The sequence below is a fragment of the Vulpes vulpes genome, chromosome 14 (genome assembly GCF_048418805.1).
Source record: "Vulpes vulpes isolate BD-2025 chromosome 14, VulVul3, whole genome shotgun sequence".
Classification (NCBI taxonomy): Eukaryota; Metazoa; Chordata; class Mammalia; order Carnivora; family Canidae; genus Vulpes; species Vulpes vulpes.
Window position 1 is genome coordinate 95,156,989 of NC_132793.1, and position 288,358 is coordinate 95,445,346.

A 288,358-nucleotide genomic window follows, 5' to 3' on the forward strand; every position below is an offset into this window, starting at 1 on the left:
AGGCAAAGATCTGGGGTGAAAACATCATGGGGACCTCTGGGCAGAGATGCCATCAAGCCAGGCATGACCGGGTCTCAGAGTGATGCCTGGGAGCCGCACAGAGCAGGGTGGTGGCACTTGGTCTCAGGCTGCAGGCCCACTTGGCGTCCAACCTGGCACTGCCTGTCACTAGTTGTGTGGTCTCCCTTGGATATTTGGAGGCTTAGATTTCTTATTTGTAAAACAGAATTATGAGTACCTACCTCCCGAGGTCATTACAGAACTCCAACGAGCTAATGCTCATAAGTGGCCTCGCACAGGGGCCCCCAAGCAGCACAGGGAGGCCGCCAACAAGGATGAGTCCCCTCCCCTTGCAGTGGCGTGTCCTCACGTGTTCATTCGATAATTCTTTCATGATCACTTGCGCTGAAGGCAGACAGCAGAGTCCTCAGACTGACCAGTCCATAGGCAGTGACACAATCAGATATCCCCTGGTGACAAGCGCCACAGAGGAAAGGGAAGCAGGTTCATCTGAGAGAGACCCACCTGGATGGGAGGCGGGTGGGGAGGAGCTTTCACAGGGGGCGGGGAGCAAGGGAGACCTCTGACCAGATCACCTGCATGGATTTGGGGGATGAGCTAGGCAAAGAGCTGGGGAGAGCCTTCTGTGCAGAGAGGGCAATGAGGGCAAAGAGCCTGGCCCAACGGTGGCCCAGTTGGCAAGGCAGCAGAAAATCATGGGACAGGCCACACTGGGTGAATGGCCCAGGGTCCAGGTGAGGCTGCAGAGTGGCCGGAGGGAGCACTGCAGACCCTCAACTAGGTGTGTAAGGCGAGACTTGCTGCTTTATTCTAGCTACCAGAGGGAGCCATTTGCAGCTTTTGACCAGGTACAAAAAGTGTCCAGCTTGGGTTTTAAAGGCATAGTTCCAGGGCACCTGGGGGGCTCAGTGGTTGAGCATCTGCCTTCGGCTCAGGGTGTGATCCCAGGGTCCTGGGATCCAGTCCCACATCGGGCTCCCTGCAGGGAGCCTGCTTCTCCCTCTGCCTGTGTCTCTGCCCCTTTCTGTGTGTCTCTCAAGAATAAATAGATAAAATATTTTTAGAAAGAAAGAAAGAAAGAAAGAAAGAAAGAAAGAAAGAAAGAAAGAAAGAAAGAAAGAAGAAAGAAAGAGAAGGAAGGAAGGAAGGAAGGAAGAGAGAGAGAAAGAGAAAGAAAAAGAAAGAAAGAAAAGAAAGAAAGAAAGAAAGAAAGAAAGAAAGAAAGAAAGAAAGAGAAGGAAGGAAGGAAGGAAGAGAGAGAGAGAGAGAGAAAGAAAGAAAAAGAAAGAAAGAAAGAAAGAAAGAAAGAGAAGGAAGGAAGGAAGGAAGGGAGAGAAAGAGAGAAAGAAAGAAGAAAGAAAGAAAGAAAGAAAGAAAGAAAGAAAGAAAGAAAGAAAAGGAAGGAAGGAAGAGAGAGAGAGAAAGAGAGAAAGAAAGAAAAAGAAAGAAAGAAAGAAAGAAAGAAAGAAAGAAAGAAAGAAAGAAAGAAAGAGAAGGAAGGAAGGAAGAGAGAGAGAGAAAGAGAGAAAGAAAGAAAGAAAGAAAGAAAGAAAGAAAGAAAGAAAGAAAGAAAGAAAAAGAAAGAGAAAGAAAGAAAGGCATTGTTCCAGGCTTCGTGAGGTGAGGGAGAAAGGGAGTTGGGGGCTCCGCACGAAGCTAGTCAGGCGTGGGGTGGTGGGGGCAGTGCTGGAGGTGCCATGAATGTCCCCCTTGGGGGTACAACACGAGGGGGCTGCAGGCAGGGGTTGGCAAGCAGGAGACCTGGGTGTGAGTGCTCTGAGTGCTTTAGTGTATGTAAACAGTTTTTGATATGTATTGTCTAAATGCATTTAAATCTCTTTTACTCAAAAGCTACAGCAAAAATATTGGTATGTGACCACATAAGACTGTCAATGCCAACAAAGACAACACTAATCAGCATATCCTACAGTGGATTGCAGTGCTCTCCAAATTATTTGAAAAATGCATTACAGACAACTTGCCTGACTTTTAAATGAGCATGAAAGGCCCTCTAATCTATGCAGGTTTCCTCATAATGCAATTAGAAAATGCCAGTGTGTTTTTGCTCACTTCATATGTAACAGGTGCCCTTATGTTGTGCTGTATCCTGTGCTTTTTCTGTGGGACCATTCCCTTCAGGAAGAGCACCATGATTCCAATATGTGTGTATTTACTAACCCTTACTGTGGCACCACTTAGCCACTGTGGGGGGGCAGGTTTGGGACACTAAAATGAACATTTTACTTTGGGCCCCACTAGAAAACACATGCAGCCGAACTGTCTTTCATTTTTCTCTTAGGATTTTATTTATGTATTTCGAGGGTAGGGAGAGGCAGAGGCTGAGGCAGAGATGGAATCTCAGGCAGGCTGCCTGCAAAGAGCTAAGCGAGGAGCCTGATGCAGGGCTTGAGCCCATGGCCCTGAGGTCACGACCTGAACCTAAACCAAAAGCTGCGTGCCCTTCAGACTGAGGCACCCAGGAGTCCCTGGATTGTCTTTAATTTTTAAATTAAATGATGTACACTTTCAAGGAGTGAATGTTTACAGAGCACAGTGCTCATAAAAGGAACTTCCAGAACAAAGAGGTGTTCCCATTGAACAAACTGGTCGCAATGCCGTGGTTGGTAAGATTGGCAGAAAGTCTAGGGGCCATCTCTTGGTGGCTAGTCCCAAGGCCACGCTCCAGCACGGAATCTCAGGAGCCCCACAGGTCAGGGGCGGGGCAGGCCACAGGCTTAGGAAAAGACAGCTGGGCTTCCAGGATAGGACTTTACCACAAATACCAAAGTTCTGATCCTGATGATGAAAAGGGTGTTAAAACTGTAAAACAGAAAATTCAAAGAATAGCAAGGAACCCCGGGAGGGGCGTTTGTTACCAACTCGGCACAGCTACTAGTTGCAAGGAGGCCCAGCTCACTCACGGACCTGCCACTTGCTGGCTGTGTGACTGGGAACTTCAGAATCCTTGTCCGCACAGTGAAGGCGGCGGCCCTCCTGCAGGGATGCCTGGGAAGACCAGGGCAAGAAATAGGGAGCATGCCCCGAGCAGGCCTGCACCCCAGCAAGCGTCCACTCCCTGTCCCTTCTCATCCCCCCCAAGTCACACCACCTTTGTGGGCTCACCGCCTGATCCAGCATCCGGAGGGAACCCCAGCACACCAGGCAGGCCGCTGCCCCTGCTTGCTCCCAGGCGGACTGAGATCTGGGGAGTCCCACCCTCTAGTCTCCCACGCCTGTGTCTCCCATGACACCAAGGGTGGAGACCTGATTTTGTTCCATGTGTTCATCTCTTAGGTGTGCTCCAGAAATCATGTCTCTTGGGTCTGATGGGCCTTACTTGTCGAAATCTTGAAATAATTGAAGAGCTTGGGCTAGAGAAGCTTGGTGTCCTGGCCAGGGGTCAGTGGGAACCCCGCACACCCCCACCAGCCATCTAAGGACCTCTAATGCCATGGAAGCACCAGCTGTCCCCAAGGAACTGCCACCCCCTGAATCTGTGGGGCCACAATCCCAGACAGCCTAGATCCCAAGGCCAGGATCACCTGCCCGGAAGATCACTGGGATGGCTCACAGATTTTTCCACATTCGAACACATTCCTGCTCAGTTCATTCCTCCCTCCCCTGGGAACCAGAGCCCATGGCAGGCCTCATGTGTCTGCTTTGTCTAAAGCGGTGCTCAGACCTCCTGACCGCATGGCAGGGGTGAGATGCGACCTCATTCTCAGCCCCAGCCACCTCAACCAGGAGGCAACAATGACACCACCTCCCCCACACTATCCTCCTGCAGAGCACCCACCTACACCAAACCTGACTTTGAGTCTCACAGATGCTTTGACAATTTTTGTGACACTTCTGAAAGTAGATGCTGTTGCTCATTTCAAGATGAACATCCACACCCATGTCACCTGCCTGTGCAGGTGGGGCTCTGTGGAGGCCATCAGGAGTTCTGGTCCTGGGTGAGCAGGGAGTGGGGCCAGACCCCTGCTGGGATGCTAGGTGGGCAGATGGACTTCACACCTGGACCCCAAAGAGAAGAAGGATGGGAGAGATCTGAAGTCGGAGAGGCTTAGGGTTTCAGAGAGAGATGACACCAGGGTGCCGGTGGGTTCTTGGAAGGCTCACCATAGTCTGGAGGTGGTCATCAGCTTCCCCAGGTGAGAGACAAGCCTTCTCAGCAATCCCAGACATGACCCAGCTGCTGCTACAGACTCCACTCCCATTTACATGGAGGCTGGAGTCACCCTAGCATGACAGCTACATTTTTTGGCCACCTGCCATGTGTCCGGCACCCTGCCAAGTATTTGATCCCCGTGCTGATTTATCATGGTGGTGCCCCCTTCCAATTCCTCCCTCCTGGAGTTCAGGTTGCTTAAAGCCCAGGCCCCATCCACAAAAGAGCTCCTGGGTGGCCTTCAGGTCAAGGCTGCAGACCTGGACCACCAGAAACCAAATGCCAAAGTAAGGGCCAGGACCCCTGTCGCCTGGGCATCACAGGACAACCACGGCATCCACCACGTTGACTTAACACACCTTTTTGTTCCTGCTAATGACGGGGGATGAATCCTTAAGGCCAGTGCCCACGGCCTCCTCCTTCTGGGTGTCCATTCTGATGGTCTAACACAGCAGCGAAGTCTTTCCTCCTTTCCTTTCTCTCTCCCCTCCCTTCCTTGCACAAACATTTTTAGGAGCATCCTCTATGTGTCCCACCACAGCCTGGGTTTGGGGAATCCGTTTATTTATTCTAGAGACCCTGGGAGGAGTCAGGCCCTGACTCATTGTTGGGGAGAAAGCGGTGACGCCAGGAGATGACCGTGCCTGCCTCCCTGGGACCAACTTCTTGGAGTGAGAGGCAGGTAGCACACAGGTTAGTTCGCTGTGAGCAGAGCAGGGGAAGGGAGGCAGAAGGACCTGGGGGACGGCATGCTGGCCGTCCCCACTTGCTGGTTCTCGGTCCTTGAGCCAGTCACACGCGGCTTCTGAGCCTGTTCATCCACAACGAGGGGAAGGATGAGAGTTTGTGGGAATAAGATGATTCTACTTGGGTGACAGCAGAGGAGCCATGGAAGGAGGCAGTGACAAGCTGGCCTTGAGAGGTGGGAGGAGCTGGGGTGGAGTGTGAGTTGCTCCACTCCCTAGATACGTGATCTCGGCTCGTTACCTAAAGTCTCGGGGCCTCACGATCCTCAACCGAGAAAGGGGATATATCCTACCTCCTAGCATTTTCATGAGGAGGAGATTATTACAATACAGTAAAAGGCCGGGCCCGGAGCCTGACACCCAGTAGCCGTCTGCAGATGGTGGCCTCTGCTCACAGGCGCATCCCATGGGCGGCTTCATTTACTCTCAGGTCTCGGCCACAAATAGCTCAGAGTAGGGGATCCCTGGGTGGCGCAGCAGTTTAGTGCCTGCCTTTGGCCCAGGGCGCGATCCTGGAGACCCAGGATCGAATCCCACATCGGGCTCCCAGTGCATGGAGCCTGCTTCTCCCTCTGCCTCTCTCTCTCTCTCTCTCTCTCTCTCTCTCTCTCTGTGTGTGTGTGTGATTATCATAAATAAATAAAAATTAAAAAAAAAAAAACAAATAGCTCAGAGTATCCAAACATACCTGACATACAGACCCCTCCCAGGGGCCAATATTTCTCCAGGCCCTCCCTCCATGGCTGGAGTTCTTATAATTCATGAGTCTAGGTATAAATTCTCAATTGTAATAAGTTGTAATTATAGCTCCTTTCAACTATGAAACCCAGACACGGTTACTAATTAAGCCCAAACAAAAACCACAAAACTGAGGGCACCTGGGTTGCTCAGTGGTTAAACATCTGCCTTCGGTTCAGGGCATGATCCTGGGGTCCTGGGATCGAATCCTGCATCAGGCTCCCCAAAGGGAGCCTGCTTCCCCCTCTGCCTGTGTCTCTGTGTCTCTCATAAATATTTTTTTTAATTAAAAAAAAAAAAACACAAAACTGTGTGATGAAAGTGGGGTTGTCCAGGCTCCTGTCACTGGTGCCAGGGAGTGATCCCGGTCCCCTTTACTTTTCACTCTGGACTCTGTGAAACCTGTCACCATGTGCCCCCCTGTCCACCTGGGTAAGAAGCACTGACCCCTTGGCACCTAGTAGACGACCTGAGAGCCCTGGGTTCTTTTCACCTTCTCACCATTCCAAATGATCCAGGATTTGCATAGGTTACTTCTTTAAAATGTTCATAAAAATGAAAACAGAAAAATTTTAAATTCTTCCAGATATCTCTAAGACTTCTCCTCCCCATCATACATCTGTCGGCCTCAAGTTTGGGAAACATTGAGTGGTTTCCAGGGCACAGTCGAGTGGGAATTAGCTAATCTGATGACTATGTGCGCCCGCTGTCACAGCAGGCGTCAGAGAGGACGTGAGGGAAGCACCGAGCACTCTAGGGCAGTGAGGACATGGTGACATGTGGGATGGGGTTCAGAGGAGACAAATGGGCCCTGTGGTGGGTGATAGAGCAGCATTCCACAACGCAGGAAGAGGTGGCTCTAGAAGGAGCCAAGGAGGCCCACAGAGGCTACATCTCCAGGTTCTCCAGGGCAGGGAGGGTCAGGGTGGGGGCTTGACCTCAGCACAGGTCACCAGGCTTTGGCCTGGCCACAGCGAGGCCCAGTAGCCTTGAGCGGTCAGCCGCAGTACAGATGGCTCACCTGGCCTCATCGTTAGCATGTGCCTGGCCCTGCTCCCCCATCAGGTATGGGGGGGACTCTTTCGCTTCCGGAGGTTAACAAGTGGCCAGGTCCCAGCAGTCGGGGATGCACCCTGACTTGAAGGCAGATGGTCTCTCCAGACCCCACGCTCTCGGCCCAGCTGCTGTGAGAGCCCTGCGGCTCCTGCTGGGACTGAGGTCCCTCCTGCGTGAGCCCACTCTGCTCTATACCTGCTGCCACTGCCTCCACCCCTTCCTGCCTCCTTACCCTTGGGCCTGGTACAGGGAGTCCTGGGCCAGGGCCTGGGCTGAGGCAGCTGGGGCCGTGAAGCCAGCTGCCGGCCCCGGCTCAGCTCCCCCAGACACCACCACCCCGGATAGTACCACAGGGGCTTGTGAGCTGCCTCTGCAGCCCACCGTTCTTCCAGTCAGCTCCCCGCAGGCCCCTGGAGCTTCCCTGGATCCGGCCAACAAAGGGTTATCGTCTGGCATGCCAGGGAGCATTTGGGAAGCTGTTGGAGAGAGAATTGGCTTCTAAGGGCTTGAAACATCCCCCTGGGCAAGAAGCCCTGCCTGTTGTGACGTGAACTCTGGTCTCAGCCCCCAGGGCCCCTTCTCTGGGCATCTCACAGGACAGGGCTCTGAGCCCAGCACCCATATGCCCCAGGCTGTGGCCAGACTCATGGGAGGAGACAGCTGTGACAGCGTGGAGGCACCAGAGCACGCCTGGGCTCTCTCTGATGGCTACTGTGGGCACAGGGAAGGGACAGACGGAAATGGAAATGGGAACAGCAGAGGCCAAGAAGGCTACTCAGAGGAAACCAAGCTTGAATTGAATCTGGAAGATGAATGAGATCCATCGGGCAGCTGTAGGTGATGGAGGGGGTAGAGGGACAGCAGCCCGGAGGCCAGGCTCTGCCTCGACTATCTGCAAGAGGCTGCGAGAGCAGTTTGGCTGGCTGCGGTTACAGAGGTCCATGAGACGGAGACGGTCCGAGCAAGGGCAGGTCGTAGGGTGCTTCGGACCCAAACCAGGGAGGTTAGAGCAAAGGAGGGTGTCAGGGGGAGCAGCAGTGATCCCTGGGCCTTGTGACTCAGGAGAGGCGAGGGAGGACAGGCTGCACCCGGAAGGAGTGGGAGCCTGTGCCTCCCCGAAGGGCTGCTGGACGCGTCTGTGATGCAGGGGCTGCCTGTGTGGAGAGAGAGAGCCACCCAGCTGGCTAAGGCTCCTAAGAGGGCTGGGCCTCCCGGGCCTCGGCCTCCCGCGCCTCCTGCTAGTGGAGCAGGTGAGGCTGGCTTCTTCCTGCGGCCTCTCCTCTTCCCCATCCTGTCACACTTCCTGCAGGGATGAGGTGGCTCCTGATCTCTGGCTCCAGTGTGGACTATGCAGCCAAGGAAGCCAGGGCAGAGGAAGGACTGAGAGCTTCCCTGGGGGGTTCTGTAAATTTAAGTGTTGGCGGCAAGGCAGGCCGTTTGTGGAAATCTGCTGCCCCCTGCAGGAAGATTCTAGAAGCACATTCACTCAGGATCCTCAAGTCAGGGAATGCATGGGATCTTGCTCCTTTTCCAAACACAAGGGTAGGCCCCAGCTCTGGTGACAGGGGTGGTCTCCAATGAGCCTTAGTGGGTCTTGACATGGCCCTTGGAGAGTGATGACAAGTGCCGAGCCCATCTCAGCCACCCTCAGTGACCTTACTCATTCCACCACAGCCGGGCAAACTCTCATTATCCCTCTTCTGCAATTGAGACTCAGAGGAGAGAATAGGCCTGAGGAGGCCAGCTGCTTCAAACCCAGCTCTGTCCACTTCCTAGACCCACACCTTCCCTGAACCCCACCCCCAGGGCTCGCCTACCAGCATCCCTGCTCCCCGCCATCACCTGGCTCTTTCCTCACTGGCACTCAAGTGATATTTGTCCTCTTGTGGTTGGTCCCCATGTGCCTTGCCAACCCTTGGCTCAGAGGGTGGGGGCCTGGTCACCTTGTGTGTTCACCTTGTGTGCAAGCCCAGCTTCTAGAACAGGGCCTGGCTCACAGGAAGTGCTCAAGATCTTGGTCAAGGGAAAAACTCTCCTGTGACTGTCTAGTCCCCATGGGACCGTGAGCTCCCTGCTGGGCCTTCCTACTGGGCTCTCATCTCTCCCTAGAGAGAGACCTCTCCCTGGGCCCCTCCAGTGAGCTGGGCCCCAAAGAGCAGCAACCCTGCTGGTCGCTCGAGGTTCTGGGCTGAAGGCTGCTGTGGCAGAATGTTCAGCCCGCCGTCCCTCTAGCCTGGGCAAATGGTGCTGTCCCCACCCCCACTCCCAGCAAGGACTGGTGAACACTGTCTCCCTCTGGGTAGGCTCTCAGGGTTTACAAACCTTTCCCTCTCACTGGGCTCTCGCTATTTGAAACCTAGAGCTGCCTCCTCCGTGTGCAAATGAAGATGCCCTAGGCCCCCTGACACGCAGGGTGGAGCCAAATGGAGACAAGGCCCCGCCCCCCACGGGAACTATGGGGCACATGGTCAGCAAGGACCGGGCTGTAGCAATGACAATCCCCTTGTGAGTCACGAAACATATTTAAAGAAAAGATACCAAGTGCGAACCGTCCAGGGGCCAGCTGGCCAGAGTAGATAATCTGCCTGTTTTGGAGGTATGGACTCACACGGCCACAGAACTGACCTGGAGGCACGACACCCAGGCCCCAAGCCGAGGATGGGGACCCCCAGCACCACAAGGGGCCAGATTTCTTCAGGGCAGAGAGTTGTCTCCTTCCCAAGGCTGGGAACAGAACGCAGCACAGGCCGCTGGGCCCGGCCTCCAAGCGGGTGTAGGGCCGAGGGGAAGACCGGCCTCTACGGCAAACCGTCCTGCTCCTTTAAGAGCCACAGGTTGGAATCCGGAGCGCAGACGGGTCTGGCAAACCACGGGGCCTTGTTTCAATAAGTGACCTTTCTGTTGGTGCTAATTGAGGAGGACTTGCCTTGATTCCAGACATGCGAGGCCCTGCCAGGGAGCAGGGAGGGGGGCCTGGGGCCTGCTCCTTCCAGTAAAAGGCAGGCTTCTTGGCAGCAGTCGGTTTAGAAGCCGCGTTGCTATTGTAAATCATAAGCTGATTATTGCAGCGCTTTAAAGTTTCCCAAAGAGGTTCCAGCCGAGCTGTGAGTTGCAACATGATTGTGAGTTGTTTATCGGCAGGAAGAACCCTCCACTCGGGAGTCTTTGACTCAAGAGTTCTTCGCGCTAAAAATCCCAGCCTCTCCTTCCGGGGCCCCTCCTGCAGCCAATCCTCCTGGGTTGACAGCCATGGGAGTTAACTGAGCCAACATATGGGTTTATTTGGTATCAAGAATTAAGAGCTTCATGGAGATTGGAGGTGGATTTTGCAGTCCCCTAAGTATTAGCAAAACCCCTTGGGTCTGGCAAACTTCTCTAACTCCTACTCAGACGGATCTCCACCCGCAGGCTGTGCCACCCTTCCTCTGTCTGGGCCTCGCGAGCGCTGGGCCGGCCCCTGTGCCAAATTGCTAGAGTTAACATTTGTGTCAGTGTTTCCATTATAAAATGCCTTTTTCCCCCTTCATGAATATATAACCCAACTGTTAAATTACCCTCAAGGCTGTGGGCTGGCAGACAGTGTGTTTTCGCTTCCTCTGGATGGAGGCGGGGTGTGTGTGTGTGTGTGTGTGTGTGTGTGTGTGTGCAGGATCCCCATCTGGACGACACAGGTCTCTCCACACGCACCTTCCTTGGCACGACCAGTGTGGGGAACTAGGCATAGCTCCGCTCAACCGGTGGTGGCAGCCCCTCCAGGTCACCCTGCCTGGCGCAGGGGCAAGGGCTAAGGACTGCAGTGGCTCGGCCCGGGGCTGTTACCCTCACCAGTGGCTGCTCAAGGACAATCTCAAAACCTGTGGTGGTTAAGGTTCTGGACCCAACACCACAACCGGTGCCGGTAGGAAAAACAGTGCAACTTTAAAAGGCTCCATTTCACAAGCACACAAGCGAGCGATCTGAACAACCCAGCCAGCAAGGGAAGGGAGGGAACCGGAGGTATATCCAGTCAGAGTTCACGCCAACGCAATGTAACTGTGTTCGACCAATTCTAAAAATCCTTAGTGACACTTTTTAATATACAAGAATCAAAAGTACAGCAGTTTTACAATGTAGGAAAATTTAATACATACTATATAAACAACAGTATTTACATCAGAAATCACTAGGACAGTGGCATTTTTCACAAATATAAATTAATTACTGTTTAGTCAACAGGTTTTTAAAAGTCCACAATTTTACAATAAAGAAAAACCATCTGTCCCCAAACGCATGGGGTACGGATGGACTACAGCAGCCTGGACCCTTGGCCTGGCTCTCCTCGCCCCACACGGCAGCCCTCAGACAAGCCAGAAAACCACTGGTGCTCCGCCCAGGGCCACCGCTCCTGCTGACGAGTGGATTTTGGTCTGTAGGATTCCAGTGTCCCTGTGTGAATTTGTAATTGAATTGCATGTGCACCGCACGTCCTGATGCAGCTCTCAGGCATCAGGCTAAAATGTCTGCGGCACGATGTGAGAAGTGTTCTGGTTTCCCGTGGAAGGGCTAAAGGAATGACTAGAAGGAGAGAGAGGGGGCCCAGGGGCCACCAGCTCGGGCTCTGCAGAGGGCCTGGCTTTTTCTCTCCAGTTGTCTCTGGAAAGACCGCAGGGCTGGACCTGGGCTTTTAGGCATCCTTTTCCAGGGCTGTGGTGTACCACGTTAATCCTTGTTTATATCCAGAGCTCAGGTGATGCTAACTCCCCTCTTCCTCAACCCTGCTGTTTCTACCCAATTATGAAATCCTTCAAAGCTAGGCTCCATGGAATACCACCCTTGCAGATTCCCGGGGCAGCTTATCCCATCCCCACGGGGAGAGAATACCTACCTGTGCAAATCCGTTTTTGACAAAAGCATACAGTATTTATACTGATTTAGGTCAATGAGGAAATGCCTCCTTTTCCCAACTCACTCTTCAAACATACTTCAACACTAAAATAGACGCTTTTATGGGGATACTGTAATTTTATAATCAATTTAACACTGATCTGGCTAATATTGCCTTTTGCTACATCATATGGCACTAAAAGTCCTGAATGTAAACAAAAGGAAGCTCCTTTTTCTTCATGATGAGATATCTTTGGGAATAACTCACACCTCCTATCAACTTCAGAGAAAACCACCCTGGCTGGGAACTGAAATTCAGGGCCTCCTGCCATGCCTCCCAGAAGACACGGCCTGACTTCCCACAGGGAGAGACATGCTGGGGGCTCCTGCTTCCCTCCCCTCCCAACCCAAAGGACAAGCAAACCAACCTAGCCTTCCTCTTTGGCCTGGGCAACAGACACACAGGGTAGTCTCAGTACTGTCATAAGAAGCTACTGGTGGTGGCCAAAGCAAATACACTCTTCTCTCACAGAACAGTCCCAATGGGATGACTGTGGCCATGGGATCCTATGCATTTCTTTGGGCTATGCTCCAGGGCATGCTGACCAGGTACGTACAAGCCCACGCTGAACTACCCAGTACCATGAGGAGATAGATCAGGAGGGGGCAGGCCCACTGAACTCCCAACACAAGCTGTGAGGACCCAGTCCCTCCTCTAGAGGGATGCACACCTGGCCGGCCCCAGGATACTGGGGACAGCAAGAACCACCAAAGCCACATCTCTTCACTAGGGTGACAGGACTTGAGAATTCCTTAGTAAAGGCATTAATGGTGCTGCCCAGGGTCCCGGCAAGTAAGTGATGATCATTTTATGAAGTCCTCACGGGTTAGTTCAGAGAGCTGACCCTGGGCGTGCCCAATGGGAAGGTTTTTACCTGCTCTGAGCCTGGACACGTGAAGGCATGCTGTAGGTTCAAGTCCATTATCCCACCTAGAAAGGCCTTTGGATACTCAAACAATACTGGCAAGCTATATTTAAAATGAGTAAAATGGAAGGCCCAGGATCCGCAGAATGAAAGGAGCCTGATTAATTGGTATAACCAATCTGCCTTCCCACCACTGACTCGTTCAACCCCAGGACTCTTACTGTCTGCAGCTCAGTCCCCTGTCCTTGGAGGCATCCTAGTTTGGAAAAACTTTAACTTAGGTTTATACTTTGATCTCATCCTTAAAAAAAAAAAAAATAATAATAATAATAATAAGCAGTTCAATTCTAATGTGTGGGTTCCCCATAAGTAACGGAGTTTCCACCTGTCCACCCGCCACACGGGGTCAGGAGATGTGTGCTGTGCGTCATCTACTTATTCACGCTGTGCAAAGGGAACTAGAATTAACTACAAGGCAGCTGCAAATGCTGACCTGGCACAACACGAAAGCCCCCATTCCCTGGCACTCCTGAAGCCCCACCCCAGGAAACCTGCTTAACACCTGCACCCCCACCTGGGCCCCTGCCAGCAGCAAGCTTCTCCCTCCTTCCCAGGCTCTGAACTTAATACTTCCTATCACAGGATCAGAAATGCACCGAGGGACTCTGAGTCCCTGGCCACACTGCCCCTGCCCCTCTTTCAGCCCATGCCCAACAAAGGCAGACCCACGCCAACTCCAATGCTGCCTAGCTCACAGTACTCAGAAGTCAGCTGGACGGACCCTACTCTCCCTGGCACCAGGGCAAAGGAGGCCCACTCAGAAGACCAAGCCTTTGAAATGTACAGATAGTGTGGGAAAAATTAGTGTTGGTCGGGAAGGGGCCACTGTGGAAGCTGTTTTCCTCTGTCTAGCCCCCCTGCACCACAGGTGTCATGCTGAGGCCCCAGCACGGTTTCTCCCAAGAACACATCCGAGGAGTATACTGCTCCCCTTCAAGTCCCACGGGGCAAGACCCATGCCCCACTCCCTGTCAGCAGCATCTGTTACGTCACAGTGAAGCAAATCGTGTGCCGTCCAGCAGGTCCTGGCTGCCTGCGCGCGCGCGCACGCACACACGCACACACACACACGCTCGCACGCGCACGCGCGCACACACACACACACACACGCTCCTACCCAGCCCACTGCACCCAGGCTCAGGGCAACAAAATACTCATGACTCTAAGATCCCTTCTTCCTTCTCTGGGGACACACAGCTCACAAAGCTGGTACACAGAAGTCACCTCTTCCTCCTAGCACCCATCGCAGTGACAGGCCAGAACCAGGCTGGAATGGGATGGGGTGTCAAAGTGTAGGAGTGGTGACCCAAACCCAAGCTGGACCGAGTGAAAGGCCCTCCACTCCTCGAGGTGCTCCTTCCACCGGCGAGCTGACAACAGCAGCATGTCCAGAAACTCCACTTATTGGTCTAGATAACTGGCTCCTACTGGATCAGACCAAAAATATCCAGGTGCTTAATGACTCTTGCTCTGCCCTTCTTTCCCAGTCGTCCTTTATGTTTTCCGAACATTCCAGTTATAATCTGGATTGTTTTTCTGTTCTAATGATCTCTCCAAAGGAGACCTGTGATCCAGGGGTGACTTGGAATCGTGGGGAGACTTCTGAGAAGGGGGTGAGCGAGGGTCTGAGACTGCAGGGTGCAGAGGGGGCAGGGGCTGTTTATACTCCCCCAATTTGTCTGTGTGGAAAGAGCGGTAATGGTCTGAGGGTCCTTGGCCATGATAGCCCATCGGGGGGCGGTGGTCAGACATTCGTCGGAAATCCTGCTGGTGGTAATTTTGAGGCCGAAACTCATCAGATCTCCTCCGCTTAGAGTCATGATGATGCCTGAAATGGAAATGCAAAGATTAGCCGAGAGAGACCAAACTCATCCCCTTCTTTGTCATGTACTGGCTCTTCCTAATGCATTCACATTCAAGGACACTTCCAAAGGACTCAGAGTTTGCAAATGATTACCAGGAATTGGGGGAAGGTACCCCACAAAAGTAGTAACAAAGGGCTATTTTATACCTATTGGCAAAACACATCCTATGAAATGACATAAGCCTCAAGTCTGCAATGAAACAAGTACACATTTGAATCACTGGTGGCTTTGTAAAGCCTTACTCCCTTCAGGAAAACTGGCAAGATCTACAAACAATTTCATATTCTCTGACCTGGCCCAGGAGAAAAAGAGCCACAAAAATTATTTGAGAAGCTATTAGTAACAGCAAAAGCCACAGTCAACCCAAATAGGCAACAATAAGTGAAGGGTTAATTAAACTTTTAAAAAATTGACTCAATGTGAAGAATATTAAATTTTTTAAATTAGCACCACAGTAAACTGCTTGTTATCCTATTAGAAGAAAATTGGTACAAGTCAACAACAAAAAGAAACAATCCAATTCAAAAATGGGCAAAGGATGCAAACATTTCTCCAAAGAAAATCTACAAATGGCCACTAAGCACATGAGAAGATGTTCAACATCTTTAATAAACATTAATCATCGGGGAAATGCAAATCAAAACCATAATGAGCTACCCCTGATTCACCCCCCACCTAGGATGGTCACGTTTAAACACACACAGAAGGTTAAGTGTTGGCAAAGATGAGAGAAAATAGGAATTCTCACACATTGTAGTAGGAATGTAAAATGTTTCAGCTACTGCGGAAAACAGTTAGGTGGTTTCTAAGAAGTCAAATGGAACTCCCAATTCCCTCCCAGGTATATACGCAAAATAATTGAAAACAGATATTCAAACAATATTCAAACAAATACTTTTACACTCATGTTCATAGCAGCACTATTTACAAGATCCAAAGGTAAAAACAATTCAAATGTCTTCCCAAGAAATAAATGGATAAACAAAATGTGGCACACAGATACAGTGGAATATTAGCCTCGAAAAGAAACAAGTACTGGTACCTGGTACAATGTAGATGAGATTCAAACATTATGCTACATGTTCAAAGAAGCCAGTCACAAAAGGCCAGATCTTGCATGATTCCATTTATACAAAATATCCAACAGATGCAAATCCATAAAAACAAAATACAGATTGGGATTATCAGGAGCAGGGAGCAGAATTCAGTGACTGCTTAATGATGATGGGGTTTTCTACATGGTGATGAAAGGGTTTGGAACTGGAACAGTGATGGTTGCATGACATTGTGAATGTATTAAATTGTCACTGAATTGTTCACTTTTAAAATATTTTAAAATAGTTAATTTGTATTGTGTGAATTTCCCCTCATTAAACGAGAGAGAGAGAGAGAGAGAGAGAGAGAGAGAGAAGGTGACTTCAACTTCTAGTCAAGGTGGAGTCCCGGCAACTGGACTCACCCTGCTACTTGAACAAGCAAAGAAGGGACAAAATACAAAATGTATAGAATCAGGCTTCTCAAGACACCAGATGTCAGAGATGTCAGTAACAAAGAACAGTGACTTCCCGAGGGATGGAAGGAGAATGAGATGAAGTTCATCATAACCCCCCCACCCCACCCCGCCACCTTCAGACAGTTCCCAGACCTCAGCACAGGGAAGGGGAGACGTCTTTCCAGAGTTGAGAGGACGGGGCAGAACCGAGGCAGCTGGAGTTCAAACAATGGGACACAAAATTACTCTGCACACACAAAGAAGTTCAAAGACCTACAAAGGGGGGGATTCAGTGATCCAGGGCGTGCCCGCGAAGAAACCACACAGGACCAGGAAATCACCACCCAGAAGATTAGAGGTGTGAGTGCCCTGCACTCACCAGCCGTACCAAAAAACCTCAGGCTTCAAGGGACAGCAGTCAAGTACCATGCAGCGCTCCTGCCTCCGTGCTGGAACAATCAGCCCTTGCCAGAGCACTGTTCCCGTTCCGCCCAAAGAATTTTAACAGCAACACCTGGAAGAATCCAACTGTTTGCCAGTAACCTGTGTCTCACAGCAGAGCTCTGGAATACTTACAGGAACACAGAACATCCAGCACTCTACGCACCCCGTGAGGCATCTAATCAAAAATTACCAGGCCTGGAGAAAACCAGGAAACTAAGACCGTAGTGAGGAAATAAGCTAATCAACTGAAACAAACCCAAATGGTAGAATTAGCCAACAAGGATGTATACTTACAGGCTGTATTCCAGATTTCAAAAGGTTAGAGAAAGATTTAAATTGGAAAAAAGGGGGGGAGGGGTACAGCTTCTAGAAATAAAACCAATGTATGAAACACAAAATATATTAAATGGGCCTCAAGGCAGGTTAGATATTGAAAAAATAACCTCAGTGAACTTGTAGACACAACAATAGAAAACTATCCAACAAAGAGAGAAAAAACGAAATTAAAGAAAACAGAGCATCAGTGAGCTGGGAGACCAACGCAAACAGCCTAATTACAGGTGTAATTAGAAATGCCAAGAGAGGGAGAACAGAAGAAATACTGGTTAAAAAAAAAATCCTAATTTGATAAATCAGATAAACTCACAGATCCAAGAAGCTCAACAGTTCTAAGCAAAACAAACAGGAGGAAAAATACAGCAAGATGCGCTGTAATTAAACTGCTAAAACCTAGTAATATAGGAAAAAACACACATTATATAAAGAGAAAGAAAAAGATGACACTTTTCATTAGAGACAGTTCAAGTAGAAGAAAAGGAACATCCTTAAAGTACTAAAAGCGTTCACCTAGGATTTAAACCCAGCACAGATATCTTCCATACATGAAGGCAAACTAAAGACTTTCTCAGACACAGATATGCAGAAAGGATTTATCACCAGCAGACCCATCCTATAAAATGAAAAGTCCTTCAGGCAGGGAAAAAAAAAAAAGTCACGTTGAATGGAAATACAGATCGAGACAAAGAAATACTGGGCAAATGCCCACTGAAGCCAGACAAGACGATACAGAAGGGTGGGCAATGAGGCGGACACAGATCCCTCTAAAGGAGACAGATGCTACTTGGCAAGACCCTCTGTCCTAATGTGTTACCAGATCCTCCCCAAAAAAGAAGATATTTATACAAAATTTTCCAGATTTAAATTCAAGTCCAAACAAAGCATGTTGTTAGCCTAAGGAAAACCAAAGCTACCATGAGGTTAAAATACAGTCAAGTCCTAAAATTAGGAAGAATAAATAAAACCTCTTCAGGCATTCCTGTACTTGGTAACTCTCACAGGTTACTATCTTGGCTCATAATGGTACTAAACTGTTTACTTGCAGACAGAGTAGGACTTCAAAAGCCCTTGACCCCTGAACTGTGGGTTGGTGGCAGACAAGGACTATAGGCTGGGACCCCTCTCAGGATCCTGCCACCTAGTGTTCTGAGTGCCTCTCACAAAGCTTAATAATTTGGTTGTAGACTCTAAGATTTTAAGGCTATAACTTCTTTACATTTCCTCAGAGGAAGGAAGAAAATTCTTTTCCTGTACAAGTGGAAAAATGCAACTGCAAATAGCTCCCTCTGACCCAAAGAACACAACTTAAGACCTGTAACTTGGCATTCAACCCCTTTCTAGCCATTGTGTTCATCGGTTGGCTTGGGCCTATGATAGCTACTCCCATTTCTCCACTTAGCAGACTCTACAAGCCCAAAGCAAGAATCAGGAACCTCTCCTCTTCCTCAGCCCCCAGGAAACTCAAAAGCCTCTACTTTCAACCATCCACTCAGTACACAGTGTCAGCTGTCTATACTGGGATTCTTCCCCCACTTCCCAGGATGCCCTGAGGGCAAAAAACATGACCAGGGACCATGCACTCTTCTCCCCCTCGAAGAGTAAAACTCTTGGCAGAGGTCAAACTAGTGCCTCAGGACCTTCGGCCTACCTGTCATAATAATCTCTGTGTCCCCTGTGGTCTCGATCACTGCTGTACTGTTCATAAGGTCTCTTTCTGGACAGGTTGTTGGGTCTATAGCTCCCAGAACGGTGGGCGTCCATGTGTCGCCGGTCCCCATAATGGTGGTCCTTATACCAGTGCTGCTCATACTGATGGTGTCTGTCACTACCCCATGGAGGATTGTTGCCACCACCATAGTTAAACTTTCTTTCCCTCTGCCAGTCTCCTCGATCTGCAGGAAAAGAAAGAACAGTTTCACAACTGCAACAAATGGCTGAGTTTCACATCCACTGAAGTTTTAAACTCAGAGGCTGGCATGTGTTAGAGAAATAGACATTGAATTTCCTCCTTCATAGCCTTTCTGCTGCTGGTAAACATTCCAATAATGAGTCCCCACATTCTCTCCCTCAAATTTTAAGCAAAAAAAAATTCACTGCCTTTCTCTTAGGAAATCCTAATAACTATGGCTTTTTATTTTCTAAGCCTCTCTATCTTCCAATGAGATTTCACTCAAAAAAAAAAAAATCATTAATTCAGAAAACAGCACTTGCTGAGTTTCACAGTCACAAGGTATCTTCTGTTTACACGTTGAAAGTTTATTTACCTGCTGGTACCATAGGCTGTGCCTGGTCTCTGAAAATATTTCCAAACTATACATACTCATTCTATTACTCTTTTCCAGCCCACACCAAAGAGATAAACCTCCCTCCAGTAAAAAGGAATTCCTTTAACTCTAGATTTGGATCAGTGTGCTCTCAAGGACAGGGACAAACTGAAATGGTTTCACTTCTTTAGTCTCTCTTTTCCCCTGCCAGGAGAAAAATCACACTTAACTTGAATTAGAAAAGGTAGCGAGCACACAAAAGTCCAGGAATGGAGGTTACAGTGGGTTCAAGTGTGACCCCAAAATGTATGTCCACTCAGAACCTGTTAAGTGTGACTTTACTGAGAGATAGGGTCTTTGCAGATATACTTAAGGATTTTGAGAGGAGATCATCTTGGATTTAGATTGGGCCCTAGATCCAAAGACAGATATTCTTCTAAGAGAAACGCAGAGGGAGGGATGAGATAAAGAGACACAGGGAGGAAGGCCATACAGAGATGAAGGCAGAGATGGGGATGATGCAGCCTGCAGCCACAAGTCTGGGAACACCAAAGACTGCTGGTAGCCCTATACACCAGGAGAAAGGCTGGGAACAGATTCTCCCTCTCATCTCTCAGAAAGAACGTGAATGCTATCCTAATTTCAGACTTATGGCCTCCATAAGTGTGAGAGAATACACTGCTGTTGTTTTAAGCCACCCGGAATGTGGCACTTTGTTACAGGTAGCTCCAGGAAACTGGGACAGGGGCTTAACCAGAGAGAACTACGTGGCCTCAAGGGAAATCCGTCTTCTTCATCTACAACTACACTAACAGGCCTCCAGGTAAATGTCTCTCTACTCAATTTGCTGGTCGTCGTCTTTTTTTTTTTTTTTTAAGATGTTATTTATTTATTCATGAGACACACACACACAGAGAGGCAAAGACAGAGGCAGAGGAAGAGCAAAGGCAGAGCCTGCTAGAAGCAGGTTCCCTGTGGGGAAGCCCAATGTGGGACTAGATTCTAGGACCCAGGAATCATGACCAAAGGCAGACGCTTAACTATGGAGCCACGCAAGCGCCCCTTAATTTGCTGGTCTTCTAAACATTTTTGTATTAATACCATGATGGAAGCTTCAAATCCCACACCATCGAAGCAAAACACAGTCGACCAGCAACTGAGAGTCATTGCCAATCCAGAGTGGGTCAGGCCAAAGGACCAACAAGTAGAAAACTTTGACTCTTTAAGCCTAATAACTTCATAGACAACAAAAAGAAACACCTTCACAACATGAAAACAAAACACTTGCAGATGGCTTCACACCAAATGGAAAGTAATATTTCAAACAGGGTGTCAGTGTTTGCGGTATAGTGCAGATGCTTACAACTTTAGTCAAGCCATTTACTTCCAGAGAAACCAAACAGTGCTTTTCTTTCTTCTTGAACCCTCCATGAGGTAGGTCGCTGGTGAGGAAGTGCTAAGCTATTAAGGAGATGGATGAAGAATCCAAGATTTAAATAAAAGACTACAGTGAGCTAAGAAGCATTCTTTCAAAAGATCAGAATATAAAATCAGTGACGTCACACAAATAACACAAAACCAGTCTGATCCCAGGAAAAAGTCAGGACAAATAATACAATTAGATCTATGAACATGGAAACTCCACCCAATCATCTTGTATAGTAATTACCTTTCTCCCCCTCAATCAAATGGTGATCAGTGAAATCTGAACTACTTAGATTTTTAAGATTAGAAGACCTGGAACTTCTGCTTCTGGGTAGTATAGAGCAGCTTGCTGCAGAGCTATACTTCACCAAGAACAGTAAGAAAGGCCATGTAAACAAAAATTACCTGTCTGAAGACATCAAAGAGCAGCCAGAGCCACCAAGACTAGAAGGAGTAAGACTCCAAAGAGCAGAAAAGCTCAGAGAGGTAAGAGGTGATTGCCGTATCCACTGGGCGGAGAGGGGGTGCTGTGATTCTGAGCCCAGGTGAGAGAGGCTGAATATCTGAGCTCCTCCCAGCACAGGACCAAAGACACCAGCAGAGCCTTCGGAGGTCCTTTTAGGCTAGAGGGACACAGCAGAGCTGAGGAGCTCAAATGCACAACCAGTCTTCCCTTAGGACATGTGCTGAATCTGCAGGGAGCAAAAAGGCTTAAAAACCTAAACGGGAACCCTCAGAACAGCAGAGCAGTCTGGGGCAGTCTTGCAGTGCTGAGAAAACCCAGATTGGAGTTTAAGGCCTGTGGGAGGGGAGGATCAGAGAATGCTAGTACAGGCCACCAGATGAGCACTTGGAAGAGCTGAGCCCCAGAACAGGGGGACCAGAGGCAGACTAGATTAGAATGATCGCCTCACACTTTGTGTGCCCAGGAAGGGAAAGAATGAATGCTCCCTAGGGAAAGCAACATACCTGGAGCTTCCATAATTTCTAAAACATAGGTTCCCCCATTTATTATTTTTTTTAAAGATTTTATTTATTCATTTGAGAGGGCAAAACACAGTGCACGAGAGCACAAATGGTAGGGGGCAGGGAGGGGCAGAGAGAGAAGCAGACTCTGCTGAGCAAGGAGCCCAACACAGGGTTGGATCCCAGGACCCTGAGATCATGACCTGAGCTGAAGGCAGATGCTTCACTGACTGAGCTACCCAGGTGCCCCACAGGGTCCCCCATTTCATAAAAAATAACTAGGTATGCCAAAAGACAGGACTTTAGACTGAAACCAAGAGATATAAAACAATAGAAAAGGACACACAATAATTCAGATACTGAAGTTAGCAGGTAAAGATTTTTAAATAACTATAATTCATCTGTTCAAAAAAAGAGGATGATGGGGGAAAATCAAGTTTTCTAAAAGTTGAGAATTTTACAAGAAGACTGACATGTATTCTTCAAAAGAATCAAATGGAGGGTGCCTGAGTGGCTCAGTTGGTTGAGCATCTGCCTTCAGCTTGGGTCATGATCCCGGGGGTCCTGGGACTGAGACCCACTTCAGGCTCCCTGCTCAGCAGAGTTGGCTTCTGCTTCTCCCTCTGCCTCTGCCCCTCCCCCTGCTCATGCTTGCTCTGTCTGTTCTCTCAAATAAATGAATAAAATCTAAAAAAAAAAAAAAGAATCAAATGAAAATCCTAAAACTGAAGGTTAGAAAGAAATATATACTTCACTCTGATAATTATGGAATGCCTGATCCTTTGTAAAATCCTTTACCTATAAATAGCATATATTTAGCTTTGATAAATAGATAGTATATAGATAGTATATACTTTTAGCTTTGATTCTATACACTTTTTTCCCTTTCTTCTTACTTGTATCTTTAAAATGCATGCTCACTGTAATCAGTGAAGCAACAGAAGATGGAGAAATTAACTTTCTACCATCACCCTTCCATTCCCAGCATCCTGAGATCACTGGTACTGTGCATGTCTTCACATCTTTCTGGATGCTTATTCAAACATATAATATGGAAAACGGTTTGGTGGTTCCTCAAAATATTAGAGTTACCATATAACCCAGCAATTCCACTGCCAGATATATACATATACCCAAGAGTTGAAAACAGATACTCAAAAACTTACACACAGATTGTTCACAGCAGTACTATTCACAATAGCCAAAACATAGAAACAACCCAAACGTCCATCAATCAAAGAATAAACAGACTGTGCCCTGTGTCCATATAAGTCAGTCACAAAAAGGAAAGAAGTCCTAATACACGTTATAATATAGATAAACCTTGAAAATACTGTGCCAAGTGAAAGAAATCAGACACATATAGTATGATTCCATTAAGAGGCAGGGTCCCAAACACATGAACCCAGATAGACAGAATACACACTGGGGGCTACAGGCAGGGACTGGGGAGAAACTGCCTCACAGGTGTGGGATTTCCATTTGAGTTGATGGAAATGTTCTGTGATTAAGAGAAATGGTTACATCACACTGTGAATGTACTAAATGCCACCAAACTGGGTATTTAAAATGGCAAGGTTTGGGGCACCTAGGTGGCTCTGTTGGTTAAGCCTCTGCCTTCCACCCAGATCATGATCTTGGGGTCCTGGGATCGAGTCACACAGCAGGCTCCCTACTCAGCAGGAAGTCTGCTTTTCTACCTCTCACTCTGACCCTCCCTCTCGCCTGCTCCTGCTTGCTTTGCTCTCTCATGCTTTCTCTCTCACAAATAAATAACATCTTAAAAAAAAAAAATACAATAAAAAAAATAAAATGGTAAAGTTTATGTTATGTGAATGTCACCTCAATAAATCTAAACAGGGATGCCTGGGTGGCTCCAGTGGTTGAGCATCTGCCTTCGGCTCAGGGCATGACCCTGGGGTCCTAGGATCGAGTCGCACATCGAGCTCCCTGGAGGAAGCCTGCTTCTCCCTATGCCTGTCTCTGCCTCTCTCTGTGTGTCTCTCTTGAATAAATAAAATCTTAAAAAAAAAATCTCAATAGACATATACAGGTTTTGTTGTTGGTTTCTCTCTCATTTTTTTAATCTCTAAAGCCAACTCATTCTTTTTAATAACTGATGATAGTACATAGACTAACAATGTCCTACTATTTATCTCATGATTCTCCTGTTAATGGATATCCAAGTTATTTCCAGTTTTTTGCCACTGTAAGACTGGAATGGCATCCTGATACATCCTCATACACACAGAAAAAAAGCTTATGTATTTAGATATTTCAGATTAATTTCTGGAAACTGTAGCAATTCACTCTCTTAGCTATTTTTGTGTATTCCACTCTTTTAATTTTTGTTGATCTTCATGGGCAAAAAAATATTGGTTAGCTTGCTGTGGCCTTAATTTACATTTCCCTAAAAGCAGTGCTGGTCACCTTGTCATGCTGGCCATTTGAGTTTTCTCTTCTGTATGAATTCTCTTTTGCTAACCTCTGCCCATTTTTCTGTTTGGTTATCCTGTTATTGTCAATTTACAAGGGCCCTTTCAGTATTAGCAGTTTTAACCATTTCACTGTGCTATATAATATAAATTGCTCCTCTCTCAGCTTGTTTGTTTATGGTGGCCAAGTTCTTCTTCAAGCTAGAGTAACAGCCTTTTAGATCTTTACTGCATGGTCTGTCTGAGACAGGAAACAATAAAGTCCTAAAGGAGAACAAAGCACAAACATTTAGCTGCTACCTTTGGAAAATAAAATGATTCTTTTGGCATCTCTTTTTAAAACTCCATTTAATGACCTACCTGCATTACTAAAATGTCTCTTGTTGGGGTGATTATAGTTATCTCGTGGGTGTCCATGCATCTGTGGGCCATGGGAGGCAGGCAAGTGAGGCTTCTGAGGGTGAAGGTTGTGTGGAGTGTGGGACTGAGATATCAGGGAGTCCCGGCTGGAGCCCGAGGCCTCTGGTCGAAATGGCTTCTTACCACCAATTACATCATCTTTCTTCTTTTGCTCCTGAGAATAAAAAGAAACCAAAGACTCTTAAGCCCCCAGGCTGACTTCACAAAAACAGTACAGAGATCATCACCTTTAAGTATTCCCCTCCTGCCTGTCTTGGCATCCCACCTGCCACCTACTACATTCTTAACAAAACATGTTTGTAAATTCCCCCAAGCTCCCACAGCATGCCAGCTTCCTAGAGCAGCACCTCTGCTGGCAAGTCCTTGTGAGCATGTGCACATGGACTGCTGGCTGCCCCCACATAGGGCATGCATAAACAGGTGCCCAGGCTGTCCTTGTTCTCACTCAGAGACTTAGCTTGGACCATGTAAACTAGGACCATCACCTTTCCTAGAACCAACAAGCTCTGACTAGCCCAGTGGGAACTAGTTCTTATGCCAAAGTCATCAAGCTAAACATGTAAATGTTTACTTCTTTACCACACAAGTAAAATGTGACATAAAAATAAAACAAAATACAGTAAGAAAAAAATAAACGTAAAGTGACCTAAAATCTCACCACCAAGGGAATTACTGTCTGTAGTTTGGTCCATGTCCTTTTAAGCTTGTATTTTTTCAACAATGAAAATATTATTTGGTATTCTTCCTTCACTTAATGTACTGTGAAATTTTTATCATGTAAACACTTATTTGCACCATTTTATTATGGCTGAATAATACTTTCTAACATGGATATATCATCATCTATTTAATCTATTCCTTATTGTTGGACATTTAAGTCATTTCTACTATAAATGTGCTTATTTTATTTTTAAGATTTTATTTATTTATTTGAGAGAGAGTGAGAGCCAGAGATCAGATAGAGGGAGGGAGTGGGGAGAAGTAGACTCGCCACTGAGCAGGGAGCCTGATGCGGGGCTCAATCCTAGGATCCCAAGGCCATGACCTGAGCCAAAGGCAGATGCTCAACTGACTGAGCCACCCAGGTGCCCCTATAAACATGTTTACATCCTTAATTGACAAATCTGACTGAACTATCCTTCAGAAAGGCTGTGACAGTGTGTAGCCCCCGAATTAGGACCACTACTTTCACTCAATGATGCTAACTTCTGATACTTAAGACTAATGTGGCCCTTTACCATCATGTTTCTAACTTTATCCTGTATAACTTCCACTCCCCACTAGAGGGTCTTTCCCTCCTGGAGTTTTTCCGGACTATTCTCTCAGACTTTTATAACACTTAAAATTTGCATTAACATTCAGTGACATTAAGATGTTATTTCTGTATGTTACTGCTAGATCATACTCTTCCATATAAAATTAAATTATAAAGTAGTTAAAAGTACTTACTACTCTATAGTCCTGGACAATGCTAAGCACAGTGTAAGTTCAAGCAACAAATACTTCTGAGTACTGCCCCATGTCTGACACCATTTCAGGCAAAGCAGAGGGATGAAAGACATAACATCTCCACCTTCACAACAAAGCTGACATGTTAGTGGAGGAGGTGTTAAATGTTCACAGACTGGCCTTAAATGGCTGATTTGGGAAGGGCCTACATGGCAAGTCAGCAGATCTGAAAGTGGGCATGCCAGCATAAGGAACACTGCACTGCCCCTGCAGAATCAGCAAAGTCACTCAAGTACCCATCCTCTCTATGCCAAAGAAGGGCACTTCTGGGCACCTTCTCATATTTGCTCCTTGACATGAGCAGTTGGGGTGCTACATACAATAGCTAGAAGGACACCAAGTATACATGGCTAAGAAAAGAAAGAAAAGAAAAGAAAAGAAAAGAAAAAAGAAAAGAAAAGAAAAGAAAAGAAAAAGTATTTTCTGCCCACAACCCTGTTGTTTACCAGGAGCCACGTTTATAAGCTAAAACAAGACTGTGAATCAATGATTCTGGGACATAAGAACACAGGGTCACAAGTCCTTGTCAGAATGCGAACACGCTTTGGTTTAATACGTTGGCTATTTTACCTGTCAAATCTTACTGTTACTTTCATACTACAGTGGCATTCCAAGAGAGCACAGAGCTAATATCGCTGAAGAGCACACTGTGCCAGCAGGAAGGGCTATGGTGGGCACCTCCCCACTGCTAGACCTATATCTTCTTCTGTAACCAATGACCCTTCTAGCACTAACAATATCATCCCATGATCATCTCCCCAAGAAAAAACAGTAATTAAGGAATTTTTCTATGGAACCAGTTTTTATCTTCATATATTAGGATTAAATTTGTATTTTACCTCCTCTTCTTGAGACCTTTTCTTATGAGCCATCTTGTATAACTTATGCAATTTTCGAGCATCAAATTCTGTAAACTTGGAAACAAAAATCCATAGGTTCCTAAAATAAAAAAATATATAGTTCTAATAAATTACAGAATTTTTTTTTTTTTAAGATTTTATTTACTCATTCATGAGAGACACAGAGAGAGAGGGGCAGAGACACAGGCAGCAGGAGAAGCAGGCTCTAAGCAGGGAGTCCGACATGGGACTCGATCCCGGGTCTCCAGGATCACACCCGGGGCCAAAGGCAGTGCTAAACCACTGAGCCACCCGGGCTGCCCAAAGTACAAAATTTTTTAAATGACTTTTTGTTCTCTCTATTGATGGCAAGCTACTGAATTCTGCTATGGATATTCTCCCAAGTGTAAAAGTTAAATGACAGAAACATTCCTTCAGGTCTGTGCTTCGTTAACATAACACATCTTTAGATGCCAGAGTCAACAGCATCTGACCGAGGAGTCTCCTAGCTAAAATCCCTTGCTTTACACCAGCACCCAGGAAAGTCCTAGAGTCTTCCTGCACATTTCACACCTCCTGGACTCTGCCACAAAAACCATCATTACCACCATCTTCCAGGCTGGGACCTACATACATTCAGGTACCCTCATGTTGCTGACCCTCCTTCCTTCCCAGTTGTCGCCACCAAGGCCTATCACTTCTTAAAACTCCCAGAAGTGCCTCCACTGAGATACCACTGCACTCATCCTAGCAAGGCATTACCGTTAACGGGCATCTTGAACAAGGAGGCAGTAACTCATGGTGAGCTGGAAAAGGAGTCTCATCTCCTTCCACACTTCGTAGAAAACAGTATCGCCACATCATGCCACCCACAGAAACCATACTGGCTCCTGAAGTCGTAAACCTGCTGCATTGTGTGCAAAGCCACTTCCCTTTCTAAGATCTTCTATAACGGACCTGGGTCTTAACAAACCCTACAAACCTATGAAACCCTACAAACCTCTCACAGTTCACTGCCCTACTTTTAAGCCTTTGCCAAAGCCTGAAAACTCATCTGAGCCCTACTCTTCCACACCCAGCTCAAAGACACCTGTCCACCTTTCCTAAGAGTGTCCTCCCTGCCTGTTCTTCTGCAGGAGGAAGTTGTTAACAGTATACGGGGAACAAAAGTAACATTTTGAAGCTTTTTTTTTTTTTTAATGGGTGTGAAGCATGTGGTGGATAGCATCATAAAGAAGCTTTCTTAACTGCCACTTTTCACTCAAAACCAATCCACTGAGATTGGGCCTCTTATACCAAGATAATTACATAAACTACAAAGTTTAGGAGTTCAAAATAACTTTGGATTACAGAAAGAGACTTAATGTTACAGTGATCTTTAAGAAAGAAATTTCAGTTGTATTTTCTTAAAATATCAAAAGTAAATACATAAATGAATATATATGAGCCATGCAAATTAAAGTTCTGGACTAAACTGGATTAACTCAAATTAACTACCAGAGTTCTTCAGTTCTGAATTAACTCAAATTACTACCAGAGTTCTTCAGTTATCTGAGAAAACGGAGAAATGACAGTTCTGGTGACTTTAGTCTTTGTTTCGTGTCATGTGTTAGGAGAGAACTATTTAAATAGTTATCACATTGTATCTATCAACCTGAGGCAGGTAAAGTCATAAAACTAGATCCAGGTTTACAGACCAAGTGTGTGTTCTGACAATAGGCCAGTAAATCTGGTACTCCTGCTGTTGTCTTATGAAATAATGACATCCACCTACTATTCAAAAGACTGGTCTCAGTGGAATGGCCTATTACAGGAAAAATGGAATTGAAGCCTGCATATTACTAATAGATGGGTTTTTATTGGGGGAAAATTTTTTTTTCATTAGGTGACTCTGAACCTTTTATAAAACAAAAACAGAACATACCCCCTCCCTCCCCCAACACACACCCACAGTTTCCTGGCCATCTGAGGCCAAGGTTACTGACCTCCTCCACAGTTTGATATGCTCCTGGTCTGAGTAGGCTTTAAGGCACTCGGCTATCCGGTCTCCAATTTTCAAGAGGCAGTTTCGGGTGTGCTCCAGCTGTTCCTGCACATTGAGCCCCTTGTCAGGTTTGTCCAACTGTTTCAGTGCCTTTTTCACAGGCCTCATCCTCTCTTTGCACTGCAACAGGACAACAGAGAAGAGACATGACACACATGCAGCAGAAACATCTTGTCTTTCTGTGCCCTAAATTCCCAGAGAAAACCCAGCTCACCCTCATGCCATGTTACTGCTAGAGGAGGGATGGGTTAAGGCTCCGGGAACAAGTACAAATGTACGTCAGAAAACCTGAAGTGCAGGTCCAAAAGAAGCCCTTAGAGCAACGACTCCTATACCTTCATTATAGCTCAAAATGGTGTTTCCTATCTGCAGGAGGGGTATGATAATGCCTCAGGAGGTCATTGTGAAGATAAAATGAGAAGATTATGGAACTAACCTAGAAACACCAGATAAACTATCTAAAACTACAGAATAAAATATTCACAAGTCCTTTGGGCTTGTAAGATGCTAACTTCCAGATAAAGATGGTGAGCTGTAAACAAGAGCTGTTTTCTCCCCCTGCCCAACTCTACTGAACAACAGTAAAGGGAGTGTCTTACAGAGATGGGCCCTCAAACCAAGGGAAAATGCAGAGAAAACAAGAGTAACAAAATACTGGCAGCAAAGGAAATGACTTAAGAGACAGGAGATGAGAACCAACCTGGTTTATACTGTAACATCCCCCACAGAGGTGAGTGATGTATCTCTGAAGCAGGAGAGAGTTAAAACTAAGGACTGGTTTTTTCAACAATACTTAAAAGTAACAAATACCCAGATTCACAAGAGAAACCCAAACTTCCAACTCTGCTCAGCAAAAGGTACAGAGGTTATTATCTAAGGAGGATGAAGGAGAGGTCTCTGAACTGCGCAACACAGGCACAGGGGAGAGGCAGGGGTAATTACTCCTGAAACAGGAGTAATGACCATGCATATACCAGAGGAGTCAGCACCTGGCCTTCTGCCTCCCAGACTCCAGAATGAAGAAAGCCAGGCCTTCACCCTTCACTCAGGAGACTGGAGGGTCCTTGTCCACAAAATCTGACCATCTAAGAGGAGGAACTACCCCCTGCCAGCCAGTCTCCCAATGAACCAACCCAGCCACATCACCGAACAGTGATCACACGAAGTCCACCAAGCTCCACTCACATGCTCAGAGCTTTGGTCGGATGGTTAGTCCCCTACTCCCAAATGTGTGTGCAGACAACCAACAATTCTAAATCACCATCACCTGAAAAAGCATCTAACATGAATGATGGAAAACAAGTTAAAGAGAAATATAAAAAAACATTCAGAGAACCACGGACAGGAGAGAAATCTTAGAAATGAAACAAGAGAAATAAAAAGCTTAAAAGAAATAATGTGAGATAAAGTGGAGGGGATCTCCTAGACAGCAGAATTTAAAAAGCACAAATGAAAAAAAGGAAGTAATAATATTGGGAACCACTCCCAGAGTCCAATATCCAAAAACAAAAACTTCTATAAAGCTAAAACTAAGAATCAGGAGGAAATCACCATACAATAATTCAGGAAAACTTCTCAGACCCATAGGGCATGGCTGTCAACCATAAGGCTTCTGGTACAACAAACTAAAGATGACCATGAAGCTTCACAAGAAAATCCTGAAGCTTCTATCTGTGGTAATTCCATTTACTTTCCATAGTTATACTTCAATTTTCAAAAGTGACACAAAATTAAAAGATGTATCATAACCTGGAAGGAGTCTCTAAGGACTATAATGGGTAAGAGATTAGTATCATGAATGTATAAAGGATTTCTATAGAAAAGCTAAGAACAAAAAAAAAATTAAAAAAATAAAAATAAATTTAAAAAAATAAAAAATAAAAGCTAAGAACAAATTACCAAAATAGGCGAAGTATACAAACAGGCAATCTGCTGGAAACATGAATGCCCAACAGATACAAAAACAAATGTTCAACTATGCCACTGATCAATTTCATACCCCTCAGATTAGCAAAAATTAATAAATCAGAAATGACCAAGTGTTTCTGAGACTGGGAAGCAATCAGAACTCAAATTCCCTGCTAGGAATGTATAAATCTCCACAAGTAGCTTAGAAGGGATAATTTAATAGTACCTAGTAAAGTGGTGGACATGCGTGCCCAAGGAAAGACCCAGAGCTCTGTGCAAGCTATACACCTTAGAAAACCACTCATACATGTATAACTAAGAATATTTACAAGAATTTTGCTGCCATCTACTTTTAGTAATAAACATTTGGAAAACCCTAAGGTTATCTATAGGAGAAACCATCAATTGTGGAAGTCACGATACAGAATAATAATATAAACTTTAAAAAAAAAATTTTTTTTAAGTAAGCTCTATGCCCAGGGTGAAGCTTGAGTTCACAACCCTGAGATCAAGAGTGGTATGCTCTCCCAAATAAGCCAGCCAGGAGCCCCTGAAACAGTTTAAATTACCAACATGGGTAAACCTCAAAAATAGAGATGCTGTAGGAGGAAAATCAAGCTACAGGATATGCACAGTGTAGCATTTATATAAAGTTTTTAAACATGAAAAGCAATACTGTGTGCTATGTATGGACACAGGGGAGGCTGTGCACTAGAACAGTTAAGAACCCAGGTGCTCGTGCCACACAATCTAGGTCAAACCTTTGCCCTACATCTTTACTGTGTTAACACATAACTTATGTAACTCTCTTCATTTTTTTTAAGATTTTATTTTCATTTATTTATTTTTTTAGAAAAAGAGTGAGTGAGAACATGAGCAGGGAGCGGGAAGAGAGGCACAGGGAGAAACAGAACTTTATCCGGCTCCCTGCTGAACATGGAGCCCAACTCGGGGCTTGAGACCACAACCCTGAGATCATGATCTGAGCTGAAACCAAAAGTTGGGATGTTTCACCAACTGAGCCAGCCACCCAAGTGACCCTAAAGATTTTACTTTTAAGTAATCTCCACACCCAATGTGAGGCTCAAACTCACAACCTTAAGATCAAAAGTCATGCTCTTGGTAAGCCAGCCAGGTGACCTTCTTCATCTTTATTTTTTTAGTAAGTAAAGTGGAGAGAATTACCTATCTCATAGGATTGTTGTGGAGAAAAAAAAACAAAAATGCACAGTGCCTGGCTATTTATGTGAGTCATTATTGTCTTTACAGACCAACAGAAGTCATAAAATGCTAAAACCAAACACGAACAGTAACTGAATCTGAAACCAGCCTTACTTGTGAGAGGTAAGAAAGTGTGGGTTTAGAGTAAGAAACAGGCCTTCAACTTTACTCTGAGTCTTAAAATTCACATATGACAAGGTTTCGTGGTACCTGTATCACTATTATATTCCTTAAATTTTCTATAGTTTTTAAAGATTTCATAATACTAAAACATAAAAAAAGCCAATAGGTGAAAACATTTTTTAAAATAAATGGTTACTATTAGAAATACTGTGTTAGGATTTTCTCTTATAAATATTGGACTGAGGAAAAATCAGGAAAAGGTCAGCAGATCAGATGCTGGTTGTACAATGAATTTATTCATTCAGTCAGTTTACACATTCATTGATATACCCTTTTCATTAAAAATATTTCTTTAGACATACTTCTAATACCTAAACATACTTTACATAAGAATCACTACTTGCCGTCAGCTCAAAACAGAACAGTACAGAGAATTAAGAATAATTAGGTAAGTACAAAGAAAAAATATATATATACATATGTATATAGATTTTTGAGAGTAAGGAGAAAGGAGCAATGAGAGAGGAGACTACCTTACAGGATGAGATCAATATCCTATCCTTTGCTGCCACACAGCAGGAGTATCTTGATCTGGAAGATCAGGTTCTCTTCTCTTTGAGACTGAAGTAACGGTCAGTTAGCTGTGATTTACACACCTCTGGGCAGAGGAGGTGGGAGGAATCACAGAGCACAGCACATGTGGACCATGGAGCCCTGGTGAAGGGTCAGGGTCCCTGAGGGCATGCTAGCCTATTTCCATTCCCACTTGAAACCTGGTCCATGCACTCCCTTTCCCTATCACATTATCATCTCACAGGAGGAAAGAGACAGTGTCCTAGGCCACAACTTGGCCATGACTTAGCCCCCAGCACTGAGGTGTGGGAGTAGGAAAGATACACCATGCTCGCGCACACCATTGCTCTAGCTCACTCAGCCAGGACTCTGGCCTCGTCTCATGTCGTGCTGTTCCCTGGTTCTCACCACACCAGCCAGAGTGGCCTTCTGTGACCTCCTTGCTACACTACAGGCAGTCCCTGCCACACAGCCTTTGCACATGCCATTGCCTGGCCTTGACATGTTCTTCCCTCCCCTCATCTCTTGTGACCTTTCCCTCTTCCTTCAGAACCCAAGTCCACATCAACTCCTTAAAGCTGCCTTCCCGACAGCCCTTGCCTGGGTCAGATCCCCTTCTCACAGAATCTTCAGAGCATCTGCTATCCCTCTCCCAAAGCCCATCCCAGTAGCACAAGCTCCATCTGTATGGCTATCCGACTATCTCCCCTACTCAAGTGTGAAGTCTGCAGTGACAGCAGTTCTCTTCGCAACATCGTAGGTAACTCTGGGGTCAGCACACAGAGCGTATTCAATAAAAGTTAGCTCAATGAACATGTCTGTTTCCCAAATGCCTCTAAGGGCTCCTGCAGCCTTTCTCTTTTTTAAAAGTTTTTTTTTTTTAATGTATGTATGTATTCATTTATTCATTTATTTGGGAGGGGGCATACACAGGGTGGAGGGAGAGGGAGAGAAAAAAGCAGAGAATCTCAAGCAGACTCTGCACTCAGTATGGAGCCTGACACAGGGCTCAATCCCACAACCGTGAGAGTATGACCTAAGCTGAAACCCAGAGTCTGACACTTAACCAACTGAGCCACCCAGTCTCCCACCTCCCCTGCAGCTTTTCTGACTCGGAGCACAAGACAAGAAGTCAAGTCCCCAGACTTCTTTCTCACTAGAGCATAAGGAAATCTCTTCCTGCCTATCTTTCCTGAGCAAAAGTTCTTTAGCTAGTAGAAGCAATGTATTCCAAAGTAACATACTAATGCTCAATCAAGCCAGCTAAGGCTGTGAGGCTGGGCCCGAGAAAGGCAGAGCCACAGCAAGCACTATGGCCACACACCAGCACCCCTCCAAGACTTACTATGCTGAATGTCTCCTGGTCCAGATCATCATCCTCATCCTCTCCAATGGGGACAGGTTCACTTCCTGCTGTAATATGGACAGGACCCTGAGATCGCTTTGATTTACTTGAAGATTTGGCATCACCACCTTTAGGCTTTTAAAAAAGAGTTACAAGGAATCATTGTCATTTGTGCAATCCTGCCTTGTAAGCTGGACATCTTATCTATGTCACATCACTCCAGAGAGTAAATGTGACAGGCTCAGTTCACACAAATGGTAAAATAAAGTCATCTAAAACATCCACAGGTGAAGACTGTAAATTGGCAGAGCTCTTGAACAGTATCATGTATCGTATTTTATTAAGAGCTTTATAATCAATCATACAGTTTCATCTAGGAGTCTGTATTAACTACAGTGCTGTAAATGATTGATGTGTAATGAAGCCACATGGATAAATCTCATTTATCCATGAAAGGATGGAGATACATATATATATAATAACTTCAGGTATAAACATTTAAAAAAATAATACTATGCTTTGTTTACAATTGTATATAACATATAGTAAAGGTATAAAAAACATGGGCAGGAAGGTTTCAAACCAGGAGAGGAGAAAAGAGGGAGGCAGAATAATGAAATTGGGAAAGAGGAAATGGAGAGGGGCTTCAACAGTATTTGTAATGTGCACGAAACACAAAATATATCAGCTCAACAAAAGGCACTGCAAATAAACGTGAAAAAATGCTGGCCACAGTTCTATCTGGGTGGTGGATGAGTGGATGTATGGGAAATGGCTCCCTGTACTTTTATATTTTGGAAATACTTCACTTAAAAAAAGAATTTGGAGTACAAATGCAAATGTATCTGGCACAGCAAGCTTCCTAACATAAAAAAATTTGAAAGTGATTTCAGCATGGTAAGTGTACACTGCTTCCAAGGTGTTATAAATAGAATCTTCTTTATTTATTCAAAGTGATTTTAATACTTATTCACTTGGAAAAGTTGTTTCTGATATACTGCTTCTGTGGGGAGAAAAGGCTGCCCAAGGAATCTGATTTGATCTTCATTTTGTACTTATATATATATATATAAGAAAAGTTCCAAAGATCAAAAAATCTACTAGAGATTATCAATAGAGGGTGGAATAAAAGCAGGATTAAGGGTTAACTGCAAAATAATTTTTTAAAAAAATATTTTATTTATTTATTCATGAGAGACACAGAGAGAGAGAGAGAGAGAGAGAGAGAGAGAGAGAGAGGCCAAGACACAGGCAGAGGGAGAAGCAGGCCCCATGCAGGGAACCAGACGTGGGACTCGATCCCAGGTGTCCAGGATTAGGCCCTGGGCTGAAGGCGGTGCTAAACCGCTGAGCCACCAGGGCTGCCCCCCCCCTTTTTTAAATATTTTATTTATTTATTCATGAGAGACACAGATGCAAAATAATTTCATCAGAAGCCAGAAAGCATACATGCAACACTCTACCAGAATCCTGTGGTTTGGGATTCACCTCACAGAAGTCCCAAAGGGAAGATTATATAATAGTTGGGCTTTTCATCCATTTCTATTCCAAAAGTTTCTCTTGGTATGTTTGGGCTGACTCCTAAACTTTTCAAATATTCAAATTCATCTATGGATTGTACTCTTGTACCGTGAAAATGAGAAGATTTCAGGTCATTACTTGTAAGTGCACATTTCTCACCTGTCCTATCCATTCAAAATTTCCCCTCTGAAATAAGTAATAAGAGATCAACTAAAGGCCTTCTGTATTATAAATACCCCACAGTTGCACATTTCCTCTCTGTAAGAAGAGGGGCAGGTATCCCTCTGACAGCCCAGGCCTTCCTTCTTGGATGTGCCCACAAAGACGATTACTTCAGGGCGTTCCAGGCCCATTCTGTCTAGGTCCTAGCAGAAATCTCCGAGGCTATGGGAATCTCAGTAAAGCACAAGGACGCTGATACCTTCTCTTTCTTATCTTTTGACTTCTTCCTTTCCTTGTCCCCTTCTTTGTCTTTCCTAGAACTCATTTGTTTCTCCTTGTTCTCCTTGTTCTCTTTCTTCTTCTGTTTCTTTTTCATTGGACTTTTTTCTAAGCCATCATCCTAGAAAACAAACAGGGCTGTGAGCTTTTGCCACAAACTTTATATCTACTGGTCTACTTTCTAGAGACAGGAGCACTGTCCACAGTAGTTCATCACTGCATCCACACTAAGCTTGTTTTCAAGCACACAGCCCTAATGCAGGCGCTCACACAATTCTAAGCTCTCCGGTAATCACCAGGTAAGCCTGTAGCAACAGATGCTCTGCAACTCATATCCTCTCTTAAATTCTCATAGCAACCCTTCAACCATAGGCATTATCATTGCCCTTTCACAGATAGAAAAAAACTGAGGACCAGAGATATACCTGTCACCAAGTAATTGTCACGGTTGCTACAACTTTTTGAGTTCATTTGTGCATGACAATTTCATGCCAGTTTCTGTACCCACTGCTGATCCTCTTGGAGCTAATCTCAAAGTACAATCACACTCAAAGGGCAACAACATAAAATCCCATAAGGCTGTCACTCACTGAAACAACACACTGAATGCTACCACTTTTTCACTTTGCTTAAACCAGAGGTCACAAACTGGCAGGCCCTGGGCCAAACCTGACCCACAGATGTGTCTTATTGGCCCACAATAAACTAAACTGCAGAGCACCTGCCCCCCTGCCTCAAGCATGAGGCTCCTGGTGAGCTGCAGTCCCCACCACTACTCCATCTTCTTCTTCAACCACAAGACTGGGTGTCACAGGCCACTGATCATTACACCTTGCATGGTTCACTTCATTTACTTCCATTACCCATGAATCTGTGATGGCTGGCTTAAATGAACAAATTGCTCTCTCACTGGGTAAGCAGAGACATATATATTCTATTTTCACTTTATTGACTCTGCATATAAACCAAACCAAAATGGTTTTATACCAGTTGGCACAATAAATGTAGCCTAAAAGGCAACCCTCAACTGAAATCCAGCTGCATACCTTTACTTCTCCCTCTTCTGATGGATTGTCTGAGTGTCTAGGAGATGAAAACTCAACCCCATGCTCATCTTTCAGCCTGGGTTCTTTGTTTTCCTTCTTTACTCGAGGCTTCCGCTTCTTTAATTTGGCCTGGAAAGGAGAGAAAATGATGATAAAACCACAAACTTAAAAAAGGAAGACCAAATAACATTAGGACTCTTTAGAGCAGTAGTAGCCACTAACTCAAATGAGAAAATTCAGAGTTATTTCAAAAGGCTGTCATCAATTTTACCTGGGGGTGGGTGGTGGGGTGGGGAGAGGAAAACAGTAATGTAAGCCCTACACATGTCCCTACACCACATAAAAGCACCCATATCCTTGACTGTATTAATTCCAGTGCTCAGAATTTATGCTAAAGATAGAATTCAAAAGAAGGAAAAGCACATTTATGCACAAAGACACAAATAAACACATGAGACTTAGCAGTAACATTAAAAAATCTAGACATACGCTCTATCTAAAAATTAAGGGAAAGGTTAAAATACTGTTGATCCCCTCAAACAGGATACAGACATATAAAACAAGTATAAACAGGACCTAATCTGTCCCTCCAGAACCCAACATATATAGTTCATACTCAACATGTTATCTGGAGAATGGCACTACTTTTAACACTATTACATGAAAAAAAAAAACAAAAAAACAAAAACAAGGTGTGGGATCATGGGGATTTTCTTTCCCTAAAATTCATTTTGTTTATAATATATGGAAATATATGCAAATGGCAGAGCTCTCAGAGCATGGAGAACACACACCTAACAAGGACCACTAGTACCAGATATAACATCTCACTGTGATTGCCAGCTTTCTAGGCCTGAATTTGAAATGAAAAATTGGGAAAATAAAAGGAGATAAGGTTCAAATGAGATCATAAGCAACTTCTTTGGTATTCGGTACAGAGTAAGTAAGGCAGTCAGAACTGAAAACCAGCTTCTGCATTAACTGTGGATTCTATCCATTGTACCTCTGAGACCCACTGTTACAAGTAGCCCAGGGTCAGTTATACAAGTTAAATTTGGTGGTATTCATACAGTAACAAGAACTGTGGTCCAAAATTGAGGAAGCAGCTCCAAAATTGAAAAAACAGCAACATATATGTCTGGATCAGTGGCACTGGGAGAGGTGAGGACTATTCTGAGGCAGAACTGGAGGAGAATGAGCTTGTAAGAAAGTTGTCAAGATGTTCAGGCCAATTACTGAATGAACATTCCTATTATTTATTACCAACCAAACCATCATTATTGGAACTTCAAAAGCAACACCTAACTATGGGATGATTGCATTGTGTGCTGTGCCCAGAGAAGGCAGGCATCCCTTCTCCTACTTAACTGTGCAGGGTGGTAGCCTCAGCCCTCTGAAGGATGCTCTGCTGACAGCTGCACTCACCTCCTCCCCGCCCGTTACAGCCCCCTTCTTCTCCAGACTCTTCCTGAGCAGCTTCAGCAAGTAGTCCGCTCGGGTCTGCAGTTGCTTCCCCTGAGGCTTTTTATCTGTCTCCACAGGCAGAATCTTCAACAGGAAAGGAAAAGAAGCACCCGCCACCACCCATGTCCCGGTTAGTGGATCAGGATACATACAGTCAACAAAGAACTAAGCAGTCCTTTCCCTCCCCAACCACCCAAAATACAGAAAAAGCCTCAGATCCTATCTCATGTCCATGGCTCCCAGTCACTGAAAATCCCTTATGAGCCGTTCTCATTTTACAAAATGGGATGGAGAAATCCAGCTCTCCCACTGGCTCCTACCTGTGCTGTTAACAGGGTAGAACAACTCAGGTAGGAGGGGCTTGTTGGCTTCATCTGCTAGAGCATCCCAGCCGTCGTGGATTTCCTCCTTCCAGGAGCAGGGAATCCCTGGAGCTAGGTTAAAGCTTCGTTTTAGATTGAAAATGCTTCTTAGAGCATTGCCGGAGAGCACTGAGCTATGCCAGGACATGATCCGTCCCTGCTACCACAGCTGGACCTCTCAGGCCAGGCTGGATTTGGTCTCAGTGCTTATGGCAGGGTGCTGTCACCCTCTTAGAGCATCACACATGGGATGAGCATTGTTTGACGTGCCAGGAAAAGCCCTGCCAGGAGCACAACATGGAGCGCATCCTACTAAAATTTGAGCCAGTCAGCTTTCCCTGCTTATAGCTCTGAGTACGGCCTTACTACTTGGTAGCCTGATTTACAACAGATAGGGTGGGAGGCTCGATTTTGTGGGAGAAGTACAGCCAATATTTAATTCCATTACAAAAAATACCAAGGTGTAGCTCATTCTTTGGAGAACTGAAACACAATTGCTTCAAATATTGTTTTAAACAAGAGGGCCAATGATTGAGGCCAAGGAATCCTTGTATTCTTAATAATCTTACCCTGGTATTTGTTGCAATAAGATTTGATGTATAGTAAGAATTAGAATTTTAAGATTTCTCCTGTGATTTCCCCAAAATTTTACCTGGCTATTATCTTCATCTAACAGTACCACAGTCCACTAAAGATGGTAATATTCCCCAAAACAAAAGAAATCCCAGGAATTTATTACTGTACTAATTTCCAATGTGATCCGCCAACCCCAGAGAATAGTTAAAAATAAGTTATCAATATAAAAATATTATGTAACAAATCTTCTGGAAATCTCCAGCATCACAGATTTACTTACTTTGTCAGTTAGCTTAAGCTCTGGATCCGTCTTAATTAACTCCCAGTTTCCATAGCCATGTTCATAAATTCCCAGCAGTAGTCTTGAATCATCCTCCACCCCCCACTCCACATCAAAATGTGCAGCTTTCACTCGACAGGTTAAGCAGTATCTAAAGGGATTTCAAAAACAGGAGGACATGAGGAGGGGCCTTTAGAATTTGGAAAGGAACAAAAATGAACATGGACAAAGCATTGTGATGTGTTAAACACAAGACCATGAAAACCCTACATAACACACAACTCTTAACTTGGAATCGCATTTCTGACAGCACAACCACTCATGCATATGCACAGAATAGACTCACTTTTTTTTTTCTTCAGGGTCCACAGGGATAGATTTATGCAGCATCTCAAACTCTTCCTCATGTTGTATAATGGATTTCACGTTAACCTGAACCCCCGATATTTTGATTGTTGGGCCTCTTTTTTTCCCTGGTCCTTTCCCTAAAGGATACCAATTTCACATCAGTTAAGTGAGAATTTGCTGCAGTTCCACAGAAAACATTATCAGCACACCCTGAATGCTTATTCACACTTGATATGTATCTCTGGTTTATTGTTAGTTTTAAGATAACCTAAAGTCAAAAAAGCTTTCCAATTAACAGGCATAAAATAACCTCTAAACAATTCAGTTTTTTAAGATTGAGGATTTTTTTAATCCACTAGTATTTATTTCTATTTTAATCTTCCTATCTTTTATACTTTGGTTCTAAAATTAAAAGTAAAAAAGATCCTAAAGGATTAATAGTAATACTGAAGTTTTTTCTTTTGTTTTCTAACTACCTTATTAACAGAGTTCAAGAAAACTCAAGTGTCTTAAAGATGATTTTCTCTACTGAAAAAATAGGGGATCAAGTTAATACCATTTGAAATGAACAAAAGGTGTCCTGAAAAGATTTCCTTAGCCCTAGTGCCAAATGAAAATAATCTTAGAATTAAAAATTAAACCCAGGGGTACCTGAGTGGCTCAGTAGTTGAGCATCTGCCTTTGGCTCAGGTTGTGATCCCAGGGTCCTGGGATCGAGTCCCCTATCAGGTTCCCCACAGGGAGCCTACTTCTCCCTCTGCCTGTGTCTCTGCCTTTTTGAGTCTCTCATGAATAAATTTAAAAATAAGTAAATAAATAAATAAAAATGATGATCAAACTCCGTCAACTTAGCCAGATATTGGGAAGATGGCGGCACAAGATAATGACACTTGTCTGTGAGAGGAGAGGGCTCAGAGCCTAAGAAACGGTTTCTTTTTTTAACATTCAAGTTGATGAAATGGTGCTATGATCATATAGTTATTTAGATATTCTTCTGTAATCCTCTAGAATTCATTTGCAAATGCTATTCCCAGCAATTCTGAAGAGAGCTGGAACAGGATGTGAGAAAATGGGAAAGGCACTTCTCAAAATCAGAAATCTGGGATTTATTCCCAAATTTGCACAAAGTATCCTTGTTCCTTTCCCTTTTCCCCTCTCACTTCTAGTTGTTGACCTCTCTGGGTCTCAGTCTCCTCATCTGTAAAATAAAAAGACTGCAACAGAAATATGGGCAAAGGATAAAGAGACAATTCAGAGAAGGAAAAATAAATGATTCCTCAACATCTGAAAAATACTTGACCTCACTCATAATCAGAGAAATGCAAATTAAATATATATACATACCATTTCTAACATTTCTATCATGTTGAAAAATTCAAAAATTTGAAAACATTATGTTGATGAGACCAAGAGGAAACAGCTATGCTTATTCAATGCTTAGTGGGAGAGTATAGTGCAAAGTGGTGTGCATACAAAATTATCTACCACAATACTGTAAAGCAAGATCATATAGCTGAATGTCCTTTAACATATAGTATATCCATAATAGATTATGCAAGTCTTTAAAACAAAAATCAGGCAGCTGGATAAAACTAACCACTTTCAATGGCACTGAAACATATAATAACCATACAGAAAAATAAAACTGGATACACCAGGAGAAACTCCAAGTGGATCAAAGATATAAAAGTAAATGAAATCACACAAGTATAAGAGGAAGAAAAGTCACAGCGAATTCCTGTTTATACTGGGAGTAGAGGAAATGTATTCAACGGACTCAAAATCTAAATACAATAAGGTAAAAGACATACATTTAATTATATAAAATATTTAAGTTTTCTTAAAGTGCCATGAGTAAAAAGACAAGTCACAAACTACAGGTGAAAAACAGCAACTTTCATCAGAAAAACACTCAACAATCTTACTCATTAAAAGAAAAACAAGATACCATTTCTCACCAATCAGTTTGGCAAAAACCCAACCATCTGACAATATCCTTTGTTTGTGAGACCTGTAACCAGTACCAATATCCACTGCGGGTGGCACTATAAGTTATGGTATGACTGCTGGAGAATTTGGCAAAATCCAATCAAGTCATGCTTCTCCAGGATCCAGCAGTCCCACTTCCAGAAACCCATCCAGGAGACATGATTGTAGAGATACAACACAGCATCTCCCTTAGACTATGAATTCATTACAGCTGTCTTTGTAACAGCCAAAGACTAAAAACAACCCAAATATTCATTGCTCAGAAACAGTAAAGTCTGAATCAACATCTACCGAACATAGTAGAACACTGCAATTGCAAAAGGAAAGAGATTTCTACAACATGCGGCATGATCTCCACACGTGAAAATATGTTGATACAGAACACAATACGCACTATGCTATCTTCTGTATAAGAGGGGCACACACACTGAAATTCTTACATAGAAACAGTGGAAAGATAAACACCTGAAATTAATAGAAACAGTGACCTATGAGAGATGGAAAAAGCAAGGTGCAGAATAGTGTGCTTGCTGCATTTGTGGTATTAGGAGAAAAAACATGATTTATTCATTTTCCATAGTACATATTTTCTCATTTCTAGAAAGATACAAGAAAGAGGGATACCAGTTTTTCAATTTGGAACCATGTGAATGTAAAATTTATTCAGAACAATTACAATGAAAAATGAAAACATGGTAAACTTAGAGTTGACTCGGGTGTTTTCTGAGTGCCATACATATAAAAGCATGTACTTGGATCACTGTCCTAACCACATCAATGTCTTTTACAAAATAGGAAAATACAGCTAAATAAATTTTTGACTATACTTAAGATACTTTATTATTATACTACCTTCAATAATATCTTTAAAAAGAAAATCTATAGCACAAATACTTCTTTCCTGGTATCAGCGAATGGGGCAAGCCAGATACCACACTATGCACTTCCCATGAACAGACTGAGCCAGGAGTCACCCTCAGCCTCTGAGGCAGACACTGTTACTCCCCTCTGCAAATGAGACCATTGTGAGGGAAGAACTTGTTGAGCTCAATTAAAAGAAATTCTAGCACCATGAAAATCGCATAGTAACAAAAATGTTTATAATATTCATCCAAAATTTTATATATTCCAATTAATTCTCTAAATTCTTTAAGTTTGCCATATTACAATCCATATTTGTATATCCAAGATGACTAGTGATGCTTGTGGTCTATAATGTCCTCACCTCCAGCCAAAATATAGATGTATCCACTAGGCTTTGCCCACTCAGGTCTTTACATCATTCAAACCAGTCTAAGGTTTCTATAACATCAGAAGAAACCATTCATGGGGCACCTGGGTGCCTCAGTCAGTTAAGTGTCTGCCTTTGGCTCAGGTCATGATCCCAGGGTCCTGGAATCCAGCCCCAGGTAGTCTGTATCCCTGCTCAGTGGGGAGCCTGCTTCTCCCTCTGCCCCTCCCCCACTCATGCATGCACGCTCTTTCAAATAAAATCTTTATTTAAAAAAAAAAAAGATGAAATCATTCATGTTGCTCATTACTCTCCACTTGCTGCAAATCAACTTTGTGGAGTAGATATCTGGGTTCTTACAACACTGAGCTCATATAAAGGCAGGTCAGAATACACACCTCAAAGGATGAGGGATGCCTGGGATAGGAGTCTGTTCCTCAAAAACAAAACCCCCTGGCAGCAGTATTCTCAATCCACAATACTGGGTTTGGGAGAACTTACCCTCGCTGGCATTTTCTTTCAGCTGTTCTTCATACTCCTGCATTGCTGACACACAGCTGTTGTGAATCAGTTCCCCCAGTCGTTTCAGATCTGCTACAGACTTATCCACCAGCTCAGCATCCCGTGCTATGCACTCCAGCCTGAGGAAGGAAAAATACGGAGACTTGTCAATGCCCTATGCCCATTTTTCTAATGTCACATGAGATACTATCTGGTCTCATAGAAACTTGCTCCTGCAAAGACATTTTCCTCAATTTTATTGATCATTCCAAGGCTCCAACAAGAAGCCTCCACAACAGTGACTGAGAGGTAACTCATTTTCCATCATAAAGAACTGCTCTTTGGAATAATCCACAAAGTAATTTCAAAGAACAGAGGGAAAGGAGTAGGCTTTTCTTTTTCTTTTTTTTCCTTATTTTTTTAGGAGTCGGCTTTTCTTACTAGGTTTTTATTACTAACTAGACGGCTGCCTGACAATGGTGGCAGGTGAGGTGCCAACGACTGTCTGCACTCCTCCGATCCTCTGTGTTCACCTCTCTTCCTCCAGCCTACTTTCATTCATCACATTATCCTAGAAGCAAAGTACAGTTACTTCTACAATATGTTTCAGTGATCTCATATGGAGCATGCAAACATACTTAACGTCTAAAAATCAGTGTGCCAGAAGCAGCCAGATGCACTCTTCCTCACCCTGCTGGTTTTTATGGTCACTGGCTCACAGACACACATTTTATCCTGGGTGGCCAGCAACAACCTCCAAAAGGTGCACCTGACTTTCTCGGTTTCACCGTCACTAATGCTACACATCACTGCTTCCTCTCTAAATGGAGAGGACAGAACAAAACATACAGACTATAATTTTCTTCCACTCCAGAAGTTTACTAGGAAGAACAGTAAGGCATCTGCTATTTCTATTAAGTCAGTACTATTATTCATAGGACATACTGCTGATTCTGGACAAAGCAAAATACTGAACTAGTTCAGATTCAGATAGTCTTTTCTTAAAATCCAACTTCTGAGTTCATTTCCTGAATGCCTGTAAAAGAGTAACAACAGCCAACTCTTTGGTAAGTTGCTGCTGGCAAGGTGTTATTTGCGTTTAATCTTCATGATACTCTACTAAAAAAGTAAGAGGCTACAAAAATCACAAATTGTTATTACTAAATAAGAACTAGGATGCAAATAGTAAATAGGTGCATTCTTTCAAATTGAAGTATCTGAACATCTCCTCTGGAAATTCTCTCTGTATTGTAGTTTTGCATGTACTTGCTTCATTTTCCACTCAAGTAAAATCTCTGTACAGATGGTCATCTTTGTCATCCCTCCCCAAAAACATATGTACAATTGCACAATATATAAATATTTGTAAAAGAACGTTTCCAGGACAAAAAAAAATGTTCCCAGCATTAGTACTAAGTGGAAAATAATACAAGGAAAAAAAAGAAAGCATGCTATGTAATAAAAATGAAAAACAGGTGGATAAGAAGCTTACCGTTCAAGAGGGAGACCAAACTTCTTATATGCCTTGATGAACCTGTGAACATGATCATTAAAACACATTAAAAAACAGAGGTTTTGGCTCAGTGGTAAAACATGCCATGCACACTGTCAAAATAGACTGAGCCCAAACCATGGAATTGCCACTAAGTCAAAGAATGCTGAGTCTTCGAAACTGGTCCACTTAAAATAGTGAGTGTTAGAGATGCAGTCAAATTTATTCTCAGATACTAATCAAGAAACCATTAAGGAATGTAACCGCAAAGTGACCTAACTTTAATATTACCCTTTTAGAAGGTGCAAGTTCATAGAGTTCAATACATAATAAATGATTTAACCACCATTTAACTCCTGTGATAAGACCTCAAAATGGTCAGCCGCTCTACTCAGTTACTGTTACTATAGATTCTAAACAGTAATATTTATTATTTTCTGGTCAATTACACAGCTGTAAAATTTTTAAGACTGTCTCAAATACTTCTGGGAATAAGGCAATGTGATTTAAAACTTCTTAGATAAATCTATTTTGGAAACTCTGCTGACTATGCCTACCGGACCCTGTCTTCAAACAAATATCCAACCAATCCTTTCACAAGTCTCTACCCTATACTATTATTCCTTCCTTACAACTAACCACTACCATTGTCACTAAGAAGCAAGATGTTACGATATATCATAGTCATCACTGTCATCGACCACATTACTAAAATCATCTCGTTAGGTAACAGTGTAAGGTGAGACACTACGGAGGGATAAATGGAAACAGAGAACACAGCAATTAAAGAAAAAGGGGGAGGGAATGAGTAGGCCTGTTGCTAAGAAATGATACTACATGAACAGCATGAACACAAGGACTAGGAAAGCATTACGGGGAAAGTGAATGTGAAGCTTATTCTTCGACTCTACCTTTCTCCCATTCATATATACTGAAATAATTTATGTATAAAAGAATATGACGTTTGGGAATTACTTTGAAATAACACTAGGAGAGGGAAGCATTTCTGGAATGGTCAAGAAAAGGACTTCTGAAAATCTGTTGTTCCTCCATAAAAGCAAGAAGAACACCAGCAATATAGTCAAGATCAACTTTGTTAGAACTCTGGAAATTAACCAAATGCTTGCAACTATCACAGGAGCGTTTACTCAAGCAGATGGCTGGATGTCAGTAAAAACTGAAAGTGCGCTCTGGCATTTTAACTTGCTCTATTCCCGTGCTCCTCTCTCTGCATGCTCCATGAGTCTTGAAAAATCAACATCTTTGTAACTACAGTAGTTGTCCAAAGCAGCATCACAGCAGCCACTAAACAGGCAGAATTAAGAGCCTCACAAAGAGTAACTGAATAGGGGCACCTAGGTGGCTCAGTCGGTTAAGTTTCTGCCTTCAGCTCAGGTCAGAATCCCAGGGTCCTGGGATATAGCAAGCCATGCATCGGGCTCCTGCTCAGTGGGGAGTCTGTTTTGGCCCCTCTCTGTCCCTCCCTCCCCCTACTTGTGCTGGCTCTGTCTCTGTCAAATAAATAAATAAAATCTTTATTTTAAAAAAAGGTAAATAAATATAAAGACAGCATAAATGTACTTTTGTAACTCTTTAGATTTTTTAAAAAACAGTAATTACAAAACGGTGTTGACAGGCATATAAAGTGTAAAGATATAACTTCTGCAACAATAAGAACACAGAAAAGGGGAGAGGAATGAAGTTATATTAGAGTACAATTTATTTTACCATTGGAATTAAGTTGATGATAATCTAAATTAAACTGTTCCAAATTAAGGTACTAATTATAACCTCCAAGGCAACTACTAAGAAAATAACTTTGAAATAGTAAAAAACTATATGGGAAAATAATGAGAAACACAAAAAAACAAAAACAAGGGTATTAAAATGCTATATTAAAAAATACCTACATAACACAAATAACAGTAGTAATGGGAGAATAAAGGAACAAAAAAGACACAAGACATAAAACAAATAGCAAAATGCAGATATGAATTCTAACTTATCAGTAATTACATGAAATACAAATGTGATTAAAGACTCCAACCAAAAGAAGAGACTGACAATAAATTTTTTAAAAACTGATAGAACAATATGCTGTCTATAAGAGACACAAGCTAGACTCAAAGACAGGCATACTGAAGTAAAAAAGATAGAAAAAGATAATGTGCATACAGTACCCAAAAGAGAGCTGAAGTGGCTACACTAATAACAGATTTTTAAAAATTAAAGCAGAAGATGAGTAAGGAAATGTAAGACTCAGACAATTCAGAGTCAGAGAGGCCTCACAAACATCTGTACACCACTGTGTTACCTACAGGAGAATACACATTCTTTTCAAAACAATACTGAGGGTAGGAGGTGAGAGGATATAGCATGTACACAGAAGACTGACTACAAATTCAAAATGGTTAAGATGATAACATGATAAGTACTGGAGGGTATATATCAATGTTTATATATATTTATACTTTTCCATAATAAATTAAAGAGAAGAAAAAAAGAAGAGTTATAACATTTAGGGAAAAATAAAGACTTGGTTTAAAATATACTAACCTAAAAGAGTTAGTGTAACTATATGTGACATAATTATTATAATATGGATTAGACCATAAAGCTACTGTAAGTAAATACTATAAATACTATTTTCTTCAGCCTAAAACAAAAAATGCATGCAAAGTGGGGAAATATCACTTAGAAGCAACAATTTTAGATTTCTTTTATTGGAAGGCAGATGTATGAATTAAATACCAACAAATGTACAATAAGTACAGACATAGAAAGATATCTAAAATCAATTACAGGTGAAAAAAAAAAAAGCTACAGAAGACTATGTTGGGTGTATTACTAACAAACCAAACCACCACCACCACCAAACTGGTATCAGTACTAATACTGTCAGGAAGTGAATTGGGGAGACAAGGGATAGGAGGGCAGCGTTATCTGTACCATTTTAACTTTTTATATTTATACTATCTCTTTTATATGCATAGACCTGTGTGTGTGTCTATGTATGTTTGGACATGTATTCCTATTCTTAAAATAAAAAACGCTCAGTCCCAGTTTGCCTCCAACTGTTTTTGTCTTGGCTGGACTTTCTTTGTGAAAATGCTCAGAGTAACCAGAGAACAGGAAGAAAACAAGAGCTGAGCAACCAACAAAAGAGACCTCAAGTGAGGAAAACCCTGGAGGGCAGAATCTTCTGGGGCAGGACTCCATCTGTGGGGTATGACTCTGTCCCCCGCCTTCCTTGCACACTGCAGCCTCTGCCTACCTTGTCTTCAATGTCAGGAATACCATAAGCCCACAGCTCATAGCATGCCCTCCACACAGACTCCGGAGAGAGAGAGCAGAGCCTCCACTAACCTTCGTATCTCTGCATCAGTAAATCCCTCGACAAGGTCCTTCCGCACGCTTCTGGGGCGCCCTCTGCGCTTTGGCTTCTTGTCATCATCAGAGTCATCTGTCTCACTCTCAGAAGCAGAGGATCTCTGGGCCTGCCTCTTGGACTCAGTGTCAGAATCACTGTCATTTGTCTGAGCCTGAAAAGGCAAAGTCTCATTGTAGCAAGTGCCAGGCACAAGAAGTCAAGACTAAAACCAGCCCATCTCAATTCTTTAGTACTCAAACTTTTCATCATATTCAACAAGCCCTTTTTCCTTTAAGAAAATAAGGAGGCAGGCGTCACATAAAGGAAGAAGATCTGCTTGGGAAAAAGTCACATTTCCAGAGACATAATGCAATGTAATGACAAATGAACTAGAATAAAAATACGTGAATTGTAGGTTCTTATTTATTTGCTTAGGTAAGTTTTTTACCCCTCTGTGTCTTGGCTTTCCATTTGTAAAATGATGATAAATACCTATTTATTTGGGTTTTCACGAACACTAAATGAGTTGATAGATATAACAACACAACTATGCCTGGGACACAATTAGCGCTCAATCAATGGTAGCTATTACTATTAGCTAATACTTACTGATTTGCTACAATCTTGGATAAATCTATGTCCAATAAACTGGGTAATAATAAAACTTATTCTACCTATTTCAATGATGTTGCAAAAATCATATTAGATCATGCTTGTAATGGTGCTATAAGATGTGAAGTACGTGTATGTTGTTTACAGTTATATAATCTCTTACTAAGTATTTACACCGGTGCCACAAAAAGCCAATTTACAAAGATCAAATGTCTCACAAGTGAACCCAGGGGTACTCCACAGTTTTCCTCTGCTAGGTTCACTATAAAATAACTACCTCCGCGTCAAGACAATAATGCAAAGCCTCTTCCTTGAATAATTAGCACTTCCTTAGCCTTTACAATAGAAGAAGTCCTTTCTTATCTTTCATCTAACTCAATCACCTTTTTCGTGGAACTCCGAATTCGGGGCAACATGTAAATTTCTTCTAGCTCCTTCTGACGCTCTTCCTCTTCTACTTTTTTCCTTTGCTCCTCTGGAATGATCTCATCCCAGTCCTTGTGAGGACGCTCTTCCAGCTCTTCTTCATCTTCCATTGTTGCAAAGTTGGCAACCTTAAGACACATGAATAACTCATTGTCTGACATTTCCCTCTTTCCCAAACACCATCATTTTTAATCTCACCCAGCATTTTTAATCTAAATATGATGCTATGAGTAATATCAGAACTCCTGTGATCTTATATAATCAGGCCATCAATTTTCTGCTAATCTCTCCCTTATCCGTAAATCACCTTGCCAAACCCTCAAGTTCATCAGAAACATTACTGAGAAACAGGGAAACATAAAGATATAAATTGTCTTATAAGTTTTATGGAAAGATAGAAATTGTCATATAAGTTTTATGAAAAGTCTATCACATTTTCTAATAAATACGATACTAATTAGAAATTTTTTTACTCAGATGATCAAATGCTGAATACAGAAACTAAAGGTATGTAATGATCTCATACACTCAAAAGTGCACTCTACTCTTAGAACATAAATGAAATGAAAATGAGAACATAAAATGCAAAAAATTCAAACAAATCTAGAAGAATATTCCATATCTGGCATTCAAAATATCTATGCAATTCAAAGTCGCAGCCTGTGGCTACACACAGACATATCTATCAGCTCTGGCCAGGCTATGGGCAGTGGTGGGAAGGCCCCAGGCATGGGCTCCACATCCTTTTTATTCCTTCTCACCTAGTCTTTTAAAGCTATAATCAAGTACAGAAGAGCTTTTTGGGTTTTTTGTTTGTTTGTTTTTGTTTTTAAAGATTTTTATTTATTTATTCATGAGAGACACAGGCAGAGGGAGAAGCAGGCTCCATGCAGGGAGCCTAATGTGGGACTTGATCCCGAGTCTCCAGGATCATGCCTTGGGCTAAGGCGGCACTAAACCACTGAGCCACCGGGGCTGCCCTGAGCCACAGGGGGTGCCCCAGAAGAGTTTCTTAGAGGTTCCATTCCTCAAAGCCATGTGGACCTGACAGTGAAGTCAGAAGTTCATGACTTTTGGCCCAATTAATTATCATTTTCACCAAAGATACTGTGATCTTCACAATCAGACTTTTTAAATTCTAAGACAAAAATAACAGGTGTAATTTCTTAGGGTGAAAATTTATCAATGTTTGTTTTATGAAATGAGTCATTTGACCAAACTCTTAAATTAAATACTATTTCTAATTATTTTATTTTATTTTTTAAGACTTATTTATTTGAGAGAGAGAGCACAAGTTGGAGGAGGAGCCGAGGCAGAGGGAGCAGCAGACTCCCACTGAGCAGGGAGCCCAACATGGGGCTCAATTCCAGGACCATGGGATCATGACCTGGGTCAAAGGCAGATGCTCAGCCAATTGAGCCACCCAGATGCCCCTATTTCTAATTATTTTAGGTCTGACTTTTATTATTTTTTAAGATTTTATTTATTTTTTCCTGAGAGACACAGAGAGAGGGAGAAACACAGGCAGAGAGAGAAGCAGGCTCCATGTAGGGAGCCCGATGTGGGACTCGATCCCAGGATTCCAGGATCATGCCCTGGGCTGAAGGCAGACACCCAGTTGCTGAGCCACCCAGGCGTCCCTAGATCTGACTTTTAAAACAGCCAGATGAAAATGACAAATAAATACATTAGTGGTTCACACAGTTGGGAACTGAACTTTTCCCAGGGCACATTATGGCTAAGGGCCACATGCTATATATAGGCCAGACCACCTGCCTAGGACGTAATCACAACTCCACATATCTGTGACCTTAGGAATCTACTTGGCATGCCTGTGCCTCAGTTTCTTTATCTATAAATCAAGAAAATAATATCTGATTCATTCTAAGGTTCTAAAAGGGCTTGACATACACAGTAAGAGTTATACAAGTACCAGTTATGATTACTAAAGAAAAGTATAATCTTAAATTATCTCAAAAAAAGCTTTGCTATGTTTCCAACATGTTAAATTAGGGTTTAATAGAGAAAGGGGGAGAGAGAGAGAGAAAGAGAAGATTAGTGGGAAAAACAAAGTCAATTCAGTTGAAGCATTCCAGAAATAAAAAAGCCTCCAGGTAGACAGACTCCTACTGTTAATTACATCACTTGATCAGGTGCTAGAACATAACAGCCAAAAGAGCTTACTTAAGCAAGGCAAAAGTCACCAGCCAACCACTTTTGATTAACCTGTTAATATGCAGAAATTTTTATATCTAAATCATCATATACTATTCTGACCAAAACATTGTCATGAAGATTGCTTCTCTTTAAAAGAGAGCAGCAGTGCAAGAAGTGCAGTCCAGCTGAAACGGTAATAATTCACCTTCAACTGCAAACACACTTACTCTGATTCTAGAGCTCTTTCGTCTAGTCAGCTCCTTTTGTGTTCTTTCGCTGAGACAACTTCTACCTGTGGCCAACTGTGGACCTCATTACACAATACTACTTCCTTCTAAACACTCTGCCCACATCTCCCTCAATCCCACAAGATGTACTGTACTTAACCATCACTGGAACCTTCGAGTCGCCACTGCTTCTCTAACCTGTAGGGCACAAACCCAAAGCCAATTCCTTTACCCATGTTCTCACCTGGAATTGCGAAACCTTTGCAACTGTGACTTAGTCTCCCAAGCCTACCTCCCACTTTAGGACAACAAAATGATCCAGTCCCTCTGACCTCAAGTACTGCTGGAGAAAATCCTAAGACCCTGTTGACCAGCTCTAATGTGAAGTCTTACCTTCCAAATTCAGTTCACTCACTATCAAGTTCCTCCTTCCTGGCCCCACCTGTGGCTGTCCCAAATCATTTCTATTTTACTAACTTACTGGTAATTACCATCACAAAGAAAGGTATCCCACCTCTTCTCTCCTCCCCATTCCCTGAAGTCTCCTTTTTCTTTTGAAGGCAATTGCACCACCAGTGTTTTTGATTACATCCATTCTAAGTCTCTTCTAAGGCAGTGTGCTAACAAATTTTCCTTCTTTCCTTAGAGCCTTCCATCTCTCCCTACTCTCAAGCTCTTCCTTCAACCAGGAGACATTAGAATATCTTTCAAAACCCTTGCCTTGCTGGACTCTTCTAACCTCATAAATCACCTTCACTGTACTCTTTATAAGCTTTAAAAGTAACTCCACTCAATGCTGCCACCTCCTATTCACCTGGTGCCCAGCTTTTGCACTTAGTCCTGATCTCATTTAATTTTCTGTTCTATCAGATACCACCCATAATCATCACCCTTAAAAAAAAAAAAAAAAAGCCCAGGTGGTCTAATATTTTTACCAAGTCATCAAGGGCTTTCTAACTGTTACCTTCTGCTTTATACCTTTGCCTCTCCTCATTCTCTGATTCTATCAATGTCTCTCCCACAATGCCCTCCACACCTCCTGGAGCTCCACATTATCCCGTTCTCCACCCATCCCACTGACACAGATTCTGCCCTCTTTGCTGGCTTTTCCTCTATCCACGGACTCTGGGCAGGAGAGACCACATCAGTGATTATCTCTATGCAGAAGACTAAACCTACACTCATAATGGACCTGGAACTCAGGAGCAGAAAGGAGTCAAGTTAGGTAAAGGAGAAAGTAAAGCACCTTGCACAACGGAAGTACTCACAGACATTGGTTATTATTAGATAATGTATCAGTGCTGAGGACTCTCTCCCACAATAATTTTCATACCTTAAACTGTGACAGAAGTTCATCTGTTGCACTTGTTGACACTTCATTCTCTCTAGTTTCAGCCAAGCGCAAAATTTCATCTATGTCCATTTCCTTAGGGACACCAACAATATGATAACGGTAAACAGGCAACAGTGATCAGTACAGACTGAAAACACTTGGTGTGAATAAACCAAATCTCTTTCCTCAGATCCCATTTACCTTTACAGTACTTGGGTTTATATCCTTTACCTCTAATGTCTCAAACTATTATTTATACAAACGACAAGGTGAATTTCAAAAATTACACAAAATAAAACCAGAATTAAAAGGACCAAAGATAAAATCCTCAAATATTTTTCTCATTCTTTCCAATTCTATTTAGTAAGAGCTTTGAGCTCTATAATTTAAAAAGCTAGATCTTTCAATTACTATTCTTTATAAAAGCTTCTAACACAGACTAAAAATCTACTTCCAGAAAAATTAGACTCTTACAAATACTCGTCAAAAAAGTTTTTTCCTTATTGTTAATTACCTGAGGCTCTGACTCCTCCCCTTCAAGTTCTTTGAAGAGATCCTCTGCTCCAAATTTCAAAATAGCTGTCAGCTCTTCTTTATTAAAAGGATTTGAGCTGTAGAAGTAAAATGTAGTTGTAATCCCTTAGGAATGTCAAGTAACCGCCATGAAGTTCTACTATAAAATAGCTACCCTTCACAAAGGGGTGAAATTACTTTTGAAAATATAAATTCTGCCCCAGGAAAAATGATCTCTCAAAGATTTCATTTTTTTATCCCTAGAATGAGTCTGTGATGATAAATCTAACTTAGCAAAAGACTAGAAAATGAATTATTTTCCTGATGCCTTATCTATTACATGATTAAGCAAGAAAATTAGCAACAGTGAAGAAGACAGTTCTTTGCTCTTTGTCTTTTGACTCAGGCAGTTATCATTCACCAAGAATTTTCTTTTTTATTTATTTATCCCCCACGCCCCAACAATTTTCAACCTTCTCATCTCCAGTCTAAAATAAAAGAACTAAGCCTTTCCCATTTAGGTTCTTCTTGAATGGAAGATTATCTGAAAATATTCTATTTAGGGAAGGGCTCATTTGATTTCCACCTGTGACACAAACTGCACAATTGCCACAGAAGACACTGAACAATTTGGCCAAAATATAAACTCAGAGAAATAGCTGTGCTTCTAAAAAAGTCAACTGAAACTTGACTGTTTTCCTTCTACATCTTTCTGTTTTCAATAGGAAAAGTAACAATCTCCATACAAATATTTTTACCAATAATAAGAAAAGAGCTGCCAACTCCATCTGGCAGATTCTTACTACTAATATGTTCAAGGCAACTTTATGTTGGGATGAAAGCCTAATTGAGGGACACAGCTGCCACTGCTGCAGTCATATGTCACAAAAAGCCAAAAAAGCAAGAGAGGGAATAAGAAAGAGAGGTAGCACAGGGTTGAGAGGTAAAAAAGAAAACAGGGAAAACAAGATAAAATGAAAATGACACCTTCTCGTGGTTTTGGCTTGGCCTTTTCTAGGTAATTAATAGGTAACGTCAATTATAGAAAATCCTACTAAAAGGATAAATTCTATCAAATGTTGATGTAAAATCAGTTTGGTTCTGATCACCTCCTCCACCTTTCTAGAACTTACTTGGACCTTCCCGAGTTGTTTTCCAGAACTGTCCGACCAGTAGTATCCATGCGCTGAATCACCAGATGGTCCAATACCATCTTCTTTTTGGCCCGTTCAATGATCTCCTCCTCCACAGTCCCCTTTGTAACCAAGCGATAAATATTTACCTATAGAAAAACAAAATGTTATGTTTATACTTGATCAGCAAAAAAAAAGTTACCTGTCTAAAACCAAAAGATAAGTAAAAAAGACTTATTCTCTTCTACTAAAAATGACTATAAGCAATTCATACAAACAGGCAGCTTAAGTAGATGCAATATTTTTACTCTAACATATTGTAATCTTAAATAAAACTTCCTCTAAAAATTATTACAGCCTAGTCTAATGATAAAAATCTTGCTAAAAAATAGTTTTGCTGATGGAAAGTTTCACCAAACTGAACTGTTGGCCGAGTGCGAAACTTAAGAGTTACCCAATGCTAGAGCAGAGTTTGAGATTCTCACATGAAAAAAACAAGCATGTATTTTCCCAATGTAAATTTAACAATTAAAATTTAACAATTTAAAATTTTTACTGTTAAAAGTAAATTTAACAATTTATCCACATTCAAATAGAAAAACATTCCAGTTCTTAATCTATTCATCATATCTCTTTCTTAGGGTAAACCTGAAACTTACAGGTGACATAATTTTCAAACAGCACAAGAAAATAGTTCCCTAAGAAGTTCATCTGAGCCCCAAAGACACCTCTGTACTAGTTAAAAGACAGGCATCTACCCTTGGGGAAAAGAGAGCAAAACAGGAAAAAAGCATTTTACAAATGTCCTGAAAGGGCTAAACAACACCCCTCTCTTTCCCACCTCACCCAAACCACATCCAGATGTCTCACTCCACTGACCTGCTTCTTCTGACCAATTCTATGGGCTCGGGCTTGTGCCTGCAAGTCGTTCTGGGGGTTCCAGTCAGAGTCAAAGATGACGACTGTGTCCGCCGAAGCCAGATTGATTCCCAGGCCACCAGCCCTTGTCGAGAGCAGGAAACAGAAGTCCTGTACACAATGCAATATACTACTTTATGCAGTGGCCTTCTCAGAAACAGTTTCACAGTCCAATAAGCCCTTATACCTGGAAACCCCTGCAGGTGTGAAGAAAAGTGAGATATGATGGACAAACTTTATGGAAGCTACAAGAAGGCCAGGGACTTGATGGTAGAGTGAATTTTCGTTTCATTAAGCAGGAAGAATCAGTGCAGAGAACTAAGGAGTAAAGCTGATTCTGGTAAGTCAACTGGAACAAAAGAAATAGTGTTCTCTCTGCTAAAACTAGCATTATAAGCAATTAACAAAACCCAGAAAAACTTAATTAGCAAGGGGATCATTCCAGCAAGTTGCCCACACACTCATTTTCAGGTAAAGGTGGATTATACCACATAAGGTAGTTGGTATAAGCAAAGGTACTTTATAGTGAAGTGGCTGAATAGAACAACACTGCATCAACAGATCAGGTACCAGCACTGCTCAGAAGCACAGGGTCCTCGATCAGCACAGCGTACACAAAAAGAAAACCAAAGCACATGTCGCTGAAGAGCCACGTGTGGGAAAGATACAGGCTCTGACATATTCTACACAGCAATAATAAGAGATTGAGCAAGCATGGTATACCTGCCTGCATCTGAGAGCACAGAAAATATGGAGCAGGAGGCAAAAATTAAATTATATGAACCAGAAGAAAAGAAAGCCACAGAGATTTCTGTCTTTAGGGCATTTGATCATGTATGTCAAAGGCTGACACCTTTTTGGCACACAAGTGGTGCTCAAAAGCTGATAGTTCTGAGTTATATTTGATCAATGGGTGTATTTACTATACACAGAAACAATGAAAGGCTCTCCACACTCTAACTAAATCCCACTCACCAGCATCCTGCCACAGAAATGAAAATGGAGAATGATCTCAGAACTTTAAACAAATGCTGAGGCACATATGCTCTGTGATCCATAGAAATACCAAGTGACATCACACTCTCTAATTTGCAGAAGCCTGCAAGTAAATGCTGGAGACTTGAGAACAAGATACCTAAACCAAATAAAATCTGGGATCTGAATAATCATAAATAATTTTCACTGTCACTACTTTCTTTTTTTTTTTTTTAATATTTTTTTTCTTTATTTATGATAGTCACACAGAGAGAGAGAGAGAGAGCCAGAGACACAGGCAGAGGGAGAAGCAGGCTCCATGCACCGGGAGCCCGACGTGGGACTCGATCCCGGGTCTCCAGGATCGCGCCCTGGGCCAAAGGCAGGCGCCAAACCACTGCGCCACCCAGGGATCCCCTGTCACTACTTTCTTTTAAAGATCTATTTATTAGGGGGGGCGAGGAGGCAGAGAGAGGTGGAGAGAATCCTTTTTTTTTTTTAATTAATTTTTATTGGTGTTCAATTTACCAACATACAGAAAAACACCCAGTGCTCATCCCGTCAAGTGTCCGCCTCAGTGCCCGTCACCCATTCCCCTCCAACACCCACCCTCCTCCCCTTCCACCACCCCTAGTTCATTTCCCAGAGTTAGGAGTCTTTATGTTCTGTCTCCCTTCCTGATATTTCCCAACATTTCTTTTCCCTTCCTTTCACTATTATTTATATTCCCCAAATGAATGAGAATCCTTAAACAGACTCCCCACTGAGCACAAGAGTCCAACATGGGGTTCAATCCCAGGACCGTGAGATCATGACCTGAGCCAAAACCAAGAGTTGGACACTCAACCAACTGAGCCAACCAAGCACTCTTTACCATAGATAATGTGAATTAGAAGATGTTATTTGTGTCTATTATCAGACTGAAAAAACAAACTTGATGACATGCAATGCTGCTCAGGGTGAGATAGAATATGCATACACAAATAGTAATGATATAAACTGCTTTGGGAAATTTAACAAAGTATGTGAAAAGCCTTTCTTAAAATGCTCGTATGCTTTCAACACCCCAAAACAACAAAATAAGTGATTAAGTTTAATCATTGGGTTAAATAATAATGGTACAACTATGAGAAAACTTTAGAAACTAAATTTTTTTTTAATCCTTAATGACATGGGAAAAATGATCACAGAATTCTAAATGAAAAGTGACAAAACTATATGCAGAATGATCCCAAATTAGGTGAACATACAGATAATCGGTTTTATCTAGTATGAATGGAAATACATCCAAATGATAAGAATAGCAAGTTGTTTGGGGGTAGGTTGTGCGATTTTTCTTCTTTATACTATCTTTTAAATTTTCTAAAGGTGCATATATTTCCACCCAATGATAAAGTATTTAATTTTTCTTAACAAAAAAGGCTCAGATGTGCAGAATAATGATAGAGAACCTGTATTCTATATATAGTCATGAGGTGGAGAATTGAGAATTATAAAGGCAGCTTTAATAGTGTTTCTCTAAGAAAGGGTAATAAGAAACATTCATACCATTTTTTAAACTAAGAATAGGGAACACAAAACTAGTTTCAATAAATACCAAATCATACACTAGCCTAGCATTTACTGAGTGCTCACTATGCCCCAGGCAGTAAATGCAAGCCTACTGCTTGCATTTAATCTCCAAAGCAGGTATTGAAATTATCATGATTTTACTCGAGGAAACAGAAAAAGAAGGAATGGGAATTAATGGGTGAGCAGTATTCAGTAATCCAATTCCTCTTCTCCTGAACCATTCAGAGCCTCAGTTCTATCCAGATTCACGCCCAAAGCTCCTCAAGTACAGCTAACATTTTAGGGTAAAGAAGCCAGAATGCTATAGTCTAACTGGGACCACATCCATTTCTAGAGGCAGAAGGCATACCATTTTGGAGTAACAGACTGTACAGACAGAGTTTTTAAAGCCCCTCAGAAAGCAGAACATGAAGTCTGTTCCATCTATATGAAGTAGTGGCCCAGGCTTCAGAAGCACTAGCGTTCTCTCCAAAACACTAGTTAGTTCTGGCTCTCTCCACTGCTGCCTTCACCCACACAGGGTGCTGCAGTTACCTCTGCTGAACCTCTTCTCCCCCACTTCTCTCAAATCCCACAGCACTTCACAGCTTGATATGCACGAACTACAATCTTACCATGGTTTCTCACTTCTCTTTAAGCACCCCTTCTATATATGTCTTAAAATCACTTTAGAATGCAAATCCAAGCTGGACAATAGACCATAAGTTATACTGATCATACCAGTAATCCAACACATTTGAGATACAGTAAATGTACTTTACATGCCTCAGTCACCAAAAAAGAACAGATCAGAACCTTCTGATGTAACATACATGTCAAAATTAATTCTACTGACCAGCTTTCCTGACTCTTGCCTTACTGTTTGTTCTCCTAGGTCCAGAAATCTGATGTCTGGAAGCCACTATGGAATACGCAGTTGCTATTAGAACTGCTCTGTCACTAATCCAGACCAGGGCAGATAAACAAGCATGCATATGCTTTTCTGGAATAACAAACAAAATTAAGAGGCATCTTTTATATTAGTGATTTCTCATTTCCTTCCCAAAGCAGGAGAACTTTGCTGTGAACTGTTTCTGAAATGAAATACATTAAAGCCAGAAAGGCTTTCTCCTGGATACAGAGCCCACGCTGCCCAAAAAGCAAAGCCATATATGGTGTACCTCAGACCCATCTGCATTGAAGTGGTCCAGGGCCTGTTTTCGGATTTCTCCCTTGATGGAACCATCCAGACGCTGTAAAAATAAACCACAAGAAAATCATAAGGTAGGCAGATCAGCTATTCTCAGAACATCAGACTTGCAACCTTTATCACTCCAACACCCACTTAGTAAAAATAACCGGAATGCACTGGCAACATCCTGGCAAGGGACATTGCTTAAGCAGCATATTCTACTTGCCCAAGCTCTCTGGTTACAAACCCAAGGTCAAAAGCTTCTGACTCAAAGAACTATCTAGGTCTACCCAAGGATCAGAACGACTGCTAGAACCTCTAATGAGAATGATGGCAACCCAAGCTATGCTCAGAAGCTATGTTTGCTTCTACATCTGTAGGTCCTGAAGAGATTAGGTCACCAGACCACTGGTCATTTTAGCTTGTGCAGAAAATGATCCTTTTTAAATAATGTGACCACAAGTCCCACAGTTATTAAGTGCTACACAAACCAAAAATTCATTTGTACAAGTTTGTTTGTAAACATTCTGCCGTAACATTGAAAGTGTTAAAATTAAGTTGGTCATATATTCCAGCTTTTCCAAAAATTACATTCTGAAATCAGAGCAAAGTGTTTAAGTAGCCAAAGTGCATATTTAAGAAAGCCTCTGGAATTTACTAGCTCTTTTGAGTATGTGTCAGTTCTAGGTTCCAAATATCACCAGGGAAAACCACATGTCAAATAGACACTTGAGAATCACTACCTGTATGCTGTACATGTAAAGTGTTTATTTCTTACTCTTTAAAGATATTTTCACATCTTCCCCTTACAGTCACATCTTGAGATGAACAAAATACCTCATTTTACAGAAGGCAAAACTGACCTGAGAGATGAGGTCAGCTGCCCAGTGATGGAGACACAGGCTGTAGAAGAACCTATATCTCCCCAGCTCAGAGCTCTGCTGACCAGACCCAGAGCTACCAAAAAAACAAGTCAATCACACCTGGGAACGCCCTCTCTTCTTTCTGACTACCAACTCTACTCAGAGCCTTAACCCAAAGATATGTTTACATGGCAGATTCATAGCCTATATTTGATATCAGAAAACCCAAATGCCTTCCTTTTAATATCCCCATTAATAGAAGACAGTAGACATGACAGACTCTAGTGGATCCCAGCCAAATATTCCCTACAGAGAAAACCAATGCATTCTTATTTTATGTGGTATCGAATGATTAGCTTGACCTGAAAGCTCACAGAGATCAGATGCATTGAGAGACAATAATCTTTTTGCAGTGTGCTGGGCTTTTGTTAGTCCATTTTTAAATAACCACAGTATCAAACCATATTCTAAGATAGCTGCAGAAAGACCACACAAAGATATTATGATAGAGCACTGTCTTTCAGGGCATTTTTGAAAGACAATATTAGTGAGTTGAAAGCTTGGCCATCTCCCAGTACAATCACTAACCTCACTTTCTTCAATACCAGACAATTACAGAAGTAGGTTCATAAGTCCAGCCACTCAAAGAAAAAATATTAAGCCAATCTTAAAAGTCAAAAGTCACTATAAAAATGTTATGCCAAAAGTCAAGAAAAATAGCAGATACGTCCATAAACAGATCAGAAAAAAAAGTTTCACACACTCTAACACCCAGAAAAATACTGTGTTGAAGAAACTCATTTCCCCCTTATCTTGTAGGAGACAACTGAGTGAAGATGAAAAGCCACAGTAACAATCTCACAGAGATGAGGGGACCATCACCACCCCTTTCAGGGCCCAGCAAGCTCTCACATGCACCACTCTGCTGAGTTCCCAGCCTCACAGCCAGGGTCAGCTTTCTCCAGGGTGACCGCACAGAACTACTGCCTTTCTCTTCCTAGGATTTGGGCTTCTGGAATTAGGCCCACACCTCCTTCCTCTATAGTGTTAACCAAGATTTTGGAGCTGGAAGATACCATCTCACAGCCTTTACTCTTGTCTGCTTTTCCTCTATCACCCACCTCCGTACCACCCCCTGAAAACCTGAAGGACCTCACATGACCACTTTTATTATAGGTTACTGAAAAGTATGGAAGTAAACACAAAGACCCTCGTGGAACCTTCATCTCAATTTGTTTCTAGCTGAAAAACTTGTTTCCTAACATTAGGATGATTCTGCAAGCAAAGCATACAACTGCAGGGAGGGAGCCAGGAGGGATTCCAATCACTGAACATCCTTACCTGGAAAGGGTAGTGCTTGATCGTCAGGTACTCAGCCAGAATGTCCAACATTCTGACCATCTGGGAGAAGATTAGGACTCTGTTGCCCCTTTCTCGAAGCCTTGTCAACAGTTTATCTAAGAGAATCAGCTTCCCACTGCTCCTGATCAGGGACTGCAGATTGAAAAGACATTCTGATCATTACACTCAAACCCATACTTCAATCTGCCCTTAAAACTGCTAAGAGTTCCTACTTTGACAATCATCTTTCAGCTTGGTGAAGCCCCCTGCCATCTGGCTGACAATACCCAAAATGCTCTTTACCTGGCATCTGTGACATCATTCTTTCCATATTTTTCCTAGTGAACTTTCCTCACCTCTTTTCAAAGCTTCTTTTGACACTCCTTGAAGAGTCATCAAAGGAGGAAAGAAAAGAGCATCTATAGAAACCACAGTGTTTGAGAATTTAATTACAAATACAGAGGCCACGCACCAGAAGAACCTCCTGCCCGTTCTCTCGCTCATTCTCCTCGGGGGGCTTGATCAGGTAGCAGTGGTTACAGCACTTTTTCAACTCCATCACAATATTCAGGAAACCAGATGTGCTGCCTCTTGTCCCTTTGGCAAGAGCCTTATAGTTTCTGGTCAGGATCCACCTATAAATCAAAATAATGATGTCATTCAATTTGAAGAAACAGAGAATCAGAGGTATCAGAAGATTGTGAGAGAGAGCTGTGTTACTGGAAACAGAAAAACCAAAGCAGAAAAGACCTAAGACCGTTAAAAAGGCACAGAGGGATATGGTATTTTGCATCTCCCACCACCTAGGAGACCACTCATGTCTTTGGTCTGATTCAAATGTTAGACTCTGGGAAAACACTGCTCTACTGGGCACTGCAATCTGAACACAGGAAACTAACAAGAGTGAAATAAATACACACACACACACACACACACACGTGTCATACAAGGAGTCACTGAAGCATTCTTTATCACAACATACAAATGGAAGTAAGCTAATAAGGGATTAGTTACATTAAGATTACCATCAGATGGAAGCTATGTACCCGTTTACAAACTGCTATAAAAGGACATTTTACACTATAAAATGCTCAGTAACTATGTTTTATCTCCAAAAGGGAAGGAGAAATGTATGTGTATTCACATATATCCACATGTAAGTTTTAACCACTCTAAAATATTAGAAGTGCTTTTTGTCCTGAACAATGGAATTTCTTTACACTGTTAGCAATCCCAATTTTAGGACTCTCTCAAAGTAGAATGTTCAAGGATTTTAAGTGCTATTTCTAAGAGTAAAGTATTTGAAACACTCTAAATGTCCACCACCAGGGGGCTGGTTGAATAAACTATGATACAGATCCACAATGAAATACTATACATATGTAAAAAGGAAACAAGAATATCTTTATAAACAATGAGAGTGTTCTTCAGCCATCATTAAGTGTAAAATGTAAGGTAAAGAAAAACATGTATAGTATGTTGTCTATATAGGAGAAGGAAACAGCAAAAAAGTTAAAATGTACTTGCTTATATTTTAAAAACTAAAAAATAAAGGAAAAGTAAGCATTTAAATTGATAATTATTATTACCTAAGGGAAAGGTGGACTAGAATGAGAGGACAAGGAAAGAATAGCAGGCTTTGTAGCTTTGCCTTTGGAACTCTACAAATATTGCAAAATATTAGGAAGCAAAATTAAGCAAAGCCAACTTTTAAAAAATAAAACTAAAATGAAATAAATAAACCATTGTATCTAGCTGGTAACGTAACCACAAGTAAAGAAAAGAAAAACTATCTCGAGGGCACCTGGGTGGCTCAGTTGGTTAAGTGTATGCCTTCAGCTCAGGTCATGATCCCAGAGTCCTGGGATTGAGTCCCACACCAGGCTCCAGACTCCTCTGAGCAGGGAGTCTATTTCTCCCTCTACTCCTCCCTCACTTGTTCTCTCTCTCTCTCTCTCTCTCAAATAAATAAAATATTGAAAAAAAAAAAAAAAGGAAAACTATCTCAAAGTACTTTAAGATTCTTATCCATTTCTAGTGGAATATACCTTTAAAAACAAACCAAAAAATATCATTTTACCCTTAACCTGTTTTCGTTATTCACACTGCTGATGGTAATCCTGGCACTATTATTCATTACTAAGACCATATGTGCAATGTTAATTTAAGTTGGTGGAGTTGAGATATGGAATTTTTGGTATGGGGATAAGACCATTAAGGTCAAATAAAATATCTATGTTTCACTGTTTCACTGAAAAAAAAAAAAAAAGATGTATTATCTTTAAAAACAGATTTCCTAAAACAAATAAAAATAAAAACAATTTCCAAATTCTGTCCACTGAAAAAGCCTGGTGATATCCAGTGTGGTTGCAAGTCACAGCTCCAGTACCCAGCCTGAGGCCTCCAAATTTCACTTTCCAATAAAACAGTACACAGAGCTTGTTGGATATATGGCTGACTCCTGCTATGGGGCACAAATGTACTACAAGATGAACGTGAACAATTTGTTCCAGAAAGCAAAAAGCTCTGAGCTTCAAGTAGGATTATGTCAAAAGGACTCAGAATGGACTTGAATGAGCTCCTCCAGGTTAAAAAAGGAGCTATCAAGAATAACGGTCACAGAGTATAAAAAGAATAACAATCACAGAATGAAACACGAATATGCTTATCAATGAATTCATAATCATACCAAAACAAATCTTACTGGTCGAAACCTTTGAAGAAGGGTAGATATAACCTATTGTTTCTTTTAAAGATGTCAAAACTCCAACATGAATGGACTTGAGCATATTATGCTAAGTGAGAGAAGTCAGAATGAGAAAGACAAGTACTATATGATGTCACGTATATGTGGAATCTGAAAAAGCTAAACTCAGAAAAAAAGAATGTAAAATAGTGGTTACCTGGAAATGGGGGAATGGGACAGATACTAAGGGTATGAACCTACAATCTGTAAATAATCCCTAGAGATCTAATGCACAGTATAGTGAATACAGACAATATTGTATTATCATCATCAACCTTGCTAAGACACTAGAACTTAAAGATCGCAACCATTAAAAAGAAAGGGTCATTGTGTAATGTGATGTGGATAGAGGTGCTTAATTATCGCTACAATGGCAATCATCTTCTTACATATGAATGTATCATATATGAGCAACATGTTGTACACATTACATTTTCACATTATATGTCAAATACATCTCAATTTAAAAAACAAGTGAGGTGGGGCACCTGAGTGGCTCATTCAGTTAAGCATCTGCCTTCGCTCACATCATGATCCTAGAGTCTGGGATCAGACCCCATATCAGCCTCCCTGCTAAGCAGGGAGGCTGCTTCTCCCGCTCCTTCTCCCTCTCCTCCCTGCTTGTGTTCCCTCTTGCTATTTCTCTCTCTCTCAAAAAATAAATCCAATCTTTAGGAAAAAATTAAAATTAAAAACCACAGAGGCACCTGGCTGGCTTAGTTGGTAAAGCATGCAACTCTTGATCTTGGGGTTGTAGGTTCAAGCACCACGCTGAGTGCAAAAATTACTTAAGAATAAAATCTTAAAAAAAAATAATTTTAAAATAATAGATTTTTGGGATCCCTGGGTGGCGCAGCGGTTTAGTGCCTGCCTTTGGCCCAGGGCGCGATCCTGGAGACCCGGGATCGAGTCCCACGTCGGGCTCCCGGTGAATGGAGCCTGCTTCTCCCTCTGCCTGTGTCTCTGCCTCTCTCTCTCTCACTGTGTGCCTATCATAAATAAATAAAAATTAAAAAAAAAAATAAATAACAGATTTTTAAATGCCAAGAATCAAGAAGAATCATGCATTTATTCTGTCTTTCCTAAATGAACTGCTCCTCACCTGATATGGTAAAGTTTCTTTTTGTAGTATTCCAGCTAATAAACAGAGAGTAATAAAATTTAAATATCACCAGTTTGTAATCCCTAATGAATTAATGACCTAGGCAATGCATACTATTACTTGCTAATATCAAAAAAAGACAATAATCTATTGTGAAAGAATGTACCTTTGCATTCTATGAAATACTCATATTGAATCTGAGTCTAATCAAGCCTCTACATTTATCTGTAAATATGAAGGGTTCAGAGAAAAATGTTAAATAATGCCATGAAGCTGGAATCAGCTAAGTCCAGGCTGTAAAAAATATCCACAGAACACAGACTCGGGGGACACCTGCGTGGCTCAGCAGTTGAGCATACGCCTTTGGCTCAGGGCGTGATCCTGGGGTCCATCAGGCTCCTTGCATGAAACCTACTTCTCCCTCTGCCTATGTCTCTGCCTCTCTCTCTCGGTGTCTCTCATGAATAAATAAATAAAATCTTAAAAAAAAAAAAAAAAAAAGATCTCTCTCAACAACTTACAAATATGCAACGGTATTATCACCACAGCCTCCGTGCTGCATGTTACATCCTAATGACTCATTTATAACTGGAAGTCTATACCTTTTGACCCCCTTCACTCATTTCTCTCACCCCCACCCTCACTTCAGCCTCTGGCAACCATTTTTCTGTTCTCTGTACCTATTAGCTCAGTTTTGTTGTTACCACTGTTAACTCATAAAACAGTGTTCATCTTTTAGAGATATACAGAAATATTTGATTGATAAGTGCCTGAAACAGGCTTTAAATGATCTAAGGGTGGACATGAGGATGCAAAAGAAGACAACGTGAACTGAGACTGGCCATGTCAATAACTGAAGCTGGACTATGGGTATGTAACTACTTCTTATTCCATTTTTGTACATATCTTAGATTTCCCCTAAGAAAAAGATTTTTTAAAGTCAATATAGTGTTAGGCAAAAGGGTCAGACAGTAATTTTTGAAAATTACAATCTTGTTTTTTTTATTCAGTTGCATTTAGAACAAGCAGGGAATATTAGAAAGGCTACCACGTTTTAACTGTAAAAGACCGTAATGTTCACAGCATGTAATTATTTCCAATCATTCCAGATTCAACTTTAAATCATCAAAACTAAAGCACATTATTTACCACTCCCTGTCCTAAACCCAATATTTTGCCCATCATAACCTAAACCAAGTCCACAACCTGCCTGGGCCACTTGGGAGTGCCAGAAAGGAGAGCATCTTCCCCTTCCAGCACATAATGGAGAACTTTTCCTTCTGAACTTTCACAGAGTCCTGCATACGCCTCGGTTATTAAACAACACTGTTTTAAATCCTTGTCTCTATTCTGTCTTTCCTCTTAAGCAACACTTCTGGCAGAAACACATTCCACTCATCTTCATACTCTCAGTATCTAGCAGAATGCCTGACACATTGCAGAATCTTGGTAAATGACTGAAAGAATAGTGGAGAAGAAATGGATTAGTGAGTGAAATACGCCTGCCTGTTGGAGGGGATTAGCACCAAGATTTACCATATACTTCAGACCACATACAGAATGGAAAGTGCTGTGTGCAAATTCTCATCCAAATAAAAAAGCAAAAACAATAAAACTTCTTTCTAACCATGAATATATTGCTATTCACATCTGTTAGGCATCACTGAAAAAAGCAGCTTGTCAACTGTCTATCTCATGGCCCCTTTGTTTTTGTTTTGTTTTGTTTTAAGATTTATTTTTTTATGATAGACGGAGAGAGAGAGAGAGAGACAGAGAGAGGCAGAGAGAGAAGCAGGCTCCATGCCGGGAGCCAGACGTGGGACTCAATCCTGGGTCTCCAGGATCAGGCCCTGGGCTGAAGGCAAGCGCTAAACAGCTGAGTCACCCAGGGATCCCCCCTCAGGGCCCCTTTGTATGGGTATTAATCCTACTGCAGGGTGACCCAGCCCACAGCTTACTTGTAATACTGCTTCTGCAGAGCAGACATCTCCACCCTGAGGATCTGTTCCACTTTGGCAGGAAGGGATTTCTCCACATCCTTTTTGACTCTCCGGAGGAGGAAGGGCTCCAGCACCTTATGGAGACTCTGGTAGCCATTCTCCCTCCCTTTCCCATGGTCCTCTTCAAAATCTTCCCAGAATTCAAACCTGGAAATAAAACAGGACAGCAATTGTTACAGAAGCAACCAGGAAGGGGGAAAAAAAATTTTTTTTTCAAACTATAATTTTAATTAACTAAATGGGAAAAAAAAAATCCGTAAAAAAATTTTTTTAAAAAAGACTCTTTCCTATAAGGAAATATAAATTTTACCAGTCACTAACTCGTGAACACAAGAGACGGGAAAACACAAAGGAAAGGGACCACCTGAATCAATTCCATCTGTCTGTATTGGGTAACATTAAGTTTCCAATTCTCAGACTGGGTCTAGAAGTCACAAGATATTTCAGTGGAACATGCAATGTGGGGATCCCTGGGTGGCGCAGCGGTTTGGCGCCTGCCTTTGGCCCAGGGCGCGATCCTGGAGACCCGGGATCGAATCCCACATCAGGCTCCCGGTGCATGGAGCCTGCTTCTCCCTCTGCCTGTGTCTCTGCCTCTCTCTCTCTCTCTCTGTGACTATCATAAATAAATAAAAAATTTAAAAAAAAAATTAAAAAAAAAAAAAAAGAACATGCAATGTGTATATAAGTATAGACAAGTTATTGTCATGTAACATTCTGCAGAAAAAATTGTAAGCTATCTGTAAAGCTGCAATTTCTTGGGAAAACAAATTCAGAGGTAAGAGAATTAGTGGCAATATTACAGCTGTCACTACTCAAAGGTGAAAGTTTATTACATAATTTTCATCAATAATCTTCACAGTTTATAGATGAAAAAAATTAATGAATTATGATAACAGTAAACAAGACCATGGCCCCCAAACAAGAATAGCAATATGAGTGATGCCACTTTAATAGCATTAGAACTTGGGGACAGAAGTTTTACTAATAAATTTTAAAACCTGTCACCATAGTAATTCTGCCTCAACTCAATAGACAAAGGTTTCTCTTGTTTAAATCTTAATTCAATCATCTCTGATTTACTAAAAGACCTATGGCAGAAGTCCAGAATAGGACACTGTGAACAGATTTCTTTCAAAAACAAAACAAAACAAAACAAAACAAAACAAAACAAAGAAAGAAAGAAAGAAAGAAAAAGAAAGAAAGAAAGAAAGAAAGAAAGAAAGAAAGAAAGAAAGAAAGAAAGAAAGAAAGAAACTTCTTTCATGAGGATTGAAAAAAAAAAATGTGCATTGTTCTGCCACTAGAAAGCCAGGGAAGCACTTGGAAGAACCAGCTGGGTCCTATGTGCATAAGGATGGATGCTCCACAGGGGAGAAGAGGCCATGGAAGAAGGCTAGAACTGAAAGCTCAATCAGTCACTGCTTCCCAGTCTGCCTTCTGACACCAGGTGGCCCTCCTCTGCTGATGTCAATCACACCCCAGAAGACAGAATAGCTCAACATTATCTAGAGCTCTGGAGGACTCAATAAGGATCTGCCCTCTGAGGAGATGGAAAGTCAGAGCACAGATGCCAGTGCCGCCAGAGACTACAATGGCATCAACAGAGTCTGCTGCCATTTCTGAACGGATAAATGGCCTTGCATTATATCAGGTACTGGGAGGTAGGTCTACACCAGCCTCAGTAACGCCTGGTAACACGCAAAATAGCCACCCTTAGGGAAGTGGACAAAAAGAACTTTTAGGGTAGGAATCTAAAAACGTCAAAGCTTACAGCCTGATAAAGTTAACATAAGTTGTATTTTGTCACTGCTATGCAAATACTCCAGGAACAAAACTAAGTGAGGAATTAAAAATAGTAAGAGGATTAAAAGGAACAATGCCAACTGAACTATCTCAATGCTAGGGTTGGCAGGTCACCCACAAAATGTATGAAACGACTGGAAAACAGGGACTATCACTATATCAAGCTATTCTCTGAAAAGCTGGGAGACAGTTTCAAGAAAATGTTTCAATTTACTTAACACTCATTATCATGAATTACTATTATATTAGTCTAAAAACTTAAATACAAACCTTATTTACAAGATTTACTTCCCCTACTGTTTCAGGCAACAAATACTTTCACCTGCCTAGTGTATTCTTACTAAACTTAAAGTTAATATGACACACTATTTCTTTATATACATGCTGAATGGTTTATGAATGGTCTATGGCTGCTTTCTCTCTAAACAGCAGAGATGAGTAGCTGTAACTGAGACCATAATGCCTACAAGCTAGAAATCTTTCTTATCAGGTCCCTTATGAAAAAGTTTGCTGTTCCCTGCAATAGAACTGCAAACTTAAAATACTACATACATAAAAGATATAGGGCTACAGCAGTGAACTTAATAATGGCATCATGCCATGACCTAGAGATTATTTTAGATATATCCCTGTTGTTAACCTGCGTACATAGGTCTCTCACGAAAGTAGGGGCAATTTTGGTTACTTCAATTTTCTAGACTTTGGGGTTTTAGAAAATAGAAGTTCACTCTACTGAGGAATAACAAAGAAGAAAATTAAATCAGAGCAGTGAAAATTGTATGTTAGAAGTCATGTGATAAATATGTGAAGGGAAAGGTACAAAAAAAAAAAAAATCAGACTGGCCTAGACAGCAGAAACAAAAGCAAAGCAAAGCAAAACAAAAACCATTTCTTACATGAAACGGTCACATCTCTAAAATATGCTCTATCAAGTTATTTTGTGGAATGGGTATGCAGTACACTTTGCAAGTGATTATAAACTCAATTTTTCGGGCTTGCCTTATCTTTTTCTACCTTTATTACCAAGCCCTGTGCTTTGCCAAATAGTACATACAAACTAATTGATTGGCATATATTTACAATAAGGGTAGTGATCAAATTTATAAAAATGGTGGTAGTCTGGTCAAAGCCACCATGCAGGAAAGGAAACAGCATTTCAGTTGGCTAAAATGAGAACTAATTTCTGAATTTAAAAAATGATGGCCTGTCATAATCAAGGAGGTGAAGGTTCAAAAGTTATCTGACCAAACTTAATTCCTTTCTATCCACTAATACTTCTTCAATGGATCATTTCTTTGAAAGGACTAAGTGGTGCCACAAAACCATCTGGAACCTAAGAAACTACTGGTAAGGATGGGGAAAATACTGCACAGGATTTGGTCACCCGCCCAGCAAAGCTCAAGCAGAAACAAAGGTTAAATCTTAACTCAACTAATGGAGTTATATGCACATTTGTGGAAAACAATCTTTTAAAAAATGTTTGAAAATGACAGTATTTTAAAAACAAAGTTTTCAAGAGAAAAAGCTCTCTTACACACACACACACACACACACACACACACACACTTGCATTTCTTTTTTTTTTTTTTTTTAAGATTTATTTATTTATTCAGAGAGAGAAAGAGAGGCAGAGACACAGGCATGGGAAGAAGCAGGCTCCATGCAGGAAGCCTGACGCGGAACTCGATCCCAGGTCTCCAGATCACACCCCAGGCTGCAGGCGGTGCTAAACCACTGGTACTTCCATATATATGGTACTTCCGGTGTACCAAAAAGATCTAATATGAAAAATTTAAATACACATGAAAATTCTTCATTTCAGAAAACAAAGATTAATAACAAATAATTGAAAACCAGGTAGCCCAGGTGGCTTAGCAGTTTAGCACTACCTTCAGCCTAGGGTATGATCCTGGCAACTCCGGATCGAGTCCCATGTCGGGCTCCCTGCATGGAGCCTGCTTTCTCCTTCTGCCTGTATCTGTGCCTCTCTCTCTCTGTCTCTCGTGAATAAATAAACTCTTAAAAAAATGTAACCAATAATTGAAAATCTTGACTAGTTCTGAACTTTTATACATTATCTGTTTTACAACACTTGTACCTTTGAAAAGCACACTTTATAAAAACACAGCCTTCTACTAATACATCATGAATAGGTTACTCATTACAGAATGTACAGCAGAATGTTTAAAAAAAAGAAGAGGGCCTGGCGGTGGGGAGGATGGGGTAATTGGATGATGAGCATTAAATTGAGAGCACTTGAAGTAATGAGCACTGCGTGTTGTATGCAACTAATGAATCACTAAGTTCTACCTCTGAAACTAAAAATCAGATTAGAAAAAAAGAAGGCAACTGCCTCCATCCTTAGGCAGTATCCACTCACAGAGCTCTGCAGAAAGGACAGAAGACCCAGGTGAGCAACAGGACAGACAAGACAGCAGCAATGAGACGGGGATGGGTGAAACATCACAGGAAAAGGAATCTCCTATAGAACGGTGTTTCTTGACTGGTGATGAATCTGCCTCCTGGGAAGGCCTCGAGACATTTTTGGTTACTGAAACTGAGAAAGGGGGCAGCTACTGGCATGTGAAGTAGTGGCCAGGGATGCTGCTAAACACCTTCTAATACAAAGGACAGCCCCTGACAAAAAAAGAATTATCCAGCTCAATGTTAATAGTGCTGAGGATGAGAAATGAGAAACGCTGCTCTGAGAGAAGGCAGAGGAAGGAAGGGTGTCCAGGGGGCCCCCCACTCCCAAAAGCACACCCCCATCAACAGGATGCCTGCAAACACAGGAAATAGTTTAAGCCTATTCTACTAACAGCTATAGTGAGGCCAGCACAGTCAAAGTGGTCAAGTTTCTCTACCCATCTTCTGAAGAGTCTTAAATTATCCTTGAAAAATAAAAGTGAAAGAAGGACAGTCACAAACAAATGAAAACACAGAATTTGTTGCTAGTTGGTCTGCCTTACAAGAAATACTAAAGAAGTCATTTAGGCTAAAAAGAAATAATACCTAATGGCAAGCTGAATCCACAAGAAGAAATAAAGATCACTGGAAATAATAAAATAAATGTGCAATATGAAAGACTATGTAAGTACATTTTTCTCTTTTCTTAATTTCTTTAAAAAACAAGCCTGAATAAAGCAATAAATTGATCACTGTATTCTTGAGTTTACACTTCATGAAGCCATACTGGAGAAAAGCTCTATTTTACCAGAAGTAGGTCAGCATTAATCTGAAGACTGTGATGAGATGCACACTAAAAGCCCCAGCAACCAGTAAGAAAATACTTTTAACAAAATCAATTAACAGCATAATTAAAATGACACACTAAAAATAATCGTTGAGACAAAAAAGGCAGTAAAGGAGAAACAGAAACAAAAAAGATACAAGACATATGGGGGGGGAGCAAAATACTAGACATAAATTCAATCACTGCAATAATTACATTAAATGTGAATGAACTAAACCCTTTAATCAAAAGGCAGAGATTATCAAACTATATTAAAAAAGGAAGATCCAACTATATTCTGTCTATAAGAGACATATTCTAGAATCATTAAAAGTAGTTGAAAGTAAAGTGATGGAAAACAGTATACCATGCAAACAGTTACCAAAAGAGAACTAAAGAGCTGTCATATCACACAAAATAGATCTAAGGAACAAGAAATATTACTAGAGATAAAGAGACATTTCCTGAAAAAAGATTAATACATCAAAAACATAGAACAATTCCAAATGTGCACAAACCTAACACACAAACCCCTCAAAATACATGAAAGAAAATCTCACAGAACCGAAAGAAGTAGATCACTCAACAACTATAATTATATATCTAAATGTTTAACTGTCAATATTAGAGAGAACGAGACATGAAGTCAGCAAAGGCATGTAAAAAATAAATTTTAAAAAAGGTATGTAAGACTTGAGTAAAACTATTTATTAACGAAGTTAATATAACAAATTCTACCCTAGGAAAGCAAAATATTCTTCTTTTCAAGTGCACAAAGAACATTCTCCAAAATAGGAAACATACCAGACAATATAACAAGTAACAGTAAATTCATTTAAAACACGTTCAAAAAATAAATAAATAAAAATAAAAAATAAAACACATTCAATAAGACAAAATTAAATTATGAATCATTTGGGATCCCTGGGTGGCGCAGCGGTTTGGCGCCTGCCTTTCGCCCAGGGCGCGATCCTGGAGACCCGGGATCGAATCCCACGTCAGGCTCCCGGTGCATGGAGCCTGCTTCTCCCTCTGCCTGTGTCTCTGCCTCTCTCTCTCTCACTGTGTGCCTATCATAAATAAAATAAAAAAAAAAATAAAAAAAAAAACATTTAAAAAAAAAATTATGAATCATTTGGGAAGTATCTAAATATTTTTAATTAACCAACACACTTAAAACAAACCCATGCACCAAAGAAGTAATCACAAGAGAAAACAGATGAAAACTGAATGAAAGCCAAAAACACATGTATCAACATTCGCTGAATGCTGCTAAAGCAGCACAGAGAAGGTAACCTACACCATTAAACACCTATATTAGGAAAAAGGAAAAAAAGCCTTACATCAATAATCTAAGCTTCCACCTAAAGAAAAAAGAAAATGAGAACATTAAATAAAAGACAATAATAAGGATGAGAACAGAAATTTGTGAAATAGAAAACAAAACAAAATAAAGTCAAAAGTTGGTTTCTTTGAAATATCCTTCTTCAGATTGTTAAACTCTTACCTGAAATGACCAAGAAAAAAAGGCAAGACACAAATTACCACAATCAAAACTTACTGAGATCACAATATATCCTTCAAAAGTAAAAGGATCATGAAGAAACACTATGACATTATGCCAATAAATCAGACAACTTAGACAAAATGGACAAATTCTTAGAGACACAGATTAACAAAACTAAATGAAGAAACAGACAGAAAACCTGAATAGATCTGTAACTAGAAACTGAATTAGTCAGTTTTCCCACAAAGAAAAGATAGGGCCCACAAGGCTACACAGGTGAATCCTATCAAATATTTTAAGAAGTAATACCAATCCTAATGAATTCTTTCAGAAAATAAAGGAAGAATGAACATTTTCCAATTCATTCTATTATCCTGATACCAAAGCCAGGCAGACATCACACAGGCAGGCATAGAACTAGAGACTAATATCCATCAAAAAACACAGATGCTTGTCTTTGATTAAGTGGTCAATAAAGTATTAAACACACACACAGATCCAACAGTCTTTAACAAAACAGTAGCAAAATGAATCTAGAAACACATTAAAAGGATACAACATCATGACTAAGTCAGATATATCACAGGAATGAAAGGTTGTCTTAAAATCCATAAAGTAACTAATATAATATACCATATAGGCAGAAGAAAGAACAAAAACCATAGTCATTTTAATAGACCCAGGAAAAAAAATACCATGTGACAAAATCCAACACTTATTCATTATAAAAACTCTCAAAACCTTGGAAGAAAATGTCCTCAGCCCAAAAAGGTATTTACAAAAATTCTACAGCTAACATCCTGTTCCCAACTGTATTCAACATGGATGTTACAGAGAATAAATACCACAGGCCAGGAAATAAGAAGCATCCATCCACATTGTAAAAGAAGCATAACTTCTTTTACTTGGAGGTGTGATCCTATATCCAAAAAAACGCTAAGAAATAAACAAACAATAACAAATACAGTTGAATTTTTGCAAGTTCATAGGATATAAGATAGCTAATAAACACTCAGGTACTTGGGATGCCTGGGTGGCTCAGCAGTTGAGCGTCTGCCTTGGCTCAGGAGCGCAATCCCAGAGTCCCAGGATTGAATCCCACATTGGGCTCCCTTCATGGAGCCTGCTTCTCCCTCTGCCTATGTCTCTGCCTCTCTCTGTCTCTCATGAATAAAAAAAATAAAATATTTTTTAAAAAAGACAAAACTCAGTTACTCTATTACAATCTGAACATTAGATAAAAAAACAATTCCACTTAAAATCAAAATAAGTAGGAATAAATTTAACAAAAGAAGTATATAAGACTTATACACTGAAAACTATTAGACACTATTGAGAAAAATTACAAAAGATCTACATAAACAGGAAACTTTCTGTGATGATAGCTTAGAAGGCTCAATACTGTTAAGATGATAATTCTCTCTAAATCAGTATCTCTATTCAACACAATGCCTACCAAATTCTAGCAGAACTTTTTTCCTTTCCGAAATTAACAAGCTGATCCTAAAATGCCTTTGGGAATACAAAGGATCTAGAATAGCCAAAATAATTTTGGTAAAGAGGAACAAAATTGAATTTATATTTCACCATTTAAAAAAACAGTATACAGCCATAGTAATCAAGACAGTGAGGCATCAGCATTAAGGGCAGAAATACGTATCAGTAGATCAAAACTGATAAACCACAAATAGAACCTTACATTCATGATCTCAACTGATTTTCAACAACAGTATCAAGGCAATTCAATAAAGAAAGGTTATTTTCAACAAATGGCACTAGGACAACTTCCAAAATCCCACTGCAAAAAAATGACCTTAAGTCCTCATACTTTACCCTATCAACAAAAAATAATGCTAAAACAGAACAGAGACCTAAGCATAAGAATTAAAATTCCTATAAGAAAATAAAGAATAAAGTCTTTGTAACTGTAGGTTGAGCAAATATATTATTTTATATTATATATATTTATATATATAAATATATAAATATATAATATATATAATAATATATATTATAATAATATAATATATAAATATATAATATATATAATATATATTTTTATATTATTTTATAGGACATTAAGCAGAATCCATTAAAAAAACTGGTAAGATTGGTAAGATTATACTTTATCAAATTAACAGACTTTTTGCTCTTCAAAAGACAACATTAAGAAAAGAGACAAGCCAGATTGGAACAAAATACTTGCAAATCATAAAGTACTGAATCTGGAATACAAGGAAGGACCTCTTCAACTCATGAAACAACATAATTTAATTACACAGACATTTCACCAAAGATACACAAATGGCGAATGAATACATGAAAAAATGTTCAACATTATTAGTCATTGTAAAAATGCAATTCTAAGCCACAATGAGGTATCACTACACTCCTACCAGAATTACCAAAATCCAAAAGACTGACAATACACCAAGTTTTGGTGATAATACAGAGAAACTAAAAATTCAGACATTTATGGTGGGAATGGCAACAGGAAAACAGCCTTGCCTGGTAGCTTAAGTTAAACACATACTTTCCAAACAACCGGCAATTTCAAAAGTTCTAATGAAGATAAATAAAAACACATGTCCACACACAGACACAACAGGCCCAAACTAAAGCAACCAAAATGTCCATCAACTGGTGACTGGACAAACATATGAAAGAATAGTACTCAACTTTAAGAGACTAACTCCTGATAAATTCTGTGACACAGGTAAATCTCAAAAATATTATGCTAAATGAAACAAGCCAAAAACAAAAGACTACGTATTAGGACTCCATTTATATGAAATTTCTAGAAAAGTTAAATCTCTAGAGATGAAAGTCAATTAGTGATTGCCTAAGGCTAGAGGTAGAAGCAGAAATTAACTACAGACAAGAGGGAACTTTTCTGGGTGAAGAAAGTATTCTAAAACTAGATAATGATGGGTGCACAACTCCAGAAATTTACTAAAAAATACTGAATTGTATACTCACAGTCATGTATCTTATGGTATGTAAACTATCTCAACAGTGTTTATAAAACGTTAACAACACATGGGGGAAGGGGCCTCCTTTATGGTTTTAATTACACTATCCAAAATGCCTTGCTCAGTTTATGGCACATAGTACGCACTCAAATCTTTTCTGAGTTAAAATAAAAAAATTGTGGAGCATTTCCCTGTCAATTGGACAACCCTTGACCGTTTACTGCATACCAGAAACTACTGCAGGCCACAGAGACCGTCAATGAATTACGTAAACAAGATCCCTGATGCTTCTGATACGTAAAAAAAAATTTTTTTAAGATTTTATTTATTTATTCATGAGAGATACAGAGAGAGAGGCAGAGACACAGGCAGAGGGAGAAGCAGGCTCCATGCAGGAAGCCTGACGTGGGACTCGATCCTGGGACTCCAGGATCACGCCCTGGGCTGAAGGTGGCACTAAACCTCTGAGCCACCAGAGCTGCCCCCTGATATGTAATTTAATGACATGAGGTGAACGAGGAAGAAATGAGGAAAGGGAGGTGCTGTGAAGAAAATAAACAGGGTAGGGTGACATGCCTGTCCCACAGGCAGCTTCAGTTAGGTGGTCTGAGGAGACATCTAAAAGGAGGTGGTCATATAGGCTGAGGCAAAAACGTTAAGACGGCCATGTGAAGATGAGGAGGAGGGAGAACATTGCAGACAGAGAGTGGCAGGGCCATGGCACACTACAGGTACAGAGAGATGACAGACTGGCTGAAGCAGAAGGAGTGGTGAACAAAGCGGGATGGGATGAGTCAGAGTACTATGAAGGACCACATGGGGCAGGGTCTTCCAAGTTAAGGTAACAAATTTAGAATTCATTCCAAGGATCACTGAATACCATTGGGTAAGTTTTAAGAAACGTGCATATCATCTCTCCCATAAAAATCTTCTCAATAAAAGACATTCCATGATTCCTTAATAAGTTAAAGATCTGAATAATACCCAATGCTGATGGCTTCTGTTATCAAAGCTTTGGGTTTAAGATATTAATGCTATCAGACTGTGTATCTTATATACTTCATTTCAATTACTGATTACCTTATAAGAATAGGGAGAAGGTCTGAGGTTACCTATTTACCAATTATTTCCTCAAAGCATTAAGTGATTGATTTACATCTGCTAGGTAACAGGCTTTCCTCCTTGACATGCTCAATTCTGTGCCTCCTACCATTTATTATGGAACATTTTACTAATTTTGTTCCTGCACCAGTTTAATGTTTTGCTGTCCCCAAATCATGCCATCTGTTTTCCCTAAGGTCTATTTTTAAAAAGTTAAGAAGCATTGGCATTTCAGACATTCTGCATCTTTCGAAATACACAGGAAGGAGCTTACTTCTCCGGCATAATAAAGTGCAGCAAGGACCAGAGCTCTTTGAGGGAATTCTGAAGAGGGGTCCCCGTAATCAGGAGCCTATGGTGGGACTTGAAATCAATCAGAGTTTTATACAATAAAGAGTCATCATTCTTCAACCGATGGGCTTCATCCACTCCCAGAAAGGCCCAGTTAATACTGCCCAGCACAGTCTAAAGTAAAAACAAAACAGAACGAGCCACCAGGTCAGAAGGGAACCCAAAAGTACTTTCAACTGTTAATTATCTCTGTACAAATACCATCACAAAGGTATACATAGAAACATTTATTCTTCACATACTTAAATTATATTAGGACTGCTCTGTTTATTCTGTTTTTGGCCAGATTGGTGTCTACTCAGAAGAGCATATCACCACCATCACTTTTGAGTTATTCAGGGGGAAAAGGGAGTCTTTTATGCCAAGTGTTGCTGCATGCCCCACAGCAAGAACACAAAAATTGGTATGCTGGGCAAAAACAATACAAAAAAAAAAAAAAAAAAAAAAACCAAACCATGATTTTGCAGTCTCTCCTTAAATAAGATTCTTCTCTGCCTATTCTCCACCCCAACCCTGAAGCACAGAAACACTTAAGAGCCACCAAATTGAACTCATTTACACTTATTGTCACCAATGGAACCACCTGCCACATACATTTCTTAGTAACTGTAGAAAGGAGATGGTGTAAAAACCTTCATTTTTCTGTCCTCCTCACAGAGACCATTCACATCATCTATTGTGGGAAAATTGCTTGACAATGATATGATGGGAAATGCCCAGGATGGCGCTCAGGTAAATTACTGGCCTCAATACCCTTTCATCCTGTTAGATGTGATCTAAAGTCCCCTTCAACTGTAAGGTTCTGATTTTTATTTACAACCTTAATATTCTTTGCAGATTGCTTGTTCACGGTTTGCTTTTTTAAATAAATAAAAGTAACATGGCAAGCGGGAAGCACAGGCCCCACCATTTCCACAAGTCACACTACAAAATTACACACCTTATCTTTTAAGAGGATCTCATATGTTGTTATAAGTGCATTGAACTTCAGTCTTTTAGTCTGAGAATGAATCCATTCATATTCCCGTATCTAGAAGAGAAACCAGTAATTAAGATACAATTTCTACTTTTACCTTTCTAGATCACCAGCAGTCTTGTGACAGATGCAACAGAAACATGCCAAATAAAAAATAAACCTGAGTAAAATTTAATGAATATTTTATACATTCTAAATTGACCTAGGCAACCAAAATATTAAGCAGTAGAGAATAAAAAGATCACTCACTGAGCAGCAAAAACTTTACTGTGAGAATTCAAATAAACTGTCATCAACCCCTACCCCTGCCCCAACACGTTTGACCAAAAAACCTCACTGCAACTACAACTAAACCCTGGTGACTTGAACTTATCTAGTGATCTCCCTGAATGTTAATTTTCTTAAGGATATTTTATTATTCTTTGCTCTTTGGTAAGGCAATACTTTTATTAACAAGTAGAACAAATCCCAACCTCTGGCTCAGTCAGAAATGTCATTAATCTAGAGCAGAAAGATGTGGCCTCCAAGAAAAAGGGAAAGAAGGGTTTAGGATGAAAATGCAATTTAATGAGTGAAAATAATGTCAATGTAAAGGAACACAAAACTAACACATTCATACTGCAGTGTAATGAGCTCCAGCAAGCACAATGGCCCAAGAAAAAGCTCCCGCAGTTTGTATGGACTGGAGAACAGGACAAGGAGTGTGTGCAGGTGATCACTACCAAGTGGGCAGAAAGAACAAAGAAAAGGAGGTTTGGAGGAGTCCACATAGGAAACTACCCTGACTCTACAAATTTTCAGAGTTCACTTTGTCTTCACCTGTGAATGCAGTGCTTGAAGCCATTTTGCATAATCTGAGGTTTTTTTCCTTTTGTAATGGCTAACAAATGGATTAGCACAGCTAAGAACTGCAATTTTTTTAGAAACTCAAAATTAGAGCAGTGAAATCTGCCAAGGTTTAGGTTAGACAATTTGAATGAAAATATTTAATAAAAAATAAATTTCAACAAGCATAATATATAACATCTCTTTTAAAGGTCTGAGGATTCCTGATTGTTTGCTCTTGTGATAAGCAGTCTACTAGAAACAGTTTACTCTAACTTCACACAGAACAAAAGAGCAAAGGTCTGGGACCAGACACTTCTCTGTCCAGACCCCAGCTCTGCCACATCCTAGATGGTGGGGACAAGTGTTAAACTCTCGGAGTCCTTTTTCTTCATCAATTGGTTAGAAAGCACCATCTACTTGGAGGAAAATCACGAGGGTTACAGCTAATATACACAAAGCACGCAGCACAGGTCCTCGCATATTAACAGGTGCTTTTGAATAAGTCAGTCATTATGAAGAAATGATTTGCTAAACAGAGATCAACTCAACCTTCCATGTTCTAAGTTCCTGAAGCTCATGTTAAGGTTGAAAACAGACAAATAATTCTCATTTTTATAGCCCTAGAATGGCTCATTCTCCTTTCTCTTTATTCTTTCAAGTTCTACAACCTCACTATTTTAAAAGGCTGGGAAATCAACTATAAGAACTTGGTTTTAGTAGTAGGTCTCTGCTCAAACAGCAAAAATATCAACCTTCCACAAATACATTACATTATTCATTTATAAATAAAGTGGTCTTAGAAATACAAAAGACAGAAGAAAAAACTACAGCAATCCAACTAAAAGAGATTCCCATTTATGTACTGCCGTAACTTTCCTTTAAAGCAGTCAGCATGTTTTAAAGAACATCTGAGTTGCACTTTTGTGATACATAAATCTCCCAACATTGGGGACATAGCACAGTGTCAGAATCATAGTGTTACTGAAGACTATAACGATTTCAGGTCAATTTCCAAAATACATTTATAACACAGATTCTATCCCAATTCTTTTTGTTTACACACCGTATTTCTGCTCATCAGGTCACCTATGTAAACCACTACGTTAATCTCTGGTGCCCAGATTTCAAACTCCCTCTGCCATGAGGTGAGGGTGGATAAAGGGACGACTATAAGAAAGGGGCCATACAGCTGGTGTTGGTGGAACAGGTAGGAGAGGAATGATATGGTCTGGATGGTCTTTCCTAGGCCCATTTCATCAGCAAGGATTACACTGTTACTTCTGCAGAAAGAGAAAAAAACAAAACAAAACAAAACAAAATCATTAGTTCACACACACACACAGCAAAGAAGCTGATGCCTCACAATTCACCAATCAAGGCACCGATTCCATCCAAGCCTCAAATTTATTTCCTCTCCTGCATAAGAAGAAAGCAGAAGCTATACAACAGGAAAAGTAACAAGTGATCAGAGTATAATCAAATTTGGATTACTATGAGACCTTATTCAGACTATATTCTTTACCTTGCATTTTGGTCTTTCTTTCCTTGTAACAGAGCAGGCAGGTTTTATTATATTGGGGTGTCCAGGAACAGGACCTTGGGTTTCAGCATTACAGAAAGCAGAAGCAAACTGGCTATTCACCACTGCTGGTGAACCCTACAGCCTGACAGTCCTGTGTCTCTGCCCAAATCATCCACCCATTCCACTACATGCCACTGGACTGTTTAATGCTACACACGCAACTCCCTAGGCACATGTGCTGTAGGGCATGGAGCTTGTTTTAGATACAGGACAGTCTACAGGAAAGGTAGGCAGGCTACAGATCAGATTTCTGAATCCACTTACACCTACCAAATGAAAATATCTGGGAAAGGGCTCAGGGATCTGTACTTTTACAGATACTTCTGGATATTCTGATGCAGATGTATTCCTTGGACTACATTTTGAGAAACACTGCTCTAGGAGACAGTCTAGATTTCAACTGGATACTATCAGGAGAGGATTTTCCAGATAGAAGAAAAACACTCAAGCAATGGCCAGAGTAGGAAGTATGTTCAGGAAACAGAAAACAACCCATTTGGCATGGAATTAGGAATAGATATATGGCAAAAGGCTACAAACATTAAGAGACTATTGAAAATCAGGCTATGAAGGTTTACAAATACTAACAAGTGCTTAATCAATGAACCAGAAAGAACTGAAAGTAATATGCAAGTTAAAGAGAACTGATTAGAAAAACAAGACATTCTATTTACCAAGAAGAGATTAAATTTTTAAAACTACATTGTATGTTCCACAGAATAGCTAATTTTAGAGGGAAAGAACAAAGTCAAAAATATACTGGGGGAAGGGAAAAGGAGGAGCCATACCTTTCTATAATCAGGTTGACCTAATTTTATGCACTATTCAGACATAGTATGTCCCTTTGAGTAATTTCCCTCCTCTTTCTCTCACCCTTCCGGCGGGGAGCAACTAACCTCATTTCCTCCAACATTTCCTCTCCCTAGCAAGCTACCACTGTTTGTATATACATGTTATAAGAGATTTGAAATCATCTGCCCATTTTTCTAAAACTAAGCTAATACAGCATACTATTTAACATAAAGTTCCTATGACCAGGGCCCAACGACTTCTTGGGCCTGTTCAGCTGACTCTGAATTGTTCAGATGGAAGTAGAGAAAGCTAGCCAAGGACTCCACAGAAACAAGTAGAACTATGAATCAGGTACATGACATCTTCGTTCCTAGGAGCCTTCATAAGAGGGTCAGGAGACATAGCTTGAGGTTCCACCTAGCCTTATAACTATCCTAAAGGAAGAGTAGGTCTCACTATTCTCTGAAACCAAACCCATTTTCAAACAATTTAGAATAGTTCTATGAGATACACATTCTTAGTCATGCAAACAGAATCTCAAGAGCTCTCATGTTCCTGTCAGATACTGCATTAGGTTTTATAGGACACAGAGGTGGTTGGATTGGGAAGCAGACACTGTATATTTATCCCTAACTAGAAACCACTTTTCTGGCATCGAGAAAAGCTGCTCACACGTTTTTATTTTCAGGCTGCAGTTTAACTCTCAAACAAGAATTTCTGCTTTACTATAAAACACTGAAGAAATTAAGAGCTGCATGTAGGTGAATGAGTTTGTAGGCAGGCATTCAGGTACTTCTCACATTGTATATACCCTGTGAGAGCAGGGAAATGAAATGAAAACACCTCTGGGACCCCTCAGACACAGTAATCAGAGACTACGAATTGCAACTGAACTGATGAATGAAATTCATGAGTACTGTCTCAAAGTATCTTTAAACTTCTAACACTATCATCACAGCTTTTTCTTTTTTAAGATTAAGATGGTTTTGTTAAAAGAAGAAAGAATAATTTTATAGATTCAACCAGACTTTTCCCTAAAAGGGACAGCATGTACAGCAATATCAGGAAAGCAAATTTCACACTATTCTTCAGCATGGCCACAGGACATTAAGTCAAAGGTTTCCCTGGCCTAGAAGGAAAATGAGTGGAAAACAGACATTTTCTTCATTCTCCTTCTACATTAAAGATCTGGGCAAACTATCTTGCTATCTATACCCATGAATAACATGTTATGATGTAGGTCTCTGGCTATGACAAATTAGCCCCAACTAACTAATTAACCAAGTACTATTTACTTCAGATTAAAATGGTTATTACATACTTCTATAAACTCCTAGAAAAGCTTTCCCTCAATCACATACTTTTTGTTTCTGTAATACACAAAGAAACAAAGAAGTAATTATTTGTACTTAACAATAAAGAAGTCAGAAACTGTAAAGAAAATGTCAAACGTCTTTTTCTACCTACTTGCACCAGGAATGAGCAAGCCAGTTGAGACCTTCTAGCTGATAATCACGGAGCTCCAGATTCTCCCCTCCTAAATATGTCGGCTGTTTCTTTAAAGCCACAAATCGTGGTCTCTGCTTCAAGGCCTGAAAAACAAAAATTAACAAAGTCCAGGTCTGAAGAAGACTTTCTTGCTATTCCTATATAAAATGCTAGCTGTGATTTATGTGTTCTGAACCATAGCACAAATGTTTAAATTTCATATCTGCATCACCAACCACCCAACCCAGCCTACCCCACCTCCTTCCGTTGTGGTCTGTATTCCCAAAGCCAGATGCATCCCAAATAGTTTTTGGTTCTCATGCTCCTGGTCCTGAAATCAGTCCATGAACATAATTACACAGCACTCGTTTTATATCATCTCTATCATACAACAAGGAACGCTATACTATCACTTTTACATTATCTCCTTCTAAACCGTACAAAACACCACCTCTGGGAAAGTCTCTATACACTAAACCCAGCAGAACTGTACCATGATAGCATTTGCAAATCCTGAAAAGCAGCCTCCACCTAGTTGGAACCCCCAGTGTGCAAGTTTGGTTTTTCTAATGAAAAGGACATGAAGAACCATGCAGTCTAGTAAGGCCACGTCTCTATGGTTTGTACAAAATATGGATTCTGTGGCTAAATCCATGTGGGAAACAATGTAATAGGTTACATTGATTTCATTACTTGTGCCTTTCCCATGTCTAAAATGCTTGTGCATATTGTGAATTTACAGGAAAAATTCATTTAGGAATGCTTTCCAAAGTTCTTTGGCCATGAAGTCTTTCTTCAGAGAGTATTTCCCTGAAGAGTAGGGCTCTGTGGAATCCGCATGCTATTACATGGAGTGTCATCCTAGCAGTTTGATAAGGTGATTACTCATCATCACAGCTCTCCTCTGTGACACCAGGCAGCAAATCGAATCTGACTCCTCGTGCTCGATACACTGAACACTGTATCCACTTCTGCCAAGTCTCCCCCATAATGCTTCTCCCATCTGATCCTTTCATCCCATGGCACTTCCCTTATCCTTACACTATTCCTCCCTAATGGAGGACTTCTACGGCATCTTCTTGGCTGGACCTTCTGGCTTTTCTAAGAGCCTCCTCCAGAGTTTCCTGCACACTCCTTTGAGATGGAGCTTTCTAACTCGTTTTTTATGCAGCTGCTCTTCTCACATCAATGCCCACAGGATAAAGTTCAAATTACTTTTCAAGTTATTCAAGACATACACACTCGACTTAAATGCACTCGTCAACATCACCTTCCTCCCTTCCCACCCAAAGTGTATCCTTCTCCTGCATCCTTCATGGGAGGGTAATAACCTGGGCCCCCTTTGGTCTGTCTGTCCAGCACTCACCCATTCCTCAAGGACCAGGAAAGTTCAAGTACCACAACCTCCTCTTTAGCTCTTTAAAACCTCAAGGACTACTGGAGCTCAGTGACTCTGCCTCTCTACTTCTCTGACACCAATTATTTATTACACTCACTGCCCCCTTAATTACACACAGCAGTTCACAGATGGAGGTTTGGTGCCATGAACTGGATGTCAACTTCTCAGAGACAGAGCCCATGTCTTAATAGACTTTTACTATGGAGGGACATTTTTTAATACGTGGAATGGATTCCAATGAAGGGAAAGCATACGTGCGATCAATCTAAATAAATAAATCTAAATAAAGGACCATATCTATTTAGGCTCTGAGAATTTAAATCCTCTCCTCATTCCTGTCCCTTCTATTTAAAGTGCTTAATCTTTTTCAAATATCCTGTACATGATTTCCAATTAGACCTACCTGGATGTGTGGATTTTAAGAATAAAGAGGTCAGCAAAGCCATTATACAACTCATGCTCTCCCTGTTTTTTTTTTACTGTGATGTTGAGGTTAATTCAACTTCTTTCACTTCAAAACGGGAACTATCATTTAGGTTTGTACTATTTTCTCTTCCCAATAAAATATCTATGTGACCAACCCTTTCTATTAACACCTCTTTCCCCTGGAAAATCAAAAGCCAGCAATCACCACACCTTGCATTCTCTTGTTGGGATGGTTTTTGAGTTGTTCCGACTATGGAAGCTGTCAATGCAGCTCTGGAACTTCTTGCCAATCAAGGCTTCATCTTCCCAGCTGCACTCTGAATATGGCAGTCCCATCCATTTGCATAGATACTCAGGTTCATTTGAAGGCGCCGGCTTCCGACTGTGAGCTATTTCATATACAAAAATCGGTAAATTACCAACTGTCATTAAAGGAGGAGGAGGAGTGACATTCTGTTTTACATATAACCATTGAAAAGCCACCTGGCAAAACAGTAAATATTCTGCAAAACATGAACTGCTCTTAAATGCTCAATAACATTTATTAACCAGAACCCTTGCTCACCTGGAAAATCTGTCTGACCCAGTGTAGATTTGCTTGTCTTCACAGCTAAAGAAATGGAAAATAAGATAAAAAAATTATCACTATAACAAAGAGTGACATTTTAGGTCCTATGAGTAAGAACACAAATATACAATATTGCATTAAAAAACAAAACAAAACAAAACAAAAAACCACAGTCCTCCCACAGCTCTGTGTCACAATTACCCCATTCCTCTGTTCCCCTTTACCTCAAAACTCCCCAGGAGACTTATTTCTACTCACTGTACCCCCTCATTCTCTCTTAAAGCCCCCCCCCCCCCCCGCCCCAGTCAGGCCTGCATCATCCCTACCATTCATTCCACAGTTCCACTTCACCAGCATCACACCTGGGGCCAAATTCAAGGATCAACTCTTAGCCCTCCTGGCATTTGGCTAGCAGCATTTCCTCCTTCCCAAACCCATGAATCACTTGGCTTCCAGGATATACTCCCCCAAACCCACTCCAATCTCACTGGCTATTGTCTCCTGGGGCTTCCCCCTGTCTTCCAAAACCTGTAATGTTCTCAGACTTCCTATTCTCACTATGTATACTATTTCTGATATTCTCAGTAAATCTTAGGCTTTACATACTATTTATACACGGATAAATTTCCAAATTTAAATCCCCAGCACAGACTAAGAGATTGAAACTCCAGGCTCACATATGCTACAGCCTTCACAATATTCCCACTTAGACAACTAAGAAGTAAAGCAGACTTACAAATATCAAACCAAGCTCTTGATTTTCACTCCAAAAATCAGCTCTTCTCTTAATCTTTCCATTTCAGTAAATATTTGTTCTCCTATTTGCTTGGGTCAAAAATCTTGATATCACCCTAACATCCATCTCTCATCCCCCAAATCATAATTTACCAGCAAATCTTGTTAACTTCTCCTTCAAAATATCTAGTCTCAAAGAGTAAGCCCGCAAAATGCATTTTGTCATTTACATTACCCAAAACCAAAAGCCATTATTCATGGAGATCAAACACTGCTCAAGTAAGTTTCCGTGTGCTCACCAATTACTCTTTCGACTATCTGATACTGTTTGTTCAACTCTGAGGCCAGCTCTTGTTGGCAGTTAAAATATTCCACATCTTCAGGAGAAACTTTTCCTAACCTACACAGAAGAAAAAAAAATGCATACCAGTTATATTTGGAAAATCTATATACATCTATCAAAGTCAAGGCAAAAAGAGAAAAGGAAATGGAGTCTTTACTTCCATCTGTCCCTTTGGAAATCTTTTACTACTAGTAAGGCCAGATATTTTACAAAAAAATACACTTTCAAAAACTCTTAAGACTCATAGGACACACCATTGTTCTTTCTTTATAGAGAAACCTAAAAATAACTACTTTGTATGATAAATTCATATATCTAAACAGAATAGGACAATAAGTGCAGCCCCAGTGGCGCAGCAGTTTAGCACCGCCTGCAGCCCAGGGTGTGATCCTAAAGACCCAGGATTGAGTCCCGTATCAGGCTCCCTGCATGGAGCCTGCTTCTCCCTCTGCCTGTGTCTCTGCCTCTCTCTCTCTCGCTCTCCCTCTCACTCCTCTCTCTGTGTCACTAATGAATAAATAAAATCTTAAAAAAAAAAAAAAAGAATAGGACAATAAAACAATCTTCTATATTTAAAAGGAAACATGCCTTTTTTCATATAGGTATGAGGTTTAGGAGTGATTCAATGTAGCTTTTATGAAAAACCAGTTATTCCTGGCATCAAAATTCTATAGAAGGATAACAGCAGTAACCAGAAATGAAATGCTACTGTACCTCTTAGGACTTTAAATTTCTAACCACTTTACAACCTACACCATCTTCAGGACACTCAAAGGAAAAATAAAGGACCATACTGTGGGTAATAGTGAAAGGGGACCTAGAACCCATCTGGCCCTACTTCTAACACAAAAAAAAAACCTGATCACATTACACTAACAGGTGTGTCTTCAGGATTGAACTTGATTATTAGTTTAGGTTTGTGGGTACTACAGCCCCCACATATTTCTCATATGCAACTCAATCACATTCAAAGTTATAAGAAAACTAAAAGCACAACAGTCTAACACAGCTTCAGGAGTTCTGTTTTTGTCACACCATTTCTGCAAATGGTGTAAAACTAAGAATAGTGTTAAGTACACCAGAACCCAGATAGTTCTAGAATATTAGCTCCTGACATCTAAGCAACCCCAACATACATGAGAAATAACAAAGTGTTTAGGAGCTCTGGCTGCCAGAGTTCCAAACCTGGGTCCCCCCAGAAAAGCTGCTCTGTGCCTCACTCCTTCACCTACAAAATGTATACAACAAGGAGAATCTCATGGGCTTATTGTGAGGATTAAAAAAAACATCACGTGCACAAAATGCTCCATAAACTACTTATTACTATTCAACTCTACAAACTTGGTGACCATATATGGAAATATATACTGTCTTCAGGTCACAATTTTATAAAACGGAATTTTGGCTGGCTCTGTGCTCAATAATCAAGGCAAAATTTGAGTTCCTAGACAGCTGTGCATTCCCCACATTATTTAAAAACCTTCCCTTCCCTGAAGGCTGCAAATATCCCATGACTTTAAAAATGTACCATTGCTTGATTTCATCCTCTTTCTTCTTGAAGTTCTCTAATTTTTTGAGTCCTTTCACTTTCTGCTGCTGTAAGGATTCTTCACTCTCCCATGTGCTGTGGATATAAGACCAACCCTTCCACTTGATGAGGTACTGGACTTCGCTTTCATCCTTTTCAGTGTCAAAGTCACCACTAGGGTCTCCATTAGCTTCAATCGCATATACAGTAGTAGAAGCTCCGGTGGCTGCAAAACAATTCATATAAACTTTGAAAAGTGTATTAAACCAGACTCTGAAAAAGCTTCTCAAGTATGGATTCATCTGAAGAGTCTCTTTTTGGATGAAGCACAAAATACCCTGACTTAAAAATATGCACAAATTCACAAACAATACAGGATGAACAAGATCTGTAATTTCAAATATTTTCAAAGTGCAAACCCAATTTCTAAACTTTAAAATGTTTTCCAAAATTTGCTGATGAAATCAAAGAAATCCTTGTATCCAAAGTAAAGGTGGAAGAGAAATATCCTTTTGGTTTGGTCCCTATTAACTCAGAAAACAAGTCTGTCTCTCCCAGAAATCTAAGAAAACAAAAATCCCCACCATCACCCTGTCCAATTACCCATCCACCCAAAGTACTCTGTTAACTCTCAACCTCCAATGAGGCTGGATGAAAAAAAAGACAAAGAAAAAAGAATTAGGCAATATTTCATATTTTCTACATGGAAGCTTACTTTAAAGAAACAGAGTTAGGAGACACCTCAAGTTAGATATTTAAAAAAAAATCTTGGGATGCCTGAGTGGCTCAGCAGTTGAGCGCCTGCCTTCATTTATTTTTTTTTAAGAATTCATTTATTTATTCATGAGAGACACACACACACACAGAGAGAGAGAGAGACAGAGACAGAGACAGAGAGGCAGAGACACACAGAGGCAGAGGGAGAAGCAGGCTCCATGTAGGGAGCCCAACGTGGGACTCGATCCTGGGCCTCCAGGACCACACTCTGGGCTGAAGGCAGCACTAAACCGTTGAGCCACCTGAGCTGCCTTTCTTTTTTTTTTTTTTTTAATAAAGATTTCATTTACTTATGAGCGCCTGCCTTCAGGCCAGGGCATAATTCTGGAGTCCCGAGATCGAGTCCCACATCGGGCTCCCTGCATGAAGTCTACTTCCCTCTCTGCCTATGTCTCTGCCTCTCTCTCTTTCCATGTCTCTCATGAATAAATAAACAAAACTTAAAAAATAAATAAAAATAAAAATCTTCACTGTCATCCACATATGTATTTCGCCAGTTTGACACACTTCACAAGGAGATTCAGAAACCCCTAATTAAAGGTAAATTTGTTTAATGTTTGTGAGCAAGAATCTCTGCTACATCACTGCTTTTTAAGAGATTAACATATCTTTACTATCTTAATTTTCAAGTCTCAAAGACATACAGCACATATATCCCTACATCCTCAGCAATGAAACATGAGACTGGGTCAGAAAAACTTCCATTTTCATGCAAACTGGTGCAGCCACTCTGGAAAACAATACAGAAGTTCCTCAGAAAGTTAAAAACAGAGCTACCCTACAATCCAGCAACTGCACTACAAGGTATTCACCCAGAGGATACAAAAATATGGATTTGAAGGCGCACATGTACCTCAATGTTTACAGCAGCATTATCAACAACAGCCAAATTATGGAAGGAGTCCAAATGTCCACTGACAGATGAATGGACAGAGAAGATATGGTACATATACACAATGGAATATTACTCAGCCATAAAAAAGAATGAAATTTTGCCATCTGCAACAACATAGATGGATCCGGAGAGTATTACGCTCAGTGAAATAAGTCAGAGAGGGACAAGTACCATATAACTTCACTTATGTGGAGTTTAAGAAACAAAACAGATGAAAGGGGCGGGGGGGAGATGCAAATAAAAAAACAGACTCCTGACTACAGAGAAAAGCTGATGGTTGGTTGCCAGAATGGAGGCAGGTAGGCGGGGATGGGTCAAACAGTTAATGAGAATGAAGGACTGCACTTCTGATGAGCATGAGATGATCCATGGAAGTGCTGAATCCTCTATGGTATACCTGACACTAATATTACACTGTATGTTAACTAATTAAAATTTAAATTAAGACTTGATAAAAAAAAATCCACATTTCACCACCAATGTAAGCATGGACTGAAATTCATCTCAGAGCTGAAAATACACAAGATTTGGACCTCGCTGAGCAGATATACGAAGTAATTTGCTTCCCAAAGACACATACCTCCTTTCTTTCCCAGCCTTGAATCTAAGACCTTTTCAATAGTTTCACTGTTATCCTGCTGCTCATCGGCTCCTTCTCCAGTCATCTCAATGAGGTCATCAGAGTCGGTCTCAAAGTCATCATCTTCCTTGTAACTGCATGAGGAATAATGCCGAATAAATGAGAAGCTACCGTTTCAGACTTAAACAACATTAAATATATCACCATTAAAGAACTATACCCTTTTGGCTCCATGTTGTCTTAAGATCAGCCACAGTTAAAGTGGGCTTAGAGTTCCTTTTTTCCTACTTAAGTAGTTATGCATGTCCACAAAGAACTGCAGGAAGGCTCACTCATAGTTCAAAATAAAACCAGACTACATTTTGTAGTGATTTGTGTAAGTAAGATACACACAACTCCAAGGACACGGCTATGCTTTCCTTTTGTGATAGGAGATCATGACCACAGAAACGAGGGAACAACTACAAAGAAAATGCATGATAAATGAAAAAAAGTTACTCTTTTATTAAGCACAAAGGAAGCAGTTACTTCTAAGACTGAATGTATGAACCCTGTATTTTATCAGTGAACAGAATATGAAATTTAGGTATTCTCAAAGTGTTGAAAACTACAACTAACATACTTCCTGGTAATAAAATATTAAAATGTAACCTCCTACAATAAATAGGCAACAAATGGTTTGGGAGTTACATGTGAGAAAAACACTCCTGAATGTACAACAAGTGCAGGAGGAAAAAGGGCTAACTATATGTCAGCATACTCCGCACCTAATCCCTAGCTGTGGCATCATACCTGGACACATGGACAGGTTAGGATCTCCAGGACTTAGCTTCACCATCTCTAAGTAGACCAGAAGAAACCTGTGTATCCTCTAGAAGAAAATGAAATGCTCTTCGACTCCTATACTATAAAGTAAAATCTTGATGCCTGCATGTGTCCCTTCCAGTGTTTTATTTCCTACTAATGTTTCATACCCTATTAGAAAACTTAATAAAACTATGGCACCCAAGTATGTAAGGTGACCCTCAGGAGAATCTGATTAAAGGACCAATTTAGAAGTGAGAATACAATCCAAGCATCTTTCCTGAGAAAGGATGATATGAAATGAAGAGAGCATCACTAAGTCATCTCAACAGAACATAACCTGAAGCAGTTTTCTTTCCACAAATGAAGGCCTGAAATAAGTCACTGCTATTTCTTCCATATTCCCACTGGTCCACACCATTCCTTCTGCAAGAACTCTGATCAGATTTCTGAGCACAACCTCCAGATACAGGTCATTACTTTTGCCTTTCAAATGCAACATCCTGGACTTACCAGGACCAAGCTCTAACCAACTACACTATCACCCTCACATGAAGCCATCACCCACCTAACATTTTTAGCTGCTCTGCGCCGAGTCTGCCTCTTAGGAGCTTCATCGTCTTCATCATCATCATCAGAAGAATCCTGTCTTTTTCTCTTGCCACGCTGAGTCTTAGGCTGCTTTTTAACACGAGGTTTGGGCACTGTTCTAAAATCAGAAAAGAAAAATGGCAAAGTTTTCACTCTATCCCTTGGTGTCTGTTTCACATCTTTATAATTTCCCAGAGTAGCAGTACACAAATAAGATTAACCTGTGGAGTGTCAGAAATATGTATTTCTGGGTCCCACTTGCTGAGATTCTAACTGACTAGAAAATCTGCATTTTCAACACAAAAGTGATTCTAATGCTGAGAATCCCCAATCATATACAGAAGATGCAGTGGATTCTCAGGCAATGGTTCTCAACTATTCCTCAGTGCTATTGGATATAAAAATACATAAGCAACATGTTGCTGATGGTATCTCTTTGGTGGGCAATTTGAAAATATCTATCAAACTCACAAATGTTAACAATTTTACTTCTGAGAACTGATCTTACAGTTACAGGCATAATAAGGTATCCACTGTAGTACTGTTTGCAATAACAAAAGATTAGAAAATCTCTAAGTCTTCATCAACTGGGAATCAGTTCACTGAACAGAAATACTAGGTAGCCACAAAAAAAAAAAAAAAAAAAAAAAAAATCCAAGAACTGATATGAAATGATTTCCAAGAGAACGAAAGAAAAATGCAGAACAAGATGCATGAAATTCTATCTATATAAAAGGAGCAAAAGAAATCACTACACATGTATTTGTGTTACATGTGTACAAAATATACCTGAAAGACAACCTGAGAGTGCGTGCCCTTCCACAGACCAGCAGAACAGGCTGAGGAGACGCTCCACAGGTGACTCCCACTTACAATCAGGATTGGGGGCCACAGCCCAGATACTCTCAGAAGGAAATTCCCAAATATTCTACCCATGGTAGAAAGGTGAAAGGAGGTAGAGGGAGATGGAAACTCAAAACCCTGTTTCTCTTGTACCTTCCACAAACAACACTACAGAGACAGATGATCAAGTACTCAATAAATGACAGGTAAACTCTAAAAGAGAAAGCTAAAGTAGCTTCCTAGTCCTGTGAGCTTAAATTTGGACCAAAAGAGACCAAACTCAGATGACAAATTTCCCTGCTGGGGTGGGACTGGTGTACAATATCCTAAGTCAGAAGTAGGCAAATGTTTTGCCACAAATGGCTAGCACATAATAAACATTTTTGGCTTTCCCAGACAAGAGGCAAAACTGAGGCCACTACACAGGTACTTACATAACAAGGGAAAGTAAGTTTTCACACAATGTTTATTAACAAAACTCAATCATCACTCAGTACACATACTGTGATACACAGCTAATAAGAACAGAATTCTTTTTGAATTAATTTCACTTAACTGAGGTTCAAATTTAGTGTTCCCTATCATCAAACTATAAATGTTTATTTACAAAATCTATACTTAACTTGCAAGCCCTACAGAAATAGGTGGTGATAGGATCTGGCTAGTCAACCCCATCCTAAAGCAATACTGAGAGGTAAATTTCCCTATTTTTATCTGCCTCCCACCTTCCTTTTCCCAACAGCAGTACCTCTCTCCGCTACTGATATCTGACCAAAAATTACCAGTCTCTTGCCACCTCGGCCTACTTCTTTCTCTGCACAATCAGATTCTCTGCTTAATGCTAGATTCTAAGAACAAGGTAATAAATAGTGAAGAATGTGTTCAACCAGCCAGTGTTTTAAACTTAGGAATGTCTTCTCCCAAAAAGAACCTGCATGCTACACAAATACACAGGGAGGCTTTTTAAAAGCAGAAGATATATCCACCCCCTAATAACCAGTATGCCATGGGGTAAGAAACAGAAGCTTTGCCCTGCACAACATACGATGCAAATACCCAGTCAAGTGTAACATCCCCATCATCTAATCACTTGCTAACGAGGTAGCCCAGCAAGAAGTGAACCAGACTTCCAAAGCCCAGAATCGTAACATGTATCCCATCCATTAAGGCTGTCGTTCTAAGCACTGCATCATCCTCCATCTAACGCAAATTAAGCGCCACCAGAAGCAGAGATCTTCAAGTAAACACTGCACCTTCTGGGGACAGGTCTTCTGGCTTTCACTTTTTTTTGCTCTGCTTCGCTCTCTGCACTGGTGCCTTGCTCCTGTTCATCTTCTGAGGGCTCCCGTTTCCATTTTTCTCTGTGATCAAAAGCAAAGCAAAATGTTTTTTTCTAAAAGAACTCCTGAAGATAATATAGTTTGAAGAATCTGACAAAATTAATTTCAACTGTACTCTCCAAAAGGCAGAACATGTATGTTTTAGTATTATAGCTAAAGTTTATTCTAGCTCCACTTAAATTCTGGCTGTTATTATCTTTTCCTATTTTTTTCTCTGGTAACAAAAATAAATGAAAATGGAAACTGAAGAAGTATTTTTTAAACTATTCTGGGTGGGGGGGAAGCAGTTAAATTTCTCATATTCTACTTTTATTTACTATTATTTTTATTTACTACTATTCTCGAACAGATTGAAGCTGCAATATAAATTAGACCAATGGTTCTCAAATTAAGATGATCAGAACCACCTAAAGGACTTACTAAACAAATTTCTGGACCACAGCCACAGGTTCTGATTCAGTACGTCATTAATAAGTGGCTTAAAAATTTGAATCTTAACAAATTCAAAGCTGATGCTAATACTGGTTATAGACTCATTCTAGAACTACCATGCTACATATTTTAACATCTTTAAAATATATTTGATTAAACAGTCTCTAAAATTATTTTTCACTAGTAAACCTACTACCTACTAAATAATCTGTTCAGCTAAAAATGCAGTTTTTAGTAATTATTAGATACAGCAGGTGTTCCTTTGCTCCTTGAGATCTCAGAGGGCATTCAAGAGCCATACCTTATAGGTCTTTCCTACCACCCCAGTTTTTGAGGTTTACTTAAAAGACCAAATGTGGGACTTAGCTCATTTCTAGAGAAGGAACATATAATCGCCACTGGGCATGAAATACCCAAAAGAAAAACGACACTGAAACTCAAAGCCAAGTACCTGAGATTTTGTTTTGTTTTTTTTTGTTTCTTTTGTTTATTTGTTTTTTAAAAGATTTTACTTATTTAGTCATGAGAGACACAGAGAGAGAGAGAGAGAGAGGCAGAGACACAGGCAGAGGGAGAAGCAGGCTCCATGCTGGGAGCCCGATGTGAGACTCAATCCCAGGAATCCAGGATCACACCCTGGGCTGAAGGCAGGCGATAAAGTACCTGCCGGGCTTCCTAGTACCTGAGATTTTCCAAAACAATTACCTCTGTGCCTCTGGGTCCGCGACTAGGAAATAAGCTTATACTAAAGACAACTATTAGAGAATCACAAAGTCATTCTTCACAGGAGAATAGGTCAAAGGAATAATGGAAGTTTATTGCCAGAAGGTGGCTTATGTACCAACTCCTGAGCCACCCTACACCTAAGTGAATGGAGACTCTAGGATGAGTGAGAAAGCAGTAGAGCATGTCTATGTACAGCACTAAGTTCAACTGGCATGTTTGTTTAATACCCATTACGCTGGGAGTAGGGGACTGCTTCTGGGCAGGCCCACTTCTGCTCATCTTTGTACCAGAGCTTACCACAAAGGCAAACAAATGGAGGGAGATACTCCTCTGTTAAATAAAGAAATAATTTAAAAATAAACCCTATCAGTCTAACAGACAGGTAGGTACTTTGGAAGCAGACTGCTAAGACACTGAGGCCTATTAATGTTGCCTAATATCCTTCCATCTCTCTTAAAAACAAACACCTCCTTCTGTCTAACTACTCTCTGGGCACCTGTCTTAGTCTCCTTTCTAGAACTTAGTACAATAAATGTTTGCTAAGGAATAGAAGGGGATGGTTAGGAAGGAAGGAGGGAAGATGTCTCCAGGTGCTGGGGGATGGGTACATGCAGCTACAATCTTCCTTAGACCAAGTCCAGAACAGTTAACCTCTTGGAAGGGGCTCACAAAAAAAAAAAAAAAAGGAAGGGGCTCACATAGCCTAAGTAGAGATGTGACTTCACAGGAAAGAACCTGGAGAGAACATAAACAACTAAGATGTAAGGGAGAACAGGTCAGATGGGAAAGATCCACAGTCAAATATTAACTGTAATTTACATAACTCCACAGGAACTGAGAATCTAAATCTGGGCAGCTAAGGAGGTCCACTTCTACAACTTTAAGAGACTAAAATGGCAGTCAACTTGACAGAATCCGTGCTGAGGCTAGAGTTTTCCACTTAAAATTGCAGGTTTATATACTTATGGACAATCAGGAAGACTCAGAATCTTCCAGTATGAGAAATGTACAAAAACTGAGCAAATAAACTGGCCCAAAGGATTCCTCTTAAAGAAGGAAACCAAAGCCCAGTGAAAACAAGGTGTCTGTCATAACATGTCAAACCTCCAGCCATCTTTCTCTCCATCATAACCCACTGAAGACCACAGAAATCAGGAAACACCAGGCTTGCACATTCTGGGAGGATCTGAACTCAAAGGCTTAAAAGGCCTAACTGGGTTAGTTTGCACGTATATTTGAAATTGGCTGGATTGTTTTAAATTTTCTATTAACTTTCAAGAACAGGAGGAAAAGTAAGTTAGGTAAGTCACTTTGTATAAAGAGATGAGGAAAGTGATCAGTTACAAAACGATTTACTTCTCAACCTTGTAGATGTCAAGGGCTCTCCTAGATCACTGGTTTCTTATACCTAATACAAATGTTATGGGGATCCCTGGATGGCTCAGAGGTTTAGCACCTGCCTTCAGCCCAGGGCATGATTCTGGAGTCCCGGGATTGAGTCCTACATCAGGATCCCTGGGTGGAGCCTGCTTCTCCCTCTGCCTGTGTCTCTGCCTCTCTCTCTCTCTCTCTCTCTCTCTCATGAATAAATAAAATCTTAAAAAAAAAATGTATGAGGATGACTCCTTGACTATGCCATACACTACAAGTAAGAGTACAATGAGGAGTTATCCAAAATACAATATTGTAGGGCGCACCTGTGGAAAGCCCACCCCGTCTCTCCATGACGGCTGAGACGTCCAGTCAGGCCCTGACCTGTCTCTGTCAGATGCAGACTCAGCAGCCCCACCCCAAGCTCAGTGCGCTCCCTACAGAAGCCACATTGTGCAAGGACAGGAGCTCAGCAGAGGGAAGCAGGCCCAGGGGGTGGGGCTGCCCCGCCCACCTTGCCACCCTTGGAGGGGCTGGCACACCTGGCTCCTAATGGGGAGACACAGCCCCCAATAAACCAGCCTCTCCCCCTGAAAAAAAAAAAAAAAAACAAAATACAATATTGTAATTAAAAATTTTTTTGTATTTCAAAGGAGACTTGAATTGCCAGACCCAGCTCTAAGAGAGCATCATGAGATTCCCTAAGATTCCCTAAAGGGGAATCACTGTAATTTTTTCTTTACCAAAATTGTCAGAATTGGGGAGAAAAATATTAAGATTTAGCCACTGAGGCCCCAAGACAATGTAAATAGACATAAAAAAGTGAGAATCCAAGCTAACTAGGTATAGTTTTCTTCCTTTATTGGAAAAAGGTGTTCGGCAGAACACAGACCCTAAGACACAAATCAAATCTAAACAGTTGTGCGGGCAGCCCCGGTGGCACAGCGGTTTAGCACCGCCTGCAGCCAGGGACGTGATCCTGGAGACCCGGGATCGTGTCCCACATCGGGCTCCCTGCATGGTGCCTGCTTCTCCCTCTGCCTGTGTCTCTGCCTCTCTCCCTAGCTGTGTCTCTATGAATAAATAAATTTTAAAAAAACAAATAAACAGTTGTGAAGGAGGGAATGAACAAAATTCCTTTGTAAGTAAAACAGGCCTAAACTCTGGCCAAGAATTAATGATGCTTCTTAGTAACTATCTGTAAGAGCCCAAAGAAGGCGATTCCTTTCTCCTCTACATTAGAAGGCAGATCAGGAAAAGAAGAAAAGAACTGCTTAAATTTCCGTTATTTTCAGTACAGTTTCCCAGAGAGAACCCCATTCAGGAGCAAGTTCCAATGAAAAATGATAATCTGGGGTAACAGATTCTCCTCCACTGTGTCATGCGTTTGTCAAAGAGTTCCAATTCAAAGCACTAGAGAGAAAAAAATAACTCTTTTCTCCAGGAGAAAAACTTCAAGTGATTTATAGCTAACACATTTTTTTCTTATTCCAATTGGAGAGAAGATTCTAGAACAATTCTAGAGAGTAGTCTGAAGCACTGAAGGGACCATAATGAGTCAGCAAAAATCCTATACAACACTTCACAAACTTGGACAACATTAAATAAGTACTGCATGGAAGGGGATCCCTGGGTAGCTCAGCGGTTTCGTGCCTGCCTTTGGCCCCGGGCGCGATCCTGGAGTCCCGGGATCGAGTCCCGCATGGGGCTCCCGGCATGGAGCCTACTTCTCCCTCTGCCTGTGTCTCTGCCTCTCTCTCTCTCTCTCTCTATGTCTATAATAAATAAATAAAAATAAATATTTTTTTAAAAAAGTACTGCATGGAAGAGAGTTCAGTGATCAAAACAGGAGTAGGTTAAATAAAATTTAAAAATTTATTGGTTTATGTGACTAGGTCAGGGGTTATAATCTCAAATACCCACTGAGGCCAGGTAAGGACTCTAAATGGGGTCAAATGGAGAACCCCCAAGTCCGTCAGAAGGTTACAAAGACCACTGTTACGGGGGTCATCACTAACAGATTTTCTCAGAAGCAGCTAGAAATCTGGATTCTTAAGCATCATTTCTCAAATTTTTAACATTGCCAACTAATTTTAAAAATGTTCCCAATATTGTACAGAAGCATTATACTGCTTTACTTCTACATTTTTAAAATGATAATTCACATTATGACTCTGGGGAGTTAATCCCTATGACTCTATTCTTCAAAAATGCCAAGGTCATAAAAGCAAAGTGTGAAAGCACTGTGAAAGTACTCTAAGGAAACATGACCAATAATACACAACATCTAACCCCAGACAAGACGCTGCAGTGGCAGCCTGAAATGTTATAAAAAGACATTATTGGTTCAATTAACAAAATGGGAATATGAATTACACAAAGAATTTTAGCAAAGTTAAATCTATATTAAAACTATTCTGTGCTTATGAAAGAGAATATTCTTCTTAGGGAGTCCACACTTCAGTATTTAAAGATAAAAGGCCATAATGTATGTCAATTTTAGTCTTACATGGTTCAGAAAAAAATATTATGGGCATGCATATATGTATATATACGCATATATATATATATATATATACACACACACACACACACACACAAAGAAAGCACCAACAATAAAGCAAATGGGGCAAAAATGCTAACCAGTGTAATTCTACGCAAAGTACACAGGCATTTCTTGTACTATTTTTATTCTTAGAACTTTCATAAAGTTACAATTTCAAAAAAACAAAAATGTTAACAAAAATAGCTCCTTTTAAAAAGCTTCAAAAACTGTGGTACAGTCTGCAGGGTTTCAGAAAAGCATTTCCCTGCGCTAATATTTCAGAATCTCCGCTCCCTTACAGTCTCTCAATTCTGAAATCCGTTGTGCCCACACACTAGGTTCTGTCTGTTAAGCTTGCTCAGGTAACAGAGGGCCCCTTGTAGTGCTATGCCTATAGCACCTCCTCTAATTCTACGAATTAAACGGACTCAGAAGAGCTCCCCATAAGCCCCAGTTCCCAACCTGCCGCCCAGATGATGGCAGGAAGGGAGGCTAGCCCAGTGCCCCAACAAATATGCCTAATAGGAACTCCTCAGCTCCCACTAAGTTCCTAAGGCCTGGGGTGGGGAAGCAGCCTTACAGAACATACACCTCCCTAGGAGGAACTAAGGTTCTACTCAGGGGAAAGAAGGTCTCTGAGGGCCATCAACTTTAGAAAACTCTTAGGATTGACAGAAGGAAAAGAAGTACAGGGGCCAGTCGGCTTTCTGTACACCCAGAGAAGGCCATTAAAGCAGGATGTGGAGATTTTCAAGCACAGCACCATTTAGATCCCAGCCAAGAGACCAGTAGAACATAGCCAGATGGTGGAGGAAAGAGCATATGCATGGACTTCCCAAAAGGCTCCAAAAGGCCATTAGACCAAAATAAGTCCCCCAAACAGGCCATGAGATTGGAGTAGAACAAAAGCTTTCTTCTAAGATGCCAAGAAATACAGGCTTGCCTACAGTTTTTCCTCCAAATCTAACTAAATACTTAAAACACAACTGAAAATTGCAGGTGTTCTGGGGATGGCAAAACTACTTGTCTTTTCTTACCATAGTTTCCAACAACCCTGTTAGGTTGGCAGAAAAAGTATTACTCTATTTTAGAAATGAGAAAAAGAGTTTAAAAAATTCAAACTCCTTTGCCTTAGGCCAAATACTTATTATGCAGAACTAATATTTTAGGACAGAGAATATACATAAATGGGCTCTATTTTAAGATGCCACAATTATTTACCACAAGAGACCCCTGAATTTATCTGCCAGGTGGTGTTTGGTTTTTGTTTTAAGATTTTATTTATTCATAAGAAACACACAGAGGGAGAGAGAGAGGCAGAGACACAGGCAGAGGGAGAAGCAGGCTCCATGTAGGGAGCCTGACGTGGGACTCGATCCCGGGTCTTCAGGATCACACCCTGGGCTGAAGGCGGCATTAAACCGCTGAGTCACCAGGGCTGCCCTATCTGCCAGGTTTTTAATATCTACATTTTCAAGTGCAGTCCCTGAGGAGACAGGCTGTAGAATTCAAACTGTCAGAGATCCATACCCGCTCCAAATAGGACTTTTAAATTCCCCCTCCCCCCCAAAAAAGGCAAAATACTTTTCACCTTAATTTGTAAAATTTAAAAATTATATATAATCTAGGTCCTAAAGGAATTTCACATAAGCCCAAGAATTAGAATTTTCTAGCTTGTGAACTACAGTATTAAAATCATATGGTAACAAGATGAAATTTCACAATACATTGGGTGTCTTTGCCCAATCAATATAAATTTGCCACACCCACAAAAAGAACAAATGAAAAACAGCAAATCTAAATTTGTTCCTTGCTCAACCAGAAGAGAATCTGTGCACATTTAAAGAAAAACAACCAGGTTAACGGGGTACCCAGGTGGCACACACACGAGATAGGGAATCTGAGCTTCAGAGGCTGCCAAGGCAGCAGGTCACAGGGACAAGAGCCCATGACAACAAGAGGAGCAGGGGGCTCTGGGACCCTGGGTGGACTACAACACAGCAATAACAGCCCCAGAGAAGTGGACATTCTCGAAACTCCTGGGTGAAATAAGTGCCCCATGAAAAAACTTACTGTTTCTTCAGCTGCCTCTGGCCTCTTCTTTTTGGGCTCCCACTCTCAGACCCGCTACTTGCCTTCAGTGTGTGAGGGGGGGAAAAACGATCACAGACTTTAATTCACAGTTCTTAGGGACAACACAATCCCCTGGTTCAACAATTTACTCAATAATAACATTATTCAGTATGAGCTTCTCAGACAAAAGAAATCTGTGTTTGGTGGTTCTCACTCTTATTTTCCTTTGAAAATTAATTTGTTACAATGTGGTTACCTCTAACACCAGGAAATATTTCTCTCCGCTTGACTTCTACAAGGCACAGTCTGATAAAATGCTCTGTGATAATGGAAATGTTCTTTCTGTCTCTGCAGGGTTCAATCTAGTGACCAGCAGCCACGTGTGACTGCTGAGCCCCTGAATGTGTCTAGTGCAACTAAGGAAAGGTATCTTTCCTTTTACTGGACTTTAATACAAATTTTAAAAGCCACATGTTAAAAAAAAAAAAAAAAAAGCCACATGTTAGTGGCAACCGTACTGGATTACTGCAGATCTAGAATATCATGTGAAAATGCCACATCTAGTGTACCATTAAAGGTGGTGACCTATTGATCTACTCTATTTCAGACTCACTGAAGAGCATGTTCAATCGTCAGCCAACAGTGCTCTGATGACAGCACTAAGCTAAGGAAAGTTCATTAGTCAGAAACATCTCAAAGCTCTTTTCCCCCCAAATTGGGCAAACTGGCAAATATTCCTATTGCTGTTAGTCTTGTGTCCTAGCGAGAACCTGTTAATTTACACACAAAAAAGGAAAAGACTGACACAACCATGCGACTGGTTGTTAAACATAGGTCAGGAATCTAATCCTAGACACTATGGAAAAAGAAAGCTGAGGCAAACCAGCTCACAGGTCACCAAAAATAAAACACCTTGAATGCAACGTGGATGTTAACAGTCCAGTTGATCTGTAAAGTACATTTACCAAAACCCACCTCCACTCACTAACCTCTGGATATTAATATTTAACTTTCATCAGAAAGATGTTACAAAGTTAAGAATAGCAAAGTCCTAAGAATGCAGGAAGGGGGTATTTCACTGAGACATAAAAGAGCATCTCTTCAGACTGGTCTATAAAATATAGAGGTAAAAACTGATAAAAAATACCACACAAACTGAGAAAGATGAGAAAAGTCTGATGCTATAGAAACCACAGAACCCAGTACATAATACCAATTTTTAAAAAATCATCAATCTATTTAATCTCTCTCAATTATATCCGAGTAAATATGTGTGAAATATAGTACACACTAAAAACAGAAAGTAAACTTAAATAATTAGTTAAAACACATTACTTAAGTTAAACAAACTCTCCTTCCCTTCTCAGAAATAGATCTGAAAGTATGTCCATTATCACATTTACTACGCAAGTGACTCTAACAAAACATAGATTTAGAAACTAGGTATTTTAAAGGTAAACCTGTTGAGATAATCAATTTCACTTGAAATCCATAAACATTAAAAAAAATGAAAATACAAATGTGAAACCAATACTGTAGAATACTCCAACACTCTCCTAAAATATTATATGACAATACAATCTTTCTGGGAAAGTTCTTTCTTTAAAAGCCACCTGTGGTTTTCCTCGCAGTTCTAGGTTGAAAAACCTCACATAAGAGTCACTTAACTGAGGCATAATGTTCAGTCATGTTAATGATAACATACACAACCAGAGTTGAAAATGATAAGTAAGATAAGGAGTTTAAATGTATCCCCTTAAAACATTTATTTTTCTTACCTCCTCCTTAATATTAAATCGTGATGGTTCTTGTCTGCTTCGGTTTGACCGCCTAACCCCATAAACATCAGGATATTCTTCCCACATCTGTAAAATTAATAGACCATGTGTGAATCCTTTTTTCTTGATCTCCATTAACTATTTTCATCACTAGAACATGTATTTCCATCTAAGAAAATTCAAATAACTAAGTATCAAAAGGCTTGTTTCTTACTAGCTGTTTAAAGATAATAAAGTACCATCTGTATTATCCTGGAACACAGTAAAGTTTAACAATGTCTCTTCGTTACTGAATGAAGTTCGTTCGAACTTAAACTACATGGCACACTGCTTACTCGTCATTAAAATATAAACATACAGTTAAACAATACCGAATCTTTACTGATGAATTTTAACTCCCTAATGCCTTCCAGTTTCAGCTCTTGACTGTGTATTGATCCATCTGAGAATTCAAAAAACCACCAGGGCCCCAACATGTCTAATTTTAAGTAAAACTCAGACATTTGTGTATTTCTTTAAAATCCTCAGGATACATAACATGCCAGAAGCATGGATAATAGTCATTTCTGACACTTAGCTACAAGTCCTCAGAATAAGCACCACCACCCCTCATTCTCTGGAACACTCTGTTTTACTCTTCAACAGTAATTACCCTTTGCCTTCAGGATTTGATTTTCAATAACAATCCTCACTAGCAATCAAAAAAAAAAAAAAAAAGTAGGGACCCCTGGTTGACTCAGTCACATGCAACTCTTAATCTCAGGGATCTGAGTTCAAGCCCCTTGTTGCATGCATGCAAAGATTACTTAAATAAAATAAAACCTTAAAATAAAAAAATAAAGTTGAAAGGAGAGATTAGTTGGAGAAAAAGTTTTTTTTTCTTCACAATATACCAAATCATTGTATAAAAAGACTCAACAAATCTATAGAAAAAATGTAAAAAAGACCTCTAACAATGAGAGTCTATAAACCCCAAATCTCACTCTCCTTCCCACAGATAACTACTACCAAGTGTATCATGTATTCTCTTAATGAAATCAGTCACAAGGAGCCAACATGAATTTGGATGGGCTGTGGAACACTGAAATGAAGATGTTAAAAAAATATGGAAGAAATGCCTGATAGCCAAGATTAGAAATGTGAGTTTGTTGTCAAAATACAGGTGACAGCTAATATATTATTAAAATATTTACAAAGTGAGGCCAGAGGAGAAACCACTGGTTGAGACTCATGAAGTATGTGGAAAAATGGACCCCAAAAGAGACAAAACTGATGAAAGACAACCCAGAAAAACAGAATGTCACTCAGGCAAGGGAGGATATTGCCAAAGTACCTTTAAAAAAAAAAAAAATGCCAAGTAAGCTGAAGAAAACATTTCTTTGAACATTTCTTTGAAGAAGGCCTTCAAAGAAAACAAGAAATATGTTCCAGGAAAAGTCATTTTAGAAAAAGAATCCAATTTAATTATGTAATCCAGTGTTCTCAGTTTATAAAAGTGACAAATCCATAATCGCCTTAAGATAATCTGAGAGTGGAGAGGACAAAAGGTCCAACCAGAAAGAGTTAGGAATAATCAAGTGGCAGAAAATGTAGGCGACAGAGGCAGAACACTGAACAAATCTAGAAGAGAAAGGAAGAGGACAAAAAAGTTTACTGTAGCCATGCCAACCCCAACCTCGACCCCTTTTCAGACTTTTGCTAGAGCTATGAAATTACTTAGAACAGATATTTTAAGCTTTTATAAACTGGGACGGCTATATCACTTAAAAAACCCTACATTAACTAGTTTTATCGTTTAAGATATTAGGCATTCAGGCTGGGACTGTATTATAGGAGATACTATAATATACACATACTAAAATCATCCTGAGTTCATCTCTGTCCTTTTGAGGGCTACAATATCTAATCCAACCCTTCAATTAGAGAGCTACCATGTAAAGGGACATGTATATAGGAAACAGAGAGCCTTCCTCAGAAATTCTCATTTTAGAAAAGTATCATTAAAGTCACAATCTAATCCTTCTAACTGGTTAGTACATCCATCCATTTGTTAATCTTACTACTAACTTTTTGGAATTGATCACTTTAATTTTGAAAGTTTATCTGAATGTTTCTGCCTGAAGCCATTTTTCTATTTTGAAATCGATCTTAGCAATGATTTCCCTTCTTTCTTAGTTACCTTTTATTTTTTTATATAAAGTTATATAAGGTCTTAAAACTTAACAGCTGTGAATCCTGGTGGTCAACACAGTTTCAGTGAAGTTTTAAGCACTATGTTAAGTAATGGCGTCTGTTTTCCTTTAATCTCTGCAAGTTAAGAACACTCCACTGCACAGATGAAAGTTATATTCAGATTTTTTCCTTCCTTTACCATTCCTTCAAAAGTGTATTGTGGTGTTCTGAAAAGAACACTTGATCTAGATGCAGAGAAAACCAGGCTCCAGCATGACACATGACACACTGAAGATCACACAAGCAATGCCTTCTGCTACAAGCCTGCGTAATAAGTCTCTGAGGTTAGTGATACTCAGAGCAAAATCTCTAAGTGGTGCTTCTACATGCAGGGTCTTTTTGAATTCTGTGAAAGGTCCACCCACACTGAGCAGACAACACGGTGCAATAACTTTAGTATCTGAAAGTCACTCCTCTGTTGAGTGAAGCAACAAGGAGAGCTCTCATTTCCCTACCCCTCACAGCACATCTGTTGAAGCTATTCTACAGAACCTGCAAGGTAATTTAAAATTGTCTGTACTACTACAAAAATCTGAGACCTCAGAAGACTTCTATCTTAGAAGAATAAAACTGATGTAGCATAATAGCTTTTAATTTCATTAGGCCATTTTATTTTTAAATTCCTAAAAAAATATTCTTTTGTATTTTCAGTGATTCAAATGCAATGGTCTCAACAAAATTTTAAAAGATCAGCTGTATTCTTGTGATTAATTAGGTCAAGTCATTCGTTTTTCACCAAAAGGAATGCACTCCAAAGTTTGTGCATCAATGAGAGCACACTCTGCATTTCAATTTTGTCTCTTTGCATTCTTTGCTAGAAGACTCTTCTGTTGGGATGCCTGGGTGGCTCAGTGGTTGTGCATCTGCCTTCGGCTCAGGGCATGGTCCCAGGGTCCTGGGATCGAGTCCCATCTCGGGCTCCCCTCGAGGAGCCTGCTTCTCCCTCTGCCTCTGTGTCTCTCATGAATAAATAAATAAAATCTTAAAAAAAAAAAAAAAAAGAGAGAGAGAGAACTCTTTTGTTAAGTGAACAATACCTACATTGCCTAAATGCAGATAACTTTTTTCCTATGAGAAATATTTTTCTTCCATCCTTCAGATAAGAAAAACTGCCCTTATTCTTAAATTATCATCCATCACTAAGCTTTACAACTGCATTGCATAATCATCTGTCAGTGATTCTTTCTGGTATTCTTCAGTATTGACTATTACCTTTTTTAAACGTTAAAAACCAAACTATAGGGGCACCTGGGTGGCACAGTCCATTAAGCGTCCAACTCTTGATTTCAGCTCAGGTCATGATCTCAGGGTCATGAGATCAAGCTCCATGTCCAGCTCCGTGCTAGGTATGGAGCCTGCTTAAGATTTTCTTTCTCTTTCTCTCCCTCTCTTTCTGCCCCTCCCCCTACCATTCACTCTAAAAAGACAAAAAACAAAATTATAAAAATTTGTCCTTTTGCCTTGTAATTTGACAGATCATGTAATTTTCCTTATGGCCTTGTGTCTACTATATCAAATAGCAGGAGAGAATGCAATCTCTGTTTATACCCACAGACAGTATATTATTACAAAAGGTGACTATAGTTTTCATTATCCAGATCCACTAATGAGTTTTCCATGGGAAACAAAGGTCTGCTAACTGGTCCTAGCTAGCAGCACATTTTTAATGTACAGCAAAGTAGATACCTTCTTCACATCAGCTATCCGTTCCTTCTTAGAGGCAGGCTTCTCTTTGGCTTCTGGAAGGACTGGCTGGGATTTAGAACCCGCCGACTCACTTTCAGATTCCGATTGGCTCTCTGAAGACTCAGAACTGCTATTTGACTCACTGCCATGTCCGCTTCCTGGATCGCTGCCCTGCTCACTCTCCGACTGGCTGCCTGAGTCTGAACCGGAAGCTTCTTCAGATGCTGAGTGACTTAAATTAAAAAAAAAAAAAAAAAAAAAGACTTAAGATCCACCATATAAATCTGTTTTTAAAAAATTCCACATAAATCTATTTTTAAAAAGCTGTAAAATGACAGCAAAGAATAATTCTGGTAACACAAAATCAAAATCTTCAAATTCAGATTTATATTCTTATATTGCAAATAATGTTACCACCATCATTCCCAACATCCCTAGTAGCTACCATTTCCTGAGTGCTTAGATGATGGTATATACCATTTAATTTATATAGATTAAATCTTTTACAAAACTCAAAATGAAGCTCAGAAATAATTAAGCAAGTTTCCCAAAATGACATAGGCAGGATTTGAAACCAGATCAGTCTGGATCCACTAAGTCTTATTTGTTCTGTATCAGTCTCTTCCTCCTCAAGACAACTCTACCCCCACACACAAAGGAAAAAACCAACATAGAACAAAACCAAGGCAAAGTTACCCAAAGAGTAAGAATGCAATCTGGTTGCAATTATCCAATCACTGGTTCTCAACAACAGGTTCAAATCAGACTCATCTGGGGAGCAGTATGAAAACACACACACATTAACCCCAACCAGAGGTCCTGCCTTGCAATCTCTGGCAACGGAGTTCCAGACCTGGTAGACTTAACAGAAAAAAATAAACACAAAGAGCATTCGGAGTCTGATGTGAATCCAATAAAGACCCACTATGGGCTAGCATACATCCCACCCCTTCCTCATTCCAAATACCCCTCAAGAAAGAGCAACCTAAGGAGGCACATGATAGCAAAAGCCACAAAACAGAAATATCAGAAGGAGATGGAAGATGGGAGTATCAACCCTGGGAGCCAAGTAGGCAATATACCCTCCCCATAAAGTAAAAAAGCAATTCAGGGGCACACTGGTAATAGTGAAGTTACTTTAAAGGGAAAGACCTAAACTGGGTAGACTCCACAAAAAAGACCTGGACAGTTCACAGAACTCTTCTGCTTAGAGTCAGAGCACAGGAAGGGAGGCAAGTAGCAACCCAGAACCCAGGGTTAATAGCCACTTAACAGAAGGGGCCTGGTGTTTAGGAAGCAGGAGAGAAAAGACATGTGGCATGAAACCCAAGGGGGTAAAGAAGGGAAGCTTTGAATTTACCACCACTGTACCTTCCCAACTAGAAATGAGGGCCTATCACTTGACAAACATGTCCACAGAATGGGTAAGACAGTACATTGGGGAATGGGATTGACTCCCCAAATGCCATGTGACCCACAGTACGCACATTAGAGCACAGCAGCCTTTTAGTAAAGATAAGGAAGTAATTAATCAGTGACACTGAAGAGGGGGTAAGGGTGTTGGAGGCAGAGAGGTGCGGGGAAGAAGGGTAAAACCACATATTAATTGCCTAATCATCTAACAGGTACCTAGCAATATTCGAAGGACTTTATATGCATTATTTTGCTTATTACCCAGAACCCTATTAGGAATCAGTATCCCCATGCAAAGGACGAGAGAAATGAGACAGCAGGGCTGGGATTCCCCCCGCCCGCCCCCAGCTTGGCTCTAATGCCCATATCCTTTATTCTATCACAGGAGTTCAAAACTTTAGCGACTCAGAAAGTAAAACTTTTCCCTGTTATACTATGTCCAAAACCAGTCAGGCACCCCAGTAATAAGTGACTCAACACTGCTAAGGTCTCATTAGACTGATTCCCTGGCCCTCCAGACAGTAAAAGCCAACTAATCCAGCTGACTATGGCATCATAAATCACTTATTCTCTGTGACCAAGCATAAGGTGGGTCACCTGGCAAATAATAAAAAGACGAAGGCTGGACAGTATAGCAACAAGTGCAGGCTTCAGCATCGACGGCTCAGGTCTTAGTCCTAGATCTCTCCCCCATGGCACTTTGTAAACCGTGCCATCCTGGCAAGGTTATGAGAGCACCAGAGGGCAGATAGGACACCAGGACCTATAAATGACAAGGCCTTACCAAACATTAGGATTTCCAGATTTTCACTTCCCAGCTCTTCTAACACAAAGTTATCCCCAGCTAGCACTCATTAGTGAATCAGTACCACACAATTTATGGCACTAGTTGGAATTTATTACCTTTGCCTCCATCATTTGCTCAGTTTTAAAGGTACAGAGGCAGCTCCAGCATTTCTGCACCAGAAGAATTTAGAAAGAAATTCCTTTCCACTTAAAAAAGTGTTAGGAATGTACCTGGAGGCTGCATTTACATAGCCAAAGGGGCTGAGTGATTAGAGAGGCCTGGAGGAGGAAGAGCTGGCTGCCCACCTCCCCGGGCCACCCGGGCCTGGTCCCTGGGAACATCCAGTCTCAGCATGCCCCAGAAAACTTGGCCTCCCTCTCCAAGTTCTCAAGATCTAGTATTCACCCTTCCTTCCCTCCTCACCCCCACCAGTCCAGCCTTACTGAACCACTTGTACAGCACACAACACAGTAAGCCTGAGTACTGTTCACCTTCAATCTTTGCTGGTGAGGCACCTCTCCAATTCTTGAAGCCTCAGGCATTACCTTCTCTAGGAAAATTCTCTGTGCCCTCTCCAATCCTAAACTCAGCGCCTATTAAGTACTTCCATGATACTTTGCCACAGCAGTTACTGTCACTGGGAACTGAAACGGGCAGGCTCATTTTGGTCTGAGTTTCAACCACCACGCTCCACTGGCTCTCACTTTTAGCAATGACACATCTCAACCTTGAGGACAGGCTCCAAAGCCCCAGTTGCTAACATCTAGGCTTCCTTTGCCTCTCATATATCCCATCCTATACAAGTAACTTGGTCGTGTGTCCACCTCCTGAGAGCTAAACTGTCTTCTTTGATGTTCCCTGGGCCTGGAATGCTGGAGAAGAGGACAGGGGGAATCACTGACTTTGCTAGAATATGCATTCATTCTGCAACCTTTTTGGAATGAATGGTTTAGTTTTCTAATTACTATACTGCTTCAGTATCTCCAGACAAGAGATTAAGGCAAGAATCCCATTTTGGCAATCATCACCAGCTAAAACTGTCGCAAGATCACAGGATGTTCCATGAAATACAGAACACTCCAGCAACAAGACAGAAAATATTCAACTCTTGGGCAGCTCCGGTGGTGCAGCGGTTTAGCACTGCCTGCAGCCTGGGGTGTGATCCTGGAGACAAAGGATCGAGTCCCACGTTGGGCTCCCTGCATGGAGCCTGCTTCTCCCTCTGTCTGTGTCTCTGCCCCCCCCCCCTCTCTGAATAAATAAATCTTTAAAAAAAAAAATATTCAACTCTCAAACAGAAAATCACAAATAGCATTAATCTGCTGAAGATACCAGGACAGTCCAGTTAGCTGGAAATCCTGGGAGCGTTTTGTGCTGAGACGTGATGGAAACATCCCCTGCCAGCACCCACAATAAGGGTACGTGTATACATAGGATGCCTCACTCCCTTTGACAGCCTCTATAATGATAATATGGATGCTCTATATTTTATTTAATCCGTCCCCTATTCATGAGACATTTAGGCTATTCTTAAACCATTATCTTAACCAATAAGCTACAAATATCCTTGATATACTTCCATATTTATCTGACTAGAATATTTAGTTTTCCAAATTGCTCACTGTAATAGACTATAAATATCCTTGTATAAGGCTTCTTGTGCAGCTGTATATTTGTGTTTGTGTAGGAAAGTGACTCTAGAAATCTAACAGTGCACACAATAGCTTTTAAGAAAAAAAACACAATCATGTTTCTATCAACACCTAATCTATATGCACAGATACATTTTAATCACCAAACTGTTAACAGTGGTTTACTCTGTTTGATGAGTTATTTGTTTTTTTTGTTTTTTTTTTTTTTTTTTTTAATTTTTTATTTATTTATGATAGTCACAGAGAGAGAGAGAGAGGCAGAGACACAGGCGGAGGGAGAAGCAGGCTCCATGCACCGGGAGCCTGATGTGGGATTCGATCCCGGGTCTCCAGGATCGTGCCCTGGGCCAAAGGCAGGCGCCAAACCGCTGCGCCACCCAGGGATCCCTGATGAGTTATTTGAAGTATACTAACGGATACAATGAACTACTTGTGTAATTTCAAAAATATATATAGATAATTTCAAAAATATATATAGATAAATTAGTATGAAAATCAAACCTCTAAAAAAATAAACACCAAATTCACAATTGTACTTACCTCTAGGGTTGAAGGAGGCAGATGTGATCAGAGAATGATATTGGACTGAAGCGGAGTGGCGAGTTCACAGTTGTTCATTATGTAAGTATTAGCCTTTTTAACATTTAAAATGGTTCATAATAAATCCAGACAAAAGAATCAAATGCAAAGCAAGGGATAAATTACCCCCAATCCAACACAAAATGAGCTAAAGATGTGAATGAAAGTAAGACTAGGTGTTTTTTAATTATTTTTGAAACCAGCAAGTCATATTTAATAAAGTAATATTCAGGAGAAAAAAAAAAGGAAAGAAAAAGGCTTCCCACTGCTAATGTCATACTCAGTAGTGAAAAGGCTGAAAGCTTTTCCCATCTGATCAGGCACAAGTATGCCCACTCCCAGCTCTCCGATTCAACACAGTACTGTAAGTCCTAGCTAGAGCACAATCAGGCAAGAAAAGGAAATACAAGTTAACTGAAAAAGAAGTAACTTGTCTCTATTTGCATATGACATGATTTTATAAGGAGAAAATCCTAAAAATTCAACCAAAACACTGTTAGGTCTAATCAATGAATTTAGGAAAGTTGCAAGATACATAATTAACACGCAAAAATCAGTAGTATTTCTATACACTAAAAATAAATTTTCAGAAAAAAAAAAAGAAAGAAATTGATCCCATTTACAATAGCAGTACCAACCATAAAATACTTAGGACCACATTTAACTGAAGAGGTGAAAGATCTCTCACTCTGAAAACTATAAGACATTAATGAAAAAAATAAAAGATGACACAAACGGGGAGATGCCTGGCAGGTTCAGTCAGTGGAACCTGTGACTATCTCAGGGTTTTAAGTTCAAGCCCCACAGTAGATGCAGATTATTATTTTTAAGATTACTTAAAAGTAAAAACTTAAAAAAAAAAAAAAAAAAAAAAACACAAATGGAAAAGTATCCCGTGTTCATAAGTTGGAAGAATAATGTAATAATGTTAAAATATCACTATTACCAAAAGCTAGCTTTAGATTCAATACAATCCATATCAATTATTTCAATGGTATTTTTTAATAGGAGAAAAAGCAATCCTAAAATTTATATGAAACTGCCAAAGACCCCAAGAGCCAAAATCTTGAGAAAAAAAAAGAATAAAAGAGGTATCACAATTCCTAATTTCAAGCTATACTATAAAGCTACAGGCATCAAAACAGGATGGTAGTGGCATTAAAACAGAAAAATAAATCAGGGGAACAGAATCAAGAGCCCAGAAATAAACCCAGCCATACACAGTCAACTAATATATACTTTTTAAAGATTTTATTTATTTATTCATGAGAGACAGAGAGAGAGGCAGAGACAGGCAGAAGAAGCAAAGCAGGCTCCCCATGAACTCTGGGTTCATGACCTGAGCCAAAGGCAGACGCTCAACGACTGAGCCACCCAGGTGTCTCCAATCAACAAATATTTGACAAGAAATCCAAGAAAGGGCAGCCCGGGTGGCTCAGCGGTTTAGAGTCGTCTTCAACCCAGGATGTGATCCTGGAGACCTGGCATCAAGTCCCAGGTCAGGTTCCCTGCATGGAGCCTGCTTCTCCCTCTGCCTGTGTCTCTGCATCTCTCTGTGTCTCTGCATCTCTCTGTGTCTCTCATGAATAAATAAATAAAATCTTTAAAAAAAAAAAAAAAAAAACCAAGAAAATTCAACCGAGAAAAGACTGTCTCTTCAATAAATGGTGCTGTAATAGCTGGAATAAATCCACATGTAAAAGAATCAAAATGGACCCATATCCTACTCACTCACTCACAAAAATTAATGCAAAACGGATTAAAAACTTGAATGTAAGTCCTGACCATGAAACTCCCAAACAAAAACACAGAAATAAAGCTCCTTGAGAGCAGTCTTGGTAATGATTGTTTGGATATGATATCTGAAGAACCAACAACAAAATCAAAAATTGAAAATCAAAAACTCAACTGGTACCACATCAAACTAAAAAGCTTCCGCACAGCAAAAGAAACCACAAACAAAATGAAAAGACAACCTACAGAATGGAAAAACATCTGCAAACTATAGATCTGATTAAGTAGTTAATATCTAAAATATAGAAAGAACTCCTAACAACTCAATAGCAAAAAGCAAATACATTGAAAATTAACAAGTTAATAGGGCACCTGGGTGACTCAGTCTGGCTTCGGCTCAGGTCATAATCCCAGGTTCCTGGGATCAAGCCCTACATCAGGCTCTGCTCAGTGGGAAGCCTGCTTCTCCCTTTCCCTCTGCTCCCTCTTCATGCACATGCACTCTCTTTCTCTCGAATAAATATTTTTTTAAAAATTAATAAATTAAAAAATGAGCAAAGTACCTCAAAAGACATTTCTCCAAAGATATACAAAAAAATCAAGTATATGAGAAGATGCTCAACACATCACTAGTCAGTAGGGAAATGCAAATTAAAGCCACAATGAGATATTACCTCACACCTATTTAGAATGGCCATATCAAACAGACAAGAGATTAAACAAGTTAGCAAGGATGTGGAGAAAAGGAAACTCTTGTCCACTGCGAGTGAATTGGTATAGTCACCACGGAAAACAGTATGGATTAAGAAAAAAAAAAAAAAGGAAAACAGTATGGAGGATACTCAAAAAATTAAAACTAGAACTATCCAGTAATCCCACTTCTGGGAATATACCCAAAACAACAAAAACACTAATTCAAAAAGATACCTAACTCCATGTTCACATGTTCAGGGCAGCATTACTTACATAGCCAAGACATGGAAACAAACTAAGACAAATGGTCCTACTTAGATGTGGAATCTAAAAAAAGAAATAAATAAAAGAATAAATAAATAAAATAAAAGAATTTTATTTTAAGAAGAAATAAATAATTTTATTTTAAAGAAATAAATAAAAGAATTTTAAAAGAATAATAAAAGAAATAAATAAAACAGTAACTTTTTAAAAAACTCATAGAGAAAAAGATCAAACTGAAGAGTTACTGGATACAGATGGTGGTGGGAGAGAAAACTGGAGAAAGGTATTTACAAAAGGTACAAACTTTCAGTTATAAGATAGGTAAGTACTAGGGATGTAACATACAACATGATGACTACAGCCAACACTGCTGTAGGAGATATGGGAAAGTTAAAGTAAATCCCATGCGTTCTCACTACAAGAAAAGAATTTTTCTTCTTTAGGTTACTGTATAGATGGATGGATGCTACTGTAGCAATCATTTTTTAGTATATGTAAATTAAACTCCCACCCTGTATGCCTTGAATTTATACAGTGTTTTATACCAATTATTTCCTCAGTAAAACTGAAAAAATATACTTTCTTTGTAAGAAAAAAAAGTCTTAATAAAGGCATAACAATTAATTTGCATACTTCTCTCTTAGGAGGGCAAGATTCTAAGTGTTAAAATAGAAAAGAAATATCTACAAACCAAAAAACTATATTTCCACACTTAAAGCGCTGACAATCTATTTCAAAAGACAAGATTAACTATTATTGCTGACTTGCTATTAATGCCTAGTTATAATAATACTAAATCATTATCAATATTCAATTGTAGCTTGTAATGCCAATTTAGACCCAGAGATGTGGAAAATCCACAAGACTTGACTAAATGGGTCAAATGGAGTTGGGGCAGAGGGGGGAGTCCTTTAAATAAGCTCTCACCTAAACAAAGTCATAACATTACCTGACTTCCAACATTAATGGTGATAAAGCAATTAAAAATGGAATATTCAGGAATCTGTCACACAGAATCCTTATGGAAAATAAGTGTATCCTAAAATCACTCAAAATCTAATTTGCAAACAAGTCTTGTAATTTGAGTCTGAAAAATCACTACACAGGAAATACAATGCAAAAATAATGAAAGGGACTCATCAAAACCAGATTTCTGGATTCCAATTGAAAATAAATGTTTATGAAAAAGTTTAACATCTCTTTTCACTTGTCGGTAGAAAAGGATTTGGTATCTCTTCAAAATCCTTTGTGAAGTTGGCAAAAATCGGGGATCCCTGGGTGGCTCAGTGGTTTGGCGCCTGCCCTGGGCTCAGGGCGTGATGCTGGGGTCCTGGAATCGAGTCCCACATTGGGCTCCCTGCATGGAGCCTGCTTGTCCCTCTGCCTGCGTCTCTGCCTCTCTCTTCATGTGTGTCTCTCATGAATAAATAAATAAAATATTTTTTAAAACTGAAGTTGGCAAAAATGGAGTGATGAAGTATATTTTACAACTGGGCTTTGAAAGCAAGCAGCCTTGTAAGAGCTATTGTTCCCGTTTCAATTCTTTTTTTTTTTTTTTTTTTTTAATTTATGATAGTCACAGAGAGAGAGAGAGAGAGAGAGAGAGGCAGCGACATAGGCAGAGGGAGAAGCAGGCTCCATGCACCGGGACCCCGACGTGGGATTCGATCCTCGGTCTCCTGGATCGCGCCCTGGGCCAAAGGCAGGCGCCAAACCGCTGCACCACCCAGAGTTCCCGTTTCAATTCTTTATCGCTGTTTCCCAAATGGCCACAAGAGGGCAGCACAGCAACACTTCAAGGAGAAAAAAGTAAGCCTGTGGGTGCTCTGCCCAGGAGCTGCCATTTCAGCACTTGGGTGTTTATTTTTTCTGAAATTTACAAAATGGCTGAACTGTTTGGCAGAGGATGCTTTTTTTTGGTTGGTGAAAGCAAAATCTTTTAACACAAAGCAACCTACACTAAAATTCCTTTTTTAAAACATTTTCAGACTAAATTCTATCGATGATTCAGTAGCTAATATTTATGAAGCGCTTAGGTGTCAAGCATATGCAAAAATTTTCCTCTAAACCTTTACAAAAACCAAGACAAACTACCCTCATTATAGAAGAGGCTTAGCCCAAGTGCATATACATGATGTCACCCCTCCGAGCCCCACAGCATGAACTATGGGACTCACAGTGCTGTCCCCGCCATGCAGACATTCTTCGGTAAAACAGCATTAGGGCAGCCCGGGTGGCTCAGCGGTTTGGTGCCGCCTTCAGCCCAGGGCCTGATCCTGGAGACCTGGGACTGCCTGCCCCTGGTTCAAGTCCTACCATTATGAGGAATACACCACATTATAAACAAGGTTAAAAGACAACCAATTGAGAAGAGAAATTTCAATAACATAAGAAGAATTACAGATCAAAGAAAAATCCACAGATAACCAGGGGAAGGACAGGGATTATCAACCACAGAAAAGAAACTGGCCAAGAAACTTATGAAAAGGAAATTAAACCTCAGGAGTAATTTGAGAAATGTATTATTAAAACAGGTTATTCTACATCCATCTGCGTTGTAGAAATTAAAATGTATGATAATACTAAGTGATGTGGAGACAATAGGCAAGATAGTAATGATACACCATTACTGAAAAAGCAATTGGCAGAGGCATTGCAAAGCAACTTGCCATTTTCCAGTAAACCTCCAAATATGCATATGAATCATGCAATTTGATCTATGGGTATATAAAAGCAGACACATTATTAAATTTGTGCAAGAAGTGGAAGTATAAAAATTCACAGCTCTGCTCATAAATACCATTAATTCCTTAATAAAGGAATTAATCTAATCTAGATTCATACTCTGCAATTAACAAATTAGACTAGGAATGGATTAGATCTATAAACATCAACACAACAACTGCAAAACTATTAGATTTTTAAAACACAAAACCCATTATGCAAACATCAACACAACAACTGCAAAACTATTAGATTTTTAAAACACAAAACCCATTATGCAAACCATTTTTAAAATGCCAAGTTTTTTATATGTCAAGTTCATGACCGTAACTAAAGAGAAGGCATAGTAAACAGGACTTTAGCCATATCTAATTTGTTTAGAACTTTAAACTGTATTCTTTGAATTTTTCTGAGCTTTTCTGAATTTCTCAAAAAAGACTTGCAAAACTAATCACTATTCAGAAGCAGATCTTCCTGGGGTCTGACAGTGCTGGAAGTTACTTTTTTTTTTTTTTTTTTTAAGATTTCATCTATTTATTCATGATAGAGAGAGAGAGCCAGAGGCACAGGCAGAGGAAGAAGCAGGCTCCATGGAAGGAGCGTGATGTGAGACTCGATCCCAGGACTCCAGGATCAGGCCCTGGGCCGAAGGCAGGCGCTAAACCACTGAGCCACCCAGGGTTCCCTGGAAGTTACTTCAAACACTGTTTTAAAACCATGGCTCTTTTTTCCAGAAAAAAGGTGTACATTCAAAAAGGAAAAAAAAAAAAAAAAAGCACACAAAAAGCTACTTCCAGTTTCAGGGGGTAAAAGGCAAAGTCTCTCAGATTCAGAAATTCAGTGCTAACAAGGGAAAAATATCCACCTGTAATAAGCATGCTCCTAACATCTTCAACTGGTGCCAGAAGTCACCTTGTCTTCATCATGCTACCTCTGCTCCCCCATAACCAATTAATACTGAGTAGTCCTAAATAGCTCCAGAAGCATCAAATAAACAGTTCAGGAAGCATCCATGGACATATACCACCAGGAAAAAGTGAATTAGAGCAAGGAGCCCGGATGAGGTAAAAACCAAATAACCACTTTATGAACATCTACCCAATTCAGATCTGCTAATGCACTAAGGATCATATAAGAACAGGACAAGTAGTTAAAGCGGGGAGAAAGAAAGCTCTTCCTATAACCCACCATCTCAAGTGATATATTTTAGAGCCCTGAGGACAGATGAACTAGTTTGACCACAAATTCCTTGCAGCCCTTTGAGTCTCATCTTTCCTTACTTCTAGGCTATAAATCTCTAGACTTCCATAAGGTAGCAACTCAACGTTCAAAGAGGGCTTAAAAAGCCAGAATGCTAACCTCAATAGCAAATTACTTCTACCCAAAGTCATAGGACCTAAGTGGGGTCCCTGAATCAAGCCACAGAAAAAGCAATACTAATGGGGAGGACTCCCTCAACTTTCTTAGTAACAATCAATATTCACTGTGGCAAGCATTTTGCCAAATGTTTTAGACCACAGTTTCTGAAGCATGGCATTACTGACATTTGGGGCCAGATAATTCATTTTCTGTTGTGGGAGGCTGTCCTTACATGTTGTAAGACATTTACGCAGCATCCCTAGCCTCCTCCAAGCAGATACCAGGTGCACCCCAGCCCCAACCAAAAATATCTCCAGACACTGCCAAAAGTCAGGAAGGGGGGATGTCCCAAGTAGGAAACTACTGCTTTATCTCATTCTAAACTTCCCTAAGAGACACACACACAGTCTACCCTTTCTCCTTTTCTAAAGGATAAAGAAACAAGTTCAGAGGTTTCCGCCCAAGATCTTACAGCTAAAAAGCAGGACAGAGACCCAAATTTCTGTCCTAATTAGCCCTTGTTTCCCAAACCAGCCTCAAGCCTCCGCACAAGAAACAACCGTGGTTGGTGTTCAACATACAGGTTCCTGGGTTGGGACCTCCCAGACCTGACTGAATTCAAACTTCCAGGCGAAAGGCTGCGAATATGTTTAACAATCACTCAAGTGACTCTTAACAAGTAAATCTGAGGACTTACATGCTTTTATAAAGCTAACTTCAAAAGGAGCAATTTTTTATTTTTATTGGTAAATCAAGCAAGCGAAATGGAGAATTTGACCTATCACTCACCTTCCTCAAAATTACAGCTTATCAGCCAGACACTATTTGAATGTCTCTATTTGAATGTCAAATAACCTCTACTGAAACTGAAGACACTAGAGCTATTTCCTTTCACGGCATGTCTAGAGAACAATGGTTTCCATTCCTGGCTACCTAATACACCCACCTGGAATGCCATGACAATGCCCATGATCGCCCCTGCCCTACTACATATGGAACTCCTAAAATCCAATCAGGTATGGGGCCTGTTTTATTTTTTAAGACTTTATTTATTCATGAGAGACACGGAGAGAGAGGCAGAGACATAAGCAGAGGGAGAAGCAGGCTCCCTGCAGGGAGCCCGAAAAGGGACTTGAGTTCAGGACCCCAAGATCACTGCCCTGAGCCAAAGGCAGATGCTCAACCACTGAGCCCCGCAGGTGCCCCTGGGGCCTGTTTAAAAAAAAAAAAAAATCTCAAATGATTCTGATGCAAAGGGTATTTGGAAGTTAAGTAGGAGAACTAAGTTTAGAACAAGACAACAAATTAGAAACCCAGCCTTCATAATCCGTTGCCAAATCCAAAGCGTGTGGGGGGCAATGGGAGTCAGGACTGCAAAAAGATCTTCTGAGATTCCCAGTACCTCCCCCTCCCATCCACCCTTCTTTTATCACGAGTCCCCAACCACCCCCATGGGAATCACTTAAAGCAGCCACATTTTAACTAGAAATTCTTTATCCAAAACAATGACTTTTGAGCAGCACTGAGTTTCTGGTGCCCATTAACCCTACAATGCATTGAGATTTTGAGTTTTCGGTTTCTTTAAAACACAGTTTTTATGAGAAAAGAGCATACAGAATAATTCAATTTTTACATTTTCCCTTACTATACAGTTTCCTCTTAGCCATCTAATTTGATGGTAATTTTCGACAAAATGATTAAGTGACCCCTGGAACCAAACTACCAGTGTTTGAATCCAATTCTACCATTTACTCCTTCCCCCTAATGCCTGAGTTTTCTATTGGCAAAATAGGGAGGTTAATCACATCTACCTCATAGGCTTGTGAAGATTACCCAAATTAACACATATAAAGGACTTGTTCTAACGAATTCCAGGCTCATAGTAGGCACTATAAATAACAGTTACTGTGTTTTTCCAAAACAAACAACTTAGTTTTCACTGAAATCTCTCTCTCACAATTACCTCAGTCCACTAGTTTGGTATGTTACTGAAATGCAAAATTACCTGCAAAACCAGCATAATCAAATTTGAGAAAAATCTGTAAATCCTTTTTTATGTATATGACTCAAATGAAGGTACACAATGGGATGGGATGAAAGAGCTCAGCAAGATGCCGGACCACCCACAGGCCTTCAAAGGGAGAGTGCTCTGGGACAGTTAATTTGGGGAACTGGCTAACCAGTGGCAGGTCAGTAGCATTTCTGCTACACTAACCACCACATGAAATAAAAGGCACATCAAAAAAAAAAAAAAAAAAAAAAAAAAAAAAAAAAAAAACACCTTAAAATAGTGCCTGACAGGGGGATCCCTGGGTGGCTCAGTGGTTTAGTGCTTGCCTTCGACCCAGGGCATGATCCTGGAGTCCCGGGATGGAGTCCCATATCGGGCTCCCCTCATGGAGCCTGTTTTTCCCTCTGCCTGTGTCTCTGTGTCTCTCATGAATAAATGAATAAAATCTTAAAAAAAAAAAAAAAATTGTGCCTGACACAAGAGCAAGTAGTCAAAAAAGCATAAATCTACTCCAGTATTTTCCCATAAAATTCTTACTACATACTGCTTTTCCCTATGATAAAATCTAAATGAAAGATTACCAACATTATGGATACTGCTGAACTTAGAAATAAGCCATACACATGCCATTCCATAAGGTTTATTATCATATTCTATCCTATTTTATTTTTTAATGCTGGTGACAATTCACAACCCACCAATGTGTAACAAACCCTATTCCAAACAGCAGAGCCCACATACACTGGATTAGACAGTTACTTGTATCAGCTTGAGGGAAAGGGAATTCTGAATGGAATGTCACTGCATTCAAAGTTAATTCTGGAATCCAAACTTTTAGAAGGATCTAAAAAGGGCATAAGTGGAGAATTATAGTAAGGAAGTGACAGCACTAGGATTTAAAGCAATTAGGACAAGAATTCAAAAATCTTGGGGGTGAAAAATTCTATCACCATACACTACTGCTGGATCTGACATAACATTTAGTGCCGAAAATGTCCCTCTTCCATCAAGACACAACCACCCTTACCAGCACCCCACCCACTTTTCCCTTCCAGACCTCCAAACGCAAGCTACTGGTAAAATTGCCCTAAAGGGACAAGGAGAAAAAAATGAGAGGCAACAGGAACACCACGGGTTAGAAAGGAATCCAACAAGAGGTTCTCTGTCAAAAGAATCAAAACACATGCAAACCTGTGGAAATACATGCACATTTAAAACGCATGGAGGGCTTTGGAAAATTAACTCAATCCTAGAGAACTGGGCTAGACTTGAGTCTTTTTAGATGCCCTCTCCAGGGTCTGCTATAGGAACAAATAATAGAACTCAACCCACAAACCATAAGGAATGGGAAATGAATAACGTTAAGAAGACCAACAATACAGAAATCTTAAACCTAGACTACAGCTAAAGCAGAATAATATTGGACTTTGGGCATTATGTTAAGTCAGATATATGGTGCTATGATGAAGGTGGATTAGGAAGAGCAAGCGACTGCCAACTGGGCATTAGTTTCAAGTATTATTGCAGTTACATCTGTATCCAAACAGCATTGCTCCTTGGTATTCATTATTCACTCCTGCACAGCTTGAGAGGGTAAACCAGGGCAATAACCACTTGCTCCGGAAGTGAGGTAAGGTATCTACTCAGAGTGACTGCCCACAGTTGCACTGTGACTCACAAGCACAGAACAAGAAGCTGTTCTGGTCCAGAAAGCATCAAACACTCCCTTCAAAAGGCTGGCTGTCTCAGAAGAAAATTCTAAGAGAGGATTAACTACAAAATACACCTAAGGTTTCAGCTAACTAAAAGAGGACTTGCCTTCTAAAATCATTTTAGAATGATTTAGACAGATACCTGTATCAGCAGGAGGGGAAAGGGGCCTAGATTAGGCCTAATGGATCTCTTATGGGAGGCCAGGACACCAACCTCTACTCTCAGGAACAGTACGACTCTTAACAAGGGAATAAGTGCAGAGGGAGGGGTAAGAAAGTAAGATAAAGCATTAGAAGTAAAATAGTACTCATTGCTTACATTTAAAGAGCACTTTCAATGTAACAGGTTATTTGCTAACAAACACTTTATAGGCTTTATGTTACTTGACTTCATAACCCCAAGAAGATTATCATTATCGACATTTTTTAAGTGAGAATTCTGCAAGTCCAACAGTAGACATCATGGGCCTAAATTGGGAAAAAAACTTTCAGTACTGAAGTAAACATCACAATGGTGTGTATTAGGTACACAGCTCTTGCCAGGCACAGAAGTTAACAATTAAACCCACCACAAACAACAAAATAACTCATTATATTGAATCCAAAGCATAAAATCAGGACCTTAGCCAAGGCTCCTCGGCAGCATTTCCCCAAACTACGGGAACTCTCCGGTAAAGGGAATTTACAGTTCTTTTCAGTATGGAATATAATCCTGATAAGGTCACGGAATTAACCAAAAAAGGTAACCCTAACCAAGTATCTTAACACTAAAATACTACATAGGAACTGTTTCAAAATGTACCATGAAAGGCTTCCATACACCTAGGTTCTCCATGATTTATTTCACAAAGCAAAAAGCTCGTTCCTCACCTCATAAACTGCACTCGAGCTTTTTAGAAAGTCTGTCCCCAGACTTGCCCTATCAATTAAACTTTAAACACTTAAGTCAAAAGGTCATAGCAGACATATAAACAATGTGTTCTCACACTGTACTAACTGTTACTGATTACAAAATAAACATTGGATAGACCTTAAGTCTATCTGATGGTATTTGGTTTGATGGGTATGATGACTTAGTCAACTTCTATTGTTCTGGCTTTACACTAACACTAAAGTTCCAAAACAGCAGCAATTAGCAATTTTGCTAAGGTATAAATTTGAATTCAATGCCCGGGGGCGGGCTAGAAGGCAGGAGACAACTGAACAGCTAGAATAACAAGCACTCAGCATAAATTGGCCAACATGGGGCGTCTGGGTGGCTCAGTCACTTAAGTGTCTGCCTTTGGCTCAAATCATGATCCCAGGGTCCTGGGATTGAGTCCTGCAAGAGCTCAGTAGAGAGCCTGCTTCTCCCTCTCCTTCTGTTGCTCCTCTGCTTCTGCTGTCAAATAAATAAAAGTTTTTTTTTTTTTTAAAGATTTTATTTATTTGTTCATGACAGAGAGAGAGAGAGACAGAGACAGAGAGAGCACGCACGAGAGAGAGAGGCAGAGACACAGGCGGAGGGAGAAGCAGGCTCCATGCCGGGAGCCTGATGCAGGACTCGATCCGGGGACTCCAGGATCACACCCTGGGCCAAAGGCAGGCGCTGCTGAACCACTGAGCCACCCAGGGATCCCCGAATAAATAAAACTTTTTTTTTAAAAAGTAAACAAATAATATATTTGTGACCCCCCCCACCACCACCCCTCAAGAAAGCCAACTGAGTTCTTGAGTTCTAAGATTTGCAGGAAGAACCTAAAGGGCCTTAAAAACTTTTTTGTTTTTTAAAAGGTCATAACCAGAAAAAATTTACTAGGTATCACACAGAACACTCAATTTTTGTCAGGAACAAGTTTACCCTACCACATTTTATGGGAGAAAGGATAGGAGTTTGGAAATCCCAGAGGCCTCAAAAAGTATCTCACAGTCATTAGGAATTTGCCATATGAGAGAAAGGAGAGGAGTAAACTAATTAGAAAATCTGTGAGAGGTGGGACAACTGGGTGGCTCAGGTTGTAATCCCAGGGTCCTGGGATAGAGTTCCACATCAGGCTCCCTACAGGGAGCCTGCTTCTCCCTCTGCCTATGTCTCTGCCTCTCTGTCAGAATAGATAAAATCTTTTAAAAAATAAAATCTGAGAGGTGCCCAGGTGGCCCAGTCAGTCGGAGTGTCAGACTCATGATCTCAGAGTAATGAGACTGAGTCCCAAGTTGGGATCCTAGCTGAACCTGGAGCCTGCTTAAGATTCTTTCCTCTCCCTCTGCCCCTCCCCCTGTCCACACTGTCTCTGAAAAAAATAAAATGTGTCAGATACTGTCAGAAAAAAATTCAACTTCCAGATTCACCTCTCAAACCAGAACTTGCTAAAACTTTCACAAAATTCATCAAATACTGTTTAACCATGTTCCTGTGAGGACTTAATCTTTACAGATTTTAATTTTCAAGGTGCCATGTAGGTTTTAAAAGAAGCCACAGAGGGACCCCTGCATGGCTCGGTGGCTCAGTGGTTGAGCATGTACCTGCCTTTGCCTCAGGCAATGATCCCGGTCATGGGATCGGGTCCTACATCGGGCTCTCAGTGAGGAGCCTGCTTCTCCCTCTGCCTGTGTGTCAGCCTCTCTCTGCACATCACTCATGAATAAATAAATAAAATCTTTTTTAAAAAATAAATAAGCCACAGAAAAGAGATTAAATCAACATTTTTCTTGCCATTTTTTGCCATTCTCTGCACAGAAGGAAAAACGCTCAGAAGTCTTAATGAACAGACCTTACTCTGGTTCTTTAAAAAGTTCACTGGCTCCAAGTGGCATGCAAACAGTTTGTAAATAAATTGCTGTTATCATAATATAAATTTTAACTCACGTATTAATAATATCATTTTGGGTTAAAACATCTTCAACAAAGTAGTTTATATCTTCAAACATGACTGCAATACTACTTCTCTTCCAGTTTTTAGGAACTTAAAGACATTCAGCAAATAGTAAAAAATTTATACAACTAACCAGAATTCAACCTCAATACACAAGAAGAATGTTCTTTCTTGTTGCTTTAAACGCACTTCTGAGGTGTGAAGCTCCAGTTACATGGTCAAGTTCTACAAGTATTCACCTCTAAAGCTAATTCTTGCATATGTAATTTATACCTGAGAACATAATTTAAGAATCTCTTATTAAACCTGATGGGCAAGTCTATAGAACCAAAATCCCAGTTTCACCTGAAGTTTCTATAAGCTATTCAAAAGATTCTTCCAAAAGCTTCAAAATTGTGTGAACCTACAAAGCCAACTACTATGGCAAATTTTAACTTTTTTAAACTTCATTCGGAAACGTAAGAGATGCCCAGGTAAACCTGTCTACCTACAATGCACCTCTCTCTGGAGGCGGCCTCTCTCTCTCACTCAGCAAGGAACTTCTGAAATTCGGCCCAGGACCCGACGACTCCCTCCCTGACTGCTAACAGCACTCGGACAGCGGAGGGGGAACAACACCGTTTCCTCAGGGTACAGCTGGAAAACGTAGTACAGCCTTCTCTTGGTGCTTAAATTCATTACTTGTGACTCAATCATGAAATAATCGTTGCTAAACTAGGGTTTTGCGGGGGGGGGGGGGGGGTTGTTTTGTTTTTTGTTTTTTTTTTTAGAGCCAGAAATCCTTGCCAAAGCTTTCCCAACCAGCCCGGACACAAGCAAAGCATTTTATTAAGAATTACCAGGACCGAGTTAGAATACCCAAGAACGAACGGGGGGCTTGAGAGGTTTCCAAGGCCTTCCAAGTGCTTCGTTCCATCAACTGAGTTTCGGGGAGTCGCGGCTCCTTGGCAAACTGCGACCAAGACCTGGAAGGAGCGGTTTTCTCCCTGACACTTGTGTGCACACTAACGGGTGCCTCACACGCTGTCTTCTGTCATTTTTGAAGTTAACATCGTCTTGGTAAGTGGAAACTCCTAACACTGGTTTCTACGTATCCCGTAATCTTAAAAATAAATCACTTTGCACATACTGACCTGAGTGTTCCTCCATCAAATGCCAACTGAGAAAATGTGTGGTACCAAGTAAAAATGCACGGGGACAAGTTCACACAACCGCCCCTGTGTTTATGAGCCATGATTAGACACCAGCTGTAACACCCGCTGGGACGTCTCACTTCCAACAAAAATATTTCCTCTGACAGAGAAAAGGTTTTGGTCAGTGATGATAAGATTAAGCTCACTAATCTCTTCACTGAACAGGAAAAGGTAAAAAAAAAAAAAAAAAGAAAGAAAGAAAGAAAGAAAGAAAAAGGAAAAAGAAAAAAAATCCGCTAGGATAGGAGAAAGGAAAGCGGAAAAAAAAAAGTCAAAGCCCACAGGTTTTTCGACCAGCGGCTTGTACTTTGTCCCAAAGTAGAAGCGGCTCCTAAGAAAGGAGCGCCCTTCCGAGGGACGGGCCGAGGAACACACGCCGCAGGCTGCGGACGGCTAGAGGGGAGGGCGCAGAGGACCGGCGAAGCGAACCGGCCGGGAGGCGGCCGCCCCCGGAAAGCCCCGGCCCCGGGCCCGGCCCCTGCCGCAGCTCGCACCCTTCCCCTTCCGACCCTCCGCCCCAAGGCCGCGGGCTCGCTGGACCGACAGGAAGCACCCCGGCGGCGCACGCAGCACGTCACTGCGTTCGCCCCTCCCAGGGGCGAGACGACGCGCCTGACGTCGCGGGGCGGGGCCTGCCGGGGGCCGCCGCTGTTGACCCGCTGTTACCAGGCGTGCGCACAGCCAATCAGCAGCCGGCGCCGGCGCCGGCCGGCCTTTGAACTCGGCACGGCAACTTCCTGCTGTTTGGCGAGTACACAGTGCAATGCAGTATGTCTGTCAGCGCTGCGGCACAAAGGAACAGCCATTTTGTGACTGAGCTGGACCTGCACCAAGATGCCAGGGGCTCACAGAGCTGCTGCCCGCGCTATACCAAGCTGCCCTTTATTTTAGCACCACAGAACCAAAAAAACGGAAGGCTGACGGGGGGGAAGGAGTTTTGGTATTTCAAGTTTACATTCGATTTTGAGTCTTCCCAAAAATCCCGATTCTTAAGAATTATCAGCATCATAAAATGGCTGCCACTTAAAAACTGCCTGTTCAGTCCCGAGCAACTGCATTATGCCATTTCTAATTAGCCCCAGTCTTTCGGCTAACTGCTAAAAGGATTAAAAAGCAGAAGGTTTTTGCCGCACCGCAGGTTGTCAAAATAAATCTGGTTCAAAGGCAGACGATTCAGAGATAAATTTAATAAACTGTCTCAGTTCTTTAGATAAAACTGCAAACGCAGCGTCCTAGAACACACAGAACCTTTGTGTGCACACAGGTCCATTCACATTCCCTGGTCTCCTGCTTCCAAGCTTCAATACTACTCGTTACCCCACTGACAAGTATTTAGGAAAGAAGTGTGTGGTATATGGTTTCTGTATGTCCATCACTAAAACTTTCTTTTAATATTTAGAAACTTTACAGATAGATCAAGTATTTTTGAAATCATATTTTTGAAAGTGAACTTTTTAATCTTCAGAAATCAGGATATACAACATATAACATAGTTAAAAGCATTAACAAAAGAATACAGGAATAACAAACTTTATATAGAAACTATAAAGTCACTGCATTATTTCCAAAAACAGTGAAGTATCAGGTTTACCTAAACTTGCACTCAATCCTTTCAGATCCTAAACTAATTCTCAGAACAGAGTTTACTTGACCTGCAAACTCCTCCCTTCCTCTCTTGTGGCTCAGGATGTAAAAGTGATTTTTGTAGAATTCCCTGAACACTAGACTTTGTGCCATGGAAACTAGGTCCTTGCAAAGAAATTGTGATAGATTAAGGAACCAAGTACTAGTACCTGAACAGTCTCCTTAACTTGAGCTTCCTAAAATTAACATTCATCTACCACAATAAACACCACTAGCATCCCATTAAGCTTTACAATTTTAAAAGGAAGTGATGTCATAATTATGTACATGTATTAAGGTATGCAATTTCAGATAACTATTTTAAAACTCCAAGGAGTCTCTCAGATATTTTTGAACATTCATCAGGTATGTGAATCAAACTACCTGACAAAAATCAATTGAAAGAACAGTACATGCTTCCTTGTTAAGCTGTAATCTCCCACTGCCAACAGGCAGATGCATGACAACTTCCAAATAGTTTTCTAGGTAAATAAATTATTAAAAGAAAGAAGAGCAACACTGCTTAATTTTTTAAATTAGAAGGCAGTCTCATCAATGATGTTAACCACAAACCCTACATAAGAAAGCCAAAACCTATGTGAGACTATGCAAATCAGACATACTCAAGGGAGCAACAATTTTAGGTACTGAATCTTTAATAATTTGTCAAATACACCTGGGGATTCCTAGTTCTTCAAATTACCGTTACTTTTCAGAAAAAAATCAGTTTAGGTTTAGTAGAGAAGTTTTCTGTCCTAAATCAAATCTAGGTAATTACAAGAGCAAATTCACTTCAAAAGACAGCAATCCAAATTGTGTGACAACTTAATTTGCAAAAGAATTTGGAAAAGTATTTTTAAAAGCAAGGGTCAAAATATTTTTAAGTATAATAAAACATAAATAAAATTCAACATCTGTAATAAACCAGTTCAACAAAACTTTCAAATTCACTAACCTAATATTACTTCTATAAAATTATAAAAGTAAAAGCAAAATTGAGGGAAAAAAATCATATAATTAATCACATCCTTAACTGTAGGATTTAAAATTCATAACATGACAATTTATAAGAGCACATGTCAAAGAAATGCATTCATATGTACTTTTAAAAAATTAATATACAGATCGTAACAACAAAACATCTGAGAGGCTTTATTACTTAGTCACTAATAAGATATTCCAACAAATGTGAAACATATCGTGATTTGAACAAACAGTGTATTTGTAAGCTTCAGAAGATAAAGCATTCCAGGCGACTCTGTCAAAATAAATCAATAAATTTAAAGCAGCTACAACTAAAATGCAAAAATAAGACACTACACATCTACCAACCAAAAAGCACTGTCTGAATATAAGTATATAAATGCAAACCTTAAAATATTTTAAATGCAAAATGATACAAGTATAATCAGTAACAAACACAAAAGAGAAGTATATTAAGAGTATTCCAGGATTTCTGTGATCACAGGTTTGATTTCATAAATGCAGGAACTGTAACCATGGAGTAAAGGTTTTGATAAATCTTACCAAAATTTCCTAAAATGTCAAGAGTATCAAAAGAAATACAGAGTCAAATAAAAATATAAACTGAGAGGCATCAGTCAAAGGGTCCTTTTTGCAATTTCATTTTAAAATGTACATTTTTTCATTCATATAACTTTCTCAAACGTCTATTTACTATAATTTACTACCACAAGGCTCCTCTATGGCCTTCAGTTACAAGTTTGGGTATCCTAGATTCTTCAAAGAAAAAATTTGCCTTGTATGTAAAATGGTGCAATGCAGCAATGGCTAAACCGACAAGGTCATTTTTCTACAGCACAAAAACCTAAAACCTGAAATTTATTGACAGAAAAACTGTAGTTTGCAGGAAAGGCCCCCTTGAATAAAGGTACCTTACCTTTTGACTGCTGTAAGAGGCCTTAAGTCACAACTCAACTTTCATAAATTGCTACCAAAAAATTAGGGTGTGGCATATTAGCAATCTCAAGGTCACGCTTTAAAAAACGAATTCAAATTAGTAAAATACTAAAATAAAACAGACAGCTCTCCCTGTCTGTCAAGGTAAACAATGTAAGCTGAGGTTCCCCCCCCCCAAAAAAAAAGAAAAAAGGAAGAAAGTTGATAGCTCATACCTCGATGCATTGCTGTGTAGCGAACTGTCCTCCTCTTGGCTTTTGTCCTTATTTCTCATCATCTTTTAATTCTTAAATATTAAGGGGGAGGGGGAATCTGTGTTTGCTTTGAAGTCCTGTGCCCAGGTATTTACTGTCAAAAGTTGAAAGAAAGGTAAGGTCCCAGCTTCTATCGATGGTTTTTATTATCAGGAACAAAGTCCTGACGATGTAACGATATTGTTATAATACAACAGCGGTAAGCACCAAAAAACAAAACATTTCTATTTTTTCCTTAAAAAAAACCAAAAACGGATAAACCGAAGAGAGGAAATCATCACTATCAATAAGGAAAGTTTCTCAAAGTAACACACTGGATACAAATAACAATCTCTGTATCTTATTGCGTCATCCAGGAATTTCTCATATTTACAGAAAATAAAGCAAACTTATTCATATAAATCTTTAAAATTATCACTAACGATCATGGACTTACCTGATCCATGTAGTAGGTCCAGAGCAAGAGTCCTATCTAGTAGTAGAAAAATAGCAGATCCCAAATAATTAAAAATAAAAACAAAATCCTCCGTTACAAAAACGAAAAATAAATACAATAATCCTCCAATATGTTAACTGGTCAAAAAAATAAAGCAATAATTAATACTAAAACGGGTCCGGAAGAAAAAAAACCTCATTAGGAGAGCGCACAAAAATGGAGGTGCGCCATGGCTTCTAAGCTGGAAAAAACAACGACCTGGGCTCTCAGTACGGCTGCTTCTTTCCAACAAGGCACGAAAAGAAAGCTCCTAAAAGCTGCTTTTCTCCCTTAAAAAGGTTCAAATCGACCCCAGTAAGTCACTAGGAGAGGCAGGGGGCTGCGGGGGCCCCCTGAGGCTGCCCGAAAGTTAGGGAAAGTTGCGTAAAGTGAGGCGAAGGCAGGGAGCAGAGCGCGCTCTCTCTAAGGCACAGCCGCCATCTAGAGCCTCCTTCCCAGCTCTGAGAGCTCTGCCTTTGATTGACACTCTCTACATTTACCCCACAACTCAGGTGATGTACCATAGACCCACCCCTTCATCTCCACCAAAAAAAAAAAAAAAAAAAAAAAAGATCCTCCATCCCAGGGAGCCTGAGGACCCCTACCCCCACACCTCCCTGCCCCTCCAGACCACCCCATCAAGGGGAGGAGGGAGGGTTTCTTAACCCCCTCTGGCTCAAGCACCCTTTTTAAGCCAGAGAGAAATGTAATTTGTTCCTTTTGTCTAAAGATCTGCTAAATATTTCAGTCCTTGAGCTAAAATAACTTCCTCTCTGGACAGGAAGTGGTGTTTTATCAAGCCATTTTGAAAGAGGGATAATTCTTAGAGAATATAAAGCTTAGCTTAAGTATTAATCTTTTAAAAAATTAACCCCCCCAAGGGTAAAATGGTTTCTGAATAAAAGCAAAACCTCTATTTCATAAATTAAATTCAAGTCTTGCCTTCTTTGTGAAGCCAAAAATTATCTAAAGACAAAGTTAAAGGGGGAATCTTCCATCCCAACTGGAAAACGGGGGTACAACTCAACAGCGCCTCCCTAGTGTTCAGTTGCATTAGAGCAAAAATTAAGGCAACTAGCTTTTATCTAAGAATCTCAATTTTCCTTTAATAAAATTCTTTAACCCATTATATATAACCTTGCAAACTTCACCAAAGCTCTCATAATCACCATATATTTACTTCACACAGAGTCAGACAAAACAAAGTTCTTAAATTCAAGAGCGTGAAACTACTATGGGCACCCTTAGGAAACAAACCCAAGAAACTCCATCTCCAAACCAACAGAACACATATATCCCAGCCATTCCCTTGTATTTCAAATCAAATTCTAAGTATATACCCTCATTTCGACAATGGCAAATGAATAACAATTGGTCCTATCTGATAGCAAGTTATCAAAGTATTGTCACAGGGTGAATTCTAAATACCAACACCATTTGATCTACGTAAACAAAATGACGAAGGCCAAAAACAAATTATTTAATACTTTTCTCTCAACAAGCACCCCAAGAAGACATTCATGAATCCAAAAAGAAATAAGCCTTCCTCACATAACATTAGACTATGCCAGAACAATATCCTCCCCTCACTGAAAAAAACTATTTTGGGTTTATACCTAACAAAGGTAACAATGTTGCCTCTAGGTAGTAAAATCCATAACCGAAACCTAGTTTCAATTCTGTAATTTCCACAGAACATAAATTTTCTACCAAAATCAAAATTCAAAATTCCACTTTTGATTTAGACGACCAACCACCTCAAATCAGTCAATGAGAATACTGCACATGTATTGACCAGAGATGTGTGCATTATGGTATTTGACACTGATCGCAAGAAATGATTCTCACCAAAAGAAAAAAAAAAAAAAAAAAAACTCAAGCTCAACTAGTCCTTGTTATCTGTATAATGGGAAAACAGAATCAACAAGTCATTTGGTGTATCAAAATGAAGTCTACCCCATCTTTATAATAGTTGCTAAAACTGGTATTTAGTCAATTATCAATAAATGGAACAGCAGCATTTGCCTAGAACTCAAACAGTAATCCATGACATGTATGATTTATTCCAAATTCCTAAACAGAGTAAGAAAAATACTAGCTAGATTATAGCCCTATTTCATATTTATATAAAATGTACCACTGACATTACTGCCACCAAAATTTTAAGTCCTTTATGAATACCCTAAGGACACTTTCATATAAATCCAACATCTCTTTCCCTAATTAATATTAACTATTAAAACAGAAGGCATATGTTTAAATGTTCAGATGAATATTCTAAGACATTTATAATATTAAAAAGCATAAGTAAAAGAGACCCTTTCCACCAATACAAAATAACTTATAAAAATATTTTATCACTCATTCTGAATTTTGAGGCAAAAGGCATTTTGTTTTATAAGCTAATTACAATCTTCATGGCAAATTAAAGTTCCTATTATTACCCCTTGGTAAGTTATTTTCCAAGATGTTTCATGAAAGCACAAAATAGCTTTTCAACCAAACGACCATTTCTTAATGCTGAAATAAATTTCCACAATTTTGTGAAAAAAAGACCAATCTTAATGAACCCAGTAAAACATCTTCCAGCACACCATTTCCATTTTACCAGCTTTATTCTGTACACGTTACCCCTGGGGAACTGTAAAGGTCAAAGTGTTAAGGCAGTAAGTGAACATTTAACGAAATTTCAGCTTAAAAAAAAAAAAAGCCCAAACTGAGAAATTTTAAAGTGTTAGAAATTTTATTAAAGTTAACATTCCACAAAGTCATACTCATACAAATCAAACTGCAAAAACTTCCAGGCATACAAACTAACATCTGTGTTAACGTGCCATCTTTCTTCTCCAAATGTCAAAAATATACTTGTTTTAATGATACAAAAAGTCTTTGGAAAGTCAAATCCACTGTCCATTTGTGCTGGGTAAGAAACCTATGTCTTCATTCATTTCATGAAATCCATGTTAAAAGAACCCTGTCTTGGTTGTATATTATCACAGCACTCTGGTATTAATCCATTTTCCTCAATTCCCCATAGTGGACTGCCATCTTGTTTTCTCAGTGGTAGGATCCATTTGAGACTCTTCAAGCTGACTGGGTGCTTGATGAAAACATTAAAAGAAAAAAATGCTGTTGGAATACCAATGATCTTATTCCTTCAAACAGAGAACATCCACCCACCTTGAAGATACTCTTACCATACACAAAGGTTTAATGCTGTAACAGCTTTAAACTATGAAACTGTATTAAAGTTTAAAGTTGTATGTACTACACACTTCTCAGAGAATCATGGCAAGACTGCAAACAAGTAACAAAGTTCTACTGTCACAGATACATATGTAACTATAAAAAAGTGGCAGTGAATACTCAAATTTTACATACGTAATGTTGTTACACTGTCAATATGAGAAGTAAAAACAAAAATTCAAATTCAAAATCCTGGAAAGCTAAATTACAGCAACACTATGGATTTTAAATTTCAGTGCAGAAAACTTTCCAAGCTTCTTCAAATAAAACTAATTATGGAAATGAATTTTGAGATTAAAAAAAGAAAAAACCAAAGCAGTGGATAACAGCATAGTTTTCCAGTCCAACAGATGTTAATTAATTTTGCTTAGATAACACAAATGGCCAACAGAGATGGTAGCATCTTCAGCTACTTATTTGAGAATACAGGAAATAAGTAGCAACCAGGGAAAAAAATGATCAAAAATGCAAAATATCTACCTGGCCTATTTAATATTTGCCATGAACTGCTAGCATATTTCAAATTAAATACAAGTAAAATACTCCTATTGCCAAAATATCAAATGTTCCTCATACACAAACATATCCATTATTTAAATAATTTTAACTAAGGGGATTAAGTGGGAAGCCAGGATATTCTACTATTAATGATCCCAATCCATCATTAGCAAACATAATTGCAAAAATAAGTTTTAACTCTCTCTTCTCCATCAATTTTGCAACTCTCAAACTAAATTTGTAGAGACAAAGTCTGGGTGACTAGGAGATTTAAGTATAAGGCAGTTTTGCTCTTTAGGTAGTTAAATCTTAACTCCTAAACTGCTATCTACATACACAATATAAGTATCTACTTGGTAAACTACTTGACAACCAAGAGACACTGCCACTCATATCAAAAAACGACTAAAAAGGAGTGTCACATCATCAGGAATAAACATAAAATACAAGATGTTTCTCCTCAACATACCTTCCTGATTTCCCCCCGCCCTAAAATAAGAACTACATAACTCATTCATTCTTCCTATCAATAAAGTACCTTCCATTTGAACTACTCATTACTTAAAACTAAGGGACAAAAGTATAAAGATAATACCATCATTTTTCTTGCACTGTTAATTATAAAACAATTTCAACCCCAATCTCGATTGTTACAATGTATGATCAAGCTCTAAATGAAGAGGGGGATGTAAACAATATTATGGATCAACAACATTAATGTATTGTTAACACATTATAATTACTTAAATGGCTATAGGTACAATTTATTGAGTTTATTAGAACATTAAATGATAAACTCAATGCTTTATATTATTTTGCCACAGGACAAGAGGTAAAATTTATCCAGGACATCAAATTTTCCCTTTAAAATCATTATTTTAAAATTTTTCAGAAGAAAACCTGATGACATTAAAATCATTATAAAATTACTCAATAAAATGCACTAGTTGGTGTGACAATAGAAATTAGAAAATACTAGCAATCTGATCATTCTATCATATTATATTTAAGATAGCTTTAAGGGGCACCTACGTGGGTCAGTGGTTGAGCATTTATTTGCCTTTGGCTCAGGTCATGACTGCACCTTGGGCTCCCCGCAGGGAGGCTGCTTCTCCCTCTGTCTATGTCTCTGTCTCTCTACATCTCTCATGAATAAATAAAATCTTTAAAAAAAAAAAATTTAAAGATGGCTTTAAAAATAGAAAGCAAGCAAATGCTACCAAGAGCATTAAAAGTGTCATGGTCAGTCTGCACTTCTACAAAGCCAATGAAAGCCAAAAGTGAGAATTTTGTTAACAGGCAAAGCGCTCAAAACTTATCAACAATTCTAAAAACACCAATGAGGCATTCATAAGTAAGCCATTTATTGTCATGGAATTCCTAATTTTTGCAAAAACTAAATTTGCAAATATGCAAATTTGTTACAAAATAAAAAAGAAAGTAGGTATGAGTTCTGTGAGCCTGAGTATTTTCTCAGTAACAAAATCCACAGTTCTTCATGTGTAAAATAGAAATATAGTACCTACCTCATGTGGCAGTACTGAGAATTAAATTAGTACATTTATAGCTTTTACATTATCTGGCACGTAGAAAGACCTCAATAAATGTTATTTAGGTACTATTCCTATATACCACACTGATCAACGTACATGAAGATCTACAAACTAACCTTACTAATCAAAGTAGTTTATATTCCAATAGCAACAAGATCTCTGAAAAATCCACTGGATAAATGAGGTCAATTATTTAAAACATTTTCTGCTCTAAAAAGATAATTTAATCTTGCATTAAAATAAGGTCAGTACAGAAAACTGAGTAGGGTTCAGATATCAAAGCCCTACTACTCTACATCTTTCCAATAACTTGTGAATTACTGCAGACATACTGAAAAGATGGTCTGATCTAGAATTCCATCATCAAATAGACCTAGATCTTTTGTGTTTTTATATACAGGCTTCAAGATCATTCGATGAACAGGTAAAATTTTTCCACTCTGATGTTTATAGTTTAGATCTCCTTTTTAAGGAAAATTGTTTGTTCTAAGAAAATTCTCAAAAGCAAAAGTAAGTTTCTATGGTAAGAATAAGAAGGTACTAACAGCTATCTCTTAAAATCCCTAAATATTGTACATCCAGAAATTTAAGAATAGAAAATTGAGCAAGGAAATCTCTCAAAATTTGAATTCATTAAGTTTGTTCCAAAATCACTGGACATTGTAAAATTAAGTTAGCTGAAAAGTAAGCAATCAGTTGAAATGCAATTCAGCAATCCAATTACTACATTGGGTTTACGAGGGGGTCCCCTAAAGTAAGCATAAGCAATCTCCTTACCTCTACTTCCCAGCAAACTCCCATTTTTTAATAGCAAAAAAAATGTGGGGGACAGGGAGGAAGGATTACAAGGAGTAAGAAATGATTAATGATTCTTTATTTTTTTTATTTTTTTGATTCTTAATTTTAAAGCAGGTGGCTCTAATAATGCCACAAAACATTAACGTTAATTTATATCACTTCAAAACTCAAATACTTACTGCAAAACCAAAAGGACAAATATAATGATAAGGAGTAGAAATTGATTCTTCCCATCATGTAATTAAGATTCTTGGTGCTTATGACTAGATTTTAGTCTTCCTTGTTCTGGTCTTTAAATTTGGAAACATTTAATAGTGAACTTACATAGATGGTCTTACTACCAAAAGTAGCTTGAATCCTCAACAGGATTACAATGTATTATTAAGTTTGGGTCCTAAATAAAAACTAACTACAAAATTATTTGATCCCTAAGAGAGTAAGATCAATTATGGTAACTAAGAAAAAGAATCATCTAAGGCTTTACAATCCAACAAATCTTCCTCACTGTCACTGTATTAGTTTATAGTCTGACAAAATGTACGTGTTGAGACAGAAAGTTGTAGTTTCTTATCCCTTTTAATCTTTACGGAGTCAAAGTTTTAGTTTTCAGACACAGTTAATGCATTAAAATATAAATTTTAATAATAAATTTAACTTTGTTTTCCAATTAGACCTAAACCACTAGTTGATAAATAATGTTTAACAAATGATATACCAAAAATCAAGTTTATTTACTGAGCATCCACTATGTGTCAGGCAATTAATCTCTTTAAAATATGAGGCATGAAAAAATAAAATAAAATAAAATAAAATAAAATAAAATAAAATAAAATAAAATAAAATATGAGGCATGAGATCAGTAATTGTACATTAGGAAAGTTTTCATCTCTGCCCTTACCATTCCCATCAAAATGTAACGAAACCCCAGAACTTCACCCTTATGCAGGATCTAGTAGCCATTTATATAATTTAAGTTGAAGTACTAATTAGAAGCAAAATTATCATTTAGAATTTACATTCTCAAATGTGATTCAAAAGTATTTATGAAACAGCCGGTATGTAATTATCGTACCTCAAAAGTTGTCATAATAAATAAATCCTTTAGAGGATTCAGCCAAATTCATTTCTATAGTTTTTCCTCATGTTGTGGGTTAGAATAACTATTTCACAGTAGTAACCAAGTCTTCTAATACCAAAAGATAACTCCAGTGTGAAAAGAACTTTTTGTTGGGCTTTCAAGTTTAAGCAAAGTTCAGAACTACTTTACTATAATTTTTACATTGAAATTCATGAAAAAAAATGTTCTGTTACCAAAAGAAAACCCAAGAGCTTCTTTTTGAAGTTCTACATAGAAAGGATTAAGTTGACACAAGAAATGGGTCTAGGACATGGACAGGTAAGCTTTCTTTACAGAACAAGATAGCATAAACCTTTCAGGGTTTGTGACCATTAGCTACAATTATTCTCAACTCTGCAGCTATAGTGACAAAGGAAACAATGTATAAATAAAAGAGTGTAGCTGTGTTCTAATAAAACTTTATTTACAAACACAGGAGATAGTTTATCAATACCCAGATCTAGGATGAAATGTTAGAAACATTACTTTGCATTCTATCAGTTTAAGAAAACAAAAAAAAAAAACGGAGTAAACCAATAAGCAAAATTTTAATCAACTTCACACACATCTAACCATAGTTTTTATTTTTTGTAGTACTGCTTTGAGCTTCACTAAATCCCTTTATATTTCTCCAACTGACTCAATTATTCAAATTTCCAAAGTCATTGAAAACTTAAAAAACAGAAACATGAAAATTAAATAAAACTTACTAAATGCTTCCACCAACATCTATTACGTTGTACAGGCCCTTTAGAGAATTCAGTCTCTGGATTCACATTTCTGCAGGAAACAAAAAGAACCTAATTTTATGCATAGAAAAAGATAAAAAGACTACTAAAATGCCATGATTTTTTCCCAAACTTCAACCTAAGGATCATTCATCAGAAAACCAAGACATTTATGTATTGTTGAACAGTATAGTCCAAGCATAAGGTAAATTCTAATCCCGAGGATTTGAAATCTGGATGTACAGGAGGCTCACCTGCAGAGTAAGTTACTCTAAAAACCATGGGTAAGCCTCAGTCCCCAAGAACTCCAACAGAGTAGATAAAATCTGGTCTCCCTAGACTTAATGAGCAATCAGGGTGGAGAACTAGTTGTTTAAAAGAGCCCAACATCACTTCTTAACAGTACAGAACTACCCTATTTCTGGTCGTTCATCTAATCCACTTTTAAGACTTTTTCTTTTTAGATTGTTTGAGAGAGAGAGACAACGAGAAAGAGTACAAACAAGCAGGAAGGGGAGAAAGAAGCAGACTCCCTACTGAGTAGGAAGCCCAACACTGGCCAATCTCAGGATCCCAGAATCATGACCTGAGCCAAAAGCAGCCCCTTTACGAACTGAGCTACCCAGGCACCCCACCCTCCCCACTTTCAAGACTTCTGAAAGAAAACTTCCATTACCCACCTACAGGGTCATGTTTCTCACTCATTATCATCATCCTATTATTTTACATCATCAAATACTTTAATCCAACTATTTTAAGGTAAAGAGAAAGGAAACTTTAGACAAAATTTCAAACAACTTTTATTACCAACTGTATTGACCTACTCAAGCAACACTAACTCTTTTTAAGATATCTAACTGAGGGGGGGGCGGGGGGCACCTGAGTGACTCAGCTGGTTAATGTTGCCTTAAACTCAGGTCATAATCTCAGGGTCCTGGGATGGGATGAGGCTCACCACTCAGCTGGCAGTCTGCTTTTCCCTCTCCTTCTGCCCCTCCCCCAGCCCGTGTGCTCTTTGTCCTCAATAAATAAAATCTGTAATTGATAACAAAAGTCTCATATCCATGCTGTTCACTAGATGGAAATGCCCCATAAACTAAACATGGAAAATAATGTTTGTTTCAAATGCCCTCTGAATTAAGATATGTATTTTTTCAGTCACTCTGCTCTTAAGTATGATTATAAAAATCATAACATGTAATGCTATCAAAAAAGCTCCAAGTTCAATATTAAAGTGTAGTAATTTGGGGCGCCTGGGTAACTCAGTGATTAAGCATCTGCCTTCTGCTCAGGTCATGATCCTGGAGCCCCAGGTCAGGATCCCTGGGCCCAGCTTGGGTTCCCTGATCAATGAGGGAGTCTGCTTCTCCCTCCCTGCCACCCCAGGCTGCTTGTGCATGTGCACTCTAATAAAATCTTTAAAGAAAAAAAAAAAAAAAAGGTAATTTAAGGACTTTTATAATGCACAATAGTTTAGGATTTAAATTAAAACCTACTTAAATGTTGTTACAGGACTAAGATTTCAAATTTTCAAAATATAAGAAAAGTTCCTGATTATACTACCAAATCTAAATCCCTTAAGTCATTTTGACTAATCATAATAAATAAATATAAAGATCTGCTTAAAAATTATCTCTAAGACTTTAGATGCTAAATAAAATATCCTCCCCCACCAAGTTAACAAATCAAGTAATTTACAAGAAACAGCATTATTTACCTTTAAGCTTCCAAATTTAATCTGACTTTAATAAGGAATAGTTTGTGAACAAAGACAAGTATTAAATCAAGTGAACTAAACTGATTTAACTCCTAAGAGAAAAGTGGAATTGACTTTCATTGGTAAAAGAATATCTGAGGGAAATCCTTCACACTGGTCTAAAGATATGATTAAAAAGCTACTATGAGTAAGAGTATGTGCCTCACTCCACCAGAAGCAAAAAAAGGACTTGGATCTCACTTTGCATCACTTCAAAAATTACTGACACCAATGTAATCTACCATACTATCTCCTTCCCTAAAACTAAGAAAGTAGTACTCTGCCTTCCTTTAAAAAGGGCAGGGAGGAGCCAAGCTTGGCTTAAGCAATCTACAAAAGTTGGTAATTTTGCTATTATTCCTCCCTACCTTTAATATCTTGCAATATTATAGATTCTCGTTTAATATAAAATTATAGGTGCAATGTACATTTTGAATCCTGATCCTTTTTAAAGGCAGACTCCTATCTTTATTACCCGACTTGTGCTTTTCTTAAAAAATTTTGTCACCTTTTAATCTTAATCTGAAAGTCCTTAGAACAATTTTTACATTTCAAGTAAGAATACCTGAGTCTCTCTGTCACGAATAAATAAAATCTTTTAAAAAAAAATACCTGAGTACTGTAAAATATATATCTTCCACAAAAATAATGTAGCAATAAAGTCATTAACATTCATAAGTCAACTCAGAAACCATTTAAGCAAACTATCTTGATCATCTAAATCAAAATGACTATGATCATTTTAATTCACTATGTAGTACACATTAAGGGTATAATTCGTTGTTTGGGAAATATCAAATAAATAGCTTAATTTCAAAAAGCAAAGGATTGTTTTCCAAAACACAGATCTAGCTTTGTACAGTGTACAAATCAAAATTTCATCTGATTGTAGGAAAACATGCCACTTGAATGTTATGAAATCAAGTCATATAGTTTCTATTTATAAACTTCAGAACATCCTTGAATTTAAATTGTAAAGGTTAATTACATTCAGAAATAACAGCCAATTTGAAAATTAGAAGTTTGTATTGAGCCGTTCAGCCCGGAAGGTCAAAGTAGTTGGTGAAATGAGGATATTTAGCTTTGAAGCATAAAAATTTCTTAAAGGAAATTAATTATGTCAAACATATAAATGATGAATCCTCATAAAGAACTGTGATAGCCAGCTGTAAATGTTACATAAAATACACTAAATTTCAAGTATATCTAATAATTAGGGGGAAAAAATCCAACAAATTTGTTATTGCAGCATTCTAAATCTCAATCGTTTAAATACAATTCCACACCTTAACTATTTTTTAAAATCAACTTTCTGCATTTATATTGTTAATATTTTAGAATGTCTACCATGAAGAGTCGGGTCACTATATATCACATTATTCACATCATTTCTTCACAGAAACAGCATTTCTAATGCAAAAATTACAAATTATTCCCTGTATATAGGAATAAGATACTCTTTAATATTATTTTTATCACATAATTAAGGGCTAAAAGTATTTTAGGAGATTAGAAACTCCAAATACTTTCTGTAGATTAGGAGACTAAGGTCCAGAGTCAATGTCAAGATTACAGGGCTAATCTACACTTAGAAGCTCCCCTCCAGATTGCTGAATCACAGCTGTATTTTCCACTCTATCACACACACCACTCATTAATGAAGATGGAGAGGTCCTCTTATTATCTTCTCCCCCTTACATCTCTCAACAAAAAATCTTGGAGGAGAGAAAGTAAATTAATTGGTTGTCCAGTCCAAATTTTTAAGCAATCAAAAAACTACAAATAACAGAGAATTCAACTTGGAAGAAAATTTATATTCAAAGTTACCTGTATCACATAATGTAGCCTCTAAGTAGCACACCATAGTTCATGGAAACGTTGTAATTAACTATGAGCATGGCTGCTTTCATTTCTGTGGAATTTCAGGTACTTTTTTAAACAGTACCATAGTGACAAATGCAATGAAACATTGTCACCAATTCAATCAAGTGATTTTTATGATTTAATAGTTCAAAATGCCAAAATAAAAATGTGTCACCTTAGTTCTTAGGCAAAACACAGTTAGTAAAGTAAATGTTACTTTTTAAATGAAATTTGTCCATTACTTTTGTCTATCAAACATACTGCCTATTTTACAAGCATGACTCAAGCAGCAAATATCAGAACACTGAATATAAGCATCATCATGAAGGTCAAAATACATGTTAAGACCTTTTTAGAATGTGATTTGCTATAATCCTTTATCTTGTTGGTGATAAAAGGGAAGCTGTATTCCACTAGATTCGGGGGTTAATTTAGAAGTTACTACACCATTTAGATTTTTTTAATATTTATTGATACTGGAGTAAAAAAAAACAAAAATAAAAATCATCATTTAACATTTCTAACCTTGACCATTCGTTTTTTATTTTAATGGGTCAAACTGTATCTTCGGTAGCCATCAATTTATTGCTGATTTATACTTAAAATTACATTATACTTCACATACACTTGTGTCTAAGAGGACAATTCTCAGTTTTTATAAGAGTGCCCAATTCTCAGTTTTTATAATAGTACCCAACCACAGCTGAATACTAATCTAATATCCTACCATTTGCATACAAGAAACCCTAACCTTGGCATTTGTGTTAAAGGTTAAAATGAAAAGTGTTTGTATGTTATATCTTTAAAAACACTATAGTTAAAAGTCTAATATTTAGTTTTCTTTTGCACACTAAAATATACACAAATTTGATCAAATCGCAAAATGACTGAAAAGCAAAAATTAAGCTAGAACAAATGCAACAAAAATAATTACCTTTATATCACCTATTTCAATGAATACAATAAGCCAACATCAAGATATAAAAGATTTCAAGGGTAAAGATAAATTTGCCCTCGTATTATTTGGCTACTCTTAAAATATCCTAAGATATCTTTTTACTATATATACATATTTCTCTGCTAAATCCCTAACATCAGCTTGACAGTAATTTCCATGTTCAGTGTTAACTCAAAAAGAACATTTCTTGAAAAATATTAGCAGACGTATTTTTTTCATTCACATATCTAGTTTTAAGGTACCAAACTATCCCACACATGTTGAAAATTATTTTCCTTTTATGTTTTAAAAATAATTTTACTAAGCTATAAATTACAAGTCTCTTAGGATGTATTATTCTAATTTCCTATAAGGTAACTCGTTTTAGTACCTGTTTGAAAACAAAATCATAAAGACAGGTAAAATATATTAAATCCATTAATAAGAACTGAAATGTGAAAAGTGTCTTCAATTTTAAAAATATACTTCTTTTAAGAACTGTAAGATCAGCAAAGGGAAAATTCTAGGCCCTTTCAAAAACATGATCTAGATCGTCAAAAAAAAAATGGCTTAAGAATATCAGATTATAAAGCCATATGATTCTGATAATTCAACTACTGATTTAACCATAATCCTGATGCAATATAATACTGAAATGTACTGAATGTCTTATTGCTGATATAAATTACATACATCAACTGTTTTAATAGAATACAAAAGTGTTTTGATGTAAGGTAAAGGAATTTGATGGGCTTTTTTCTCATCTCCTTTTTGAGATAAACAGTCTACATTTTATGTTTCATTGACAAACTTCAGTGATATTTTCCTTCTCAAATGTTGGTAGCTATTAAATTTCAGATGTTGAATAAAACATTTACTTACTTGCTATATAAAATAAAGATTTTAGCAAATATTTCCTTTTATACTCAAGGATAAAACTCCATGGATCTCAGTCTTCAAAATGGCATACCTTTTGGAGGAGAAAAAAAAAAACACACACACACCAATATTCTAAACAATTTATTGATGGAACAACAAATAGCAAGTAGGAGTAAGTGTTTTAAAACTTAATTGAGAAAACTAAAATCCATGCTCACAAAACTTGATTTTTAAAATGTTCTTCCCTAAAATGAACTACTATGAATATTGACTAGCTCAAATTTTCCAATAAATTCATCTTTAAATACTTAAAAAATTAGTTTGCACAGTACACTAGAGAATTAGAAAGAAAAAAAATGTATCTTTGGTTCAGTTTTTCTCAAAATATAATCAGTCTTTTCTTGTTCCCAAAATTAAACAAAGGCTTAAGAGACCTTCAGTATTTTAAACTATTCAAAAGGCACATTAAGTTACAACGGCTAAGCACATATACTTTTCATTCGATAGACAGGTTTAAAGGTTTGGCAAAATTATTTCAGCTATTTAGTATATTCATACTTATCATCACTATTTACTAGAAATATAAATTACCAAAGAGCAAAATAAAAACCAAATAGGCTTATTTTTAAGTGAAAGTAATAAAAATTTATGGTCTTACCTCAAATAAAGGGGCTGTATTTGTTCAGAACCATCATCAACCAATTTAATTTTAATCTTGTTAAGTTACCTTAAAAAAAAAAAAAAAGATGATATCAACGTTTTGATTTTTAAACATTTCCTGGCCAAAGTTTCAGTGTGATAAAACAATGAGAAAATATTCCAAATACACAATCTATGGACAAATTGGGGACAGCTTAAGACACCACCTTTACATTTAATGTTGCAGTTATTTCTTAGTAACACATCAGTCTTTGTTGTCCTCATCTTTTAGTGGCATGGACAAACACTAGATATTAAGGCACTGAGATTAAATAAACTACAGAAAATTCACATCTTCAGACAGATTTAGGATTATAACCTTGTTTTTTATTTTTTCTTTTGATGCCAGGCAATACACAAAAGTTTGCCATTTAAGAACCGAAATCATCTTAAAATTTCCATTACCATCTAGAAAATACCTTTTACAATTATAAGCAATTAAAAATTAACTCCTCCAGGAGAAATTGGTCAAGTTAAAATGGCTACTGGTTACTTTAAATTTTTAAACCACAAGTTATTTGATCTCACCAAGTGGGATATGAGCTTTGTCTTTTAAGCAAGTCTAAAACATGTAGTATCTATGACCTTTATTCAATTTCAAACCAGGGTCTTGAACATTTTTCAGTCTCTCCCTTCCCCCATTTCTCCCGTAAAAAGATCTTATGAGGTTAAAATGCTAACAATTATTTTGCATTTCACCATTTAAAAAAAGGAGCCCGAAAAAAAGATTCCGAATATACATTTAAAACTACTTTCAGTGTTCACAAATTTCAAAAATGTTGTTCTGAAGAACCAACATTGGCACCTAAGATTCTGTAAAATCAAGATATGCGCAACTGATGTAACATGTAGGACTATATGAATGCTATTCAGAACATAAAACAATTTCACTGACAAAATTACCATCAGAAATACAGTGGATTACACCAGTAACTCTGATTTTCTAGGTACTACGTATATCTGCCCGACACTATATTTACGCAGATCTGCACCTTTACAACACAACAGCTACCGCAGAATGAAGACAAATATATTCTAAAATACACAAAGGTTTGTGCATTTGTGGTCTGTTCTTGGAATCATCAGACTTAAATCCCCCCCTCGATTTTCTTTCAGACTCAGAACTACAGAGGACTCTGCAAATTTTTGAGAAAGCAGGATTTATTATTAAACTACTGTTCCGTTTTGAGCATATCTAGATTTTTATGCATGCAACAAATGCAACAAATATGGCTCCTCTTCATCGCCCATTACCGAGAACAGTCCTACTTTAATATTTACACTACGGGAAAGTAACTTCACAAAGAGATTTGGCGTCAGAATATTCCTTTGTAAAAGTTTTGTCGACCATGGCTTGTGCTAACGTACATTATTTCTTAAAAACAATAAAATGGTGCTAACTTCAACTTTTAGAAGTCCAGGAACTGATCCAAGTACGTTCTAACGTTCAGGTGTGATTAAGTTACAGATAACGGCTCCTTACGACCTTTTAAAAAGTACCAAACAGTCTATTTAATCGTTATTCAAACATCAAGAATGTCAGCTCATCTTGGCATAACTAATCGATAACATAAACTATCTTAGTCAAACGTCATCGTCTAGCCCTGAAATTAAAACCGATTTCCACCAAACAGCCTTGACGACACAGTCAACTTGTCTTCGTAATTTCTGAAATACCAGCGGCACTTCTCCCACTTGCGTTTTTAAAAGACAACCTTAACGTCATAAGGGTTTTTAACAAGCAGCAAGTACCCTCCCAGCTCTAACACTGCAGCCGTTTTCAAAATCGGCTTGCAAAGAGTTAAAAGCCAACACCCAAAAGGGGGAAAAAAAAAAAAAAACAAGTTTTATTTTTGTTTAAACGTAGTCAGGCTTCCATTGTTCTTTTTTAAATTCCACCATGAAGAGGAGCTTCCACCTCGCCGGAAAGGGGTTAAAAAGCTCCCCCGTTGGAGAACCTGAAAGGAATTTTTGCCCCTCACCCTCCACAGCAAAATAACTCACCCGGACAGAAAGGGGCCGTGGTGGCGCGGTCCCCGTCGGGCTCCCGCCTGCGCCGCCGCCGCCGCCGCCGCCGCCCCTCTCCCGGCCGGGCTGCGGCGGCCAGGCCGGCGAGGCGCCCCCCGTGGGGTCTGCGGCGGGCCCCGCGCGCCCCCGGCCCGGCCCCCGGCCCGGCCCCGGCCCCCGGCCCCGGCGCCTCCCGCGGGGAGAGCCAGCAGGCGCCGCCGGCGGGGCCGCCCGGGGAGAGCCGGCCGCCGAGGCCCGGCCCGCCGCCCCCTCCTGCTCGCGCGCTCAAGGACATTTTGCTTTTCCTCCCAAGGACAAAGGACAATAAAAGGAGCCGGGGAGCCACTCACCGGGTCCGAGGCGGCTGTCGGCACCTCCCGGGCGCCCGCACCCGCGTCCCGCGCGGGGCCGCCCGCCCGAGCCTCCCGCCCGCGCCGGGTCGAGCCGCCGGGGCCCCGGGGAGCCTCCGCGGCCGCTGCCGCAGCGCCGCTCTCGGCGTCGTGGGCCCGGCCGCCCGGGCGCCTCGGGCGCGGGCTCCGACGCCGGCGCGCGGCCCGCCTCGCCCCAGCCGCGGCCGCTTCGCTCCCGCGGGCCCGCGCACCGCCCGGGCGCCGCTCCCCGCCGGCCGGCGAGCCCTGCGGCCGCGGCGGAGCGCCTGACAGCTCGGGGTGCTGCTGCCTCTCCGGCCATCTTGTGCCGTGTGTGTGTGGTGTCTCTCTCCCGTCTCCTCTCTCGGCTTTACTCCCTCCTCCTCCTTCCCCCCCGCCCCACACACCACACAACATGGCCTCTTCGCTGCGGCGGCGGCTGCGGCGGCAGCAGCAGCTCCGCCGCGCTCCTGCCCGCTCCCCTCCCCCACTCCCCGCCTCCCGCCCGCAGCCCCGGGTCCCAGCGCGCACGCGCGCCGCCGCCCGCCCGCCTCGGCCATTGGCTGCGCGAGCTTCCTGCCACCCCTTCCCGGGAGCGGCCTCACGCACGCTCGCAGGCGTCTTCCTCCCTCCTGACAACAACCACCTCGATTCTATTGGCTGGTTGTGCTCCCACCCCCTCGGCTGCAGGCGCGCGGATAGGCTGACATTACTGCCACTCACCTCCCGTCGGTGTTTCTGCTTTTCTTGAGGGGCACCAGCCCGCGATTGGCTGGTGATGGAACCTCTGGGTTTGGAGCTGGGCTGTTGCCTTGCGCCCCGCAGTGCGGACCCCTCCGGCCTGGCTGGGGAAGGAGGGGAGTCGGGGGCCGGTTCCTGGCGCCGCGTAGGCCAGGGTAGAGCCCTTAGTACGGAGACCTCGAGGGGAGGGCTGCACTTCTGGAAAAAGCTCGGAATCCGGTGTGTCTGAGCTCAGATTTTTTTGGCTTCTTTTTTTTAGAAAAAGGAAAATGACTGACAGGTTGACGAGCAAACAAGCCGCATCTTGAGCTGTAGAACTCAAGATTTTTCTTCCCACCAACCGGTCCTTGCCTAAGGGTCGCCAAGTCAGGACCAGTGGTGTTCCAGCCTAGCGGCTCCCCCTAGCCCGTCACCCACAGGTAGTTGCCCTCTATTTGAGGGCCAGTGACCTTCCTGTTGTTGCCCACTTACATGAGACAGCCTGTTCCCAGGTCCAGTGTCCTTAGAACTTCGTGAATCAGTGTTTTATAATCCCGGTTGGACCCCATACCACTTCTGGGCACTTAAACTTGTTTAAAGGCGTAGTTTTAACCTGAGCAATCACAGTCTACCTGTCCAGCCTTCTCCCAGAGAATTCAGCGAAACAAACTTCATTTTCTTTAGGGAAATCTCACTTTCTTTTTTTTTTTTCCCCCACTAGGTCTTCCTACTTTGATCTGGAAGCAATCTAGGCACTCAACGGAATAACCGAAAAACCTCAACTTTCCTGAAATGGATGAGAAAAGAAAAAGTGGCTCTCTCCGGCTGCCAGCATTTTAGAAGTCTTGCTTCTTTTGGCAAGGGACCTTGGGAAAAGAAAAGGAACACCGGAGGCTCTTAGTTTTAACAGATTTCTTTGAGAGGCTGGTTCTTGGGGGCAACTCTTAAATTCTCTTGAGACTCAGCCCCTGAGTTACGCTCAGTATGCTAAATATTCAGTCAGGCCTAGGAACAATCTCTGGCCATTCTTTTAAAAATGGCACAGTTGTTTATTGACTTGGGCATCAGCTACCTAGGGTGGAGCTTAGAATCTAAGTCTCCTGACATAAAGATCTTAGGGTTCCTTCTATGCAACTTGGCCACCCTTCTTAGCAGTTTAACTTGAGCACTAAGTGGGCACACAGAAAGAGTACTTCTTTAACTGAAATTAAATTTTCTCCATTTAATTTCCAAGAGACATTCCCTTATAGTCTAGCTTTGAGCCCTGTAGGCCTGCAACAAGACTTTTTTTCCTCTGAAATAGTCCCACCCTGAACCCTTTTTCTTCATTCTTCTTGTGTGTGCTTGCTATGCTATCATTCACTACCTTTCCCTTCCTACCACTACCTGAATCCATCTATGATTCTGCTTTTCCATATTCTTCACCAAGTACTCTGTGCCAGCGATGCAGGCCCGAACAGGCCTTGATTAAAAATAGTAAGGGCCAAAAAGCATTGAGTTAGCTATGTGCTAGGCATTGTTCTAAGTCCTCATTGTAGGTTAACTTGGCACCCCTGATGAGAGACTATTGTTACTCCCCTGTATTTTCTTTATTAGGAAGCTGAGACACAAGAAGTTTAACTTGCCCAGGCTCACACTGCTGAGGCACACCAGAAGCAGGCTTGAGCCCAGGTGCTATGGCTCTAGACCCATTCCCTCTGCATCTCCCAGTTTCTTTTTGAATACTGCCCCTCTGCCAGATAGGTTCAGTTGGATCTTCCATCTTTCTGAGTTGTCTGATTTGCCAGCTGCTCCATCTTCTACTTTGTTGAAATGTTTCACCTTCCAGATTGGGCTTCCCTCCAATTTGGGAGATGTCAGGTCCATTCTATCTAAATTTCTACACGTGGGCCCCACCCTAGTACTGTCAATCTCCTGGCCTGCCACCCCGGAACCATCTACCTCTTGTTTTATTCCATCTTTGACTGTAGGCCCCCACAGCTCAACTGTGGGGTGACTCCCCTTTATGAAGATACAGCTTGGGTGGCTTACAAAAAACAGCTTTCTTCTGAGCTTCCATCCCACACAACATATTCAGAGAAGGCCCTCAACTGCCATGTTGAAACTTTATTCCCTGCCACACACATCAGCCATGATTTCTTTTGCCATATCTTTACCATGTCTTTAGCCATCCCTTGTTAAAGCTAGACTAGCTCTGTCCTAAATTAAAAGCACCTGACACCTGGAGGACCTCATCCTGTCCCCTTTCATGCAAAGTGATCTGCCAATGAACAGAGAGGAAATCCCTTCCTCCCTCCCCCAGTCACACTGGCTCCTATTACTGCTGTTTCTTTACAGGTGAAAATGAAGAGCCCTTACCCTGGGCTCACTTAACGGAAAGACCTCTATGTACGCTCTGAGTAGTTCTGGTCCTATGTAACTGTGACCAAATGAAAACATGATGGGCAGAGAATATTTCTGTAAGGATACAAGGATCTGTTTGCACCAGTTGCCTCCAGGGAGACCTCAGAAGCAGAGAATGGGGTGGGAACGTCACTTTTCCCTTTAGATCCTTGGTGACCCTGAAATTTGAACCATGTGAAAGTACTACCTTTTTAAAGAAGAAAGAAAAGGAAAAAAATGAAATTCAAACAATCTGCTGAGCTAAAAACTAACACTGTAAGGAAGATAACTTTTTGTGACATCTGCAGTTATTACAAAAAACACCTTTATTATTTTTTTTAATGGAATAAAGGTCACACCACACTCAGTATCTCCAAGGATGTGAACATCACCTAAAATGTCCCCAGTTGATAATAAGGATTCCTGGTACATAAAAATGGGGGCAGCAACTTTCATTCCCAATATAGCATGACCTCACACACTGCAGAACAGGACTTCCCACCATGCCCCCTACTTCCCGGAAGCTCTCCAGGTCTGTTACCCTGTTTCTACCCTCCTGTCTTCCTGTGGCAATTAAAGAAGTAGAGACACCAGTAAAGTCAACTTCTCTCTGTTTTCCATCCTCTGAGGCCACGTTGGCCTGGGATGTCTCCCTTCAATGACCAGCCCAGCTCATGAAGGAGACTCAACAGAAATTAAGGATGTCCTTGACTCTAGTCAGAGACACAGTTTTCAAATACAGACCTTTCCAGATTCCTGTAGTTCTGTTCCTGCTGTCTGCAGTTTCTCTTGCCACTCATATTCTGCATAATTTACATGCAAACTCTGTCTTGCTTCTGTACACACGCCCCTCCCTCTTCCCATGTGGCAGTCTTTCTTTCTTTTTCCCAGGGTACCTCACACATAGGATTGACATTCCTTTGATAGTCAAAACATCCTTTCCAAACACAATTATAATAACGTGCTCAATAATGAACTTCTTCTGTGTTTGATGTACCGTTTTGCAAGCTAGGGATGCCAGAGTACCTGTTCTCATAGAGCTTATATTCTAATGGGCAGAAGTCCATAAATTAGAAAATACCAGGTAGTGATAAGTGCTATAGGGGACCTAACTACAGTTGAGTGGTCAAGAAAGGCCTCACGGAAGAGGTGATATTTAAATTGAAGCAGGAAGTACACAAAGGAAGCAGTGTTGTGTATAACTGCATGTAAGTTTCAGGCTAAGATGGCAGATGGTATGCATGCAACTAATTTTGCTCCAACCCAAAACTGCTCTAAACAGATTTTCTTCTTTTTTTAATCTTTCTTTCTCTTTTTCTTTCTTTCTTTCTTTTTCTTTCTTTCTTTCTTTCTTCCTTTCCTTTCCTTTCCTTTCCTTTCCTTTCCTTTCCTTTCCTTTTCTTTCCTTTCCTTTTCTTTTCTTTCTTTCTCTTTTTTATATTTAAGTTATAAACTCATAAGGAAAGGAGAACAGAAGAGGAAAGAACAACACATTTCAGAAGCTGAAAAATAGATGAACGAGTGGTTAACTGATTTAGGAGACCTGAGAAAATGGAGCTGCAACCCAACTTAAACTGGAACTACCTCAAAAGGCTCAGAAACTCGCAGAATCAGGGATCTTTGGGCCTGAGGGTAGAGGCGTAGGCTAGAAGAAGGAGAACTGAATGAAAGCAATTTGAAAAGCTGCATTCCTGCAGGGGTGGGATGCCACACCCCATCCCTGATCCTAGCAGAAAATTGGAGGTTTATCCTGCAGGAAGAGTCCCTGGTCTAGAGGATGCCAGACACACTGAAGGTGTAGGAACTACAGTAGAAATGGGGGAATCCAGAGGCCAGATATACACCAAATGCAGACCCATTTGGCTCTCAGAATGCTGACAACGTGATCTTCACCTACTAGATAAAAGACTGGAAAACTCTAATCTATGAGGAAAGCCCCATGGATTGTGACACTGGGGGATCCCCCGACCAGTCCGACCTGGTCACCCTTCCTTCAGGGAAGCTCAGGGTCAGAGTGCCAGACCTCTTATGTGCACCACATCTAATCCTCTTGATCTCACTTCTTACTCAGCCCACAGTGACAGCCACTATCCCATCAAGTTCCATACAGCTTCCCAGAGCAAATGCAATGGCTAATTTTATGTGTCGACCTGGCCAGGCTACAAAATGCCCAGATATTAATCTTTATTTCTAAGTGAGTCTGTGGGGATATTGCTGTTGAGATTATTAGCATTCATATTGGTAGGCTGAGTAAAGCAGATTGCCCTCCCCACTATGGGTGGGCCTCACCCCAAATGTTGAAAGCCTAAATAGAACAAAAAAGGTGAAGGAAGGGAAAATTTGATCACTCTCTCCCTCCCTGCCTCATTGTTTTTGAGCTGGGGCATTGGTCTTCTGCACTCAGACTAGAACTTACGTACGCCATTGGCTATGTTGGGACCCAGGCTTTGGACTTGGAATAGAACTACACCATTGGCTCTTCTGCATCTCCAGTTTGCAGATGGGAAATCATAGGACTTTGCAGCATAATCAGATGAGCCAAATCATTACATCTATATCTATCTCCTATTTTTTCTGTTTTTCTGGAGAACCTTCACTAATACAGCAAGGAAAGTTTCATTTCAGACCTGATCTTGCTCTGTGTCCTAAAGCTTCTTTGTTATCCATGTGGGTCTGCAGAAGCATTCAGCATCTACATTCAGGCAAGTGCAACCCAGAAATTCAGGGAAGATAATATCTGTGGAGCTACCTTCAAGGATAAATATTGCCTTCTTTCATCTCCTGAGTGGACAGTCTTATTCCATAAGACTCAGAATATCCCAGGGAATGGAGCACCAGTTACTACAGCAATGGCCAGCTGGATAACACATTTAAACTTAGATTGGCTTTCTCTCTCTTTTTTCCCCTCCCACTATCCCTTATTCCTGCTTCTTTGGATTGCTTAACAAATGTACTACCTCCATGTAAGTCTTGGGCTCTGCTTTGGGGGAAACCTTGAGTAAGATACACAGCAAGGTCTAATCCCACACTCAGAACTTCCAAACAGTCTTTGAAACTGTACTCTTAATCACGAGCAAACAGCTAATGCCAAACAGCAAAGAAAGCTTCTCACATGAGAGATAAGGACTAAAACCAGCAGGGCAAGAAAAAGTAACTTGTTAAAACAGACCATGCAGGGAAAAGACACCAAAAAATTAATTTAGAAAGTTATCATCAGTATTTTCAAAAGGAAAAGAGATGATGTTGCATCCATGAAAAGAGGAAAGGATGCCATATAAAGAAATAATTCAAAGAACCAAAAAGAATTCTTGGAAATCTAGAACATTATCCCATAAATAGAAAACTCAGTAGAAAGAATGACGAAATTGGAGAAAATTCACAGAAAATAAAACCAAAAGACAGAGATGGACAATAGGGGAGAAAATTACAGGACAAGTCATATAGGTTAAACATGTGAATAATAGGAACTCCAGAAAAAGGGGAAAAAGCACAATGAACCCAAAAGAATCTTTTTTTTTTTTTTAAGATTTATTTATTGGGATCCCTGGGTGGCGCAGCTGTTTAGCGCCTGCCTTTGGCCCAGGGCGCGATCCTGGAGACCCGGGATCGAATCCCATGTCGGGCTCCCGGTGCATGGAGCCTGCTTCTCCCTCTGCCTGTGTCTCTGCCTCTCTCTCTCTTTCTCTCTCTCTGCGTGTGACTATCATAAATAAATTAAAAAATTTAAAAAAAAAAAGATTTATTTATTTATTTATTTATTTATTTATTTATTTATTTATTCAGAGAGAGCAAAAAAGAGGCAGAGACACAGGCAGAGAGAGAAGCAGGCTCCATGCAGGGAGCCCGACATGGGACTCGATCCAGGGTCTCCAGGATCGCACCCCGGGCTACAGGCAGCGCTAAACCACTGCGCCACCGGGGCTGCCCCCAATAGAATCATTAATTAAATAATTCAAGAAAACTCTCCAGATGAACAACTTCCAGATGGAAGAGGTTGATCAAGAAATAAGACCAACAGATGAATATAAACACACACCAAGGGGCACCTGGGAGGCTCAGTAGGTTGAGTGTCTGATGCTTGATTTCGGCTCAGGTCATGATCTCAGGATCCTGAGATAGAGCCCTACATTGGGCTCCGTGCTGGGCATGGAGCCTGCTTGAGATTCTCTTTCTCCCTCTTCCTCTGCCCCTCCCCCTCCCTGTGCACAAGCTCTGCCTCTCTCTCTAAAACACATGCACACACACACACACACACACATCAAAGCTCATCACTGTGAAATTCCAAAACACAGGAGATGAAGAAAAGATTCTACAAGCTTCGAGAGAAAAGAAAAGTCATGTATAAAGGACTGGAAATCAACAGTTTTGGGGTTCTCAACAGTATGGCTGGAATCAAGAAGATAGTAAAGTAACATCTTCAAAATGGTATGGAAAAATGATTTCTGACTTAAAATCCTATACCTAACCAAATCATTTAGTAAATATGAGGAGAGAATGAAGGCAATTTTCATGCAAAATCTCAAAAAATGTTACCTCCCATGCATGCTGTTTCAAAGAGCTGCTAGGGAATGGATTCCACAAGACACTTAACCAAAAAAAAAAAAAAAAAGAGGAAGTCAGAGGACGGAGGAGATCTATTGCAGAAAGCAAGCAAACAGTCCCTAGATGGATGGTGCAGAGAGATTCCAGGATGTCGACTGTGCTCCAGATGGCTACCAGTCAGAAGTAACCCAAGAGACAGACATGTTGAGGATGGCTTTCATCCAAGTGCTGCCACCCATTGCTCCCTCCTTTTTATCTGAGGACCAAATACACAGGTGGACCTGACCCAGATTGTAGTCTATCCATGATCTATCTGATGCAATCTATCCATGTATCTATTTGATACAAGCTTTTCTCTATCCTCCTTGAGCCTGGCCACTCTAGATCAGCTAAGGACTCACATCTTCCCTCATGGAATTGATTTGCTTTTATCTACTGCTTGGCCATGATGAGCATGAAAACAGATTAAAAACAGAGTGGCGAACTCCCCTGCCCACATAACTGCCAGGCATCTAACACCTTCCTCCTACTCTTGCTCTACTACCAATGCCCTGACTATGCTGTACTCTGTTTCCCCCACTCACAACATTGCCTAGGAGACATTCTGGTAAAATCCCAGAGAAGCTAAAGTCAGACTGTAACCTAGGGACCATTCTAGGAGCTTGTGTAGTTGATTTTTTTTTCAACTGTCAATAAAAGCAAGAGAAAATTAATTCTAATTAACTTAAAACTCAGAAATATGGGTAGCCTCTGATGGTGGAGGGGCATGATCATGAAGGGGTACCCAGGAGGTTGCAAATGTACTGTTCACAGTTTATTTCTTAAGCTGAGTTGTGGGTACAGATTATTGGTTATTATTTACCTGTGTGTGTACGCTTTATATACCCTTCAGTATGTAAGAACATTTCATAAGATAATTTGATTAGAATTCAATTACATTAATGATAATTTTAAAAACAATGATCCAGGATATCAAAGCCACTGAAAAGTCCCTAAGGCAAGAACAAACTTGCTTTGTACCGAAATAGTTAATGTCTGAGGAAGGCCCACTGTGTGAGATGGGTGAGCTAGGAATCGTCACAAGTGTAAGCCCAAGGTCACGTTCTGTCCAGTGTCTTCTGTTACCACTGCATTAGCCCAAATCAGTTGGCTGTAGAATGCTAAGGAACAACAGAGAAGTCACAGGAATAGGTCAGAGGACCAAGAAGGAGAGAATATCAAGCGAAATAAAGGACTCAGTCTATTTATAGTAAGCTTTCATGGTAGTTACTATGAAGAGAAAGATCCCAAGTTCTCATCCCATCCCCAGAGACTCCTCATTAAAAAAAACATAAAAACAGGTATTAACCATCAGTTTTTCTGGGCACCTGGGTGGCTCAGTTGGTTAAGTGTCTGCCTTTGGCTCAGGTCCTGATCCCAGGGTCCTGGGCAGGAGCCTTGTGTGTCCAACTCCCTGCTCAGCGGGGAGCCTGCTTCTCCCTCTCCCTCTGCCCCCAACCCCTGCTTGTGCTCTCTCTCTCTCCCTCTCTGTCAAGATAAATAATCTTTTTTTTTAAATCATAATTTTTCCTATTACAAATGATAGAAACTCCACTATTTTCTATATTGTGTTAAAAAATCACCACAAGGGGCAGCCCTGGTGGCTCAGGGGTTTAATGTCGCATTCGGCCCAGGGCCTGATCCTGGAGACCCAGAATCCAGTCCCACATAGGGATCCCTGCATGGGGCCTGCTTCTCCCTCTGCCTGTGTCTCTGTCTCTCTCTCTCTCTGTGTGTGTGTGTGTGTCTCATGAATAAATAAATAAAATATTCTTAAAAATCACCACAAAACTTGGTGGCTTAAAGAATTTGCATTTATTATCTCACACAGTTTCTGTAGTCAATGATTTCAGGAGCAACTGAGCTACATGGTTCTGTCTCTGGGTCTCCTGTGAGGTTGTAGACAAGAGGTCAGCTACAGCAGCAGTCATCTGAAGGCTTGAGTGGGGCTGGAGGATCCAAGATGGTTCACTCACAAGGCTTTTGCATGGATCTCACACAGGGTTGCTTGAGTGTCTCCACAACAAAGTAGCTAGCTTCCCTAAGAGTGACTTATCCATGAAAGAGCAAAGGCAGAAGCAGGCAGCTGTAATGTCTATTATGATTCAGCCCAGGAAGCCACACCTCATCATCTCCTCAGTATTCTGCTGATTACACAGGTCAGCCTGATTCAGTGTGAAAGAGGACCATAAAAGAGCAGGAATGCCAGAGCAGGAGACTATCACTGGGGCCATCTTGAAGACTGGCTACCACACCAGGTGGACTTGATAAAAAATAAAAAGTCTCTTCTTCAAAACTACTAAGAAAATGAAAAAGCAAGCAACAGATTGGGACAAGATATTCACAAGTCATATATGTGATGGGTCTTGTATTCAGAATATATAAAGAGCTATCAATATTCAATAATCATAATATGATTTTTTAAACCAGCAAAGTATTTGAAGAGACAGTTCACCAAGGAAGATCTACAGATGGCTGACAAACATTGTATACACCCTCAGTAACTTTAGTTATTAAGGAAATCCAAATTAAAACCAAAACGAGGGGCATCTGGGTGGCTCAGTCAGTTAAGTGTCTGCCTTTGGCTCAAGTCATGATATCAGGGTCCTGGGATCCAGCCCCACATCAGGCTCCCTGCTAAGCAGGGAGTCTGCTTCTCCCTCTCCCTCTGCCTCTTGCCTTCCTTGTGCTCTCTCTCTCTCAATTAAATAAAATATCTTTAAAAAAATTTTTTAATTAAATGAGATACCACTATGCATGTAATAGAAAGTTGAGAATTTAAAACTCCCTGCCAGGTGGTAAGAATGTGGAGCAACTGGAATGCTCATTCACATTTTGTTGGTGAAAATGCAAAATTGTATAGCCACTTCAAAAGGGTTTCTTTTAAAGTTTAATATACTTAGCATATGATCCTACTCCTAGGTATTTACTCAAATGGCATATCTATGACATGAAATACTACTCAATAACTTTTAATGAATGAGCTATTGATAAATGCAATGTGGATAAATCTCGAAAATAATGTTGCTTGGGGCATCTGGCTGGCTCAGTCGGTAAAGCATGTGACTCTTGATCTTGGGGTTGTGAGTTCAAGCCCCACATTAGGTATGGAGATTACTTAATAATAAAATCTTTTAAAATAATAATTTTGCTTGAGTGAAAGAAGCCCAACAAAAAAAAAGTACATACTATATAATTCCATCTATAGGGATCCCTAGGTGGCGCAGCGGTTTAGCGCCTGCCTTTGGCCCAGGGCGCAATCCTGGAGACCCTGGATCGAATCCCACGTCAGGCTCCCGGTGCATGGAGCCTGATTCTCCCTCTGCCTGTGTCTCTGCCTCTCTCTCTCTCTCTCTCTCTCTCTCTGTGTGACTATCATAAATAAATAAAAAAAATTTAAAAAAAAATAATTCCATCTATATAAACAGTGAGAAAATGCAAACCAATAGAAAGCATGCTTTGGTGGCCTGGGGGTAGGAGACAATGATGGGGAGAGGTGGGAGGTACAGATTTCAATGGACATGAGTAAACTTTCAAAGGTAGTGAATATATTCATTATCTTTATTATACTGATGGTTCACAGATGGAAAGGCATGTTGAAACTTATCAAATTGTGCAATTTAAATACGTGCAGGTTACCATGAGTCAACTATATATCAAGAAGGCTATTCCTTTAAAAACGCAGAATGGTTTGTTTGTTTGCTTATTTTTTTATGGAACATCCTATGAAGATTGTACTCTTAAAACTTTTCTATTTCATTCCTTTTTTTATTTTTTTAATTTATTTTTAAAAGATTTTTATTTATTTATTCATGAGAGACACAGAGAGAGAGAGAGAGAGGAACAGAACCGGCAGAGAGAGAAGCAGGCTCTATGCTCAATCCCGGGGTCTCCAGGATCACACCCTGGGCTGAAGGCAGCACTAAACTGCTGAGCCACCTGGGCTGCCCCATTCCTTTTTTTTTTTTTTTTTTTTAGCATCATGTTCTAGTCTTTGATTTTTTTCACTTATAGTTTTTTTTTTTATTTAAATTCAGTTAGCCAACATATAATATAACACCCAGTGCTTATCTCATCATTTGCCCTGCTTAATGCCCAATTTTTAGTTTTTTAATTAGTTAACATCTGGTTTGAAGTTCAAAGAGTACATAAGGGTATACAATGAAAAGTCCCCCATCTCTGTTCCCATCCACCCAGTACCCCTTGGGGAAAGCAGTTCATGCAACTAGTTTCCTAAGTATCCTTCCAAGGACATTCCAGATTTTATTATAGAGAACAGACTACTAAAATGAATTAGATTGTATTAGATTGTATTTTACCTGTTGGCTCAAAGCCTTTGGCCTTAGGGTCATCTTCTTAGGAACCTCCACACCATGAGAACCAAGTGCAGGAAGAAGCAAATGTGCAGGTGAAGTGAAAAAGAACAGAAGACAAGGCCGAGGTCCAAGTGAATTACGAGCTTACATACCCATGGGAGCCCCGGGAGTAGAAACAAGGAAAGCCAGAGTTGAGGGATGCTAGTGCCAACTGTTGGACACATGCCTCTGTCCAGAATCTAACAGGTCTAGAACATCCATTGCCACCTGATCACAGCCACCATCTTTGAGGGATCCACCTTGCTAAGACCAAAACAGTCCCTTTTGGTCCTTTGCCCTGGACCTGTGACATTCTAGACTAGTTCTATTCTCAGCTGTGGGTGAATGTTACATGTACATAGTAAATCATCTCTTCTGCTGCCTTAGTTGAAGAAACAAAAGAAAAGCTTGCAGGGTCAAGGGCATGTTCAGCATCACATAGACCAGTACAGTCCTTGAGAAGCCATGCCATCATGAAACCCCTTCCTAAAAATATGACCATTGGTCTCAGATGTTTCTCTCCTTGCCCTCTCTGCTGCACCTCACACTGACCATTGGTGTAGTTCTTGGGATTGGAATCTAGCTCTTTCTGACTCTGCATGCTTCTTGCTTCCTTCTCACTACATCAACCATTTCTTTCTCAATCATCTTCCCGGTTGCCATCCTGCTCTTCTTGGAATCTCCTCATGAAGACAGCCCCAGGAGCTGTTCTTGATGGGCTCCCTGGAACATCTCATCTGTTTACGACTCTCTGAACTAAGGCCACTTTGAGGTCGCAGATTGGTGCTTTGCCAGCTTAATATAGCTGCTACCCAGGGGGACCGATGTGTCTCTCTCCCGTGATCCTGGCTGGCACCTGAAGGCCCCCTACCTTAGCACAGCCCTCCCTACAGCCCTCAAATATATGCTGTACACATTTCCACCTATGTGCCCACCCTGTAGAATCAGTTCATGCAAACTGTTCTCTCTCTTCAATATAAATAAATAAATAAAAAGCGATTGCTTTGGCCTCCTTGGAATTTCTATGAGTTAATGGCTATGCTAGTCAGTAGTCAGGTGGCACTTATCATGAGTTAATATTTGTCTACTTGGATATATGGATCGTACCTCTCTAAGTAGACTCTGTGTGGCTTTACTAAAGGTAGAGACCTTGACTTAGACTTTATTTTGTTTACCACCACACAATTGTAGATGCTCAAATAACAGCTGATTGAAGATTTGCCGCATTAAAATTACCCAACAGATTGGCAAAATACCCACCTGTTATAAACCAAATTCCATTTCATAGATTAGGAGCACTTGATATTGAATGGCTTCAGCATGATTTAGCCAAAGTAAATCATAACAACTTAATGTACTTTTAATGTAAATATAGGTTTCCATTTATTAGAGCTCCTTAAAAGTAGGACACACCCTGTATTGTGGGTGGTGAAAAATAGATCTTGCCCCTGGCACTCCGATAGAATCTCTGGAATTGCTGGCATGTTATGCAATAGCCCCTGACCAGCCAACCAGAAGTATCTCCATGCCAAACACTCCTTGGGACTTAACTTGGGCTCTTATGATTTTCAGTGTGCAGTAGAGTGATTCCTTTACAGGTGTTTTCTCCCTGTTAGGTATAAAAGCACTAGGAAGACAGAGGGGGTAGAGACAGCACAGCAGCAAGCAAAGCTCTCTGACACCATGAACACTGGGATCCAACCTGAACTTGACCATTTTCTGGTTATCTGACCCTAGCTGGGTTCTGAACCTCCTCTATAATAAAAATTCATGATTCTATAGACAACCCTGCTTCACCCACTCTGTCTGCACACCATTGGCCACCCTCATAACCCTCACCTGGCAAGGAGGAGATGGCCATGTGAGTCTGGGAACCTGAGACCGATGGGAAACAATTGCTCCTATTGCACAATAATGCAGGGTCGTAAAATAAGCAAACAGCTGGTCTTTGTTTACAAGTTTGATATTTTTGTTCATCGGGGATATTTTATTTATTTGTTTGCTTATAAGATTTTATTTATTTATTCATGAGAGACACACAGAGAGAGGCAGAGACATAGGCAGAGGGAGAAGCAGGCTCCTTGCAGGGAGCCTGATTCAGAACTTGATCTCAGAACCCCAGGATCACGACCTGAGCCAAAGGCAAATGCTCAACCACTGAGCCACCCAGGCACCCCATTGGGCTTCTGGTTTTACTTATATGTGGAGTTTAAAAACCAAAATATCCATTGGGGATATTTTAACATTAATTTTAACTCTAAAATATATTATCGTAAAACATTGTCTTAGGGCAGCCTTGGTGGCTCAGCGGTTTAGCACCACCTTCAGCCCAGGGCATGATCCTGAAGACTCGGGATCCAGTGCCTTGTTGGGATCCCTGCATGGAGCCTGCTTCTCCCTCTGCCTGTGTCTCTGCCTCTGTATGTGTGTGTGTGTCTCATGAATAAATAAATAAAATCTTAAAAAAATATATTTGTCTTGATTTGGTGCCTCTTAAATTTTGTGCCCCAGGCAAGTGCCTCACTTGGCTCATCCTAATCCCAGCCTTCCTGGGATTATCAATTTGGAGAAAAGGGCTCTGGTAACCAATAGGCTCTGTTTCTGACCTCAACTCTGCCATTTATGAGCTTCAAGATCTGGGCTGCCTGGGCCTCGCCCTCACAACTTCATCTGTCATACGATATAGATGATTAGACCTGCTCCGTTTTCTTTGCAGAGCAGTTAACTATGACGATCTGATGAGATAATGCAGGGAAAGAACCCCCTTGTTAAAGAGCATTGGGCTCACACACAGAAAGGGATAATAATTAGCAATAGCTTTATCCTCAGGCTTGTTCTTGGAGCAGGGATTAGCGAATACCGCTTGATCTGTGAGCTCCCCAGGCTCAGCATAGAGAGTCCAGCAAACTAAAAAACATCTTTCCCCAACAGTTACCTAGATGCATGAGGAAGGGGTATCTGTGACACCCTAAAATTCATATATGTTCATATATGCTTTGCATGAAATTACATGTGCTTACTAAAAATTGTGGTAAAGTACATATAAGATTGACCTTAATCATTTTTAAACATACAGTTCAATAACAAACACGTTCATGTTGTTGTATCTGCTTTTTAAGAGGTCCCGAAGCACTTCAGGATTTTGTGGCTCAATTAGTCACTGTTGAGAACATTAATCAAGACTATTCAGGAGACTTAGAAATGCCTATAAAGAGAGGGTTTCAACTAGCAGAGGACAGGTTTTGATTCTCTAGTGCTCCTGTTTTTCCTTGGATGTGGTAGGGCCATGAGGGCCTGATTGTGTGGAACCCAGGGTATGTCATTCTGAGAGGCAGTGTCATACAGGAGCTGAGAGCATGGGTCTGGAGACTGTAGGGCTTTGCATTGAGGCTGTGCCACTTATTAGCTGTAAGACCTTGAGAGGCTGCTTAACCCTGTGCCTCTATTGTCTCTTGGGTAATAACACCCACCTCCTTGTGTTGCTTTGAGGTTTAGTCAAGTAAATACATCAAGTCCTAAGAACAGCACCTGGTGTGTCTGCCATGCTGTGAGATTCAGCTATCGTTCCTGGGGGAGGAGAGAGAGGGTAGACGGGATATGGGCGGTGGAACAGAGGTGATGTTTCTGCAGTTTAGCCTTAAAAGAAATGGAGCCATGTCAATACAAGAGGGTAGAGACAAAATAAAACAAAACAAACTCAAGTAGATGTGATTTCTGTCTATGATACAGGCACTGTTTGTGAAGTGGGGTCTGAGCCAAGTTGAGAGCCTTTCCTCTTTGCTGATTTTGTTTTGTACAATATTTTGATGTAGTAAACCATAGCTGTGAATATAACTATATTCTGGGTTCTGTGAATCCTCCTAGCAAATTTTTTAAGCTGGGGAAGGTCTTGGGGACCCACAATACAAGGAAATCGTAAGATAATGCCATTTTAACCTTGCAGGCTGACTTGTGTTTGGGCACAGTAGTAGGACAGTGGTGAGAAACCTAGTCAGTCATTCCGTGTTGCCTGCTACCATCTTTTATATATTTTTTCCTTTATTTCTTCAGTTTCCTAACTTTCCAGAGCATGTTGGATGCTTTTAAAAACTAACACATGTTTTTCAGTGGCCATCCCTTTTCAGGCATGTAACATACACAAATTTGGTGGCATTTTTCCCATCATCCAAATATTTTCAGGTTAGCAGTCACCTTTAGTGACAACAACCAAGATGATCTTGATTCTATGAAGAAAATATTTGCAACAGAAGTTACTTTTTTAAAAATAATGCCCTAAAACCACATGCAGTTTATCTAACTAGATAATAATTTTAAAAGATATGCATTAGCTTTGAAATATTCTACCAATATTTTTCCTACTGTTCTTTCTGTGAGATTATCAATAATGGTACTCCATTTTTCAGATGAAAAAGTAAATAACCAAACAGACATTCCATCTCTGGTCCCTAAACAGTGCTCAAATCAAAATTCCTTCCTTGGATTTTACAGGACAACAGAAAAAGCTGAAACTTCCAAATAGCCTTGAATGATTCCGATTACCTTTGGTTTACACATTATAACTGTGATTGACTACGTTTGACCTTTTGCTGTTTCAAAAGCAAAAACAAACAAAACAAACAAATCAACCTAAAAAACAAAGAGTTCCAAAACAGGACTCTGATTTGATACTTTAACTTTTCCATCAACATACTTCACCAAGAAACACAGAAGTAAAAGGACTTCTATGTTTGTATCTCTATCAGATTTATATCTTCTATATTATTCTGTGGAGTGAGGGAAAATTTTAAATGTCTCTCTCTCTCCAGAGATCTAGTGGAAACAAGCTCCTCTTGGATAGCTGCTGCTGCTGAATCTATGAAAAGATAATTTATTATTCTTCCAATCTGTTAAAACAAATTCCATCACGTTTAGAAAAAACAAGTAAAATGAACATTCCCACAAGTCAAAACCACAATGAGATAGCACCTTACACAGAGGTGGATAGTCTGAAAAAAGCAGAAAATAACAAATGTTGGTAAGGGTGTGGAGGAAAAGGAACCTTTGTGCACTGTTGGAGGGAATGTAAATCACTGCAGCCACTGTGGAAAACAGTATGGCTCCTCAAAAGCTACAAATAGAACCAGCATATGATCCAGCAATCCCTCTTGTGGGTATTTACCCAAAGAAAATGAAAACACTACTTTGAAAAGATATGGACACCCCCATGTTCCTTGAAACATTATTATTATTATTACATATTATTTGTAAGTCATTTCTACACCCACATGGGGCTTGAACCCACAACCCTGAGATCAAGAGTCACATACTCCACCAACAGAGCTGACCAGGGCAGCATTATTTACAGTAGTCAAGGTGTGGAAACAACTTAAATATCCATCCGTGAATGAATGGATAAAGATGTGGTATATTTACACAATAGAACATTAATCATAAAAAAAGAATGAAAATTTGCCATTTGTGACAATATGGGTAGATCTAGAGTGAAGTAAGTCAGGTGAAGAAAGACAAATACCATCTGGTTTCACTTATATGTAGAGTTTAAAAACCAAAACAGAAATAGTTTGGCCCCATTGGTTAAGTGTCCAACTCTTGATTTCAGCTCAAGATCTCATCATCTCAGGGTCGTGGGTTTGAGCCCCACATCTGGCTCTGCACGCAGTGCTGAGTCTGCTTAAGATTCTGTCCCTCTACCCCTACCCCCTCTTCATTTTCAATCTCTCTCTCTCTCTCTCTTTCAAAAAAAAAAAAAAAAAACAGAAACAGAAATAGACTCGTAAATGCAGAAAACAATATGGTGGTTGCCAGAGGGGAGAGGGATTTCTGGGACTGGTTATACAAAGATAAGTGTATAGGTAAACCGTGTAAAGGTACACGGTTACTATTATAAAATAAATAAGACACAACGATACAATATACAGCATAGAGTGATATAGTCAATAGTATGTATTAAGTTTGTATAATAACAGATGGTAGCTAGATTTATTGTGGTAATCACCTCATAATGTATATAAATGTTGAATCACTATGTTGTATATCTGAAACCAATATATATATATATTATAAATTTATTTTTTTAAGATTTTATTTATTTATTCACGAGAGACAGAGAGAGAGAGAGAGGCAGAGACACAGGCAGAGGGAGAAGCAGGCTCCATGCAGGAAGTCCAACGTGGGACCCCATCCTGGGTCTCCAGGATCACGCTCTGGGCTGAAGGAGGCGCTAAACCGTTGAGCCACCTGGGCTGCCCCCTGAAACCAATATAATATTCCATGTCAACTATGCTTCAATAAAAAATAAAAAATAAAAAAAAACCTCTCAGCTTGCTTCAGTATAAGTTTTTTTTGTTTTTTGTTTTGTTTTTTTATTTATGATAGTCACGGAGAGAGAGAGAGAGGCAGAGACATAGGCAGAGGGAGAAGCAGGCTCCATGCACCGGGAGCCCGGGATTTGATCCCAGGTCTCCAGGATCGCACCCTGGGCCAAAGGCAGGCGCTAAACCTCTATGCCACCCAGGGATCCCCAGTATAAGTTTTAAATTAGCTGTTATTGAAAAAAAATGCTCATGAAAATAAAAATCAAACAAATATAATTTAGTCTGAGGGTGGATTGTGCAAAAAGGTGAATGTTGGGTTACTACTTCCCTTACAGAGAAAGTCTCTGAGACTTCAGAATAATCCTGGATTGTGATTCTGGCTCAGTGATTCTCAAAGTTTCTGCGGGCATTCTAAATGTCTTCACATAGTTAACGGGTTAATGGAAATAATGTACACCTTCAAATTATCTTATTGAGAAATCTTTTGGGTTTTTTTTTTTTTTTTTACAGGATAAACATATACTCAGCATCCAAATTTTCATGCCACCATTTTTGTTAAATTATAAGAACTTCTGTTTATGTGTTTGCTAAGCAAAAACTGTTCTCACTTAAAATAAGAAATTGAGCTCAGTGGTTGAACTCTGCCTTTGGCTCAGGGTGTGATCTCCGGGTCTGAGATCAAGTCCCACATTGGGCTCCTTGCAGGGAACCCGGTTCTCCCTTTGCCTGTGTCCCTGCCTCTCTCGGTGTGTCTTTCATGAATATATAAATAAAATCTTAAAAAAAAAAGAAATTGAATCAATTTCTGAGATTTTTTTTTCATTAAAAACAAACAAAAAGGGTAATGTATGCTTTCATGTTGTATTAGTTTCCTCAGGCTGCTATAACAAACTACCACCAACTGAATGACTTCACAACAGAAATTTATTCTGTCTCAGTTTTGAATTTCATGATCAAGATGTTTGTGGGGTTGGCTCTTTCTAAGGATTGCTAGAAAAATCTGTTCCATGCCTTACCCCGAGATTCTGGCAGTTGCTGGCAATCTTTGCTGTTTCTTGGCTTACGGAAGCATCGTCCCAATTTCTGCATCATCTTCACGTGGTGTTCTCCTTGCATGTAATGTCTGTGTCTAAGTTTTCCCTTGTTATAAGGATACCAGTCATATTGGATTAGTGGCCCACCCTACTCTGTAGGACCTCCTCTTAACTAATGACATCTGTAATGACCCTATTTCCAAAGAAGTCCTCATTCTAAGATACCAGAGGTTAAGATTTTGACACATGAAGTTAGGGGGGGATGGACATAGTTCAACCAAAAACACATATGAATACATTTATCTTAACAGATAACCACATGGCATTGTACAAGAGATCTACCTACTCTGAACCTCAGAGTCTTCATTCCTTAGGAGGGTTATTGTGACTATTCTCATTCCCAAGACTGTGTCTCCAGGAGACCAGGGACTGGCCTGTCCTATTGAATAGCCTGAGAGAGAAGCAGGCCCAGCTTTGCTTCTTCTGCTCACACAAGCACCTGTAACCAGGATCCCCCTACCCCACCACCAGTGCTGGAGGTAGAGTCCTTTGTTTCATTCAAATGCAATCCTTGTACATAAACTACTCTTCATTACCAGCCTGGCAGCAACTATGCACATAGTTCCACTCCCATTACCAGGATGGCATAACTCCCACTTCTCACCCTCTTGGTACCTGAGTGGTCACGATTGCAACCTATCACATCCAGCTCCGTACTATTCCCCTGAATTAGTGGTACACTAGCCAACTAATGCCTCCAGTCTCCTTGCCCCAGGTCTTGCCTTGTTCTCTCAAGACTATCAAGGTGCAGAGCGGGGTGCCTGGGTGGCTCAGTGGTTGAGTGTCTGCCTTTGGCTCAGGTCATAATCCCGGGGTCCTGAGATCAAGTCCTCCATCAGGCTTCCTGTGGGGAGCCTGCTTCTTCCTTTTCCTATGTATCTGCCTCTCTCTTTGTGTCTCTCATAAATAAATAAGTAAAATCTTAAAAAAAAAAAAAAAAAGGTTCAGAGCTGATGTTTTAGCCCAAGCCTCCATACCCACCCTAAACAATACATAACCACACATTCAATGGTTCCTCTTATCACATGTCCTATTAGACCTGAAACTCTCCAATAACTATATTGTCAAAATTATACATAGTGTATTCCTAATTCCTAGAATGGGATTCAATTCAATCCAACTTTTGGAGCAGTACATTTGTATAGCCTGTGAACCAGCTATAAAAACATTCTGGCTATGATTGTATTCACAAGTGAATACTATCAAAATCTTACAATATGCTTAATAAAACCTAGTAGACTACACACTCACAAACAAGCCTATAGGGTCATAAAAGCATGGGCTGAGAAAGAAATCAATGGGAAAATCAGTCTGAAAGTTAATTTCATATGTCAGCTTGGCTAGGTTGTGGTGCCCAATTGTTTGGTCCAACACTAGTCCAAATGTTACTGTGAAGGAGTTTTGTAGATGTAATTAACATAATCAGTAGACTTTAAGTAACAAAGATTACTCTCCAATAATGCCTCCTGAAATCATCTGAAGCTCTTAAGAGCAAAAAACTGAGGTTTTCCAAAGAAGGAATTCTGCTTCAAGACTGTAGTATGGGAATCGTGCCTGGATTTCAGACTTGCTAACTACCCTCAACCAGTCACGGGAGTCAACTCCTTAAGTTGAGCCTCTCTAGATAGATGGTGGTGGTGATGATGGTGATGATGATGATAAAGCATGTGTGTCCTATTGGTTCTATTTCTCTGAAGAAGTGATTGATAAATTCAGACTTATTTTAATGGTGGCCAAGAAAACAGGAAGAATTGTTTGAATAAAGGATGTAAGATGAACTCATTGGCTAGAGACTGGAAACCAAATCATTACCAATTTTCCACTCTGGATCGTAGAGAAAGAGAGAAGGAAGATAATGGCACTTCACAACTCCAAATGATTTGCTTCCCACCTGGAAATTGCACCAATAAGGCAAAATCCTTCCAAAAAGGATGTCTAAGATGTTTTCTTAAATCCGAATACATCAGACCCAAAGAGAGAATGAATGTTCAACCTGCCTCTACAGATGAATGCTTAGAAAACTCCCCTGTTGACAGGCTGTTAGCATAAGGTGGACTCTCCTTCTGTCTCTACACAGTTCTTGAAAGGATGCAATAAGTAGGTTATTCTAGCCTCAAAGGTAATAAAATGAATTATGAATGACTCAGTGGATAGCAATGAACAGATAAAAATGTACATCATATTTAATTAGCCAAAAATAAGCTAATTAAATCAAAACTCAAAAGGCAAACACTAGATGAGGGGAACTATTTATTAATAATGAGGAACAGAATTAATAGTTTTAATATTTAAAGAGCCCATGCCATTCAGGAATAAAAACCCTAAGAGTTAAACATGCAAAGGATTCTACCAGAAAATTCTCAAAAACAGGTTATATCAATGACTGGCCAATATCTGGAAAAATGTCCAACCTCACTGATTCAAAGAAATGCAATCTGAAACAACAGTGAGATTGCATTATCCATATACCAAATTAGCAAAGATGGAAAAAAAAATGAAACGATCTCTGATGGTGCTGACAGGAGTAAATAGCTGTTGGAACACAGTTTGGTAATACCTAAAAGATTTGACCTAGTAATTTACCTTCTGAAAATCTACCTAAAGAAAGGTTGGATCACAAAAATGTTTCACACAGCATTATTTCAAATAGTAAGAAATTGAAATGTTCTACCAAAGAGGAATGTTTTTTCATTTAACCATCCAAATAATTATTGAGTACCTACCATGTGATCATTCCCTAAGATTGCCAAACAATGGCTAGTTGTTCTAGATTAATCTTCTTTTATTTTTTTATTTTTTAAGTTTTTTTAAAGTTTTTTTTAAGATTATTTTATTTTATTTTATTTTATTTTATTTATTAATGAGACACACACACAGAGGCACAGAGACACAGCAGAGGGAGAAGCAGGCCCCATGTAGGGAGCCCGACATGAGTCTTGATCCCAGGTGTCCAGGATCAGGCCCTGGGCTGAAGGCGGTGCTATACCGCTGAGGCCACCCGGGCTGCTTAATCTCCTTTTAAAATGTGGGTAGAGGGAATCCCTGGGTGGCTCAGAGGTTTGGCGCCTGCCTTTGGCCCAGGGTGTGATCCTGGAGTCCCCGGATCGAATCCTGCATCAGGCTCCCTGCATGGAGCCTGCTTCTCCCTCCTCCTGTGTCTCTGCCTCTCTCTCTCTGTGTGTCTATCATAAATAAATAAATCTTTAAAAAAAAATAAAATGTGGGTAGAAATTTGTGTAGATAAATTAGTGATGCATGTGATTATACATATGCTTGTATCTGCTTGTATCGTCACTGGAAGTCTACACAGGGAACTCACAACAGTCTGGGTGAGAGGGGAAAGGGAGAATTGCTTTTCACTGTGCTCTTATACCATCCCGAATTTTTAAAACATGTTCATAGATTTTGTTAACGTTTTGAAAGGGCATGATACATAAATAATCATTTCTCATAAAGAAGTCTTTATTGTTTTCAAGTCATTTCATAGGCGTCTTGTCTTCTTGAATGTAGAATCCTCTTCATGGGAAGAAACTGTTTTCTATTTCTTTGTATTCTCCCATAGTTTGTATGTAATTCTGGCACATAATGGGTGTTCAAAAATATTTATTGAATAGGAAAAAATGTAATTTGGTGCTCAGAAGTTAGTTAAAATAGATGTTAAAATCAATAGCTCTGCATATTGCTTTCATGTTGACTTGTGTATTTAAAAGCATATCACTTACTGTTTAGATCATAGTTTGCTAATCTAGAATAAGGAAAAAACAAGATAGTTGATGGAATTCTTTGATGAAACCATATAGAGAAAAGCAAAATGACCTTTTAGTTCCTCTGCATCTACTTGTAATCTTAATAAATAGATTTAAAGACCCTTCAATATCGAGTAAGGAGGGATCCCTGGGTGGTGCAGCGGTTTAGCGCCTGCCTTTGGCCCAGGGCGCGATCCTGGAGACCCGAGATCAAATCCCACATCGGGCTCCCGGTGCATGGAGCCTGCTTCTCCCTCTGCCTATGTCTCTGTGTGTGTGTGTGTGTGTGTGTGTGTGCGACTATCATAAATAAATAAAAATTAAAAAGAAAATATCGAGTAAGGAGACATACAGATAATCTCAAGATTTTAATTATCACAAAATTTGGAATTTTTAATATAAGGTCTGTTTTGTGCATCTGTAAGAGATTAGATTTGTTTTAATATACCTTATAAGATATTTGTGATCTACAGTAATTCCTCTATCACCAAAGAGGTGTTGTTATTGTTTTTATTCTCCTCTATATGAGAAACAGGGAACAAAGTTGTTAAAAGTAATATTTCTCCTTGTCTTTCTTACTCTTATCAAGGGAAACACTGCAGAGACCACAATAAATAGAGCATTCACCAGTAAATTTATCTCTTTTCTACAGTTTCATGAATGAATGGACAACATCACTTAAAAGTGGCACCTGATTTGGTTTATTGATTCCCTTCACTGACTCCCTCCTTCCCCCCCATAGTCAGTCATTTACTTTCAAAATATCATTGCCTGCTGAAGAAATTAGCTGGCATCCTACCAAAGGGAAGTATATTGAACTAAATGAAGTTCCTGAAATGCAGCTTTTGTTTTTTGTTTCTTTCTGCTCCGCCAGCAACTTCAGATTATGAGAAAGTGCATTCTCTGCATTGTATAGCATAAGACAGTCCAAAACTATTCCAGAAGGTACAGCTGCTATTTGGTACAACGTACAAAGCAGGGGGAAAGCCTGAGGAGGAGAATGAAGGAACTTTTGAACAAAGGATCTGTTTTGTTTCTGAAACGAAGGAAACAGTTTGATGTCAAATGAAGTACTAAGCACTACTGGTGAAAAGCTAACAGGAAAGCCTGGGCCAATGTGAAAACAGCATTGGAGGCGGAGCTGTAAATAAGGCCTCTTAATGCAGGAGCAAAAAAGAGGAAGCTCAATGAAAACCAGAGTGAGGCAAAATTCTCCCAGCTGGGTGAAGGGACTTTGCTGCAAAATTCTCTAATGAAGGAAACACACAGATTTGCTGGGATGCAGTTAGGCTAGATGATAGGAAATTGGAAAATTTTATTAAACTCGCAAAGAAAGATTGAGATGCTGGTGACAATGTATGCAGATCTCAGGGCACCAACAAATGACCAATTGCCAATTACCAGCCTGCAACCAGAAATCAGGAATGGTGGCCCAGAAAAAAGAAATAATAATAATAATAAATAAAACAAATGCGTTGTCATTGAGGGGGAGGGGACAGTGAGTGTGCTCTATTTATTGTGGTCTCTGCAGTGTTTCCCTTGATAAGAGTAAGAAAGACAAGGAGAAAGAGGAAAAAATAAAAGAAACAGAGCGTGGAGAAATTCTGATTTCGAAGAGAATGAAGAAGGACAGAGGGGGAAAGCACCGGAAAGAAGTAGGGGGCCGACATTTAAAGATGTCACCTCATTTCCTCTTCTCTAGAATTCCAGAGCCTGCTTTTATTTCCATCGTACAGGTGAAGGAGCCTGGAGGCTGTGCAGCTATGGACAGATGGAGCCAGGCTAGGACCTGACAACAGTGATTCCCCTCCTCTCCATGTTCTACAGGACCATCGTCCACAGTCAGAGACAAGGACATCTGTGAGCTGGGGTTCCGTCCATCCATCAGCGTAAATGCTTGAAGGAGAAATCAGCATGTGGGACATTACCTGCAGAACTGTTGTTGTAACATTAAGTTACATTTCACCTCTGGGAAAGAGGTAATGAAGGGCATGGGAAAGCTTTTAACTCCTTTACATCAATCTTGAACCCACAGGAATGGAAATTACAACCGGTCATAATGACATGCTGAAAGGCTTGGCCTTTGGGGAAACAAAACAAAACAAAACAAAATGGGATGAGTTTATACTGGGAATGAAAAGCTGAAAAGAGATGTAGTGTTCCGTGATACAAAACGGAGACTGTAGGGGCCTGCTGATATTTTAAATCATAATCACACAGAGAGGAGGAAGAGGAATGGTAACACAGTTGAGTGTTTACACGTACAGAGGCGAATTGTAAACACTTAACTTGGGATTTTCTGCTCTCTCCCAAAACACCACATATCCCTTGAAATTGAGGGATTGGCTTAATATGGTCTTGTCTAAAAGCAAAGGTTTATGGGCTGAGTTATTTCTTTGTTGGTGCTGATGATTCATTGGAGTTAGAAGGAGCCAGGATATAGGCTCCCACATGGTATCAGGCCTTTAGGTTCACAGAGGTAGCACCAGGCCTTTAGGTTCACAGAGGTAGCACTGTGGTCCCAAATCTTCCTGGGTACCCTCTGTTATGTGAACTCCCTTTAGTCCTAAGACTCCTCAGTGGGGCATCATTCACTTAGTCCCCAAAACTACTGTGTCTGCTGACTCCAAGGAAGAGCCATCAGGGAGCCCTTGGAACCATCTTTGGAGCCCAGGTGAGTCTAAAGGCCTAACCTCCAGCTTCACGCCCTGTACTGTGTCCTTGTCATGGTGTGCCTCTGTCCTAGCTCTGGTCTCTGGATCTTATTAAAAGTGAAAAATAGGGTAGCCCGTGTGGCTTAGCGGTTTAGCGCCGTCTTTGGCCTGGGGCGTGATCCTGGAGACCCTGGATCAAGTCCCACATCAGGCTCCCTGCATGGAGCCTGCTTCTCCCTCTGCCTGAGTCTCTGTGTCTCTGCCTCTCTCTTTCTCTGTGTGTCTCTCATGAATAAATAAAATCTTAAAAAAAAAATAAAAGTGAAAAATACAGTGTCCTCTTACCTGGCTAAGGGGAACATGAGACAAAACCACTGTCATAAAGCAAGTCAACCTATTTTTAATTAGTTCATTATTTTTAATGGTAGAAAAATATGCCTCACATAAAGTTCACCATCTTAACCACGTTTAAAGGTACACTGCGGTGCGCCCATCACCATCACCCATCTCCAGAACGTCTTGCAAAACCGAAGCCTGGTACCCATGAAACAGTAAGTCTCTATTCCTCCTTGGCCCCTAGCAACCATCATATTACCCTCTGAATCCACTGACTTGACTACTCTGGTACCTCATGTAAGGGGAGTCATACAGTATTGGTCCTTTGGAAACTTGTTTCACTTAGCATAACATCCTCAGAATTCACCTCCATTGTGGCACACAGCAGAATTTCCTTCCCTTTCAAGGCTGAATAATATTCCATTGTCTGTACATACCCCATTTTGTTTATCCCTTCACCTGCTGATAGACACTTGGGTTGCTTTCAACCTTTTGGCTCTTAAGCCGGTTTTTAAAATCTTGCGTTTATACAGAAACTTTAGAGAAAGTTTGAAAGTACTTTTCTATATGTGGCCTTGCTTTATTCTATGTATCTTCTTTGTTGCATTTAGAGATAAATTCATAGGATTATTAGTTTACAAGTTTTGAAAGGGAAGTATATCACAACAGGTGGAAAACAGCCACAGCAACCAGTCTGTGGAGAGGCCTTAATCAAAGGCAAGGAAAGTGAAGAGGCTCCCAGCCCTGTGCTCCCAGGACAGCTCTGTGTGTTGGATTACTTTTGGCACACTAGAGAAGCCCAGTACCAGCTTGGAACAGGCAGGAGAGGAAGGGCTTGCCCTAGATCCTGACATTTATCATCTGCTTCTCTGTTGTATGATCACAGGCAAAAAATATAATAGGTTTGGGATGCCTGGATGGCTCAGTGGTTGAGCATCTGCATTCACTTCAGGTTGTGATCCTGGGGTTCTGGGATCGAGCCCCATATCAGGCTCCCCATGGGGAGCCTACTTCTCCCTCTACCTATGTCTCTACCTCTCTGTCTCTCTTGAGTCAATGAATAAAAAAATAAAAATAAGTTCAATGTTGCTGTAATATGAGGTCAGAAACAAAGAAAATCAACTGCCTTGTAATTTGTTTGTTAAACCTGACATTTGTATAATACAGGCTGAGGGAGATTGCCCCCTACCTCCGCCATGGTTATCCCTATCAGAGGGAAGCTTCTATGGAATTAACAATTAGAGAAAACAGCTGAAGAACATAACAAGTATTTGGTGAGCTCACCAACATTTGTTAGTCGTTCAGCAAACGCTTTTAAAGACCTGGTAGGTATTAGCACTTTCACATGAGCTGTCCCACCTTGACCTTGCAAGAACCCAACATTGGCAAGCCTGTTTAGTCACACTGTGCAGGGTTGGTAGCAGGCACAGCGCCCAGAGCAGCACAGCAATTGGGGGCCTGGCCTGCCTCCACCATTCCCAGCTGCACCACCTGCAGAAGTGACTTCACCACCCCACATCTCCATTCCCACATTTCTAAAATGAGGCCCATAATAACGTCCAGCTCCTAGAGCCATCACAAGGATGGAGTGAGAGCATGCAAGCCTGTGAGCTTGATGTCGGGCAGGCAGCTGGCACTCCGTGTACTTGGGCCTTCATTACTACAGTGTACCTGCCCACCCACCTACCCCTGGAGGCATCTGTGCCTAATAGGCCCATTTCCCGGAAGAGAATACAGGAGAGAAGAGAGGTTGAATAACTACCTGAGGGCTGGGGTTTTGGTGGTCATGACAGGACTGGGGTTCAAAGCTGGTGTCTGGTTCTCCAAATCTGGGCTCTGCTCTGTTTTATAGCTGTCTGAGGAGCTGGAGACCCTGGGCCAGAAAGTCTGCGAAGAAAGATAACAGTGGTGGGCTCCATGGTCCTGGCACACCTGCCCGTGGTTGCCCCCACTGCAGCAGGGAGAGGCCAGCAGCATCCCTAATAGTAGCAGCTGCCCACTGGGTGCCAAACCTCTGCACCCAAGCTTGCGATGAGCCATGTCATTGACCTAGCCAAGCTCATGGGCGACCCCAGACCTCTCCTGCATCTTCATGCCAGCAGCCCCTGGTCCCCTCTTTTCGTCTCTCTCACTCCTTCTTTGCCTTCCCTTCTCACTTCTTTGCCTTCCCTTCTCACTTTCCTCTCACGTCCTCTCTGTCTTCCTTCCACACAGCCTGTTTTAGGATGGAACTAAATTATCCTGTGTTCTTTAAACAAGGTGTTAAGTTTCCTGTTCTGAAGTTTTAGAAGCAAATGAATGGAATTTTTAGGCCAGGCTTTTAAAAAAAAAAAAAAAAACACCTCAAGCATCGGTGGCTTACAGAGATGGAAGAAGGATATTTTCTTTCTCTTTTTAAAAAATATTTTATTTATTTATTCATGAGAGACACAGAGAGAGAGAGAGGAAGAGACATAGGCAGAGGGAGAAGCAGGCTCTCTGCAGGGAGCCCGATGTGGGACTTGATTCCAGAACCCCAGGATCGCTCCCTCAGCCAGAGGTTACACGCTCAACCACTGAGCCACCCAGGCATCCCTGGAAGAATGATTTCTAAAGGAAAGCAAATCTAGCAAAATGTTCATCGTAGAATCTACAGGGAAAATAGATGGGAGTTCCCTGCAAAATTCTCTAAGTTTTCTTTATGTTTCAGAGTTTTCATGATAAAATGTGGTGATGGCACAGGAGGAATCGATGGCTTTTTGTCACTTTGAACTAATTCTGGTTGTGAGGAGGACTGGGACAGTGGCCTCAGTATAAGAAAAGGTTTCTTGTCTTCCTGGTGGAGTGTATTTGGAAGGGGGCGAGCTCCCCAGTGTTGGTGTCTCTTTCAGAAAGGAAATCACGCAGGGGCTTGCCCAGGACTGACAGTCCCCAGGCATCCTTGAACAAAGCTGAGCAGAGGCAGACATTCAGCTGTTGGCTTTGCAAGGAGCCTCCCCAAAAGCTTTCACCTCAGGCAAGAGAATATGAGAACGGTTGCTCAGGTCCCTTCCTAAGAGAAATAGCCATAGGCTGGATCACCTTCGGAGAACCCCGTCTTGTTCACTCTCTCACTATCTGTTGGCCACATCACCCCAAATTATAGGCAGTGCCTCCAGCCACATGAGTCAGAGAACCAGCCCCATCCCTGGGACTGGAGGTCCTGCTGCAATAGATGACAGTGGCATATTTGGCCAGGCATGTTCGGGAAAGCTTACAGTGTTGTATTTTCTGCTGCTGCTGCTGCTGCTGCTGCTGCTGCTTCTACCAAATTTCAGTGCTCAGTTGAGCTGCCGTCTGGATGCTTTCTCTGAGCTGTACCTCCTCGGACGAATTGTCCTCTGATGACAGTCCTATGGAGCCAACTCCAGCAGTAATCTATGCCTTGGGGGAGGGCAAGCCATAAACTCTGCTCCTTGACACACGTGACATACGAGATCTCAGAGGGGCCTGCGCAGCAATACAACACAGCACACACACTACAGATTCACGAGGCTGACTTGTCAGAGCTTCCGATCACAAACAGCCTCAGCAAGCATTAGAGCAGACGGATAGCCCTACCATGGGAATCTTCACGGCATCTTTTTAAAAAGGGAGAGAGAGTATTTAGGTATTGACAAGCAATAATCTCCAAGCTATATTGATTGCTAAAGAGGAATAAATAGGGAGATGCAGAGGGGTGTGTATCACAGGTGCCCATTTGTGTGGTCAGAAATCTATGCCCACGTGGTCATGTGTGCAGGAATCCCTTTGGCTGGATGTATAAGAAACGTTATCTCCGGAGGTGAGGGCAGAGGCTGGCAAGGGTAGGATGAAGAATCCTATTCACTAGATACTATATGCTTTTTGTGATATTTGATTTTTTTTATTATGTGCATATTTTCTATTTAAAAAGATATACTTGGGGCACCTGGCTGGCTCAGTTGGAGGAGTGTGTGACTCTTGATCTCAGGGTTGTGAGTTCCAGCCCCACATTGGGTATAGAGATTACTCAAAAATAAAATCCTAGGGGCTCCTGGATGGCTCAGGTCATGATCACAGGGTCCTGGGATTGAGCCCCACATGGGGTTCCTGCTCCACAGAGAGTCTGCTTCTCCATCTGCTGCCGCCATCGTGCTTTCTCTCGTGCTCTCAAATAAATAAATAAATAAATAAAATCCTAAAAAAAAAAAAAAAAAAAAAGATATACTTACATCAAATAAGTAAAAACAAAACCAGATTGTCAAAACCACAGCCTCCAGACTGTGGTTTTTGAGCTGCTCAAGCTCACCCATGTACCCGCACAGGAGTCCCAGGTAATTAATCCAACACTGGGCCTGGAGGCATGAACTCCAGTTTATAGCAGTGAGGACCGGCTAAGGAGAGCCCTTCCCCCATAGCCAGCAGCAGGGTCTGTCCCGGAAGCCACACCACCACTGCCACCACCAATGCCCCCAGGGCAGTGTCCCTTAGGCATCTGCAGTTCTAATTTCTAATTTCCAGGCAACTGGTTTTGTAAAATAGGAGGAAAAGAGAGGAGAAAAATGCAGCCAGGTTGGGGTTGAGAGAGGAAGGTGTGGCCCTGTCGGTCAGTAAGGGGGTTTCCAAGTGGGCCTTTGGCAAGATTCCCTGGGGCTTACGAGGCTGCGGTCTCTCACATTCTGACTTGTGGGGACATTTAGACTTTGACTTTGATGACTGGGCTTCCTTCCCATCCTAGTTCTACCCGTGACTGGCTGTGGGACTGGGGACAACAAATTTTCTGAATTTCAGTTTTTCATTCAAAAGGTAGGAGGGGGCACCTGGGTGGCTCAGTCTGTTGAGCACCCGACTCTTGATTTCAGCTCAGGTCCTGGTCTCAGGGTTGTGAGATTGAGCCCAATGTCAGGCTCTGCGCTGGGCATGAAGCCTCTTTGGGATTCTCTCTCTCTCCCTCTGCCTTCCTCCTTGTCCTCACTTCCCACCCCCCCACCAAAAAAAAAAAAAAAAAAAAAAGAAAAGAAAAGAAAAAGAAAGAAAGAGAAAGAGAAAGAAAGAAAAGTAGGAGGGAATGTGGGGTGAGGGGATAATAATGCTGCTAAAGATGTCATAAGGTAGTTGGGGCACCTGGGTGTTGAGCGTCTGCCTTTGACTCAGGTCCTGATCCTGGCGTCCTGGGATGGAGTGCCACATCAGGCTCCTCCCAGGACGCCTGCTTCTCCCTCTGCCTATGTCTCTGCCACTCCCTGTGTCTCTCATGAATGAATAAATAAAATCTTTTAAAAAAAATGTCATAAGGTGGTTGTTGAAAATAAGCTTTCAATGAACGTTACCTAGTTTAGTAAGATCATAGACTCTAAAGCCAGACTGGGTTGAAATCACATGTACTGGTTTTGTGAATTTGGAAAAAGTAGTTTAATGTCTGTGCCTCAGTTCATTCACCTGTAAAATGGGCACAATAATAGTACCAGTGTGATAGGGCTTTTAGGAGATATAAATAAGTTAACACTTGTAAAATGCTTAGCCTAGCGCCTGGTCTGTAGTGATTTTTGAGCTGGATAAGCTCAATCTTTTTAGTTTTCGTAATGAGGAACTGTGGTCCAGAAAGGGACTTATCCAAAAGTAGACTGTTTATTAGTGACAGAGCCAGGAGTAAAACCCAGTCTCTCAACTTCTAGTCTGGAATATTTTCCACTATTTACTTTAGGCCAGAATGTTTTCTTACATCCCAGCATAAAATTAGAAAGAAGTGAGGAAAAAACCTGTTTTGGACCAAATAAAACAACATCAGGTTCAAATTCAGTGTGTGGCCACAGCCAAGTTTCTTGACCTCCCTAAACCTACTCTTCTTTGGGAATAAGATGAGGATAAAAATCATGAACCTTGTTGCGGTAAGTGTAAGATGCCTGGCACAGAGCATTTCTCAATCAATGGTAATAATATCAATAGTGATTAACAACAGGTGATGGTGTAGTAAGGCTCAGGAGTCACACATCTGTGGGTAGACTGTTCTTACTCCTCATTCTTCCAGGGGCTTTCAAACTCACATGAGAAATCCCAATGTGGATAATTATTAATGACACAGCCTCATGTTGGTAGCAATTATTCTTTTTTAATTTTTTATTTATTTATGATAGTCACACAGAGAGAGAGAGAGAGAGGCAGAGACACAGGCAGAGGGAGAAGCAGGCTCCATGCACCGGGAGCCCGATGTGGGATTTGATCCCGGGTCTCCAGGATCGCGCCCTGGGCCAAAGGCAGGCGCTAAACCGCTGCGCCACCCAGGGATCCCGGTAGCAATTATTTTTAAAACAAATTGAAAATGCAAGAATAAGCTAATATTGAGGGTAGGGAGGAGTTGGTTTTATGGCACGTGGCTAGGAAGTATCGTGGCAAACAAGGTTGGTTTCTAAGTTGGGTAATAATATTTGTGATCCAAAGTAAGTATGGTATCATCAGGAACATGCAAATCAACACCACGGTGAGAAACAACTCCACGTCCATTTAAAGGGCTAAAATTTGGAACACTTGCTAATGATCAATTGCTAGTAAGGATGGAGCATCTGGCACCCTCATCCACTGCTGGCAGGATTGCAGAATGATAAAGCCACTTGGGAAAACAGTTTGGTACCTTCTTATAAAGTTGACCATAATCTTACTATATTAGTTATCTATTGCTGTCTAGCAAATTACTTCCAAATTTCATGGCTTAAAAAAAGTGTTAATTTTTTTTTTTAAGAAGTCTCTCAGAGTTTCTCTGAGAAATTGGTCAGAAATTGGAACAGGGCACAATTTGGTCCACCATGTCAGGGTATGGCTGGAAGATAAAGCTGAGGATGAGAGCACTGGAGGGCTGGGCTACCCACGTGTTTATAGATGAGGCTGGTGTTGTCTGGGAGCTGCTGTCTAGAATATCCTCACATGGCTTCACTATGTCTGGGTTGATTCTCCATATAAGCCTCCCAAAAGAGGAGAGAAGGGAGGGAGAGAGGGAGAAGGAGAGAGAGATGTAGAGAGATAGGGATAGGAAGAGAGAGAGAGAGAGAGAGAGAGAATACCTGAAAGTAGTTATCAAAAGAGTTATCAAGAGGCACCTGTGGCTCAGTGGTTGAATGTCTGCCTTAGGCTCAGGTCGTGATCTCAGGGTCCTGGGATCAAGTTCTGCATCGGACTCCCTGCAAGGAGCCTGCTTCTCCCTCTGCCTATATCTCTGCCCCTCTCCCTGTGTCTTTCATGAATAAATAAATAAAATATTTTTTAAAAAGAGTTCTCAAGAGTTATCATATCTTACCCATTTCTAAACCCTCACAGTGGCTTCAACCTGGCAAATAAGCTTGTAATTAAGCAAGTGAATTTTTCAAAATGGGTGTTTTAACCTGTGAGATAGTTGATTTTATCTATCCCCTTGGCTGGGCCACAGTGCCCAGGGATGTGGTCATTATTCTAGATGTTTGTGTGAGGGTATTTTTGGATGAACTTCACATTTAAGTCAAGGAACTTGAATTAAAGCAGCTTGCCCTCCACCGTGTGGGTGGGCCTCATCCAATCAGTTGAAGAACTGAAGAACCAAACCTGACCAGCAAGAGGCAATTCTGGCAGCAGTTTTCAGACTTGAACTACAACACTAACCCTTCCTGGGTCTCTAGCCTGTCCATTCACCCAGCAGATTTTGGACCTGAAATCCTATATCACCATGTGAGCTAAGTTCTTGAAACAAATCTCATTCATTCGTTCTCTCACTCCCTCTCTCCATATGGAGAGAATATATACTCTTGGTTCTGCTTATCTAGAGGTGCCTAAGACTCATACAAGCTGGTTTCCAGGTATCATCAAAACCATGGGCTTCCTGTTTAGGAGTTTTTGCCCTTGGTTCAGAACTGAACTAGGATTTTCATTTAAAATAAAATATTTCCTGTGCACCTTCTTCATGGTAGACAATGCACCCCTATTATACAGCATTTCCACAGTGGCTGTAAAGCCTCATGGCAAGGTGGCAGTTCTCAGTGGTTGGTTTCTCCGAAGAGAACGGGAACAGGAGCCATTACATGGCTCATCAGTAATCTGTTGCAAAGAAGCTGTGCTCATCGGCGCAGAAGTAAATCTTTCATTACTGGAAAATGTGAATCAACTCAAGTGAAACAGGGTTCTGTCAGCTTATAAAACTTAATTATGTTTCTAACTCCATAAATTCACCCAAGTAAAGACGTTTGAGAATACCTAACTGCCAGTTTGAACTGACAGAAAATTAATTGTGAGGATGCAGACGTATACAACATGTGAAGAAATGTCTGAATTTCTTAAGTGTGTCTCTCTTCCAGCAAGAGTGTGTGCTTCCTATTTCTGTGTCAGCTCAGCCTCAGAATGGCTCGGTGCCCTCTGCTACAACAAACCACGGAAAATTCTCAACTTTTGGAATAAGAGCATCCCCTGAAGAGGAGCACATGGAAGGGGAGAAGAAGAAATCAGTAGGTGGTGGCTGAAGTCCCCCCCCCCCCCTTGTGGAGTTACAAAAAAAACTTGAGCATGAGGACAAAAGCTCCCTTGTTTTAAGCGCTTCCCCAGCTGCACTTCAACTAAATATATCCTGGGCAGAGTGTTTTCATTTCTCCACCCTTCTCCTGGAGCCAATCACAGGGTGACAAACAGCTCCGAGGCCCCCTGGGACTGGCACTGCAGAGGTACTGCCTTGGTTACAGGCTTCACCTTCCCTTCCAGCCCTAGGCCTGCTCTGTGGTTCCCCCAGAGGCTGCTGGGAGCCCAAGGCAGGCTGCCTGAGCCCTCTCTCTGCTCTAGGAGGCCTGCATGGGTTAACTCTGCGGCCTCTGTCAGGAATTCATGCACCACCTGGGCTGACAGCATGAATGACTCATTGTTTCCCCTCCTAACAACGTCTGAGGAGTGCTTCTTCTGAGGTGTCAATAACCCAGGCAAAGTAAGATTGTTTTTTTTCCCTTTCGACATAACCAATTTTCTGAAACTGAATATAGAACTGGAAATCTGGAGAGTGTGTTTCTTTTGCAGCCACCGTAGCCAAGGTTACTGCTTTGAGTTGGTCTGCAGGGACAAAGGATTTAAATTTACTGTCTCCAAACAGAAAGAGGCCTAAAGCCAGAGGTCCTTTTATTTATAGCTTGTGTGACAGTCCTATGACACAAAGCAAACTTGGTTTAAACCTCCCATCTGAAATAAATAAATAAATAAATAAATAAATAAACCTCCCATCTGTCTAAACCGGTGGTCGGACTGGATTCAGTACTCGATTTTATATTATTCCCGCTTGGTATAAATGGAAATTTTGACTGATTGTTTCCCATGGCCAAATTGAAGACACAGATGCATCGAAGCCCATACATGAGTCTTCCACACCCCCAATTCTAAAGCAGGGTATTAATGATCATGCCCTACCTCACATTTCCCTGTATGGTGCCCTTCTTCAATGTCAGCAAGTTTTATGCTTCTTGGGAAACTGGACTGGTAGATTTTCCTGGACTGTGGGATATTTTGCCTTCCATAAGTACATCGCAGCCTCAAAGCTTGAGAGCCAGACTGTGCAGACATTGTACTACCTTTCTGCAAGTGTGTCACGTGCAACACATTTTGAACTCTTGTTTCACGGCCTCTTCCATCTACTTACCTACGGTTTAGGGATTTCTAGGAAAATATTCAAAAGGACGATGTAGAAAATGGAATGAATAGAAAGGCAAGGAAAAAAGTCCTGCAGATTCAGATATAGGTTCTCACTGAAATCTGGGAGGTTAGCACTCAGCAGTGTTTTCTTCATCAAGTTAAGTAACAGCCCTGAAGAGAGTCCAAGTCAGTTTGACTTAGAACAAAGACAAGGACAGATGGTATTGAAGAAAAGAAAATATGCATAAGATATGAAGATTACATAGGATGATTAATAAAATGGCAGTAGATGCCCTCACTGTAATTGACATCAATCAGTTCACGTATTCTTCAAATTTCTGCAGTAATAGGAGACCGGTTTGCTTTGGGCTGGTTTCCTGTGATTCACAGGGCTACTCCATGCCATGGATGGAAACTCATGCAGATCCCGAATGACAAAGAATCCAAATAACAAAAATATTTCCCTCTCTTTCAAACGAACACTATAATTTAGCAAATTGAGGGTCTCTTCTTTGATTGTCAGTATCCTTAAAATAAAGTGAGGTATCAATATTTGCAATTACCCTTGTTGAAGCTAACAAAAACCTGCAAAGAGTAAATATTTCTCTGTTTTTGTAGACAGGACACAATTATTGCAGCATGCCTTGAGAAACAGCAATAATCAGAGCTTCAGCTTCTCACATCTAACCACAAGTAAATGTGTAGTTCTCTGAATGAGCCTGTTTTACATCACATACAAGAAATCTATTTGCCAACGAGCTTCCTTAGCTACTAAAGATTTTGTGGTCCTTGTGCCAACCACATAATCGAGCATGGCTGTTAAAATATCTGAAGGACTGTGATGGGATGTGGAGAATAAACAAACCCTACTACGTGCAATATGGTTTGGATTTTCTAACAGAGAAGGGAATTTAAATTTCTGGGCAGCTTCTAGGTGCTGAAAGAGGCAATTTATTTCCGTTTCTCAGCAGTATAGCCACTTTCCACTCATCCTTACAGTCTTTTCAACAAAACACGGGTCTCAGGATGCCAGCTTTGCTTTAGGTCCCTTCTAGTAGGTGGAGGGTTCATTCAGCGTTTCTCAAGTCCAAAAGAAATGCAATTTGCATGGCCCATTGTTGTTTCTCCAAATGCATAGAACTTTCACAAATGTAATAGTCTCTGATGTACCCTTCCCCTGTAGAATCCGTGTTGTATACCCTTCACTTGTTTTTAAATAGGCCTGAAAGGAAAACTGGGAGTTTTAAAGGGCAGGATATCACCAGAATCCACTGGGAAGCTTTTTCTAACTGATCCTACCACCAACTACCGCCCCAGCAGCTCTACACATTTGAAAAGGACAGATATGGCCAGACAAAACACTAATTTAGTGGCTTTTAAATCCCAGGCAAGGAAAAGGAGACAGAGGACTTGAGGTTTTCTTTTTTATGATGTCACAGCATGTTTGGTGGCTCCGTTTTATCACTTCATACTCAGTAATACCATTAAAAGACAGCAAACATCAAGGTGCTCAGAAAGATTCTCTACTCTATTAAGCTGTTCATTTACATTGTCAAACAATGTAAATCTAAGCTATGACAATTTAGGAGGAAATGCTAATTAAAAATCCTTCCTTGAAAACAGAAGCTCTATTAAACAACGTTTGTGACTTCTTTATATGGTTTTGTTATCTTGATCAGTTTTATGTGAGACAGAATATCAATATCCTCCTACTTTGTACGGCACTGGTGACTCTTACCTCACTGGTGTTTAGAGAGAAAAGGTAGTATTTGTTTGGATGCTCGTTGTGATATGTAAACACTGATTGCAACAGGACTGACAATTTTCTCTTATTAATAAGTTTTACAAAATAGCTCTCAGTTCTATCCAAACATTCTCTCTCTTAAAGTGCTGTGAATAATCTTTTGAAAACAAATTACCTGCATGAAGTGAACATTTTTTTGTTGTGTGTGTTCTATGCCCGTGGAGTCATCAAGAACAGAGCATATGCACAAATTTACCTCCCTGGCTTTTGCTAAGGTAATTGCTATAGGAATCTGAGTATTATGCACCCAACCCAACTGCAGCAAACAGCAGAAGAGATGCTCAGGGTGAAACTAGACGACTGGCTAAAGGTGCTAAATTGGAAAGTCTGTTTAAGTAGCTGGGTTAAAAAGTCTGGAATCTTAACCATTTGCTAAACTTTTTCTTCTTTCTTCCCTCGTCTCTTCAAATAGCTTATGAGTATCTACCCTACTGGTCAAAAACCCAAATATCTACAGTGGCCAGGAAGATAACATAAATAAACAAAGGTGTATTTAAGAAAAATAGAGACAGACATGCTTTATATGCCTAATCAACCCAGAGCCAACTCTTCTCTCCCACCACGAAACAGGCTCTCTCCCACTATCCTTGAAAGGTACATTAGTCTTGCTTCCCCTCTTTCGGTATTGAGAAGTATTTTACTCCAATAAAACATCAGTGTGTATTCTCTATAAATGATGCCTCATGCTTAGATTCAGTGGGAAAGCAATAGGGAGTGGCAAAGGCTGGGGCAAAGTGGGAAGCTCCTGTCCCAGCTACAGTGGCTGATCTCTGTACCAGGTACCTGCTCATGTGGAAACAGACCCAGGACGGCCACATGTTATTTTTAAAGAGAAGTCACAGACCCTGATTCGCATGTAAATCCAGATTTTAAATTGTGACCTGGAATTCACAAAAAAAATGTTTAAGAGTCAAACAAAATAGTTTGGTGGGCTGAATGAAGCCTATGACTGAGGTCCCAGATCTGCTCATCTACATACCCTGCTGTGAGGTGTTGGGGATTTAAGGATTTTTTTGTTAACAGATCTTCAATCTCAAGAAGTTTACAAACTAATACGTTAAACAGGTGCGTGCCATACTGGGGGAAGTTACCGAGTCGTCCGGAGCCCAGGGGAGACCAAGTCAGATGCAGGCTAGTGAGCAGGGAGGCTGGTCAGGGAAGGATTCCAGTAGGAAGGTATGGCCGAGCTGCCTTGCTAGTTGAGCAAGGCAAGCAGAAACCTAGAGGAAGGTGGTCCAGGGTCAGGTATCACCACATACTAAGTAAGGCACCAATACCTTGGCTGAGCAACCTGAGCCTTTTTGTTACAGCTGAGGTAGATTAGTGGAGGTTTAAGAAAGGGGGGAGGGGAGGGAGGCCTTCCTGTCAGACGTCTCCAAGACTGCGTGTGTAATGAAGAGGGAAGACAGAAGAGTTAAGTCTGAACTCAAGAGTACAAGAGAGCCAGTTGTCTGTTTGGCAGTTCTTGGACACATTTATTTTCATGGTCTGGTGCTGCACGGAAATTCACTCAGCATCTGCTAGAAATTAGATGTAATTTCAAGGAAACCAGGAAGTAAGAATTCAAACCAAAATAGAAAACCTAGGTCTCGGCATTAGGTAATGCTGCTCCTGCCTTCCTACGATTTGACTCATTATTGTGTCTGTGGAAATAGTGGGCTACTGAGGTGAAAATCTGAACCCAAGCCGACTCTGATTGGAAGAGCTGACCTGAGTTGTCTCTGTAGCTTATGTCAGGGTAAAAATAAGTCTAAATAAATTTCCCTCACAGTAAGGGAAAGCGACCCTCTCCCTCCTTTCTTTCAGCCTTGACTTTAGAAAATTTATGATTGCAAATTGTCTGCCCCTTTGAGAAGTATGTAATCCCTTTTATTTTTTTTTATTTATTTTTTTTTTTTTGTAATCCCTTTTAAAAGCTAAATAAGCCTTTGCCAGCTTTACAATTCAGGAATGTCTTTCTCAAAAACGGAGGCATCTCTTTGAAATGGATCACCAAAAGGAAGATAGAATCCCTATTTCCCAGTTTCTGTGGGAGGGTGGGAGTTTAACTCAGGTTCCTTGTTCTAACTTGCAAATCTACCTCCAGTCATAAAGATGTTTACTTTTACCTTTGGATAATGCTAATTAGCTGATACAGAGTACCAGCTACCCACTGCCAAGGTGAGTTTAAGACGAACTAGGTGTGACAACTGGTGCTGTCAAGTCCTCTTACTTGAAAACTAGTTGTTTATTTTGAAAACAGGTACATAACAGGTCTATCTGCTGAGCTGTGCAAAAAGGTGAAATTTCTTCCTATCCTTCCCATCTCGCAACAGATTGTCGGTGATGCACATCCTATTTTGGCTTAATGCTTTCTTTATTCGATAATAAAACCGTTTTTTTCTCTCCTACTTGTGGAGAGATTTCTTTGGGTTGTCAGATTTTGAATGGTATTTCCCCAACAACCTGCCACCAAGGTTGGTTGGGTTTGTGTCTTCTAGCTCTCAGCTCTGGTAAGCATCTAAACGCCCTGATATAAGAGCCAGAAGTCTATTCACAACAAAGAGGAACGTATTTCAAGAAAAGAGACTTCCATGCGCCTCCCTGGAAGTGCTGCAATGAGGGGGCATCATGCACTCCCTGCAGTCTTTGCAGAGGCATTAAGGTTCCAGGGCAGCCTGGCTGAAATCCCCCTGCCAACACGGACTAGCTGTGCTGCTTCAGGCAACTTTTTTTTCTCTTTTCTAAGATTTTATTTATTTATTCATGAGGGGCACAGAGAGAGAGGCAGAGGGAGCAGCAGACTCCCCGCAGGGAGCCGGATGCGGGACTCGATCCCAGGACCCCGGGGTCACGGCCCCACCGAAGGCAGGTGCTCAACCGCTGAGCTGCCCAGGTGCGCCTGGAGGCAACGACTTAACCCTAGTTTCCCCACCTGTAAAAGGGGAGCGAGGAGCTATCTCGGAAAACCGCCTCCTAGCCCGGTGCGTGCGAGAGTCGCAGCCTCAAGGTAATTAGGATTATTTAGCTACATTATTAGAAGATTTGTTACAGGCAGAGACGCCTCTGGGACATAAAGATGACTAAAACCTAATTCCTATTCCCAGAGGCATTTACCATCTTATGATAATGGTACCAGGAGATTAATCTTGGTTTAGACTAATCTTTCAAGAGAAACAGGAAAATCAACAGGTATTTTATACGGAGAGCGGACACGGTGGGGAAGGGGGTTCCCCCGACCAAGCTCCCCCTAATTTTATGTGGTCTTTAACGCTGAGCGTCAGAGTCCAGTTGAAATCTGAAAAGGCTTCTTCCTGAGCTAGTTTAACAGGACAAAACCACCACCACCACCACCACCACCAGAGTTCTTATCAAAAGACACGACCGTCTCCCAGCCTTGAAGCCCCGAGCCGTGTCACCGACAGGCTGAGCGGCCGTGGCTCACAGCGCCGGGGACTCCCCGACTTCTCTCCCATCCAGACAACCCAACAGAAAGGATTTTTGTAAACCTATAAGAGTAAATAAATATTGACATGGAACACTCTTGAAGCCAGCCATACGACGCTTGCTTTCCGCTAAGCTGAAGGCTGGTCAATGGGCTTTGTTCCGGGCGCATTGACACAGAGCTCGGAGGCCATCTTGGAAACAAAAGGCCTTCGGCGGCCGCGGGCGGAGGAGGCGGTATCCAGGCAACGGGAGGCGCGCGCGGCGCGGCGCGCAGCCGCACTCGGACGCACCCCCGCCGGCTGCCGCGTGGGCGGGGCTGTCCGGGCCGTGGAAAATTACCGCGGCTGCTCTTAAAGGCACCGCCACGTCTCCTACCCGCAGATCCTGCACTGGTGGTCATTGCAAACGGGAGGTCCCCGTTTTATCTTCCTAGAGGAAATAAAACGCAGTGCGAGGTCTCTAGGACTAGTCCATAATTAGGCAAATAATGTCGATACGAATTGGCTTCTTTATAACGAGGAAAGGGGAGAAAAAAAAACCCTCCCAAACACTTGATATAGCTACTCTGGTGCAGGAAGAGCCACCAAACACCCAGGAACGGGACAAAAGGAAAAAAACTTAAGGAATAAAGTTACGCTGTCTATGCAACAGGTTTAAAAATGCCTGGGCTGTGAAGCAAAGTAAATCTATTTTTGACAGGTGCATTGACCAATCAGAACATACTAAAAATTACCAAAAAACCAAGATAAACGTGTCGAAGAGGCCACAAAATGGATTCAGCGTGGATCAGAAAACTTACTCTCTTTATGGATCAGTTTTTACAGTAGAATAAATAATCTATAAAAGATCTTTTCTCCTTCCTAGTCGTCAAAGAACTTTCTTCATGCGCGAGGCTTTTATGATTTACCAGTTAAGCGGTAGCTTATTGCTGCCTTACTTTTTCGAGAGAACCAATAAATGACATAATTCTCCTGGTTTTGGGCAACGTAAACATCGAGACTATATTCTACTGCACTCCGTGGCTCTGAATTTATTTCCCTTACCAAGCAGTATTTACTAGAGGCTGTCCTGGAAACCACGGGATGAAAAAGAAATACTGGTCTTGTAAAGTAAAGCTCTTGACATAATGCATGTCTGTTCAGTCCGTCCGTTTCAAAAATGTGAAAGATGGCTCTTTTCAGGCTGTTACTTCTCTTGGGGTTTGTTGGGTGCTAGTTGTCGTTTCTGCTGTAAAGTATCAGGGGCCTCATGCACTCCTGTGCTCAAGCTCTGACTGCAGACATGGCTGTGTCACAGTGATCTGGAAAGGAGGTGATGTTCCAGTCTCACCATGTCTCTGGCAGATTGATTTTCTACTCCAGGACTGAGCCATTTCTCCCATGCTTCTTTGCCATATTAAGTCACTGCATTTTCACTCCAAGCCCATTTTTAAAATGTCCCCTTTCTCCCCTAATGTAAATTCTCTCACATTCTAATCGCCACTTCTTAGTAATTTTTGACGGTCATTGGTTTGTTTTTCAGAACTCACAGCTGTGATATCTGAGTACTAAGGGATTTTTTTTTTTTTTTTTTTTGGCATGAGTTTAGACACGTAGGACCATGTTTAGCCTGTAATTCTCAAGTTGGGTGTTAAAGAAAGGAATGACACTTGTGACATGATCTTACTTTATAGAACCAGAGGGAAAACTAATGACATGTAACAAAAAGGTGTATCCTGTAGAGCTGCCATTCACTACCAAGCTGCAGGGGAATGTGACTTCGTGTCATGGGAAATGTTCCTTTGAAACAAAAATATGTGCAGTCGCTGTTGGTGTCTGCATTTTTGGCCTGCAAGATAATTTGCCAGTGCTAAGAGACTGAAATCTGAAAATGCCTGTTTCAGATCAGATGGTATTTCTAACTTTTAAAATAGCCTTGTTGTGGAAAGCCTGGTCTGTAATAATACTAAATGGCGGCTGAGCTGGCAAGTGCAGGTGCCAGCACTTGGCAGTGGGGCTCCTATCTTTCCTCCGCAGGAAAGTGGCACTTTACAACCCCAACAGCAATTCAAGGTTTCTAACCACCCAGACCAGCCCTACTGCCCTACCCATGCTGAGACATAATTTCCTGTTACCTAAGACATACTTTGGAGAGACACCAGAGAGAGAAAATATACAGAAAATTCAAATGGAAAGAGTCCTATGATTTTCCCTCACAGATCTAATTCTACTATTAAGTGGCGAACAGTCTAAATTAGTGTAAATTAGAATCTAACTCTGATGGTTAAAATATAATAAAGGAGTTTTGGAAGGAAGCAGGGTTTTGAAATGTGTAAAAAAATTCTAGTAACCTGAGTTAGGAGATTTGGGTAGTTTATTTCATAAAGATGATAAGACTGCATGGTTCTTAATATTCTCTGTGAAGAATTAACTGGGTCTGAACACAGGAAGATAGAGTTTGGGAATTCAGTCTTTGCAGTAGGGTTGCCAGATAAAATATAGAACACCCAGTCAAATTTGAATTTCCGATAAACAATAATTTTTTTTTTTAGTAAAAGCGATATTTGGGGCATAACTACACTAAAAATATGTTTATGGGAAAATCAAATTTTTATTTGTTAAATCTGGCAGTCCTGCTTTGAGGGACTTGAAAGGGACACATTTAATGAGGTTTCTCCACCTGCATTCAAGTGGTAACCACTACCTAAAGCTCCCAGTTCAAGATGCCAGGCTGAGGTGTGAATGGACACACACAGTGTACAACTCTGTTGCCCCAAATAAGTAACAGATGGCTATCACGTGCAGCCCATCAAAATACCGTGAGCACTTACTATTACCTTGTTCTATTCATGCAACAATTATTTATTGAGTGCCTGCTATGAGTCAGGCATAAATTCCAGGACAAGTAAGATGAACAAGGTAAAAATCCCTGCCTTTCAAGAGTTCTTATTTTTGTTAGGTGAACCAACAGGCAAAATGATAATTGCAATAAATGACTAGTGATCATGAGTTTGGTCAGAGATCCATGGGGACATCTTTTCTCTGACAAAGGCAGGCTAAAAACAGGAAGGCTTCAAAGGGGAAGTGCCTTCGGAAGGCAGCTATGCTCACTACCAAAACACCAATGTGAAGAGGAAATGACTCTGAATGATGGAGACAAAGTGACCAAAGAAGGAAAGAACATTAGTGGAAGATACTGCATATCCAAAGGCAAGAAGTTTGCAGAGACTATGGCTTTTTAAAAAATTATATGTAACAGGACAAAACAACAATGATTACAAAAACAGTAACAAGTCAGATGTAATTGGAGCTACAAGAGAGTTTGCTGGGAATGTCTGATAATATAGAGTGGGGCAGGATTAGTAAGAAGTCTGCAAGAGCTCAAACTCTCCTTTGGACAACCAGAATAGGATCAGGGCAGTGGTGGGAGAGACTCATTCCAGACCTTTTCAATTCATTCCTTCAAAAGAAAAAGAAAGGGTGTGTGTATGTATATCATCTTAGGCTGGATCCTTCGAACATAAAAATGAATACCACATCAGGATGCGTGGGTGGCTCAGCTGGTTAAGCATCCCACTCTTGGTTTTGGCTCAGGTCATGATCTTAGGGTCCTGAAATGGAGCCCTGCATCAGGCTCTGTGCTCAACATGGAGTTTGCTTGTCCCTCTACTTCTGCTCCTCCTCTGCTCGCTCTTTCTCTCAGATAAATAAAATATTTTTAAAAATGAATATAATATCAATCCTAGCTTCTCGATGCTCTTGGTTTTCTAGGGAAACCAGTCTCATAGTTCTATTCAATACAATGGGGTGAATTACATTCAAAATTCAGGGGCAACCCAGGAAGTATGAAGGAAGAAGAAACTGGCTGGAAATGGAGGAAGAGGGCCAGTCAAGGCTTCCCAAAAGAATAGATGCTGGAATTAAGGTTTTTCTTTTTCTAATTTAAAGAAATTTAATATTTTATACAGTCATTTTCCCAATTGAACAAAGATATATACGGTGAAAAGGAAATCTTTCCTTGCTCAGACCCTTGACTTCCCATCAGAGGCAACCACCACCACTCCATCAATATAAATATAAATGTACTGTCTCTCTGTGGTGGTTTTCTTTTCTTTTCTTTTCTTTTTTTTTTTTTTTGACAAATGGAGGTATCTTCTACTCAACTTTTTTACATCTCAATTTTTTCATGTAACAATATAGTTTGGAAATCAGTACTTGTAGAGCTACTCACTTGTTTTTAATATCCCCATAGTATTTCCTAGCAGGGATAAATTAAAATTTTGATGCTAGTGCTCCATTGGACATGTCGGGTTTTAATATCTTTTTGTTATTAGAAATAGTATTTTTATGCACATTCCCTTTTTGCCCATGGGTGAGGATCTCTATAGCATACATTCCTGCAAACAGAATTCCTGGATCCACAGGTTGGTGCATTTAAATTCTTATTGTTTTTGTAAGAATTTCCCTTTGAAGGAGTTACAATTTATACTTTCATCATCAGGATATTAAAGCTTGGGTGTTGATGAATGAATAGGAGTTTGCCAGACAGATAAAAGAGCTAAGGGTACATTTAAAGGGAAAACTGGGACAAGGAATAGTAAGCACTTAGAGCACTAGGCGGGATGCTGACTGGTCTGGTCAGGCAGCAACTAGCCAAAGGAGAATGAGGAACTGAGTGCAGGCAGAGGATGGGTTAAGCAAGTAGAGGGGTTAAAAATCAATGCCTTCTATTGAGAGCTTATTTGGGCCAAGCACTGTGCTCAGTACTATGTACTGACCATCATTTAATTCTCAAATTTACAGGGAAGGAAGCTGAGGCCCAGACATGGTACTCTGCCTAAGGTCACATAGTTTGTAAGTCACAGAACTAGAACCCAACTCCAGTCTCTTCTGACTCCTAAGCCCCAGTTGTTAACCACTGCACTATGGAGCCTTGAAAGAATGAGAACTTTAGGCAATTAAATATGAGAACAGAGGAGATTTGGTGGGGGGGGGAGGCGGGGAACTAAAAGGTAATGAATAATGCCTTGGTCAGCAAGGTTCTGTCAACCTTGGCCCTGCTGGAATGTGCCAATACAGTAGTGTAGACTCTAGGGCCTGAAGTCCGGGACACAAGACAACCTGGCTCCCCTCTATTATTTCTGGCAGGGCTGACTCAAGGGGCAAGTTGACAAGACCTCTGCTTTTCATTGCTGGACACTAACTGTACCTGACAGTGGAATCTGGATGTTTTCAAGATTAAAGAATATTAAATACTTTTTCAATGTTAAAAAAATATGTATTTCTTCTGCTTCTCCTGCTTCTCCCCTTGCTTCTTCCTACTCCCACCCCCCTTCTTCATTTATATCAGTAGCAGATTTTAAACTTCAGCTCCAAGAATACAGGTTTCTAAGAGCTATATAGCTCCCAAAAGCTGCTCAAAGTCAATTGTCCCTTAAAAGAAATAAAATGTAAAATATTCATCCATTTGCTGTCTTGGATATCATCTATGAAATCCGAATGATAAAGCAAGAAAAATCTAGAGCTGTTTTTGAAAGGATTATAGTGAATGAATCTCTAATAACAGGTTTTAATTTCAGATACACAGCGCTGATATAACTAAAAAAATCTTTGCGTGTTTATTGCCATTTATATGTAGAATCAGACCATGAAGTAGTTGGTGTCAAAAAATGATAGTCTCGAGATAAACCTCTGCATGGGGTACTGTCACCAAAAGGAAGACTTCTAGAATAATAATGATTGCCATGTATGGTAGCTCTTCAAGTCCCAAATCTATTTGAATAAATATTCTTAACACACTGTGTTCCCTCTTCTAGTAGAATGGATCTTATTCCAAGTTTAGTAATTAGGACGTCATTTAAAGAGAGACTAGGGGGGCGCCTGGGTGGCTCAGATGGTTAAGCACCTGCCTTTGGCTCAGGTCATGATCCCAGGGTCATGGGATGGGACAAGACCTGTGTCATCCAAGTTCCCTGATCAGCGGGGAGTCTGCTTCTCCCTCTCCCTCTGCCCCTCCCCCTGCTCATGTTCTCTCTCTCGGTATCTATCTCAAATGAATAAATAAAATCTTAAAAAAATAGAGAGACTAGGGCAGTTTACAGTATGGGGTGATTAAAATGGATATTGCCCTAGGAAAGAGTGTCCTATTCTCTGAGGTAATCTTGAGATGCTCACGGAATCGCTGCTGATTGATACGTATCCATTATTCATACATTTGTCTTACTCCTTTTTATTTTTGGTATTCTCTAAATGATTTTTAGAGAGAAGGATGTCCGTAGCAAACAATTTAATTTTGATAGAACAGACTACACAGAATGGTTTCCCGGTAAGGAGTATCTGAGTATCATTACACTGATCTAGAGAAACCTTAAAACTACTGTGCTTGTCACCTGGCTTCCAACAGAGCTGTTTTTCCTGTCCCTGTGGATAAAGGTCTAGCAGCTATCCACAACAACTGGAAATAACTAACAAAATGATGATATGTGATGGTTAGAGATTTTACACCAAAAGAGCCTACATTCCCTTAGTTCATTAATTTTACGAGAACTACATAGTTGATATACTTGTCTCGTTCTGGAAAGAAAACTTCAGCAATGAATTTCTTTTGTGTCACGTCTACACACAGGAATGAAGTAGTTACGAGGAAAAGAGGTTTCTGTGTTTTTAACAGGTTGACAGCAAAAGGACTCCTTTTAAATATTTAACTTAAACATCCAAGTCTGGAACTTGTTAGACACACATCCCTATCAAAAATAATACACCAAGAATAAATGACTTATTAATGGAAACAAACAGATTTAGAGGAGAGCAATGAAAGTACAAGAGATGGGATGTAACCTCAAGTGGCATGCTGACGTACAGTAATTAGAACGTTCAAGATGGAACACCATTAACTCACTAGTTTGGGGGGTCAAATATGTACCAACAAACCTGAAACTTTATTTTACAAAATCTTAAAAGCTTTTTTTGCGAAGTATTCGTGTCCACATTACTTACAGGGGCAAAAATTGGCAAACAAATTTAGCGTACAAATTTAGCGTTCAGTAGTAAGAATATAGTTAATGGTTAATTCATCTGATAGAATATTATGCAGGCTCTAAAAATCATTAACATTCTTGTTTGACATAAGAAGATGTTCGGTATATAAGCTAAATATAAACCCTGGATTACAAAGTGAGATACAGTGTTACTTTAAGACAAATACAATTTGCTTAATAGTGGCTTTCCTTGATGATGGCATTCTGGGTGATTTTTTTTTTTCTTTGTATTTTTCTGTACTTGTCATGTTTTCCATTGGGCATAATTTGCTTTAGTAATATAAACTAAAACAATGTATTTTTAAAAGAATTGTTAACACAACATAATGTCCCCCAAACAAACTTAAATCTATGCCTAGAAAGACACGTATCTCTGAATTATTGGAGTACAGATTCTTTTAATTTTCTTACTGCTTTTCCAGATTGAAAAAAAAAATTGCTACAATGATACTTTATTCTAAAATTAAAGTACATTTTCTCCTTTCAACAGGAAGGCAGTGTTAATGAAATTCTTGGCAAACAACTTATGGCCTGGGAATATACCAATTCTTGTGCTCAGTGATATTTGCAGAAAAAGTTTCCCAAGATCTGAATCGTGTGTACCAAAGGGAGACAAAGAAGTGGGTAATCACTGCAGAATATAAAGACTAAACGGAGCAGGCTTCTTTTAACGACATGGTATTAAGTAAGCTGCGATCTTTTCGCAGGCTGAAGGGAGAGAAGAGGGTCCTTATCCCCCTACGTTAAAGGATCCTTTGGAAACAGTCCAGCCCCCACCCCCCCTTTTTTTTTTTTTTGCAAAATGATGGCAGTGAAACCTTGGAAGGCATGGATACAAAAATGAATGGCTGAAGGGAAATGCTCTCGAATCCATGTTAGGGTCAAAAATCTGCATTTAAACCTTAAAATAAAAGCCTCGAGTATTCTTTTCCCCTCTTGACCACATTATGCAGTTTCTAGCCTGTCCCTTAAGAGCGACAGTTTTGATCACAGCGCCAAGTGTCAAAAACCCTGCCAGACAGAGGAAACCCTAAGGGCGCCCCTGTAAACAGCGGTGTCTTTCCTGAGCTTTGTCACTGTAACATGCCCTGGTGGTGGTGGTGGTGGTGGGGGGGGGGTCTCTTATTACATGAAGAAAGTTTTGCTAATTAAACCTCCCAAAGCTTTGGGAGTCAAGTTTTAGTATTTAAAAACGACTCCCACCCTCCATATAAAAACAGTCACATCATTTCAGTCTTGCTAAATGACCTCACAAGTCACCCAGAATGAGGGCATCTGAAATGCAAACGAGACGGCATATTTATGCACAAAACCAAGGACAAACGTCTGTTTTATCCTAAATATACCATCGCAACCAGCATGACTTGCGCTCACTATTTTTACCCACACTGGCTCCTCTGCGCCTCAACCTCCCGTCAAATCACCCGGTGAGTTGGGAAAACCCAGCCCCGGGCAACTGTCGGGGCCGAGGCCGAAGGGCCGGCGGCTGCAGCGCTCGGGGCTCTCGGCGCTCTCGGCCTCCCTCCACCGGGACCCGGCAGGCCACGGGCTCACGCGCGGAGGCGGGCTCCGGGGGGCCGGCGGCGCGGTGAGCACCGGGGGCTCTACTTGTCGGCAAGCCCAATTTAAACAAAAGAATAAAAAACAACAGGGTTGAGGTTCTAAGCGGAACCAGGCGGAAGCGCGCAGCGCGGCGGGGAGGAGGGACCGCACCTGGGCCGGCCAGGCGCCCAGGCTCTACCCGCCGCCCCTCGCCGCCCCTCGCCGCCCCGGGAAACGCCGGACAAAGCCGGCTCTGCTGTCCCAGGCCGCGACAGCTGCAAACACAGGGACAAACCAGCCCCGAGCAACCTCCAAAGCAAAAAAACAAAAACAAAAACAAAAACAAAACCCAAAAAACAGAACCCTAAGACAGCGGGACAATATCTGGGAAGCGGGCCGGCAGCTTCGTGCACAAGCGCAGCGGAGACCCCACGGCCCGACTCGGCCGGACCGCCCCCGCCCCGCCGCGCGGACGCCGCAGCCCTTTAAGGGACCGACGGCCTCAAGGGCACCAGGAGGCCCCGCCCCCGCCGCCGCCGCCGCCATCTTGTTGTTTTCTGCGGTCCCTCCCGGCCGCGCACGTGGCGCGTCGCAGCGGAAGCCGAGGTGCCGCCCCCACTTCCGGCCAGACCGGTTCCAGCCGGCCGCGGCCCGCAGGCGCGCGACTGCCCCCTGGCGGCCGGCCGCTCCCGGCCGCGCCCGCCGCAGCCGCCATTTCCTTCGCCGCCGACCGCACGTCCGCGCGCGCAGCCAGTCCGGGCGCGTGTGGGCGGGGCTCCGGCGTGCGCAGGGTCCCGCGCGCCCACGTGACGCTGGGGTTCAGCCGGGGTCACCTGCGTCTTTGCAGGTTTGAGCCGCCAGCGCCGTGGGGTTGCCTGGGGTCGGGGCGGGGGCGGGGGCGGTACCTGGTGATCCGGGCGCGAGGTCTCTGAAACAGGAGCCTCCCCTGGTCGGTGGCGAGACGTGGCGGCCCTGGACCCCGCGGGCCCCGGGGTGGGGGTGGGTGGGGGCGCCGGCTCGCGGGCCCGGGGCGTCCCCGCCGTCCTAGCTGCCGTCCGTCCGCGTTTCTGGAGCGAGTGGCACGAAGGAGCCCGCGCCCTTGCCGCGCCCTTGCCGCGCCTTCCCCGACCTGCACAGCAGCCCTTGCGATGGGAGTTGCTCGGTTCGTTAAGACACGAAAGCTGGGCCCGGAGAGTGACTCGCCCCAGGGAGAGTCAGCGGGACGCAGAGGCGGGCTCCCCGTGGGGGGCCGCGCAGGACTGCACCCCGCGACCCCGGGGTCGTGCCCGGGGCTAGGCAGGCGCTCCCCGGGCCCCAGCTGCCCGCCCAGGCTTTCCTGGGGGCCCTCGCCGCGCCCAGCACTGTGGCTCTAGGTATTCTTGGGATTGTCTGATGTAACCTTCCCCGCCGCTGTTCTGTGAAGAGGAACATCAGACTCTCCACGAGGGTCGAATGCTAACATCGGTGCAAAATGGTGTAGGGTTATGTGTGCTTTTGCTTGTACCATATATGCGTAAAATTTCCCTGGAAGGAGATCAAAAAGTTTTTTTTTTTTTTTTTTTAAACCTCCAAGGAAAGGAGGTGGGTCCCTGCGGGGCACTGAGTTGGGAACCTTTGTCTATAAATCTTTGTGACTTGTGATTTGCAATCAAATGAGTCTCGCTTATTCCAAATAAACGGTTAAAAATCATACTGAGAACGGCATTAGGAGCAGAAAGCAGAATTCGAATTCAGGCCTGGCTGGCCGCGGGTTATATTCCATGTGCTCCATTGAGACACGTGAAAAACTGAAGCACAGGGACGCCTGGGTGGCTCAGGGCGTGATCCCGGGATCGAGTCCGGTCCGGAGCCCGCTTCTCCCTCTGCCTGTGTCTCTGCCTCTCTCTGTGTATCTCTCATGAATGAATAAAAATATTTTTAAAAAGTGAAGCATAAAATGCTCCATAAATTTGAGGCATTGTTATTAACAATGAAATAGTCATTTCTTAGGGATTTCGTTTCTGTTTTAAACCTTGGAACGGGGATCCCTGGGTGGCGCAGCGGTTTGGCGCCTGCCTTTGGCCCAGGGCGCGATCCTGGAGACCCGGGATCGAATCCCACATCGGGCTCCCGGTGCATGGAGCCTGCTTCTCCCTCTGCCTGTGTCTCTGCCTCTCTCTCTCTCTCTGTGACTATCATAAATAAATAAAAATTAAAAAAAAAAAATAAACCTTGGAACAATGACCGTGTCTAATTCTGGTCTCTACGTGACACACTGTATGGTGCATAACATTGATCTTATTTTCATTACTAATAACAGCAATAAAATGACCATAAAATAGACCCTAAATGTACTGTCTAGCCTCAGAGGAATATTGATGTGTAATTAATTGATAATTGCAAAGAGATTTGAGCCTTTTTAGTGAAGATGAATGTGGAAAGACAAAGTGCTCTTATTCCCAAGACTGATCATTGTGAAAAATTTTATCGGTTGTATTTATGTGTCTATTACGTTCAATTTACAATTAAATATGTATAAATGCTCCTTATTTTTACACAGATCTATACCCTAAAACATACTAGTTCCTGGGTTGGGAGACTGTCATTCATTCTGTCACTCTTCATTGGGAATTCCAAGGGCAATTTAGGGCTCTGTGACTTTAGGCATATTTACTTAACCTCCCAGTGAGGTTATCATCTCCTGAAACAGAGATCATTAAAGTGCTTGCTTCATAGGTTATTTGGGAGGGTATATTGTGTCAAGGTGTGTGCTGTACTTGGAATAGGGTTTGGCACGGAATCAATGGCAGATAAATCCTTAGAGAGATGGAGATAGAGAAATAAAGTTTTAGAGCAGTCAGGAGAAAGATAGTGATGTTTTGTGCCTAGAACTCTCATGTTGGGTAGGGATCATAAAGATTTGTGATTCCTGGGATGCCTGGGAGGCTTAGCCGTTAAGCGTCTGCCTTCAGCCCCGGGCGTGATCCCAGATCCAGGGATGGAGTCCGACATCAGGCTCCCTGCATGGAGCCTGCTTCTCCCTCTGCCTGTGTCTCTGCCTCTCTCTCTTTGTGTCTCTCATGAATAAATAAATAAAATCTTAAAAAAAAAAAAAAAGATTTGTGATTCCTTTAAACCTTGTTCCTAGTAGTAGTATTTGGTCCCTGAAATTAGAAAATTAACTCTTTATAGTGATCCTCCAAAAGCTGCTCTGTCCAGCTCTTGGGCCTGCAAATTCTCACTGAGGGAAAAGTGGTTTTTCCATAGGTCAATGGCTGGGAGCTGCAGTGGCTGCAGCTGGCAGGTAAGACCGTGCTGGTCTCTTGGTGACATCATCCTGGCAGCTTGAAATTGGCCACCATGGGAATATTTATGTCTCAGCAATAGGTAAAGCTATAGATCCAAGGTTTGCCCCTGGGAAACTGGTTGTTAAATATTTATCTGCACAGGTTGTGACCCTATCGCAGAAGCCCTGATGGGAGGAGCCCAGAGAAGGCACATTGCTCCTCCCAGGTTGCCTGGTGTGATGTGCCTGGACTCTGAAGCCCCTTAGTGGCCTTGGGCTAAAATATTTCAACAACCTTCCTCTCTTAAATCTGATTGTAAACAAGGGCCGAGTCACAGGTTTTTCCTGGGTGAGTCTGCTTAGTATTGCACAAGCATTTCTGGAGCAAGGGGGAAACTGAGCAGTTCGGGGAGCTATCTTCCCCCCGTGAAGAAACTTGCATTGAAGAGGAAAGGGAATAGGGTCACCTGGGTGGCTCAGTGGTTGAGCATCTGCCTTTGGCTCCGGTTGTGATCCTGAGGTCCTGGGGTGAGTCCTGCATTGGGTTCCCCACGGGGAGCCTGCTTCTCCCCCTGCCTATGTCTCTGCCTCTCTCATGAATAAGTAAAATCTTTTTTTTTTAAAGGAAGGGGAATTATTATTATTTTAGATTATTTATTCATGAGAGGCACAGAGAGAGGGAAAGGCAGAGACATGGGCCGAGGGAGAAGCAGGCTCCATGCAGGGAGCCCGATGTGGGACTGGATCCCGGGACTCCAGGATCACGCCCTGGGCAGAAGGCAGGCGCTAAACCGCTGAGCCACCCAGGGATCCCAGGAAAGAGAATTAAAGGAGCAGAGGGTGATATTCTTCGCTGATAGGACCTGTCTGTGGCCCACTGTATTTTGGGAGTCAGGAACACCAAAACATTTTTTTTAGACCTTTTTAAAGGGGTAGAATATTATAGAAAGTCTCTCCCTTGAGGGCTAGCTGTAAAGTCAGGCAGTGGAGGAGAGGGGCATTTTTCACCATGGAGTTCATTCATTCAACAAACCTGTAGTAAGTGCCCAGCTCAGTAGTTTTCACAGCTGCAACAGAATCACATGGGAAGCTTACAAATCTACCTCCGTTTACTCTGCTGCGGTTCGGGTGTGTGGTACACTGAATAATGTCACACCCCGTGGAAGGCATCCTAATCTCTGGAACCTGTGAATGTTACTTCATCTGGCAAAAAATATATATATAAGAAAAAAAAAAATCAAACCAAACCCTTGCAGATGGGATTAAGGACCTTGTGTTGGGGAGATTTTGGATTGTCAAGGTGGTCCCTACTTGTCATCGTACATATTCCCATAAACAGGAGACAGAAGAGTATGTGACTACAGAGACAGAGGCATGGAACAGATCTTCCTTTTGAGGCTCCAGAAAGCACAGCCCTACCCACGTGTTATTTTTGCCCTGCTAGCCTCCAGAAGTATGAGGGAACAAATTTCTGTTGTTTTAAGTCATCTAGTTTGTGGGAATTTGTCACTGCAGCTCTAGGAAACTAATACAAAGTAGAACCAAACTTGTTTTGAAGTGTGTGTGTGGCACTTTATATGATTTTAGCAGACACAGTTGTCCATACCAGAGATGAGAAAGATCAGGTGATACCTTTTTTTAAAAAAAAAGATTTTATTTATTTATTGGAGAGAGGGAGAGTGAGCAGGGGCAGGTGCAGAGGGAGAGGAAGCCCGATGTGGGACTCGATCCCAGGACCCTGGGATCATGATCTGAGCTGAAGGCAGACGCTTAACCGCTTAACCGACTGAGTCACCCCCCGCACCTCAGAGGGTAATATCTTGACTCAGTTGCTGCCTCGCAGTCACTGGGTTCCCAGTGAGTCTGGAGCCCCGGAATCTATATTTTGCCACAAGTGAAGGCAACCCCTCGTGTGATTCTGAATCATGGGTATTTGCAAGTCCATCTGTCTGCTGTGTATTATGATAGACACTGAAGATGCAAACAGGGTAAATACCTCCCTGTTCTCAAGGAGCCTACAATCTGGCAAGGAGTAAGATAATTTCAGTAGAGCCTGTTCGCTAAGTATTAAGTAATAATACTGGTTTCCTTATGCTAAGTGCCATATCTATATGCCATCTCTCCTGATCTGCCAAAAACAATTCCAGGAAGAAGGTAATAATATCCCCTCAGAAAAAAATAGCCTTAGCAGCTTAATCAACTAGTTCCGTTTGACCCAGCTGGTAAGTAGAGAGGCAGGATTGCTGGGGAAAATGCTGAGACAGGCTTCCCAGGCATGAGCCACTGGCAAGGGCCAGCTGGGAACTACCTGTTTAGGGTGGTTGGGATGTGGGGTGATGGAGCATCGAGGAAGGACGAGAGGCAGAAAAGTGGGTGCTGTGTCCTCACACTGGGGCAGGTTCGCTTCTCAACCGTGGTGCTGCAGGGTCCCCCTCAACTCCTGGAAGAAGGACCCCGAGAAGTTCAGAGTTTGGTCAGAGCAGTGCTGGGCCACTGGGCTACTAAGGGGGAACCTCTGTCTTCCTACCTTTATCTCCATGGCATTCCTGTGGCTTTCTACGCTTTAGAGTTGATAAACCCACTGGAAGGGAAGGCCTTTCGGCTGTAGGGCTCTCCAACCCAAGTTATTGTGCAAAGCATCCAATTAGTCACCAGCAGTGTTTTAAGTCATTATCAGCTGTTTTACGAAAAAAAAAACAAAAAACAAAAAAACAAAACCCAGCTCCTCAACCCAAACCCTATAGTTTATAGCAAATCTAAGAAAATGGCATTATAGGGCTACTTTTGCCTGGGGCAGAAGAACAAACGATAAATGGGAGGGATTAAGGTCTCTGCTAAACAAACAGCAGAACCGGGTGCTGGCACTTTGCATATCTTTTACCCCACACAGCAACTGTGTGTTATTGATTGATTGATTGATTGATTGATTGTGGGATGCCTGGGTGGCTCAGTGGTTGAGCATCTGCCTTCCAGGCAGGGTGTGATCCTAGGGTCTTAGGATGAATCCCGCATAGGGCTCCCCCGCAAGGAGCCTGCTTCTTCCTCTGCCTACGTCTCTGCCTCTGTGTCTCTCATGAATAAACAAATAAAAAATCTTTAAGAACTCTTCTTCAGAGCCCTCAATCTACCCGGCCATGCTGGCCCCTCCATGTGGTCTGAGCTGGAGGCTGCTTATGTGAGGAGGTGTCTGGAATGCTAACACTCAGGTTTCTGGAGCAGCCTATTTGAACAGCCCCCCTAAGCAATTAGAGGTCATTAAAGGCCACACCTCTTCTCTAAGAGTGAATTTGGGAGAATGACCAATTTGCTGCAAAGGGAATGGAATCACATCCTTCCTATAATCCTATTATTATCTCTCAGTTCTGTTCTTTTTTTTTTTTTTGCTTTGATTCTTTGGAGACCTTCCCTTATCTCTCTCGTGACCTCTGTAGATTTCTAATACCCCCTCAGCATCTCTCTCTGTCCTTGACCTGTGGCTGGTCTTCATCCACGTTGGCTTGGCTGCTCTTCCAGGTTTTACTCCAAGGTGATTTCACCCTTGCCCAGTTGACTCAATGTAGTTCTGTCTTTGAACTCTAGACTCAAATGTTTCTTTCCCTTCTGGATGGTTCTGCCTGGATATCTCAAAAACCCCTCACAGTCAGTGTGTCTAACACTGAACTCATGACTCCCCACTACCCAACCACTATTTGAGATCCTCTTCCCCCTCCTGCCTCAGTTTATCTTCCATCTGCTGTCCTGTCTGAGCTGGATGCTTGGGAGCCATCTCTGCCACCTCCCTTCCTTGTACCACCACCCCTGGAATCCCGCCCCCCCCATCCTGTTCCTTCATCCTCACTGCCCCCACCCTGATCCAAGGTTCCTCCTTCCTTCCCAGAACCAGAGATGGTTCTCCAGCTGGTCTCCCTGTACCCACCTGGCTACCCTTCAGTCGAATCCCTGGAACAGATCCAACCCTGTCAGAATGCAAATCTGACCTTGTCAAAGGCAAATCCAATTTAACCACCCAGCTCTCTCCCCTCCCAGGATGTAGAGAACCCAACAGTCATCTCCTATTGCCATTTGGATCTAGACCCAAATCCCACTGAATGAGCAAGGCTGGTGAAGCCCTGCATGACCTGGCTCCAGCTCATCCTCCAGGATGGGCAGCTCCAATGCTGCTGCCCTGCACTTTGGGCTCCAGCCTCATGGACTTGGTGTTCTCCGGTTTACCTGGGAGCCTCCGACAGCCTCTTCCCTTTGTCTGAGTGCTCCCTTCCCTCCCCCCACCCATGAACTCCTGTTCTTTGGACCTTAGCTCCCCCTTCTTGGCCTCATCTCTCTTTAGGGATGGTTTCCTCCCCAGCAGCATGACTCTCCCCTTGTGCAGTATCACAGCATCTGTGATGGTTTACTGTTCGGATTTTTTGTCCATTTCCTCACCTAGAACTATAAGGTTTGTGGACAGGGACTCTGTCTTCCTTTGCTGATCCTTGTACTGTAACCGTGATGCTAGACACATAACAGGCATTGAATAAGTATTTTCTGAATGCTAATGAATTCTGAATGAATGAATGAGTACTGATTGACAAAGCACTCAGTCCCAAGAACCACTGTTAATAACTAATTACTCAGCGCCATGATCGCCATCTTGTGGTGGCTGATGTTATTATATTGTTGGGCCTATGGTCGCTGACTGCCTTTCACGGTTGGCAAGATCTGTTGCTGTGCTCCTGGCATAGAAGGAACTCAATATATGAATAATAGATACTTGTTCCGTGCTTGCTTTGTTTCAAGCATTGTAGTAGGCACAACACTGCCTGCTTGATACCTGAGCAAAGCTGCCTTTCCAAGGTCAGGAGCTAGAGACAAGACCCTTCATTCAACACCGTGCAACAGAGCCTTTATTTATTTGTTTGTTTGTCTGTTTACTTATTTACTGTGCCCCACTGCTTCTGTGTTTCCAGCGTTTCTGCCACTTATGATATGAAATGTATTCATAAGAAGACTGGAATTGTAGTGCTTGCAGAGGCCTGAACAAAACTCTGTTTAATGGCAGGAAGCATATTTTGTAACTAGGGAGGATACTCTGGGGCTCCTCAGATTTCAGTAAAATGTCTGAACTCTCAGAGAAATATTTACTGGTTATTCAATAAATGAGGACCTGTGAGTGTTCTCATTTCCAAGGCTCCCGGACATTTTTGGCTACCCTGTGTTTCTGGATGGTGCACAGATGGTTTTTCGAGGCAGGTACTTCTTAAGCTTTTTGACTTTATGGCCTAGAAAGCTCTGGTCTTTAAGTCTCTACAAAGTTTCAGATCTTTCATGGGGTACATTTTTTTTTTAACATTCTTCCTAAAGCTCATTTGAAATCTATGGTATACATTAATTATATGTACACCGGCCACCAAATATATTTTTTAAAGATCTTATTTATTTATTCATGAGAGACAGAGAAAGAGAGGCAGAGACACAGGGAGAGGGAGAAGCAGGCTCTATGCAGGGAGCCCGATGTGGGACTCGGTCCCGGGACTCCAGGATCACGCCCTGGGCCAAAGGCAGGCGCTCAACCACTGAGCCACCCAAGCATCCTGCCTCAAATGTTTTTTAAAGCAAGGTAGAAAAAAAAAAAAAAAAAAAAAAAAAAAAAGGCAAGGTAGAAAAAATAAATAAATAAATAAATAAATAAATAAATAAATAAAGGTAGAACATACATAAAATTTATGAGACAGTTGTACTTTGCATTATGTTCATGACAAGTTTATGCAAATAGATTTTAGGTGGGGCAGGTAAATTTGATCATATATTTATTTTTAAGGTGTAATTTATTTATTTGAGAGAGAGAGAACATAAGCGGGGGTGGGGTGGAGTGGGGTGAGGTGAGGGGCAGATGGAGAGGGAGAAGCAGACTCGCTGAGCAGGGAGCCTGACGAGGGGCTTGATCCCAGGACCCTGAGATCATGGCCTGAGCTGAAGGCAGACGCTTAACCAACTGAACCACCCAGGTGCCCCTTGATCGTATTTTCTATGTCAAGTAAACTAAAATAAAAGGAGCCAGAGTGTTAACTTTTATTGGCAAGTTGGGTGGAGGTATAATAAACGTACTATTTAAAAGACACCAGGGCACCTGGGTGGCTCAGTTGGTTAAGCATCCGACTCTTTTTTTTCTTTTTTTAAAGATTTTATTTATTTATTCATGAGAGACACACAGAAAGAGAGAGAGGGGCAGAGAGACACAGGCAGAGGGAAAAGCAGGCTCCAGGCAGGGAGCCTGATGTAGGACTCGATCCCGGGACTCCAGGATCATGCCTTGGGCCAAAGGCAGGCGCTAAACTGCTGAGCCATCCAGGGATCCCCAGCATCCGGTTCTTGATCTCATCTCAGGTTTTGACTTGAGGGTGTTGAGTTCAAGCCCAGCATGAACAAGGGGCAGGGCAGAGGGAGAAGAAGCAGACTCCCCACCAAACAGGGAGCCCAATGTGGGGCTCGATCCTGGGACTCTGGGATTATGACCTGAGCTGAAGGCAGTAACTAACTGAGCCACCCAGGCATCCTATAGAGAATGGTTTTAAACTTGAACTTGCATCGGAATTACCTGTGCTTGTTAAAGCATAGATTTCCAGGGCCCACCCCACAAAGTTTCTGACTCAATGGAGCTAGGAGAGAGTCTGAGAGTTTGCATCTTAACCAGCTCCCAAGTGATGCTGGTGTGGCTAGTCCAGAGACCACACCTTGAAAACTACTAGAGCAGTGAATTATACACCCTGATTTACTGCAGTCTGTTTCCTTTCAGTCTTTTCTGGACAGGTCAAGATTCACCAAGCCTTTGGAGGAAAGCAGCAAGGAGAGAGTCTTTTTCAGCTTTGGTCTCCATCCAGCTTCCACATGGAAGCCAGAGCCCTCCTACCATACAAGTCAGGTGGTTGATGTGCTGTGTAAACCTTTCAGGATAATTATTTATTCTTACAGAACAAAATCTTCCCTTTAGTGAGTTGCCAGAGGTCTTTATATATGGTTCCTCTTTACCTCTCCATCCTTTCTTCTCTAGTGTGGCATTTTGATTTCTCACATCCCGAACTTTCTGCTTAGAATTTCCTTGCATCATTTCTTTGCTTACTTAATTCCTTTTTGTCTTCCAGAACCTGAGGATAAATCTGTACATAATTCTCCGATTCTGGCACACATGGGTTTATTGAATGATTGAACAAATGCATGAATGAATAAGTGAATACAGAAGAATATAGAAAATGGTTTTCTAAAAATTGTGGTAACATACACGTAACATACAATTTACGAGGTACAGTGGAATCATACAGCATTTGTCCCTTTGTGATGGGCTTGTTTCACAAAGCATAATGTCCTCAGGGTTCATTTGTGTTGTTGTATGTGTCCAAATGTCCTTTTTAAAAGGTTGGATAATATTCAATTACTGCCTTTTGTTTATTCTTTCATACGGAGAATAGATTTTTGTACAAGACTTAATTTACACCATTGTTTGAGGTAGCAAAAGATTGGAAGCCATTTCAATGTCTATAGGTGGGGGATTGGTGGTATAAAGTAGGCATGTCCTCACAGTGGAATAAGGAAGAATGGGGCTTCTCCCATACTGGCATAGAACAGTCACTAAAATAGAATATCTCCTTTTGGTATAATACCACCCCCCCAAAAAAAAATCCAAAACAAGGTATGTATACATGCTTTCCATAGGTGCCAGAGACTGTGGGGGAGGGAACGAGATAATATACTTTTTTCTGTACTCTTTTATAGCTTTCACATTTTGTACCAGGCATTATGTATTTCCTATTAAAAATGTTGAAAAGAATGCAAATAACCTGTCTAGAGGGAAAAGTAATTAATTTCCTGCAGATCTTACATAAGGAGGGATGCTTTATGCTTATAAATAATTATTAAATTAAGTCAGTAAGAAAAACTTAAATTAAATTAAACTTGGTTGGTTAATTCTCTTGACTCTCTGTAGAGATTAACAGTGGATCTGATTCTCTGACTACCCCTGAGGATTTTTAATAACCAAATCTTATCAACAGTTTAGGGATCATATGTTGCAGTACTCAGAAGCTGATCTGACTCAGAAGCTCTGTCCAAATGAATTTAAGGACAAAGCCTTGACCTGACTCTTCTGAGCAGCTGTTCTGGTGAAGGCTTCTGAGTGACGACTCCTTCCAAAGCAGTCTAAAGCAGTAAGGAAGACTGCTTTCAGATGAATTTGATAGCCTTGTCTGGATAGATGCTTATGTCTAGGTCCAAAGGGGCTGGTGTCTCCAGATCAGGAGCGAAGAATAGGCTCCCCTAGAATGAATGTTTGTTGATAACAAAAGGATCCGAGCAAATCACCATCCTTTGCATTATGGTCTCCTCAGTGCCAGAACTATGCAAACATACCTGCCTGTCTTTTACCTAAATTTCACCCCATTCAAAACTATGAGATTATACAGTCCTGGCTCTCACATGTCAGATCATGCTGATACCTTAACAAGGTGGCAGATGTGCCCAGGACATTTGTTATCAGTAACAAATAATTTTTTTCAAATATTCCTGTTAATAAAAAAGTATTCGTAAAAAAATAAAAATAAAAAAAATTAAAAAGTATTCGTAATGGTCATGGTTTCTGAAAAAATTGGCTTGGAAATTCTGCTGTATAACCAATGTTACTGTGATGACTCTGGATATCACTAATATTTGACACAGCACAAGCAGGAGGAGTGGCAGGCAGAGGGAGAGAGAAGTAGACTCCCTGCTGAGCAAGGAGTCTGCTGCTGAGCTGCAGGGCTCAACCCAGCGATCATGACCTGAGCCAAAGGCAGATGCCCAACCTCTGAGGCTTTCAAGGCTCCCTTCCTGACTGTTTTAGTGGCTGCCCTTCCCCACTGCATTATCATTGCTGGTTTATGTTGGCTGGACTTTGAACTCCTCTGAGCAGTGGGTCTCAAGCTCCTCCAGCATGTGACAGCATCACTTGGAGGGCTTGTTGAGGCAGAGTGTTGGGCCCCACTCCATAGTTTCTGATTCGTTAGGTAAGGGGTAGACCTGAGAATTCCTCAACAAGCTCCCAGTTGATGCTGATGGTGCTGGCTGGAGGCTGCACCGTGAGGACCCCTGCTCTAGGGGAAAGGACTGGGCTTTCTTTCTCCATTTCTGTATCCATAGCATCTGGGCCATCCTGAGACACAGTCAATAGTCAGCAAGTAGTGGTGTTGAGTGATTGAGTGCATTCAAAGATAGGTGCAGTGGGTTCTGCGCACCATGGCTGTTTCCAGTAATACACCAGGGGGAACCTGAACACCTGGGGGTTTATTGATGATAAAGATTGTTGGGGGAGGAGGCAGTGCCTGGCACACAAGGGAGCTCAGTGAGTATGTGAAATCAGGAATGTACAAATGTCTTTTTATTCAAAAATACAAAATAAATTATCTGTAGGCATGGACAATGACCAGTAAACCATTATATGTTGTCAACTGAAACCGGTAACTGATGGTTATAGCGATCTTCTTAAGCATCAGCCAGTCTTTTCTTTACTCATTTCCTTCAACTGACTTCTCTGAAGTTATGGTTGAGGAACACAGCCTTGAGCTTCCTCTCACAGTTCATTAAGAATGGTAAAGCAGGGATCCCTGGGTGGCGCAGCAATTTGGCGCCTGCCTTTGGCCCAGGGCGCGATCCTGGAGACCTGGGATCAAATCCCACGTCGGGCTCCCGGTGCATGGAGCCTGCTTCTCCGTCTGCCTGTGTCTCTGCCTCTCTCTCTCTCTCTCCCTGTGTGACTATCATAAATAAATAAAAATTAAAAAAAAAAAAAGAATGGTAAAGCACTATTCTAGGAATCAGAACATGCCACCTCCTGTACCACCTCCCATTCCACCCATTCCTGAGTCCTTCTCTTCTTTAGGAATTTCGGTGACTACAACAGAGAGGCCACTCCAGCAGCATCCAATAAAGCAATTCTTACCACCTTAGTTGGATCAATGATTCCTTTTTCCACCATATTCACAAAAGCATAGCATCATAACCAACTTCTGAGGAATTCTGCATAATTTTCTCAACTATCAATGATCCTTCAACACCTGCATTCTTAGCAATGGTCATTGCAGGAATTTTGAGTGTTCTCTTAATAATTTCGATACCAATTCTTTGATCTTCATTAGCTGGAGTTATTGAATCTAAGGCTGGAATGCATCGAAGCAGGGCACAACCCCCTCCCAGAACAATGCCTTCTTCAACAGCAGCTCTTGTGGCATTGAGGGCATCTGTAACTCTTTCTTTTCATTCACTTCAACATCACTTATCCCACCAACCTTCAACACAGCTACTCCATCTGAGAGTTTTGCCAGACATTCATTCAGCTTTTCCTTTTCATATTCACTAGTTGTGATATCTAACTGCTCAATGATTTCTTGAATACGTTTTTCAATTTGAGCCTTGTCACCTTTTCCTCTTAAAAGCATGGCATCATCTTTGGTCACAATGACCTCTCCAACTTTTCCTAAGTCATGAGGCTGAACATCTCTGAGATCTAGAGTCAATCCTTCTTCCCCAAACACTGCACCATGAGTAGCAATAGCCGTATCTTTAAGCAGCTTTGTCACCAAAACGGGGAGCTTTGACTGCCACAACCTGAAGACCAACTTTTACCCTATTTAAAACAAGTGTATTCAGAGCTTCTCCATAAACATCTTCAGCAGGAATTTTGAATGTTCTCTTAATAATTTCGATACCAATTCTTTGATCTTCATTAGCTGGACTTATTGAATCCAAGGCTGGAATGCACCGAAGCAGGGCACAGTGACCTGGGGCTTACGGTGACCTTGGTCAATTATGACCAAGGGCTTATGGTGAGCATTGGCAATTTCAAGAGCAGGTACAATGGACTGGACACTAGAAATCTTCTTCTCACTCAGTAGAACATAGGCATTTTGGAATTCACATTTCTGACCTTTTGATGTATTAATAAAGTATGGAGAAATATAACCTCGATCAAACTTCATGCCTTCAATAATTTCTAATTCATCATTCAGTGTTTTTCCATCCTTTACTGTGATGACACCCTTTCTTCCAACCTTTTTCATTGCATCAGAAATGATGTTGCCAATTTCTTTGTCTCCATTTGCAGAAATCGTAGCAACCTGAGCAATTTCTTCAGGGGTAGTCACGGGTTTAGACTGCTTCTTAAATTCAGCAATTACAGCATCAACAGCTAACATCACACCTCTCCTGATTTCCACAGGATTAGCACCTTTGCTAATCTTCTCGAAGCCTTCCTTGGCAATAGAGTGTGCCAAGACAGTAGCAGTAGTGGTGCCATCCCCAGCCTCTTCGTTTGTGTTATTGGCTTGAACAAGTTTAGCGCCAATATTTTTATATTTGTCTTTGAAGTCAATTGACTTTGCTACGGTCACACCATGCTTTGTTACATTGGGACTTCCCCAACTCTGTTCAATAATCACGGTTCTTCCCCACAGTAACGGCTACTACAGCATCGGCTAAGAGATCTACACCTTGAAGCATTAAGGCTCAGGCATCGGCACCAAATTTTACACCTTTGCATAGGCCCGAGTGAGATGAGGAGCCAGGACTCTGGACACTGGCCTGATCTGGCGGAGGACTGCGGGTAATCGAAGCATTTCTGCTGGACCGTGGCGGAGCGTGTGGGCGGCGAGGCAGGCCGCCGGCCGCGACTGAGGGGCTGTAATTGGCCTTATTAAGTGATTCATGAATTGGGTAGCATCCTATCCAGCAAGTAGGGGGAGATCCAAGGAGTTGTACAAAATGGATTTTTTTTAAAGATTTTATTTATTTATTCATGAGACACACACACACACACACACACACACACACACACACACACACACACACAGAGGCAGAGACACAGGCAGAAGGAGAAGCAGGCTCCTTACAGGGTACCCAACGTAAGACTCGATCTCGGGACTCCAGGATCGCGCCCTGAGCTGAAGGCAGGTGCTTAACCACTGAGCCGCCCAGGCGTCCCAAAATGGAAGGTTTTTTTTTTAAAATAGGAATGAGGGTGAGGCAAGGAAGGTGAAGGAAGAGAAAGGATTATTTCAGGCTGGGTTACTTTGTCTTAAGGGGAATGAGAAGGGGTTTCATCATGCAGATAACTTCATCTTCCTTTTGTGGGGGATCGAGAGGGCCCGTGTGACAGTTGCCTCACTGGTGTTGGCCAGAAAATTCCTGACCGACTGGTTAAGACTACATTTCTGGGGGAGGTTGAAACGGGATTTTGATTATGTATTAAGTGCCAGTTTGGTGACATGGCCTAGCATGAGTGACTTATCTTGGGCTTTTTTTTTTTTTTTTTTTTTTTAACTAGACTCCATACCCAGCATGGGGCTTGAACTCATGATCCAGAGATCAAAAGTCGAAAGCTCTACCAACTGAGCCAGCCAGGCATCCCAAGTGTGAGGTTTTGTTGTTGTTGTTGTTGTTGTTTTTTGTTTTTTAGCAGGTCGATCAATTTCTTATCTTTCTTCAAATGCAAAGATCTTCAAATGTTTTAGATTATTATCTTCTAATTGGAGCACTCATGCATATACATTCTATAAAGTATGGGGATTGTTTTATGGGAATCAGTTTCCAGATCCTGTGTTTTCATATGCACTCTTTTCTAAAATTGATCTTCTTTCAAAATTGATCCTTCCTTCAAAGGAGCTCCTTTGAGATGAAAGCATCATCTTCCTCAATCCCTATTTTCCTGTCTCTTGCCCATCCTGAATCCTACTGTGGCATATTATGCTGAGTGTACAAGTCTTTAAGCTACCTATAAAGAATTGACTAAAAAATATTTGTGTTAGGTTTGAGACAGTGAATGACCCTAATGGTTGAGTACCAAAACTGTGATTGTTTTTATTTTTTATTTTAAATTTAATTTAATATTTTAAAAAGTTGATTTAAATTCAGTTTGCCAACATATAGTATAACACCAGGTGCTCATCTCATCATGTGACCTCAATAATACTTGTCACCCAGTTATCCTATCCAACCCTACCTCCCCAATTTAATTTAATTTTTAAAATTTTTATTTAACTTCAATTTAGTTAACACATAGCACATTATTAGTTTCAGGGGTAGACTTTAGTGATTCATTAGTTGCACATAACAGTGCTCATTACATCGAGTGTCCTCCTTAATGCCCGTCACCTGATTATCCCATCCCCCTACCACCTCCCCTCCAGCAATTTATTTCCTATAGTTAAGACTCTTTTGTGGTTTGCCTTCTTCTCTGTTTTTATCTTATTTTATTTTTCCTTCGCTTTCTCTTTGTTCATCTGTTTTGTTTCTTAATTTCCACATATGAGTGAAATCATATGGTATTTGCCTTTCTCTGACTGAATTAGCTCACTTAGCATAATACCCTCTAGTTCCATCCACATCATTGCAAATGGCAAGATATCATTCTTTTTGATGGCTGAGTAATATTCCATTATATATATTGTTTATCCATTCATCTATCAATGGACATCTGGGTTCTTTCCATATTTTGCCTATTGTAGACATTGTTGCTATAAACATTGGGGTGCATGTGCCCATTCAAGTCACTATTTTTTTATCTTTTGGGTAAATTCCTGAAAGTGCAATTCCTGGATCATAGGGTAGTTCTATTTTTAACTTTCTGAGGAACCTCCATACTGTTTTCCAGAGTGGCTGCACTCTGCACACAGAGTGATTGAATTTCCACAAATAGTCTAAGAGAAAGGGCTCCCCTTTCTCTGCATCCTTTTCAACATCTGGTATTTCCTGAGTTATTAACTTTAGCCATGCTGACAGGTGTGAGGTGGTATCTCATGGTGGTTTTAATTTGTATTTCCCTGATGCCAAATGATGTTGAGCAATTTTTCATGTGTCTATTGGCCATTTGTATGTCTTTTTTGGAGAAATGTCTGTTCATGTCTTCTGCCCATTTCTTGACTAGATTCTTTGTTTTTGGGGTGTTGAGTTTGGTAAGTTCTTTACAGATTTTGGATACTAGTCCTTTATCTGTTATGTCATTTTTACAACTATATATATTTTTTAAGATTTTATTTATTTATTCACAAGAGACACACAGAGAGAGGCAGGGACATAGGCAGAGGGAGAAGCAGGCTCCTCATAGGAAGCCTGATGCAGGACTTGATCGTGAGGCCCCGTGATCACACCCTGAGCCAAAGGCAGACACTTAACCACTGAGCCCCCCAGGTGTCCCTTACAATTGGTTTTAATGTATTTGAGTCATTTTTTTAAAAGTAAGCTCTACATCCACATGAAGCTTGAACTCACAACTTCGAAATCAAGAGTCACAGGCTTAGGGACACCTGAGTGGCTCAGTGGTTGAGTGTCTGCCTTCCGCCCTGGGCATGATCCTGGAGTCCCGGGATCAAGTCCCATGTCAGGTTTCCTGCATGGAGCCTGCTTCTCTCTCTGCTTCTTTCTCTGCCTCTCTCTGTGTCTCTCATGAATAAATAAATAAAATATATATATTTTTAAGAGTCACAGGCTTTCCTGAGTCAGCCAAGTGCTTTTTGTTTGAATAATGTTGGTGCTAGATCATATTGTTGAGAATCTAGCTAAACTACTACAAAATATTACTGCTTCAGCATAATTTAAAAAAAAAGATTTTTATTTATTTATTCATGAGAGACAGAGAGAGAGAGAGAGAGAGAGAGAGAGAGGCAGAGACACAAGCAGAGGGAGAAGCAGGCTTCATGTAGGGAGCCTGATGTGGGACTCAATCCTGGGACTCCAGGATCATACCCTGGGCCGAAGGCAGGCACTAAACCACTGAACCACCCAGGGATCCCCCAGCATAATTTTTAAAAAAGATTTTATTTTTAAGTAATCACTACACCCATTGTGGGGCTTGAACTCACAACCCTAAGATCAAGAGTCACATGCTCCAAGGACTGAGCCAGCCAGGCACCCATCAGCATCATTTTGTGTGACCAAGCAGTCTATATGGGCTAGCCCTTCTTTAGGTATCATTTGCCTCTCCCTAGGTAACAACCACACTCTCTGACTTCCCCTCACCCCGTATGGCATATCAGAATGTGCTGAGTACGTCCTCCAGTGCCTGTGAGTAATAAACTTGTCCATTTCAATTGCCTTGTGGTATTCCATTGAAAGATGTTCACCACTCACACCCCCAGGTACTGCTTCACATAAGTTGATTTAACTAATTCGCAATGGGCATGTAATTCTGAAGTTCAGAGAATTGAATGACATTACCTTAATGATACTCTTCCCATGTCTACCTATGTGTCTACATGGACATGGTTTCTCAGTGCTTGCAGATATACAAGCAGAACCTAGAAATGGAACTGAGGCTGAACCTTTCTTATGCTGGCAGTTATTAACACTTATCTGTGAATGCATGAGTTAATTGGAAATAAAACCAGCCTATTTGTTTCATTAGCAGATACATTTTGGTAGAATTTTACTTTATATGTTTAAAAATTATATGTCAAGATGTATGTCTTTATGTTGCATCTGTCAGTTGTGTACTAATCATCATTGTAATGCTGACTCAAGCTGAAAGGATTTATTTTGAACACTTAGCCATATACAGAAAATATGTATGGCTCAATTTATATTCATATTTTGGTTGCTGGACAGTCTGGTGGAATGGTCTATTAAAGATTTTCAAGAATATAAATGGTTACATCAGAATACGGTTGTTTGGGGGAAGTGGAAGAGAAATAATCATTCAAGGAATAAAGAAAAGATGTAAAAGTGAGAAAGAGGCAGCCTCTGACATCTGGGGGCTGGCCTGACTCCAAGAGCTTGGCCTCAGTGTTGTTAGAAGTTGACGCAGCACTCACAGCCATGATGTTCTCCTGAGCACCTGATGGTCTCACAGTACACCAGCATCAGATAGGGTCAATCTTTGATTGAGGCAATATGAGCCAGAAAAGAAATAGGACCACTGTATTATTTTTTAAATTATTTTTAAAATAATATTTATTTATTTGTGATAAACACACACAGAGAGAGGAGAGAGACAGGCAGAGGGAGAAGCAGGCTCCATGCAGGGAACCTGATGTGGGACCTAATCCCGGGACTCCAGGACTATGCTCTGGGCTGAAGGCAGGTGCTGAACTGCCGAGCCACCCAGGGATCCCCTGTATTATTTTTTTTTAAAGATTTTATTCATTTATTTGAGAGAGAGAGAGAGCATGAGCAAGGGGAGGGGGAGAAGGAGAAGCAGACTCCCTGCTGAGCAGGGAGGCTGACTTGGGGCTCTACCTAGGACCCTGAGATCTTGACCTGAGCCAAAGGTAAACACTTAACTGACTGAGCCAACCAGGCACCCTGAAATAGGACCACATTATAATTTTGTGTAAGCATGGATGAAAACAAGCAAACCAAAGTGATGCTAAACATCTTTATGGCAGATACCCCTTAGGAAGGGCCTCCTGATTCTCACTTCCCAGAGGCCATGCCTTTGTATCATCCCTTCCCCTTGAGTGAGTGGGCCCTGTAACTTGCTTCTAACAAATTGAATCTGATAAAGATGAGGGTTATTTTAAATTATGTGGCAAAGCTGAAGGGATTTTGCAGATGTAATTAAGGTCCCTAATCAGGTGATTTTTTTTAAAATTTATTTATTTATGATAGTCACAGAGAGAGAGAGAGAGAGAGGCAGAGACACAGGCAGAGGGAGAAGCAGGCTCCGTGCACCGGGAGCCTGATGTGGGATTCGATCCCGGGTCTCCAGGATCGCGCCCTGGGCCAAAGGCAGGCGCTAAACCGCTGCGCCACCCAGGGATCCCTAATCAGGTGATTTTTGAATTCATCAAAGGAAGACTTACCTGAGTGGCCCTGACCTAATCAGGGGAGCCCTTTGGAGGAAAGTCTAGGCTTTCCCTAATGGCAGAGTCTCCAGCAGTAAAGACTTTTCTTTGTTGGTTTTGAAGAACACACTGACATGAATTCTATAAGCTTCAAAGAAATGGATTCTACCAACAACTAGAGGGAGCTTGAAGATGGATTATTTCCCGGTCCAGCCTCCAAATGAGAATGCAGCCCCTTGGCACTTGAATTGCAGCCTTGTGAGACTGAGTGGAGGATCTAGTTAAGTCATGCTACAGCCTTACCCACAGACACTCTGAGACAATGGTGCTTAATAAATGGTTGCTAAATTTTGGTAATTTGTCTGAAGCAATAGTAAACTAATATAATTCTGCTCTCTTTGCTACTATAAGTGATTGTTTCTCTACCATTTAAAGCTTTAGCCTTCTCTATTATTTTCTCCTTTTAGCTAAACTTTATTTAACCCAACATAGAATTAATCCTTCTTGACAGCATCCAATTCAGAGCAGAACCCCACTTCCTTGAATTCTCCCAGAAAGCACCTAACGCAAACCTAAATTCTCTGAGTTGTTTCTAATACCTTGCCACTTGGACGTGCCCTATGGTTCCCCATGGTAAATGTTCTTCCTTCTTGCAATGAGTCTGTAAACTCTACTTGTTGCTGGTCATCTTTGGTTGGAGGGAATTGACAAAGTTTTTGCTTTTTGAAGAAGAGCTTGCTCATGTACTTCTTAAAAGGCTAAAGATGGACATCAACTCACTATATTTGGATTCCACTAGTTATATTTAAAAGAGTGGTATAACAGTTTAAAAATACCACTATTTTAGTAGATTAGAAATTATATAATTTGCAACTGTTTAATTGTAGAATGAAAAATTAGCATGCTGACTTTAAAATTTGCAAAGAGACACATTGCTTTACAAAATTCTTTTGGGATTATACTCCCCCTTCAAAAATATTTGAACACCCTGCTTTATATCATCCTTCTTTCACCCTAGATCTCATTGTTGTCCATGATTTCAATTGTAAGTCCTAGTGCTACATCCAAGGAACTGAAGATTTCTACTGTGTCTGGGGATCCCATCCTCAGAGGGGAGGGCAGGTGTGAAATATGCCAGACGGGCTGGCTCAGTGTCCAGATGGGGCACATACACAGAACCATGTGAGCTAGAACAGGAAGCATCTTGTTGACAAACATTGTGGACTGATGACCAAAAAGACTTCCAAATGCCTGATTGTTACCCATGAGCTAAGACCAGCACAGAATGGAGGTGAAGGGTATGTTAAAATAGGGGCATAGTGTGGTAGGAGATCCAGTAATGTCTGAATTTCTGGCCAACCCAAATAGATAGCATTTAGAGACAGACTTAAATCGATTGAACAAAAGTAAAGAATTGCTATATTTCTTACACACTCGAGTTTGTTGTTGCAGATTGACACCTGCTATATGTAGAGCATTTTGCATATACTTTGGTGATGGTATAGGGTTCATTGGTGATGAGAAGCCCACTCAAGAATACATGGATCAACCCCAGGTTAAACCCTAAGGATAAAGAGTGCCTGAATGTAATTTCTGGGCACATTTTTACTTGCCCAGAAGTTCTTTTCTTTTCTTTTCTTTTCTTTTTTTTCTTTCTTTCTTTCTTTTTTTTTTTTTTTGATAGGGAGCTTTTCTGTGCTTTTTGGACAACATCCTGCTTCTTTCCAAAGCCAACAGAACCGGTTGCTGGACTCACACAGACAGCGCCTGTCAAACCCAACAGGAGTGGATGGCTACATCTCTGCCTGCACCTGTTGTCCTCACCCATTTACACCTCTTGCTATTGGAATTGCCGCACATGCCTGAGGTGCAAAGGAAGCCACAAGTCACATACTTGGAGCAGGAATGAGGACAGTTTGGGGAACAGTCAATGCTTCTTCCAAACGCCAGAGAGTTCCTTTCCTCTGCTTCCTTCCTATAACTCTATAAATGATAAATGAATTCACTTCTTTGAGGGTACATGGCATAGGAACGGAATAATATAGCACAGGGGGAGATAGAAATGATTTGAATGTGGGTGGATACGTTGTAACCACTGAAATCAGAGATTAAGGGTGTGTATGAGTCACTGGGAGCTTGTCATGTTGCCCCAGTGTTTGGCTGCCGGGACTGAGCCCCTTCCTTCCGCCCTTTGGCTGATGGATGCAGAGCACCTGTCTTTTCATTGAGGCTCATGGATACCATGAAACTCTGTTTCATTTTCCAAACACAAAGAAAACTTTTATCCTGGCCTCTAGTGAAGGAGCGGAGGTGAAAGAAACTCTGAGAGGTGGTTAGGGATCCTGGCTGCATCACTTTGGAGTAGAGATACTCAGGCAAGCAGAAACTTGAGATTTCTCCAGTGTAGAGTGGGGGCTCATTATAATAGGACGATGGGTTTTACAACGTTCTGGTAAATCAGGAGTTTTTGTTATGTATATTGCCGTTGAAACCAAGATCCTGCTGGGTCTGTTCCTGCTACTCAAGAGGGGAGAGTAAGAAAGGAAGGTGGAGAAGGGACTGCCCATTTTGCATCGAAACATGGCAAGTCTTTGGCCATCCAGCAGCTTTTGATGGCTGCGGTGAAAGTAGCGCCCCATCCTTGAGTTGCATTGGGCATGTAACTCAAAAGATTTGAGGGTCCTGATGGAAGGATATGTAAATCTCACCCAATTCTCAGCTGCTCTTAACAGTTCATTTGAAATTGCATCTAATTTAGGCTCATTCATCCAGCGGACGTGGAAGAGCCTGCCACAAGGCCTGATAATCACTTCACAATGAAAACCTGACTGTAGGAACATCAGTGTTGCTATGACAACCACGAAAGAAGCCCGGTTGCCCACGGTTACCTATGTTAGCAGATGTCACTGGTGCTTGAGTCTTAGCTTGAATGAGCCTGGGGAGCATAATGGGGAGAGGCAATGGGAACTGTGTGAGTGGGTCTGAATGAAAGAACCTTTTTGCCCCCGTGGGCATCTCTGATACCCTTTTTGTTTTCTTATCACTAATGGGTTCATGAAGACTCTTTCTCATTATAGGACCATTGAGTTGTCATCTTGGAGCCAGAGAGTTCTAAAATGACCCCTCCGCTGAAAGCCCTTTCTTTTTTGGTTTCTTTAAAAAATTCTTTGTAAATTTTAAAAATAAGTAATACAATCGTGTGGCTCAGGCCTCAAAAAATGCAAAAGGGGTGTGGGGAGGTTCTCCTTCCCATCCTTGCCTCCCATCTACCCACTCCCTGTTTTTCCCCAGAGGTGGTTCTTATGCTGCTACAGATCAATACAAGATTTATTTCCTTCCTTTTATCTTTATACAAAAGAATTTATAAGACATATTTAAGAATAATGTATACACACCGTTCTGTACCTTGGTTTTTTCTTTAATATATCTTGAAATGGCCTCATATCAATCCATAAAGTGCTTCTTCAATCTTCTTAACAGTGCAAAGTATTCCATTATATGTCTGTGCCAAATGTGGTTAACCGGCCCCTACTGATGGGCATGAAGGTTGCTTCCAGGTCTTTGTTGTCACAAAGAAGGTTGTAATGACAAGGCTTGCCTTAATGCCATTTTGCTTGAGCGAGAAAATTTCTAGCCGTCATGTTGCTGAGTATATGGATTTGTCACTTTAAATTGTCATCCGTGGATCTTCTGATTTGTGCGCCTCCCAGCATGTGAGGCCACTTCCCCACAGCCTCACAAAGAGCGTTTTGTCAAACTTCTGGGTTTTTGCCAATCTGGTAGGTGAGAAATGTTATCTCGTTAGGGTTAGAATCTGCATTTTTCTTGTATGTATTTAATTTTATTGAACTGTCTATTCATAGGTTTTGGGTTTTTCTCTTGGGTTGTTGGCCTTTTTCTTGGGAGGAATCTCTTAACATATTAGGGAGATTAGCCCTTTGTGCTATGAATTTCAATTATTTATTCTCTTTCATTTGTCATTTACCTTTGACCTTGACAGTATAACATAACAGATATGAGCACAGACTCTGGAGCCAGCCTGTCCACATTCACATTCCAGCTCTGCCAATACGCTGTATGTGACTTTGAAAATTTGCTCCCCGGGCTCATTTCCTCATCTATAGAATGAGGATCATAGTGCCAACCTCATACGGCTGTGAAGATTAAATGCTTAATATATTTAAAGTGTTTGTAACAATGCTTTATACAGAACATGGTAAGTTCTATATTTGGTACCCATTATTATTTAAAACATTTTTTTTGGTTCCTAGATTTTGAGTCACAATTAGGGAGGCCTTAGGAAACTTTCCCTATGCCATCCTTTGCACTGCTCGTGATTTTTTTCACATACTTCTACTAGGAAAGTTGTGTAGCCAAGTGGTTATGCACACTAGTTCTTTTGAGTCAGGCAAATCTGAGTTTCAGTGGCTACTCCCGCCCTTACTACTAGCTAAGTGACCTTGACCAAGTCATTTCACCTCCTTAAATGAGGGTTAAAACAACACCTGCTTATAAGGTGGCAGTGATCATTGGGACTGTGGCTGCTCCATGGTGAGCGTGCATGCAAAATAGATGGTGGCCATTGCTTTTATTATCATGGTGCTGGCCACATGGTAATCCATTTAATTTCCACTCCCTACCTTTCTTTCTTTTTACAGATTTTATTTATTTATTCATGAGAGACAGAGACAAGCAGAGACACAGGTAGAGGGAGAAGTAGGCTCTCTGCAAGGATCCTGATGCAGGACTTGATTCCAGGACCCTGGGATCACGACCTGAGCCAAAGGCAGATGCTCAACCACTGAACCACCCAGGCATCCCTCCACTCCCTGCCTTTCCAGGTCCCTAAGTGCAGGGACTGTGTACTGTTTTTTATCCCCAGAGGTCTGCATGGAAGAGCCCTAACAAATGCTGACTGATGAATGAGTAGAGAAACAAGCTCAAAGCACTTTAGAGATTGCTTAGTATAGATTATCTCCGGTGCTTTGCAGAGGAGAGAAAGAAGGCAGAGTGATTTGACCAGGGTCAGAATCGGAATGGAACCTGGAACTTTTGACTCTCGTTTTTGGAGGGGCTCTTTCTACCACTCAAAAAGGCAGCAGCTAGGTAGAGGAGAGAAAACTTGTAGCCCTTGATGCCATGTTGGCCCCAGACTAGGAAGGGCGATGTTCAGTGTCCTTCACAGCGGACAACTCCCTCATTACTGCACAGTGTCTTCCACTCCAGCTTCTGAAATATTATTCATTTTCCTTGCTCTTGGTAGACCCATTAAAAAAGAAAAAAAATGGGGCACCTGGCTGTCTTAGTTGGAAGAGTATGGGATTCTTGATTTTGGGGTTGTGAGTTCAAGCCCCATGTTGGGCATAGAAATTACTTAAATAAATAAATTTAAAAAACCCCTCAGGGTGCCTGGGTGGCTCAGTTGGCCAAATGTCTGGCTTTGGCTCAGGTCATGATCTTGGGGTCCGGGGACCTGTATCAGCCTCCCTGCTCAGCGGGGAGTCTGCTTCTCTCTCTCCTTCTGCTTCTCCTCCTGCTTGTGCTCTTTCTTTTAAATAAATAAATAAAATCTTAGAAATCAATCAATCAATCAATCAACCAACCAACCAAAAACTGTGACATTGAACTGAATTTCTCTGGGCTTGGCTCCTCTGTCTCTAAAATGAGAGCAATCATTCATTTATTCTCTTGTTCATTGAATAAACATTCTTAGAGCTTTTGTAGACTCTATTTCTGCCTTTAATGGACCCTGAGCCTACGAAAATGGACAGAGTGAGAGCTTTGTGCTTAGGGAGCTCAGAGAACCGTAGAGCAACTGCCCCAATAATCCATCAACAATGCCTGACTCTTGGGGTCCCTGGGTGGCTACAAAGTTAGGTGTCTAACTCTTGATTTTGGCTGTGGTCATGATCTCAGGGTGGTGGGATCAAGCCCTGAGTCGGGCTCTGCACTGGGCATGGAGCCTGCTTAAGATTCTCTCTCTCCAAAAAAAAAAAAAAAAAAAAAAAAGATTCTCTCTCTCCCTCTCCCTCTGCCTATCTCCAATCTCTCTCTCAAAAAACAAAACAAAACAAACAAAAACAACAACAACAAAAAAACACACAAAAAACAAAACTCTTCTTTACATTGCTGGGCTGCATAAAGCCTGCATGTGGTGCCTTGGAGAACACAGCTGAAGAACTGTTTATCTGGCATGGGGCGGAGGTAATGAAACTTCAGAGAGCATGTGACATTGGAGCTGCCTTCTGAAGGATAACTAGGTGTACCAAGTTTATTGACCTTGTGCTGTTTTTAGATTTTTCTTGGCTGATAATGCCTTTGTATGACAGGCCTTGTTGGGAGCAGATGCAGAGATTACTCAGGAGCTCAGGGCTTTATACTTCTTTGATGTGATGATGCTTCCTCTAGCCAAGCCCTGGCAACCCTGGTTTCAACTTCCGTCCCCTGTGTGGGGATGCCAGATTTAGCGAATAAAAATCCAACACTCTAGTCAAATTGGAATCGCAGATAAGCTGTATTTGTTTGGGAGGTATTTATACTAAAAATTTATTTGTTGGTTATTTGAAATTCTAGCTTACCTGGGAAATCTGTATTTTATCTAGCAAACGTACCCTGTAGTACGTGCCAGAAAAACTCACTGCTGGGGTTCCTTTTCTCCAGCAGGTTACCTTTTTAGACACAGAAGATTCAGGTTGGCTCAAGCCCTACTGCTTTCCTCAGAACCCATTGTTCCATGATAAAACAGACATCTCTGCCACTCCAAACTTTGAGAGAGAAGGTTACCTCAGTGCTGCCATCTGGGGAAACTCCAACCTGCCCTGTTATTTCCTGCTTGTACAACCCACCTACCACTCTCTGTTCTCTAGATAGGAAGGAGACATCAGTGTCTGTGTTTGCAGACAGACCCCGGGCCTGAAATGCCAGGGGATATGGATATGCATTGCACTTTTCCAAGAAGGCTCAAAGTTTGGCAGTATAAAGTGACCCCCTCTGCTCCATAGGCTGGTTTAATAGCATCAGCTGGTATGCATTCATACATTTCCTAGCTCTGCCTATCTGGAAGAATGATGCTCCAGGAGCAACAAACATACTCGAAGCCCACATCTTAGTTTCTAAACACTATTCTCCAATAAAAGGAACAGAAGCTTGAGGAATGGCTGATTCCAGGATTGGGGGAAGGGAGAGTACAAGATGAGCCTGGAGCATTATGTAACTACTCAAGTAAAGAAGTAGTCAAAAAAACCCAGAACAAAGTGAAACTAAAAACAAACAATGGATGAAGGTGTTTCAAGAGGACTTAGGACCCAGTCTGGAAGAGCTCCCATGGCCAAAAGGGGAACAATTTGAGCAACAAAATAAATAACAATAGTATTAGATTAGAATCCAAGTAAGTGATTATTAATAAATGAATGAATGAATGAATAAATAGATAGGAGAGAAGGAATAAACCTTACTGGATAATTCCAAATAATTTATGTAGATATCCCCTCTTGCCAAGAGATGGGACTTATTTCTTCCCTCCTTGAGTGTGGGCTGGACTTGGTGACTCACTTTCAAACATGGGAATATGGAAAATTAACAACTTTGCAATGAAGAAACCTGGCGGACACCACCTTGGCCAAGCGATCAAGTTCTAACATCACCAGAGATAAATCGTGGTGATCTTATGTGCCCTACATGCAATGCAGTGAGAAGGGTACTTTTACCTGTAAACCCTTAAGCCCAGTCTATTGGGAGAAAACATCAGGCAAAATCAAATGGAGGAACATTCTTAAAAACAGCCGACCAGTATTCTTCAAAAGGTCAAGGTCATGAAAAGGCAGAGGAAAGACCCCTAAGCTCGCTGGTCAGAGGTGACTAAGGAAACATGGTGACTAAGTGCAGTGTGGCATCCTGATAGACTACTGGATTGAAAAACAAACATTCATGGAAAAGCTGGTGACATCCAACTTCACAGTAACATACCAACATTGGTTTCTTAGACTTGACAAATGAAGCACAGTAACAAAGTGTTAACGTTAGGGGAAAGTGGGTGGGGGAATATGGAAACTCGCTGCATTATCTTCTCAGCTTTCCTACAAATGCAAAATAACAAAGTGAAACAAAAACTGTAGGGCAGCTTAAACATATAAGAGTTCAGTTTCTTTCATGTACATTAAGTTCAGAGATAAACAGTCCAGGACTTAGATGGTGGCTCCATGATCCTCAGGGATCTGGGCTGCTTCTATAGATCTTCCGCCATTTTTAAGTCCTTTGCTTCATGACCCAGGATGGCTGCCAGAATGCCAGACTTCCTGGCTGCATTCCACACGTCAGGAAGGAGGAAGGAGGTGGGAACCCTTTTAGTTATTTCCCTTTAAAGAGCTTACCCAGAAACCCTACTTCTACCACATTGGCTGGGGCATATCCAGTTGCAAAGGAGGCCAGGAAAGGCAACCTTTTTCTGGATGCATTGTGCTCTGAATAAAACCAGTGATCCGTTATGAAGGAAGAAATGAATACTGGTTAGGCATCTAGTGATTGTTGAGCTTTCTGTTTATATGTATCAGGTGGTCTGTGACCTTCTTACCTCAGTTGTACCTGGAGGAAGAAAGACCGGCTCCCATGAAGTCACCTTCTGTTTCTGTGTCTATTTTCTTGCCTTGAAGAAGGGAAATGTCCCAATACTTCCTTTTTTTTTTTTTTTAAGGATTTATTTATTTATTTATTCATAATAGAGAGAGAGAGAGAGAGAGAGGAGAGAGAGGCAGACACAGGCAGAGGGATAAGCAGGCTCCATGCCGGGAGCCTGATGTGGGACTCAATCCTGGGACTCCAGGATTGTGCCCTGGGCCAAAGGCAGGCGCTAAACCGCTGAGCCACCCAGGGATCCCCCCAATACTTCCTACCAGTTTGACAACTTACTTCATAGATCTCTGCATTAAAAACTTCAGTTTTCTGGTTCTGTTGGTTGGTTGGAAGTGAGCATTGAAGGACAGTTTACTTCTCTCTGGCAAGCTGTGTGCGTAATCTCAGATTCCTTTGCTCTGGGGCTCTAGGTCTTTGTCAATTTATAATAGGGCTACATCCCAATATACCCATCCTAAATAAAAAATATCATGAGTTGAAAATATGTCTCATACACCTTACCTACTGCACATAACAGCTTACCCTCACCTCTCTTAAATGTGCCCACGACCTTTATATTAGCCTTCAGTTGGGCAAAATCACCTAACACAAAGCCTATTTAATAATAAATTATTGAATAACTCATGTAATTTATTAAGTACTGTACCAACAATGAAAAACAGAATGGTTGCATAAGTACAGAGTAGTGTTAAGTATGTCAGTTGTTTACTCTTGTGATTGTGTGGCTGACCAGAAGCTGGGGCTCTCAGCTCATGGCCAGCATCACGAGAGAGAATTGTACGATGTGTTGTTAGTCCAGGAAAAGATTAAATTCGACATTCAAAGTATGTTTTTTACTGAATGCCTATTGCTTTCGCAACATTATAAAGTCGAAAAATCATAAGTCAAGCCATCTTAAGTCAGGCACCATCTGTATAGGTAAAATTTGGGGCAGGAGGAAAAGTCTGTTTAATATCCTATGAAACAAGGTCACTGAGATAATTGAGAAGCAAGATTGACAGGGTGAGCATTTTACATGATCTGGTGGTAGGACAGATTGGCATCTCTCCCTCCTCCAGAAGGTAATTTGGCAGATATATCCAAAGTCTTCAAAATATTTACACCTTCTAGAAATTGTTTTCAGGAAGTCATCTGAATACAAGAAACAAAGAATTAATCAGAGATATTTATTTCAGGGTTATTCATAATGTGAACAAAATAGGAACCAATGTGAAGTAAAATGATGGACCATTTATGAGGTGGGATTTTATGTAGCGAATAATGATAATGTTCGTTATGATTTAAAAATAGCATGGGGGTGTCAGCATGGCTCAGTTGGTTAAGATATACGGTCTTTGTGAATGTAATTAAGTGAAGGATCTTGACATGAAACCATCGTGGATTTGGGGTGGGCCATGAATCCAGTGACTGGTGACCTTGTCAGTTAAGGACAGGACACGCACAGACAGGTACAGAGAGAAGAAGGCTGTGTGAACATTGAGGCAGAAACCCAGTAGGTGTGCAGCCCCGAACCAAGGACTTTCAAGAGTGGTTGGGAGTCATCAGAAGCTGGAAGAGAAGCATGGAACAGATTCTCACAGCCTCCAGAGGGAAGCAACACTGTCAGCAACTTGACTGCAGACTTGTAGCCTCAAGAGAGGCTACTGTGAGAGAATAAGTTTCTTTTTAAGCCATGGCGTTTGTGGTAATTTGTTACTGGCAGTCCTAGGAAAATAATCCACCCCTCACTTCTTTTCCTCTGCCCCCGCATGTGCATTAGGACTTCTTTTAACCTTTTTTATTTCTAAACTTTGCAGTGATCTTTCCAGTGATGAGCATGCATTTCATTTGGAATGGGAGAAGATAAACTTAAGAGGAAGGAGGGCAAGGATCTGAAAATGCAGTGTTTGGGGACGATCAAGACCATGCAGAGTCTGGCTGAGGTGGGTCAGGGTGACTCTGTGTGTCCAAGACTGAGATGCTGGTGGCTTAACAGGATGGAAGATTGAAACCACCTGTGTCAACATGATTACCATTTACTCCAGAAAACTCTTGCCCGGGGAAGATAAGATTGTAAACCTTTAAATATTTCACCATTTGCTTTGGACACTCCTGAAAACCGATTTATTTAAACAAGAGATTGCCCAGTTGGGCACATAGTCCTGTTCTTAGAAGCACTGGCTGCTCTCCTCAGCAAAAAGTCCATTTACCAAACAACCATTTACTAATAAAGACTCATTCTAAGGTTCCTGCCTTGCCGTGGCTGCCAATCCTAGACTGTATTAAAAGACCTGCCTTAAGCCACTTGAGCTCAGACACCAAAACCCAATAGGTATCTGCCTCTGGTCTGCTCCTGAGAGCCTCCTAGGCTTGATTGAGGTGGAGCTGCTGCCTCTGACAGCACATAGGTAAAAAATACGGCTTTGTTTTGTGCACAGGATGTTCTGGTGGTCTTTTCTGGGTGGTCACAATGTATAAGTCTTTGTGTGTATGTGTGTGTTCACGTGTGTGAGTGCAAAAGGAGGTGAGTGTATTTATGCACATGTGCACATAGTGGTCAGAGGTTGGGTTGCAGAGTCCAGCAATTTGTGATTGGTCCTGAATGCCAAGCTAGGGGATTTGAATTCTCTTCCATAGGCAGTGGGAGCCTTGAAGACTTGAATAGAGAGATGATGACATGCCTAGGTCAGCATTTTGGAAAGATCTGTGATTCCAGGCTCAGGAGAAGTCTCAGGACCATAGCTAAAGGTTTAGAAGATATACGCATATCTACAAGATATGCGTATATCTTCTAAACTTGGGGCATAGAGTGGACAAGATTGCCAGACAACAATGCAGTGGATGACTAGGATGAAAGCTGGCTGCTGGTTCTTTCCACTTGTCTAGCAGGAGGTAGAGCCTATGCCCTTCCCTTTGAATCTGTAGCCTTGGGCCTCGTTTCGTGGGATCAACAGAATGCAATGGAAGTGATGGAGTGTAACTTCTGAGGCTATGCCTTCAGAGATTGGCAGCTCTGACTTCCTCTTTGGAATGTTTCCTTTTGAACCAGACTGTAAGAAGTTTGATACCCTTGAGAACACTGTGTTGGAAGGAAGCCCATACTCACCATGTAAAAAGAGAGAGGCCACGTGGAAGAAAGCATGGAGGTACAACAAAAAGAAGTGAAGCTTTCTTGAAAATTCTATTCCAGTTCAGTCACTAGCTGAATGCAGCTAAGTGAATGACCCAGTTGATGCCACTTGCAACAGAAAAGCCACCAGCTGATGCCTCTCTGGATTCCTGTCTCACAGGAATAGACAACCCAGAGAAACAGCTAATGTTTCTCGAATATTTAGTGCATGTCAAGGATAGTGGTAGGCTGTATTGTTAGGATGTCAGTTATCCATGATTCGTTTTACAAATTCTTGTTATTTTAGCCACTGAGATTTTAATATTCATGATTCTCATTAGCTATTTACCTGAAAATATACCTATTACATATGTAACTTTTCTTTTTATTCATAAGTAATTGCTGAATCAGAAATATTCTCTTGGCGCGGGAGGAGGCTGCAAGGGCTGATGAGATTGCCAAGGCTCAGGCCACCTGGCCTGGAGGTGACATGATCTTCAGAAAGATCATACGCAAGGAAATCCCAGCCAAAATCATTTTTGAGGATGACCAGTGTCTTGCTTTCAATGACATTTCCCCTCAAGCACCAACTCATTTTCTGGTGATACCCAAGAAACATATTTCCCAGATTTCTGTAGCGGAAGATGATGATGAAAGTCTTCTTGGACATTTAATGATTGTTGGCAAGAAATGTGCTGCTGATCTGGGCCTGAAGAATTATTATCGAATGGTGGTGAATGAAGGTTCAGATGGGGGACAGTCTGACTATCATGTTCATCTCCATGTCCTTGGAGGCCGGCAGATGAATTGGCCTCCTGGTTAAGCATGTTTTAGGGATAATTTTCCCTTCTCTAGGCAATGGTCAATATTTTTAAGTTCCAGTATGTTAAACAGTATACTTACTTTTGCCTGTGTATGGATAGATTGAGGAAGTAGTTTTTAAAACCCATACATAATAAAAGACAATGTTGCATGGTTAAAAAAAAAAAGAAATATTTTCTCAATATATATTAAAGTCAAATAAGATGTAAGTCGAGAAGAATCCAACTTTGTGTCCTGAATTAGTCACATATGCTATCTTTCTTTTTCTTTCTTTCTTTTTTTTCCTTAATATTTCATTTATTAGAAGGAGAGAGATCAAGAGCACAAGTGAGAGGGAGGGGCAGGGGGAGAGGGAGCAGCAGACTCCCCACTGATCAGGGAGCCTGATGCAGGGCTTGATCCCAGGACCCTGAGATCATCACCTGAGTTGAAATCAAGAGTTGGACAGCCAAACTACTGAGCCACCCAGGTGTCCCATAGGCTACCTTACACAATAAAACTTTGGTGGAAAAAAAGTACAGTGCTAGGCCTCCCCTCAGTCATCCTAGAGGGTGGGCGTTGTTGTTACCTCTGTTGTACAAAGTGGGGCACAGACATGAGGGATGGAACTAAAGAGAATGCAGATATGGGTGAAGGAGAGTCAGGTCAGGAAACTGAGATGGAACAGCAGAGAGGTCAGACGGTGTGGAGAAACCAGGTGGCCCTGCCCTTGGTCTGGGCCTCCTTGATAGGATTTGGTATTCAGAGAGGGATGCTAACTTGGATTTGGGCTGACTCTTGACTGGAAGTGTGTGTCTTGCCTCTTTCCTCAGACTCCCCAACCAAAGTACATCCAGGTTAACCTACCTCCCATACTCCCCATTAACATTTCCAGGTAAAACCTGGAATTGGGGTGAAGCCTTACTGTTAATTTTCTTTTAAAAGGGAGAAATGGGTAGCAGAGAGAGAGAGGCTGGTCCTAATCCATTAAATTGATTGGTTCAAAATATTTGCCTCCTTGGATTTCAGTAGCTGGAGAAATCTACTCCTTAATGAGGTATTTCACCAACTATAAATTAATATGCAAATCTATGCAAATAATGTGCAACTCTTTCTGAGCCTCTTAGACAGGTTTTTGTTTCCGACAGAATTACTTCACCACGTCAATTCAATTGGGTAGAAAAAACCCTTTGCAAATGGGATTTTCATATTAGCAGGAGCTGCCGTGGATTAAGTATCTGGCATTTGATGCATCTATTTATAACTCTCCAACACAGAACTGGGCAAACTCCAGACGGCATCTTGGAGTGGGATGCCAAGTTTGCCTACAAAGCTCAGGAATATAAAAGCCATCACCTTAAGTAACGCTCTGTCTCTACCATTAGGCTGAAACATTTCACTGTAAGAGCTGGGTTCAAATGCTAAGCTATCAACACCAGATTCTTTAATTTCAATTGTAGGAAATGTATGAGGTATGTGATGTTGTTAACACCATGTTTATTTTTTCTGATGTGGAAATAATTACCGACAGGCAGATAAGAATGGAAGTTAAGTGTGCATGTTCTGGGGCCGGGGCCTGGGTTTGAGCTGAGATCCACCACTTCCCAACCAGCAGAATGGGGCTTTTTACTTCTTGTGTCTCATTTTCCCCATCTGTAACTCTCAGGGCTAAGATGAGAGTTCATGGGCAACAGATGATGCCTGGCACTAAGGAACTACCCAGTAAAGGTTAGCAAGTGCCCAGTAAATAATGGAGATTTTAATGGGAGGGAATTTCTTGATCCGTCTGAACTACTGAAGTAGGAGTATGAGAAGATAATCAAAATCTGGTCATTGTTTTCAGCCTGTTTTATAAGGGTGACACCTGACCCTATGCAGATTCAAAGCATGTTGAAGAATGGAGAATGAGAATAAGGCAAGATGTAAAGGAGAGCATCTCATTTTTGGAAGGCAAGCATTTTTTTTTTTAAATATTTTATTGAGATTTGATTGACATATAACTTTAAGATGTAAAACATGTTGATCTGGTACATTTCTACATTGCCATATGGTTATTGCCTTAGGGTTAGTGACCACCTCTATCACGTGACATAATTATAATTTCTTTTAAAACATTTTTATTTATTTATTCATGAGAGACACAGAGAGAGAGGCAGAGACACAGGCAGAGGGAGAAGCAGGCTCCATGCAGGGAGCCTGATGCGGGACTCGATTCCAGAACTCCAGGATCACGACCTGGGCAGGCACCAAATCACTGAGCCACCCAGGCGTCCCCAGCATTTCTTTTTTGTAGTGGGAACAATTCAGATCTAGTGTCTCATCAGCTTTGAAGTCTATAGCACAGTATTGTGGCTTATGATCACTATGCTCAGAAGGCAAGCACTCTTTTTTTTTTTCTTTAAAGATTTTATTCATCTATTCATGAGAGACAGAGAGAGAGAGACGCAGAGACACAGGCAGAGGGAGCAGCAGGCTCCCTGTAGGGAGCCTGATGTGGGACTTGATCCCGGGTCTCCGGCCCTGGGCTGAAGGTGGTGCTAAACTACTGGGCCACCACGGCTGCCCGGCAGCACTCTTCTTAAAAAAATGTTTACTCCAACTGTTCCCCCCAAATTTTAAACTTCGTTATAAAATTTACTCATATTCACAAAAGTTGAGCATATTATAATGAACCTCACATACTTATCACCAAAATCCAGTTACAGACATTTCACCACACTTCATATTCTACTGTTTTTTCTTTCTTCTCCAATATTTTATGGTTTTAAAGATTTTATTTTTCAGTAATCTCTATGCCCAACGTGGGACTTGAACTCACAATCCCGAGATCAAGAGTTGCCTGCTCCTCTGACTGAACCAGCCAGGCATCCCTCTGCTCTAGTGTTTTCAAGCAAATCTCTGCCATCAAGTCATTTCATTCCTAAGTGTTTACAAATGTATCTCTATAAAATACATTTTCTTATGTAACATAGTATTTTTATTACCCTGCCTGTTTTAGTTTTTTATGACTGCTGTCACGAATGACCACAAACTTACCGGCTTAAGACAACACATATTCATTATCTTGCAGTTTTGAGGGTTAGGAGTCCAAGTCTTCCTGGACTAAAATCAAGATGTTGACAGGCCTGTGTTCCTTTCTGGAGGCTCTAGGGATGAATCCATCTCCTTGCCTTTTTTGGCTTCTAGAGACTTCTGAGTTCCTTGGTTTGTAGCCCTGTTTCCTCTGTCTTCAAAACCAGCTCCAGTGGTTTGCAGCCTTAGCCTTCTATCTTCCTCTTCCTCTTTTTTTTTTTTTAAGATTTTATTTATTTATTCATGAGACACACACACACACACACACACACACACACACACACACACACACAGAGGCAGAGACACAGACAGAGGGAGAAGCAGGCTTCATGCAGGGAGCCTGACGTGGGACTCGATCCCAGGTCTCCAGGATCACGCCCTGGGCTGAAGGCAGCGCTAAACCCCTGAGCCACCGGGGCTGCCCGCTTTTCTTCTTTTCTTTTCTTTTTTCATTTTTATTTATTTATGATAGTCACAGAGAGAGAGAGAGGCAGAGACATAGGCAGAGGGAGAAGCAGGCTCCATGCACCGGGAGCACAATGTGGGATTCGATCCCGGGTCTCCAGGATCGCGCCCTGGGCCAAAGGCAAGCGCCAAACCACTGCGCCACCCAGGGATCCCTCTTTCTTCTTCTTCTTCTTCTTCTTCTTTTTTTTTTTTAAGAGATCTTATTTATTTATTCATGAGAGACACACAGAGAGAGGCAGAGACATAGGCACAGGGAGAAGAAGCAGGCTCCTTGCAGGGAGCCCGAAGCGGGACTCGGTCCCAGGACCCTGGGATCAGGACCTGAGCCAATGGCAGATGCTCAACCACTGAGCCACCCAGGCTCCCCTCCTTCTTCCTCTTTAAGGACTTTTGTGATTACAGTGGATTCACGGATATAATCTGGGATAACCTCCTCGTTTTAAAGTCGGGTGACTAGCATTTGCAATTTTAATTTCCTTTCGCCATGTAACAACATAACATACTCACAGGTTCCTGGGACAAGGTTGCGTACATCTTTGGAGACCATTATTCTGTCTGTCATGATACCTAAAGCAGTTAACAATACTTCCCTAATATCATTTGATAGCAGGCCCATATTAAAATTTCTTCATTTGGGGACGCCTGGGTGGCTCAGCGGTTTAGTGCCTGCCTTCGGTCCAGGGCATGATCCTGGAGGCTCGGGATCGAGTCCCACGTCGGGCTCCCTGCATGGAGCCTGCTTCTCCCTCTGCCTCTCTCTCTCTCTCTCTCTGTGTATCTCTCATGAATAAATAGATAAAATCTTTAAAAAAAAAACAATAAAATTTCCTCATTTGCCTGAAAAATATTTTTTTCTACATTTTTTTTTTCAGATGGGGACTGAAACAAGGCCCACATGTTATATTTGGATGTTGTTTCTTAAATCTTTTTGTCTAGAATAGTCTCTCCTCTTCCCTTCTGCCCTGGTTTTCCCATGCCATTGGCTTGTTAAAGAAACTGAGCCAGGTGCCCTATAAAATGTCCCATGTCTGCTTCATAGTGTCATTTCATTGGTTTCCCTGTCCCACAAACTTCCTGAATACCAGATGTTAGGTCTATAACTTGGCTAGATTCAAGTCCAACTTTTTTACAACAATACTTTATATTGGGAAGCCTGGGTGGCTCAGTGGTTGAACAGCTGCCTTTGGCTCAGGGAGTGATCCTGGAGTCCCAAGATTTTAAAATAAAATCTTAAAAAAAAAAAAGAAGAAAAAACAATACTTCATAGTGCAACACATTGGGGACGCTCATAATATCTGGCAAAGCTAAAATTGTGACTTCCCAGTCTTTCCATTTTTTAAAAAGATTTTATTTATTTATTCCTGAGAGACACAGAGAGAGGGGCAGACACATAGGTGGAGGGAGAAGCAGGCTCCCCATAGTGAGCCTGATGCACCACTCAATCCCAGGACCCCAGGATCATGACCTGAACCAAAGGCAGACAGACACTCAACCACTGAGCCACCCAGGTGCACCCCCACCCCCCCGCCCCCGTTTTTTCATTTGCATAGTTACCTCTCATCTTTCTTTTTCTTAATGATTTTAGTGCTATTGTTTCCCAAATCAGTTATTTCATTAGGCATTGCAAAGGGTGATTTTTTTAATTCTTTCATTCCTTTTACATTCATTAGTTGAAAATCTTCCATAAGGAGAGACTTTTTCTCATCAGCTAGGACTATTTGGTTACCTGAATATATAGTTTTATAAGATAGATATGATCAATTTTCAGAGTAAGGGGTTACCTCTTAAGCTTCTTCTAATTGTGAACAAAGAAATTGTTTATTTTAGTTTTCTTTTCACTGTTTTTTTGATATTGATGTGAAGTCATGGATTTTAAAAAAAAATTTTAAATTTTTTTAGAGAGACAGAGGGAGAGGGGAAGAAAGAATCTAAAGCAGGCTCCATGCCCAGTGCAAAGTCTGATGTGGAGCTCAATTCCATGACCCTGAGATCATGACCTGAGCTGAAATCAAGAGTCGAATGCTTAACCAACTGAGCCATCCAGCACCCTGAACTCATGATATTTTGGTTCCATATGTTTTAATCTGTCCAGTAATTTTTTTTTAAGATTTTGTTTATTTATTCATGATAGACACAGAGAGAGAGCCAGAGACAGAAGCAGGCTCCATGCAGGGAGCCCGATGCGGGACTCCATCCCGGGACTCCAGGATCATGCCTGGACCGAAGGCAGGCGCCAAACCGCTGAGCCACCCAGGGATTCCCGTAATTTTTCTTTTTGATACTGCATTGTACCATCTATAGCTAGTGACAATCCTTTTAAGTTGACTTCTGTTTCCTTTTGAAGTGATTTTATCCTGTCAATTTTATCTTCCTTGCTTTCTACACAGAGTCCTGGACATTTCCTTCCTCTAACCCAGAACTAGCTATTTTTGCATGATCTCTGATTACTTTTGTGGGGAATGGTATCTAGAAGCCAAGTCCAAGTGGCATGAATACTCTGTGCGCTATTCAGACTTTTTCATACTAGACCTCATCAGTGGCCCAAAGAAAAATAAATAATGCATTGCTACTGATACTTAAAATTCAAATTTATGCTTCCAAGCTTTTTACATAACTTCGATTTTATCCTTGTATTGCTTTTTTAATAATAAAAAGTTTGGTTTCCAATCTCACTAACATCTACTTATTTATCTATCCTACAAGTTTCAAAGTAACAATTTAAATATTACTTTTAGTAGTGAGATTACTATATAAAGTTTAAAATTTCTTTATATTCTTTTTCATCTTTAGAATATATCTCACTAAATCTGTACTGTCAAATCTGTGTTATGAAATTGTATCAATAGTTTATTTCTCTGTAAGTTTTTCCTTACAAGTTAATCTTCAGATAGGTTCATTTGTTTTGTTTTCAGGTTTGCTTTAGCTCTTTTTCTCATTTCTACTCTATTTTGTTTAAATATTTTTTTTGAATAAGTAAAATGAATGACTCTACAGTCAAAACTATATAATCCAATGTATAAAAAAAATCTTACATTTATCACTGCCTCTTCTCCTTTTTCCTTCTTTTATTCATAGGGTAATATTGGTTTTTGGTTTATCTTTCTAGTGTTTTGCTTTGATTTACAGATATGCCAAAATATGTGTGTGTGTGTGTGTGTATGTATTTATCTTCCTTCTCTTTTATACATAAAAGGCAGCTTTTATCAGTTAATGGGTATACTGGAAAGTTCCACATTGGCACATAGAGATTTTTTTTTACTTCTTTATTTTGCAAATCACCTCTCAATGGACATTTGAGTTGTTTCTGATGTTTTTCTAATTTTTTATTATTACTAATAATGCTATGAGAAAAAGCCTTGTCCATTTATTATTTTGTATTTTTAGTAGTGTGTCTTTTGCCCCACTTGATATTTTAAAAATAAATCTTATTTTCTGGAATAACATTAGATTTACTAATTTAAATATAGTACAGTTTCCATAAACCTCACATCCAGTTTCTCTTATTATTAACATCTGGCATTAGTATGTTAGTATGATTCATTACAATTAATGAACCAATATCAATGCATTATTTATTTATTTATTTATTTTTTAAAAAATTAAAAATTTATTCATGAGACATGGAGAGAGAGGCAGAGAAATAGGCAGAGGGAGAAGCAGGCTTCCAGCGGGGAGCCTGATGCAGAACTCGATTCCAGGACTCCAGCATCACGCCCTGGGCTGTAGGCGGCGCTAAACCACTGAGCTACCGGGGCTGCCCTATTTTAAACTTTTTAAAAAGTAATCTTTAAGCCCAGTGTGGGACCCAAACTCAGAAGAATCACATGCTCTACCAACTGAGCTAGCCAATTTCCCCTCAATACATTATTATTAACTAAAGTTCATACTTTATTCAGATTTCCCTGGTTTTTACCTAGTGTTCTTTTCCTGTTCCAGAATCCTGGCAAGGATAGCACATTTCATATAGTTGTCATGGCTCTTTGGACACGTCTTGGCTTTGACAGTTTCTCAGAATTTCCTTGTTTTTGATGATCTTAACAGTTTTGAGGAGCACTGGCCAAGTATTTTGTGGAATGTCCCACTACTGGGATTGACCTGATGTTTTTCTCATGATTAGGTTGGAGTTATATGTTTTCGAGAAGACCACAGAGTTAGAGGTACATTTTCGTTCCATTATATAAATGGTACATCCTATCAACATGACTTACTACTGTTGATGGTGATCTTGATCACATGACTGAGAAAGTATTTGTCAGGTTTATCCACTGTAAAATTAACTCTTTTTCTCACTTTCTATGCTGTATTCTTTGGAAAGAAGTCACTAATATACTTGATGGCACTTCTTCACTATGGAATGGGAAGTTATGCCTCACCTCATTTTTTTTTTCTCACCTCATTTAAGATGGAATATCTACAGAATTTATTTGGAATTCTTCTGCACAGGAGATTTGTCATTTATTTATTTATTTATTTATTTATTTATTTAACCATTTATTTGTATGAGTGTGGATATTTATTTTATACTTTGGGCAATAATCCAATATGCATTTGTTACTCAAATTGTTACAGCTTTGGTCACTGGGAAATCTTTCGTTTGGCTCCTTTGACATCCATCATTGCGTTTTTTTTTAAATTTTTTTAAGTTTTTATATATTTATGATAGTCACACAGAGAGAGAGAAAGAGGCAGAGACACAGGCAGAGGGAGAAGCAGGCTCCATGCACCAGGAGCCCGATGTGGGATTTGATCCCGGGTCTCCAGGATTGCGCCCTGGGCCAAAGGCAGGCGCTAAACTGCTGCGCCACCCAGGGATCCCCTCATTGCGGTTTAAAAAAAAAAATTTTGCATAGTGCTTCCTTACTTTCTGGCACTGTAGGATGCTCTAAGCCCATCTTGTATATTTCTTTCACTTGTTGTAGAATCAGCCATTTTTCTTGTTCCTTTTATTGGAGAATGGTGTTAGAAACCAAGATCTGGTAAACCAATGTGTGCTCATTGTTCCTGGGGTGTCATTGCTTATAGGACCCTCTGAGCTAACAGAGCAAGACATGTGTGTACATTAAACTGTGATGTACTCATATTGAGAAATTTTTCTGTGTCTAATCACTGAGTCTGTGTTAAGCAAAATATGAGTTTATACTTGTGTCTCCAACTCTAATCTGTTGCCATCTGTGTCATGCTTATCTCTAATGTCCTACTCCAATAATGAGAAACCTGCTGTCCATTTACTTAATTACATGTATAGTAGTATACATGTATAGTATACATGTATAGTAGTTTCAGAATTGTTAATCCATACACCACTCAACTTGATTTTTGAAAGTTGGTGAATGTCATCACTTTTAATTCTGCTACACATAAGCCTCTAACTTTATGAAATATACCTAAACTCTTATCTCAGATTCCAATGCTACTTGGCAGTGTTCTTGCTCCTTACCTTGCACAAAAGAGGATATCTATGTCTCTCTTCTTCCCTTCTCTCATCTCTTTTCCCTTCTGCCATCTAAATTTTTCAGTTGTAAATTCATTTTTAAGTACCAGGATTAATATTTAAATTATTTTCAGTAGCCACAGTTAAGTCTTTGTGCTGTGTCAGTAGGTTGATAATAAAAGAGTGAAATCAAAGAACAGTGTTTACTGACTATATAAATATTAATCACTGAAGAATCTGCTTGTGTGTAGGATTAATTTCTTTATATATTGTTGGAAGGGCTCAGCAGATTTAATTGGAAGATCTTGAATTTATTTATTTATTTATTTATTTATTTATTTATTTATTTAAGATTTGGAACTTAGATGGTTCTGCATAATTGCCAGATTGAGGCTGAGGACAGCCACTTCATGCAAACATATATGCTTATTCATCAAGCTTTGTTGTGCATCCTAAGTATCTTGTGACACATTGTAGCTGGGTTTGTCTGGATGTCTTGGTACTTGGGTCCATGTTTAATGTCTAGTAGCAAAGATCAACTATTCAATTACAAAGAATCTAGATATTATTTCATGACAAAGTGAAAATCTTTTTAAGATTTTTTCATTGTGTGGCTTTCCTTAATAGATGAAGAGGGACAGATAAATCTATACTATCTGAAGGCAGACTGCTGCTTAGCTGAACCCTGTATTACACTGAAGCAGTTAAGATTCCAGATCCAGGGAGGCCTCGGTGGCTCAGTGGTTGAGTGTCTGCCTTTGGCTCAGGGTGTGATCCCAGAGTCCTGGGATAGAGTCCTGTATTGGGCTCCCAGCATGGAGCCTGTTTCTCCTCCCTCTGCCTGTGTCTCTGCCTCTCTTTCTCTGTTTCTCATGAATAAATAAATAAAATCTTAAAAAAAAAAAAAAAGATTCCAGATCCAGCCTGGTTCCCACTAAAGTTATTGTGACATCTTTCTCAGGAGGCTGTCTTGAGGATTAAATGAACAATTCCTAGAAAAAGCTATGTGCTGCCTAACACATAAATGTGCAATACATGTTAAATATTGTTATTATTAATATTTATATTATTAGACTATTTTTTCTTTGTAGTTTGTACATAATGGAAACGTATTGCAGGCACCTATTTTTTTTTTGCATTTTTTTAATCGGAGTTTGATTTGCCAACATATAGTATAACAACCAGTGTCATCCCATCAAGTGCCCCCCTCAGTGCCCATCACCCAGTCACCCCCAGCCTCCGCCCACCTCCCTTTCCAGCACCCCTAGTTCGTTTCCCAGAGTTAGGAGTCTCTCATGTTCTGTCTCCCTCACTGATACTTCCCACTCATTTTCTCTCCTTTCCCCTTTATTCCCTTTCACTATTTTTATATTTCCCAAATGAATGAGACCATATAATGTTTGTCCTTCGCCGATTCACTTACTTCACTCAGCATAATACCTCCAGTTCCATCCACGTTGAAGCAAATGGTGGGTATTTGTCATTTCTGATGGCTGAGGAATATTCCATTGTATACATAGACCACATCTTCTTTATCCATTGATCTTTCAATGGACACCAAGGCTCCTTCTACAGTTTGGCTATTGTGGACATTGCTGCTATAAACATTGGGGTGCAGGTGTCCTGCCGTTTCACTGCATCTATATCTTTGGGGTAAATCCCCAGTAGTGCAATTGCTGGGTCATAGGGCAGTTCTATTTTTATTTTTTATTTTTTTTTAATTTTTATTTATTTATGATAGTCACACACACACACACAGAGACAGAGAGAGAGAGAGAGAGAGAGAGAATGAGAGAGAGAGAGAGACAGAGACACAGGCAGAGGGAGAAGCAGGCTCCATGCACCGGGAGCCCGACGTGGGATTCGATCCCGGGTCTCCAGGATCGTGCCCTGGGCCAAAGGCAGGCGCCAAACCGCTGCGCCACCCAGGGATCCCGGCAGTTCTATTTTTAACTCTTTTAGGAACCTCCACACACATTTCCAGAGTGGCTGTACCAGTTCACATTTCCACCAATAGTGTAAGAGGGTTCCCCTTTCTCCACATCCTCTCCAACATTTGTTGTTTCATGCCTTGTTAATTTTCCCCATTCTCATTGGGGTGAGGTGGTATCTCATTGTGGTTTTGATTTGTATTTCCCTGATGGCAAGTGATGTGGAGCATTTTCTCATATGCATGTTAGCCATGTCTATGTCTTCTTTGGTGAAATTTCTGTTCATGTCTTTTGTCCATTTCATGATTGGATTGTTTGTTTCTTTGCTGGTGAGTTTGATAAGTTCTTTATAGATCTTGGATAATAGCCCTTTATCTGATAGGTCATTTACAAATATCTTCTCCCATTCTGTAGGTTGTCTTTTAGTTTTGTTGACTGTTTCTTTTGCTGTGCAGAAGCTTTTTATCTTGATTAAGTCCCAATAGTTCATTTTTGCTTTTGTTTCCCTTGCCTTCATAGATGTATCATGCAAGAAGTTGCTGTGGCCAAGTTCAAAAAGGGTGTTGGCAGGCACCTATTTTTAAACAAATTAACATGGGGTGATAAGGTCTTAGAGGAAAGACAATGCAGGCATGCAAGATGACATGAACTTTGCCCATTTAGGATGCCTAACTTAATTGATAAATGTTGTATGTGTTTGACTGCTCTACCAACTGGCTCTTCCCCTGTCTCTCTCTATCTCTTTGGGTCTCCTTATTATTCCTTGAGATGAACAATATTGAAATAAGGCCAATTAATAGCCCTACAATGGCCTCTAAGTGTTCATATAAAAGGAAGAGTTACAGGTCTCTCACTTAAAATCAAAAGCTAGAAATGATTGAGCTTAATAAGGAAGACATATGAAAAGCTGAGATAAGCCAAACGCTAGGCCTCATGCCCCAGTTAGCCAAGTTGTGAATGCAAAGGAAAAATTCTTGAAGGAAATAAAAAGTGCTACTCCAGTGACATGAATGATAAGGAAGTGAAACAACCTTATTGCTGATAGAAGAAAGCCTTAATGGTCTGGACAGAAGACCCAACAGCCATGACATTCCCTTAAGCCAAAGCCTAATCTAGAACAAAGCCCTCACTCTCTTTAGTTCTATGAAGGCTGAGGGGGGGGGGTGATGAAGCTGCAGAAGACAAGTTTGAAGCTAGCAGAAGTTGGTTCATGAGGTTTAAGGCAAAACACTTTCCATAATATAAAACTTCAAGGTGAAGTAGCAAGTACTGATGTAGAAGCTGCAGCAAGCGGGATCCCTGGGTGGCGCAGCGGTTTAGCGCCTGCCTTTGGCCCAGGGCGCGGTCCTGGAGACCCGGGATTGAATCCCACGTCGGGCTCCTGGTGCATAGAGCCTGCTTCCTCTGCCTGTGTCTCTGCCTCTCTCTCTCTCTCTGTGACTATCATAAATAAATTTAAAAAAATTAAAAAAAAAAGGAAGCTGCAGCAAGTTCTCCAGAAGATCTAGAGGAGATCATTCGTGAAGGTGGCTCCACTATACAACAGATTTTCAATGTAGATGAAACAGCCTTCTATCAGAAGAAGATGCCTTCTAGGACTTTCATAGCTAGAGAGAAGTCAAAGTTGAAGCCAGTGCTCATTTACCAGTCTGAAAGTCCTAGGGTCCTTAAGAATTATGCTAAATCTACTCTGCCTGTGCTCTATCAGTGGAACAACAAAGCCTGGATGACAGCACATCTTGGTTTCTTAAATATTGCAAGCCCATTGTTGAGACCTACTGCTCAGAAACAAAGATTCTTCTCAAAATAGTACTGCTCATTGACATGGCAGCTGGTCACCCGAGAGGTCTGATGAAGAATATTCCAAGATTAATGTTGGCCTCTTGTTGCCTGCTAACAAAACATCTATTTTGAATTCCATGGATTAAGGAGTAATTTTGACTTTTAAGTCTTATTATTGAAGAAATACATTTCATAAGGCTATAGCTGCCGGATAGTGATCTCTCTGATGCATCTGGGCAAGTAAATGGAAAAACTTTTGGAAAGGATTTACCATTCTGGATGACAATTAAGAATATTTTTGTGATTTGGGATGCCTGGGTGGCTCAGCTGTTGAGCGTCTGCCTTTAGCCCAGGGTGTGATCCTGGGGTCGAGTCCCACATCAGGTTCCCTGTTTCTCCTCTGCCTGTGTCTCTGCCTCTCTCTCTGTGTGTATGTCTCTGATGAATAGATAAATAAAATCTTTAAAAAAAAAAGAAAATTTTTGTGATTCATGGGATGAGGCCCAAATATCAAAATGAATGGGAGTTTGGAAGAAGTTGATTCCAACCCTCATGGATGACTTCAAGGGGTTCAAGACTCTAGGGAAGGAAGTCACTGCAGATGTGGTGGGAACAGTAAGAGAGCTAGAATTAGAAGTGGGGCCTTGGGGGCACCTGGGTGATTCAAGCAGTTAAGCGTCTGCCTTTAGCAGGTCATGATCCTGGGGTCCTGGGATCGAGCCCTGCATAGGGCTCCCTGCTGACTGAGTAGCCTGCTTGTCCTTCTCCCTCTGCTATTCCCTCCCTACACTTGTGCTCTATGGCTCTATCTCTCTGTTAAATAAATAAATAAAATCTTTTTTAAAAATGTATTTTTCTTTTTTTAAAATTTTATTTATTTATTCATAGAGACAGAGAGAGAGAGAGAGAGAGAGAGAGAGAGAGAGGCAGAGACACAGGCAGAGGGAGAAGCAGGCTCCATGCAGGGAGCCCGACATGGGACTCGATCCCGGGTCTCCAGGATCATGCCCTGGGCTGAAGGCGGCGCTAAACCACTGAGCCACCTGGGCTGCCCAGAGTTCCTTATTATAGATGAGCAAAGAAAGTGGTTTCTTGAGATGGAATCTACTCCTGGTGAAGATGCTGTGAAGATTGTTGAAATGACAACAAAGGATTTAGAATATTATCTACACTTAGTTGATAGAGCAGCAGCAGGATTTCAGAGGATTGACTCCAATTTTGAGAGAAGTGCTACTGTGTAAAATGCTGTCAAACAGCATCCCATGCTACACAGAACTCATTTGTGAAAGGAAGAGTCACTTGATGTGCCAGATTTCATTGTCTTATTTTAAGAAATTGCCACAGCCACCTTACCTTTCAGCACCCACACCTGATCAGTCAGTGCCCACAACATTGAGGCAAGATCCTTCACCAGCAAAAAGATTATTTTTTTTTAGCAATAAAGTATCTTTATTTTTTAAAAAAAGATTTTTTTATTTTTTTAAAAAAGATTTTATGTATTTATTCATAAGGCACAGAGAGAGAGAGAGAGAGAGAGAGAGAGAGAGAGAGAGGCAGAGACACAGGCAGAGGGAGAAGCAGGCTCCATGCAGGGAGCCTGACGTGGGACTCCATCCGGGGTCTCCAGGATTGTGACCTGGGCTGAAGGCGGCGCTAAACCGCTGGGCCACCGGGGCTGCCCATTAAAGTATCTTTAAAAAAGATTTTATTCACTTATTCATGAGACACACACAGAAAGAGGCAGAGACATAGGCAGAGGGAGAAGCAGGCTTCCTTTGGGGAGCCCAATGAGGGACTCGATCCCAGGATCACGCCCTGAGCTGAAGGCAGATGCTCAATCAGCCCCCAGGCATCCCAGCAATAAAGTATCTTTAAATTAAGGTGTAAAAAAAAAATTAAGGTGTATACATTGTTTTTTAAAGAACCATAATGCTGTTGCACACTTAATACACTACAGTATGGTGTAAATATAGCTGTTATATGCACTGGGAAACAAAGAAAATTCATTTGACTTGCTTTGTTGCAATATTATTTTATTGCAGCGGTCTGGAACCAGAGCTGCCATATCTCTGAGGTATGCCTGTGGACAGTGAGACTTGATGATGGGCAATTTCTACTTCTTGTTGATGATTTCTCTTCATCAGTTACAAACACTAGCAATTTAGTTCTTAAAAATAAGGGTTTTAATTTTATTTCAAAATTTATGTATGTATGTATTTATTTATTTATAATATTTTATTTATTTTATTGACACACACAGAGAGAGAGCACAAGCAGGCAGCAGCTGAGGGAGAGAGACAAGTAGACTCTTCATTGAGCAGGGAGCCTGATGTGGGGCTGGATCCCAGGACCCTGAGATCAGGACCTAAACTGAAGGTAGATGCTCAAATGACTGAGCCATCCAGGCGCCCTACTTCAGAATTTGTTTTTTTTTAATTCTTCTTCTTCTTTTTCTTCTTCTTCTTCTTCTTCTTCTTCTTCTTCTTCTTCTTCTTCTTTCTTCTTCTTCTTCTTCTTCTTCTTCTTCTTCTTCTTCTTCTTCTTCTTCTTCTTCTTCTAAAAGTATTTATTTATTCATGACAGACACAGAGAGAAGACAGAGACACAGGCAGAGGGAGAAGGAGGCACCTCGCAGGGAGCCTGATGTGGGACTTGATCCCGGAACTCTGGGATCACACCCTGAGCCAAAGGCAGATGATCAACCGCTGAGCCACCCAGGCGTCCCTATTTCAGAATATAAATTATGAAAATATACAAACATATACAAAGATAGGGAGAATAATTCAATGAACCCCCTATATCCTTTACCCAGATTTAATAATTATCAGATTTTCCCACATAAGTATTATTTCTTTTTTCTTTTCCCTTTTTTGGAAACTATTTCTTTCAAGGTTACTTATTTATTTTTTAGTAATCTCTACACCCAACATGAGGCTTGAACTCATGACTCTGAGATCAAGAGTCTCATGTTCTTCCTACTGAGCCAGCCAGACACCCCTCTTTTTTCTTTTAAAAGCAAATTCCAGGGATGCCTGCTTCTCCCTCTGTCTCTGTCTTTGTCTCTCTCTCTCTGTGTCTTTCATGAATAAACAAATAAAATCTTAACCCCCCCCACCAATTCCAGTAATTTTATCATTGCCACCATATACTTTAGCATGCCTCTCTAATAAAATGGGCCTTATTTATACAGCTACAGGTCCATAATCATGTCTGACAAAATTTGGTATCATCCAGTTCAAATAAAATTTTCCTTATTATCTAAATAAATAATATTTTAGAGGATTTGTTTAAATCAGGATATGAACAAGGTCAGTACATCATATTTACCTGTTTTTCCTTAGTTCTTTTAAAAATCTTGACTAACCTGTACCCCCTTCACTCGCATCATCATGTCACAAAATCAAGATCAATTGTCCTGGAAAATATCCCATATTTTAGATTTGTTGTTTTGCTTCTTTGTGCTGTTATTTAACTAGCTCCTTTTTCCCTTGGATTTCATTTTATTTTCAAATTATTTATTTTAAAGGCTTTTCTAATGAAAGTATATAATGTGATAGTTGTAAAAAATGAGAAAAATCATACAACTATAATTGGTAACATGGGAATACAAATTTGTCATAATCCTACCCTAGAGACAATCACTGTTAATGTCTGGCATATATTCTTTTTTTTTTTTTAAGATTTTATTTATTTATTCATGAGAGACACACACACAGAGAAAGAGAGAGAGAGAGAGAGAGAGAGAGAGAGAGAGAGAGGCAGAGACACAGACAGAAGGAGAAGCAGGCTCCATGCTGGAAACCCAATGTGGGACTCGATCCCGGGACTCCAGGATCAGGCCCTGGGCTGAAGGCGGCGCTTAGCTGCTGAGCCACCAGGGTTGCCCATTGTCTGGCATATATTCTATCAGACTTTTTTTCTTTAGTATTCAGTAAGAAGGTAATTTCTTGCAGTATTTTGCAGTGAAATTGGCCATTGTGTGATTCTCTATGACTACTAGGTTTTGTGGCTATTTTTCAGTGATTCTTTGCACAATGTCCCAATCCTGTAAAAAATCTAGCCATTGTTAGAAAGTGTTGGGGCGGGACGGCATAGTTATTGTTTTAAGTTAATCAGGCGTAGGATATTTTGTGTGTATGGCAGGGTGAAGAATGTAGCACTGAGGAAGGAGCAGATACAGAATGGGAACAGTTGAGTAAAGCATGCAAGACCAAACCCTACCATAAGCTCCACATGCTATTGATAGGACATGATCTAATGGGATCAGTGAGTTTGGTGCCCAATAGTGGAAGGAAAGACCATTTAGTCTGGTTCCTTAGTAACTAGGACAGTTTCTTCAATTGTCTATCGTTCAATTTCTTCAATTGTCTGTCTCAGTGGAGATTCTGAGCCTCCTGGTGGGAACGGACTATTGGTGGAATGCATACCATAATTTCTTTTAGTGCTTTGTCAAATGAAAAAAAACCAAAACAAAACCCAACTCTAATTTGCATGCCTTCCCTTGCCTGAATTGAAGCATTACACAAATTTTTTACTACAAATTCCATTTTCGAGTTCTTAATTTTGACTTTTCTTTCAGTTTCCCTTAGTATGTCTTCACATAATTTTTTATAAAAGCAATGTGCAGGATATGTTTTCCAATTTTTGGGCATCTGAGAATAATTTTCTTTATTTTTACACATGAAAAATGTTTTGATTAAATTCTAAAATATGTGATTACAACAGTTCTGCTCAAAATTTAATAGATAGTATTTCATTATCTTTTGGAACTTATTGCTGCAGGAGCTTTGGGCAAGTGTGAATTTTATTCATTTGTACATGACCTCGGGTCTATGATGGCCCTTTTTTGTTTGCTTTTTTTTGTCTTTTTAATCATTTGCTGGAATGTATTTAGGTGTGCGATCTAGATATTTCCTGTTTATCCCTCCATTCTCCATAATCTCCACCCTGCTGTGGACCATGGGATTTTACCAGAATTAATTGGCTCTGATGCCCCTCTGCTTCTGATTGATTGGGCCAGTGGGAGTCACTAGAAGAAGATTAGTAGCCACAGGAGAGTAGAATCAGATCTTCTTTTATGATTCTCTCTGGTTTCTGATACTTTATGTTCTTCTAGGTTTTCCAGGCTGCTAAATTCTTGACTGATTCTGGAATTGATTATTCCAAGAACTTGGTGAGCAGTATCAAATTTCAGTTGGTATGATTTCTAATAACTTATCTCCAAGGTCACTGACTATTTCTTCCGTCGTGTCTAATCCACTCCTATGCTATGGTTTTTGTTTTGTTTTTTTCAATTTCAGATATTCGACTTTTCAGTTCTAGAATTTCCTTTTGGTCATTTTTTAGATTTTTAATTTCTTTGCTAATATTTTAATCTGTTTACTCCTTATGACTATGTTGTCCTTTAAGTCCCTGAACATATTTAAAATAGATATTTTATTTTTAAAAGATATTTTATTTATTTATTCACGAGAGACACACAGAGAGAGGCAGAGACATAGACAGAGGGAAAAGCAGGTTCCTTGTGGGGAGCCTGGTGCAAGACCTGATCCCAGGACTCCAGGATCATGACCTGAGCTGAAGGCAGACACTAAACAACTGAGCCAGGCACCAGAAAATAGATATTTTAAAGTTTTTGTCTGCGAATTCCAATTTCTGAGTCATGTTTGTTTCTTATATGGGTCTCATTTTCCTTTGTTTTCTCATATCTAGTAATTTCTTATTATATACTAGGCATTGTGGCTTTAAAGGATCTCACCCGCAGGGAGCCTGATGTGTACTCGATCCCAGGATCCCCAGGACCACACCCAGGATCCCCAGGACCACACCCTGAGCCTAAGGCAGCCACTCAACCACTGAGCAACCCAGGCATCCCTGTTTTCTATCTTTAGAAGTTACTGAATTTTGTTCTAGAATGTAGTTAAATTACTTTGTATCACCCAAATCTTGTGGAAGCTTGGTTTTATGCATTCCTAGGGCTGACCTACTTTGGTTTTACTGTTAGTTAAGGTGAATGCATTGGTCCTGGGAAGTAGTCTTTACTCCTGAGTGTGGCTTTTCTGAAGTTTTGCTGGAAAGCCTCTGGTTTTTACCAGGCCCCTTTAACTTGGAAGGATTTGATCTATAAACTGTCTTCCCTGAGGTGGGCATGTGCTAAAATCTCAGTTCAGGTCTTTTGTCCTTCAATTATTTTTCCCGGGGCTTCTTTGTAGTCTTGCCCTATGGAGGTACACTGCAGGGGTCAGCCGATGATGTGAGGGGATTTTCTGTGGAGATTTTGGGTTTACTTCCTCTGTGGTGTCCTCCATTTTGTGGAGGAATTCTGTGATTCCTCCAGTCAGGAACCAGCTGCTTTGGCATGCTTCAGTTCTTTTTTTCTGACCCCACAGACCAAAAAGATTCCAGACTTTGCCTGACTCTATCTGCCATACTCCCCCTTTCCAAATGTCAAATCCTCTTCTGTTTCTGTATGCTTTTAGTGACTCTGTGGTGTTTTCAAACAGCTGTCTTTTATAAAGCTCCAGCAATTATAACCTTGATCATCAGGAAGAATAACCTGATATACATTATTAGGCTATAACCAAGCCATTATTATTTTTTGCTTGTATTTTTGTGATATGCCTGTGTACCCTTGCTGCCCCATACAGCCTATTCTCTCTCTCTTTCTCTCTCTTTTTAAAAAAGATTTTATTTATTTATTCATGAGACACACAGAGACAGAGAGAGAGAAAGAGAGAGAGAGAGAGAGAGAGAGAGAGACAGGAGAGGGAGAAGCAGGCTCCACACAGGGAGCCTGACATGGGACTCCATCCTGGGTCTCCAGGATCACTCCCTGGGCTGAAGGCAGATGCCAAACCATTGAGCCACCCAGGCTGCCCCCGTACAGTCTATTCTCCTGTTAGTAGCCAGAGGAATCCTATTAGAATATTAAGTCTGATGATGCTTTCTTTTCCTTATAAGCCACTGCTGGCAGTCCATCTCCCTCAGAATGAAAGCCCAAATCCTTGCAATCAGCAGTATTGTCTTCCAGTGTACCTGCCACCCTCTACTCTTTTTTGACTTGGCATCCTATTATTTTCCATTTTAATCACTCTGTTCTTGTCAAAGTTACCTTCTTTCTACTCTTTGCACTTGCTTCAAGGCCTGTCTCCTTTCTGTTCTCTTTTCCTAGAACTCCTACACTATTTAAAAATGATAAATCCTTGTTCCCCTACCTACTCCTATAGTCTTTTCCTAGCTTCCCTGGTTTGCTTTATCTCCATAGCACTCACAACCAGTGTGTTCACTGACTGCTTCTCTTTGAAGGATATAAGTTCTGTGAAGGCAGGAATTTTTTTTTTTTTTGGTTTTGTTCTCTTGTAGTTTCTGACCCCAGAACAGATAAATGCTGAATGAATCAGAGTCTTTTTCTCCATGGGGACTCATATTGGCTCAGTTCCTTAATTTTGAAAAATATATGTCCAGGGCATTCCCAGCCACATTATGAAATGGACATATTTTATCTTGGCCTACTTATCTTCACTCCTATGTAGAATCTTCCCTATATAGCTCCTCCTTTGCAGTGTTGAGTCTTCTGGGATACAACAGTGTTGTGCTTGATAAAATGTCAATGAATTAGGTTTCTGTGGAGTTTGGTATTTTTATTAGAAATAACCTCAGGAAAACATGGTATCCTTTAAATTTGTTACTACCACATAAAATGTATCCCAGTATTCTAGTTCTTATAGAGTTAATAGGAGAAGGATAAGAAAAATATGGGGATGTTGGTTTAATCATCATTTATAGAATGCATTTTATGAGCCTACATAAATTATGCATCATTGACCTTTAAATGAATTTAGACTTAATGAGATCATTTCATTATGTTTAAAGATGTAACATAATTATTTTATTATGTTCTTTATTATTTCCTAAGCTTATTTATGCTCCTCCCCTCTCATTAAGGCCCAAGTGTATTGCCTTTTTATCTAATATTTTTAGGCTGTTTTTCTGGTTTGAGTTTTGTAGAAATCTGATCTCTCTGAATTATGGTGTTACTTAATTGTTTAATTTTCCAGGGCACCCTACAATAACTTTTGCTTTAACAGAGCCCTATATTTCTAAAAGAATTAAACTTTGTGATTTGAAAATGGATTCTTTAAGAATGTGGTTTGCAACAGGAATCTTTATCACCCTGGTCACAGATAGAATAATGAATCAAGAGCTCAGTTTAGGCTCAGCATTCCACCCTCTAGTGTTGGATCTTGAAAATGCAGATTAATTTTGAAGAGCTTTGTGTCCCATGGAGTTCTAGGAATCCCAGAGGATCCCAAGAAATCTGAAGGGAGGGAGGAGGAAGCTGAACAAGCTGGACTCTGGCCTCATTCCTTTCAGATGCAAAAGCTCCACTTTTATATATTTTCCTAATTTGGGGACACTACCTAGTTCTTTTTTGATAAAATAGTTATTTTTGTGCTTCAAAAATAAAATTTAAAAACTATAAGGGGTGCTTAGGTGGCTCAGTCTATTACATGCCTGCCTTCTGCTTAGATCAGGATCCCGGGGTCCTGGGATGGAGCCCCGTATCAGACTCCTTGCTCAGTGGGGAGTCTGTTTTTCCCTCTGCCATTGCTGCCCACCTCCCACTCATGCTCTCAGTCTTGCACTCTCTCTCCCTCCTGCTCTCTCACTCTCTCTCTCAAATAATAAAATATTAAAACAACAACAACAACTACAACAACTATAGTACTGTAGGGGCACCTGGGTGATTTAGTTGGGTCAGCATTCGAATCTTGATTTCAGCTCAGGTCATGATCTCAAGGTTGTGAGACTGAGCCCTTCCTCGGGCTCCACACTCAGTATAGGGTCTGCTTGAGCTTCTCTCTCTCCTTTTGTCCCTCCTCCTGCTCACACACTCTCTGTCTTTCTAAATTAAATAAATCTTTTTTTAAAAAATATTTTATTTCTTTAAGAGAGAGAGAGAGAGAGAAAGAGAGAGAGAGAGAATAAATGGGACAGGGCAGAGGGGGAGGGAGAAGCAGACTCCCTGCTCAGCATGGAGCCTGATAGAGGCTTCTAACCCAGGACCCCGGGATCATGACCTGAGTCAAAGGCAGATGTTTAACTGACTAGCCACCCAGGTGCCCCTAAAATAAATAAATCTTTTTTGAAAAAAACCCCAAAACTATAGAATGTAAAGGTATGAAACCTAAGAAGTGATTGTAGGGTACATGTTAATTTGTATCATTGGATTTTAGAATTTGGTCTATATTTCCTTATATAAAACTTATAAATGCTTAAGCTAGCCCCAAATAACTATTTAACACAAGGTAGAATTTAATATCTATATATTTTAAATTAAAAAAAATACACAACATAAGATGTTTAAATGCCCAGGTTTCATGAATTCATAGTCAAACGGCCAGGCTTGGGAATGCATTTGCAATACTGTATTTATTGCTAATAATCAAGAGATCTTTGATTTTACTGCAGGGAGGCTCTGGTAGACGCATCCTGAAAGCAATTCTGATGTTTCTGTTCTATGACTTGTAATGAAATGGTCTTCTTAATCTTTCACTGAAACAATACTGATTTTTTTTTTGTTAGTTTGTTTTTTGGGTGGGAGTCAAAGTATGTGAGGGGGTTGGAAATGGATTTTACTGGGCATTAGAAGGGGCCTGAAGTCCCTCCAGAAGGGAAGGGGAGATGGGGTTGAGGGGATCGAGCCTTTTCCAACCTCCCCAGGAAAGGATTCCCGGTATCTTTGATAGTTTACTTCTAACGCTCTGCTTGTCCTCCTAATTTCTGAGACTCCAACCATTATCTTCTAGTTCAGAATTTAGGTCCTTGGTTTCTTCCCTATTTGGCTGTGTGGAGTTTTGATAACCTCCAGTGATTCTGAGCTCTCGTTTCCTGCCCCTACGCCTACTTTAACAGGTTTGGAGAGAGCAAGAAAAAGAAGGAGTGGGGCAGGGGAACAGCCTATAAGGTTGTGGGAATGACCTGGGGCTCACTATGGAGGAAGGCTATGTGTGTCCTGGGTCTTCTGGAGGAAGGTAAATCTAGAAAATTGGGTTGATTTGCTCAGTCTTGTCATAGTGACCAGGAATATGCTGGGGTACTTCCAAGCTACTTGGGACTGGGTAGGCAGGAGTTTCTAGAGGTGTAGGAGGGCCCAAGAGGATAAGACATCTTCTCAGCTCAACCAAATGTAAAAGGGAGTAATTCCTAGAGATTCTAATGATACTCTTCAATGAGCTGGAGAGACAGGAAAATGTGCCTATGGAAGGCAGCCTCCAAGAAGGCTTCCAATGATTCTTCCACTTCTTTTTTTTTTTTTTTTTAATTTTTATTTATTTATAATAGTCCCAGAGAGAGAGAGAGAGAGAGGCAGAGACATAGAGGGAGAAGCAGGCTCCATGCACCGGGAGCCTGACGTGGGATTAGATCCCGGGTCTCCAGGATCGCGCCCTGGGCCAAAGGCAGGCGCCAAACCGCTGTGCCACCCAGGGATCCCCGATTCTTCCACTTCTTAATATCCATGCTCTTGTGTAATCCCTTGAGTGTGGGTTGGACCTAGTGACTCTAATAAATAGATTGTGGCAGAAGTGAAGAGATGTTGCTTCTGAGATTAGGTTTTTTTATTTTTTTATTTTTTTTTTATTTATGATAGTCACACAGAGAGAGAGAGAGGCAGAGACACAGGCAGAGGGAGAAGCAGGCTCCATGCACCGGGAGCCCGATGCGGGATTCGATCCCGGGTCTCCAGGATCGCGCCCTGGGCCAAAGGCAGGCGCCAAACCGCTGCGCCACCCAGGGATCCCTGAGATTAGGTTCTAAAGAGATCGTGGCTTTCATTTTGCTTGCACTCACTTGCTTTGGCTCTTCTTGCTTACTTGCTCTAATGAAGCCAGCTGTCATTTCGTTAGCTGCTCTGTGAAGAGGCCCATGTAGCAAGGAACTAAGGGTGCCTGTAGCCAATAGCCAGTGAGTGGATATGAAAGCAGATGCTTCCCAAGTTGAGTCTTCAGATGAGATCCCAGCCTTGGTTGATACCTTGATTACAGCCTTGTGAGAGACTGTAGGCTGAAAGACATGGTTAAGCCATTTTCCTTACCCACAGGAACTGAGAGAATAAATATTTGTTGTTTTAAGCTGACACATTTTGGGGTACTTTGCTATGAACCAATGGGTAACAATACAGTGCCCTTGGTGAAGGAGTTTTATGTAGGTGATTGTAATGAGTGGCTTCCTTTTTTTTTTTTTTTTAAAGATTTTATTCATTTATTCATGAGACACACACACACACACACACACACACACACAGAGGCAGGCAGAGGGAGAAGCAGGCTCCATGTAAGGAGCCCGATGTGGGACTCGATCCCAGGACTCCAGGATCACACCCTGGGCCAAAGGCAGGCGCCAAACAGCTGAGCCACCCAGGATCCCCAATGAGTGGCTTCTTATACTCTACTTTTTCTTGTGATTCCTGAGCGAAGGGAAATGAGGGGTGTGTGGAAGAGTTGAGCCAGGATCACAGTCATGTCACTGAACTGTGCAGTCCTCTTTCCCCCAACCAGGAGCTCCTGTATCATTCCATAAGAGAGTCAGAATTACCATTTGAAAACTTGTCAGGCAGAGACCAGGAGACTTTACTCAGGGCTGGTTAGAGAAGCCAAAAAAAAATTTTTTTTTTTGAGAAGCCAAATTTTATACCATTTCTTTAAGAAAGTCTTTTTGTTCTCAGTACTCTTAAAAAATGTATATTCACTGTAGGAGAGTAGAAAGAAAAAAACAAAACCGTGATCCCAGTGCTTAGCAGAATCACCAATGGACATCTTGGTATACATTCTTCCAGTCTCTTTTCTTAGCTGTTTATGTTGTATTTTATACAGTTGACTCATACCATGGAAACACTTTGGCCAACATCTTTTGAAATTTACCATAATAATAACTTGAGCATTTTTTCATGTTTCCAAGTATATAACTATATATATTTAAAAGATTTTATTTTATTTTTTAAAAAGATTTTATTTATTTATCCATGAGAGACACACAGAGGGAGGCAGAGACATAGGCAGAGGGAGAAGCAGGTTCCCCATAGGGAGCCTGATGCGCGACTCAATCCCAGGACCCCAGGATCATGACCTGAGCCAAAGGCACGTTCAACCACTGAGCTACCAGGTGCCCCTAAAGATTTTATTTTTAAGTAATCTCTACACCCAACATGGGACTTGAACTCACAAACCTAAGACCAAGAGTCACATGCACCACCAACTGAGCCAGCTAGGTGCCCTGACCATAACATTATTTTTGAAGGTTCCATAGTCTTCTATTTAAAAGATGCAACATGGGGGATCCCTGGGTGGCTCAGTGGTTTGGCACCTGTCTTTGGCCCAGGGCGTGGTCCTGGAGTCCCGGGATTGAGTCCCACATCAGGCTCCTGGCATGGAGCCTGCTTCTCTCTCTGTCTCTGTCTCTGTCTCTGTCTCTCTCTCTCTCTCTCTGTCTATCATGAATAAATAAATAAAATCTTTAAAAAAAATAAAAGATGCAACATGGGACACCTGGGTGGCTCAGCGGTTGAGCATCTGCCTTTGGCTCAGGAGTTATCCCAGAGTTGTGGGGTCAAGTCCCGCATCGGGCTTCTTGTGTGGAGCCTGCTTCTCCCTCTGCCTGTGCCTCTCTTTCTTTCTGTCTATCATGAATAAATAAATAAAGTCTTAAAAAAATAAAAGATGCAACATAATTAAGGGTATTTAATATCCTGTTGGTGGGCATTTAGAAAGAAATTCTGGCTTTTGATATGCAGAGACGACTATTACTTCTCCTTACTTGATGTAACCAAGTGAGGTCAAGTTGAGAAAGGGGCATAAAAAAAAAAAAAAGAGAAAGGGGCATAGAGTTGGTGTCATGAGATCAGGGAGAGACACAGAACATCCAGGGGTCTTGAGAACTCTTGATGGCATTTCCCCACACATTTCCGTGTGCATGTGAGAGTCACACCATGTGCAGGTTATGGTCATCCTGTCTGTAAGGTGAGAGGTTTGGCTCATGATTTCTTTGGTCATTTCCATGTTTGTGAACTGTTCATCGGTTGACCAGTCTTCAAGTTCTCATCTAGTGTACCTTAACCTCCTCCAATGCACTTCCTCCTCTGTGAAATGGGAATAGAAATGCCCTTCCCAGGGGATCTGGAGGAGTAAATGAGATCATGTATATCTATTGTGGACCCCAACACAGTAAGTCCTCATCAGATCTCCCCTGTTACTAGGTTGGACTGTACTAAATTGCCATTTTTTGTAGGTCAAACACGACTAATATTGACAATTTCATGTGGTCAAAGCTAATAGTTTTTCTTCCATAGTAAAACTTCATTTGTACTTTCATTTTTTTTCCCCCGAGCTACTGGCTTATGGCCGAGGAAGGAGGCATTTTACAAATCTGAGAGCTGCAACAAGGTGTAGACATTCTTTGCAGACATTCCTAAGCCATGTTCCCCACAATAAAGAACCTCAATATGGCCAAGAGGTAATATTGCAGATAGGTAGAAACGGGTCAGATGTTAATCTGCAATTGCTTTAGAAATTTTTGAGAACAGGCATATTGCAGTGACCGTATAAATGTTGCTTAAACCCCCCAAAATGAATTCCTACAGGGCAGCAGTGCCCCTGGAGATGGAGTATTTAAAGCATCCTGTTAAGCTTACAGAACTTCAGGTAACTGAGGTTTGACAGATGACAAGTGGCATCCATGAAGGATGGATGGCAGGAACCAGAGGTGACTGGGGTCACAGCTGGCTACAGGGGCACTCACACAACTCTTGCGACCAGATGCATCCCCACTGGGAGTCCAACACTAGTTCTGCTTCTTAAAGCCATTGGATGTATGGAGGCTAATTTCTGAATTTAGAAGTTACCAGTAGAGAAATGGCATTTTTCATGAAAGGGACAAGAATGTGAGCTATGTGGCTGGATCACCTTTTTTCTGAATTCTCTTCTTATTTGGTCTTGAGAAGCTGTGCAGCCAGGGGCTGCTGACCGGCAGCAGTGACCTAAGAGGGTCAGAGCCCAACAGACTGCTGGTATGAAGTCTAGTGCCATCCTTCCAGAAAGAAACACTTCAGATACCTCTTGTATTGTAGTATTTATTATTATTATTATTATTATTTTAAGTAGGCTTCATGCTCTACATGGAGCTTGAACTCATGACTCTGAGATCAAGAATCACATGCTTCATCGACTGAGCCAGCCAGGTGCCTGTGATCCCTCCTGTATCTTAAACTGAATATAAAGATGCTTTTGATTTGTTGGAGTTTTTGAAATGCTGATAGGTAATGGGGTGGACTAGGGGCTGGCAGTCCCATCTGAAATCCCATAGGCAACTGTTTGGAATTCTCCCTTTGAATGCCAAGCAGCAGCACATCCTTGGTATTCTATTATTGTTTGGGGGGAATCTGTAGTTGAGAGTGCACATGAGAAAGCTAGAACCGGAGGCCCTGGATCATTCACAGGGAAGGCTGGAGGCACACATTTCCTCTGACATGGCCCTCGAGGGGCCTGAGGACACAGAACTACAGGTAGAGTCCCAATGTGCAGCACATTTGGCCACCAACGAGCACAGGTGTGTGTGTGTGTGTGTGTGTGTGTGTTTGTGTGTGTGTGTGTGTTTGTGTGGCCATAAAGGAAGGTACACTTGTACATCCATATGAGGAAGAAAAACAATTGGAGGAAGGAGAAGGGAATTGGAGAAAGAAATATATAAATCCCTTAAAGAGAAAAATATTCTACTAATCACCTGAGCCAACCTATTTCTTATTTGGGGAACATTTTGGACATTACCATTAAAAACAGTAGTCAGGTGATCACTGAGCATCAGATCATTTTACAATCTTGTACCAAACCCAGCAATTTCCTTTCTTGAGCTCCAGAATTGCCAAAATATACTTGTCTAACAGCAAAGGGCTATCAAAAATTGTGTGCCTCCCTGTATGTTTTTTGTTTCTTCTTTTTTTTCCCCATGTGCCCATGTGATTTCAATTCTGAGGCTCTACCCTGGCTCCATTCCCACCTGGGGGCTGCCTGCAGGTGAGCAGGAGCAGCAGGAGCAAGGGCAGGTGCTAGAGGCTGCAGAAGAACAGTTTCCAGGAGCTCTTCGAGTCCACATTCCTGTAGAACTGAAAGTTGAGGTAGGAAATATACAGGTTATTGGGGAGGGAGATGACAGGAAAGGTCCATATGGTGACATCCAGGATGGGGCCCCGAGAACAGTCCAATCCATGCTGGGCAGTGGTACAGAGTGATGCATCTGCATAGAGCTGGGTGGGTGACCGATATCATATGGAAGCCTCAAGAGTAGTCTGTGTAGAGTCCCCAGCTCAGGGCGTTGAAATGGAAGAAACTGGCAAGAGCAGAAGATTCTTCTGGGAAGAAATGTTCCAGCATTGAGGCTCCCAGTAGCAGCTGTACCATCCATGACAGGTGGGATGGCCCCAACAATGGCTCTGACCCACATGTTGGTGATGCTGATCCTCTCCAATGGGTTATAGTGACAGGTATACAGGACAATGTGGTTGACCCTCAGGGCTCCCGTGAGTGGGTTCACCCCCTAGGTTAGTAGGGCAACTCATGGAACAGCACAGCAGGTGGCAAAGGACACAGCTAGCCATGGGCTAATTTGTCCATGAACCAGAGGCTTGTTTTTCTCATGTTCACTTTTGAATCCAATGGTGCCTCAAAAAAACTGATGGATGGGGTTGGTAGTGCAGAATGCAAGGCCTGTTCTGATAGAACTGAGTGGGAAACAGGGCCAGTCAGGAGGTCCTGGAGCCCGTGAAAATCCGGCAGAGAGCTGTGAGTTTGATTTTGGACAGTGGAGCCCAAATTCCCTGCAGATCATCCAGATGCAGCTTTGGGGTCCCCCCACTGCTTCCCATCTTTAGTCTCTTCCCCATCTCTTGAGCCTTTAGTTCTGGAAGTCGGTTCCAGTTCTAGCAGTTCTTTTTCATTTGGCTTTCTGGACAAAGGCAGGCTGGGGGTGTGTGGTGGAAGAGGTGTCATGTCCTAGATGTCTGCTGTGACCTGACCCGAAGATGTTTTTTCAAGGAAAGGAAATCGCCCTGGTTCTGGCCTCCATATGACTTGCTGGTTGAGGCTTCTGTCCACTTGTGTGACATAGAGACACTTGAGGAAGGTCAGGTGCTGAAATGTCACCTATGTCCTATTGACACTCCTGAGAAGATGCATCACCATGTGAGAGGATTCCACATTGCCCTTTTTTCTGGATACCAGACACATCCTCTCACCCAACCTGTCAAGAGGCGTGAGGAGAGAGTGTGCAGGGATGTGGCCGTAGTGCGTGAGGCTGGTTGCTCCCTGGGCTCCCTGTGTCCTCTCTCCTCGTGGCTGCTGGACACTGCCATCTTCCTTTTCCTGAACTTTCACTTCCATGGTTAACCTTCTGTTCCTGGGAAGGGCACCTCTCAGAGGGAAAACAGCATGAGCCACAGTCCAGAGGCAGACAGCATCTGGCATCTTTGGCAACATTTTCACAAACCATCTCCAGGGTGTCTGTTTTACCCATAATCCCAGCTGCCTTCCTGCTGTGATTTTCACATGCACAGCTGGGGCTGAGCTAGGTCCCTGCTCATCCTTACAGAAGCTGGCTTAGTGCTTAATGCTTCAAATAGGACAGTTAGAAGTGGCAGCAAGTGCCACTGGCTTGTTCCCTTCTGGAACAAGCATTGAGGACCTTTAGGGTCTGCATAGCCACCCAGCTTTACCATGTAGACCAAGGAGTCTAATTTCCTGGCAAAGTCAAGAGACAAGATTACACAGAGGTCACTGGGTTTAGTGATTGGGCAGAGGGTACATCATTAAAATTTTTTTCCCCTGATGGTAAGAGTCATACATTTTTATTGTGGAAAAAAATATCAAAAAGCACAAGATCAAAAATAAAAAGGCTGGTATAAAGAGATTCTGGAAGCTTTCCCCCTCAGAAGTAATAGGATCTGTTCTGCATGAAGTTCTTAAGTATGTTCCTTTTTCAGTTACTACTGCTGTGTAACAAACCACCCCAAAGCTTAGTGGCATCAATCAACCATTTTCTTATGCTCACAGATTCTGTGGGTCAGGAATTCAGACTGGGCACATCCATGGTGGGTTGTGTCTCTTCATGGTATCTGGGGCTCCAGCTAGGAAGACTCAAAAGCTGGGGATGACTTGACTGCTGAGAGTTGGAATCATTTGGAAGTGTCTTCACTCATACATTCGGTGGGCGACTCTAGATAATGTCTGGGACTTCTCCCTGAGTGTTAGCTGGAACAAATATAGGTAACCTCTCCATTAAGACTAGCTTGGGCTTTCTCACAACAGGGCAGCTAGATTCGAAGAGAGAGCATCCCTGGAGATAAGAAGTAGAAGCTTGCCAGTGTCTTAAGAGATTGTACATGGTCATAATGTCATTTTTGCTGTATTCTGTTGGACTAACAGATTCAATATGGACCCTACATCTTTATCGAAGGAATGGGAAAGACTTTGGGAGCTCTGTTGTAAAACCTCCACACTTTCCCAGGGGGCAGGGTAGCTCAGTGACTAGGAGGTGAAGGTCTGGGTTCATAGCTTACTTCCATTCCTACTGGCTGTGTGGTCTAAGGCAAGTTCATGATGATGGAAACTATTACTCGCCAATATCTGTTTCTTTTCTTTTCTTCCTGGAAGCATGAATAGGCTATCCCCAAGCCCCTTGCATCTAGGTGGGCCCGAGAGACTAGTTTTAGCTAGCGGATTGTGAGCAGAAGTGCCATGTGCACAGTGAGTTGAGGGGAGGAAGAGCCATGGGTTTTTTCACTCTCCCTCTTGCTTGCTATCTAGTTGCAGGGGATCAGGTGGTGACTCAGTGTAGGAGGTGGGGGAGTCACAGTACAGAAGGGGCCTGGATCCCTGAATGACTGCTAGACTAAGTCCTTTGTTTTGTGCCATCTGCCAACAAGGGTGCCAATGAGGATATGGGGGAGACGTAGGCTTTTACTGTGTTAAATCATTGAGGTTTGGGGGTTTTTTTTGTGATAGTGGTTAGCCTGCCCTGACCAATGCATTGCCCAACCTCTTTGAACCTGTTTCCCCAGTATAAAGTGGGGTATTAGCTGGAGCTATCTTTGGGTGCCCTGCAAATCAAGTGAAATAATTTACTGCACAAAGCCTGCTTATAGTAAGTGCTCAGTGGATATTAGCTACAGCTATTAAGTGAGTGTGCCTGCCAGTGAGAAGAGTGGCAGGTTTGTGTGTGGAAGGATGGGGGTCTAGGACGAGTGGAACAGTAGGATTGCCATTATTGCCATCATCACCACTACCATCACCATCAAGATGGCATCCACCATCTACTGAACACCTGCTTGAGTCAGACTCTATCCTAGGGATTCTTCATCTGCATTCATGTCAATCCCCTGAGGCAGATATTATTAGTCTTGATGTAGAGATGAGGACCTGGGGGCCCAGGGCAGCCACTGAAGCTGTCTGAAGTCATGAGCAAGCTTTTAAACTCAGGGCTCTCTGACCGCAAAGCCTGACTTGTTTTACTTCGGGGATGACACTTCGTGCATTTTTGGGAAATGTGACATGTATTTAAAGAACAAAAATGAGGCCTCCACCTGCCTTTCTTCTCACTGGGGCAGTGTTGTGTTTGCCTTTTGAGTTTTTCCTCAACTTTAAGATGCAGGGATTTGCTTTTGTCAATTAATCTTTTGGCAAATAGCTTGCCTGCAAATGTGGAAGGCCCCTGCTGCCTTCCCTTCCCCAGGGTCCTCTTGCTTTTCTGTTCTGTTTAAACTCTGTAGGCTCTGGGTGGAGTGGGTCAGTGGGGAAGGGGACTGGATCTCCAGAACAAAGCCTGTGTCTGAGTCCTGAAAGTCTCTCTTCAGCTTGAGGCCTCCTGCGAGTAGAGTGGATATTTTAAAGCCCCGTCAGTGACAGTGATAACGCAAGGTGGGATTATAACCCCAAAGTGGCTTTCTTTTCTTTTCTTTTCTTTCTTCTTTTCCTTTTCTTTTCTTTTCTTTTCTTTTCTTTTCTTTTCTTTTCTTTTCTTTTCTTTTCTTCTTTTCTTTCTTCTTTTTTTTCTGTGTAACTCTCCAAAAGCAACTTGCCTTTCCACAAGAGAAAGGAAAGCTTAGTGAAGCTTTGTGCTGGAGCTTAAAATCCTGGTACTAGATTTATTACATTAACCAGTGATTAATGCCTCTAAACAGCTGTGTGTCCCTCATTCCCTCTTCCTCCTCTTTGAGATACCAGTTTTGGCTTTAGCAACATCTCCCACTCCATAGACCAGTAGACCTGCAGGTTGATTCAGTCACTGGCATTGTGGGGGTGTCCCCGGACTACATTTGTGTTTTCATTAGGAAGACAGTTCTATATGCTGCTCTTAGGTTGTGCCCACTTTCAGGCAAGGGTTTATAACATATTTTGCTAACCCTGCTCCTCTTCTGGCTCGGATAGAACTATCTTTCTTTCTTCTTCTCTTTCTTTCTTTCCTTCTTCCTTCCTTTTTCTTTTTAAAAACGTTTTATTTATTTATTTATTTGAGAGAGAGAAAGCATGTGAGCAGGGGGGATGGAGGGGCAGAGGGAGAAGGAGAAGCAGACTCCTTGCCAAGCAGGGAGCCCATCTCGGGGGATCTATCCCAGAATCCCAAGATCATGACCTGAGCCAAAGGCAGATGCCCAACTGACTGAGCCACGCAGGGGCCCCTTGGGTAGGACTTTTGACACAAAACATATCCTTCTTCATTTTTAGCTCACAGCTATTTTTTCCTATCAAAAGCAGTTCTTAAGGGTAAGGGGGATAAAACCAGCTTCTACCCTTCAGATTGTCTTAGAAATATCTATGAATGTGTTGCAAAGTGGGGGGTTTCAGGAAGCCTTGACCACTTGGTGCTAGAACAATGAGTAATGTTGATTTTCTTCTAGAATATTATTATTATTAATATTACATTGTTATTATAGTATTATAGAACATTGTAGAAATTCTTCTGCAATAGAACTTTGAGAACTGTTTGGTTCTTTAAAAATGCTGCTAAAAATGAAACGCTGGGACAGCTGCACCCCAATATTATAGCAGCAATGTCCACAATAGCCAAACTGTGGAAGGAGCCTCAGTGTCCATTGAAAGATGAATGGATAAAGCAGATGTGGTCTATGTATACAATGGGATATTACTCAGCCATTAGAAACGACAAATACCCACCATTTTCTTCGACATGGATGGAATTGGAGGGTGTTATGCTGAGGGAAGTAAGTCAATCAGAGAAGGACCAACATTATATGGTCTCATTCATTTGGGGAATATAAAAAATAGTGAAAGGGAATAAAGGGGAAAGGAGAAAAAAATGAGTGGGAAATATCAGAAAGGGAGACAGAACATGAGAGACTCCTAACTCTGGGAAACGAACTAGGGGTGGTGGAAGGGGAGGTGGGTGGGGGGTGGAGGTGACTGGGTGATGGGCACTGAGGGGGGCACTTGAGGGGATGAGCACTGGGTGTTATTCTATATTTATATATATAAAAAAATGCTGCTAAAGATGAAGACACGAAGTCTTCATGGCTGTTTAAAAAGTAACACAAGATGGCACCAGAGAGCCAGAGAGGAGATGGATTTGCTTCCAGGGACAGGAAAGACCGATTGAAAGGGGCAACCTGTTCCTGAGTGATGGCATCCCGGATGCCGTGAAGCATCACCTGCCAGCAGTCGCCTCTGCACATCCTCACGGCCCCACCATCTGTCTTCACAAAGCCATGTCACCAGCTTTTCAGCCCAGGTACCACCTTCTGGCTGAAAGGAATGGAAAAGGCAGGTTGGCCTTGAGCCGTGGATGGAGAAAGGAGGAAAGAGGCAGAAGGAGCAGAGCCGCCTCCTCGAGGTGCTTGGGAATGAGCACGTGCCCAGCGGTGCCTCCGGGGCTGCACAGCCGTGGCCGTGGCCGTGGCCGTGGAGGGAGAGCAGGGGCAGCCTCGAGGGGAGCCAGCGACCCGCAGCTTGCTTCTCCTCTCTGGGCCCCCGGTTTTGCAACTAAGGAGTGGAGGACTCGATTTTAAAGAATTTGTGGCCAAAATAGAAAGTGTGGCAAAATAGGGCGTCTGGCTGGCTCAGTCGGTAGAGCGTGCTACTCTTGATCTCCGGGTCACGAGTTCGAGCCCCATGTTGGGTGTAGAGAAGATGGAAAAAGATAAATAAAACCTTAAAGAAAAAGACATTGTGGCAAATTATACATAATAGGAAACTTGGCATTTTAATTTTTTAAAATTTAACTTTTTCATTATGGTAAGATATGTAATATAAAATTTACCATCCTGTCTCTAAGCGTAGAGCTCAGTGACATTAGCTACAGTAGCATTGTGCGGCCAGCACCACCATCGGTCTCCAGCCCTTCTCAGCTTGCAGAACTGAAGCTCTGCGCCCACTGACACTGACTCCCCACTCTCTCCCCCGCCCCTCCCCAGCCCCTGGCAGCTGGGGCTACCTTCTGTCTCTGTGACTTTGACTACTTTAGTGGTATAGTATTGTCTTTTTGGGTCTGGCTTCTTTCACTGAGCCTGTTATCTTCCAGGTTCATCCATGTTGCAGTACGTCTCAGGATTTCCTTCCTTCCTTCCTTTTTTTTTTTTTTTTTAAAGATTTTATTCATTTATTCATGAGAGACACACAGAGAGAGAGAGGCAGAGACATAGGCAGAGGGAGAAGCAGACTCCCTGCTGGGAAGCTAGTGGGGGACTCGATACCAGCACCCTGGAATCACGCCTTGAGCTGAAGGCAGACGCTCAACCACTGAGCCACCCAGGCACCCCGATTTCCTTCCTTCTTAAGGCTGAATAATATCTCCTTGTATGGAGATACCACATCTTGTTTATCCCTTCATCCATCCCTGAACACTTGGGTTGCTTCTACCTTTCAGCCATGTGAACGCTGCTGCTGTGCAAGAGGGTGAACACAGGTCTCTTGGCATCTCTGCTTTCAGCTCTTTGGAGTAGAAACCCAGAAGTGGCGTTGCTGGATCAAGTGGTAATGCTGTGTCTACTTCCTTGAGGAGCTGCTGTACTGTTTTCCACAGTGGCTGCACCATTTTACATTCTCACCTGGAATGCACAGTTTCTGAATTCTCCACATCTTTGCAACACCTGTGAAGTTCTGTTCTTATTTTTTATTTTTGATGATAGCCATTCTAATGGGTGTGGTATGGTTTGGATTAGCATTTCCTGGAGAAATTAGTTTTAATTATTTTATTTTTATTTTTATTAAAAAATTTTAAAAAAAGATTTTATTTATTTATTCATGAGAGACACACAGAGAGAGGCAGAGACACAGGCAGAGTGAGAAGCAGGCTCCATGCAGGGAGCCCGATGTGAGACTTGATCCCGGGTCCGCAGGATCATGCCCTGGGCCGAAGGCAGGCGCTAAACTGCTGAGCCACCCAGGAATCCCCAATTATTATGTCTTTAAGCCACAGAATTTTGCAGCCCAGAGCTCGTGTGGCATGTGGCCTGGTGGTTGAGGGCACGGGACCCCGTGTGTGGCAGCCTGAGGGAAAACCCCAGTGCTCTCCTGTCCTGGCTGAATTATGCTGGCAAGTCATGGCTGCTCTGATCCTCAGTGTCTTTACCTGTTGGGTGGACTTCATAATAACTCCTTCAGCAGAGGTCGACTGGAGGAACACACCAGGTGAGACATTAAAAGCTCTCAGCCTGGTCCCTGGTGCACAGGAAGTGCTCAGAAATGGTAGCCGTGTATACAGAAGCCCAGTGCAGGCAGCAGTTAACCAGGGTTGATGCGGCCTTCCAGTCCCTTTTCTTAACACCTGTTCCTCTCCTGGTAGCTGACATCCTGGCCCTATGTGTGGCATCTCTAGCAGAGAGGAGCCCACTTTGAGCCCTGCACCGGGTGGTTTCTAGGGTTCCTCTCAGTCTTGGAGTCCACGTCAGTCACTGGAGCTCACTGAACCAGTTCCCAGGTCTCAGTTAGAAAAAAAAATAGTGTCACTAGCATCGCTGTGGGCACTTGGGATCCTTGGAAGCCCTTGGTCCATGCTCATTCCTCTGGGTGCTGACACCTGTGCCACGATTCCCACCCTGAAGGCTCAGTTAGGAACAGACAGAGGGGGACACCGGGATAAGCCTGGAGCTTCCATCTGCCTGGCTCCGCTGCTTCTGGGAGAGACTGCTCCTGGGGGTGGGAAGTGTGCTGCCTTTGGGAATATGAGCCAGCGGGCTTCATAAAGAGGCAAAGTGTTATCATCACAGAGAACATGGAAGGATGTTTGGAGGAGAGGGGATGTCTTGAGGTTCACTAAATGTGTTCACATTTTGCAGTTTGAACAGAGCAAGAAGTATTTTGCAGCAGAGTGCAGCAAGTTCACCAAGAAATCAGGAAGCTCAGGAGGAGGGAGAGAGACCCAGGGCAGGACAGGGGTCCCTTTGCCTTCAGAGGGGCTGGGGGTAACTTTGTAGGCTGAGTGTGTGTTGGCTCCCTGCCAGGGGTTTCTGTTCAGTGTGCAGGAACGAGCCTTATGAGAAGAGATGGTATCTGCACAGGGCAGGTGTGGAGCTACAGAAACAGGTCAGCTCACAGGAGACTGGGCTATGGGCAGGAGCAGAGAGGCAAGGGGAAGGACTTAGAAGGGAGGGCGGGCACCAGTCCCAAGCTGCTGAGATTTCAGATGGTACCAGAGCTGCCAGAGGGGTGATGCTGCAAAGAAATTCTCCCCGGGGGAAGAGTTGCAGCAAAAAGGTCTTCAGTTGTCTGCTGAGGAGTGGGGCCCAGGAGAGCCTTTCTGGCATGCAACAGCTATTTCCTGAATACTGCTTTTGGTCCTAAAAGGCCCAGTAGTGAGACAGTCAATCTAGACTCAAGTCGGGGTTGTGGGGACTCATGCGAGGCTGGTCAGGGTGTGCAGCCTGGAGGAGGCGATGCGTGAGCTGGGCCTTCAGGGATGCATAGAACTTTAGATGAACCATGGAATGAGGGGCCGAGGTGGGACACAGGGTGACTGGGGGTGTAGGCCAGGCAGGGGAAATAGTATGTGCAGCGCTCTCATGATGGGCCATGCTGCAGTGACCTCAGCATAGGGTTTCCCTTGCTGGTCGTGTAGATATAAGCTAAAGTTGCAGAAGGAACCAGGAATCAGGTTGTGCTAGGCCCTTTATGTCTCATAAGCCTGGTGAGGGAGTCTGAGTTTTATCTTGAGGACAGTGGGGAGCCGATGGAGGGTGTGAAGCAGAGGAGTGATGTAATAGGACATGCCTTTTTGATAAAGTACTCTGTAGAGGCTGGATGCATGGGGGCAAGATGTGGGTCAGGTGCCTGTATTGCTCTCCTCTCCTCCAGGCTGACTCTATTCTAGGGTAGAAACAGAGGTCAGAGCTAAGGTGATGGAAGTAGAAAGGAGAGGCATATAAGGTGCTTTGTTCTGCTGCACAACTCTAGTGGGCACCGTTCTCATGGACCATGGTGGGAATCGTACACCTTAAATTGGACAGTGCGCATCCTATACAACTCTCTGCAGCATCCCCAAGTGAACAGATTGAAGACTGAAGAGGATCAAGAAGATAAATGATGGTTGATTGAATATGGGGGAAGGAATAGAGAAGCGTCAGAGATGACTCCCAGGCTTCTGACTTCACTGGGGGATTGGGGGATATTGGTGCCATTGAGTGAGTCAGAGGGCACAGAAAGGGAGCTGGTTTGGGAGAAGCTGGGAAAGCAGTGGGAAGCAAGGCACTTTGTGGGTGTGGACTCAAAACCCTTGAGAGTGGGGACTTTCTCCACCTTGCAGCTCCTGGCTCCTAGCTGGACGCATGGTGGCCTCTCCCAACTTCCCCAGCGGCTGATCCAGGCTCTTTCAGGCCATTAGTGTTCGTGTTCACAATGGTAGATGGCTCGGGGTCCAGAACTAGCAGCAAGGGGAATAAGTGCTGCATGAGGGCCCTCAAGGGACATCCTCCATCATCTCCACGGTGACCTGAAACAAAGAGAGAACCCAAGAGGGTATCGGGTCATTACAAGGTCACTCATACCACTGCCAGGACAGATGCTTAAAAGGAAAACCCAAAAAACCTAGTGGTGGAACTGAACTAAGCCTCCTTTCTTTTTCTTTTTCTTTCTTTTTCTTTTTCTTTCTTTCTTTTTCTCTTTCTTCCTTCCTTCCTTCCTTCCTTCCTTCCTTCCTTCCTTCCTTCCTTCCTTCCTTCCTTCTTTCCTTCCTTCCTCCCTCCCTCCCTCCCTTCCTCCCTTCCTTCCTTCTTTCTTTCCTCCCTCCCTCTCGCCCTCCTTCCTTTCCTCCCTCCCTCCCTCCCTCCCTCCCTCCCTCCCTCCCTCCCTCCTTCCATCCTTCCTTCCTTCCTTCCTTCCTTCCTTCCTTCCTTCCTTCCTTCCTTCCTCCCTTCCTTTCTTCCTTCCCTTCCTCCCAAATGCCATCAACCTCATTCTGTGTGCCACTAAGCATCTTGCGAGGACGCCAGCAGGAGCCACCTTGGGAGCCTGGGGTTTGGTTTACCAGCCTGAACAGAGGTCTCCCGACTGGGGAGTCACAGTTCCCAACCTCTTGTTTTTATTCAGAAAGTTGCTCAACCCCACGCTTTCCCCAGGGCCACCCACTCACCGCTCTGCCGAGAACATTAAGAGCATCTATGAAAGAGACATTGTAGATTTTGTTGGCCATGAACCTCAAAGATGAAATTTCCTATCACATTTTATGAGTGTGGTTTTTTTTTGGGGGGTGTGGGTTTTAAAGACTCCCATAATGCAGAACTGTCCCTCTCCAGTGCCCGCATGAACTTCCTCCTAAGGTGATGATTTGTGTTGTTAATTCAGCCAGGAGAAGACCCTGGATGATGCTGGATCACTTAGCATATGGAACTGATAGAGGAGATTACCTTTTTTTCCCCCTATGGATGGCAAAGGGGAGATTTTGCTGTCTTCCTTGAACTTCTTAGCTTGCAGATGGGATCCTCTGCTGGGGACCTCTGGTGGGGACCTTGGGTGGGGATCCCAGGCTGGCAGGAGATGCTGGGATCCTCAACAGTATCCAAAGATTCTGAGGATTTTTTAAAAGGATTTTATTTATTTATTTGAGAGAGAGAGAGAAAGAGAGAACACAAATGGTGGGGAGGGGCAGAGTGAGAACCAGACACCCCGCTGAGCAGGAGCCCAATGCAGGGCTGGATCCCAGGACCCTGGGATCATGACCTGAGCTGAAGGCAGTTGCTTAATCAGCTGAGCCACCCAGGTGACCCAACCCTGAGGGTTTTGAAGGGACCTCTAAGAGGGGGTAGGTGGTAAGACGAGCAGAACCGGAGATTGTTGGAACTGGACAAAGCCTTTGGGACCCTTTGTCCCAGTTTGTTAAATTTGGAGATTGAGCACCAAGGTTATCCAGCAGACTTTAGCACTTAAAAATAATTCTTTAATTTACAGAACGGAAGGCATTCTTGGTTAAGTGGGGCAGTGAAATGAAACACAGGCCTCCATTTGTGGCCTAATAATAACCCAAAAGTTTTCTCCTGCCCTAAATTAAGAATCCTCATTAACGAATAGGGCTTTTGTTTGCAGGAAGCCACAAAACATGGCCTGCTCCCTCCCCCCCCCCAACCCGCTGTTTGCAAGGACAGCCTGGATTACAGCTCATGGCTTAAGCTTTTTTTTTTTTTTTTTTTTGGTGACTTCCCAGTGCTTGCAAGAGATTAGAGTCACTAATGAGACAGGAATACTCTAGCTCCCAAACTTAACTAGAGCTCACTCCTACCTTCCCTGGGAGAGGTGAAGAGACTCCCCGACCCTTCCCCTAACCTGTGGGGGTGAATTCAGGACAACCCTGGTGCAAAGAGTAGATTTGCAGAAGCCGGGCAGGCTAAAGCCCAACCACTGTGGTGAAATGACTTCAAGCAAGGGGGCACAATCCCAGACACAAAGGGCATGCTTTGGAAACCTGGTTCTCCCTCCATTGACCTTCCTTTCTTTCTTTCTTTCTTTCTTTCTTTCTTTCTTTCTTTCTTTCTTTCTTTCTTTCTTTCTTTCTTTTCTTTCTTTCTTTCCTTCTTTCTTCTTTTTTTTCTGTTGGAAAATGCATGACCTGAAAAAGATTTGCTCAGTCATTCTGTTCACCTGGCTTGGCCTCATAGTTAGAGTGCTCTTCCCCATGTCGTCATGAACACTTGTTTTGAAACAAAGGCTGGACCTTTCCCTTTATGCATAGATGGTGTCATTTGTTTTCCTTTCTTGGTAGACACTACTTCATATCTGCACAATATCTAAAATCTCTAGCTTGGTGTTTGGGGCACAGCAGGTGCCCAACTGCTGTAGTTTGGGTTCCCTCAGAAGCAAATCCCAAGACACACTATAGGGAGCTGGGAGAAATGAAACAAAGGGGGTAGGCAGCCAATAACGGGGTGTTGGGAAGCCAACTCCCACTGCAGGCAGCTGGAGCACCATCTTGTGGAGAATGTGGGTTGTAGTGGAGGGTTATCCCATCTGAGGGGCAAGCGAGCTGGCGTGTTTATACCCTGGCTTGTCAGTGGTTGGTTGAGGGCCAGGGGAGTGGTGTTGAGTCCTTGAATGCCTGCCAATCTTCTGCAGCTTTGAAAAAGTCTTCAAGTGAAGAGATGGCGCTGGCCATTGGCGGTCAGCCAGAGCACTGACCCGTGGCATATGCGCAGGGAATGGACTGTAGCCATCACATCATTCATTATTCTGGTATCTATTTATCTGTGTCTTTCCATCTATCGTTTTTCTCTCACTTCTGTCGTATTTTTTGACTCAGTGTTAAATTTTGTTCTACAAACTTTGACTCATTTCCAGCCACTGTCGTCAGCTGAGATTCTGCTCCAAGCTCTGTATCCTCCCTTAACTTGCCAGGGATGCCATGAAACTCCAACTATGACATTTGGTTTTCTTAAATCTTGCAGGAATGAGCTAGAATGTAGAAGTGCGAGATCCACATACCCTCTGCCATAAGGATGGAAGCTGGGAGTGGACCCCATTGATACTTTATTATTATTTTTAAAGATGTTATTTATTTATTCATGAGAGACACACACAGAGAGGCAGAGACACAGGCAGAAGGAGAAGTAGGTTTCCCATGAGGAGCCCGATGGAGACTTGATCTCAGGACCGCAGGATCACAACCTGAGCCGAAGGCAGATGCTCAACCATGGAGCCACCCAGGTGTCCCCATAACACTTTAAAAAATGGTCTAGCTATTCCTCCTGCACACTGAGGATCTTCATGGTCCTCTAACTGTCTCCATGGCCTCGTAGAGGAAGCCAGAATACACAGCTTGGGTGTTCTCTGGACTTCCAGTATACTAAGCCAGTTATAGAACCTTCTGGAAAACACCCTGGGACTTGCTGTCCTCCTCAAGCATGTCTTCAGGAGCTTAGTGGGCTTCTACTTGGAGAGTTGAGTCCTGCCTCTCCAGAGTGGGAGGCTCTGGGGGAAGTGGGATCTCACAGTGGCTTTCTGTGATCAGGGTCTACTTAGGCCTGACTGAACATCCATTTCCAGTGTGTATAAAGGTGCTGTTCTGGAACCTGAGAACCACCAGATCTGGCCCGAGTGGTGGTTGTCTCACCTCCATGTCTCCGTGTTGACTGCTGCACCCTCCTCATACGTCTGTCTAGCCTCTGCCCAGTGATGACAACTGTGTTAGGTTAAGCTCCCTCAGATGTGGGCTCTGAGGAGGAATTTGAGTGCAGATGGCTATTTGCAGGGGGTGGGGGTGCAGTCTTTGAAAGTGTGTGAGACAGAAGGGAAATGAGTCCAGAGGGCATGCTGAGGAGCTGTTGTTGTGGGCACTTGGAGCACAGTCCCCTGACAATCTCTAGGAGATTGTGCCAAACACATTACAGAGTCCCCCCTCCCCCCCAGAGGCCAAGAAGCTGGATCCTCTCTGTCACCAGCTCCCGTCCTGTGTTGGGTGAGGGCTGTCCTGCTTTCAGGAGTGGAGTGGGCTCCTCACCCTAGGGAGAGTCCAGTTGGTCACAGGAGAGAAGTGCTTGTGTGTGCTGGAATGCTGGATGCTGGGCACCTGTGTCTGCCCCAGGGACCATGACTGGGGGTTGAGCCTCTGCCGTGTGCCAGGTGCTCAGTATGTGCTCACTTGTCTGACTCTTCTTCTCTGGGAGGAGGAAAGAAGACAGTCAGCAGTTTGCTAAAGGTCACACAACTTGTACAGTCGCCTGTCTGGCTGCCGAGCCTGTGCTGTCTTGCTGGCATCTTCTTTGGGATGTCCTGTCTGGCCTGTGGTTCAGTGCAGTTGGCTTTTTTAGTCATTGGCCTTGGGGACGTATCTTGTGAGCTGCTTCCCCAGGGAGCCACTGTACTACTCACCTTGGCTCCATAGAGTTGTGTGTTAGACTTTTCAGGACATGGGTGGGGTCACTACTAAGCCCACTCTTTGGATGAGATCCTTGAGGTTGAGAGGTTGAGAAGACTGCCCAAAGCCCACAGTTGGCAAGGCATGGGACAGGCTCCCAGGTCCCTTGATTCTGTGGTGTGTCTTCACTGTGTTGGGGTGTGGTAAAATAGGTGCTCCGCCCACTGCTGGGTGAGTGGAAGTTGGGGACATCTCAGTGGTGGACAATATGGTTAATATCTATCAAAATTACAAATGCACATGGCCCAGACCCAGCAATTCCACTTCTGGGAGGTTATTATGCAGAGACACCCGCCTGTGTGTGAAATGGTTTATATTTTTAGTGGGTCCCAGCAGCACTGTTTGTGCTTGTAAAAGATTGGAAATCGCCTAAATGACCATCAGGAAGAGCCTGGCTAAAGCAGGTGTGGGACATCCATGCAATGAAATTGTGGGCAGCGATAAAAAAAATGAGGAAGCAGGCTGAGTATTTGTTTACTGGAGAAAAAACCCCAGGGGCAGAACTGTGTGTGCAGTGTGCTGTAACTGCTGTAAAGAAAGTGTGTATTTGATTGGTTGAGTGTCTCTGGCAGGAGACCCGTGATACAGGAGACCCAACATCGATTGCTTCTGGGAGGGGGACTGGGAGGCTGGGGGTATGTGGGGATACCCTTTAGTGTCTACTGAATGTCAAATCGTGCGGATACTGAGTATCTACTCAAAAATAAATAAAATTTAAAAAATTAGAAAATCAGTTTTTTTTTTTATTATATCTCATTTCGCTCTGAAATCCCAGGTTCCCCATCTGTAAAATGAGGAAAATAGTATTTGTTTAAGAGAGCGATGACTCCTATGTCTGTTCCTTTATAACATTTACCACCACCCTTATGTGTTTAATTTTAGGCATGGTTGACTTATCTATCTCTTCATCTCCTCTGCTTGGGGAGAAGAACCACAAGGGCAAGTACTAGGTATCACTTTTTCGCCATTCTGTCTCTGGGACCTGCGTTTGGCGGGTGCTAGACAAAAAGATATTTTGGAATAATGAATGAAAGCACTCTGTTCATGAGAACATGCTTTGTCTTTGTTATGGTTATTTGTAACATCAAAGTGCAAGAGGCAGCTGTGCACAGAGGTTCAGATGGTCTAGCTTCAAATCCCCGCTCTGCCATGTATTAGGTGTGTGACTGAGGGCAGGTCACTTAACCTCTCTGTATTTCAGTTCCTCATTAGCAGTTTGGGAGTTGTGGAAGTACCAACCACATAGGATTGCTGTGAGGATAAAGAGTTCATACATGTAAGCACTTAAAACAGCACCTGGGGAGCACCTTGGGTAGCTCAGCAGTTGAGCATCTGCTTTCAGCTCAGGGCGTGATCCCAGGATTCTGGGATCCAGTCCCACATTGGGCTCCCCAGGGGGAGCCTCCTTCTCCCTCTGCCTATGTCTCTGCCTCTCTCTGTGTGTCTCTCATGAATAAATAAATAAAACCTTAAAAAAAACCTCCCAAACTCCAGCATCTGGTAATCTGTAAACGTGAGATATTATTCCATGCCATGATTTTGGTATTGTTCTCTTTGTAAATACTCATCTCTGTGATTCTGGCAAAACTGGTAGAATTTGGGAAGACCTTTAGAGGAGTAGGAATACTTCTTTGGGTCCTCCTGTTCTTCCTTTCCTGGTACATTAGAGTGGCTCATTCTCTGAGTGGTCTCTACTTTTCCCAGAGAAGACCATCACGGAACAAAGGCTCCCTAATTTAGAGCACAGCTGGCTTCCAGGTTGTGCAGGGATTGTGTGTGTGTGTGTGTATGGGCAGCTTTTTTGTTTTTTTCTTTGTGGACACCTGGAGTCTACACATAGTCCCCGAGAGACCCCTGGGCTCCCTGCTCTCCTGGGAAGCCACGCTCTGCTCATTTCCTGGGGTGCAGGTGGGCCGGGCTGGGGAAGGTCTGAGCTCCACCGTGGCCTCTCCCTCCACCTGACCTGGGGGAGAGGCACTGGGCCCTGGAGGCCTGGAGAGCAGCAGGGCGCCCAGGAAACCCTCTGCTTTCAGTTTGCACTGCTGTGAAAAGAGATGCTTTTGCTGCTGGCTTACTGATGATTCTTGGGGAAGATCGTGGCTTGAGTGGCCTGGATGGAGACGCTCAAAAGACATGGACAATTGGGGCCTGAACTGCTCTGGGCAGCTCCGTGGGGTGTGGGGCTGGATCTGTGGGGAGCTGGGCCAAGGCGATCAAAGTACATCGGGAGAGCGGCTCTGAGGACAAGGTCTCAGCATCCGCCTGCATTCTGAGGGGCTCCTGCAGGTGCCCTCTGGATCCTGAGCGCTCACCCTCCTCTCTGACAGGTCAGAGGATGTAGGGCTGGCCTGCTCTCTTCGCCCTCCTGAGCCCCTCCCATCCCAGGGCTTGCACTGCAGCCGCCGTGCTTCAGAGGTAAGCTGGAAAGTTCTCTTGCCACTGGGAGGCCGGGCACTGGTGCGAGATGGCTCATTAGTGCTGGGCATTCTCCACTGAGTCGTCTGCCTGTGTGAAGTGTCTCCTTGAGACATCGTGGTTACCTTGGGTTGGCTCGGTGGTGCTTGTGCAGGTGGTCCTGACAGCTGAACTTGGAAGACGCAGGAGCTGTGCACTCCGGTGCCTGGGCTCGGAGGCTGAAATTAATCTCCTTTCTTCTCAGGAATCTCCAGGTAGAAGTGCTTTATTTATTTATTTATTTATTTATTTATTTATTTATTTAAGATTTTATTTATTCATGAGACAGAGAGAGAGAGAGAGAGAGGCAGAGACACAGGCAAAGGGAGAAGCAGGCTCCATGCAGGGAGCCTGTTGTGGGACTTGATCTCCGGAATCCAGGATCAGGCCCTGGGCCGAAGGCAGGCGCTAAACCGCCGAGCCATGCTTTTCATCTTGTTTCCTGACACGGGATAGCGTCTTACCACAGTGCAATGAACCCTCAGTGTTCACTCAAACCCCGTGTTGCTCAGTCATATGGAAATAGCAGTCGATAAAATCATCACTGTGTTTCAAAAATTGAGGATGGAGACAGTAGGTGGACAGGAGCCTGAAAGGGAGAGAAGAAACCCAGACTCTTTAAATCTTAGGGTTTAGCTCCTTATCTGCTGGATCCTGGGGGCAGGATGAGGAAGAGCCAGTGGCTGTTTCCTTTTGTTTTGAAGTTTCCCATACTGCAGGGGTCATAAAAAAGAGAGAAAATTTCCAGAACTGAGTCTTCCAGCTTTTTAAAATAGGAAACAAAACAAATAAAACCCCCTCCTGGATCTTCCCTCTCTGCACCTTACCTCCAAAAAGCAAACCAGAAGTAAAGACCACACACTGTTAGACTTCAGGCTGTATCTGGCTCGCTCATGTGTTTTATTTGGCCCACACTGTGTGTGTGTGTGTGTGTGTGTGTGTGTGTGTGTGTGTGTAATTCAAGCCAACATTTAAACACAGGGGGATTTCAAAGAACTATCTAGAAAATCTGGAGTCCGTGACCACGTTCATAGTTGCAAAACCAGATAGAGCCATGAAGTTGTAAGAGGCCTCTTACCATCCCATTCCCTGTTGTCTTGGCTGGTCTCTGACCCCTGAAGGCATCTGAGTTTGCCATTTCTGGCATGAAAGACCTGGTAACCAGCTGTTGACAAGGTATTTTTCTGGATTAAGCTTTCTGGAGCAGTGGGAGCATGGTGCTGGTATTCTTAGATTCTTCTTCTCCAGATTTATCTTGCCCACTCAACTTTTCTTGACTGGTTTTAGTAACCCTTTTTCTGTATTCATGTTAAGCCTGGCAGGTGAACTTCCAGTTGAGTCTCCCTGGGTTAAAGGAATTTGCTATTTGATTTTAAATTATGAGGCTTTGTAAAATTTATGAATGTTCTGATTTGAATAATTTTGAGTAAGTGGGAAACACTGAGTTTCAGATTTGTTCTACAGCCCTAGGCCATGTTGACTTAGTAATTTTTTTCAGCAACATATCTCTTTTATCCAAGTTGTGTTTATTGACTATTGCCCTAACATTTCCTTTTTATCCTTTTACTGTCTGCAGGATCTGTAGTGATGTCCCCTCTCTCATTTCTGATACTGGAATTTGTGCTTTTTCTCTTTTTCAGTGTTCAAACTAACTTTCAGTGTTCAAACTAACTTTCTTAATATATGTGCTTTGATGATGTCCATGTATTCTATACTTATCTGTTCCATCTTAGATTCTCTCAATTGCCTCCTCTTTTCTGAAGGCATCAACCACCTCTTGAACCATACTGCAGCCACCCCCCGGGGCCAACTAGTCACCTGCCCTGTTAGCCCTGGGGCCCCCCACCTTCCCTGTGCCATGCAGCGGGGCCAACAAGCTATGTGCCTGAGTTCTGAGTTTTCTGGTTCTTCTTGGCACTCTCGATTTAGAAAAACAGAAGTACCACTGTATTTATGGAGTCTGGCATCTGAAAGTTCAGGGCAGGGTAATCCTGTGGGGTAAACACTGGCCAATGGGAAATGGGAGACAGGAGTGACCTTGCTAGGGCCAGAACTAGGTGAGTGAGGCATTGAAGGTGCAAGGTAAAGAGGCACCTGCTCTCAGGGTCATACCTCTATTTCAGGTGTTTCCCTTTTCTCTCCCTGAGAATTGGCAGATAAACTTCTATCCTTCTTTTCTCCCACAGACTGCTCTTTGAGGGTCAGTTCCTCTTTGTAGCACACCTGTGTCTCCATGCGTGGCGTGAATCCACCTGCCTGGTGTCCCGTTGCATCTCTTTGTGGCTTGTAGTGAATAGAGGCAACACTCTGTAATGCTCCTCCTCTTTCTTCTGGTTCTTTCCACTTTTCCTTACTCTTAAAGTCTAGGGATGGTATCCCCCAAATAAAGTGTAAATGTGTAAATCCTTGCCTCAGGCTATTTTTCTTTTTTTCAGGCTCTTTTTTCTTAGAGGATATGAGCTAAGATGGTATGAAAGTCTAAAGACAAAACACTAGATTAATTTGGCTTTTATTTTGATTTTTCACTTTTTAATGAAATATTGTAATAGAAAAAAAATAACAATTTTGTGTTTTTTTTTGAGAAAAAAGTATCAGTCACTAATTGATGTTCACAGGCTGAATTTGTTATGTTTTCTTTGATGTATGTATATGTGTGTGTGTGTATATATATATATATATACACATATATATATCCACATCCAGCTGGAGTGTGCATGCCCACTCCATCTAAAGAGGACAGCTAATGCCCAAACTAGCTGATCGTTGGCCTGTACTACAGATCTTCCCCTGCTCTAAAAGAAGTAAAAAATCTGAATTTGTATGTAAAAATTGCCTGATTCTTAGTCACTCAGTTTTTAAGGCATGTATATATATATATATATATATATATATATATATATATATACACATATATATATATATACATGTAAAAAAAATATATATATATAAAAAAAAAATATACATGTAAAAAAAAGTAAAAAATCTGAATTTGTATGTAAAAATTGCCTGATTCTTAGTCACTCAGTTTTTAAGGCATGTATATATATATATATATATATATATATATATACACACATATATATATATATACATGCCTTAAAAACTGAGTGACTAAGAATCAGGCAATTTTTACATACAAATTCAGATTTTTTACTTCTTTTAGAGCAGGGGAAGATCTGTAGTACAGGCCAACGATCAGCTAGTTTGGGCATTAGCTGTCCTCTTTAGATGGAGTGGGCATGCACACTCCAGCTGGATGTGGTCCCAGCACTCCACAGTGACAAATATGCTCCTACACATAGATCCTCTCTCCTCATTTATAGAATGTTCCTGCCTCTTTCTAGGCATTTGAGTTTAAAATCTCCAGGGTAAGGGAAATTCAGGTAGAAGTCTTGTTGGGATAGGAACTCCTTCTCGGAAGGCTTCTATACTCTGTGGCTAATGGCTTATAGATGGTTAAATCATCTGGCTCAGTTAGAAGTGTTCTTTGATCAATGGTGGGAGTTAGATCAAATAATGTGGAACACGTGCCAAGATCCCTTTCGCATATGCTAGGAGGGCTCTCTCTAACCAAATGACAGTGTTTTTGAGAACTCCTGAAGCATGAGAGAGAGGGAACTGTCGGGACCAGTAACAGTATGAAGAAATTTGGCAATAAAGCCTCTGAGAATTAGAGTATGTATGTGTGTGTGTGCGTGCCCATGTGCAAATATATATATATACACATACTATATACTAGCATGTGTTTAGTATTGTACTACATACATATTATATAATTTATACTAGTATATATACACACTGTTATATATAGTGTTATATATGTCTCTGTATGTATATAATAGTATTGTCTGAGTTTTGTGATGCCTCTTGGAGTACGACACTGAGCCACTGGTTCTCAGTTGGTGGGCGTAAATCATTGGCCAATGAAGTGATGCTTGTTTCAGGATGTGCTACACCCTCTTTGTCGGTCCCTTTCATTGTCTTTCTTTTCTTGGTCTCACTCCCGGGGTCCTGGCTGTCTTCCACCTCTTCCAGGTCTCCAAGCAGTCCAGCTGAGTTATCGAGAAACAGCGTGTGGAAACTAGTAGGTTCTTTTTTTTTTTTTTTTTTTTAAAGATTTATTTATTTATTTATGAGAGACAGAGAGAGAGAGAGAGGCAGAGACACAGGCAGAGGGAGAAACAGGCTCCATGCCCGGAGCCCGACATGGGACTCGATCCTGGGACTCCAGGATTGCCCCCTGGGCTGAAGGCAGGCGCTAAACCGCTGAGCCAGGCAGTAGAAGAGCAGGGATTTGGCTCAGGCCTCCAGTGGTTCTGAACTTGACTCCCAGCCTGTCAACTGGTGACATTATCTGACTTTAATTCTTCAGCTAGACTGATGGAAGCAGGAGTTTTACAAACTGTGGGATGCAACCTAATTGTAAAATAAACTTAATGGTTGACACCAGTATTCACAAATGAAATGGAATAGAATAGTTATCAAAGCACGTCACATATAGAGATAAAGCTTGTTTATTTATTTATTAAAAAGATTTTACTTATTTATCCATGAGAGACACACAGAGAGAAAGACAGAAAGACACAGGCAGAGGGAGAAGCAAGCTCCATGTGGGGAGCCCGATGCGGGACTCAATCCTGGGACTCCAGGATCATGCCCTGGGCCAAAGGCAGGTGCTAAACCACTGAGCCGCCCAGGGATCCCCCGAGATAAGGCTTGTTTAATAAACCTTTAGGTTGTAAGTCTGCTGCTGTTTTGATTACCTTGGTCTGGCTGTTCTTGATCAAGAACAGGTTCACATTCCTTTCCATGTGGATTTTTGTATTCTGTGAAGCCTCATTAGATGCTTCTGCCTGAGTTTCAAGGAGGTTAGATTTTAGTGACAGATTGTTGGGACATGCTGCTCTTGCACATCTGATAATCCAGGCAGGAATGCACCTCACAGATGACAGAACTTCCAATATACCTATAATATTGGACTAAAAAATCCCAACAACCCCCAAAACAACCCCAAACCCAAAATTGGAAGACTGTATTCCTGCTTAGAAAGGCTAGAACCAAAAAATTCATAAGCTAATAGATACTAAACACCATCCTTACATATGGTTTTCAAGAAAGAGTAACTTTGTAATGTTCTGCTATGAGCATTAGACAAATAAATGCATGGACCTCGAGCAAACAGGTGGAAGACACTGCTTCGGGCAGGAAGCTCAGGGCAGGAAGAGGGCAGGAGTAGATATAATTCAGGGAGGAAATGTGACTTACAGCTGAGAGGAGGCCAAGGTCAGTCCTGAGAGGGCTGTCTCATGACCAGAAGAGTTAGGAAGGGGTGGAGGAGTGGAGGACAGGTCAGGACACAGTGGCCATGAAGAAGGGGGAAGATATTAAAGAGCTGTTAATCACAGGTGCTGCCCAGTGGGCTTACAGGAAGTTTCCATTGAATATCTGGACCAATGATTACAAGTGTGAATGATTTAAGGGGTCAATTTACATTGGGTCTTTGAGAAAAACCAATAAAATGGAAGCCAATCAATCAAGAAAGGTGGTTTAATAAATAATAAATATAATTATAACATGGAGGACTCTAATTGATTGCCTGTTTGCCTAACTTTTCTTGCAGATGTCCAGGGGGAGAATCACATACTCATAAATCATACTCAGTCAAAGGCAGGATATTCTTTTAAGGATATAGTAACTTCCATCTGTGGTTTTTACTACATATGCCTAAGTATTGTCCTCTGTGGGAATCATACTTCTGAAATGGTCGTGGAAATCAATGGGAAAATGTGATAATTTACAAACATTTGTTTTACATAAGAAAAATTTCAACTGGCACTGGTTTCTTAAAACCAGTGACAATGAAGTCCATAACGATGGTGGAATGATGATGGATTGTGTGCACGTGTGAAGGAAAAGTAACAGTAGAGGAAGAGACAGAATGACTGGGACCCATAGAAAAGTAGGGGTTGGGGCTGTGGAGGCAGGAGCCAGGAGCAGACAGAGACAGACTCCTACAAACCAGAGAAAGGACGTGATTTCCTAGTAACCTCAACCTTCTTCAGTCCTCCTGGTAACTTTTTTCCCTCCGGCATGGAGCTCCCCTATCTGAAACCCCAAGGCTCCTCCCCTCCCCCACCAAAATTTGATTTCTTCATCCATTCTGACTTGTCAAACTCAGATTCACATAAATAACACTAAGTATTTCTATATACATAAAGTATATTCAAATGCATACATAAATATGTGAATAATTATAAATATATAAAATATGCATATATTCTACAGACCCCAAACCAGCCCAAGTCTCTTACCAAAAGGACAGTAGTGGTGTTGCTGGTCATTTATGCACACATGGCCATTGAAAACTCTCCTCTTCTGTTTTCAGTTGCATTTTCCTTCCCCTGTTGAGCTCTCTGGCTGGCTTCACTTCCTTTGGCTACACTGAGCCCTTACAATGATGATGATGGAGCTGACCAAGAGAAGGCCGTGGTCGTGTTTGGACTGAGGAGAGGTTTGGGAGATGGCGGGGATGGGAGTGTTGACTCAAAAGCCACAGCAATGCTAACTGGTACAGTGTTATCCTAAGTAATGGATTTTTAAAAATGAAATCTTTGTCCTTGGGTTGTGCTTCATCGTGGCTGTTCAAAGACAAGGTAACTGAGCTTGGAGATAGCCAGTTTCACAGCCTGTGTCATGTGTTCATGCTAGGGGTCCTGAATTCTCTCAGCATTCACTGTCTTTATTTTTTTATTTTTTATTTTAAGGATTTTATTTATTTATTCATGAGAGACACACACAGAGAGGCAGAGACAGAGGCAGAGGGAGAAGCAGGCTCCTTGCAGGGAGCCGGATGCAGGACTTGATCCTGGATCCTGGGATCACACCCTGAGCCAAAGGCAGACGCTCAACCGCTGAGCCACCCAGGTGTCCCACATTCACTGTCTCTAGAGATCCCAAGCCTCTTTTAGCTAATAGTGAGCCCCTGATGCATAAAAAAGTGCCTGAGTTAATTTTCATAACATCAACCTTCGGCTTTTTCAGATTGAAAAGCCATTCCCTGCTGTACAATTCCTTTGGCTGAATTCAAATTTTAGCTTTTATTGTGTTTGCTTCCACCCTTTTCTGGTCAGTTTGGTTAGGTAACTGAATCATTTACGGCTGAAAGCCCTCATTTGCTTGCTCAGAAGGCTTGGAACGAGGAGAGAGAAGAATCGGTCCAGGAACCATTTGTGACAGATATGAGACCTCTGAGCTGTGCTGTTCTGACATTGTACCCAACAATACAGATGTGGCCCAATGGTCCAGACACAGAACAGTATAATCTTAACCTGTTGGTGGGGGGATTGATGACTTGGGATGTGGTCTGTGTCCAGTGGTAGAAGGCAGACCTTCTCGCCCATGCTCCTAGACGATACTGTCAATTATGTGTTCCTGATAATGTGCATAGGGGCATCTGTTCAAAACAACACTGGAAGCAGGAAGCAAGAAGCTGATGAGAGGAATTCATCACCCAATGTGGAGATGCCCTCAGAAGACACCTTGACTCCTCTTTCATCTTCCTTGTCTAATACATGTAGAATTGGCTGAGAGTAGGGCTGGCTCCTCCTGCTGAACTCCAAAGGGCAGGAGGCCCAGTGAGTCTGGGTCTCCTAGGCTGCTAGCTTAGAGGGGTGGTGCCAGAAAAGTGAGTGCCAAGATAAGTCATCAGGGGAGGATTCTGTGTAGGCCATGGAATTGGGAACTTGTAGAATCCCAGCCTAATGATAAAGGTGGGAAAAGGAATTCCAGACAGAGATGGATGCCCGGTAGTTATATGGTTACTTAAATGTACCATCTCACATTGTTCTGTATAATTTTCTATATTGTATCTTCTCACAAGATTATTACAGTTTTGAAAGCAGAGTTCTTTTAGAGTGAGTGACTCTTACAGTTTTCTGGTGTGGTGATGGATACATGGAATGAGCTAGATAAAGATGTGTACACTGATTGGCTATGCTTTATTCAGATGGTGAAATGTCCTTCCCTCTAATTATAGCTGACCTTAGTTTTGACCTGTTGGGGCCAAGCTGCAGCCAGGAACACTGTTAATTGATTGCTTTTCACTCCAACTGCTCCTGTGAGATGGACCAGGAGCATTTTATCTATTATAAACCAATGTAGGATTCTGCTGCTTTTCACCTTCTGCTGCTGAGCAGTTGTCAGGCGCCACTGACTCCAACTCAATTGCTGGGCCTCAAATTTATTGGCTGAGTCATTGGCAACCTCTGGATGATTCCCAGTGAGCCAGTCACCCAGAACATGATTTCAAATTAAAAGTTTATATATTGCTTGGAAGGAACATGGTAGTTGTGACCATAGAGGCAGAGAGGGAGAAATGGTAGAGGTTGGCTTCTGGTGGTGATTGGAGTGGGGCATGCAATAGAAATCTTTCCAGCTAGATGGAAGAGCAAAGCTCAGCACATAAATATTTCACTTTGATGCTCATGTAAGATCAAGCTGCAACCCAGAGTTCTCTGATTCCTGGGATAAGCTAGCAGGTGGTGTGCTTTTCAGCGTTGATATGTTTGACTTAGAATATGGGGGATGGAAATGAACCCAGAATGCCACTCTGAAGAGTTATGGGCTGCTTAGGCAGATCTGAGCCCTCTCGAAATCACACTTGCAATGGACACTGTTGGCCATCTTGTTTTAGGGGTCAGCGCTAAGTAAATGGAAATTTCTGTGGTGTGTAGGAATTTCACTTAGTGGAGATTAATTTCTTAAGTATTGCCCTGTCTGAAAAGCCTCTGCTGAGGAGACATGACATTGTTACCAGTGCTTAGTATCTCAAAGAGAATTAACTTATCTGATCACTTTTATTCCTTGGCAGGGCAAGGAGATGGTGGGAGGTGGATAGAATAGAGGGAAATTAATACTTATTATGGACCTTTGGTGTGCCAGGCACTGTGCCAGCAATAATAGCCACATACTTCACTGAATCCTCAAAAATATGTAGAAGAACTTTTTTTTGACCTCAGAGGCAGAGGGTTGAGTTAATGACACCTTATTGTTGCTCAACGCAATGTCCCTTTTTGGTTCAGTTATTTTTATACCCTTCTATTTTATCCCCTATGTCCACTCCCCAATCTTCCTGATGGCAACCATTTTAATATGTTTGACATATGTTCTTTTATTTGTATTATTTTTTTATGTTTATATTTTATGTCATTTTTGAGATTTTATTTATTTATTTCAGAGAGAGACAGCATGAGCTGGAAGAGGGGCAAAGAGAGAGGAAGAAGCAGCCTCTTGGCTGAGCAGGGAGCTTGACATGGGGCTTGATCCCAGGACCCTGGGATCATGACCTGAGCTGAAGGTAGATGCTTAAACGACTGAGCCACCCAGACACCCTGGTGTTTATATTTTAAATTTACATTAATGGGTGTGGTAGATAACCTCTTTCATTCTTTTTCTGAGCATTATTTAGAAACCTTTTATTGTGCAAAAATTTCAAAGAGTTTCAAAGTAGAAGAGTGTGATGAACTTCATTGTACCCATCACTCAAAGTGAGATATACCACTTGTGAACAGAGTCAAGTTCAACTGTGGCCAGTTTTGTTTCATTTGTACCACCACCCATTCCCACTGCCCACAGATTACTTTAAAGTAAGTCCCAGCATCGTACTATTCCACTGATAAATATTTTGTATATACCTCTAAAATATAATCATTAAATTATATAATCAATACATATTATCATACCTAAAAATTAGAAATAATCACTTAATATCATCAACTATCATCATTGTTCAAAAATTTAAAAAATTGAATCAAAATTTGAATAAGATTTTTACATTGTGATTGGTTGATATATCTCTTGTCTCTTTTTATCTATGGTTCTCCCCTCTGTTCCTAAATAGTTATTTATTGAAGATCAGAGTGTTTATCTTCATGAAGTTTTCCAAAGTCTGGTGATTGTATCCCTGTGATGTTGTTTCATGTTGTTCTGACCTCTGTATTTCCTGCTGATTGGTAGTGAGACCTAGAAACGTGATCAGATTCAGGGGAGAGATACATGTATAATATATATAATTATATATATAAAATATAATATATAAATAATAATATAAATATATAAAAATATAATATATTTTATATATAAAAAATATATATTTTGGCAAGAAATACTTCATAGGTGAAGTTAGGGACTTCTATCAAGAGGTACCTAGTGGGGGATCTCTGGGTGGCGCAGCGGTTTGGCGCCTGCCTTTGGCCCAGGGCGCGATCCTGGAGACCCAGGATCGAATCCCATGTCAGGCTCCCGGTGCATGGAGCCTGCTTCTCCCTCTGCCTGTGTCTCTGCCTCTCTCTCTCTCTGTGTGACTATCATAAATAAATAAAAATAAAAAAAAAGGTACCTAGTGTCTAGTTGTCACTGTAATGTTAGTGGTGTTGGTGGGCAATGCCTAGGTCCATGTTTCCTTAGGGATTTCAAAATAATGATAATCTAATTCTGTCATTCCATCTTTGTTTATTAGCTACACTATTTCTGTAAAGAGAAGTTTAACTATCTTGAGATACAGTTTGTATAGGAAAAGCAAGACAGTGTTTGATCCTTTCCTTTTATTTATCAATTTTCTTTTTAAAAGTTTTTATTTAAATTCAATTAATTAACATATAACGTATTATTGGTTTCAGAGGTAGAGGTCAGTGACTTATCAGTCATATAACACCCAGTGTTCTTTACATCACATGCATTCCTTAATATTCATCACCTACTTACCCTATCCTCCCATCCACCTCCCCTTAATGACCCTAAGTTTGTTTCCTACGATTAAAAGTCTCTCATGGTTTATCTCTCTCTTTGATTCTGTCTTGTTTTATTTTTTCTCTCTTCCTCTATTTATCAATTTTCAAAATAATGAGCTATTCCCCTAAATATAAATCAATCAAGTTTAAAAAATAAGATTATAAACTCATGTATTTAAACATATTTGATTATTTCATTTGTTTGCAGTTTTCATACTGATATTCAAATTGTCCCATCTTTGGCAAATGGGAGCCTCTATGAGATTTCCTTTTTTAGTCATTGGTGACACTACCTCATTAGTCTTTGAAAGTTCCTTGTTGTCTGGTATGATAAGCTATTCCTGGATCATCTTATATATATTTATTGCCCCAGGCCTGGAGTCAGCCATCTTCAAGGAGCCCTTATTCTGATTAGTGGGAGATTGTATTTAGAGCCTACAGCCTGGGTACCAGGCACATTACGTTTCTATACTTTATCTAAATTGTTGTGCACATCCAGTCTGCTTTTTCCAAGTGCTGTACCATATTCCATAGTGTGTATTCTCTGTGTAGCACAAACCCATTTCTCCAATGTTGGATGGCTGTCAACTTCCTGCTACCACAAAACAACACTACAGTGAGTGTTTTTGAACATGTTCACTCATTGACCTGTATGAGAATCTTTTTTTTTTAAGGCCAATGTTATGATCCCTATTTAATTAGGGAGGTCACCAAGCAAGTAGGAGTGATAAAGAACGTGGGGAAAGAGGAAAGAGGGGGTGCAGAAAGGGGATATGAGGCCTAGGACAGAGTGGGACAGCTCAGGAACTATATTTGCCTGTGTGTCACTTGAGTGGAGGCTTCTCATTCTCCTGTGGTCCTGGTGTCGTGGGTTCTAGAGGAAGGACAGAGCAGGGGATGGACCAGCCTTCTCCTGACTCCTCATGGCTGCTCCCCTACCTCTCTTCATTAGTGAAAAGCTCTTAGTGCTCTAAGGCTCATGCCATTGGAATATCTCACAGTTCTATGGCTGTGTTTATTGTCTGTACTTTGGGGTTTCTTCTGTATATTCACTGAGGCCTTGGGCAGGTGACCCCGAGCCTTCTGCAGTCCACTTCTTACCATCATCCTGGCCAATTTCATTATCCATATGGATGACCCACTCTGCATGGTAGCATCTCAGCAAATGGGTCACTTCTGTCCCAACTCTCTTCACTCTCTTCCACTTCAGGTGCCTGTTCTCATTTCCACTCCAAGGGCAGAGGGAACAAGGAAAGCTTGGTGACTAGAAAGACGACCCTTATGGCTACAGCATGGAATGTAGAGCCCATAATGCTAGATGAGGCCCCAGAATTAGACAGGAACCCATCAGTCAGCTTTGTAGGTTATTTTTTAAAAAAATATTTTATTTATTTATTCATGAGAGACATAGAGACACAGGCAGAGGGAGAAGCAGGCTCTCTGCAGTGAGCTTGATGTGGGACTCGATCCCGGGACCCTGGGATCACAACCTGAGCCAAAGGCAGACGCTCAATGACTGAGCCACCCAGGTGTTCCAGCTTTGTAGTATATATTACAGATTCTGGCCTAAAAGAAATAAGAAACTACTGGAAGATTTTACATACAGCAGACAGGGTGTTATGAGTTGGTGATGGTGACATGATCAAATTTTTAGATTGAAAAGATCTCCATGGTTACTGTTGACTTTAAAAGTGAAACAGCTAGTTATTTTTCTCAGCAAATGGGTTTATTTGGGAATAGCAGAGGAATGCAGTTCAGGACAATCAAGCTATAGCAAAAGCCATAGGCAAAGCCCAGAGATCAAAGGAGAGGAATGTTACTTTGTAGAGAAAAGGAAGAAGTTGGAGAGGCTAATTTGAATAAAAGTCCATTGGAGGAAAGTAGGAGTTCAGGATGGTGACTATTTCTCATTGGCTGAATTTGTTGCTGGGCAAGGAGAAGTTCTTTCTCCTGCTGAAGGATGAAGTTGACTTCTTCTTCTTCTCCATTTTTTTTTAATTTTAAAAAATTATTTATTTAGTTATTCATTCATTCATGTTTAAAAAGACTTCTTTATTTGAGAGGGTGGGGGCAGAGGGAGAAGGAGACAGAGAATCTTAAGCAGAGTCCTCACTGACTGAGGAGCCTGACTTGGGGCTTGATCTCAGGACCCTGAGATCATGATCTGAGTTGAAGTCGAGTTGGATGCTTAACCTGAGCCACCCATGTGCCCTTTTTAAAAATTATTATTGAAATATTTTAATTCCAGCATAGTTAATGTACAGTGTTGTATTAGTTTCAGGTATATAATATAGTGATGCAACAACTGTATACATTACACAGTGCTCATCATGCTAAGTGTATTCTAATCCCCATCACCTATTTCACCCGCCCCCTCCCCTCCCTCCCCTCTGGTAGCCATTAGTTTGTTCTCTATAGTTAAGAGTCAGTTTCTTGAATTGTCTCTCTCTTTTTTCCTTTTACTCATTTGTTTCTTAAATTCCACATGTGAGGGAAATTGTATGGTATTTGTCTTTCTGACTTATTTCATTTAGCATTATGCTCACTGGATCCACTCATGTTGATGCAAATGACAAGATTTAATTCTTTTCTATGGCTGAATAATATTCCATTGTATATGTACCACATCATCTTTATTCATTCACCCATCAACAGAAACTAGGGTTGCTTCCATAATTGTATAGTAAATATAAATGATGCTGCAGTAAACACAGGGGTGCATGCATCTTTTTGAATTAATGTTTTTGTATTCTTTGGGTAAATACCCAGTAGTGTGATTACTGCATCATGAATATTTCTATTTTTAAGTTTTTGAGAAACTTCCATATTGTTTTCTACAATGGCTGTGCCAGTTTGCATTCCCACCAGCAGTTCACAAAGGATCCTTTTCTCCACATCCTTGCCAACACGTTGTTTCTTGTGTTTTTGACTCTAGCCATTCTGACATGTGTGAGGAGGTATCTCATTGTAGTTTTAATTTGCATTCCCTCCTAATGAGTGATATTGAGCATCTTTTCATGTGTCTGTGTGTCTTCCTTGGAAGAATATCCATTCATATCTTCTGTTCATTTTTTAATTGGATTATTTGTTTTTCTTTTTTTTTGGTATTGAGTTTTATAAGTTCTTTATATATTTTGGATACTAACCCCTTATTAGATTTGCTCCTGACTCCATTTTATATTTTTAAAAAATATTTTATTTATTTATTCATGAGAGACAGAGAGAGAGAGAGAGGCAGAGACATAGGCAGAGTGAGAAGCAAACTCCCTGCAGGGAGCCTAATGTGGAATTCGATCCCAGGACCCTGGGATCATGACCTGAGCCAAAGGCAGACGCTCAACCATTGAGCCACCCAGGTGCCCCTCTTGACTCCATTTTATTTTTATTTATTTATTTTTAAAGATTTTATTTA

At 41.5% G+C, this 288,358-nt stretch overlaps 1 protein-coding gene and 3 pseudogenes across 7 annotated transcripts; 1 reads left to right on the plus strand and 3 right to left on the minus strand.

Annotated features, from left to right (window-relative positions):
* Positions 1–10,778: 10,778 nt before the first annotated feature.
* On the minus strand, positions 10,779–131,796 carry CHD2 (chromodomain helicase DNA binding protein 2). Of its 7 annotated transcripts, XM_026001500.2 has the most exons (39): positions 131,014–131,796; positions 130,539–130,671; positions 107,808–108,039; positions 103,890–103,976; positions 102,112–102,173; positions 94,878–94,985; positions 92,759–92,899; positions 91,387–91,520; positions 89,135–89,360; positions 87,563–87,663; positions 86,526–86,570; positions 86,171–86,349; positions 84,115–84,239; positions 81,337–81,553; positions 79,410–79,499; positions 78,393–78,583; positions 67,459–67,647; positions 62,125–62,287; positions 61,653–61,805; positions 59,438–59,509; positions 55,692–55,841; positions 54,813–54,961; positions 53,681–53,777; positions 53,167–53,259; positions 49,407–49,577; positions 48,408–48,583; positions 45,042–45,083; positions 43,550–43,689; positions 39,827–39,965; positions 39,481–39,631; positions 38,224–38,346; positions 36,799–36,927; positions 35,733–35,873; positions 33,791–33,925; positions 28,562–28,740; positions 26,577–26,676; positions 24,169–24,382; positions 18,367–18,610; positions 10,779–14,409 (listed from the first exon to the last, which is right to left on the minus strand). In XM_026001500.2, exons 2-39 carry the CDS (start codon positions 130,598–130,600, stop codon positions 14,076–14,078), a joined length of 5,484 nt encoding a protein of 1,827 aa, XP_025857285.2. In that variant the 5' UTR covers positions 130,601–130,671; positions 131,014–131,796; the 3' UTR covers positions 10,779–14,075. The 7 variants fall into 7 exon arrangements, with proteins under 7 accessions (XP_025857285.2, XP_072593313.1, XP_072593312.1 ...); XM_072737212.1 differs by lacking the exon at positions 35,733–35,873; XM_072737211.1 differs by lacking the exon at positions 94,878–94,985 and having other exon boundaries at positions 131,014–131,789.
* Positions 131,797–210,156: 78,360 nt separating this feature from the next.
* On the minus strand, positions 210,157–211,953 carry LOC112923401 (60 kDa heat shock protein, mitochondrial-like; annotated as a pseudogene).
* Positions 211,954–228,711: 16,758 nt separating this feature from the next.
* On the plus strand, positions 228,712–229,822 carry LOC112923030 (adenosine 5'-monophosphoramidase HINT1 pseudogene; annotated as a pseudogene).
* A 27,505-nt stretch (positions 229,823–257,327) lies between these two features.
* Positions 257,328–258,713, minus strand: LOC112923020 (protoheme IX farnesyltransferase, mitochondrial pseudogene; annotated as a pseudogene).
* Between the last annotated feature and the right edge of the window lie 29,645 nt (positions 258,714–288,358).

Bases quoted from the DNA above. Each gene is read 5' to 3' on its own strand.
- CHD2 (XM_026001491.2), bottom strand. From the start codon at position 126,821: ATGGCTCATAAACACAGGGGCGGTTGTGTGAACTTGTCCCCGTGCATT. The intron at 54,962-55,691 runs GTCAGTGGAGTG...GTTTTTCTATAG, and splicing joins GAATTGGTCAGAAGAAGCAG to GTAAATATTTATCGCTTGGT. The intron at 53,778-54,812 runs GTAAGTTCTAGA...TTACTTCTACAG, and splicing joins AACAACTCGGGAAGGTCCAA to CTCAAATCCTTTTAATAAAG.